Here is a 288358-nt window from a genome sequence, read left to right as displayed (position 1 = left end):
AGATACATTTGATTTAGATTTGCTACATCTATTGGCGAAATGCCCATATTCGTGACATACCTTGCACTTGAATGGCAGCTGCTCGTAGTCCACTTGCTGTATGTGCGTCCACTGATCAACTTTGAGTTTGATTGCTTCCGGCAGTCCCTTACCGAGATCTACTTCAACACATATCCGCGCACAGGCATGCATGTTCTCCTTTGGTTCGGATCTGTCAATATATTTTCCGACGGCATTCCCTATGGCTTTCACTGATTCGTCCCCCCAGCAATGTAGCGGCAAATGGGGCAGGCGAACCCAGACGGGGACAGCGCTGGGTACGTCCATCTCTGGATCGAAATCAGGGGTCCATCTGTTAAGATAAAGGCCCCGAGAGTCCATGAAATAGGGGCCGTTTCTGAAGATGAGGTTACGATCCTCCATTGTTTCAAAAAGGAAGGTGTAAAACCCCCTCCCGCAGAACCTGATTGCTATTTTCCCTTGCACTATCGAGTTCCAGTTTCTCTCGACCCATTTTTGGACTGATCGAGGAGAAGGCCACAATCCCGTGAACTGGCCTACCAGGCCTCTTTCTGCTAAAGCGACTGCTGCTCTCCTCGGAAGGGAAGGAGGAAGCGAGACTTCCGGAATTTCGTCTAACTTCTTGATGAACTTAGAAGCTGTAGGGCGGATTTTATTTGCTGCATTCTCAGGGATGAGAGAAGCGAAAGATTTCTCCAGGTCATCCGGATCCTGAGACGATGGATCCATTTCAGGCATTGAAGGGGATCGAGGGATTCAAGAGGGGAACCGGGGGAGTCCCCGGTGAGGGGAGAGGGCAGAGGCCCGAAGGCAGAAAAGGAGGGCAGGAGGCCCCAGACAAAGAGAGGGTCAGCAGAGGTAGAGCGCGGGCCTAGCAGCGGCGCTGCCAGGCACAGGTGTCAGGCGCGCGGGAAGGATCAGGTCAGAGAAGCTCGATGCAGAAAATCGCCAGAGCTGCCGTCATCTCTTCTCAAAGATTATTAATATTTTGAAATGCATAAGTTGCAGGTCTTTATTTGCTTATGTAGATAAAGTTAAAATTACTTAAAAGAGCGCTCCTATACTTGAAGTTTCCACCTTCCTTTCTAAGTTATAGATAATAGTTTCTGTGAAAAACCAGCATATTATGTTTAACTTCTCCAAGGGTCACAAATAATAGTTTCTGAGTTAAGTAGCATATTGTCTATGATTCAGTTCTCATTTTCATAATTCTTCTAAGTGACGGATAATAGTTTCTGTGAAAGATCAGCATATTATCTTTAACTTTTCCTTCAAGCTTTCTTCATTCATCATTTGTATCTAGCAACAAATGGCATTCTGAGATGTTCTGGTCATACATGTATTAAAAGTAAAAAACCAAGTCTTCATTCATTTGAGAACACAACATATATCTAAGTGACAAACAAGTGACAGTAAATAATATTTATTAATGTCTTAAGCACAATTTCTCTATAGCCAGGAAATTGGTTTCTTAAGGTACAACATTAATTGGCGCCGTTGCCGAGGAGAGAAGACAAGAACACTTTTCCCTGGGTTTTCACTATTTTCCTCTAGTTGTTTAGTGAGGAGGAAATATTTGGCTGTTTTGAATAAAAGCAATAAAAGGTGACTCCATTGTAACAAAGACCACAGACTGCAAAGCAATAGAATAAGAACACTTTTTCTTGAATTCATTAAGTTTGAAGTTGATTCTTGAGAGTGACAAGTTTTAGCAGTTGGTTGTACATTCACCCCTGTGATTTTCACTTACAATATTGATTGGCGACTCCACTGCGCTTTGAAGTTTTCTTTGCTGGGATGTAATGGCTCTCCCTGCATTCTTAGTCCTTAGATTTGATCCATTTGATTTTACTGGGATCACTGGCTATCCTCATGATATGCCTTCATTTTCTGTGTGGAATGGGTATCTTCCAAGATTCAGTAGAAAGGAATATGAAGATCCGGCTTAGCATCTCCAAGAGTTTCATGAATGCATGGAGCAGCAGGGCATCATTCATGAAGATGTTAAGATGAAGTTGTTTAGGTTTTCTTTGGACCTAGAAGCTAGGGATTGGTTCAGGTCTTTGCCTCGTTCAAGAATTTCATCTTTGAAAGATTTCCATTTAGCATTCAATTCTTCTTGTAGAATTTATTATCCACACAAGTTTCTTTTTGAAGGTTGTTGTGAATATTATGATTCTAAAGAAACTTTAAAAGCTCATGATAATCCTGTTGAAGAAACTGATGATCTTGTTGATAATATATCAAGCATTCAGAAAGATTATAGCCAGATTAACTATGAGCAAGTCTCTGAAAGCAAGGAACTATCATTTTCTCAAAATGATGCAGAGAAGTTTATAAAGCATGCCTCTCCAATAATCTCCCAAGCAGATAATTGGTTGACTATGTTCCAAGCAAATCAAGAGAGTATTCAGATGGAAGAAAGTTCAAGCATGCATCAAGAATTTCTGCTCAGCAGTCGAGAGGAGGAAGAAATAATTAAGTTGCAAATAAATCCCCAGAGTTCTTATTTTGTTAAATTTGATGATCCTCCTATCTATAATGAAAATGGTTTAAATGGGGAACAGGACGAAGCTCTTCAAGTGCATCAGTTGGGTGTTGAACATACAGGAAGAAACCAGCAAGTGGGATATGTTGGACAGCAATATATTGAGCCATCTATCATAGAAAAAGAGGTTATCTCATGTAAAAAGGAAGTTGATAAAGAGGTTGTATATCACTGCATTGAAGAACATAATGATGCCCATGGATCAGAGGTAAATAATCTATTTGAAGTTGATCATATGTCGTATAGTAATGTAAAAAAATTCCTTTTTCTTCCTGAAGTTACAATTACAAGTTATTTTCAATCAAAGCTTGGAGATGAAAAGTGGAGACATGAAAGTGACATAGATCATTTTCTTAAAGATGTTATTGATTGTTCTGTTAAGCATATTATCCCAACAGAAGGTCTATTTGGGCAAGAACCTTCATACATAGAGAATTTCTTTTTTGGAGCTGATCAGGACCATATTTTTTCTTATACTTTTGAAGATCCTATGGTAGATTACATGGAAGAATTTATCAGCAGTCTACACATATCATTTTGTGGATATACTTCTAATTTTTGTTGTGAGCTACCTTTATGCATAGTTTATTTTTCATTCAGGATGAATTGTATTTTAAAAATTCACTGGCAGAATGGTTTAAGATTATGCACTTAAATGCTAATTTGGTATCAGTGGAAGATTGACTTCACTTGATGGAGATCAATCATGTACATATGTAGGAACTTGTACATAAATAAGCTCGGGTGTTGAGCATTTAGTTTCTAGTTGCAGTTATTCAGTTTAATCATTAGTTGATGAATAAGGGTGACTTTCCCAGTTGGAAACTGGTTTGCAGAGGTTTCAGACTTCAAGATTGTCATGTTCCAGTTTGTCAAGTTTAAGGGATTTGGCAGTTTTGGACTCCATGCCCAACTAAGCCTACTGATCTACGATTCTCAACAAGCATCTTATCGCTGCAGATATCAGCGTGGGATCACTGTACAAAATTTTCACACAATTAAGTTTGGAGAAGCAATATATGACTCCATGCCCAATGGATAAGGCACTAATCTATAGTTCTTAGTGCCTCTGTGGTAGAAGCACTATCCCCGGGTGGAGCCAGATGTTGTAACATGCATTTTTTGTTACCTTTAATATTCATTCTTCATATAAGAACTTGAAAATACTTCAAAAAGAAGAGATAAAAGCTAGATGAAGAAGAGATAATGGCATAGCGGAATTGCTAAAAGAACTGTAAAAGAATCGGCCCCGGAGTAGCCAAAGTTGCTATACAAACAAATCAAGTCATACATAAACAGTTCTATAGAACTAGACCCAATATATATATATATATATATATATATATATATATAGATATATATATATATATATATATATATATATATGTATGTATATATACATAGATATATGTATGTATATATACATAGATATATGTATGTATATATACATATATATATGTATGTATATATACATATATATATGTATGTATATATACATATATATATGTATGTATATATACATATATATATGTATGTATATATACATATATATATGTATATATACATATATATATATGTATATATACATATATATATATATATATATATAAGTGCATATTGAAATGAGAAGCAAATAAAGAAATATATCGTATTTACAAAGGAAACAAGTGTTAAAACATATATAGCCGGACCTGAAATATATACATTGTGTTTAAAAGTTCGGCGGGTCCGTTGTATCGAAAAGCCCTTTATATACATGCATATGGGTTCCGCCGATCGTGATTTGCGATGACGGACCCGAAAGGATATATATTATATTTATAATACCGGCGGGTCTGCAATAATGATAGGCCGGACCCGATATTGATTACGCCATGATTTATAACTCCGTCGGGTCCACGATTATCACATAACGTTTATGACTTATGCCGATTGTGATTTGCGATCGCGGGCTGGACCCGAAAGCATATATATTATGTTTTATAATTGTGGCGGGTCTGTCATATCGCATAACATATTATATATATATATATATATATATATATATATATATATATATATATATATATATATATATATATATAGATATATATATATATATATATATCTATAGATATATATATATATATATATATATATATATATGGAAAGCGCCGATTGCGATGAGCGATGGGGATTCTGGACCCGATAGTTTATATGCTATATCTTATAACTCAGTGCGTCCGTCTTATCGCGGGTTGTAAAGGTTTTTATTGATATATCATTTGAAAAGGGTTGATTGCGATTGTGATAGAGGTATGCCTCGATAGTTGTGCAGAGCCCGCGTTAAAAGCGTAAAAGACATGTTTATGGTGTATTTCTCTTATAAAAGAGATATAATAGAAATAGCGCAATTTATGTGTAAGTCCTATTAGCGCTTGAAGTTTCACCTCAGGCTGAGAAAGGTAAACCTCAAGGCAACATCAAACCATCCAGCCTCGTAGCTAGCCCTACGGGGCAGGAGAAGGCTCTCTCCGGTCAATCTCGGTAGATCTTCAAATGGTTGAGATGAACAACAAGGTAACACTGATATTAGGCTAGTAAACTGATTGAAGAGTTTGATTTGGGGTTTTTTGGGTTTTTGGTGGCAATTTGAGGAATTGCAATTTTGGGTGCGGGGATTGGACACAGTTTCTGCAGGGGGTTCCTTGGGGCGAGATAGGAAACAGCATTGATGCCTTAACTTCAGATGGATGATCAGGAATGAAAGATGAGGAGCTAAAGAGAGCAAAAAATGACTTTGAATTCCCTTTAGACAGTAGAAAACATGGAAATTAAACAAATTTAAAAGTAGAGCATGGCTAGCATGAATTCCTACTTTAACACTTCATTTGTTTAATGTGCAGCAGTAAAGAAAGGAAATGAATCACATAACAAAGCTTACAAGAACATTGAGAAACACACCATCAACACATGAGTCCACAAGAATCCCAAAGATGACTGCAAAACCCTGGTCTTCCTTAGCCAAAAATTGCAGAGATACAGTGAAAATATACAATGATAGCTTCTCCCTCAAGAGTCCAACCATGAAAATGAGCAAGAAAGTACATAATATAGATGATCTAACCTCTTTCCCTGCCTCCATGGGTCGAGCTCACTATCCTAGGAGCTGTTTCAACAACTTCTAAACTAGACACTAGAAAATAGGCAGTCAAAACAACTTGCCTCTATAAACTTGGAAACCAGTTCATACATTCAATTTTTACCCTTTACATAAATGAATCTTCTAGAAGTGTTAAACAAGAGTAAAAGTATCTAAAAAGTGTCACAATTACATCCAAGAGGACCATCATTAACCTCAAAAGGTCAAAAAGAGTCAAATCTGCGTTTTCTGGGCTGAACAAGTTAATTCTGGCAAAATCTGCTCAACGGGTCGCGCCCCCCTGCTCAACGGGTCGCGCATCTTTGGAGCTCTGTTTGAGGCACTTGAAGGTGTCAGAATTGGGTGCAGGATAGCTCGTTGGAAAGGTTTGTGAGTCTAATTTCCAACCCAACCAGAATTTTTGAATTTGGAGGTCATTTGCCCTGTCAAAACTTAATTTGCATGTATTTTGACCTTTTGGAGGCCCAAAACTCCATAAAAACTCAAGTCCATCCATAGGAATATGTAAATTTGCATGAAAAATCTAGAAATGCTGAGTTTTTGCAAAAAGGAGCTGCCATGACAAAGGGTCTCATCGGGGGTGAGACCCGTTGAGGAGCCAAAACCTGTAAATTTCCAAAAAATGCCAAAATTACCCAAAATTCTCAAAATTTTTTGGGATTTGAGCTGTGGCTAGGCTATTGAGTGCCATGATCCTTGAGTGAAGCCTCAGCCAAGATACGGAGGGGATTTGGCTTCTTTCTCCGTTTTTGAGCCTTGGCCAAACTCCTTGGATCCGGCGATTGTAATTTTGGCATTTCTCTAAAACCATGACACCTGTGCAAAAAGTGAATGAGGTTTTTCTTCTTTGGCATGTTATGGACAAAAACCTCTCTCAATTTTCGAAAATTCATCTTTTATTACTCTGAAACATCATTTGAGTGCAACTTGTCCCGATGTGTGAAACAAGGAATTTTGTCGAAATGGAGCGAAATGAAGGGGATAGGGGGCTTCTAAATTCTTGGGGAAATTTTTGGGAGTAGGGAGGGATGTTAGGGAGCATAGGAAAGTGGAATCTCAGAGATTGAACAAGGGGAAGGGGTCCAAAAGGGCAAAACACAGGCCAAACCTAGAAAATTGCCAGGTTGTAGCTAGAAACTAGGGTTTGCGCAAAAATGAGGAATTTGGCGGATCTAAGGGATGGGAAGTTTTTGATAAGGTATTTTAAGGATAGGGGAAGGTCTATTAACATCAGGAAACAAGTTTTTTCGGTGATTTAACCATCCAAGAGAAATTGCCTTCAAAACCCTAGGAGAGGGAAATGAGCTTGCCTAGGCACAACTGAAGCATGAATAAGGTGTAAAATGACTCATTAGACACTGACATGATAATGAAAACCCTATGAATGATGATAGGCTCAGCTGAATGATGACATGGACTGACATTTGGGCAAACCCTAGACCTAATGCCTAGTGACCAAATTTTGCTTGAAGACTCACTGAAATGACAAAATTTGACCTTGACACTCTGAGACCACTTTGTAAGAGCATATTTGATCACTGTAGGAAGGCTGGAAAGACTGACACTAACAAGTCCAACATTACGTTAATACACCACTGGAAAGGGCTAATTGCGATTTTGCGATGGGAAGTCAACGGAGCGCTGAAACGGCAGATCCAATGGATTTATGAAGCAGTGTTAATACTTCTTCAGTTCTGCAGTTACCAAAGGTTTGTGTTAATTTCGCTTGGTAAAGGGAAAAATAAATCTTAAAGCCGAGTCCGAAGAAAAGGCAGATGGGCATGTTTTATTTATGTTTTTTCCAATCAGATCATTCCCGACATATATATATATATGGACCTCTTTCAAATCTTTTGGCATAGTTTATATATTTTATGAGTCCTGATATTGTATATATAATAAAGTTGAATAATTCCAAAGAGAAAATAGTTCTATAATTTCTATAAAGCAGTTTATTAGCTGTTTCAAGAAATTAGTTCCAAAACTAATATGATAGAAGAGATAAAAGCCCAAAAATGGAATTGTAATGGTTGTTGTTCAAATTTTGGGAGAACCCGGAGACTAGGCCATTGTATTCCTGATATCATCGTTGATTAATGAAAGAATCAGAAGTTTCCATGAATTGTCAGGTATAATTTTGTAACCTTTTATGTCATGTGTCATGTTATGTTTTCTTCTTTCAAGCATAGTAATGAAGCTGCAGGTCTTTATTTGCTTATGTAGATAAAGTTAAAATTCCTTAAAAGAGCGCTCCTATACTTGAAGTTTCCACCTTCCTTTCTAAGTTATAGATAATAGTTTTTGTGAAAGACCAGCATATTATCTTTAACTTCTCCAAGGGTCATAGATAATAGTTTCTGTGTTAAGCAACATATTGTCTATGATTCGGTTCTCATTTTCATAATTCTTCTCAGTGACGGATAATAGTTTCCGTGAAAGATCGGCATATTATCTTTAACTTTTCCTTCAAGATTTCTTCATTCATCATTTGTATCTAGCAACAAATGGCATTCTAAGATGTTCTGGTCATACATGTATTAAGAGTAAAAAACCAAGTCTCTAGGTCCTTCATTTGAGAACACACCATATATTTAAGTGACAAACAAGTGATAGAAAATAATATTTATTAATGTCTTAAGCACAATTTCTCTATAGCCAGGAAATTGGTTTCTTAAGGTACAACACATGCGATGAGGGTAAAGTCCATTTTGAACTGAGAGGCTAATGCCTCACCTTCCGATCCTACCGAGGATCCCTTCTTGGACTTCTTCAATGGGCAATTAGTCACATAATGTCCCATCTCGTGACAATTAAAGCATCTCACTTTAGAATTGTCACCCTTCTTCCCTCCATGAGAAGAATTTGATTTGGAATGGCAAGCCTTCCCCTTCCCTTTCCTTGCCTTACTTGCTAAGGCCATATTTTCTTCATCATCATTCTTGGATGAAGAACCATCTCGTGTGCTCCTCCTGATCTCCACTTGCATAAGATTTGACCACAGTTGTTCCCAATCCGACAGTTTCTCCCTTCCATTCACAGATTCCTCGTAGCTATTCCAACTCTTTGGAAGGCCAAGGAGAGCGAGGCTCACCATATCATCATCGGCAGTAGTTATTCCCACACTGCTAATCTCATCTCTGCAAGTGGTGAGCTTGTTCAGATATGTGGAAATAGTATCGCCCTTCTCCATCTTGATTCTTCAAAGCTTATCCTTGAGTGCCAATTTTCTCTGGTCGCTATTGTTCTGGTAGAGGTCCTCCAATGTCTTCCAAATTGAAAATGGAGTATCCTTCCTATGGAGACTCAGAACTGCACAATCCTCCAGGAATGATTCCTTCTGCATGCATGAGTTTTCTTTATAGGAAAACACATGCAACTGATAATACACTGTCCTTGTCTCTAATCTCAACTGGGTCTTTCTCATAATAGACATGCATGAGTTTCTGATGAAGGAATCTTCAGTTAACTGGAGTACACTAGTTGAGTGCATGCATGCATCAACTGACTGTTAACTCTCTATTAGTTCCTCAAAAAGTTTGGAACTAATTTAACTGGACTTAACTCAGTACACTGAGTCAACTAATTACAACTCACATATAACTCAATCTTATCTCCTTAATTTAAGGCTTATCTCCTTAATTTAAGGGATAACTCTTGCATGACTTCAGAAATACTTCTAACTTGAATTTCTCCAACTAATTAAGTCAAAATAACTTAATTAATTGTTTCCAAGTAGTTGTTAAGACTAAATTCGATTTTAATTCCCAATTTAATTCAAGGACAAATTAAATTGGAATATTCTTGTTGCCACATTTCAACAGGGGCTCTTGTTTGCATCTTGATCGTTGGAGAGTAGATATGAGGTTTGTTGGTGGAAAATTCAAAAAAAAAAGAGGTAGAATGGTTGTCCTCACTATTACAAATTACAAGGTATGTCACAAAAATGTAAAATCTCAATTATTATCTTGTGGATCTAACATTTGGAGAGTAGTATGTGAAGGTTGTGGCAAGGATCTAATTGCAGATGAATTTTTGCAGTAGGATGCACAAGCAAGATGCATAATCTACAAGAATCTTCATGATGATGATATGAAGAGACTAGTGGGTTTGAAATGTGCCAAAGAAATGTGGGACAAGCTAGAATCCATATTTGGTGATGGTACCAGCAACAATAAGGAAAATGAGAAGAAGAGAAACAAAAAGAAGAACAAGAACAAGGGCCTTCAAAAACAAGAAGCTCAACCACAAGAGTCTCATTCTTCTAGTGCACATGATTCAGCAGATGATGAGAAGAGATCAGAAAATCATGAATCCAAAGGTATAAACGTTAATGATTTTATTTTGAGTTATAATTTTGATGATTCAGATTTAGATCATGTTGAAGCACATAATGAAGATGAGAATATTATTAAGGGTCTTAGAGCTGAGATTTATAGACTAACAGTTGCATGCAAGGATCAAGAAAAATTATTGCAGATTTGTGATGATAAGGAGGCCAAGCTCAAGGAAGAGATTGTCAGCTTAAAGATTAAGTTGGCAGAATCAGAAAAAGTTAAGGAATTAAAAAGCAATACCAACTGAAGGTAGAAGAGGTTGAGAAGTTAGAAGCTGAAATGGTTTCCTTGAGAAAGCAATGAAAGATGGAGAAGAGTATCATAGCCTTGGATATTTTGTTTGAGATCCAAAGATCATCATTAGATAAATTTGGTATTAGATTTAAAAAGGGTGAGTCTAGTTTGCATGCAGGTAAAAATAACAAAGAAGAACCCAAGAAACCTGTAGCAAACAATACTAGTAACAAAGGTGAAAAAAAAGAAACAAGAAGCAAAACCAATAGCCAAATAGCAAACAAAAGAACCAGTAGCAGAAAAACAACTAGAACCAGCAGCAAAGAAGAAAATCTCAAGGAGATCCTACATTCAAAAAATAATTTTCTCCAAGAGATAATCGTGGCAGCTCTATTAGATTTCAAATGAAGGAAATCCCTTTTGTCCCTTTTATGCATGAGATACAATGCTATAGTTATCAAAAGTTTGGACATGTTGCATCTAACTATTGGAGCAGAACATATAGATCAAATTAGCAAAGATTGCAGCAATATCAATAGCCAAGGAGATTGTCAAACAGGTATAATTATGATTTTTATGGTTATTGTTACTCATGTCACCTGTTTTGCCATAAGGCAATAGATTGCAGGTCTAACCAATGGAGGAGAAGAACATTTCATTCAAGGTTTAGATCTAGCATGAGCAGAAGAATATTTGACCCTCTTGGCCATGTGGAGTGTTATACATGTCATAATCTTGTCCATATGGCAAGAGATTGTTTTCTGCCCCATTACTCGAGCTAAAACTGACAAAAGTAGCAAAAGCAAAGAGGATCTAGCACAAAAACAGTGAAGGAAGAAAAGAAGCAGATGAAGGAAGAGAAGAAGAAGCCAAAGCCCATGTGGAGGAAGAAGGAGCAACAATTCTTCAAGTAGTGAAGATCATTCCCTTATGTAGTCCATGTTTATTTCATGCATATTCATAGAGGACTATATAATTCATGAGAGGTGCACAACCTCGAGGGGAGGATTTGGTTGCTTAATGAGTTTGATATTATTATAGTAGCACTTGATGATATCTTTTGAGATTCATGCAAATTCATGTCCACAGGATCAACCTGCCTCTTAGAGGTATATTGAGCTAAGGGGGAGCTATGCATGGTATGATGTTTTCTTAGATTATTTGGCATATTCTTCATTTTTTTCACTCAGTTATTTGTAGCAGATTTATGTGTGTTTTCATGAGTGAAAATGAGTACATTTTTCAACGATATATATGCTTTTGGTTTCCACTAACAGTTGGTTGAAAAGATGTGCAACCATGCATATAATGTACTCATTCCTCCATCCATGTATAGAGATGACATGTGACATGGACTAACCATGTATGAGCTATTGTATGATGATTACTTCATCCATGTATATGTTATTTTATCATCATTATGTATTGGTCGAGAGCCCAGTGTTTAGTATGATGAGTCATCATGATGATAGTCATATTTTGGAGGAGTCTTATGGAGTCCTTTTATAGCCACATGTATGGGCTAGTGATGTTGTAATAGTCATGATGTATCATTTATTTGAGTCATTGGTCATAGGAGATGATCATAGTAGCTATGTGTTTAGGGATATAGCCATGTAAAATGCTCATGAAGCCATGTACTTCTATTGTATGTATCTTTGGGTCATTTTGTCATGAGCCATGAGGTTATGTTATGGTCATATATTTTCCATGTATGAGGAATTTGTGTTGCTACTACAACAATGCATATATAATTTAATATGTCATCAGTCAAGGTCATGTGGACTCTTGATCCACCTTGTGCTTCTTTCCTTAGGCAAGGAAGCAATGTTGCGGGGGAAGTAGTTAACTTCAGGATGGATATTATGTTAGATATGACACGTGTTTAGGGGGGAGCATTATGTTACTTAAGCCATACATTGTTGGCATCATGGTCCGCTTGGAGGTGTTCATGGTGTGCCTCATACCATGCTATGATAGTTGGGGTTCTTGACCTCATGTTTTGAGTAGTACTAAGGTTGATTGATGTTGTTTCTATGTGGTTGCTATGGATGATGGTGGTTGCCTCATGTGGATGTTGCTGCATATTATACGTTGTTTCTCATTGATGATTGTATGGTTTCCTTATGTTGGCATATTGTTGCTTGTTGCTAGAGGTTGTTGGTTGGTATGTTGCTCTGGATGATGATTGGTATATTTGCTTCATTCGGCCATTGATATGAGAGGCATGGATGTTAGGATATACGCATCACTTCTCAGCCATGTAGAGATCAGTTGCTCTAGTCTTTGTGTTTCAGTTCTTATTACCTTATCAGATGGAGTTGACCCTTTTCAATTGATGTCAAAGGGGGAGTGATAGAGGATGATGGTCTGGAGAGTTTGTGTGGTTTCCATCAATGCCAAAGGGGGAGATTATTGGAATTATGGTGTGCATGGTTCCATCTAGCTAATGTTGGCATTGGTTCATGATGGAAGCTAGCTCATGTTGGCATTGATGTCAACCTTATGTAGCCTAGTTGATGTGTGGATGCCTTCCTTGTAGCATGGTTGTAGCTAGTTGAGTTGGCATTGAGTTGGTTATGTTGGCATTGATGTCAACCCTTGATGTTAGTCTTTGATGATGTAGCTTGATGGTAGTATGGTGTTCATGGAGGTGTTTCCTTATGTTGCCTTGTGTTGGCTTGATGATGATGTTGCAGGAGTATTACCATGGTATAAGTATTCTTGGTATTGGCATTACCATGGTATTGGTATGTGTGTGTGGAGTAGGTTGGCACGTGATATTACCTTGGTGCAAATAGTCTTGGTATTGACATAACCATGGTATTTTCCCGTGGTATTATTTTGGAGATTACCATGGTATAAGAGTCCTTGATATTGACATAACCATGGTATCTGCCTATGGTATTGGCTTGAAGATTACCATGGCACATGGGTCTATGGTATTGGCATAACCATGGTATTAACTTGGATATTATCATGGTACAAGTGTCTGCGGTATTGGTATAACAATGGTATTTACCTGTGGTATTGACTTGGAGATTACCATGGTACAAGTGTTCGTGGTATTGGCATAACCATGGTATTTACCTGTGGTATTTTTTTAGATTACCATGGTACATGTGTTTGTGGTATTGGCATAACCATGGTCTTTACCTATGGTATTGACTTAGAGATTACCATGGTACAAGTGTCCATGGTATTGGGATAACCATGGTACTTTCCTATGGTATTCACTTAGAGAATTGTTGATGATATTTTGGCTTTTACTTATGTGAAAAAATAAATAAAAAAGGTCCTTCAATGATGTGAACACCTTTAGTGCAAAAGTAGTGATGATAGTGACTTGATTTTGTCAACTTTGTGCACCTTTGATCCCATTCCAAAAGTGCATTTCATCCTACATGTTTTGTGTTCTACATTTTGGAGCTGATTTATGGTTGTTTCAGTGTGAGAGTGAGTTAGAGAAGGTTGCATAGAGGAAATATGCTTTAGACATATTGGTGAGCAAGATTGTTTCAATGTATGTGTTCTAATGGCAGTAGAATGAGCACATCTATTTGTTGAAGCAATGTTTTGATTCAAATTTTTATATTACAGATCAGAGCGTAGAGAATAGTAATAAAGGTGTTGGTAGAGATGGAGAGCTTGGTATAGCTCCATATTTGAGACTCTCACTTTTGTTTTGTAGGTGCTGCTAGTGCATTTGGAACATAGCAATTGTGTTGTGTGCTGCTAATTGTACTATACAATAATTATATTTTGTAGTGAGGGTTCGATATTATGGTTGTGTATGAGCTATGTTTTTGTTGTCGGTTGATTATGTTGGGTGTGAAGCCTGATTATCTTCTTTATTTAGAGGTATTGCCGCATTGGACCCCAGTTCGTAATGTGGCAGCAACGCCACCTGTAAAATGTACACTACCAGGGGAGTCCAGGGGGGTGACGACAATTATTTGGAGCCCCCCTTGGCGGGGGATCGGGGGCAGTGCCCCTGAAGCTAAAAATAGATGTAAAATTGCCTTGTAAAATGTTGTAGTTTCGTAGTCAATTTGGGTCGTTCATTAGGCGGAGATCTGACGGTAGAAGTTATGTTTAATTTAGGGTTTTTTGCCCTAGAAGGCAACCCCTCGTTATATATGAGGGAATTGTATTGCGTCTATGTAGATCTATATTCTGAGCGAGAAAGAGAGAGGAGATTGTGTGAGAGCAAAGAGGGAATTACATCGGATCTGTTGTAGGTTGTATCTCTTCATTTTGTTGGATAATATAAAAGGAAGGACTGATTGTTTCTCTGTGGACATAGCCCAAATTGGGTGAACCACGTATATCTGTGTCTCTCTTGTTTTATGCATTTTCTGTGTTTATATTTCTGCAATATATTTTATGTGTTCCATTGCTCTGTAATATATAATTTTCTAACAGATTATGGTATTTCAGATTTGATGTATGGATTGTGGCCACTATTTTGTTGGAATTGAGAGCATATGATTGTGGTGATTTTAATTGTGTTGATGGTATCTTTTTGTTGGAGATTGTATTGTAGAGTTGAATCGAGTTGAGAAGAAAGTCTTGGGATATAGTATGAAAATAGATGAAATGAGATCCACATAGAGTAGAGAAGTAGTGAATTTATTGATGGGGAGCAATGATTGCGAAGTTTTAGTGAAAGGAACAGTTTCTCAATCCAATTATAGTTGGATATTCCAATCGGTGTTGGGCGAGGATCAATTGATCATGGTGGCTTTCAGCAGATGGTTGTCCATAGATCTGTGGAGAACATAGTCATCCAAGTTGATCAATAGAATCAAGTCTCCAGGCTTATTGGAGTCGGCTGATTTTATATGAGGTCGGGTCTCATGACTAATGGGAGTTAGTCATCTATGTAAAAGACACATTTTTCTTTATAGAATATTTTGAGCAGCGCAACAACAACAAGGGTGGTTGTTTTCCTAGTGAAGGATTTTCCACCAGATATCTTGTTTCTCTTGTGTGGATGTGTTTTGATGTGATGTTTATTGTTGCTCTCATGGTTATCTTGTTTTAGCTGCTTATATGGTTTATGTTCATGAGATAATCTATTGTGTTGTTGGTGAATATATGTGTGATTCAGTTAAAGTTTAAATTGGTAAAAAACGTATATAGATCACACTACTGATTAAGTCGTTCCTGTGCCCACCCCTGCCCACCCCCTCTCAGTAGTGCTCAAAGGTTTCCAACACTCTTGTGCCTAAATATGTGTAGAGTTGAATTAAAAAAATACCTCCCAAAGCACTACTTATCGGTATGGATTGGAGTCATCAACAAACCTCGACTATGAAGAGATTCTCTTCCAATCGATCTTGTTAAGCATTAGAGAAAATAAACAATAACCTAGCAGAAAAATTTTAAACAATTTTCAACACATATATTCATTTCAAATATCAATTTATAATACATGTATTTGACCACCTATAAAATTATATATATTAATTATTTAACAACACCTCATCATAAAAGAGGTGACAACTCATTAAAAAATGTTCTCACTTTTTGTTATTATCTAAAAACTTACACCCAACTAATCGCAACTCTAACTAATTATAACGATAAAAAACAATAATTAACTATTAACATTATATTAAATTTAATACAAAATTTTAAATTTATTTTAAAATAGGAAAATTAGATTTCATACAAATTAATGGCTAATGATTGTGTGGTCTTAAGTAAATTATATAACATATAATAGTTTTTTATATTTATAATGTTATGAAATATATATATATATATATTATTTTTTATAATCTTAAATCAAATAAAAATAAATAAAATGTCAACCTTTTATAAATGTGAAAAATTATATATTATTTATCATTTTAGAATCAGTTAGTTAGATTTAATTCTTATATTAATGTATGATTGAGATATTCTTTCAAGTGAATAGATTGTGTAACTCAGATAATTTATCTATCTCAAACAAATCATACATAAAATATAATTTTTGTATTCAATAATTATAAATTGATATGAGAGCTAATAACACTTGGTGAGTGTAACTCAGTTATAGAAATGAAAAAGCTGAGAAATATATGTGTGAGTGAGAGCGTGTTGGCCTTCACAACACCTAGCATTGCAAAAAAAAAGGGGTTGTCTCTTTCGCCTTAAGTTACAGAACTCTAGGCATCCATGCATGCAGCTCCAACATCCCATGCCTGCCAACCATACTTTGTTTACATCCACATCAACTCTTAAGCAAGCAATCTCTACCAAGGAATTTGAGAGGCCGAAAATAAAGGTGAAATGTCGGTTAAGGTCATGAGCTCAATTCAAAATATACGATATGATAATGAGTTGCAGTGTAAAGGACTTGAAATTATTTTCCCACTTCCTTGATCATCAAAAATAATTTTCTATTCATGGTTGTAACGTAAGCACATGGAAATGTAGGTATTAGATTTGATGGTAGGCAGCATAAATTGTCTGGCACAATAAGAGAATTGCAGAGTACATTTTTGAAACCCCAAAGCTTACGAAGGTTGATTCCTCCGACATTTAAAAAAATGGATAGTTTTAAATGGAGTTGTCTATAATGCGATTTTTTGGAGATTCCCGTGACGGAATCGGGCGGAAGAAATTGAGGTTAAATCTTGATTTGTTGTAGTTAAAATGGTTTTTTAACTGCATATTTGGATTCAGCACCCTGGAAAACCCCTTGGACGCTTTCATTGTGCAGAAACTAGCTATCAAACTTGCGATTCCAATAAATTCCTGCCGGATTTCGACTGGAAAAACCCCCGGAAAGACTTTAAAAAGTCGCGTTATAGACAACTCCGTTTTAAATGGCTTCATATAGATTTCCAGTAGAATAATATATTTTGGAATTCTATGCAAAAGCAAACACTATTATCATTTCATCACCTCTAAAGCTTATGCAATGAAGACTGCAAAAGGAACCCTAGAGGAACCATAAGGTGACAAATTATGTAGAGAAGTAAAAGACTTGTATAGAAAAATGGTTACATATAGGGTTTGAGTGAGATAATCTATTCCAGAAATACATGCAAAAGCAAATCCTGTTATCATTTCATTACCTCTAACGTACGAAGCTCCTAAATCTCATGCAATGAAGATTGCAAAAGAACCCTAAGTCATGTCAACAATTTGGTTTTGGAATAGAACACATTTCAAACATACCGTACAGGAATGCCTTTGCAGAAAAGAAAAGTTGACCGACGAGAGTATCCCACCTATTAGGGTTTGTGAAAAGCGTATCACATTGTTGAAAGAGTTGGGCAGCAATTGCAGGAAGTGCGTCTACACTCCCTCGTTCCCGCTGTAAAATCTATGACGGGCAACCTGGATCCTTCAACACCAAATTTACGGTTTGAAATTTTTTCTACCTGTCACATTATACGTTTGAAAAGAAAAATGTCGTCAATTTAAAAATAAAATAAAAAAAACAAAAAAACTTAAACGTTCTGTGGAACTTCAAATTCCAGGCCTGCTTGCTGGAATTGCACCGTGTTGTGTGATGTTGTAAGCCTAGAGCAACTATAAAGATATTGATTGGAAATCGGAGTACTTAGCTATGATGCTTATTTTGGGTGGTTGCTTTTCTACAAATATTGAGAGCCATGGGTGGTGTGATTACATTATTTTTTTTAATAGCATATGATTTTTTTTTGCTTGATTGTGATTATGTCGAGTTATTCTTAGTTTGTAATTATGTCGAGTTATTCTTAGTTTGTAAAATAAATGATGAAGAATTTCTAATTTTAAAGGTTATTAGATAAAAGTCATGTTGTAATGTTGAATAATGTACATTTAGTATCTAGATTATTTTTCTAAATAACTAGTGATTGCAATGGTTGACATTTATGTATCTCATTAGATGGAAGCACAACCACAGAATTACTAGTAGTTCAGTGATTACAAATAAGGAATTAATTGTTTTCGAAAGCAACTATATCTTCAAGAGATTAAGTGGAAGTAAAGCTCAATACAGATGGTTGTTCAGTTAGTTTGAGAGTTTTGGATCTAGGGAATGATACATCATTAGTTTTTGAAGACATGATAGTGGTCGTCTACTAGTGAGGTTATGTAATTTAGTGCGGTCCAGTAATCTACTTCGGTAGATGATTTGGGGAATTCAACTTACTAAGAATATTAAAGACAAGGGAGGGTGTTGTAGATATTAACTCCTACTTCCTACTTGCCTTGTGGTTCCTTTTTTAATATTTATCATTTTAGAATAAGTTAGTTAGTTGGATTTACCTTTTATATTAGTATATGGTTGTGATATTCTCTCAAGCAACTGGATTGTGTAGCTTAAAGAGTTTATATATTTTAAGCAAATTTTAATGTATTTATATATGATATTATTGATTGAACAATATACATAATATAGTTTTTGTGCACAATAATTTAAATATATGTTGATAAATGGTTATTCCATTCAACATTAGGGTTGATTCCAATTTAGATTTTGCTTAATCAAAAACAAAACAAAACAAAAGTCAAATAAATGTTAGTGTGATAGATAAAAAAAATATGAGAGAGAATAACTACTAAGATAAACTAATAATAGATAAATAACACAAAATTTATTTTGGAAAACTTTAAGAAACAAATAGGTTATAATACATCTATTACTTTTGACAAAAAAAAGCACCTTGTAATGGAGGATTTCAATCCTCTAAGCAAGATAACATGGGGCACCAATACCTAAGAACATTTACTTTATTAAGGAGTCAAGTTTACCTATTAATTACCATTTAAACTTGATTCCCATCTAAATGTAAAAATTTGCATGTCCCCCAATCACTTTACCAAGTACTCTCAAAAAGTCTTACAATCATATTCCCTTTTACATGTATTTAAAAAATTTCATCTTCAAAGTAAATATTTCTTCTTTTTATTATCTCAACACTTATGTTGTCATCATGTCGCCCACTACCAAAGTCATTGGATGTAAGTAACTCTAGCTCGACCTCAAGCTCTAGTTAGGGATCCCCCAACTTTTCTCTGAGTAGTTGGAACTTCCAATGAGAGAATCCCTCTTCCATGCTTTTAAAAATGTTCAAAAATGTTCCTTAGAACATTGTTTCATGGATCCTAACATTACATAACTATCTTTTTTGAAAAAAAATACATTATGTCACGGTTCCTCTAAGAGTTTGAATTAACCATAACTTTCATACCATGGATAGAAAAAAAATGTAAGACATAAATAATATGCGAGATAAAAAAGTAATAAACATAAACTAGCAACACATGAATCATATTGAGATGATGATGATGATGATGATGATGATGATGATGATGATGATGATGATGATGATGATGATGATGATGATGATGATGATGATGATGATGATGATGATGATGATGATGATGAGAAGAAGAAGAAGAAGAAGAAGAAGAAGAAGAAGAAGAAGAAGATCCACTAAGATCTATATGGTCTACTAGAATTTAAGAAAGTAAGTCAAAATTATTTAACATTTTATTTCTATGCTCAAAAAATGAGAGAAGCATTTCCAACATTTCCAAATCACCATAATTTTGCTAAATTAAAAAGTCAAAAAAATTGGTAATATAAATTTATATGGGCAAACCTCAAATTCAAAAACCACATTGTAATAAATCTATTAATTTTAACCAAAAAAAACATCTTACAATATAATATCTCAAACCTATTTATAAAATTCATTACCTATAATATTATAAAAAGCTTATATATAATCTTCCTTTAATACAATATTATTAAGAATATATTAAATATCAAAAATAAAAAATGAAGAATAATAAATAAAAATAAAAATAATTTTGCCATTAAAACTCAACCTTTCTATTATCAAAGGTTGAGTAAAGTGACATGCGTTTCTTTGAGTTATTCATTTAATATAATTTGATATCAACTTTAAAAAATTGTAAGACTTTACCTTATACTTTTCAAAAATATTTCAATATAAAATTCATTTGAAGATCTATATTAACTAATTTATGTGAACATCCATTTCATATATATCTTTATATATGAAGAAAATATTTTAATGTTGTATATAATAAAATATAAAGTAATTGAAAATCAAAAAATAAAAAATATCAACTATTTTTAATTAGACTAATAAGGAGGTGTGTAATTCATTCCATTCTTTTTGTTTTTTTGTTTGTTACGTAATGTGAAATTCAAATGATTGACATGTCTAACGTCGGCTTGAGTAGCAGTGACCCAAGGTCATCTAACCTTTACACCATGGAGTCTTCTCTACGCCTGGTAGACTTAATATAAAATTAATGTATGACATTTAAAAATAATTATAATAATAAAAAAAATCAATGTGAGTTATTAATAAAATATTTTAATATGCAAAACTAAATAATATTGACTTATACTTAAAAATATATTAATAACAAAGAAAACTCATTTTAATCTCGACAATGCAGTCCGTATATAAAATGTCTCACTCCACATATTGTGTAAAATATTTTAATGTGAAATATGTATATATTACAGATTGTTTAAAAATATATATATAAATATATAGCAATTGAAAAAAAAATACGGTTAGAATATTTGAAGTAGTCTCACTATTTTAGGTTTTTTTCTGTTAATTTTCCCTACAATGCAATAGAGATTTTTTAAATTAACAATTTTAAGTTATGTATTTTATATAGCATTCAAGGATACAATTTAAATAACACATTATATATATATAGAACCACTATAAATTCATTAAAATTTATCAAAGGGTAAAAACAATTTTTTTTTTCAAATTTTGTATTAAAAAAAATACACCCAAAAAAATTTACCAATATCATAAATAATAAAATTAATCACAGGGATTCTCGGAATAATGTGTAATAAGTCATTGTGCTATAATGATGTTTTTACTACATGCCATTGAGATTTCTGAGATGGCAAGTAATGAGTTTATATGCACTGAGATGTGGGTAAGTTTATGCACCATATTATCTAAGCAAATAAGTGGAGTTTATATGCACTGAGATGTGAGTAAGTTTATGCACCATATTATCTAAGCAAATAAGTGGAATATGTAATGAGATATATTTAATCCACAGGTAAGTGTTGGGCTATATCATATGCACAACATGTTATTTCTGCAAATGGGACATTTATCGTCCATACATAATGTCATGACCTATATTATATTTCCATGAAGTAAGTTGAACCTTTAGCAATCTAAACACAATTTGAGTGATATATTTAAAGTGACTTTAATCAATTTGAAGCGTTTTAACTCAAGTTTAGTGAGACAAACCCAATAATCTTAGTGAGACAAACTCAATAATCTTAGTTTAATTTCAATACAATATTTACATTTAAACTAATATGGCCATATTATTAAATGTGCTTGATATATGTCCATAAGTGTATATCAATTATATGTACAAATACATTATTAAATGTGGTTGTTATACATCGATAAACGTCAACGATATGGATTTACTATTAATATTAATATTGATATTAATAAATATATTATTATTATTATTATTATTATTATTATTATAAAATGAGATGGATTATAAACCCAATGGAATAACATTAAACCCTAGGATTAATATTAAATTTGAGGAATATTAAACCATAAGATTAACATTAGAAATTTTAGGATTAATATTATAAACCGAGGGGATTAATACTATAAATCCAAAGGATTAATAAACTCAAGAAATTAATATTATAAACCCTAGGGATTAAAAATCTAAGGGATTAATGAACTCCACAAATTACTAATATTATAAACTCAAGGAATTAATATTGTAAACCCCGGGGATTAATATTATAAACCCATGGGACTAATATTATAAATTCTAAACCCACGAGATTAATAAACCCAAGGAATTAATATTAAAAACCCGAGGGATTAATATTGAAAACCCAATATATTAATATTGTAAACCGAATGGATTAATAAACCCAAGGAATTTGTATTATAAACCCAATGGATTATATACCCAAAAGGCTTAAATTAAACCCTAGGATTAATATTATAAACCTTATGAATAATATTAAACCCTCGGAATATGAACCCTTAGATTAATAAACTCAAGGGATTGATATCATAAACGTAAGGGACTAATAAACCCAAGAGATTATAAACCCAGGGGAATAATATTAAACAAAAGGAATTAATATTATAAACCCAAAGGATATAAACCCTAAGGTAAATATTATAAACCCTAAAATAAACATTAAACCCTAAAATTAATATTATAAGTCTTAGGATTAACATTATAAACTCAAGTAATTAATATTAAAAACCCAAGAGAATTACATTAAACCTTAAGATTAATATTTAATCCTAGGAACATAAACCCTAAGATTAATAAACCCAAGGGATTATATTAAACCCTAATATTAATATTATAAACCATATGCTTAATATTAAACTCTAGGAATATAAATCCTATGATTAATATTAGAAACCCTAGGATCAATATTATAAACCCAAGGGATTAATAAACTCATTGGATTTATATTAAAAACCTAAGGGATTATAAACCCAAGGGAATAACATTAAACCCTAGGATTAATATTAAACCTTAGGAATATAAACCCTAATATTAATATTATAAACCCAAAAAATTAATAGAATAAATCCAAGGAATTAATCAACCTAAGGGATTAATATTATAAACTCAATGGATTACAAACCCAAGGGATTAATATTATAAACCTAAGTGTTCGATAAATCCAAGAGATCAATATTAAAAAGCCAATGGATTTATAAACTCAAAGGATTAATATTAAACCCTAAGATTAATATTATAAACCCTAATACTACAAATTATAAACCCAATATTAAACTTTAATATTATAAATTGAATATTAAAAGGCCCTAATATTATAAACCTTGTATTAAACCCCCAAGTTTTGTAACGTAACAATGTGACATTAAATAAAATGCAATGTAATGTAATATTGCAACAATTGTTGTTAGATTGATTATCATATTGAGACAATGTTTGTGACAATGTGATGTTGGATACATTTTTGTAACATTCCAATAATATATTATCAAACCCTTGTTAATTATTATAAACCCAAGGGATTATCTTACATTATATCTTGGTAATCTGTTGTCGCTGCCGCTGTTATGCGCTGAGCTGCGCAGCCAAACCTAGCCTGAAGATGCATAGATCGTCGCTGCCCCTCAGCGGCCTCCTACTGCTGAGGCCCTGGACCTAATGGATCCTCCAGAGGATGGAGATCCTCTTCCAGATTTTCAACAGGAAACAGAAGAATCTCCAAAATCCTTCGCTTCCCTCATCTCTGCAATGGGTTAGACCAAAAATCGACTGTCAATAACCAAGTTTGTTAAAAGATTGGAAGACATCCCTGAAATCTCCCTCATAGAGCAGCGTTATCCCTTGTTGAACGTGGATTAGTCGGGCAGTTTACTGGGTTATGGCCCTCACCCAAGACGGTCTAGAAATGGGTTTGTTACACAAAAATATCGTCATCATGATTATTTGCAGTCAGTATGGGTCTATCATTACTTGTACTGTCCTCCTAAGCAAGTCTCAGACCTCAGCTCTTCAAATCAAGCTTTGGAAATGAGAGAAAGACATTAAAAATCAATGTAACTCTGGTTCCGCACTTTCTCTCATGGTCACCTGCGGTCCCGCACCTTCTGTGTACAAAAGCTGCGTACCTACCCGCTCTGTCCCTAACGGTGTAGGTGCGGACCCCTGTGAAAGTCAAAAGGCGCAAGTTTTATCTTAAAAAACTCACTTTGGGTTAATTCTAGAGGTTTCTAGAAGGAATTTTGACGTGGATTGTTCGCTCTGAGGTGGTTCATGCATCCCAAAAGAGAAGGAGCTAATCCCTTGATGAGAGGAGCTATCCCTTTGAAGGAGGCCTTTATCCCTTTGAAGGAGGACTTAGTAACCTCCCTCTATTGCACTATAAATACAGGCATTGGGCTGGTTGCTGAGGAGGTTAGAAGCTGAACATTTTTTAGGGTAAATGTTGGTGAAATCAAGACTTCCTAGTTAAGCCTAAAGAGGAGAGATTACATACCTTTTTGGTTTCATTGGGGAGTGAGTGAAACTTGTCAAAGTAGAGGAGACTTCTTGCTGGACCCTGGGAGGAGCTTGTACAGCGTCAAGGCAAAGGTTGTAAGGTTCTTCTTCTTTTGAATTAATACAATCAAACTCATTTTTCTCAACAAGTATCTTATGTTATTTGTTTCATGGACTCCTTGACTTTCATGTTAAATATGTTTTATGCAATTGGCTTTTCAAGTGCTATTTAATTTGTTTGCCTTGTTTGTGTTTGCAGATCCGCAAAAAGGAGCTCATTTGGATCGAAGGAACGAGGGCATCCACAAGCTAGCTTTGGACCTAAGGTAGGCCCTAAAAACACTTGTTTGCTATTGTTTATTAAAGCATATTTAGAGAAAGATAGTGTCTGGTTGGTTTGCTTGTCATTAGGTCTTCTTTAGATTCTAGGAAGGTCTATCTTGTCCGCAAGATCGACATATTCCGTGTGACAAAATGGCGACTCCACTGGGGACTTGATTGTTTTCCTTCTTTATACTTTGACCTGAGAAACTGTATTTTTTGTTTCTGTTTTTGGCTTGATGATTGTGGGATTGGGTGATTTAGTTAATTTTGAGTTAGTTTTTATTTTTCATAGTTTTGGGAGAAGTACGCACCCTCTGAGTTAAGCACAGTGCGTACCTGTACGTGCTTTTGCTTTGTGCACAGAGCGTGAACGCACCTGTGTAAACAGGCTGCCTGCGTACCCTGTCAAAATTTTGAGAAATTTTAAATTTTCCTCTTTTTTATCAGTTTAGAATTTGTTTATAGGTTTTAGCCATTGCCCAGACCTGCGTGTACTCTGTCGAAAACTTTCCTTGGATTGATTTCGTTAGTGTTAGGGTTTTAGGTGAATTTCCTAGGAGTTCTGCTTGTTGGGTTTGTTTTTCATTTTGGTTGTGTAGTGGCTCTGAGCTTAGAGGCTGTAGGGACTTTAGATCACCTTAGTGTCTACCAGCTTTCTTATGAGTCTGACCATGTATGAAATCTCCCCTTGTTGAGGAATTTGCTTTGTATTTTCTCATTTCAAAACTTCGAAAAGCTTGTGTTTGAGAGTTTGGATTTTCATTTTCAAAAAGGAAACGAAATTGGTTGTTCTTGACTGATTTGTGATTCTGCATAAATTAGTCCTTAGCTTGCATCTAGCTGAGTAAAACATCCTTAAAAAAGACTTTTAGTAGGCTTTGACTTCAAATAGGTTTTTATAATTTGTAGCTCTCAAAGTTAGTCATTTTCATTAGTTTTGAGTGTTTTATTTACAAAATATAAAAAATCTCTTTTGAGAAAAAGTTTGTTTTTTGTAGTGATTGAGTGTGTTATCACAAAATCATGCCCCTGATAGGCTGCTGATCAGGAAGACCTTATGTAACTCTTTCAAACCAACTTTTGGCTGAGGCTTAGCCTCCTCAACCTGAGAGGGCTCTCTCAAAGGTTAATGATTTTGATAAAGATTAGATGGCTAACTCTATGAAACAAGTGAAAAATATGAATGGTTGAAGATGATCAGTAAACATCCATTGGGCTTATGGAGTCAACAACACCTCAATATAACAATGAACTCAACCTTACATGGAAGTCAGGGCATTCAGCATTTAAACATTCAGAACATCAACTCATATGGGACCACACAGTTCATAAATGTATACAGGAAGTCAGAGCACATTCAGTGAATTCTGAGTGATTATACATCCATACCACTGTAAGAATTAAGAAAAGGACAACATCACATATTCTGAACATAAAAAATCCTTCATGAATCCTGAGAAGTAAAGTCAAGCATGTATTACTGAAAATGAGTCTTACATAGGCCAAATACAAGCTTTTCCATAAAATTTCCAACCCTTTGTACAATAGATCTTCTTCTATATATAGAGCTCTTTACATAACTGAGATTCCTCCTCCAGCATGAGGGGAATTCGAATTCATCCTACTATGACACCTATTGATACATAAAACTAATTATTAAATGCAAATGACACCTAACTAGCAGTCCTAGAGACCTAATACAACTAGGAGTGTAACTCCTTATCATGATTCAACAACCTTATCTAAGCATTTAAAGCATTATTTGACAACTTGCAACCTCAAGAAGTCGAATTTGATGAAGCCTCCCACGTGGTCACCCAACTGCTGATGACAAACCATAGAAATTAGGGAACATGTTTCCCTGTTTTTAGGTTTAGATCCTTGAAAATTAGCACGTGGGACAGAGCCTTTATCTCCTCATCCATGACACATTTTATGAAACTGAAGGAGGTTTTTGTAGCCCATGTTGTCCAAAACAAAAACCTCTCCTGGTTTTTTAAAAAATTTCTCCAGCTGTCCAGAAACTGTCCTTGAAAAACACGTGGCAAACAGGAAAAATCCGTTTTCTGAAAGTAGGGTCTCAATGAAAGCTTAGTATCTCCCAACTGAAAACACTTATGAATAAATGAGATAGGTTATTGTATCTGGAGAGTTTATGAAGAGAAACCTCCCTCAGAATTACAAAATACATCTTCTTGTAACCAGAAACGGATCTTGAAAAAGACTGCTAAAACCAGAAGACAAAGCCTGACTTTCAGCAGTTTCGTAGCGCAAGTTTAACCATAAATTTCTCCCACCTCAGAATGGAATTGAAGAAACTGAAAGAGGTTTATGTAGTGCAGCATGGTAGGAAGAAAAGCCTCTTTCAGTTTTCAAAATTAAGTTCTCGGCTGCTCAGGAAAGCTTTTTGAAGTTAACTAGTAAAAAACAGTTTTTCTGCTAAAACAGGCTGCTACAGGGGTTTCGTAGCGCGCTACGAAAACTCCTAGTTCAGTGATTTCGTAGCTACTTTCAAAATTTCTCCAAAATGATGTGAGATATGACTTATAAAAACCTGGTAAGACTTCTAAAACATGGAATGAGGCTGTCAAACATTATTTGGAAAAGAGATATGATCTTAAAAGACTTCTAACCTTATGACCTAACCCTTAAAGCATGAAATGACCTAGAGACCCTTTAACACCATGACTAGAAGAAGGGTTTGTAAATGAGAATGACACTAATTGTGATGAGATGACTCAAAAATTATAATACTATGACTAGAAACAAGGCAACTTTCCAAAGCTTAGAGACAAAGATTTTAGGGTGATAACAGAGTGCTTTGAAACGAAAAAGGGAAATTTTTGTGAAATAATTAGTTGTCTCGTTTTGAGTGCTTTGGAAAGGAAAAGCTCTTCTTTTAATTTGTTAAATTGAGAAATATTTGTGTTTACAAAGTATTTGCATTCTCAAACTCTTTCTTAGTTTTAGAAGTTCATCGAAGAGAAAAAGATTGTTTAGATCATCTTAGGTGCATTTTTAGTGATTTTGAGTCAAGTCTTCATACCACGAGTTTCATCTCCACACCTTTGGACTTAAACAAAAAGCCACTAAAATTAACGCTTAAAGTAAAATTCACCTAGTAACATTTTTATTTCTAGGGTTCTGATACACCAACTTAGCTTAGGCTAGTGTCTTGGAGTAGGAGAGTAATTAACTCTCCAAGACAGTAAAAACAAACAAGTAGTTGTATCTTGTGGTAGGGAAGAAATCCAATTGTTGCATTTATGCTCTGGAAAAGCTCCTCTTAAAGGAGAAGCATGAGATCGTGTCCAAACCAGTGTGGGAATCAATCCTTCCTCATTGAGAACGACACCAGATATTCATGTATTAAAAACGGTAAACCTCGGATTAACCATTGTCGAGGAACCTGGGGTCACTTGTTGGTAAACCTTGAATTATGTCAAGGAGCCTTCAAGGGGATTGAGCTTGCTACTCTGCCCTTGCGTGCGTATCAGATCGTAGACTGTTCCCCCAGGTGTATTTGTCTCAGTTGGTAACCTTAGTGGCCATATTCTTTAGGACTCTTCCTGAGGTGACAGTGGTGGGAAGATCCCACTGTACCTGGAGCAGACGTCGGCTAGACTCACTTGGATTTTCTGGGGGGTTCACTTCACTCGAGACGGTTAAGTGGAGGAACTTGTGCCAGTCTATTCATTAAGCAGGTTGCCGGGGTAACTGTTCCAACCACCATTTCTGTACTGAACTCTGCGACGTTGGATTTCATCACCAACTAGTGTTTTCGGTCCGGAAAGTTACTGTTTGTGTGTGTTTGATCTCCTAGATTCTTTAGGCGTGTGATTCAAATTTGTTTGGTTCTTTAGAGACCTTAGGTGCTTTTCATTGAGATTTTACTTTGTTTGGGTGTGAAGTAGTTAAAAGTCTTTAACTGTGGCTGGATTACCAAGACAGTCTCGTAGACTTTGGGGCCAGTCTCCTGAGATTATAAACGTGGCTGAGTTACTGAGGAAGTCCCGTAGAATTCGGGGCCAACCTCCTGAGGAAGTACTGAGCCAACTTGAAGGCTTAAAAGTCCTTGTAACTCCTAGAGATAATAGAGTTGGGTCACCGGAAGAAGGAGAATCTTCTTTGATAGTACATCCTATTTTACAAACGCCAGTAGCAGAATATAATCCATAGTCAGTGTCTGTCTCCGAAATCGCTGGTAGTTTTTCATCTACTAGTGATATAGGTGAAGAACCCGAAATATCCGATCCTGAAAGTGAATTCGCTGCTACTTCGACATCGGGGTTTGTTTCTCCAACTTTTAGTGGTCCTGGTTCACCTAGGGTAGAAAGAGTCATCACTCAAGATCTTCCTTCTGGACTTATTTCTATTGAAGAACTTGCTCTGGAAGAAGAAGAAGTAGGCATCCCTATCCCTGAAAATCAACCTGTCATTGAACTAAGGGAGCGTGAATCAATTTTTTACAGTCCACCTAGGAGTAGTTCTTGGTATCTTTCTTTGACTAATTATTTAGAAAACTCAGGGTTAAGTTTTTCACCACCTCGTGCTCCTTATCACTCAACACCTAGAGGTTTTTATACTCCCGTAAATATGTCAGGACAGTCATCCATGTTTACTCAATCGCCCGAATCCTTTTTGTACGGCGGTCCATCTGTTCCCTCTGGGTATCAGTCTCTTTCTGGTACTTTTTTGGGAGCATCTCCTCAACCCATTGAGCAAGGGTTATTAACTGGAAGCAATGGTAATAAACCGTTGAGCGTAGAAGACATTCTTATGATGTCAGGTTCTATTCCCAATCCTCAACCTCAAGGTGGCCAGTTACCGCCTGGGGGGCAACCTCAAGGACAGTACATACCTACGGGACAGTACATTCCTCAAGGTCAACCCCAGACTCAATATGTACCCCAAGGTCAACCCCAGTATCAATTTATACCTCAAGGTCAACCCCAGTATTAGTATGTGCCTCAAGGGTATCAACCCCAAGGTCAATACTCGAACCAAGGTTTCCAACCACCCCAAGGTCAAACATTTGTTCAAGGAATGGGAAATGTACCTTTCAATTATCAATCCTACCCTCAACCTAGTTATGGTCCTCAATATTCTCAACCAGTTATGGGTCAGTACCCTGGAATGAATATAGTGTGGGATCCATCGCAAACCCAACAGGTGTTGCAGCCAAGTGTACAGTTGTCATCTCAAACTGGACAACCCTTAGTTTCTGGTACATCCCAGCAACCGGTCCAGTCTAACATTCAAACTTCTATACCTTCGGTAGTTTCTCAGCCTGGGCCTAGTACACCTCGTACTCCACCTCAAACGACTGCTACAACTGCCACTACATCTGTTCAATCTACCCCACCTACTTCTGGAGTATCGACAGCTCCGGTTTCTATTGTTCCTGTATCTACTCCTCAGACATCTTTACCACCGTCTGGATCTACGATTCAAACTTCGGTTCAGATGCCTGTAGGACAACCTGGTTTAAGTACGGTTGTCACAAGTCAACCACAATTCACCTATCAACCGTACCAGGGACAGTACCAATTCGGTCCTGTTGTCCAGCAGCCAGTTTATCAGTATCAACCGTATCCTAGGTACACTTATCAACAACCTCAACAACCCCAGTACGGTCCGGTTAATCCTGGTTTTCCGAGAGGATACAATATCCCGAACGCGATTCCTATTCCTAGTTATCCTGGATATCCTCCTCCTGGGGCTGGTCTCATGACCCAGAGTTTTAGGGATCCTAATCGGTAGTTACCGTTTATCGCAACTTTGGACTTACCTGACTTGTCGCGCCTAACGAACGATCCCATTAATTATCTTTCGTTTTGGCCGCCAATGCCGAATAAGTTGCCCAGTGACATTCCCAAGTTCGAAGGTAAATCAGGAGAGGACCCGTCGAACCATGTGATGACTTACCACCTCTGGTGTGCGTCTAAATCCATCACAGATGATTCGATCTGTCTTAGACTTTTCTAGCACACTCTAATTGGTCTCGCGGCCAAGTGGTACATTGAGTTACCACGAGGCACTTTTTATAATTTTAGTCAGTTAGCTACCTCGTTTTTAACTCATTTCCAGTTGCCAGTCCGATATGACAATGACACAGAATTGTTAACTTCGCTAAAACAATCGACATCCACGTACATTTCAGATCATATTCATGAGTGGATACGTCGACGTCGTTTAGTGAAGGTATTTATTCCGGATCAGATCTTGGCTGAGTGGTTTGTAAAATCTTTGTTGCCAAAGATCACTGAAGGTGTTGCTAAAGCCGGAGTGGTTACTGAGGAGAAAGTCATTGCTCAAGCACAGTACCTTGACTTGGTCTATACTCAGTCAGGTACGTTACACAAAAAAATCCTCGATCTTCCGAAGTCAAATCAAATCATTGCAGCTCCTTCGGGATCTCATGCCGCTGACGGTATGATTGGTACGGTTAACACTAAAAGTAAGAAGAAGTCTTCCAAGAATTCTTCTCCTATCATAACCTTGCCTGATTCCCCAACAGGAGATTCTTCTGTAGAGATTTCCGCCGATATTCACGTTGTAGAGTCATCTACAGCCAAATCAAAATCCAGTGGGAAGAAGAAAGGAAAGAAGAAGAATAAAACGGACAAAAGTTCAAAGGAGAAACCTGAAAAGGCAGAATCCAATGACGAAAAACGCAAACCTCGTTATCCTTGTCTCATTTGTGACGATGAACATTTTACAAGAGACTGCCCTCATCGTGCAGAGGTTGCAAAAATTGTCAAGGGTTCCCAAACTCCTGTTGTTTTGAAGGATCCTTTTCCGGCTCAAGACAGTAAGATGATAGGTTCATCCTCGAGTGCCAATGAAGAACCCATACTGATGATGTCCCATGTTAGGATTGCAACTCGATCGCAAGATTATGGTAGTAAGAGTCCTGTTGATGGTAAAGAAGCAGAATCTTCTCATTCTAATCCATCAACCTCAGCTCCCGGTTCCGATCCACTACAGATCGAGAAACCTAATCCAGACTTGGTAATCAAACCGCCCGCCAAGGGTATACTTCGAAAGTCAGCTTTCAATCCACATGCGAGAGTGGCTCAGAATTATAACATTGTTGAGGATTTAGCTGTTTCACCCTCAGCAATGTCGTCTTTGGAAGTGCTGCAATCATGCCCAGCACAACGTAAATTACTTTTGTCGGCTATAGGAGCTGTTGATGTTCAGGACCCGAACCTAATAATTTTCGATCTAGAAAATAGTACACCACGTTTGCCTCATCAAGATGCTTTCCAGATTCCAGTGATAGTCAAAAACAGACCTATTCATCAGACTGTAATTGATGAGGGAGCCTCAACGTGTATTATGTCGATACAGTGTTGGAGATCACTTGGTTCTCCTTCACTAAATCAATCCCCGACGATTCTAAAGGCCTTCGACGGCCATGGGTTTCATCCTTTTGGCATTCTACATGATTTGCCTACGGGGGTTGAAGGAAAAACCGTTAGTTTAAATGTGGAGGTGGTTGATGCCCCTCTAGACTACAACCTTCTCTTGGGTCGAAGTTGGTCTTACGCTATGACAGCGGTCATTTCATCGGTCTTTCGAGTAATAAAGTTTCCACATAATGGAAAGATCGTAACAATAGACCAGCTGGCTTACTTTTCATCCGACCCAGCCTCTTCGGAGAGTATTCAGCATGTTGGTAAAACGACTATCCCATATAAGGATGTTGGAGTAGGATTAGTTAAAGATGCCGGTTTACTGGGAACTTTTCCTTTTCCTCCAATCAATGCATCATCTTCATTTGCAACCATTCATATGATTACATCAGACACCATTATTTATGATGATCCTTGGATCGTCCCTTCTGAATCTGAGATAGACTCATTTGGTAATTCCATGCCTTTGAGTCCATATGAAATTGCATATGAAGCCATGTAGTCTTTTGCCGACTCGTGTTCAACCAAAAATGACTTAATGAATGTGGTCTGTGAGGAATCACTTTTCACATCAACCTCGAATTTAACTACGTTTTCTGAACTTGTTCACTCTGATGAGCAAATTCGTGAAATCCTATGTGTAGATGATTTACCATGGGAATATCTCCATCACAGATCTGCGTTTTTACCTGAGGATGATCGTTTTGAAAATGATTTCTCATCAATTTTTACAACTGAATATGTCAAGGAACCTCAGAATCCAATGAAACATCCCGATTCAGAGTTAAATTTGGGAAACATCTCTCGAACTATTCCTATTGACATTTCGGTTAAGCCCGGAATTGTTGAGAACATTCATATAGGTGCCTCGTGTAGAGATAATGAAATTCAATTATATAAGGCCCTATTTCAAGAATTCCGCGACGTGTTTGCCTGGTCCTATGAGGAAATGCCAGGAATTGATCCCGCGATTGTTGTTCATGAGATCAAGACTTACCCGGACGTTAAACCCGTCCGGCAACGTTTGCGTCAGATTCACCCACGAAAAGCTGCTGCAATTAAAGCAGAAGTTGAAAAACTATTGAAAGCAGGTTTCATTTATCCGATCCCGTTAACGGATTGGGTATCGAATATTGTTCCAGTTAATAAAAAGCAGGGAACAATAAGAATATGCATCGACTATAGGGACATTAATCGAGCCTGTCCAAAGGACAATTACCCAACCCCCTATATCGATCAAATCATTGATGATTGTGCCGGCAGCGAAATATTTTCCTTTATGGACGGTTTTTCCGGATACAATCAAATCAACATTCTACCAGCTGATCAACCAAAACGGATTTCATTTGTCCATGGGGGACATTTGCTTATTTCAAATTACCTTTTGGCCTTAAGAATGCTAGAGCAACTTTTCAAAGGGCGATCTCTTATGCGTTTCATGACATCAAGCACATTGTGCAAACGTATCTCGATGATTTGCCTACTCATTCATTACATCGAGCTGATCACCTCGTCCATTTACGAGCAATCTTTATGAGGTGTAGGCATTATCGTATTCGGTTGAACCCACACAAATGTGTCTTCTCTATAGAAACGGGTCAATTGCTGGGATTTGTAGTTTCGAAAGCCGGCATTCACGTTGATCCCTCGAAGGTCGAAGCTATCATCAAATTGCCTCCTCCTTCGAGTCTTCGCCAACTCCAAAGTTTGCAGGGGAAAGAAAACTTTCTACGATGATTCATTCCTAACTACGCCAAGGTTACAAAGGGTTTTACCTGGTTGTTGAAGCAAAACACTCAATTCCATTGGGATGAGATAGCTCAGAAATCTTTTGATGCACTCAAACACGCGTTGACCCATGCACCGTTGTTGCATCCTCCCAACTACAACCAGGATTACTTCTTGTATCTCGTCGCTTCTCATTCCACCATTGGAATGGTCTTATTTCAGGAAGACGAATTCGGAACTGAACATGTGATATATTACCTTAGTCGAACATTAAATCCAACTGAGCTAAAATACTCACATGTGGAGAAATTGGCATTGGCATCCGTCCAAGCTGTCCAACGTTTTCGTCACTACATTCTACTACGTAAAACTACAGTCATTTCGGATTGCAACCCTATGATCTACATTTTGACCAAGCAATTGCTAGGGGGCAAGTACTCTAAATGGATCGTTATCCTGCAAGAGTTCGACTTGGAATTTGAGAAATCTAAGTCTAAGAAATCTTTAGTTTTTGCGAAGTTAATGTGTGACTTCCCGCGTGCTGACACGGAAACTGTGGCGGAGGAACCCATTGCGGACGAATCCTTGTTTCTAATTAGCACTTTAGATCCGTGGTATGGGGATATCATCGTTTATCTCCAGACCCAATCCTTTCGGCCGGAAATTTCAAGGTCAGAACGTCGAAAAATTCGATTCCAGTCCCAACAATTCAGAATTATTGGAGATACTCTTTATCGCCGTGGGGCGGACTCTGTTTTTCGACGTTGCTTAACTCATGAGGAAGCTGAAAGGGTTCTAAATGACTGCCACTCTGGAGCGTGTGGCAGTCATATGTCTGGGTATGCCACAGCCCAAAAGATATTGCGCGCTGGCTACTTCTGGCCGTCCTTATTTAAAGATTGTATTACGGCGGTCCGAAAATGCCACAACTGCCAGATTTTTTATCGTAAGATGCGTGCTCCACCTGCTCCTCTCCACCCTATAATTGTCGTTGGTCCTTTTTCCAAATGGGGTATCGATTTTATTACATGTAACCCTCACTCGGCCGGGGGGCATGCGTATATCATCCTTGCAGTAGATTATTTTACTAAGTGGGCCGAGGCGATGCCTACATTCAAGGCAGACGGAAAAACAGCTGCAATTTTCGTGTTCAATCATATAATTGCTAGGTTTGGTGTCCCTCAAGCGATAATCACCGATCATGGGCATCATTTTCGAAACGTTATGATGACCGAACTTACAGGCCAGCTTGGTTTACGTCACGATAGTTCAACCCCTTATTATCCACAAGCAAATGGTCTGGTTGAGTCCATCAACAAAGTTTTAGTTATCATGATCCGACGAATCATTGGGATTCATCGGTCGAATTAGCACAACATGCTATTTTCAGCGCTTTGGGCGTACCGAACTTCAGTAAAAACATCAACAGGGTTCACTCCTTTCCAACTAGTCTATGGTTTGGAAGCCGTGTTACCCATTGAATGCGAAATCCCGTCACTGAAAATGGCCATCGAGTTACTTCCAGCCACTTCCGAAGAGGAAAAGCGTTTGTTATACTTGGCTCAATTAGATGAGAATCGACGTGATGCTGCATTGGCGATCGAGACTCATGCAAAACGGATAAAAGCTCAGTATGATCGAAATGTGACCCCTCGAAATTTTTCGGAAGGAGATCTAGTCTTAGTTTATGATCAATCTAATGATAAATTAGGTGCTAGAAAATTCGTTCCTATGTGGCATGGTCCCTGTGTTGTCAAGCGAAAGCTAGCCAAAGGGGCTTATGAATTGGTAGACTTTGATGGGGCCTCTTTGGGTAAACCCAGAAATGGCCTTTACTTGAAGAGGTATTATGCTTAAAAGAATGGGTATGGAGATTTCTTAGTTAGGATAGTTTTTTCTTTCTAGCTGGTGTGTTTTAGTTTAAACAGTGTGCTTATCTTAGAGAGTGTTTTTCGTCATTATTCCTGCTTATCTTGGTTTTACTCTTGATATTGCAGATGTCGATGCCTCTCCAAACATACATTGGTTTCACTGATGGTGCTTGTCATAATACACGGAACATCTCTTCCGCAGCTTGGGTTATCTATTCGCCCTCTGACGAGTTGGTATCTATGCATGGGGTAAGCCTCGGTCAAACAACGAACAACATTGCCGAGTACAATGTAGTGATTGAGTTATTGTCTGAATCTATTTCATTTGGGATTCGGAGTTTGATAGTGAGGTTAGATTTTGAACTCGTTGTATTACAGCTTATTAGAGTGTATGCCATTAGAAATCCAGTGTTATTAAGATTATTTTTGAGAGTGCGTCTCTTGGAACGTGAATTTGATTATATTGAATATTAGCATATTCCAAGGTCTTTAAATACATTAGTAGATGCAATTTCTTCTCGAATGTTAAATAGACATTTGCAATAATCATACATGTGAATTTAAAATCATTCCATAACATGATTTACAGGATAAACCGGTAATAGTGATATATATATATAGGAGTGTGTCAAAAAATACATCGTCCTCGATCATAGGTTGAAAAACACCTTATGGTCGGCAAAAATGATAAGTACAAAAAACAAAAATGTCACATGTGCCCACAATAGGCGATCATCCTATCACTGGTGATGATCTCTATAAGAAACCACTGCACGGGCCACCTTGCAAAGGAACCTCCTAAAAGGTCCCAGGACTCCAGTCACATAGCGCTGAAGTCGACAAGGGATGTCGTCTATAGTGGTCTCAGGAATATCTCCTGTCAAGCACTTGAGATGACCCTCCAACTCGGCCAAAACCTCTGCTAATTCGTCCTGTGGGGCTGGCGCGGGTGCAATTGGTTGCCTCCTCTCGAAAGGCAGGAGAGCGGCTGGTCGCTGTGGACCCAAAACTACATTTTAAAATTTTTACTATCAGTTTTGAGACGATGGAAAAATAAAAAATTTTAAAATAGGAAAATGTTGGAAAGGATTTTACCTGACTCGTCCCACTTCTCTCCTGGTGGAAGAACCATGTCTGGGTCACCACGAAAATCTATCCCAGCGTAAGGGAAGTCCTGAATAGAAAATATCTGGTTTTCCAGCCATTGGAAATACTCAGGTTTGAATCGGGCAACCTCTGTCCTCTCGTCCAGGTGACGGGCCATGATTGCGACCATTGCATCAGTTTGGGCTCTCGAGGAAGCCCAGCTCCAACAGTAAGGTGTTGTGGGATCAGCATAGGAACCCTCTCCAGGCCAAAACTCACGACCAAAGCCCCATAACCAAAGGTCTTTAGTCGTCCGTTCTTGGCCCTAGTCAGTTGGCCTTTCACATTGGCCAACACGGCATCGCACTAGTTGAAGATGGTGCCTCGAAAGCAATCAACTGCCATACGCATCTGGGATCCGGTGGCAATATGTAATGCGGCAGCTCCGCAAAGTCTGGTGACAGTAAATGCAATCACCATGAGTTCAGGACGGGATATGGTCTTTATGTCTATCCCTTTGTCTCTAGCCTGGCTGTTGCAGTACTCTAGCCGGAGGCTATCGACAGACTGGCCACCTGGCCTAGTCCCGTGCAGAGTCAAGTCTTCACCTCTCTTAGGCAAACCAGTCAAGAAATATATGTCTGTCGGCTCGATTTTGAGCTGGTGGCCGCCAATGAAGAAGCACTGGTCCTGTATGCTCCATCTGTCAACCAGCCACTGTAAGAAATCCACCTGAGCCCTCATGCCAGGAATGGCCCAGAATTTGTACAGTCCGCACGCCCTCAAAGCATCAAGTGAAGGCTGATGATTCCATGCGGCAGCATCCACGTCCTCATGCTCTCGTTCACGCCAATCTAGCATGATGTACTCTCTGCATCAAGTATAAAGATTAATTAAATTGCTAGAAAATATTTTGATTGGTCCATTTTTTAGAATTTTTGGGTTCAAAACCCTTGCGGCGGGGTACGCACCCTCTGGGTTAGACACAGTGCGTGGGACCGCACTTTGTCTACACGGAAGGTGCGGACCCCGAGCTTTTTCCTAATGGAGAAAAAGTCGGGGTCCGCGGGTCCGCAATGGTAAACCTGCGGGCCCCCGCGCGCGGGTTTTGCGCCTAAAAACCCTCCCAAAAATGAATTAAAGGACTAAAACAAAAAATTAAACGGTTAAAAATGAAGAGTAGGATGATGTGGATTACCTGGAGAAGACGGCGCTCGATTCCGACGGTTGGATTTTCCGCAATCTTCACGGGAAGTTTTCTAAGCAAAAGCACTATTTTCTCACCCAAACTCAAACGGTAAAAATGATTTGACAAAGGCCCTTTTTATAAGTTTTTTGAGTAAATAAATTGCAAATTTGTTTATGTTTCACTTTGAAAAGGTATTTTGCGATGTTTTTATCCATTTCAAACAGGTATTAGTAATGTTTGTGTTTTTTTGCAGAATAAAGGATTATTCAGGCAAAATCTACCATTTTCGACAAAAAAACATGTAGAGTCATCTTTAAGCTCTTTTCTGACTCCTAAAACATGAAAAGATTGCCGAGTGTTTCTTTTAAACTCATTAAAACGGAATTAAAAGAGGGTCCGCTTACAGCTCTTTTTCGACCGTAAAAACATGAAAAGATTGCCGGGTTTTTGTCGTTTCAAATTCGATATTGGTTATAAAACGACGTGTCATTGATCGCTTTTTTATTTTTCGGGTCAAAGGCACTAATGACGAAAAGTACTCCTTGGTTGTAAAAGATCAAGCGGTTCTCTCAAGTATTATTTTATACTTTTTCGGGCTTGAGAGACACAAATTTGCGAAAAAGGTCAACCCTGGAGTCTTCTTAAGTTTTTTCAGACTCTCTAAAATTGAAAAACGCCGAGTTTCTCCTATATTGGACTCATTAAAATTTCACAGTAAAGGACCTGTTCAATTACAAACAGGAACGAACCACTCCTTCTTAGGGTTCGAATTTAAACTAAGTTGGACTCATCCGAAGGATGAGCTTATAATCAAGCAAATGTTATCCTCAGCTTGTCAAAAATAAAGAGGTACTTGCCAGAAATGGTGGGGGAAAAGAGAGAAAAATGAGCCTGTTTGTTATACTTTGTAACCACTCTTGAACACGACACTTTTATTCACTTGGGTTGGGAAATCCTTTGCCTAACAGTTGATCAAACCACATTGAAAGTTTTCAACCGGTTTCTGGGTATTAACTTTGGGTCAATTGTCACCAAACCATCTGTTGTGTCGTTATGTGTTCAAGAGGTCACTGCCAATAAGCCATTCATCTGCAAAATATCTGTCATCCATCTTGACCATCCCTGAGTCAGTTCTTGCAACTAAATTTCTTCAACTTGATCTATGATTTCGTGTTGTGGGCTTGCCTACGACGGATCGCTTTCTATCGACATCAACTCATTATCTAGAAAGGTGATCTAGGAATGGTCAGTACCTTGAGATCTACATGCATCAATGGCAAGTTTCTCGCCTTTGACGACAGTTTACATCATTGACTTTCGATCAAAATATTCCATGACATGCTCGACATCAGCACATTTATTCGCATCTCATGGATTGTACTGGGTACTTTGAGAGCCATTGACATCACTGGTGGTTTCTCTCACACTTGTTAACAGTTTTCATCATTGACTGGTAATCAAGTGGTTTCTACCATGTTCGACATCAAAACATTAATTCGCATGGATAGAATCGTACTATTTCGGGAAGTAGAAATGAAGACCCTGGATCTAGTTACCACAATCCAGGCTGCGAGGAATTTTGTATTCATTATATAATGGACTATTCATAAACAGATGGCTGCATCCATACTGTGTCCACATGAGTCTATACTTGTGATGTTTTACAAGATCATTCCTGTATCAGAGCAGTAGTTAGTTTTTCTATTTAGTTTTGATCTGAGCATGGGAATGCCTACCTCAGCGATGATATAATCTCATATATATATTTTGCATTGAATGTTTTTACAGGTTCCAACCGGGTTCTCCACAAGATGATCCTCGAAATGATAAAGTACTTCACTCTTCCTAAATGATAAGAAATCCTCATCTACTACAGACTTCGCACTTTAGGGGGAAATCTGTTACACAAAAATATCGTCATCATGATTATTTGCAGTCAGTATGGGTCTATCATTACTTGTACTGTCCTCCTAAGCAAGTCTCAGACCTCAGCTCTTCAAATCAAGCTTTGGAAATGAGAGAAAGACATTAAAAATCAATGTAACTCTGGTTCCGCACTTTCTCTCATGGTCACCTGCGGTCCCGCACCTTCTGTGTACAAAAGCTGCGTACCTACCCGCTCTGTCCCTAACGGTGTAGGTGCGGACCCCTGTGAAAGTCAAAAGGCGCAAGTTTTATCTTAAAAAACTCACTTTGGGTTAATTCTAGAGGTTTCTAGAAGGAATTTTGACGTGGATTGTTCGCTCTGAGGTGGTTCATGCATCCCAAAAGAGAAGGAGCTAATCCCTTGATGAGAGGAGCTATCCCTTTGAAGGAGGCCTTTATCCCTTTGAAGGACGACTTAGTAACCTCCCTCCATTGCACTATAAATACAGGCATTGGGCTGGTTGCTGAGGAGGTTAGAACCTGAACATTTTTTAGCATAAATGCTGGTGAAATCAAGACTTCCTAGTTAAGCCTAAAGAGGAGAGATTACATACCTTTTTGGTTTCATTGGGGAGTGAGTGAAACTTGTCAAAGTAGAGGAGACTCTTGCTGGACCCTGGGAGGAGCTTGTACAGCGTCAAGGCAAAGGTTGTAAGGTTCTTCTTCTTTTGAATTAATACAATCAAACTCATTTTTCTCAACAAGTATCTTATGTTATTTGTTTCATGGACTCCTTAACTTTCATGTTAAATATGTTTTATGCAATTGGCTTTTCAGGTGCTATTTAATTTGTTTGGCTTGTTTGTGTTTGCAGATCCGCGAAAAGGAGCTCATTTGGATCGAAGGAGCGAGGGCATCCACAAGCTAGCGTTGGACCTAAGGTAGGCCCTAAAAACACTTGTTTGCTATTGTTTATTAAAGCATATTTAGAGAAAGATAGTGTCTGGTTGGTTTGCTTGTCATTAGGTCTTCTTTAGATTCTAGGAAGGTCTATCTTGTCCGCATGATCAACATATTCCGTGTGACAGGGTTGAAAGGAACTAGACTGCGTCGATAAATGGGAAATTATCAATCAGATTCTGTGGAAGAGGATACTACACCTTTCAATTTGAAACCAAGGAGGATCGCTATCTGATATTTAGGAACGGCCCATACTTCATGGATACAAGAGGATTGTATCTAAACAGATGGACACCATATTTCGATCCGGAAATGGATGTGCCCAACGTTGTTCCAGTATGGGTCAAGCTGCCACACCTCCCCCTTCACTGTTGGGGAGATGATTTAGTAAAGGCCATCGAAAATGTTGTTGGGAAATACATAGATAGGTGCGAACCAAAGGAGAATATGCATGCATGCGCCAGAATCTGCGTAGAAGTGGATCTAGGGAAAGGGCTTCCGGAGGCGATCAAGATCAAAGTGGACCAATGGACGCACATTCAATAGTTGGATTATGAGAAAATTCCTTTGAAATGCAAGGTATCTCACGAATACGATCATTTTTCTAACATATGTTCAAATATAAAAGAAAATGAAAATGAAAATGCAGAAGATTTAGAAAACAAATGGGAGCAGGCTAAACAAAAGAAGACATCCAATAAACAACCCCCTTCCTCCTCATTGCAACCCCTTGCCTCCCCCTGACCCTCTCCCTCCATCTCCAAAAGCAAACATCCCCTCTTCCCTCATTAGCCTAAATCCTTTTGGCCCCTTGGAAGACCCCACAGCCCCTCCTTCCCCCAAATCCCCTCCCTAACCTCTTAACTCCTCCATATCCCCTCCTCTCACAAATATCTATTCCCCACCCCCTCCATCTGTTGACAGAATTATAACAAGAAATCAGTCAAAGGAATCCCTTCAAACCTTTGAACATAAAAAAAAAAGCAGGAAGCAAGTCCAACAAAGAGCTGAGGGACAAAGCTACAGCAAAGGAAATGGATCTAGGTACGCAACAACCAATGGATTCCTTTTTGGGAAAAATTTCAAGAAACAATGACAAAATCCAGCAGAGAGGGAAAGGTCCCTTACATCACCCAACAAATAAATAATGATTGTGGTCTCCTGGAATTGTCGAGGATTGGGATCATCCTTCAAAGAAAATGTCGCAAGGGACATTTTGGCAAAAGAAAATCCAAACATCTTTATGATTCAGGAGACCAAAACAAATAGTCAAGAAACTGAAAAAATAATAAAAAAAAAAAAAACTTAAAAATTATGAAGGGGAAGAAATACAGGCTACAGGAGCTTCAGGAGGAATTTGCATGTTATGTAAAAATGGACACTGGGAAATTGTACAATAAAAAAAGGAACAACACTGGATCCAAACAGATTTAAAGAAAACAGGCACAAAAGAGGAGTACAGCATTATCAACATATATGCCCCCAATCACTACAAGGAAAAAGAGCAATGTTGGAACACCATAAAGGAAACTCTAAATGAAATACTAAATGGAAAAATAATCCTGGGAGGGGATCTAAATCTGGTTAGAAATATAGAAGAGAATTTTGGATGGATATATCATATAGACCCATCCACGGATGCTTTGGAAACAAAATAGAACAGCACAACCTAATGGATATTCCCCCAAACAATGGAAAATATACCTGGAGCAACAAAAGAGTGGGAAAAAATAACATAAAGGAAAGATTGGATAGAATACTGATCCAAGAAAACATAGCAGTAGGTTACAGCTCAATAAAATAAATTAAAAATTCTTCACACCACGGCCTCTGATCACAAGCCAGTGGTAATAATTATGGGCAAAATGGAAAATCAAGGACCTCTACCATTTAGATACAGCTCAATATGGGACAGCAACAAAGAATTTAGAAATCTAATCAAAGAAGCATGGGCACCAAGAATCACTGGATCACCCCAATATATTTGGGAAACAAAATTAAAAAATATGAGAGCTAGGCTTAAGGAATGGGCAAGAGCAAATGAAATCAAAAAAAAAAACAGAGCTGCAAAATAAAATGGACAACATGCAAACTGAAAAAGAAAATAAAGAGGAGGACAAGCAAGATTATTTAAGAGAGAAGGAGATTTTTTGGGAAATATACAGGGAAAATAGGAAAGAGGAAGAAGAGGCAAGACTGAAATCCAGAAGCCTTTGGCTCAATGCAGGGGATAAAAATACAGCCTTCTTCCACAACACCATTAAAATAAGAAGAGCAAGAAATCAGATAGACAAAATTCAAGTTGACGGACAAGAGGTCAAAGGAGCAGAGGAACTGAAAAAAGCAGCCCACAAACATTTCAAAAACCTTCTTTCAGCTAGTGAAGATGCAGTAGACTATGAAAGCTTCCTACAGCACACCAAAAAAAAAAATTAAAGAAGAGCAAAATTCAGAAATATGCAAAGAGATAACAAAAGAGGAAGTAGTGGCAGCCATCTGGAGCCTACATCTAGACAAGGCCCCAGGGCCAGATGGCTTCACTATAGCTTTCTACAGGCAACATTGGAATATAATAAGAAAGGATTTTTTAAGAATGGTGAAAAATGTTTTCAAAAAAAAAAATAGGAAGCAACACAAAATCCTCATATCTTGCTCTAGTCCCAAAAGAATCCAACCCTTCCACTTTCAATAGATTTCGCCCCATTTCCCTCTGCAACTCCTCCTACAAGATTATTACCAAAATAATTGCAAATAGAATCAAAGAAGTTCTACCGACAATAGTATCAGAAAATCAAGGAGGTTTTGTGCCCAGCAGGCAAATCATTGATAATGTAATTATTGTACAGGATCCATCCACTCCAGCATGCAAAGGAAAGAGAAAGGAATTATTATCAAACTAGATATGGAAAATGCATTTGATAGGGTCAGCCTTCCATATCTAATGGCAGTGCTCAAAAAATTTGGATTCTCTCAAGAAATAATAGAGGTCATCCAAGGTTGAATCTCGACCCCATGGATTGCACCTCTCATAAATGGACGGCCTAGTGAATTCTTTCAAAGCACTAGAGGTCTCAGACAAGGATGCCCGCTCTCCCCTTTTCTCTATATTATAATGGCTGAAACTCTAAGCAGAACATTGGAAAAACAAAGAAAAGAAAGAAATATTACTGGGCTTCGAATAGCAAGAGGAGTAAAGACCATAAACCACTCCTTGTTTGCGGATGACACCCTATTATTGGGAGGGGCCTCTACAATAATTGCAAGAAGATTCAAAAGAATTCTTGGTGATTTTCTTCAGGTTTCAGCTGGACTCTTAAACAACTCAAAATGTAGAATTTATGGTTGGAACACTCCTCCCAGAATCATGCAAAGGATTTCACAAATCCTAGAAATCCCCATTCAGGAAAAATGGACTCATTTCTTCTATTTGGGGCTCCCCATCTCTAAAGAAAATATGAAGGCAGAACTATGGACCAAATAGATTGAAAAAATGAAAAACAAAATTCAGAGCTGGGGGTGATGTGGTTAAATATGGCAGGAAGGGTGATCCTAATAAAAGCACTACTTGTAGCATGTCACACGGAATCAGTCAAGAGTGCGGACACAACCGACCTTCCTAGAAGTCTAAGACATTCTAATGACAAACAAAACAAACTGGAGCTATCCTTCTCTAAACATGCATTATGATATGAGAAATCAAGTGTTTCGTTCTTACCTTTGTCCAAACGCTGTTGTAGAAGTCCAAGCTTTGTTGATCTGGATGAGCTCCTCCTTTTCTCCAAAACCTACAATCACCAACAGTCAAACAATTAAATAGCACCTGATTATAACATAAAACAAAGCATTTTCAACATATAGACCAAGGAGTACATGAAATAACCCATAAACAACAAGTTATTGAGAAGAATGGACCAATTTGCATTAAAGGTAATCAAAAGGAACCATTACAACCTGAGCCTTGGTGTTGTGCAAGCTCCTTCCAGGGTCCACAAGAGTCTTCCTCTACTTTGACAAAGCTCACCCACTTCCAAATAGAACAAGCAAAGATGGCAATCTCTCCTCACAAGCTTCTAAATGGGAGTCCTAATTCCTGCAGCATTTACCCTTAGAAATGTATGGCTTTCAACCTCCTCTCCTTCTGGCCCAATGCCTGTACTTATAGTGCTCAAGAGGAAGTTAATCAGGTCCACCATCAATGGGATAATCCCCTCTTTGGATGGGATAGCTCCCCTATTGATGGGATAAGTTCCTCTTTGGTAGGAGTGCATGAACCATCTGGAGGCGCTCAATACACGTCGAACAACCTTCTAGAATGCTCTAGAAATGACCACAAGTGACTTTTTAAAGATGAAACTTGCGCATTTTAACCTTTACAGGGGGACGCACCTGCACCTTTACATACAGAGCGTCCAAAGACGCAGTTTTTGTGAACATTGGGTGCGTCCCCGCAGGTAAGGTTGAGAGAACCTGCGTCCCCAGAGATAAATACATTTATACAAGACTTTCTCTCTTTTTTGAAGTTTGACATGGAGAGCAGAGGCATAAGACTTGCCTAAGAGGGCAGCATGACTGTTGATTGAGCCATACTAACTGTAAATAGTCATGGTGACATTTTTTAGTGTAACAAGCACTCCCAATCTATCAGTATGCAATAATTTTGGCACCAGCAAGTGCACACAAACAAATGGAGCTAATTCTAAGAAGCTTTCTATGGCAAGGAGGGAAACAAGAAAACAAAAAATTTAGTTTGGTCAGGTGGGAACAAGTAATATTACCATATGAACAAGGAGGCTTATCAATAAGGCTACCTGGCCTCATGAATGCTACTCTGGGAATGAAAATAATATGGCAACTGATCACAGGAAAAGAGAGCTGGTGGAAAAAAACCCTCGCCTCAAAATATATGGACAAATCTAGAATAAGTTTGCTGAATGAAAATATCCCAATAAGGTCGTGCACTCAAGTCTGGAAACTCGTGAAAAAGACAATCCCTCTATTTAGAAATCATATATCTAAAATCCCAGGCAATGGGAAAACAATATCGATTTGGGAGGATAGAATTATGGGGGAAGAGCCTTTAAAAACTCATTTGGAACTTGAGGGCATCAAAAAATGGATGATAGAAAGAGGCCTCAACACTCTACACTCAATATCTATTTGGAACCAGAGAGAATGGAAAGCATGGCAAAATATAATAACTCCTGCAAATCTGAAAGTGCAATGGGTCAAATTAAGGCAGTACCTTAAAGGAGCAGTGCCCATAAGCTATGATGAAGAAGATGACTTCCTTTGGGACCCAAGTGGAGGAAGATACACAGTCAAGACTGGTTACAAAATCTTACAAGATCATCCAAATCAACATGATTGGGGCCTCTGGAAGACAGTTTGGAAGTCTGAAAGTTTACCCAAGATTAAAATATTCATTTGGACACTCTTAAAAGGAAAGATCCTAACTAGTGAAAACTTAAAAAAAAAAAAAAAAAAAAAGACTTCCAAGGCCCTTCTAGATGTCCAATGTGCTTGCAGGCAGAAGAGGCCATACAACATTTATTCCAGGATTGCATGTTAGCCAAAGAGTGTTGGAAATAGCTCACAAGTCCCCTTGAAATCAACCTAAATTTCACAAAGCCTCTGCTATAATTTTTCCAAGCCTAGGAAAAGGCTTACCCGTACACAACAAAGAAGAAGGTGACAATACAGAGGTTCTAGAAATGCATCCCAGTAGTACTGTGTTGGAAAATATGGTTGACAAGAAACAAAAGTATTTTCAAAAACCAGACCCCAAGAATAGGGAAAATTCTCTCTAAAACTTGGGGCTTAACTTCTGAAATCCTAAATGTAAAAGGAACAGCAGCAATAGACTACAACATCCTTCAACAAGAAGAGAAAGACTGGTTCAATAAAGCCATAATAAATAATAATGGACAAACAGGACAAAAGAAAAAACCTTCAACTCAGAGTTGGAAAATTAGACTGAGCGAAGAAGAATTTTCAATTTGGAAAAAAAAACAAAAAAGACATTGTCTTTTCTTTGATGGGGCATCAAAACATAACCCCAGGAAAGTAGGGGCAGGAGGAATCATTCTCGATCCTAATGGGAAAGAAATAGTTACATATGAATGGGGCCTCGGAGAAGTTTCAAACAATAAAGTTGAAGCTTACAGTCTGCTAATGGGGACAACAATAATTAAAAAAAGATTGATTCGAGACCCAATCATAATAGGAGATTCAGCCATAATAATAGAGGCAATGGCTAGAGATAAAAATCCCAACAATGTATTCATAAACAGAGTATATAAGAGGATCAGGAAGAATTTAGAAGGCTCAGGAGTTGTGACTTTTAGACATGTTTTGAGAACTCACAATCAACTGGCAGATCAATATGCAAGCCAAGCAGTCAAAAGAGAAGAAGGGATCACAAGGGAGAACGAAGAGATATATCACACCTCCATTCCATAAGTCCACATCATATGTCATGAAGCATGAATCTATTCAAAAAAAGAAAGAGCGAACATTCCCAAAAGAAAATCAAAAGGACAGCAAGGAATCATTAGGAAGATATCCCTACAGAAGAAATCAAATGGTCATGAGATTTCAAAGGAAAAAGCAGGGGGAATCCAAAATCATCACGCAGTCTAGAAAGCAAGGACAATTGCGATCAAGCTCTCATGAATTTCACAACAAAACATCTTATCAGGGACAGGTATTGTATCACTCCTTTTCCTTTTAAGCATAACTCGGTCTGCATTAATCTTTGCAGTTCTAATCCCAGGCAAACTCGCTCCCATCATCAGCTCCACATCGCTTTGTCATTGCCTCTTGCAATTCCGCTCTCTCTGAGCCTCCATTCGATTCTCCTCCTGCGCATCTGGCATCATAATAGTCTCCATCTAAAGGCTAACATCAGACAGCAAGAAAGCCAAACTCACCAACATCAATTTCGCTCTCCTTCACTCCATTACGCCCCCACCTCTCCTATAATCTCAGCCAGTTCGAGGCCTGTCGCAGGCTTGCCAAATCACAGGTTACTCAATCCCTCTCGCTCCTCCACTAGAACGCACCTGAGCCCTCTTCTCAATAACTCCCATTCAGTTATACTCCACTCTATTTTTTCTACATCTCCCCAGGAACATCAGTATATTACTTCTTCAGCAGACAACATAGTCCCTCATTGCAAAAGAACAGCATGTAGTCATAGTAGCAAAAGGATCATCTCAGGCAACACAAGGCACAAGAACATCAACAACAAAAGGAACAGCAAGCAACCCAAAAAGACAGAGAAGGAAGGAAATCAAATGGAATTCAATCCCATAGAAAAGGCAGCAAGGAATGATGCATGTCCAGCATGCAAAGCGAATAAATTCATGATCAACAGACTCCAAGAATCGTTGAAAGACCTCAGGGCTGAAATGAGAATGGAGTATAGTTATCAAAAAAGAAACATGGAAGCTCAGAAAGAAGAGATCATGGCTCTTAAAAACAAATGTGTGCATTTAGAGGAGGCAGTGGCATATTTCAAAACCACCACCATGAGCCAAGAAGGTGAAAACTCTGTCCATTATGGCAAGAAGAAGCAGCCCTCTCAGGAACAGTCAGTGTACAAGCCTTGAAAAACAACAAGAAAATCAATGTTATGTAAATTTACTTTACTTGCAGGTCAATACGTAAGACAGTACTCTAGAATAGTTATAGAAATCTATAAAATTTTGAACTCAAGCACAGGAGAAGGGACTGCGTTCCCAGCACATTCTCAATGCTTGGTTTTCAGTTTCACTATCACCGAATGTAATAGGAGCTTGCTCCACCTCATCTTTTGGTAATATATCCACTAAAAAAAAAAAACACCAAGGGATTAGTATTAAACCAAAGTGATTAATCTTACTAACCCAAGGGATATAACTCTAAGATAAATATCATAAAGCCTAAAATAAACATTAAACCATAAGATTAATATCGTAAAACTTACGGTTAATAATATAAACCCAAGGGATTGATATTAAAAACCAAAGGGAATAACATTAAACCCTAGGATGAATATTAAACCCTAGGAATATACACCCTCAAATTAATAAACCCAGGGGATTAATATTGTAAACCCTAGTCTTAATATTAAACCCCAGAAATATAAATCCTATCATTAATATTATAAACCCAAGAAATTTGTATTATAAGTATAATGGATTATGAACTCAAGGGATTTATATTAAACCCTAGGATTAATATTATAAATCCTATCAATAATATTATACACTAAGCACTAATAAACACAAGAAATTAATACTAAAATCCCAAGGGAATAATATTAAACCTAATGATTAATATTGTAAACCTAAGGCATATAAACCCGAAGATAAATATTATAAACCCTAAAACAAACATGTTCAACTATGGTTGACCATGGTTTATTTTCATATTGAGACAATCTTTGTCACAAAGCGATGTTGGACCATGGTTGATCATGATTGATTTTCATATTGAGAGAATCTTTGTCACAATGCAACGTTGGACCATGGTTTACCATGATTGATTTTCATATTGAGAGAATCTTTGTCATAATTCGACGTTGGACCATGATTGATTTTCATATTGAGACAATCTTTGTCACAATGTGACATTGGACCATGGTTGATGATGGTTGACGATGGTTGAACATGGTTGATTTTCATATTGAGACAATCTTTGTCACAATGTGACTATCGTTATTGGCGATTATTGACCATGATTTACCATGGTTAGCCATAGTTGATTTTCATATTGAGACAATCTTTGTCACAATGTGACGTTGGACCATGGTTAAACATGGTTGACCATGGTTGATTTTCATATCGAGACAATATTTGTCACAATGTGATGCTGGACATGGTTGACCATGATTTACCATGATTGACCATGATTGATTTTCATACTGAAACAATCTTTGTCACAATGTGACATTTGACCATGGTTGACCATGGTTGATTTTGGTATTGAGACAATCTTTGTCACAATGTGACGTTACACCATGGTTGACCATGGTTGAGAATGGTTTATGATGGTTGAACATGGTTGATTTTCATATTGAGACAATCTTTGTCACAATGTGACGTTTGACCATGGTTGACCATGATTATAAACCCAAGGGATATAAACCGAAGGGATTAATATTATAAACCCAAGGGATATAAAGCTTAAGATAAATATTATAAACCCTAAAATAAACATTAAACCCTAAGATTAATATCATGAACCTTACGATTAATATTATAAACCCAAGGGATTAAAATTAAAAACCCAAGGGATTAGTATTATAAACTCTAGGCTTAATATTAAACCCCGGGAATATAAACCCTATGATTAATATTATAAACCCAAGAAATTTATATTATAAATCAAATGGATTATAAATCAAGGGATTTATATTAAACCCTAGGATTAATATTATAAACCCTATCAATAATATTATACCCTAGGAATATGAACCCTTAGATTAATAAACTCAAGGGATTGATATTATAAACCCAAGGCACTAATAAACACAAGGGATTAATACTAAAAACCCAAGGGAATAGTACTAAACCCAAGGGATTAATATTGTAAACCGAAGGTATATAAACCCTAAAACAAACATGGTTGACCATGGTTGATTTTCATATTGAGACATTCTTTGTCACAATGCGACCTAAGACCATGGTTAACCATGACTGATTTTGATGTTGAGAGAATCTTTGTCACAACGTGACGTTGGACCATGGTTGACCATGGTTGATTTTCATATTGAGACAATCTTTGTCACAATGTGATGTTGGACCATGGTTAACCATGGTTTCCATGGATGACCATGGTTGTCACAATGTGACATTGGACCATGGTTGACCATGATTAAGCATGATTGACCATGGTTTATTTTCATATTGAACATGGTTTATTTCCATATTGACAATTATTTATTTTCATATTAAGACAATCTTTTCCGCAATCCAATGTTTGACAATGGTTGATTTTCATATTAAAACAATCTTTGTCACAATGCAACGTTGGGCCATGGTTGACGATGGTTGAACATGGTTGATTTTCATATTGATACAATATTTGTCACAATGTGACCATGGTAATTGACCATGATATAAACCTAAGGGATTAATATTATAAACCCAAGGGATTAATATTGTAAACCCTGGCCTTAATATTAAACCCTAGGAATATAAACCCTATGATTAATATTATAAACCCATGGAATTTATATTATAAATCCAATGGATTATAAACCCAAGGGATTTATATTAAACCCTAGGATTAATATTATAAACCCTATCAATAATATTATACCCTAGGAATATGAACCTTTAGATTAATAAACCCAAGGGATTGATATTATAAACCCAAGTCACTAATAAACGTAAGGGATGAATACTAAAAACCCAAGGGATTAATATTGTAAACCCAAGGTATATAAACCCTAAAACAAACATGGTTGACCACAGTTGATTTTCATATTGAGATAATCTTTGTCACAATGCGACGTTGGACCATGGTTGACCATGATTTATTTTTATATTGAGAGAATCTTTGTCACAATGTGATGTTGGACCATGGTTGAACATGGTTGATTTTCATATTGAGAAAATATTTGTCACAATACGACATTGGACCATGCTTGACCATGGTTGTCACAATGTGATGTTGGACCAAGGTTGACCATGGTTGATTTTCATATTGACCATGATTGGTTTTCATATTGAGCATGATTGGTTTTCATACTAAGAGAATCTTTATCACAATGTGATGTTTGACCATGGTTGACCATGATTTAGCATGGTTGATTATCATATTGAGGCAATCTTTGTCACAATGTGAGTTTGGACCATGGTTGACCATGATGACCATGGTTGTCACCATGTGATGTTGTACCATGGTTGACCAAGATTGACCATGGTTGATTTTCATATTGACCATGATTGATTTCCATATTAAGACAATCCTTGTCACAATGCGATGTTTGACCATGATTGACCATAACTGAACACGGATGACCATGGTTGATTTTATTATTCAGACAATCTTTGTTATAATGTGATGTTGGACCATGGTTGATGATGGTTCAACATGGTTTATTTTCATATTGAGGTAATCTTTGTCACAACATGACGCTAGACCATGGTTTTCATAATGTGACGTTAGACCATGAGATAATCTTTGTCACAATGTGACCATGGTTATTGACCATCGTTAAACATGATTAACCATTATTAATTTTCATATCAAGACAATCATTGTCATAATGCGATGTTGGACCATGGTGATGAGTCCCAGTATTGCAGCAAGGATGCTGCAACTCCCAGAGCTACCAACTTTACTTTATCAACCCAGGGTTTCGTACAAACTTGGAGGTGACAATGCTATATACACAACAGATGCATCATTCTACTCATGTCACTCTCAACTAGGTCACTTGACCATTAGGGTTCCAGACCATTCCTTTATTGAACTAAAAGGAGTCTGACTACTGAAAGAAGAATGTAAAGGCTAGTTCTAGTGCAGAGAAAGTAAATGCTTGTCAATTCAGGAAATGAAAGCTGCCAACTTGTAAATGTTATGAAATGACACAAATCACTTGTAGAAAGGAAACTATGTTAATCTTTCACTTGATCACCTAGCTATCAGGGTTGCTTGAAAATAGAAGATTACTCTACCATTTCATAATTCAAACATGCATGCATTAACTATCTCATTCACACTTGCAGAATAGATAAAGTTCTAATTTCTAGATTTAGAAATAAAAGGGCTAATGTTATCTAATCTTGCAGGAGGGAAAGGAGTGAAAGGACTGGTCTAGGTGGAACTTATGGTCATGGATTCCAAGCTGAGGGGTTTAAATACTCCTAAACCGGGCTCAGCTATCATTGCAGGTCAAAACAGGTTGCTACAGGTTTGCTACAGAATGTTGTTACAGGATGTCTTGAACTACTACAAGATACCCTGAACAGCTACAGGACGTTGGCTGAGAGGTTCTGGAGTGAAAGAATGGTGAGATGAATTGTAATAGTGTGAAAGGTGTGGGGAAGGAAAACATCAACTATGGCCAAACCTATCATTCCAAGAAGGTCGGATTCAACTAAGGCAGCGTGCTCATGGTGGCTGAAAGACAGAGGTCCAGAATTGTGGCGTAGGAAGATTCTCTCTGCGGACAGATACAACCCCTTTAGCCTAGGGGAGAGGGTCTAGCAACAAACAAGACAATCAAATATAAGTTTCCTTATATTTAGAATGGATAAGATCCTACCTCTTATATCGCTAATCCTTGTTTAATGAAGTCCTTGTGCCTTTGCTCCAACGATCAGCTCCTTAATGTCAATCAATCACTTGAAACAAATAGACAAGCAACCAAAGTGTCACACAGAATGAGTCCTTCTTGCAGACAAGACCGACCTCCCTAGTATCTAATGATATCTAGCAACAAGCAAACCAATCAAATTCTATCTTTCTCTAAATATGCAATTTATAAATAAAGGCAAACAAGTGTTTTAGGCCTACCTTGGGTCCAATGCAAGTTTGTGGAAGCCTCGCTCCGTTGATCCAAATGAGCTCCCTTGTAGAGAATCCGCAAACACAAACAAGCACACAAATTAAATAACACCTAAAAAGCCAATATAATAAAGCATACTTATCATGATGATCAAGGAATTCATGAAACAAATCACATAAGACAATTTGTTGAGAAAAATGAATCTGATTGTATTAATTTAAATCAAAGAAGAACTTTACAACCTGTGCCTTGATGTTGTACAAGCTCCTCCCAGGGTCCATCAAGAAGTCTCCTCTACTTTGACAAGTTTCACTCTCTTCCCAATGAAGCCAAAAGGTATGTGATCTCTCCTCTCAAGCTTAACTAGGAAGTCCCAATTCCACCAGCATTTACCCTCAAAAATGTTCAGCTTCTAACCTCCCTAGCAACCAGCCCAATGCCTTAATTTATAGTGCAATGGAGGGAAGTTACTAGGTCCTCTTTCAAAGGGATAAAGCCCTCCTTCAAAGGGATAAGCTCCTCTCATCAAGGGATTAGCTCCTTCACTTTTGGGATGCATGAACCACCTAGGAGCAAACCATCCACGTCAAGATTCCTTCTAGAATCATCTAGAATTAACCCAAAGTGAGTTTTTAAGAATAAACTTGCGCCTTTTTTACTTTCACAGGGGTCCGCACCCACTCCTTTAGAGACAGAGCGGGCAGGTCCGCAGGTAACATGTACAGGGGGTGCGGGACCACAGGTAATAGTGAGAGAAAGTGCGGAACCAGAGGTTTATTGATTTTTAAGGTCTTTCTCTCATTTTCAAAGCTTGACATGAAGAGCTGAGGTTTGAGACTTGCTTAGGAGGACAGTATGAATGATGATAGACCCATACTGACTGCAAATAGTCATGGTGACAATATTTTGTGTAACAGATTGCCCCCTAAAGTGCGAAGTCTGTAGTAGATGAGGATTTCATTTATCATCTAAGAAGAGTGAAGTACTTTATCATTTCAAGGATCATCTTGTGGAGAGCCTGGTTGGAACCTGTAAAAACATTCAATGCAAAATATATATATGAGATCATATCATCGCTGAGGTAGGCATTCCCATACTCAAATCAAAACTAACTAGAATACTAACTACTGCTCTGATATAGGAATGATCTTGTAATACATCACAAGTATAGACACAGTATGGACGCAGCCATCTGTTTATGAATAGTCCACTATATAATGAATACAAAATTCCTCGCAGCCTGGATGGTGGAAACTAGATCCAGGGTCTTGATTTCTACTTCCCGAAATAGTACGATTCTAACCATGTGAATAAATGTGTTGAAGTCGAACATGGTAGAAACCATTTGATTACCAGTAAGTGATGTAAATTGTTAACAAGTGTGAGAGAAACCACCAGTAATGTCAATGGCTCTCAAAGTACTCAGTACAATCCATGAGATGTGAATAGATGTGTTGATGTCGAACATGTCACGGAATCCTTTGATCGAAGGTCAATGATGCAACCTATCATTGAAGGCGAGAAACCTGCCATTGAGGCATGCAGATCCCAAGGTACTAACGATTTCTAGATCATCTTTATAGATAATGAGCTGAAGTCGATAGAAAGTGATCCGTCGTAGGCAAGCTCACAACACAAAATCATAGATCAAGTTTGAAGAAATTTAGTTGCAAGGACTGACTCAGGGATGGTCAAGATGGATGACAGATATTTCGCAGATGAATGGCTTATTTGCACTGACCTCTTGAACACATAACGACACAGCAGATGGTTTGGTGACAATTGACCCAAAGTTTAATACCCAGAAACTGGCTGAAGACTTTCAATATGGTTTGATCAACTGTTAGGCAAAGGATTTCCCAACCCAGGTGAATAAAAGTGTCATGTTCAAGAGTGGTTACAAAGTATGACAAACAGGCTCATTTTTCTCTCTTTTCCCCCACGATTTCTGGCAAGTACCTCTTTATTTTTGACAAGCTTGAGGAGGATAACATTTGCTTGATTATAAGCTCATCCTTCAGATGAGTCCAACTTAGTTTAAATTCGAACCCTAAGGAGTGGTCCGTTCCTGTTTGTAATTGAACAGGTCCTTTACTGTTAAATTTTAACGAGTCCAGTATAGGAGAAACTCGGCGTTTTTCAATTTTAGAGAGTTTGAAAAAACTTAAGAAGACTCCATGGTTGTCCTTTTTCGTAAATTTGTGTCTCCCAAGCCCGAAAAAGTATAAAATAATACTTGATAGAACCGCTTGATCATTACGACCAATGAGTACTTTTCATAGTTAGTGCCTCTAATCTGACAAAGTAAAAAAGTGATCAATGACACATCGTTTTATAACCAATATCGAATTTGAAACGACAAAAATCCGGCAATCTTTTCATGTTTTTACGGTCAGAAAAGGGCTGTAAGTAGACAGTCTTTTTAGTTCCATTTTAACGAGTTTAAAAAGAAAAACTCGGCGATCTTTTCATGTTTCAGGAGTCATAAAAGAGCTTAAAGGTGACTCTAATGTTTTTTCGTCGAAAATGACTGATTTCGCCTGAAAAATCCGTTATCCTGAACAAAAACTCAAACATTACTCATACCTGTTTAAAATGGATAAAAATGCTGCAAAAGTTACCTCTTTAAAGTGAAACATAAACAAATTAAAACTCATTTATTCAAAAAACGTATAAAAAGGGCTTTTGTAAATTCATTTTTACCGTTTGACTTCAGAGTGAGAAAAGGGAGCTTTTGGTCAAAAACTTCCCGTGAAGATTGCGGAAAATCCGTCCATTGGAATCGAGCGTCGTCTCCTCCAGGTAATCTACATCATCCTACTCTTTCATTTCATCCATTTCAAAGTTGTTTTTAGGCTTTAATTTCATTTTTTAAGGGAGTTTTAGGTTAGAAACCCGTGCGCGGGGGTTCGCAGGCATAGCACAGGTAACCTGCGGACCCCGACTTTTCGTAAAAGGAAAAAATTCAGGGGTCCGCACCTGCCGTGAAGGCAAAGTGCAGACCCACGCACTGTCTCTAACAGAGAGGGTGCAATCCCCGCAGCAAGGGTTTTTAAACCTAAATTTCTTAAATTTCACCAAAAAATTTTGCTTTTAGATATTCTAATTCGTCTTTTTATTGAATGTAGAGTATACATCATGCTTGATTGGCGATAACGGGCACATGAGGATGTAGATCTCGCCATGATAAATCATCAACCTTCGATTGATGCATTGAAGGCATGCGGCTTATACAAATTTTGGGCCATACCTGGCATGAGGGCCCAGGTGGACTTTTTGCAGTGGCTAGTAGACAAGTGGAGCATACAAGACCAGTGCTTCTTCATTGGTGGTCACCAGCTCGAAATGGAGCCGGAAGACATTTACTTTTTGACTGGTTTGCCTAAGAGAGGTGAACACTTGACTCTATTCGGGACTAGGCCAGGTGGCCAGTCTGTCGATAGCCTCCGGCTAGAGTTTTGCAACGACCAGACTAGAGACAAAGGGATAGATATCAAAACCATATCCCTTCCTGAACTAAAAGTGATTGCGTTTACTGTTACCAGGCTCTGCGGAAGCGCAGCACTACATATAGCCACTGGATCCCAAATGCAGATGGTAGTAGACTGCTTTCGAGGCACCATCTTCAACTAGTGCGATGTTGTGTTGGCTAATATAAAATGCCAACTGACTAGAGCAAAGAACGGACAACTGAAGACCTTTGGATATGGTGCTTTAGTCATGAGCTTTGGTCTGGAGAGGGTCCCAATGTTGGTCCCACAGCATCTCACTGTTGGAGCTGGACTTCCCCGAGAGCCCAAACTGATGCGATGGGTTGCAGTTATGGCCCGTCATCCTGAGGAGGGGACAGAAGTCGTTCGATTCACTCCTGAGTATTTCCATTGGTTGGAGAACCAAGTTTTTGCTATTCAGGACTTTCCTTACGCTGGGGTAGATTTTCGTGGTGACCCAGACATGGCTCTTCCACCAGGAGAGCAATGGGATGACTCAGGTAAAATCATTTTCAACATTTTGTAATTTATTATTTTTTTTTTGTTTTTATCTCGTCCCAAAATTGATAGTAAAAGTTTCAAATGCAGATGTAGGTCCACGGCGACCAGCCGCTCTCTGGCCCTATGAGAGGAAACAACCAGCTGCAGCAGCACCAGTCCCACAGGACGAATCAGCAGAGACCTTGGCCGAATTGGAGAGCCATCTAGAGCATTTGACAACAGACATTCCGGAGACCAGCATAGATGACATTCCTCTTAGGCTATAGTGCTATGTGATTGGGGTCCCAGGACCTTTCAGGAGGTTCCTTTGTAGGGTGGCCCGTACAGTGGTTTCTTATCGTGATCATCACCAGTGATAGGATGATCGCCTGTTGTAGACACATATGACATTTTTTGCTTTTTGTACTATCATTTTTGCCGATCATAAGGTGTTTTTCAACCTATGATCGAAGACGATGTATATTTGACACACTCCTATGTTATACTATATCACTATTACCGGCTTATCTTGTAAAACATGTTATGGAATGTTTTTAAATTTACTTGTATGATTATTGCAAATGTCTATTTAACATCTGAGAAGCAATTGCATCTGCTAATGTATTTAAATATCTTGGAATATGTTGATATTCAATATAGTCAAATTCACGTTCCAAGAGACGAACTCTCAAAAATAATCTTAATAACACTGGATTTCTAATGGCATATACTCTATTAAGCTGTAATACAACGAGTTCAGAATCTAACCTCACTATCAAACTCCGAATCCCAAATGAAATAGATTCAGATAATAACTCAATCACTGCACTATACTCGGCAATGTTGTTCATTGTTTGACCGAGGCTTACCCCATGCATAGATACCAACTCGTCAGAGGGCGAATAGATAACCCAAGCTGCGGAAGAAATGTTCCGTGTATTACGAAAAGCACCATCAGCAAAACTAATGTATGTTTGGAGAGGTGTCGACATCTGCAATATCAAGAGTAAAACCAAGATAAGCAGGAATAATGAGGAAAAAAACTCTCTAAGCTAAGCACACTTTTTAAACTAAAACACACCAGCTAGAAAGAAAACTAACCTAACTAAAAAATCTCCACACCCAGATTTAAGCATAATACCTCTTCAGGTAAAGACCATTTCTGGGTTTACCTAAAGAGACCCCGTCATAGTCTACCAATTCATAGGCCCCTTTTGCCAGCTTTTGCTTAACAACATAAGGACCATGCCACATAGGTACGAATTTTCCAGCGCCTAATTTATCATTTGCTTGATCGTACAATAAGACTAGGTCTCCTTCCGAAAAATTTCGAGGGGTAACATTTCGATCATACTGAGCTTTAATACGTTTGGCATGAGTTTCGATCGCTAATGCAGCATCACGTCGATTCTCATCTAGCTGAGCCAAGTATAACAAACGTTTTTCCTCTTCGGAAGTGGCTGGAAGTAATTCAATGGCCATTTGCAATGACGGGATTTCACATTCAATGGGTAACACAGCTTCCAGACCATAAACTAGTTGGAAAGGAGTGAACCCGGTTGACGTTTTTACTGAGGTTCAATACACCCAAAGCGCTGAAAATAGCATGTTATGCCAATTTGACCTATGAATCCCAATGATTCGTCAGATCATGATGACTAGAACTTTGTTGATGGCTTCAACCAGACCATTAGCCTGTGGATAATATGGAGTTGAACTGTCATGACGCAAGCCAAGTTGGTATGTAAGTTCAGTCATCATAATGTTTCGAAAATGATGCCCATGATCAGTGATAATCACTTTTGAAACACCAAACCTAGCAATTATATGATTGAACAGGAAAATCGCAGCAGTTCTGCCGTCTGCCTCAAATGTAGGCATCGCCTCGGCCCACTTGGTCAAATAATCTACCGCAAGGATGATATACGCATGCCCCTCAGCCGATTGAGGGTTACATGTAATAAAATTGATACCCCATTTCACGAAAGGACCGATGGCAATTATAGGGTGGAGAGGAGCAGGTGGAGCGCGCATCTTTCGATCAAAAATTTGGCAGTTGTGGCATTTTCGGACCGCGTTAATACAATCTTTAAACAAAGACGGCCAGAAATAGCCAGCGCGCAATATCTTTTGGGCTGTGGCAAACCTAGACATATGACCGCCACATGCTCCAGAGTGACAGTCATTTAGAACCCTTTCAGCTTCCTCATGAGTTAAACAACGTCGAAAAACAGAGTCCACCCCACGACGATAAAGTGTATCTCCAATAATTTTGAATTGTTGGGACTGGAATCGTATTTTTCGATGTTCTGACCTTGAAATTTCTGGCCGAAAGGATTGGGTCTGGAGATAAACGATGATATCCCCATACCATGGATCTAAAGTGCTGATTAGAAACAAGGATTCGTCCGCAATGGGCTCCTCTGCCACAGTTTCCGTGTCAGCACGCGGGAAGTCACACATTAACTCCGCAAAAACTAAAGATTTCTTCAACTTAGACTTTTCAAATTCCAAGTCGAACTCCTGCAGGATCACAATCTATTTGGAGTACTTGCCTCCTAGAAATTGTTTGGTCAAAATATAGATCATAGGGTTGCAATCATAAATTACTGTAGTTTTACGTAGTAAAATGTAATGACGAAAACGTTGGACAGCTTGAACAGCTGCCAATGCCAATTTCTCCACATGTGAGTATTTTAGCTCAATTGGATTTAAAGTGCGACTAAGGTAATATATCACATGTTTAGTACCGAATTCATCTTCCTGAACTAACACCATTCCAATGGTGGAATGCGAGGCGGCGAGATATAAGAAGTAGTCCTGGTTGTAGTTGGGAGGATGCAATAACGGTGCATGGGTCAACGCGTGTTTTAGTGCATCAAAAGATTTATCAGCTATCTCATCCCAAAAGAATGGAGTATTCTGTTTCAACAACTGGGTAAAACCCTTTGTGATCTCGGCGTAGTTAGGAATGAATCGACGTAAAAAGTTTGCTTTCCCTTGCAAACTTTGGAGTTGGCAAAGACTCGAAGGAGGAGGCAATTTGACAATAGCTTCAACCTTCGAGGGATCGACGCGGATGCCGGCTTTCGAAACAACAAACCCCAGTAACCGACCCGTTTCTATACAGAAAACACACTTGTGTGGATTCAACCTAATTCGATAATGCCTACACCTCATAAAGATTGCTTGTAAATGGATGAGATGATCAACTCGATGTAATGAATGAGCAGGTAAATCATCGAGATAGGGTTGCACAATGTGCTTGATGTCATGAAACACGTAAGACATGGCTCTTTGAAAAGTTTCCCTGGCGTTCTTGAGCCCAAAAGGTAATTTGCAATAAGCAAATGTCCCCCATGGACAAATGAAAGCCGTTTTTGGTTGATCAGCAGGTAGAATATTGATTTGATTGTATCCGGAAAAACCATCCATGAAGGAGAATATTTCACTGCCGGCACAATCATCAATGATTTGATCGATATAGGGAGTTGGGTAATTGTCTTTTGGACAGGCTCGATTAATGTCCCTATAATCGATACATATTCTTATTGTCCCTTGCTTTTTGTTAACAGGAACAATATTCGATACCCAATCCGTTAATGGAATCGGATAAATGAAACCTGCTTTGAGTAATTTTTCAACTTCTGCTTTAATAGCAGCAGCTTTTCGCGGGTGGATCTAACGCAAACATTGCCGGACGGGTTTAGCATCCGGTAAGTTTTGATTTCATGAACAACAATTGCTGGGTCAATTCCTGGAATTTCCTCATATGACCAGGCAAACACGTCACGGAATTCTTGAAATAGGGCCTTATATGTTTGAATTTCATCTTCCGTACAAGAGGCACCTATATGAATGTTTTCAACAATTCCAGGCTTAACCGAAATATCAATAGGAATAGTTCGAGAAATGTTTCCCAAATTTAACTCTGAATCAGGATTTTTCATTGGATTTTGAGGTTCCTTGACATATTCAATCGTAAAAATAGATGAAAAATCATTTTCAAAACGATCAATCTCAGGTAAAAACGAAGATCTATGATGAAGATCTTCCCATGGTAAATCATCGACACATAGGATTTCACGAATTTGCTCATCAGTGTGAACAAGTTCGGAAAACATTGTTGAATCCGAGTTTGATGTTGAAAGTGATTCCTCATGGACCACATTCATTAAGTCAATTTTGGTTGAAGAAGGGTCGGAAAACGACTGCACAGCCTGATACGCAATTTCATATGGACTCAAAGGCATAACATCACCAAATGAATCTATCTCAGATTTGGAAGGTACGATCCAAGGATCGTCATAAACAATAGTGTCTGACGAAATCATATGAATGGTTGTAGTAGAAGACGATGCGTTGATAGGAGGAAAAGGAAAAGTTCCCAGTAAACCAGAATCTTTAACTAGTCCTACTCCAACATCCTTATACGGGATAGTTGTTTTGCCGACATGTTGAATACTTTCAGAAGAGGCTGGGTCGGATGAAAAGTAAGTCAGCTGGTCTATAGTTACGATCTTTCCATTATGAAGGAACTTTATAAGCCGAAAGACCGATGAAACGACAGCTGTCATAGCGTAAGACCAACTACGACCCAAGAGAAGGTTGTAATCTAGAGGGGCATCAACCACCTCCACATCTAGATTAACAGTTTTGCCTTCAACCCCTGGACGTAAATCTTGTAGAATGCCAAAAGGATGAAACCCATGGCCATCAAAGGCCTTTAGAATCATCGGGGATTGATTTAGCGTAGGAGAACCAAGCGATCTCCAACACTGTATCGACATAATACACGTTGAGGCTCCCTCATCAATCACAGTCCTATAACAAGGTCTGTTTTTGACTAACACTGGGATCTGGAAAGCCATTTGATGAGGTAAGCGCGGTGTACTATTTTCTAGATCGAAAATTATAAGGTTCGAGTCCTGAACGTCAACAGCTCCTATAGTCGATAATAGCAATTTACGTTGTGCTGGGCATGATTGCAGCACTTCCAAAGCCGACATTGCTGAAGGTGAAATAGCCAAATCTTCAACAATGTTATAGTTCTGAGCCGCTCTCGCATGTGGATTGAAAGCTGACTTTTGAAGTATACCCTTGGCGGGCGGTTTGATTACTAAGTCTGGGTTAGGTTTCTCGATCTGTAGTGGATCGGAACCAGGAGTTGAAGTTGATGGGTTCGAATGAGAAGATTCTGCTTCCTTACCATCAACAGGACTTTTACTTCCATAATCATGCGATCGAGTCGCAATCCTAACATGGGACATCATCATTATGGGTTCTTCAGAGGCATTTGAGGAAGAACCTATCATCTTACTGTCTTGACTAGGAAAAGGATCCTTCAAAACAGCAGGCGTTTGGGAACCTTTGACAATTTTCGCAACCTCTGCACGATGAGGGCAGTCTCTTGTAAAATGCTCTTTGTCACAAATGAGACAAGGATAACGAGGTTTGCATTTCTCATCAGTTGATTCCATTTTTTCTGGTTTCTCTTTCGAATTTTTATTTGTTTTATTTTTCTTCTTCCCTTTCTTCTTACCGCCGGATTTTGATTTGGCCGTAGATGACTCTACAACATGAATATCGGCAGAAATTTCTGCAGAAGAATCTCCTGTGGGGGAATCTGGCAAAGTTATGATAGGAGAAGAATTCTTGGAAGACTTCTTCTTACTTTTGGTATTAACCGTACCAATCATACCATCAGTGGCATGAGACCCTGAAGGAGTTGCAGTTATTTGATTTTGTTTAGGAAGGTCGGGGATTTTCTCGTGTAACGTACCTGACTGCGTATAAACTAAGTCAAGGTACTGAGCTTGAGCAATTACTTGCTCTTCAGTAACGACTCCGGCCTTAGCTACATCCTCAGTGATCTTCGGTAATAAAGATTTTACAAACCATTCAGCTAAGATTTGATCCGGAATAAAAACTTTCACTAAACGTCGTCGACGTCTCCATTCATGAATGTGATCTGAAATGTAAGTGGATGTTGACTGCTTTAATGAAGTTAATAATTTCGTGCCATTGTCATATCTGACTGGCAACTGAAAATGAGTTAAAAACGAAGTAGTTAACTGACTAAAGTTATAAAAAGTGGCTTGCGGTAACTCAATGTACCACTTGGCCGCAAGACCAATTAGAGTGCGCTAGAAAAGCCTTGAACGGATTGAATCATCTGAAATGGAATTAGACGCACACCAAAGGTGATAATTCATCACATGGTTCGACGGGTCCTCTACTGATTTTCCTTCAAACTTAGGAATATCACTAGGCAATTTATTCGGCATTGGCGGCCAAAACGGAAGATAGTTAATTGGATCGTTCGTAAGGTGCGACAAGTCAGGCAAGTCCACAGTTGCAATAAATGGTAACTAACGATTAGGGTCCCTGAAACCCTGGGTCATGAGACCAGCCCCAGGAGGAGGATATCCAGGATAACTAGGAATTGGAATTGCATTCGGGATATTATATCCTCCCGGAAAACCAGGATTAACCGGACCGTACTGGGGTTGTTGATGTTGCTGATTTGTGTATCTAGGATACGGTTGATACTTATAGACTGGCTGTTGCACAGCAGGACCGAATTGGTACTGTCCCTGGTAAGGTTGATAAGTAAATTGAGGTTGACTTGTGACAACCATACTTGGACCAGGTTGTCCTACAGGCATTTGAACCGAAGTCTGAATTGTGGATCCAGACTAAGTTAAAGATGTCTGAGGAGTTGATACAGGAACAGTAGAAACCGAAGCTGTCGATACTCCAGAAGTAGGTGGGGTATATTGAACAAATGTTGCAGCAGTTGCAGCAGTCGTTTGAGGTGGAGTACGAGGTGTACTAGGCCTAGACTGAGAAACTACAGAAGGTGCAGAAGTTTGAATAGTAGACTGGACAGGTTGCTGGGGTGAACCGGAAACCAAGGGTTGTCCAGATTGAGATGACAACTGCACATTCAGTTGCAAGATCTGTTGAGATTGAGATGGATCCCACACTAAATTCATTCCGGGGTACGGACCCATAACAGGTTGAGAATATTGAGGACCATAACCAAGTTGAGGGTAGGGTTGATAATTCAAAGGTACATTTCCAGCTCCTTGGACAAATGATTGACCGGAAGGTGGTTGGAAACCTTGGGTTGGGTACTGACCTTGAGGTTGATAACCTTGAGGCACGTACTGATACTGAGGTTGACCTTGAGTTACATATTGATACTGGGGTTGACCTTGAGGTACATACTGAGTCTGGGGTTGACCTTGAGGAACCTACTGTCCCGTAGGTATGTACTGTCCTTGAGGTTGCCCCCCAGGCGGAAATTGGGTACCTTGAGGTTGCCCCCCAGGCGATACTTGAGGACTTTGAGGCTGCCCCCCAGGCGATAACTGGCCACCTTGAGGTTGAGGATTAGGAATAGTACCTGAAATCATAAGAATATCTTCTACACTCAACGGCTTAGTTCCATTATTTCCAGTTAATAACCCTTGTTCAATAGGTTGAGGAGATGCTCCCAAAAAAGTACCAGTAAGTGACTGATACCCAGAGGGAACAGAAGGACCGCTGTATAAAAAGGTTTCTAGAGATTGAGAAAACATGGACGACTGTCTTGACATATTTAACGGAGAATAATAACCCCTAGGTGTTGGGTGAAAAGGAATGCGAGGTGGTGAAAAAATTAGTCCCAGGTTTTCCAAAAAATTGGTCAATGAAAGATACCAAGTGTTGCTCCTAGGTGGACTGTAAAAGATTGATTCACGCTCCCTAAGTTCTATAGTTGGTTGATTTTCAGGGATAGGGATACCTTCTTCTTCCGGAGTAGCAAGTTCTTCAATAGCTATAAGTCCAGAAGGAAGATTTTGGGTAATTATTCTTTCTACCCTGGGTGAACCAGGACCACTAGAAGTTGGAGAGGCAAATCCTGATGTTGGCGTAGCAGCAAATTCAGTTTCAGGTTCAGATATTTCAGGTTCCTCACCTAAATCACTAGTAGATGAAAAACTACCAGTAACTTCGGAAACAGAAACAGATTGTGGATTATAATCTGCTACTAGAGCTTGATAATCAGGATGTACCACTAAAGAAGATTCTCCTTCTTCAGGTGACCCAACTCTACTGTCTCTAGGAGTTACAAGGGCTCATAGCCCTTCAGGCTGGCTCGGTGAAAACTCAGGAGGTTGGCCCCGAAGTCTACGAGACTTCCTCGGTAATTCAGTCACGATTAAATATTTTAACTACTTCACACTCAAACAAAGAAAAATCTCAATGAAAACCACCTAAAGCCTCTAAATAACCAAACAATTTTGAATCACACGCCTAAAGAATCTAGGAGATCAAACCACACACAAACAGTAACTTTCCGTATTGAAAACACTAGTTGGTGATGAAATCCAACGTCGCAGAGTTCAATACAGAAATGGTGGTTGGAACAGTTACCCCGTCAACCTACTTAATGAATAGACTGGCACAAGTTTCTCCACTAAACCTTCTCGAGTGAAAGAACCCCCCAGAAAATCCAAGTGAGTCTAGCCGACGTCTGCTCCAGGTACAGTGGGACCTTCCCTCCACCGTCACCTTAGGAAATAATCCTATAAAATATGGTCACTATGGTTACCAACGGAAACAAATATACCTAGGGGAACAGTCTACGATCCGATACGCACGCAAGGGCAGAGTAACAAGCTCAATCCCCTTGAAGGCTCCTTGACATAATCCAAGGTTTACCAACAAGTGACCCCAGGCTCCTCAACAATGGTTAATCCGAGGTTTACAGTTTTTAATACGTGAATATTTTCTATCGTTCCCAATGAGGAAGGATTGATTCCCACACTGGTTTAGATATGATCTCGTGCTTCTCCTTTAAGAGGAGCTTTCCCAGAGCATAGATGTAACAATTGGATTTTATCTCCTACCGCAAGATTCAGCTACTTGTTTGTTTTACTATCTTGGAGATTTAATTACTCCCTACTCCAAGATACTAGCCTAAGCTATGTTGGTGATATAGAGCCCTAGAAATAAAAAGATTACTAGATAGATTTTACTTTAAGCGTTATTTTTATTGGTGTTTCTTTAAGTCAAAAGGTGCAGAGATGAAACTTATGGTACGAAGACTCGACTCCAAATCACTAAAAAATGCACTTAAGATGATAAGCAATATTTTCCCTTCAATGAATTTCTAGCCAGGAAAGAGTTGAGAATGCAAATGCCTGTAAAAACAAATCTTTTCCTTAACAAACAATTTAAGAGAAGAGCTTTTTGTCTTTTCCAATACACTCAAAAACGAGACAATTAGTTATGCTCACGAAAATTTCCCTTTTCTTTCAAACACTCAAATACTACCAAAACAAACTTTTTCCAAAAGAGATTTTTTATTTTTATAAAACATTCAAAACTATGGAAAAATCTAATCTTGAGATCTATAAATTCTAAAAACTATTTGAAGTAAAAGCTTACAAGATTTCTTTTCAAGGATGTTTTACTTAGCTATAAGCAAACTAAGGACTAATTTGTCCAGAATCACAAATCAGTCAAAAAACAACCAATTTTTGTTTTCTTTTCTAAAAATGAAATCCAAAACTTTTAACACAAGTCCTTTCGAAGTTTCGCAAAGAGAAAAAACAAGATGGATTCCTCAACAAAGGTAGATTTTGCAAACGGTCAGACTCATAAGAAGGCCAATAAAAACCAAGGTGATCTGAGGCTTCTAAGGCTTCTAAGCTCTGAGCTACTACAAGACCAAAATGAAAATCAAGCCCGGTAACCAAAACTTCTAGGAATTTCACCTAAAACCCTAATGCCAATGGAATTAACCTAAGAAAAGTTCCTGACAAGTCACGTGCAGATCTGGGCAGAGGATAAAAACACCTAAACAAATCCTAAGCTGACTGAAAGAGAAAATCTTAAGTTTTTCAAAATTTTGACAGGGTCCGCAGGCCCGCAGTCCACACAGGTGCGATACCGCTCTGTGTGTAAAGCAAAAGTGCGGATAGGTCCACACTGTGTTACAAGCAGAGGGTGCGGTCCTCTCCCAAAAGTATGAAAAACAAAAAATAATTCAAGATCTACTAAACCTACCCAATTCCACACACAACAAGCCAAAAAAAGAAACAAAAACACAGTTTCTCAAGTCAAAGTAAAAGCAAATCAAAAAATCAAGTCCCCAGTGGAGTCGCCATTTTGTCACACGGAATGAGTCGTTCTTGCGGACAAGACTGACCTCCCTAGTATCTAATGATATCTAGCGACAAGCAAACCAATCAAATTCTATCTTTCTCTAAATATGTAATTTATAAATAAAGGCAAACAAGTGTTTTAGGCCTACCTTGGGTCCAATGCAAGTTTGTGGAAGCCTCGCTTCGTTGATCCAAATGAGCTCCCTTGTAGAGAATCTGCAAACACAAACAAGCACACAAATTAAATAGCACCTAAAAAGCCAATATAATAAAGCATACTTATCATGATGATCAAGGAATTCATGAAACAAATCACATAAGACAATTTGTTGAGAAAAATGAATCTGATTGTATTAATTTAAATCAAAGAAGAAATTTACAACCTGTGCCTTGATGCTGTACAAGCTCCTCCCAGGGTCCATCAAGAAGTCTCCTCTACTTTGACAAGTTTCACTGTCTTCCCAATGAAGCCAAAAGGTATGTGATCTCTCCTCTCAAGCTTAACTAGGAAGTCCCAATTCCACCAGCATTTACCCTCAAAAATGTTCAGCTTCTAACCTCCCTAGCAACCAGCCCAATGCCTTAATTTATAGTGCAATGGAGGGAAGTTACTAGGTCCTCCTTCAAAGGGATAAGCTCCTCTCATCAAGGGATTAGCTCCTTCACTTTTGGGATGCATGAACCACCTAGGAGCGAACCATCCACATCAAGATTCCTTCTAGAATCATCTAGAATTAACCCAAAGTGAGTTTTTAAGAATAAACTTGCGCCTTTTTGACTTTCACAGGGGTCCACACCCACTCCTTTAGAGACAGAGCGGGCAGGTCTGCAGGTAACATGTACAGGGGGTGCAAGACCGCAGGTAACAGTGAGAGAAAGTGCGGAAACAGAGGTTTATTGATTTTTAAGGTCTTTCTCTCATTTTCAAAGCTTGACATGAAAATCTAAGGCTTGAGACTTTCTTAGGAGGACAGTATGAATGATGATAGACCCATACTGACCGCAAATAGTCATGGTGACAATATTTTGTGTAACACAAAGGACACATGATAGCATACAATATATTCAACCTACTTAAGAGGCTAAGGAGTCTTAAGCTACCAAATAACATATGCAATTGATATAGGAAACAAAATATCAATTGTATTATTATGACAAAAAGGAAAGTACAACCTTTGCCTTAGCATTGCAGGTTTCCTTCGACGTGTCCGGGTTCCAGCACCACTGTTAGCATCTCATGATTCACCCTCAAACAATGAGATTTCAAGTCCTATTCCTCTTTGCTCCAAACCAAACAAAACTACAAACTTATTCTCCCTTTACAAGCACAAACTAGAACGCTAAGGTTCTCAAGATGGCTATCAATGTTTTGCAGATTATTCCATCCCTTTCATTAGCTAGCTGAGGTTGGAAAAGGAGGAGTTTATATAGCTTGAGAGAGGGGAAATGGATCCTCTTATGATGAGAGAGGCCTTATCCCTTTTGGTTTGTTCCATTTTAATAGGGGAAAGGAGCCCAATTAGTCTCTCTCAACTCTATCTCGCCTAAGCATTTACCAAACTTCCATTCACGAAGCTTCGACTCCATTTTTAAAAACTTTCCAAAAGAGGGTCGGCGTGGGTCATGAATGGATTACCAGCACCATTCGGCACTAGGCCTAGTGTTAGACTCTGCAAATCGGCACAGGGAAGAAATTGAGTGATAGCGTCAGTCTTGAAAACTGAGTTTGAAGGAATATTCTTGGGAAATGATGTAAGAGGGAAATGTTCTACAAATGAAGAGGGATGTAAGGACATGTTCTTCATGACGTGGACACACATGAGGGTCATTGTAGAGTTCCTCTAGGATCAAGGAACAGGGAGTACAAGGACAGTGACAAAATGATGTGTAACAAATTCCCTCTAAAGCGTGAAGGCCGAATAAGAGTGAGGGCTGAAATGCTTTACGAGTAGATGCATGGAACTAGAAATTGTCGTCGGAAAACCTGCAAGCAAGCATAAATACATATACATCACTGAAATCTTGGATAAAAGATACATGAATCATGGTATGGACACATCCATCCAGGAAAAGATCATGTATTGGATCCAAGGTATGGGCGCAGCCATTCAGTAAGAAGGATCATATCAAACCCAAGGTATGATCGCAACCATCCAATAATGAGAAGGATCACATATAATAAACTCATGGCATGGTCGCAGCCATCCATATGAAAGAGACATGTATGTAAACATGATCATGTCACATCGCCCTACAACCTGGACTTTTGTAATCTGAGCCCAGGGTCTTGCACTCCAACACGACCCGATCAAAGTACAAATTCTAGCATGTGAATAGATGTGTTGAAGTAGAACACACTAAAAATCGCTTGATTACCGGTCAATGATGTGAATCGTTAACAAGTGCGAGAGGAACCACCAATAATGACAATGGCGCTCAATGTACCAGCAACACAATTCACGGAGTGTGAATAAGGAACTGAAGTCGAACACCTAGGAAGTCACTCGATCAAAATCCAATGATGAGAACTTGTTGTCGAGTGCATATAACTTGCCATTAGGGCATGCAAGCTCTAAGGTACTGGGAGGGACTCTCTTGGCCAACTTCCTAGATAATGGGTTGAAGTCAACAATAAGTGACCTTGTTGAAGGAGGGCCATGATGTATCCCACATCATCGACACAAGACAAGGGGATGCAATGATTATGGATGATACAGAGAATCAGGAATGAGTGTAAACTGTAGAAGGATTAACTCTTGAACATATTGGTGACACGACTCCAGAGTTTGGCAGCTTTTTGGATCCATAGGATTGGAGGTCATGATGACATGGCAGAGATCAAATGGAAAGGCAAAAGTGAATGACCCAAACCCAGGAAGGTCAATGATGAAGCGAGGATATCCCAACCTGACACGAAGCAGAAAAGTGTCATGTTCAAGAGTGACAAGCTGCCAACACAACTAGTAAAAAATTTCCATTTCTGGCAGGTACCCCAATTATTTTTTATCACAAGCTTGAAGGGGATAGCATATGCTTGTAATGTAAGTCCATCCTTCGGACGGATCCGACCTAGTAAGATTAATGAGCCCTAGGAAGGAGAAGCTCGGTGTTTGTCATGGTGACGAATCCGATGTCATTAAAGTTTAACGAGTTCGACAAAGGAAAAACTCAGTATCTTTTTCATGTTTAGAGAGTTTGAAAAAGACATGGAAAAGAAAACTCCAAAAGGTCCCTTTTCGTAAAGTTGTCTCTCGAGTCCAAAAAGGTAGAAAACAATACTCGAAAGAACCTCTTGACCATGTCAACCAAGGAGTACCTTTTTCGTAAATAGTTTATCCCAACCCGAAAAAGGGGTAAACGTATACTGGGTAAATGACGTTTCGAAACCATTTACGAGGTCAAAACAACAAGAAATCGGCAATCTTTTCGTGTTTTGAGAGTCGGAAAAGAGATTAAAGCAGACTCCCCGTTTTTATTGACTTTAACGAGTCAAAAAGGGAAAAATACTCGGCAATCTTTTCATTTCCATTTTTTACGAGTCAGGAAAAGAGCTTAAATACAACTCTAGTTTCGCATCACCACCGGAAAACCATCACCTATCGCTGCACAAGAAGCAAATGCATTATCCATTTCTAAGGAAAAATGGCGAAAAATACTTTTTAAAACCCTAAAACAAAGCGAAAAGCTTATAAAAAGGGAAAAAAGTAAAACATTTTTACCATTTACCTCATTTGGAGAAATTTTTACCCACTTGTGCCCTAAATCTTTAGGAGCAGATTGTTGCGGATCCAGGAAGCCGATCGTCGAACCGTTTGTTGCAGGTAAGAGTCGAGGCCCTAATCTTCGCATTGATACTTATTTTTTGAGAATTTAACTGTCTTTTAGGGGATTTTGAGGGACTTTTAGCAAAAAAAATTCCCTTGGTCGGTGCAGGATCAGGGCACGGGACCACGCCGATCGGGTGCCTTTAGCACAGGGTCTCGCACCGGCACAGAGAACCAGAATTTTGAGAATTTTTCCCAATTTTAATGCTTTAAATCTGAAATTTCCCTTTCAAATATTGATGCTAAATTCAATGTGGGATGTTTGCAGGCAAATCAAAGTAAAAAGATGGTGATTGAGTGGAAAGAATGAGAGCATGAACGAATAGATCAAATGGCCTTGGAAGATCCAAACTATCTGGATGCATTGAGGAATTGTGGGCTCCTCAAGTTCTTTCTGACACCGGGCCTACGGGCTCAACCTGAGCTACTACAATACCTAATCAATCTATGGGACGTTGGATGGGAGGTATTTGTGATCCATGACCAAGAGCTAGAGTTGGAGACTTCAGACATCTATTTCATTACCGGGTTGTCCCGCAGAGGGGAACCAGTCCAATTGTATGGAGGTAGGCCTATTGGGGCGAGTGTAAACATGTTGCTTTCCCAACATTGCCCAGGAGCCTTAAAATCTACAAGCGGCAAGATTGACATCATGACCATAAATGATATTGTATTGAAGGTAATACTCTTAACCATCAACCGAGTGGTTGGGGCTCAAGCACTACATGAGTCCAACAAATCACGCTTCCAGTATGTTGTGGATTGCATGGCGCCCACTGTCTTCAACTAGGCAGAGGCCATGAAGGTAAACATGAAACGAAAGTTATCCAAATGCAAAGCAAGAAACTTGAGGCAATTTGGATATGGCTCCGTCTTAGTGACCTTCTTCTTGGAATGGATCCCACTGTTCCATTACCAGATGGCAGAGGTGAACCCTCCAGTACCACGAGATCCACGGATGGTCCGATGGAGCGAGCTGATGCCTAGATCTAGAGGGGGGTAGCAGATGTCCTACATGCCTACCTTCTTTGTATGGCTCAGATGATAGTTGATCGTGGTGGAGGATTGGTCGTACAGTGGGACTGACTTCCACGTGATCGTGACATACCACTCCCAGAGAGAGAAGACTTTGAGGAAGGAGGTGAGCAAAACAATTTTGGTTTTGGTTTTTTTATTGTTTTTGCATATATGTATTCGTGACACCTTGACTTTGTAACTGTAGATGTTGGACCAGAGAGGCCAGTAGGGATGTCCCCTATAGCTAGACGTGTGGCTCGACAGTTTAAGGTCGCTCCTTACCAAGAAGGAGTTGACAACGAAGAAGAGATTGCCTAAAATTTGGAGGGCCTGACGAGAGGAATCCCAGAGTATGCATGAATCGAGGACATTCCTCACCGTTATCAGCGGCACACAATGGGAGTGTCAGATCGGATCTGATGATTACTGACTCGTGTAGTACGAGCAGTAACATGTTATCATGATCACCACACAGAATAGTCCATAGTTTAGCATTTACAGTTTTGAGGCCTGCGAGCCACGGATGTATTTGGAACACATATATTATTTTTTGATTTTGATGTATTACACTCAAACATTATCGACATATATATGTTATATTTCTTGTTTACTATGATACAATGTTTTTTCACATATTGTGTAAATGTCTGTCTAAAACATAATTAGCCAATGCATTTGTTAATGTATTCATATGCCTAGGAATGTGATGATATGTGATATAATCAAATTTTCTTTCCAATAAACGAATACACAAATACATTCTCAATAATTGAGGGTTTCTGACAGAATATTTCCCATTGAGCTGAAGAACAACAAGTTGCAAATCAAGGTTTACAACCATTTCTTGAATGTCAAGAGCAATGGCTTCTGACAAGAGTTTGAGAACTGTGTTATATTCAGCAATGTTATTAGTTGTTTGACCTAAAAAAATACCTTGAAGATCAATAAACTCACCATGAGGGTCATAAATAGCCCATGTTGTGGATGATAGATTTTGGGTACTATGGCAAGCACCATCAGAAAAACCAACATAAGGAGTCACAGACATCTGCAAAGCAGGTGAAGACATAATATGCAGAAAAGCTGCTTGAAAAACACACCAAACCAAACTGCACAAAAATGAATCACACACTTATGTACACAAGTAACCATGCAAGATGACTCACGCATAATACTATTCAAGGTACAGCCCGTTACAGTGCTTGCTCAAACGGTTACCCTCATAATCAATTAGCTCATAAGCCCTTTTTTGTAATGCACACTTGACAATATTGGGCCCATGTGGTGAAGTAAATTATAAGTGCAGACACAAACGAATTCCTCTAGCCCGATAATGGGTCTAGCCACAATAGATACATTCTATGGAATATTTCCTTAAGTTAGAACCAATTAAGAGGGCTTTCCTCTTAGTCCGCTTATCCTTTTTGATGATGTCCTTGCTTGCTCGCTCCAGCTATTCCTCGCTTCTTTCTTTAAGCACCTGAAACAAGTAAACAACAGCAAACAACAAACGTGATAATAGACAAATTGTAATTCAACCTACTTAACAAGTCAAGAAACATTAATCCATGAATATTTAAGATGACAAATCATGTAGGAAATCAATCGATAGTTGCATATATTAATATCAAAGAGAGATTACAACCATTTGTCTTGACGTTGCAGTCCTCCTCTGACAAGACCAGGTTCCCACACACTTCTGCTAGCATTCCATGATGGCCTCAATCAACAATAGTTTTAAGGATCTTCCCTTTAGGCTTCACTCCAAACCAAATCACACTTCTCCCTCACACAACTAGATAGCTACAACTAGTAATATCTTGCTGTCTACTCCAAACCAAAATAGCATCAACACACCAATATCAACCCTAGCTTGTGCTTGGGAAAAAGGGAGGTTTATATAGGATGAATGGATGGGAGATGGATCCTCTTCTCATGGGAGAAGGGCTTATCCCTTGAGGTAGTTCCATCATTATAGGGGAAAGGAGCCCAAACTGACATCCTCAACCCCATCCGGCCAAACCATTTACCAGACTTCTGTTACGAAGCTTCTAGAGCTGGAAGCTTCGGCTCCTAATTTAAAAAACTTTCCATAACAGGACCAACGCGACTGGAACACACCTCAGTCGCTCTAGTCGGCGAGAGGGATAGTGTTAATCTTTGCACATCAGCGCGGGGGAGACAAAGGTCATTAGTGTCGGTCTTGTAAACTGGGCAAAACAAAAGCTTCAGGGGAAATGGTGCAAAAGGGAATTGATCTACTCATGAAGAGGGACACAATGGGAGTTTCTTCATGAAGGCAAAGAATGCGGGGTTCACTGTAGAGGTCCTCCAGGATCAAGGAACGGGGAGTACAGGGACAGTGACAAAATGTTGTGTAACAGATGCCCCCTAAAGTGTGAAGGCCGAGCTGGAGTGAGGGATGAAATGCTTTATAAATCAGTGTCGGGAAGCGTTCTACCGTCGGAAAACTTGCAAGCAAATACAGATACATATACATACACTGAGATCTCTGTCAAATGATACATGAAACATGGCATGGACGCAGCCATCCAGAGAATGATCATGTAAATGGATCCAGGTATGGGCACAGCCATCCGTTAAAGAGGATCACAACGAAACCAAGGTATGGTCCCAGCCATCCGATAATGAGAAGGATCACATATGATAACTCATGTTCTGGTCGCAGCCAGCCATCTGAAAGAGACATGCATATCATCATAACCATGTCACACCACTTTGCAGCCTGGACTTTTGTGATCTGAGTCAGGGTCTTGCGCTCCAACACAACCCGATCAAAGTACAGATTCTAACATGTGAATAGATGTGTTTACATCGAACATGATAGAAAGTCACTTGTTTACCAGTCGATAATTTAAATTATTACCAAGCGCGAGAGAAACCACCAATAATGAAAATGGTCCTCAAGGTACTATCAGCACAATCCAAAGAATGTGAATAGAGGAACTGAAGTCGAACACCCACGAAATCACTCAATCGAAAGCTAATGATGTGAACTTATCGTCGAGTGCGAAGAACTTGCCATTAGGGCATGCAAGCTCTAAGGTACCGGAAAGGAGTCTCTTGGTAAACTTCCCAGATAATAAGCTAAAGTCGACAGAAAGCGACCCTGTCGAAGGAGGGCCATAATTAATCCCACATCATTGACGCGAGACGAAAGGATGCAAAATGATTTTGGATGATACAGAGAATCAGAGGTAAGTGTAACTGCAGAAGGACAACTCTTGAACATATCGGTGACACAACTGGAAGTTTGGTAGCTTTTTCATCCATGGGATTGGTGGTCATGACGACGCAGCAGAGATCAAATGGAAGGCAAAATAAACAGCCCAAACCCAGGAAGGTCAATGATACAAAGGAGGATGTCCCAACCCAACACGAAGCAAAGAGTGTCATGTTCAAGATTGAGTTCCCGACACAACTGATAGATTTCAAAATTTTCCCCCACCATTTCTGGCAGGTACCCCAATTATCTTTTAATCGCAAGATTGAAGGGGATAACATATGCTTGCAATGTAAGTTTGTCCTTCGGACGAATCCAACCTAGTAAGTTTAACGAGCCCTAAGAAGGAGAAGCTCATGTTCGTCATGGTGTCGAATCTGATGTCCTTTAATAGTTTAACGAGTACGACAAAGGTGTAACTCGGTATCTTTTTCATGTTTATAGAGTTTGAAAAAGACACATAAAAGAAAACTCCACATGGTCCCTTTTCGTACGTTTGTGTCTCTCGAGCCCGAAAAGGTAGAAAACAATACTTGAGAGAACCGCTTGACCATTTCAGTCAAGGAGTACCTTTTTCGTAAATAGTGCCTCCCAGCTCGAAGAAGGGGTAAATTATACTTGGCACACGATGTTTTGCATTCATTAACGAGTTCGAAATGACAAGGGCTCAGCCATCTTTTCACTTTTAAAGGTTCGGAAAAGAGCTGAAAGCAGACCCCCCATTTTATTTTCTTTTGCGAGTCAAAAGGGAAAAACACTCGACAATCTTTTCATATGAGTTTAACGACTCGAGAAAAGAGCTGAAACATGACTCGTCATCATCGTCGAACATCCATCACCTGTCGCTGCACAAGTAAGGTAAAGTGTATTATCGAGTTCTTGAGGCAAAATAGGTCAACATATTTACAAAAACCTGATAATTTCATGAATAAATGAATAAAAAGGGGAAAAGTAAATATATTTTTACCATTTATCATTTTACCTTTGTTGTGAATACTTTTTACTCACTTTTGCCCTAATTGTTCTATAGCAGTTTGCGGGAGGTCAATCGACGAGCCACCAGTTCCAGGGAACAGCTAAAGCCCCGAGCTCCATTTTCATATCCTTTATTTTTGCTTTTAACAACTTTTTTAGTTTTTTGAGGGGGTTTTTGAAAAACTTTTTCGCTCTTGGTCGGCACGATTTTCGGGCACGGAATCGTGCCAGTCGAGGGTGACTAACAAAGCCATCCGCGCTGATCAGCACAAATATTTTTAAAATAGGCGCACCGACGCCGTGAATAGGGGAAAACCCTATTTTCTCAAAAAATGACCATTTAAACTTAAATTTTATGGGCCAAGGATGATTGTTGACTCAAATTAATGGCTTTTGCAAGAAAGAACCGCTGAAAATGGTGGACTAGAAAGAATGGGAACATGAAGATGTTGACACCCACGTAATGAATGACCCAAATTGCCTAGAATCTTTGAGGGCTTGCAGGGTCCTCAAATTCTTTCTTACACCAGGGATGCGAGCCCAGCCCAAGTTGCTTCGGTACCTGATTAGTCTTTGGGACATTAATCGAGAGATTTTTGTCATTGGCGACCAGGAGCTAGAGTTCGAAACTTCAGATATATACTTCATCACTGGATTGTCCTACAAAGGGGAAACAGTGAACTTGTATGGGTCACGACCGATTGGGGTAAGCATATATTCCTTGCTTGTCAAACACTACCCTAAGGCCCTGAAATCCAAGAGTGGGAAGATAGAAATTTCCAGTGTTCGGGATCTGACACTGAGGGTTCTTTTATTGACTATCAACAGAGTGGCAAGGTCCTAGGTGGAACATGACACTAACAAGTAGAAGTTCCTTTATGCTATTGACTGCACAGCTCCTACAATCTTCAACTGGGTAGAGGCCATGAAGATAAACATCAAGCGCCAGCTGTCCAAATCCAAGGCGGGAAATCTGAAGCAATTTTGCTTCGAATCTGTACTTGTGACCTTTTTCTTGGAATAAGTACCACTGTTCCAGTATCAGCTGATTGAGGTAGATCCTCCTATGCCACGCGATCTGCGGATGGCCCACTGGAGCCATTTGATGCCTAGGATCATTGGGGGTCAGCACATGTCATACCGACCTGCATTCTTTTCATGGCTACGACGACAAAAGATCGTCGTGGAGATCCAGATATGCCCTTACCAGATGGAGAGGACTTCGATGACGAAGGTAAAAAATTGAAAATTATAATTTTGATATTTTTTAATTATTTTTGGTATATGTGTGCTTATAGCATTTCTCTTGTTAATGCAGACATTGGACCAGAACGGCCTACTGGGATGTCCCCAATAGCCAAGCACGTCCCCCGCCATATCGATGTTGTCGCTCCTTATCAGGAGGGGAGCGACAACGAGGAGGAGATCGCGAGGAACCTTGAGGGGTTGACTCATGGTATCCCAGAGTATGTTCGGGTAGGAGACATTCCTCGTTAATAACAGAGACACATAGTGGGAGTCTCGAAGCAGATTCACCGATTGCTAACTCGTGTTGCACGAGTCATATCGTGCTACCATGATCACCATGCTGATTAGTTCCTGGGTCTAGCAATTACATATTTTTTGAGGCCTGCATGCCAAGGATGAGGCCTATGAGTCGTCGATGTTATTTAGACACACACATATTATTTTTTGGGGTTCTGATGTATCAAACACTATCACCATATATATATACATATATATATATATATATATATATATATATATATATATATATATATATATATATATATATATATATATATATATATATATGTTGTATTTTCCTATCTACTATGTTACAAATGGTTTTTTTTTTTATCTTTTACATGTCTCGTAAATTTCTATCCAACACATGATTAGCTAATGCATCTATCAATGTATTCATGCATCTAGGAATATGATGATATGTAATGTGATCAAAATTCCTTTCCAAGAGACGGATACGGACATACATTATCAATATTTGAGGGTTTCTGACATAATTTTGCCCGTTGAGTTGAAGAACGACAAGCTGTGAATCCAGGTTGACAACCAGTTCTCTGATTCCCAGAGCAATGGCTTTTGACAACAGTTTGATGACAGCATTGTATTCAGCAATGTTGTTGGTCGTGCGACCTAGACAAATACCTTGAAGGTCAATCAACTCACTGTTAGGGTCATAAATAGCCCATGTCGCGGATGATAGGTTCCGGGTACTACGGCAAGCACCATCAATGAAACCAATGTGGGGAGTCGCAGACATCTGCAAAGCAAGAAAAGCATAGTAAATAGGAAATTTGTTTGAAAACTATCACACAAAACCACGCTACACAAAAATGAATGACACACTAATGTACACAAGTAACCATGCAAGATGACCTAAGAATAGTACTTCTTGAGGTAAAGCCCGTTTCGGGGCTTATCGAGAGGGTTTCCTTCATAATCAATAAGCTCATAGGCTCCTTTCTACAAAACATGTTTCACGATGTAGGGCCCATGCCACATAGGTTCGAACTTGCCTGCCCCCAGCTTATCATTAGCTTGGTCGTATAGTAAGACCAAATCACCCTCAGAGAACGCACGAGGGGAGACTAACTGATCGAAATGGGATTTGACCCGTTTCTTTTGTGCTTCGATGACCAAGGCAGCGAGACGGCGAGTCTCGTCCAGTCGTTCTAAATATAAGAGGCGTTCCTCTTGAGGTGACGTTTCGAGGAGGAGTTCAACAGCTAACTTGAGTGAAGGAATCTCGCATTCGATCGGCAATGTTGCTTCCAGACCATAAACCAACTGGAATGGTGTGAAACCAGTTGTGTCTTTGGTTGAGGTTCAGTAGGCCCACAGAGCTGAAAAGAGCATGAGATTCCAATTTTACTTGTGCATCCCAATAGTACGTTGAAGCATGGTGACCAAGACTTTGTTCACGGCTTCAACTTGGTCGTTGGCCTGAGGGTAATATGGGTTCGAGCCATCGTGGCGCAAACCCAATGCAGATGTCAGCTCAGCCATCTTATAATCTCTGAAATGGGGGCCACGGTCTGTGACAATGGCTTGGGGTACGCCAAACCTGGAAATAACATGGTTGAAAAGGAATTGAGCCATCGTCTTACCATCTGCAGAGTATGTAGGCATCGCTTCGGCCCATTTGGTGAAATAATCCATAGCGACAATAATATATCCATGCCCCCCAACTGAACAAGGGTTACATGTCATATAATCGATGCCCCATTTGGGAAAAGGACCAATGGTAATGACGGGGTGTAGGTGAGCGGGGGGGGCACATCTTGCGTTGGTAAATTTGGCATTCGTGGCACTTGCGAACAGCAAGAATGCAGTCCTTGAAGATAGACGGCCAGAAATAACTAGCGCAAAGGATGTTTTGAGTTGTAGCATAGCCAAACATATGACCACCACATGCCCCAGAGTGGCAATCATTGAGAAGCTTTTCAACTTCACCCTTAATAGTGGTGGCCTTCCTAGGGTGCACCAGGCAAAGTCGTTGGCGAACGGGCTTTACGTGCGGATACGTTGGTATTTCGTGCACTACAATGCTAGGATCAATGACGGGTATTTCTTCATAGAACTACACAAACACATCACAAAATTCCTGAAATAGATGAGTATATGTCTTAATCTCATCCGGAGAACAAGATACCCCAATATGAACGTGTTCAATGATACCAGGTTTGATAGAAATGTCAATCGGCATCGTTTCGGTAATATTACCCAAATTTCCTTCTGACCATACTTCATGAGTAACAATCGGTGGTGAAAATGGAGAAGATGACTCTTCGAAAACGGTAGACATGACCATCGAGCGAGGTAGGAACGAGGAGCGATGATGAGTATCGATCCAAGGTGGTTCCTCAAGAGACATGACTTCCATGATACCTTCATTAGCAAGGAAGGTCTCAGCTAAGGGATCAGGCGATTCCAAAGTGCCAAGCCACGAGGATTGAGAGTACGTATCGAAAGAGGTCTTCGACATAAAAGAATCAGAGGATGCAGAGTTTGAAGCCGAAACAATTTCCACGTAATTGACTTCGGCGGGACTAAGCGGCATAACCTCGCCCCAAGTATCAACAAGATCTAGTGCAGGTATGACCCAAGGATCAGATTTGACCGAGATCATGTTGACAAAGGCAACATGAGGAGGTGGGAGTGGAAAAATTCCCATTAAGGCAGAATCTTTGAAGAGACCTACCCCCACACTCTCATAGGGAGCACCAGTGTGCTTGACGTATGAAACATTGCCATCTAAGGAGGAAGAGGCAAACAAAGATAGTTGATCGACGATGACAATCTTCCCTTGATGGGGAAAATGAATCATGCGAAATAAAGAGGAGGCCATGGCATGCATGGCATGGGTCCAACTTCGGCCGAGTAGAAGATTATAATTGAGATTGGCGTCAACAATTTCTACTTCAACTTTCACTGTCTTGCCTTCCAGGGTGATGGCAAGGTTAGGTAAGGCACCGAAGGGTCACAAATCACGCCCATCGAAAGCTTCCAAAGTGTTCAGAGATTAGTTCAGTGCAGGAGAACCAATAGCCTTCCAACATGCGGTCGACATGATGCAGGTGGAAGCACCTTCATCAATGACAGTCTGGTGGATGTTCTTCTCATTAATGATTAGCTAATTAAGAAAGGCAATCTGATGAGGGAGCCGCGGAACATGGTTCTCTAGATCAAGACATATCAGATTGGAATTGGTGGGATCGATGCCCCCAATAGCTAACAACAAAGATTTCCACTGCGATGGGCAGCTTTGAAGTACCTCAAGAGCCGACATGGCTGACGGCACCTGAGCCAAGTCCTCAATAATATTGTAGTGCTAAGTAGCTCGGGCATTGGGATTATACGAGGATTTTTGTAGCACACCTCGAGAGGGTGGCCACATAGCGGAATCAGGGTTAGGGCGCTCAATATGAAGAGGGCCAAAACTCGGGGTAGAAGAAGGTGTGGCTTCTTTCTCTTTCCTAGCTACCAAAGCAGGAGTTTGATAGTCTTTCAATCTAGTAGCCACATTAATAGGCGTACTCATCATGAACACTTGAGATCCGGAGGAAGCAGATTGGGGTTGGTCTACCATTTGGGTCTGCTGAGACGGAAACGACTCTTTGAGGACAGCGGGGGTCCCTTTGAGCAAGCGACTAACTTCGGATCGTTGGGGACAATCCTTAGTGTAGTGATCTTCCTCGCAAATGAGGCAGGGATACTTAGGTTTCTGTTGCGAAGATTCGCCAGCAGACGATTTGGGAGGACCCTGTTTCGGGGCATCGGCTTTAGCTTTGCCTTTGCCTTTGCCTTTCTTCTTTCCTTTCAAGGATTTGTCTGCTGTGGTAGATTGGACAGCATGTACCTCTGAGGTTTTACCAGGGCCAAGTGGATTTTGGGATGAACTATTAGGAACAGCATTTGAGACCAACTTCTGTCTGCAAGAAGTTTTAGCAGGGGTCTGGGATACTGAACCAATAACTCCATCAACGGGAGGTATAGCTGGTGACTTTGATGTTGCGGGGTCGGATGATGGCCGCTGAGCATTGAGTAATAACTCGTACAAAGTGCCAGACTTAAAGTAAACCAGATCCAAGTACTGGGCACGAGTGATGGCCTGCTCTTTAACGATGCATCCCCCCATACCTATATCATGAGAAATTGGGGCCACGAATGATTTGGTGAACTATTCAGCGAGAAACTGATCAGCAATCTCAAATTTGATCAGGTGACGTCTACGTCCCCATTCATGGATGTGATCAGAGATGTGTGTCGCAGTACCTTGCTTAAGCAATGTGAGAAAATAGGTGGCAGTTTCATAGCGAACTAGCAACTAAAAATATGTGAGGAAAGCCATGGCTAAGGAGTTAAAGTCATGGTAAGTACTTCGAGGTAGCTTGATGTACCATTTTGCTACAGCACCCGTGAGGGTTCCTTGGAAAAGATGGAGACGAATGGAATCATCCACATACGAGTTTGACGAGCACCAGAGGTGATATGTCAGCACATGGGCCTGAGGATCTTCTTTAGCATTCCCATCGAACTTTGGGCAATCGCTTGGTATCTTCAACTACACCTGAGGCCAGTATGACAAATGAAGGATCAGATCATTCGTAAGTCGAGATACATCTTGGCAGTGCGAGTGTAGCCAAGAAAGGAAATTAGGTGTTAAAAGGCATGGGAGGTCGATAAGCAGGCCCATAGGGAGGAGCCCATCCCCGCTGGTAAGGATTTTGGACCCATAGTGGGGGATTTTGGCCATATGGCATCTGAGGCTACCCCATTGCAGATTACCTTGACCATAGGGAGGATTTTGACCTTGAATACCTTGGAAATTTCCGGCCATAGGTTGCTGATAAGCAACATACGGGTTAAAAGGATGTTGAGCCTATTGACCTTGGACATATGGATATGGTACCTATTGTCCCTGAACATATGGGTGATGGACCAGTTGTCCCTGAACATACGGGTTTTGGACCTGCTATCGTTGGGCATAAGGTTGATACACTTGTTGCCCCTGGACATAGGGATTATGTACCTGATGCCCTTGGCCGGTAGGATTCTAAACCTATTGACCTAGGACATGAGGATTTTGAGCCTGCTGCTGCAGGACTTAACCTTGACCCTGCTCCTGCAAGGGTTGACCTTGTTGATATGTATACAAGGGTTATTGCTGCCCTGGTTGGTTTTGTTGTTGCAAGGGTTAACCTTGCGGTTGCAAAATTTGTCCCTGGGGCTGCAGAGGTTGTCCCTGTGAGGACATGGGTTGAGAGGTGTGCAGAGCATATTGCATCTGTTGGTGTGCGATTTGTTGCAACTGTTGCAAGGGTTGACCTTTTGGGTTTTGCAGTTGACCTTGCTGCGAGATCATTTGTCCTTGTTGTTGCGTGAAGAGCCCTTGCTGCAAAAAGGGTTGCCCTTAAGGTAACATAGGCTGCCCTTGTTGTTGTAGAGGTTATCCTTGTTGCTGCAAGGGTACTTGAACAGTGCCCGGGAAATTGCCGAACTGAATTTGGCCATAGCCAGGCTAGATGTACTGCCCAGATTGGAGGGTGGCAGGTTGATTAATCATTCCTTGAGAACCATATGGAATGTAAGGATTTTGGTATTGGACCTGAGCCCCATAGGGCTGTTGATACTGAACATTGCTCGATCTAGATGGACCAACGGGATTCTGAACCTGTTGGTACTGGACATTGCTTGATCCAGTAGGATCAGCAGGGTTATGAATAATACCAGAAGAAGGTTGGTTTATACCAAGCATGTGAGCTTGTGAGTCACTCACATTAGTGGCACCTGACACCATAGAAACATTCAGGTTCTACCCCCCAGGTGGTGGCATAGCCTGGCCACTGACTAGAGGGACAGAGGAACTGACAAAGACATTCTTTGAAACTGCCAGTTGTGCCTAACGGGTAACTCGGATTGACGATACAAGGGTATTCGGAACGGTGGGTTGCACTGAGACTAAGGTAACAGCCTATTGGGAAGTCGTGTTTGTCACGAATGGACCTGAAGTAGGCATGGCGCCTGACGCCCAAACAAGGTTATGGTAAAGTGATGAGGCACTAGGTGTACCTGACACCAATGGCGCCAAAGACACATAGTTGGGTGGCAAACTGGAGGGAATACCCCTTGAAGAGGGGAAACCCTCGGGAGGAAAAGACAATTCTTCCCCCTCAACAGTGTGTGGAGTAGAAACTTCGAACTCATCCGGAGATGTGACTGGAGCATCACCTTCGGGTTCCATGTCTAAAAACAAACGATGACAAATGGTCGAACGAGTACGAGGGGATAGTTCCAAAGGAACACCCGGCTAGTCATACAGACTGTAAGGATGCTGCAGTGATATCACAACAGGGTCAAACAGAGGGTTCGAAGGGTAGATAACCAGTCCAAGCTGATCATCAGTGGTCGGCGAGTTCTCTGGAGTTTGAATGGGATTGTCCAGAGATTTCGGGCCAAGATCAGCAGATGACCCAGTATCGAAAGTAGGCAGAGGACGAGATGACAAAGGTTGAATGCTCAGAAAAATTGTGAGTTCAACATCTTGGTCCTTGAGTGACTCTAGTAACTCAGGAAATGGCTCCTTAAACAATCTTTTAGACAAAGGAGAGGAAGACGAATTGGGTGAACCAGATGGTTTAGCCACGATGACCTTGTCTTAGTCGACAGAACAATTAACTTCAAGGCTTTAAAATGTTCTTTTAATGGAAACTCACGATTTGGTCTCAGAAAAAGACTAACAGGGTGTTTTGGATCGTGGGCAATCAATTATTAAGACGCATAAAATACTGGTGCTCTTTCATTTTTTAAGAGTCGAGAAAGAAACAAAGATGACTTTATCACTTTCAATTAGAAACGAGCTCGAAAGGACAAGTGCTCGAATGATCTTTTAAGTTTAATGAGTCAAAAAGATCAAATGACTTCTCTAGATGATCTAGGTAAATAGGATTACCAGGCAACCGTGAACTGCAGAATACCTCCTGGCGAACGAAGAAGTATGAGCAGGCAATCTCCCCGAACGCTGTGTTCGGTGTATCACGTTTGCAAGGCGGCCGACTCAGCTTCCTAAGGATAAAAGGGTTGCAGCCTAGTGGGGTCTCTTGTTATATACTCAACGGTACAGGGAGCACAAATCTGTACTATCACTATCTAATGTCGAAGCTAACGACAACTTCTAGGTTTAAAGACGTCGGAACACATCTCTAGCCTAAACCTTCTAGATATGATCATTAATGTCAAATGCACCTTAGGTTAATTGAATTCATTTTAAAGTTTATCTTGAGTTATGTTTCAGTTTTTAGGTCTTAGCGATGTGACTCAAAAAACCTTAAATGCAACTAAATGAGACAAGACCCTTTCAATTCGATGAAATGCCTACACTAGAGAGGGTAGAAACTACTCAATCAAATGCAAACAATCAAGCAACTAAAAATGAAATGATATTTCACTACCTTACTTTTTCAAAAAATAAACTAATGAAAAATGCATTCCAATTCCTAATTTCCTGACAAGCACTTATCTATTAGTCCTTTCAAAAGCAAAAAAGTTCTCTTCCTTTTTCAAATGTCGATGCAATTCTAGTCTTTTAATGATGCAAGTTATTGTAACATAATAATGCAACAAGCTAGAATTTCATACTTTTTCATGAAACAACGAAACAAACTTTTTGCATATAATCTTTCAGTGAAAAAGTTCTCGAGACAATAAGCTCTTCAAGCAGATGAACACATGAAAAGAGAAACTCATTCAGACTAATGAAACACTGACTTTACCAACCACAAGACAAGCAACGTAATCCATGCTGGAAAAGAAACGTTTAGGCAAGCAAATGAAAACTTTTCAAACTTGTGTAAAAGAGGTCAAAGTCGTAAAGGGACCAAAAACAAAATGCAAAGAGTAAGTACACCTACAACCCAATTTACTGAGTTCGCAAACTACTGAATGGATGACCAACTAGATGCCCTAGTGTCGCTGGCCACTCAATGACTCAATCAATCAAGCAGAAAGATGATAATCCAACAAGCAAACAAAACCAAATGAAAAGTAGCTTTCTAATCAAGGAGAAAACGGTCCAAAAGGCTTACGGGGTAAAAATCACAAGAGCAAAACACACTAGCCAAGATTAGGGTTGGGCCCTAATCTTCACTTACAGGCATCAGCACGATTTCCTAACTAACAACAAGCGCCAGAGGCTGGTCAGCGCGACTGTCAGCGAATTAAGCGCGCTGATCGAGGGAGTTAAGGAAAAAAAATTAAAACATTTGAAACAGGGACCAGATCTACTACTATGAATTTTAGACTCAGGCCAATAAGCAAGAGGAAAGAAACATAACCAAATGGAAAAATTGGAACTAGAAAAGTTCTCACGAAATCATGAAATCCAAGACAAACAAAAGGATTGGGTTCCCTAGTGGAGTCGCCAATTTGTGGTGAAGTAAAATTATAAGTGCGAACACAAACAAATTCCTCTAGCCCGATAATGGGTCTAGCCACAACAGATACATTCTATGGAAGATTTCCTTAGGTTATAACCAATTAAGAGGGCCTACCTCTTAGTCTGCTTATCTTGTTTGATGATGTCCTTGCTTGCTCACTCCAGCTATTCCTCGCTTCCTTCTTCAAGCACCTAAAACAAGTAAACAACAACAGACAACAAACGTGATAATAGACAAATTGTAATTCAACCTACTTAACAAGTCAAGAAACATTAAGCCATGAATATGTAAGATGACAAATCATGTAGGAAATCAATCGATAGTTGCATATATTAATATCAAAGAGAGATTACAACCATTTGTCTTGACGTTGCAGTCCTCCTCTGACAAGACCAGGTTCCCACACACTTCTGCTAGCATTCCATGATGGCCTCAATCAACAATAGTTTTAAGGCTCTTCCCTTTAGGCTTCACTCCAAACCAAATCACACTTCTCCCTCACACAACTAGTAATAGCTTGTTGTCTACTCCAAACCAAAATAGCATCAGCACACTAATATCAACCCTAGCTTGTGCTTGATTAAAAGGGAAGTTTATATAGGATGAATGGATGGGAGATGGATCCTCTTCTCATGGGAAAAGGGCTTATCCCTTGAGGTAGTTCCATCATTATATGGGAAAGGAGCCCAAACTGACATCCTCAACCCCATCTAGCCAAACCATTTACCAGACTTCCGTTACGAAGCTTCTAGAGCTGGAAGCTTCGGCTCCTAATTTAAAAAAAAAATCCATAATAGGACCGGCGCAACTGGAACACAGCTTAGTCGCTCTGGTCGGTGCAAGGGATAGTGCTAGTCTCTACACATCGATGGGGGGGAGACAAAGGTCATTAGCGTCAGTCTTGTAAACTGGGCAAAATAAGAGTTTCAGGGGAAATGGTGCAAAAGGGAATTGATTTGCTCATGAAGAGGGACACAACGGAATTTTCTTCATGAAGGCAAAACATGCGGGGTTCACTGTAGAGTTCCTCCAAGATCAAGGAACAGGGAGTACAAGGATAGTGACAAAATGTTGTGTAACAACCCATGCCACATAGGCTCGAATTTTCCTGCCCCCAACTTATCGTTAACTTGGTCATATAGCAAGACCAAATCACCTTCAGAAAAAGCACGAGGAGAGATTAATTGATCAAAATGGGATTTAACGCGCTTTTTCTATGCTTCAATGACTAAAGCAGCGAGACAGCGAGTTTCATCTAGTCGTTCTAAATATAGGAGACGCTCTTCTTGAGGTGAGGTTTCAGGGAGTAATTAGACAACCAATTTGAGTGAGGGTTTTTCACATTCAATCAGCAAGGTAGCTTCCAAACCATAGACGATCTGAAAAGGTGTGAATCCAGTTGTGTATTTAGTCGAGGTTCGATAGGCCCACGGAGCTGAAAAAAGCATGAGATGCCAATTGGATTTGTGCATCCCAATGTTGTGCTGAAGCATAGTTACTAAAAGTTTATTTATCGATTCAACTTGGCCGTTGGCCTAAGGGTAATACGGAGTTGAGCTATCGTGACGTAAACCCAATTTACAAGTCAGCTCAGCCATCATATAATCGCGAAAATGGGAGCCATGGTTAGTGACAATGGCCTGAGGCACTCTAAACCTTGAAATAACATGGTTGAAGAGAAATTGCGTCATCGTTTTACCATCAGTTGAATATGTAGGCATCGCTTCGGCCCATTTGGTGAAGTAATCCATGGCAACGATAATATAACCATGCCCCCAGCCGAACGAGGGTTACATGTCATAAAATCAATGCCCCATTTGGCAAAGGGACCAATGGTAATAACGGGGTGAAGGAGAGCGGGTGGGGCGCGCATTTTCCGCTGATAAATCTGGCACTCGTGGCATTTGCAGACAGCAAGAATGCAATCTTTAAAAATAGAGGGCCAGAAATAGCTAGTGTGAAGGATCTTTTGAGCAGTGGCATAGCCAGACAAATGACCACCACATGTGCCAGAATGGCAGTCATTTAAGACTCTTTCAGCCTCATCGAGAGTTAAACATCGGCGAAGAATCGAATCAACACCAACGCGGTATAAAGTATCCCCAATGATGTGGTAAGGTTGGGATTGATGTTGAATGCATCGGCAATCATCCAGAAGGTAGAAGTTTGGAGATACACGATGATATCACCGTACTAAGGATCAAGAGTGCTAATCAGAAAGAGTCTCATCAGGTAACTGCTCATCAGCACCAGTAGGAAGAGAATCAGAGGGAAAAGAGCAAATCAACTCAGCAAATATAAGTGATTTCTTCGATTTGGCAGTAGTGAACACCAAATCAAATTCCTGGAGGATGACAATCCACTTGGAATATTTTCCCCCAAGTAACTGACGAGTCAGAATATAAGTCATGGGGTTGCAATCAGAAATCACGGTTGTAGTGCGGAGGAGAATATAATGCTGAAAGTGTTGAACAATAGCTAAAGCCAGTTTCTCGGCATGAGCATAACAGGTCTCAACATCGAGGAGATTGTGACTAAGGTAATAAATGACATGTTCATGACCTTCGTCATCATCTTGCACTAGGACCATAGCAATAGTGCTAGAAGCTGTAGCTAGATAGAGGAAATAATCACGATGATAGTTCAGAGGGTGCAATAAAGGAGCATTAATGAGGACAACTTTCAAGTCATCAAAAGACTTTTGGGCAGTCTCATCCCAACGAAATGGAGTTCCTTGCTTAAGTAAACAAGTGAACCCTGAAGCTACCTTAGCATGGTTAGGCACAAAGTGATGAAGGAAATTCGCTTTCCCTTGCAAACTTTGTAATTGATGCAACGAAGAGGGAGGGGGTAGATTAACAATAGCCTCGACTTTGAGAGGATCAAGATGAATACCATCCTTCGAAACAATAAAATCGAGAAGTCGTCCGGACTCAACGCAGAAGACACACTTATGCGGATTAAGCCGAATGTTATAGTGTCTACAACGAAGAAAGATTTGTCGAAGGTGATCAGGATATAGGAATTTACAGGGTAAGTCCCTCAGAAAGAACACCAAAAGGACACCGCTCACAACCAAATCACAGATCAATACACCAGTACTTTTGACGTGGTTAAAACCCTCAAAGAGGGAAACAGTCCACGGCCTGCGCCAACGTGGCTACTACAGGCAATTTATTAATCAAAGAATGGAAATTTACATAAGCTTCTCTCATGCACGGATTACCCGAACAATGACCCTCCATGCGCTTTAAATAGAACTCATGGACCAATCGGGTGTCAAGCCACGGATCAAGTGTCGGTAATACCGAGGAGAGAATGAACCGTCTGATCACTACATATCGTGACCGTCGGATTGTAAGTTACAATATGTACAACGGTAAAGAAACACACTTTACCTAACTCTATACCTAACTCTAAACTAGACCAAGTTGTACTTAACTATTTCCTATGTGTCGGAATATCCTAACATCCCCCCTTAAGAACAACTTGGGATAGGATTGAAGGATTTACAAATATGACACAATAGGAGAAGGAAGGAGGCACTAGAGCCTATCCCCCCTTAGTGACAACTTCCTGAACTCCAAGCATATATCGAAGTTTAGTGAACTTCGCCTCTGTGAGAGCCTTTGTGAAGATGTCTGCAACCTGATCATCTGTTGGACAATATTGCACTTCAAGAACATGGTCATGAATGAGCTTTCTGATGAAGTGCATGTGTAGTTCAATGTGTTTGCTGCGCTGATGCTGGACTGGATCTTTGCATAGCTGAATGGCACTTTGATTATCACACCAAAGTGTGGTTGGATGCTGCTGCTCAAAGCCAAACTCTGATAGGATCTGACGAAGCCACAAGGCTTCCTTACTAGCTTCCACGGCACCACGATACTCTGCTTCTGCTGACGAAAGAGAAATGGCAGCCTGTTTCTTACAAGCCCATGTAATAGGTCCTGAACCAAGAGTGAAGACATAACCGGCAGTAGACTTCCGATCATCAGGGTCACCAGCCCAATCAGAATCAGTGAAACCAACTAATAAAGGAGCTGCTTTGGCACTGTAATGAATCCCAAACTGTACTGTACCTCGAACATAACGAAGTATTCTTTTAGCTGCTTTCCAATGACTTTCACGGGGGTTTTGCATAAAACGAGCAACAAGGCCAACAGCAAAGGAAAGGTCAGGACGAGTATGGGTTAAATACAAGAGTTTTCCTACAAGTTGACGGTATAAGGTAGCATCAACTTCAGGAGAAGTACAAGAGACTGAAAGTTTGACTCCAGACTGAAAGGGAGAAGGGGTTGGCTTACAGTCTTCCATGTGAAAATGACGAAGAATATCACAAGCATACTTGGACTGGGAAAGGAAAATACCCTCCTTGGATTGCAAGACTTGAAGACCGAGAAAATAGTGTAAGTGTCCTAAGTCTGTCATTTCAAATTTCTTTTTAAGGCTGGACTTCACATGGTTTATAAGGTTGGGATCACTACCAGTAAGAATAAGATCATCAACATAAAGAACAAGGATGATAAGAGAGTTGCCCACTTTCTTGGTGTAGACAGTATTGTCAGAATAACACCTAGAAAAGCCAGATTCTAAAAGAAAGCTATCCATTTTGGCATACCAAGCCCGAGGAGCTTGCTTGAGACCATAAAGGGATTTCTTAAGTCGACAAACAAGGCTGGAGTCTGTTTGTATGAAGCCAATGGATTGTTCCATATAGATTTCTTCCTGCAAGTCCCCATGCAAGAAGGCAGATTTAACATCCATCTGATGGACTTCCCATTTTAAAGAGGCAGCAAGGGAAAGAACAAGGCGGATAGAGTTCATTTTGGCAACAGGGGAGAAGGTTTCAGTGTAGTCAATGCCTTCAACCTGTGAAAAGCCCTTAGCAACAAGACGAGCTTTATGTTTATCAACTTTCCCATCTGGTCCATACTTGGTTCTGTAAACCCATTTACATCTAACAAGTTTGCGTCCCTTTGGTAGAGGAACAAGATCCCATGTATCATTTGCCAACAATGAATGATATTCTTCATTCATAGCTGCTTCCCAATGTGGATGGCCTGAAGCTTCTGCAAAAGTGTCAGGATCATGATTTACTGGAGCTTGAGCCAGTAAAGAAGAGGCTCTTTCAAACTGAGAACGTGTACGTCGCTGATCTGTAGGATCACCGGCAAGATCACCTGCTGCATCCCGAGTAGCACGGACCCATCTTGGAAGTTGAGGATCCTGAGAAGGTGGGGGAGGATTATCATCCTCACTTTCATCATCTGAAGAAGAAATGTTTTCAAAAGTAGAAGAGATAGGAAGAGGTGGCACATCCGCCGGACTAGGCTCGCAGGCCGATTTATTTTCATCAAATTTTACATCTCTTCTAATGATAACATTTTTGGACTTAAATGGAATAAGTCTATAACCTTTTACATCTTCAGAATATCCAACAAAAGTACATTTCTCACTCTTAGGTTCTAAAGCTTTATGCTTTTCATCTGGAATATGGGCCCATGCTTCACTTCCAAAAACACGAAAGTGACTTACATCTGGTTTAATGGAACTCCAAGCTTCTTCTGGAGTGATATTCTCTAGAACCTTAGTAGGAGTGCGATTGATTATATAATTTGCACAATTAATTGCTTCGGCCCAAAAACTAAGACTGAGTCCTTTAGATTGCAGCATACAATTAGCCATTTCCTTTAAGGTGCGATTTTTCCTTTCAGCTACACCATTTTGTTGTGGAGTGTATGGAACAGTATGTTGCATTTGAATTCCATTTTCAGTGCAAAAGTTGATGAATGTGTTTTTAACATATTCTCCACCATTATCAGTTCTTAGCTTAAGAATTTGATGTCCAGATTGTTTTTCAACAAAGGCTTTGAAGGCCAAAAATGTGAATACTTCGCTCTTGAGTTTTAAGAAGTATACCCAAGTGCGTCTGGAGAAATCATCAATGAAAGTTAAGAAATACTTGCAGCCAGAGAATGAAGCAACAGGAAGTGGACCACATAAATCACTGTGCACAAGCTGTAAAGGGGCTGAGGCGTGCCAAGAGGCACGTTTTTCAAAACTGTCCCGATGATGTTTTCCGAGTACACATCCGGAACAAACACCATCTCTGCAAGATACCATAGGAAGACCTGTCACCATATTTTCTTTACATAGATGCTGAAGGGAGCGATAGTTTAAGTGACCAAATCGCTCATGCCAAAGTTTGCTCACTTCATCATTATGAGCAACAAATACTGAGGGAAGATTTGATGACCCAAAGTTGTGAAACTTATACAACCTTGTGGAATCATCAGCAAGACCAGTAGCTAGAATCTGTTTAGGATCTTTTAGATCCTTGATTACAACATCATGAGGTGAAAATTCAACAATTTTACCTTCACCTGAATGAGTTATCTGATATACAGATAGAAGGTTGCAGGATAAGGTTGGAACACATAATACATCATTAAACTGACCATTGTCTAGATGAACAGTTCCAGTCCCTACAACATTAAGAGATCTATCATCACCAACATATATATTTTTGGTGTTACAATCATTTAAAGAAGAAAACATGGCTTGGTTTTTGGCCATGTGATAAGAGGCTCCAGAATCAATGAGCCACTCATGAGAATGAGAAGAAGAAGATACATTTAATGCATAACCAGACTGAGATGATTGACAACGACATGCAGAAAGTGCCATTCCTGAAGATGAAGTTGAAGTTGAAGAATGCTCCACATGGATGTTATGTTTCTTCATTGCGGCTTCCAAGGCTTCCATCTTCTTAAAGCATTTAGATTCTAAGTGGCCATCTCGATTACAAAAGTTACAATGTCTATCAGTCTTCTTCCATTTGTTTTTATTGGTCCTATCATTTTGCTGAAATGATCTTTCATTTTGAGGCTGATTTGGTTTAGGACCATTCTTTTGAGGATATGACTTCTTAGGATTCTTTGAATTTGGTTGCTGCTGGGCGGCTAACGCTTTCGTGGAAGAGTTTCCAAGATTAAGAAGACCAAGGTGTAAGAGTTTTTCTTGTTCTCTTATTAAGGAATCACAAAAGGAGTCAAAGGAAAGGGCCTTGTAGTCTTTTCCTTGACAAATGAAAGCTTCCCTTGTAGAATGGAAAGTGGAAACAAATACAGAGTAGGCTGGTCCCAACTTAGTAAGGATGGAATAAATAAGGTTACCATCTTCTTTCTTAACCTTAACACCTTCCAAGAGATATCTAAGGGTCTTGAATTTGGACAAGAAATCTTCAATGCAAGAAAAATTATTAGGATCCAAAGTAAGCAACTCATTTTCAAGTTGATGGGCTCTAATTTCATTTTTAATCCCAAAAACTTTAGCGATTTTTTCCAATGCTTCATGAGGAGTCTCAAGTTCTGCAATATGGAATCTAAGATCAGGAGAAATAGACATCCCTATCAAACCACGTGCTTGATCTTGTCTATTTTCCCATTTTGCAGCCTTGTCTTCATCTTTTGGTTTCTTCTCTTGGTCTGTGGCTATTCTGTAGAGACCTTTACTTCTAAGTAAATCTTCCATGTAGGCTATCCATTGGAAGTAGTTAGTGCTGTCAAGAATGACTTGGCATGGACTTTCCATTTTTTTTTTAAAACTGAAGCTGAAGATGCTGAAAGTAAGTGTTCCAATGGATAGATCTCGAAAAATTAGGCTATTTTAAAAAAAACGGCTCTGAAAAAGGCTTCCGGATGAAGAAGTTATGGCTTTTTGAAAAACAAATTGTTGAAGTTGCCGGCAAAGTGCGCGAATGTGCGGGAATGAAAAAATCCGCCCCCACAAAATGGAGACTTGAACCCAAGACCTCTACTCTCTTAAAATAGCTTTGAACCAATTGATCTATACAAAAAATTTGAGAGAGAGAGAGAGAGAGAGGGGGGGGCCTTGGTTTGCGTGCTTGCCTTGAGAAAGCTCTTTTTCCCTACAAAACACAAAACACAAAACACAAAACCCAACACGAATATGCAAAGAAAAACGAACCTTGCGGCTCAAAGTTAGCTTTAGCCAAAAAACTAGATATTTTTAAAAAAAATCTCAAAGTTAGCTTTAGCCGAAAAACTAAATATTTTTCTCAATGTTTCTGATTTTCCGAGATCACACTAAGGTGCAGGGAAAAGAGCATACGCATGAGAAAAATCCTTCCTTTCTGTTTCTGATTTGCCCAGATCGCACAGAGTCGCAGGGCAAAGAGCATACGCAGAGATGAAAGGTATAGATCCGGTTAAAAAAAAGGGCTAAATAAACCAAAACCGAAATAAGCAGAGAGAAAATAACAGTAAACTGCAAAAACACTGTATACCTCCCGATCTGAAAAATGACGCAGATAGGGCTACCGGAAACCTTTTCGCGTGAAACGAAAGGGGTTCCTCACTGAAACAGATGCTCCGAACGCAACAGAGCAGTCCTCTCGGCCCGAAAGCAGTCAGAAACAGCAGATCTAGGAAACGACAGCCGCATGCAGTTCTACCGGCTTCAGATTTGGATCACCAGCGGACGCGGCCCTCAAATAGCTCTGATACCATGTAGGAATTTACAGGGTAAGTTCCTCAGAAAGAACACCAAAAGGACACCGCTCACAACCAGATCACAGATCAATACACCAGTATTTTTGACGTGGTTAAAACCCTCAAAGAGGGAAACAGTCCACGGCTTGCGCCAACGTGGCTACTACAGGCAATTTATTAATCAAAGAATGAAAATTTACATAAGCTTCTCTCATGCACGGATTACCCGAACAATGACCCTCCATGCGCTTTAAATAGAACTCATGGACCAATCGGGTGTCAAGCCACGGATCAAGTGTCGGTAATACCGAGGAGAGAATGAACCGTCGGATCACTACATATCGTGACCGTCGGATTGTAAGTTACAATATGTACAACGGTAAAGAAACACACTTTACCTAACTCTAAACTAGACCAAGTTGTACTTCACTATTTCCTATGTGTCGGAATATCCTAACACAGGATGGTCACAACGCTTACGTGAATGAGCAGGAAGATCATCCAATTAAGGTTGAACGATTTTTTTAATGTCATGAAAAGCATAATACATCGCCCGTTGGAAAGTATCCCCAACATTCTTAAGGCCAAAAGGGAGCTTTTTATATGCAAAAGTCCCCCACAGACAGATAAAGGTGGTCTTGTGTTGATCAGCGGGTGCAATGTTTATCTGGTTATAACCAGAAAAACTATCCATAAAGGAGAAAATCTCACTCCCAACACATTCATCTATAATCTGGTCTATAAAAGGAGTGGGATAATTATCCTTTGGATAGGCACGATTAATATCACGGTAATCAACACAGACCCGAATGGTGCCTTGTTTCTTAGTCACCGGTACAATATTGGACACCCAATCTGTCAGAGGTATAGGATAAATAAATCCAGCTTTAAGAAGTTTTTCAACTTCTCCCTTGATGGTGGCCGATTTTCTAGGGTGCACAGGACGAAGTCGGGCTTTGGTCAGGATAAGTCAGAATTTCATGCACGACTATACTTGGGTGAATGTCAGGCATTTCTTCATACGACCATGCAAAAACATCTCGAAACTCTTGAAAAAGACGAGTATAAAGCTTGATCTCATCAAGAGAACAAGTTACCCCAATATGAACATTTTCAATGATACCAAGCTTAACAGAAATGTCAATAGGCATCGTTTGGGTAATATTACCCATGTTCCCTTCCGACTAGACTTCATGGGTCATGATAGGCATCTGAAGTGGTTGGGTTGGGAAACAAGAAGAGAACTCCTCAAGACAGGTAGACATGACTTCCAGGCCAGGTAAGAACGAGGAACGATGATGAGTATCATTCCAAGGTGCTTCCTCAAGAGACATAATTTCCATGATACTTTCGTCAATAGGAAATGTCTTGATTAAGGGATCGGAAGAATTAGAAGAACCAAGCCAAGGAGATTGAGAATATGCATCAAGAGAGGTACCTAAAGCAGTGCGATCAGTAGATGTCGAAGCCTAAGCTGAAATAATCTCCACATAATTATCTTGCCGGGGCTTAACGGCATGACATCGCCCCATGAATCAACTTTATCAAGAGGGGGAATGACCCAAGGCTCAGACTTAACCAAGATCATGTTGACTGAGGCAACATGCGGAGGTGGGAGAGGAAAAATACCCATTAAGGTGGAAACTTTGAAAAGTCCAGCCCCCACACTCTCATATGGAGCACCGTATGCTTCACGTAAGGAACATTTCCATTCAAGGAGGAAGAGGCAAAGAAAGACAATTGGTCAACCGTGATGATTTTCCCTTGATGAGGAAAATGGAGCACGCGGAATAAAGAGGAGGCTACAGCATGCATAGCATGGGTCCAACTCCGCCCGAGTAGAAGATTATAGTTAATATTTGCATCAACAATTTCTACTTCGACATTAATTGTCTTGCCTTCCAAGGTAATGGAAAGATTAGGAAGGACACCGAATGGTCGAGAATCACGTCCATCAAAGGCTTCCAACGTGTTAGGTGATTGGTTCAAGGTAGGAGAACCAATTGCCTTCCAACAAGACATAGACATGATGCAGGTAGAAGCACCTTCATCAATGACAGTCCTGTGAATTGTCTTTTCATTAATAATCACCTGAATGAGAAAGGAAATCTGATGAGGTAAGCACGGAACACAGTTTTCCAAATCAAAGAAAATGAGATTAGAATCAGATGGATCAACACCTCCAATCGCTGATGATAATGCTTTTCGCTGAGAGGGACAGCTTTGAAGGACCTTGAGAGCAGACATAACTGATGGTGCTTGAGCCAAATCTTCAACAATATTGTAGTGCTGAGCAGCTCGAGCATTTGGATTATACGAGGATTTGCGTAGCACACCTCGAGAGGGTGGTCAAATAGCGGAATCATGACTAGGTCTCTCTATATGGAGAGGACCCGAGGTAGATGGGATAGAGGAGGAAGGGGTACTTTCTTTCTCTTTCCATATCTTCGAGGTTTGATAATCTTTTGATCTGGTAGCCACATCTATAGGCGTATTCATCAGAAGACTGAGGTTGGTCTACCATTTGGGTCTGCTAGGATGAAAAGGGTTCTTTAAGATAGTCGGGGTCCCTTTTAGCAAGTGACTAACTTCAGATTGTCGAGGACAATCTTTAGTGTAATGATCCTCCTCACAGATGAGGCATGGATACTTCGGATTTCTTTGAGAAGCATCACCAGCAGAAGACTTAGGAGGGCCATGTTCCGGGGCATCGGCTTTGGCCTTGCCTTTGCCCTTCTTTTTACCTTTAGAGGTTTTGTCCGCTGCAATAGACTGGACAGCGTGAACCTCAGAGGTTTTACCAGTGTTACACAGTAATTTATCACTGCCTTCCTGTCAGTCACCCTGCTGTGTCCAAGAAGTCACAATCACTAAGTGTTTGATCCCTGAACTGGCTAAAAACCCATTTTTCCAAAGTTTTGTGCATCAGCGCGTCTGTTCCTAAAATAACCGCGATGACCAGCGCCCCACAGTCTATTTCGTGCGCTGCCATCGCGGAAGAACATCACTTTTCCGCGATGACACACAGCGCGGCTTTCACGTGTCCTTCCGCGCTGACATGGCTTGTTCAGTTATTGTCATGTGCTGACAGCGCGGCAGTCTCCATATAATCCACGCTGATCCAGTTTGGGCGAATTTGTTCAAACAACCAGCCTTCCAGATCTCTCCAGGCTTGGTTGTTAGCTTTGTGAATGTCGACTCCCTTCTATGGCATGTCTGTTCGACCCTTTGCAACTACTCCCCTTGAAGATAAGCTCATCCTTCCACCTTTTTAGGAGACTCCTTCTCCTATATAAACTTCCACCATTACCATGAGCAGCTGGTTAGAAACTAGCTAGACTTAGCTCGGATTGTACAGAGCTTGTAGTGCTCAGATTGCTGCTATAAGTGTGGTGTGTTAGGAGTGGAAGTGATTGATTGCTTTGGGAAGTTTGTTTGTGACATTTGTGTGAGAGAGAGAGAGTTGTTTGTCTTGGGAGAACCATCCTCAAAGGTGAATGCTTGAGATACATGCTGACTGATCCCTCCTGAGGAGTTTACCGACGTCAGAACATTTGGTTGTACTCTTCTCTATTCTGATTAATAATAGATGACTGCTATTATTGTTCCATTCCCGTTTGTTTATGCAATGGATAAATGTGAATTATGTCTTTTCTGACTGGCATATAGTTACTTTTACTAGATTTTACGCTTGCGTTTGCCTTCTCTTCGTGTGTGCAGGTGTCCGTTCGCGGGGATCGCGGAAGACTGTGACCAGCTGAAGCGAAGGAGCGAAGGAAACGTCTCTTCGTCACACGACAGCGCAGGAATCCAAGTAGGTGCTCTTTACTTCTTGTTTAATTGTAACTAGGAACATGCGTGGCAGCATTGTGTGATTGTTGCTAGACCCTTATTGGGCTAGTAGGGATCGCCTCTATCCGTAGAGGGGATTTACCTCTCCAACAATTTTGGCGACTCCGCTGGGGAATCAGCCTTTTTGTCTCTTGAGTCCATCTTTGTGTTTGAATTTGATTGCTCTCTTTTTGAAATTGGGGATTAATTATCAGTCTTTTGCGTTTCCTGGGTTGATCTGGGAGATGCCCCTGTTTGATTGAAAGATTGGCTGTTTTGATTTGGGAGTTTTGATTTGCCTGTCACTATTTTTGAGCTCCATCGCGGATTTAATTTTAACAGTCGCGCTGAAAATCGGATCATCGCGGAAAAGACGTGTATATCCGCGATGTCAGCGCCGCTTTCTAGCTTAATTCCGCGCTGACTGTGTTTTTCTAGCTTAATTCCGCGCTGACTCTGCTTTTCTGATATCATCTCGGTTTTTGGGGCAAAAGTCGCGCTGACAGCTCGGGTGGTCTGTGTAAAAGTTGCGCTGACATGGGTTTTTAGTGTAAAACTTGCGCTGACTCCTGAAAAGTTGTTTTTATAACTTTATCTCCTGAATTCATCAATCTTTCTTATCCCCTGTGGTTTCTTGTCCCTCATTAGCTTGTTTTGATTGCTTTTTGGTTAAGGGATGCTCTCTCTTTGGTTTCATTCGAGTGACTCTTGTGTTTTTAGACCATGTGACCTAGCCCTTTAGAAGTTTCATCGAGAAACCGTTTGCTTGGGTTACTTGTCTATTCAACATTCATCCACAACCCTCTTATTGATTTGCTTGAGGATTTTTCATTGCTTGTTGCTGATTGATTTTTAGTGTCGATTATTGAACCACCTTTTTTATGTTGATTCGATTTCTTCACTACCAAGCATAGATTACGATTGTTTGGATCGATCAGTTCACATTCGCTTCCTCCTTGCTTGCAATCCTTGCTTGTCTTGCCGAGCTTAGATCACATAGCTCATACGGAACTTAGTTTTCCTTTTTGATTTGGGAATCTTTGTTGAGTGTTTTGGGAACTTTGTGTGCTTTCATTAGGCAATTGCATTTTGCTTGGTGTTCCGGTTCCTCCAAATTCATTTAGATGCTTTGTGCCATTGGAAGAAAATCAAACTAGTCGCTTTGTTTTTAAAAATTGAAAAGGAAAAGAATGTTTCATTGATTTGCATTTTCAAGAGAAAAAGCTTTCCTTTCCTCGCTTTTAGTTGCATTAGGCTGTTTGATTGATTGTGTTCGTTTTGTTTGATTGAAATCTCTTTACCCTTTCATAGCTAGGATTCATCGAACAAAATGATTTTCTTTGGCATGTAGTCTGCATCTAGGTAATTGTGAGAGAACATACGATAGGACCTGAAATCGAAACTTAATCTCAAGATCAACTCTAAAATGAACCAAATGAATCTAAAAACGCATTGGAACTAAACGCAAATATCTAGAGGTCTAGGTTAGAGACGTGTTCCGGCGTCTTTAAACATAGTCACTGTTGTTTCACATTGGGTTGGGTGATTCCTCCTTCCGTGACTCGATAGTGGTCTAACACGGACTGTGCTCCCACGTACCGTCGCGTATATAGGGAGACCCCACTAGGCTTTTATCCTTGATCCATAGGAAGCCGAGTCTGCCGCCTTACGATTCGCAATGCAGTGAACACAGCATTCACGAAGATTGACCACCCGTACCCTAAAAAGTATTCTGTGGTTTTGCGAAAAGTTTGGCACACCCTCTACCTAGAGTTCCAGAGCAGTCGCTTTTGATCCTTTTCGGACTCCCTAAACGAAAAGGTGCCTGTGAGCGTCTTGTCACTTCGTGCTCATTAAACATTCGAAGGAGACTAGAGTCATCTTTTCGTCCTTTTCTCGACTCTTGAAACATGAAAAGGTCAAGTTTGGTTCCTGTGTTTTAAAAGTTTATTCGGCCACGATAACATTTCCTGATTAGATCTCGTGTGCGTTAGCTTGAGTAGGTTTCGTTTTCGTTTGCTATGGCAACTTTTCCGGGATTCACTAACCCAGGTTCCCCATCTGATGGGAATCCAGGACAATTCCCTCCTCTTGGGAATGTTGGTGCTCCGTATATGGCGACGTTGTCCCTACCAGGGTTAACTGTCGGGTTGCCTGTGTGGTTGTTTTCAACCTCTTTGGTCCCTACCGTATCGGCTGTTAGTCCGTCAGTCCCTCCACCTGAACAACGTCATGTTGATCCTAAGGTGGATCTCTCCCCTTCGACGCCTACTTCTATGTCTTCCTCTTGTACTTCGCCTGGTGAAACTCTCGATGTGGGTAACCAGGTGGCTAAGAAGAAGAAGAAGAAGACCAAGAGGAAGAAGTCTCATAAGGGAGAGCTTACACACACAGTCCCCCTCTCAAGTCCAGCTATCCACTCCAGTATACCTGAAGTCGGGTCACCTTCTGCTCCTCCGCGGAAGGTCAAGTTTCCTTGTCGATTATGCAAGGAGGACCATCTCCTTCGTGATTGCCCTGGCATTCCCAGGGTATTAGAAGTTTGGTCTCACGATTTGGCCCGCCCTCCATCGTCCACTGATGATCATGGCGATGCTACCTCATCAGCTAGGAATGGTAAGGAGAAAGGGAAGTTTCGAATCCCCTGTCGACTTTGTGAAGGCAAACATCCCCTTCACCTTTGTCCACTCATGGATAAAGCCTCTGCTGTGTTGGAAAGTCTTGCTGCTCCTCCGAATCCACTTCCCGCTGGTTATCAGCGTCTTTCTACAGCTGTAGATCGCGCCCTTGTTGACAAAGAGATTGTTTCAGATTCCTCTTTTGTCCAAGCCCCTCTTCCCGAACCTGGCTGTTCCCAGTCTGTTCCAGACCCGCCGTTGGTCGGAAAGAGTGTTGATTCGAGTTCACCTCCTCTCAAGCACTCTGTTTCGGAAGAGCAAAATTCTCATGTTCTTCTCGTCTCCTCAGATTCTCCTGAGCTTGATAAAGGTTCTCCTGAAACCTCTCCGGAGAATTTAGATTCGGTTCTTTCCGAGCAGGGGGGCAACCATATGGTTCCCCCACCAAGTAGTTCGGTCATTTCCTTTGATTGGAGTCGTTTGACTACCCCTCCCCTTCCATCCCACGTGCCTTTCTGGGTCACCGCCTATGCTTGCAATAAGGCGCTGCCTGGCACTGTGTTAGACGAAGGAGCATCGGTTAGTCTTATGCCCGTTACTACTTGGCGAGCTTTGGGTTCCCCATCGCTTGTACCTGTCGCACCGCATCTCACCGCGTTTGACGGAGGAACGAGTCAGCCACTAGGGATCCTTCCAAAGTTTCCTATTACTTTGGGGGGCAAGACTGTCTATATAGACATCTCAGTTACCCAAGGTTCTTTAGACTTCAGTCTTCTCCTTGGTCGTGATTATGTGTATGCCATGGGAGCCCTCGTTTCTTCACTTTTCCGTGTGGTTTGTTTTCCACACGATGGAAGAATCGTGACGTTCGATCAATTATCGTTCGTTCGTCCACAAGCCCCTCCGGCGCACTCATCCTTCCCTCCAGGCTTTCATCCACAAGTTGCATCTGCCTCGCCGCAAATCAACTATGTGGCCACCTACCCCGTGCCCGTACCCAGTGACGACACCATCGTACATAGTGTCCTGGGGGCATTAGGTACTAGGGATCGCCTCTATCCGTAGAGGGGATTTACCTCTCCAACAACCAGGACCAGTTGAATTTCTAGAGGGATCATTGGAACCTGTGTTCGAGACATATTTCTGCTTGGAAGAAGATTTGACGGGAGTCTAAGACATGGAACCAATCACTCCATCAATAGGTGGTGTAGCTGGAGACTTCGATGTTGTCAGATCAGATGATGGTCTTGGAGCATCGAGTAACATCTAATATAATGTGCCAGATTGCAAGTAGACAAGATCTAAATACTGGGCACGAGCCATGGCTTGCTCCTTAGTAACACACCCACCCATAGCTATGTCTCTAGCAATTGGGCCGACGAATGATTTGGTGAACCATTATGTTAGCAACTAATCAGCAATTTCAAACTTGATCAGGCAACGTGATGTCTCCATTCGTGGATGTGATCGGAGATATGGGTGAAGGTGTCTTGCTTAAGTGACGTAAGCAGATAGGTGCCAGTTTCATAGAGAACTGGTAGCTGGAAATGAGTGAGGAAAGCCATAGCGAGAGTGTTCAAGTCACTGTAGGTACCTCGAGGCAATTCAATGTACCATTTTGCTACAGCCCCTGTGAGAGTCTTTGAAAAAGTAAGAGACGGATGGAATCATCGACGTAAGAATTGGAGGAGCACCATAGGTGATATCTCATCACATGGGCTTGTGGATCCTCCTTTCATTTTCCCTCAAATTTGGGGCGATCACTTAGAACTTTCTTTGGAACTAGTAGGGATCGCCTCTATCCCTTAGAGGGGATTTACTTTTCGCCTCTATCATTGGAACCTGTGTTCGAGACATATTTCTGCTTGGAAGAAGATTTGACGGGAGTCTAAGACATGGAACCAATCACTCCATCAATAGGTGGTGTAGCTGGAGACTTCGATGTTGTCAGATCAGATGATGGTCTTGGAGCATCGAGTAACATCTAATATAATGTGCCAGATTGCAAGTAGACAAGATCTAAATACTGGGCACGAGCCATGGCTTGCTCCTTAGTAACACACCCACCCATAGCTATGTCTCTAGCAATTGGGCCGACGAATGATTTGGTGAACCATTATGTTAGCAACTAATCAGCAAATTCAAACTTGATCAGGCAACGTGATGTCTCCATTCGTGGATGTGATCGGAGATATGGGTGAAGGTGTCTTGCTTAAGTGACGTAAGCAGATAGGTGCCAGTTTCATAGAGAACTGGTAGCTGGAAATGAGTGAGGAAAGCCATAGCGAGAGTGTTCAAGTCACTGTAGGTACCTCGAGGCAATTCAATGTACCATTTTGCTACAGCCCCTGTGAGAGTCTTTGAAAAAGTAAGAGACGGATGGAATCATCGACGTAAGAATTGGAGGAGCACCATAGGTGATATCTCATCACATGGGCTTGTGGATCCTCCTTTCATTTTCCCTCAAATTTGGGGCGATCACTTAGAACTTTCTTTGGAACTGGAGGCTAATAAGGCAAATGAAGGATAGGATCATCAGTGAGCCTTGACACATCCGATAGTTCCAACGTGGCCAAGAATGGAAATTGTGTATTAAAAGGCATTTGGGGTCTTTGAGTAGACCCAAACTGAGGAACCCATCCTTGTTGGTAAGGATTTTTCCCCCACAGTGGAGGATTTTGTCCATATGGAATCTGATTTTGCCCCCATTGCAGGTTACCTTGCCCGTAGGGAGGATTCTGTCCTGGGTAGACTTGATATTGTCCTATCATAGGTCGTTGATAGGCATATGGGTTAAAAGGTTGTTGAGCCTGTTAACCTTGGACGTAAGGATTCTGAACTTGTTGACCCTGGACATAAGGATTTTGCACCTACTACGCCTAGACATAAGGATTTTGAACATGTTGCCCCTGGACATAAGGATTTTTCACCTGCTGCTACAGGGGTTGACCTTGACCTTGCAAAGGTTGGCCTTGGCCTTGAACGGGTTGTCCTTGCTAATATGCATATACGGCTTGCTGGTGGAAAGGCTGACCTTGTGGTTGCTACAAAGATTGGCTTTGTTGCTGCACGGGCTAACCTTGTGGTTGTTGCAAAGGTTGCCCCTGCTACTGAAAAGGTTGGCCTTGCGAGGACGAAGGTTGGGAGGATTGCTGAACAAATTATGTCTGCGGCTACAAAGGTTGTTGCGACTGTTGCAAGGTTTCCCTTGCAGTTGTAGTAGTTTTCCTTGCTGCTACAATGCTTGTCCTTGCTCTAATGAAGGTCTCCCTTGTTGTAATGAAGGTTGCCCTTGTCTGCGAAACCAGAGATTCTAGGTTTGATCCCTAGTATGGTTGCCAATTTGTGGAGTAGGAAGATTCTCTTTGCGGATAGAGACAATCCCTCTAGCCCACGGGAGAGGATCTAGCCACAAACAAGACAATCTAATATAATTTCCCTTAGATTGAGAATGGATAAGATCCTACCTCTTGTATCGCTAATCCTTGTTTGATGAAGTCCTTGTGCCTTTGCTCCAGCGATCAGCTCCTTAATGTCAATCAAGCACCTGAAACAAATAGACAAGCAACTAAAGAGCGCATGATAGCATACAATATATTCAACCTACTTAAGAGGCTAAGGAGTCTTAAGCTACCACTATCATATTCAATTGATATAGGAAACAAAATATCAGTTGTATTATTATGACAAAAAGGAAAGTACAACCTTTGCCTTAGTGTTGTAGGTTTCCTTCAACGTGTCCAGGTTCCAGCACCACTATTAGCATCTCATGATTCACCCTCAAACAATGGGAGTTCAAGGCCTCTTCCTCTTTGCTCCAAACCAAACAAAACTACAAACTTATTCTCCCTTTACAAGCACAAACTAGAAGGCTAAGGTTCTCAAGATGGCTATCAAGATTTTGTAGATTATTCCATCCCTTTCATTAGCTAGTTGAGGTTGGAAAAGGAGGAGTTTATATAGCTTGAGAGAGGGGAAATGGATCCTCTTATGATGGGAGAGGCATTATCCCTTTTGGTTTGTTCCATTTTAATAGGGGAAAGGAGCCCAAACAGTCTCTCTCGGCTCTATCTCGCCTAACCATTTACCAAACTTCCGTTCACGAAGCTTCTAGACCTGGAAGCTTCGACTCCATTTTTAAAAACTTGCCAAAAGAGGGTCGATGCGGGTCATGAATGGATTACCAGCACCATTCGACGCTAGGCCTAGTGTTGGACTCTACAAATCAGCGCAGGGAAGAGACTGAGTGATAGCGTCGGTCTTGAAAACTAAGTTTGAAGGAATATTCTTGGGAAATGATGTAAGAGGGAAATGTTCTACAGATGAAGATGGATGTAAGGACATGTTCTTCATGACAGGGAACGCATGAGGGTCACTGTAGAGGTCCTCCAGGATCAAGGAATGGGGAGTACAAGGACAGTGAAAAAATGTTGTGTAACAAGAATATGGGTTGGCATGCATCAATAGAAGGTGGAGAAGACCTAGATGGAGTTAGTTGGAGGAGTCCCTTCATGCAGATCAACAACCTTATAATTTCACCCATTCCTCTTTTCATTTGCAAATCATTACATGTCAATGTGGAAAAGATAAATTGAATTTGGAAATATGATCTAACTATTGCTAAGAACTAGATATATGAAAGGAACTACTTTTTAAGCTACAGCAATCTTAAGAAGAAAAATAACAACTGTACATCTTTCCAAGAAATCATAAACAACTATCTAATCTAACGCTACAACTTGATTTATGAAATTGACGAAAAATTAAACTTTGTTTTTGGGTTGTGAGAGTGGGGTCCTCTAATCATGATCCCATGAGGGAGATGAGATAGGGGTCACTGTCACAATATTTTTTATGTATTTTACTCTATTGCACTGCAACAACTAATTTATCCTTTAAGCTAATGGAAGCATGAATAAACCAAAAACTTAATCAATCTTTTAAGCTAAAAGAGACATGAATAAACCAAAAATTTAATCAATCTTTTAAGCTAAAAGAGACATGAATAAACTGCAACAACTAATCAACATTCTAGCCTAAGAATATAGATACAAGAGAGGAACTTCTGCTGCTAGGGTTGGGCCCTAACCCAAGAGCTTGAACCCCGTAAGTCAACTCAGTCCTGGATCAAAACAGAATTTCTCATTATTATAAAATTTTTCAAATACATCATAACATGACAGTCAAAATGTGTTGCAACTAAAATGGCCTCTTTGGCTATCAAAACTTCGAATCCTAATGAGTCCCCTAGCTTGCTTATTTATACAAAAATGGAGCTACCAACAACTCCCTAGAAAATAGGGATACTTGGCTCCCTAACTCAAGTATAGGTGGGTCTAACTCTTCCTTCACTTGCACTGGCTCGGTTGCCAATGAACTCAGCATGCTTGGCTGCTAGTGAACCCGAGCTGATGAGATAGAGTGGGAGATCTTCGACTGATTGGAGGAGTTAAGGAGGGATACCACCTCCTAGAATCTCTCTTGCTTGTCTACTCTGAGTTCCTGCACCCAAATCAACTCAAACTTGCTCCAATTCCTGCATTTAACACACATTAGGACACATGACATAGTAACACATCTTTACTCCTCACATTAAGCATAATATAACAAAATATGTGGATAAATGTGAGAAAAGACAATTTAATAAGCTGGAGAATGGCATTGTGACCCATATAGTTTACCTATTGATGAGCCTCATCATCACCCCCTACTAAAATTATTTCTCATCCTCTGAGCAACCTAGTCATCTATATCCATGTCCTTCATGGCCCTAGTGGCCTCTCTGACATCCCAAGCTTCTATAGATGGTGTCTCTTCCTAAGGGTAGAAGCCTGCATTTTTCTCTATCTCTTCCCACTGCTTCCTTTCCTCTTCTTCCTTCCTTCCTTCCTGTAGACCCAACAACAAAGGTGGACTAAGCTTCAGTCTAATCCAGTTGATCTTCAATCTCTGCATGGCCCTCTTGTACAAAGGTGTTATGGCCAATGCATTTTTCAATCTCTCAGGAGTGTGATATTCTCTGATCTGGAGACTGTGTGGCAGGGTATTCCACCTTCTCTAACATGCTTGTTGGCTCTCTATCTCCAACATCCTAAGAGTGTCCTCAAAGTGACAGATGGCTTGTTCTTGGGTGGCAAGGTATCTAGGTGCCAACTTAGCATCATTGGAAATGATGTTGTGATTGTTGATTACAGCCATGGAACTTATCTTCTCTCCCTGATGTAGAGGGGTTCCTTTTCTTCCTTTTCCAATACTCTTTTCACCTCCTCAGCCCTAGCTTCCTCATGCCTTATCCATGATGCAAGGGCCATCAACTGCAAGTCTCCCAATTTTTCATTGGGGTCCCAAACATTCATGTCAGTTAGGGTGAGGTTGTGTAGGTAGAACTCAGCCAATTTGGCTCTGTCTTCCATGCCACTTTTGTCACACAACTCAATGAACTGTTTATAGTCCTGTAATGGCATGGACCCATGTTTTGCTAATTTCCTGATCTAGAACTACATCCATTGGTCTTTTAGGAAAATTGCCAAGGATTTGGATGGCAGTCTGCATTGAAGTGCCTCCGTGGAGAGGCTTTCCATTACTGCTAATTGAGTCTCCTTCTCTTGTAATTTCTTCCTCGATCAATTGTTTTCTGCCTGCAGTTGTGTTCTCATGGTGTATTCTTTATCCCTCAACTCACTCAACTCCTTGCCCATTTCTATGATTTTTTCTTCCATAAGGCCCACATATTCCACTTTCTTAGCTTTGGAAATCTGCATCCACCTATGTGTCCTTCCTCTCTCTGCTTCAATCTCAAAGAAGAGAGGGACTGCAAATTTATGTGGGATCACTCTTCCTCCTTCAATGAACTTGTAATAGGAGCTCAAATTGGGTTGTGGATTAGGCTCCTGAAGTTCTAGAAAATCTCTCTCAAATGTTATTGGAGAAGTTTTTCCCTCCTATACCTATTGTGTTGCTTTTGTTCCTTCTTTCTGCCCCTTTTTCTCCTCCTGTAGCATTTTCTGCCTTTCCTGTAGCATTGTCTATGTTTCCTATAGCATTGTCTGTGTTTCCTGTAGCACTGTCTATGTTTCCTGTAGTAGGCCTTTTCCTTTCTATTGGAGTGTGACAGGTGCCTTGGGCTGCTTAGAGGAGGTTTCCCTGGTGACATGATTCCTTACATATGTTATGGGAATCTTTGAGATGGATCCAGGAGATGTGGCATCCTCAACCTTCCTTTCAATATATTCCAGCTCCTCTCTCTTGCTAGGTGATTCTTCAATCATAATAGGGATCCTTGTGGGTGATTGAGGCTTCCTTTGTCTAATCCTAGTGTTTTTCCTTGTTTTGAAATACAAGGGAGTTTGCCTCTTCCTTTTCTTCTTGGATTTGATAAGTGTTCTCAAGGCAGCCAAAGCAGCAGTTGCCTCCTTTTTAGTGGGTTCAGGAGACAAACTTTGTTTCTCTAGAGACATTTCCCCTTCTTCTTCCTTTTGTTCTTCCTCCACCTCTTCCTTGTTATGTGGTTCTTCATCAGTTTTCTCTGCCTCTTCCTTTCCTCCATCTTCTACTTCTGCCTCTTATTTTTCTGCTTCTTCCTCCTCTTCTCCTTCTTCTTTAGCACTTGAGGTTGGGTTCTCACCAAGTGCAATGACTTGGGTCTCAAGGAAGGCTTATTTGTCCATATCTCTAAATGTGGACCAGAGGACAAGAACTCTTGACTTACTCAAATAATCCTCCATTATTAGCTTGATGAGACCATGGTGTGATAATTGTTGTTTCTTTCCCTCTTTCACCTTCTGGTTCATATCCATGATGGACTGTAGGAGAAAACAAGGCATGCTGAGTCTTTGGGATATGGGCAATCTGGCTCGAAATCTCAATTCATGGAGGAGTCTAAATTGGTAGCCATAGACTACACTTAGTATTCCTTCACAACATATGAACTTAAGGATGTGATAGGCTACCTCATCCCAGGGATAGGGAGGGCTCTCCCTTATGACTCCATTTTTGTCTTCAATTTGTTTCTCATCATTGGTGAATAAATTCTTCTTAGCAAGGGCACTGCTAGACTTATCTTATTTTCTCCACTGGACCCCTAGGGGAAGGGTTGTCACCCTGCTAATCAGCTTAGGAGTGATGGTAATGGATAATCCCCTCACTACAATGGTAGCACTTTCTCTTGCTTGAGGGTTTAGGGCCATGCAAAAATCATAAGTGATCTCATCTTCATATCCTTCTAGAAAATCAAATAAACCTAACCAATGATTCCTCCTGAAGATGTCTACAATAGGGGGATGAAGGTGAATTATCCTTGTATCTATAGGCTCCCTCCTATTGAATCCCCCTCCCATCTTCTTCTATGTTTTTAACTAGGTGTAAGAGGTTCTTTCTAGGACATATTCTATATGAATTCAAAGTAGCTAAGAGGTGGAACTCTAGTTTATTACTGTAATTACTAAGACTCTTTATAGCCACAAAACTCTTTACTTTTATAGCCCCAAAACTCTTTTTAATTCATAGGATGATTGCAATCCCTAAGGGAGTTCAGAGTTCACCTATATGTAAATCATGGACAGAGAGAGAGAGAGACCACTTACTTCTTACTATAATGCCTAGTATACTGACAATTGAGGACCAAATCGACCCTAGGCCCCATTCTTGCACCCTTGCAGGCTTCCTGCAACAATTCATCTGCCTCCTGTAGCTTCCTGTAGCCTCCCACACTTCCTGTAGTTCTTTCCTTTAGTTGCCTCTTGTAGGGTTGATAGAGTAGGGTTTGACTCTCTCGATAACTTCCCAAGCTTGTCTTTACTTTCTTAATTTGGAAATGAGCAAAAATATAGGAAATTTTGGGTTTTATGTTATTTGTAGTCAGGGCTCAAAGCGTTGTGTTGGTTGTCGATAGTACAAGTTTTCCTCATTTGGACCATTGACCCACCTTGGGTGATCATTCACATGGTCCTCGTAATCATCACCCACTCCCTCTTAACTGATTTCGACTGATGTGACACTTTTACATGGCATGTTGACTGACAGATTACTTTTTGTTCACGAGCTGAGGGTGGCCAAGTTAACTGGCCACCTCCAGCTTATAAAAAAAATTTCCTCGACATGTACACATTTTTCATTATTTCATACCTATGGAGGAGCTTAGAAGTTACCATACTTGTGCCTACCTAGTGCTTGATTAGTGCATGTTGGAGTGTTGGACTTCTGTGTTGTTGCTCAGGGAAGTACTTCCTTGTCTTTTTCCTATGTACATTCTTTTTTCTCTTGTATAGTTGATTGTTTGTTGCTGCCCATGCGTGCAGGTGCATGACTGATATCTCATGTGTTGTTGTTGTTGTTGTTGTTGTTGAGTCTTGTTTGGTAGAGCAAGGTGCCCATGGATATGGTATCATCTCGTCACTCCTTATGGGAAGAAAAACTAGGTTTCAGGTTTATGGTATAGTGGCATAGCTTGCTACAGGAGATCCTGTAGCAACCCCCTTTTCTTCCTTTTCATGGGTATTTTTTACAGTGAAGTGTTGGGAAGTAGTGTAGGGGTTGGAGGATGATGGGTGAGGATGAGGATGGTGGAAATGGAGGACATGTCCTCTGTTTTTTTTTTTCTGAAAATTTTCTCTCTTGTTTGAATGAGATGGATCTTAGGGTTGGTATGGGGAGATGGTGATTTTTCTTTAATCAGGGATGCATAGATGATGGGTGAGTGGTTAGATCAAGTGAAGAGTCCCTAACCAATCTAGGATAGGCCATGCATGATTTTTTTATACCAGATTCCTTCCCCTATAGAATTCCAGGACATCTTGTAGTGCTACAGGATCTTCCTGTCGCAGTTACAGGACATCCTATAGCAAACCAGAGAGTGCCTAAAAATGGGTTTTTGAGCCCCAAGGATGGATGAGAATGGTTGGGACCTAGTAGACATGACTGGTATGGAGTGGATGGATGTAGAAATGGAATGGAATTTAAGCATGTTGCCCATGTAGCTCTGCATTTTCCACTATCTTCAAAACCTGCAAAATCACATAATTTATTAATGGACAGGTTGTAGTCCCATGTCGTTGTATTCTCTTTTTTCTTTTTGTTTTTTTTCTTCTTCTCTTTTTTTTTTAGGGACACACAGGATGCCTCAAAAGAGGTTTTCAACCTGCCTATCTGCCCTGGGTGCCTCAACGGAGGTTTTTGTTTAGTCAATTTAGTATGTCCTAAATTGATACATTAATTATCAATCCGGGAGTCGTAAACTGATGAAGTGTGGCGCACTATATGTGCAAGACAGCCTATTTCTTACTTTTTATCAATTTTATCTTGTTTTTGGGGGTTTTATCTTGGTTTGTCTCCTAATGCAAATGATAATCCTATTTTTAAGAATACTTTTAGAAAGCAAGTTTGGGTATAGATTTTAAGGCAATTATGTCCTCTATAATGATTTCCAGAACTTAACACTTCAGAAGGTCTTAAAACATACTAGTGATGAAATTAATACTTGAACAAGAATGAAATGTGTTGCTATTCAAATCAAACAAATAATGAACTATTGATCATGAAATCACTATCTCTGCTGCTTATCTAAATACAGAAAGAAAAATGAGTTAAGCTACTGCACTCAAACAAATCAAAAACTGCAAACTAATAAAAGTAAAATCAATTCACTTCATTTATAGTCTGATAGCTCGCCAAGTAGTCTAAGCTATGGCTCTGGAGATAACGTCAATAATATGAGGAATTGATATCTAATTGCAGAAAAATAAAGCTAAAATCAAATCACATCATTCATAGTCCGATAGCTCGCCAAGTAGTCTAAGCTATGGCTCTAGAGATAACGTCAATGATATGAGGAATTTGATATCTAAACTAACTGACAAAGCAAATGAATAAAACTGAAATCAAAGCATAACTGAAATTGAAAAGCTAAGAAAAGCAAAGTCAGGAGAGAGGCTAATCTCATGTCACTAGTTATCATAAAAATTATATGAAAATGCCCGGGCCTAGCCTATCTTGAAACACACACTGATCAGTGTTAGCAACAATATACAATGCTTGAAGAATCATGTACAAGACTGTAATGTTAACATCATAACTATCTTATGAAATATACACAAATGAACAAATGATGAAATATGTACAATGGAAATAGGGAAATAATACATAAAAACTATACAGCGATAAAGAAAATAAAACCTCAGTGTGCATGGGCCCTCTGCACGGCCTTGGTCAACACGCTATCGTCTGGAATTACGCTCACACAGTCATATAAAACAGAGTCTTGTTAAATTGCAAAACAGAGGAAAACTCCTCTCGTTACAACAGCAGGTCCAATTCACGGCACAGTACAATGACTAACAACAAAACGACATCAAAAACTAACTCTATGCGTTTACAAAGACGTTATTTATAAGGGAAATTACATAATTGTTTTCTGATGAAACACCTTCAACAGAGGACACGTAAAAAGACAGCATTCGTGAGTTTAGCATGATGGTTTTCGAGATCATTCAATCTATCAAAAGATGGTTGTTGGATTTGCATCGTGGAGGTAGTCTACAGCTGTCAAAATGAACCCAGGGATCTAGGAACGGCCTTGAACCCTTCACGTGTTGAAAAACAGAGACTTGTTGCCGTAGGACTCCTTCATTTGACCACCATTTGACCACGGCTTTCCTTTATGAATCCGGCTAAACCGATAGGACCTGATCCATGTCCAGAGCATTCCTGAACTGCCCACATGCCTCGTTTTGCTTGATGACACCTGTAATATAGAGATCAACAAAAACAGCTGCGGAAAGTTGAATCAGCTACGGAAAGTGGCTACATTCCGCAGCTAATGAGCAAAATCTAATTCAAATAGCAAACACAAAACATAGTTAGAAAACCAATTAAATGCTCTTTTAGAATCAATATGCAATGATCTTTGATAGCTTATGAGGTACTGGTGAGGGGAAAAAGTCTAGGAAAATGTGAAGGAGAGATGTAGTTTCAGAGCTCAACATACCCCCACTATGAAGGTGTTACATGTCCCCATGCAACCAAAACTTTGACCATCCTCCTTTCAATTCATGTGTTCTGAGACCTCTGCCAACACATCCAGCCTTCTTTTCTTCTTTCTTGGGACCACTGTCATCCTCGGTTTCCTCATTAGGCACTTGAATTTGAGGTTGATGAGAGCTATGCTCAACCTCCTGCTCTTTTTCTTCAATTTTCTATTTTTCTTCTACCACAGCGCAAGATGCAACATGGTGTTTTCGTGAATAATCTTATCCAACCTGCTATGTTCTCCCAATGTTTCATTTTCTCTTTTGATGTGTCTATTTAGGACCTCTAGCTCAAAAACTTCCTATTTTAGTGATTGGATTAGAACTTCTTGGGCCGTATTAGGCTGGGCAGATGACGTGCCTTGATCTGTGGAAGTTTTCTCCAACGCTTCAATATAATCATACATTTCTTGCTGGGTTGGATCTATCTCAGGTGTAGTCTTCCTTGGGCTGTCCCAAAAGTCTGGTTGAGAAGGACTGATCTCAAGATCTGGCTGAGAAGGACTAATCTCAAAATCTGGCTGAGGAATAGGAGTATGGTGTGGGCCACGGCCAGGAGGGATTGTTGGAGGTTGTTTCGGTGTTTCCCCTCCTAAATCAATGAAGTGGGGCCCTTTAGTTTGTACTTTCCTCAGTTTTCCTTTAAGTCTGGAGCTCCTCCTTAAATTTTGTGAGCTAGTGTCTTCTTTCTCCACACTCTGTTTTTCTTTCCCTTTCCTCTTTACTGCAGCTGATTGTTCCTGAAGATAAACTAGTCTTTCAGAAAGTATTTGGTGGTCCTCTTCTGAGGAAGGTTCTGGGGTTTGATAGACTGCTTCAATGTTTCTTTTCCCCTTTAATTTTCTTTGCTTCCTATCCTCAGTTCTTTCCTTCCTACTTTCTGGCAGCTTTTCTTCCTTATTAGTTTCTTTAGCTATGTTAGTAGGAGTGTCCTGAATTCTCACACTTGTTTTCTTTCTCCTACTTTTCCTTGCTGAGCTGCTCTCGGGTGTTTCAGGTGGATCTTGAAAGAAGTTTCTAACCAAAAACTGTTCCCAGGTGTCCTTCTTTTCCTTCAACTATTTTTCAATCAAAATTTTCACAAGGTCGTGATGGTACAGGTGGGGTTCTATGTCCTCCAGATTCTTTTGGACAGTTATGGACATCTTTTTCAGACTATTCAATAAAAAGTAAGGCAAATTGATAGTTTGATTTTCTAGAAAATTCATTAGCAACCAGGTGTGGTACATATACATGGACCCGAACCGTCCCTCACATGTAATAAACTTCTGGATTATCAATAATAGACTGGCCCACTTTTCTTCTAAAGCAGAGACAGGGATTCCACGTTTGAAAATGGTTATATCCATACCTGGATTGTGTAGGATAACCCTCCAGGCCCTCTCGTCAAAGCTTTTGTTTTTGAATCATTGTTCCCCCTCCTGTGGGAGTTCCGTTTCTATAGCGATAGATGCCTCTGTAACTGAAAATTTAAGGTCTCCAACCTCAACTTCCACGCCATTAAAAGACCTCGCAAATGTCTTCGTAACTTCTTTGTTGTAACCTCTGAATTTCTGGATGAACTGTAGCCACCGTGCCTTCCGTAGTAGGTTTTTCAATTGGGGATACCCCTCCGTGAATTTGGGCCCTTCCAGTTCTACTCTTAGCAAAAGACCCATTCCTACCTCCTGCCTTAAAATACGTCTGAGTGAATAATGGATTGACGGAGGTGAAACGGCTGTGTTAGCGGGGAATGGCAAAGGTTTATGGAGAAAAACCAGTAATCGTAAACGAAAGAGCAGAGAACAGGTAATGAGAATGAGTTCACGGGAGTGTAAACAGGCCGAAAATAACAAATGAGATAGTATGGGAATAGAGTGAGCTTAGCTTTTGAGATAGACGGCTGCAGAATAAGCGTGAGCACGTTCTCAAAATGGCTGCGGAATGTGCGGCAGGACAGAGCCGGGATCAAATAGATTACGTCCTCATAATTACCCGATGCATCAGGTGGAATGCCAACATACAAATAAACACGAGTTAAATTCAAAGGCGGATCATGAGGCCGTTAAAAATTAATGCAAGGGTCGAGGAGAAATCATGTAAAGGTCATGGAGTGGTTATGGAAGCTATCAATGCTAATAATTACATATGATGGAGCCGTGGTTTCATAACTATATAGAATGTGCTTTTTTTTTAAATGCTATTTGAAATAAATCTTGCTCATACCTTGGAATTTTTGCCACTTTCGTCCATTAACCTTTGATTAGCTGCTTCCTGTTAGTGCTTTAGGTGCTTTATAACTTCAAAATATTTTCCTTTGTCATACATGCACTTGGTTCTCATCATCATTTGACTAACATCTGACTGTCAGTGCTGAATAACAGAGTGTTAGCTGCGGAATCAGTTTCTAGCTGCAGAAATTGAATTCAGCTGCGGAAACTGACACAGTGAACATATGACTAAATGGAGATGGATGGAAATGAATAATGACTGAGTGAATGATATAGGAAAACTGGTCATGAAAGGAATTTTATTGGTGAAATGAGATGATGAAATGAAATGGAGTGAAGTGAAATGACATGAAACTATGAATACAATGAGGAAAGATTTTTTTTTTGGAAAATATAGGGCGTCAGAAGTTTCTGATTTTCACCCTGTATTTTCTGTATAAGACTGCCAATCAGTGATTGGTTTTCAGGCTTATACAATTTTATTTATTTATTTATCTATTTTATTTTATTTTATTTTATTATTTTTTTTAAACAGAAAAGAACAAGGACTAGGCTGGTGGAGAAGAAGGATTCTTTTTCACCAACCTTATTGCAGAATTATATTGAAAGATTTTGACAAATTCCTCTTTTGAGAGTGGCTTATGATAGATCTTTAATCTGTGGCCATTCACAATAAGAGGAGTTTGATGTTCATCAATGGTTTTGATTCTTACCGCTCCATTGCTAAAGATTTTTTCAAATTCATATGGCCCAAGCCAATGAGTCTGAAATTTTCCTTTGAAATCTTTAAACTTGGAATCAAATAGCAATACCCAATCTCCTTCTTGAAACTTTTTCTCCTTGATGTATTTGTCATGCCACTTAGCTCTGTGATATTGAACTAGATCAGTTCTTAGGATTGCTTCTTGTCTGATCTCATCTAGCTCATTTAACTGCTCCATTCTATGCTTTTGGGCTTCTGATAGATCCATTCCCAACTGAACTGTCATCTTGAAAGTTTTGACTTGGAACTCAATGGGGAGTAGGACTTCTCTCCCATAAACAAGTTCATAGGGAGAATGTCCTATTGTATTCCTCCATGTAGTTCTGTAGGCCTAAGGCTTCAGGAAGCCTTTCTGCCCAATCTCTTCTGTATAGATGAACAGTCTTGGTAACGATGTCTTCAATAACTTTGTTTGTAGACTCCACTTGACCATTTGCTTGCGGATGGTAAGGAGTAGATTTTCTGTGCTTGACCTTGTACTCTTCCATCAGCTTCTCCACTAGTTTGGATGTGAATTGTCCTCCCTGATCTGTCACAATTTCTCTTGGAACACCAAAGCGAGTAAAAATATCCTCATAAAGAAAACTAACAACTGCATGCTCAGTAGCAGAAAATAATGCTTTGGCTTCTACCCATTTAGTGACATAATCAGTACATACCAATATATACTTTCTTTGTTTAGATGGTGGGTTAATAGGTCCAATAAAATCTAAAGCCCATTTTTCAAAGGGTTCGATGAGTACTTGTGGCTGCAATGGCATTTCATTTGAAAGGGTAGGTTTCCCTACTCTTTGGTAGCTGTCACACCTTTTGACATATTGTTTTGCATCTTTGAAGAGGGATGGCCAATAATATCCTAAAGAGAGGATTTTATAGACTGTCCTTTTGTCAGCAAAGTGTCCGCCGCATGGTTCATCATGGCATGCTTTGAGAATATCAGGCATTTCATCTTCCCTAACACATCTTTTGATCACAAAGTCTGGCCCTGTTTTAAACAATTCGTTAGAAATCCATGAATATTTTGAACTCTCCTGAATAATCTTTCTTCTTTCACCAGGAAATAAATGTGGAGGTAGTTTCCCTGTAACCAAATAGTTAGCTATATCTGCATACCAAGGAGTCTTAGTAGTTACTGCAAATAAATATTCATCAGGAAACTTGTCCTCTACAGGAGAATCTTCTTTAGTATTATGAATCCTAAACGAGAAATCAGCTACTGTGTTTTGTTTCCCTGGTCTATCTAACACAGTAATATTGAATTCCTGTAAAAGTAAGAGCCACCTTGTAACTCTGCCATTAGTAATGGGCATGTTCATTAGATATCTAATTGCAGAATGATCAATATGAATAAAAGTTTCATAGCCTGTTATATAATGTCTAAACTTAATGACTGCATGAACAACAACTAAGAACTCTTTTTCAGTCACAGTATAGTTCAACTCCGTAGGAGTTAAATTTTTACTAGTATAGTAGATAGCATAAGGAACTAAATCTTTCTATCCCAATACAGCCCCTAGAGCTGTATCTAAAGCATCTGTAGAAATATGGAAAGGGAGTTTCCAATTTGGTCCTCTCAAGATAGGCGCTTCAGATATTCTTGTTTTCAAAGTTTCAAATGTTGATTGGCAGTCAGGACCCCATTTGAATTCACAGTCTTTTGTAAGTAGTTTGAAAAGTGGAGATGCTATTTTGGTGAAGTTTTCTATAAATCTTCTATAATATCCAGTAAATCCCAGAAAACTTCTAACATCTTTTTGAAAATTTGGAATAGGCAACTTGGAGATGACTTCAACTTTTGATCTATCAACTTTAATCACATCCCCTGAAACATGATGTCCCAAAACAATACCTTCAGTAAACATCATAAAACATTTTTCATGGCTTAGTGAAAGGTTTGTTTCTTTACATCTTACAAGAACTTTTTCCAAATTTTCTAATGCCTCTTCAAACGAATCACCATAAACTGTAAAATCATCCATATAAACCTCTACACAATCATGGATTACATCAGAAAAAATTCCTAGTACTGCTCTTTGGAATGTTGCGGGTGCATTACATAATCCAAAAGGAAGCACTCGATAAGCAAAATTTCCCCATGGACAGGTAAATGTGGTCTTATCTTGATCTTCAGGTGCTACCTGAATTTGATTATAACCACTAAAACCATCCAGAAATGAAAAGTACATTTTGTCTGCTAATGTATCTAATACTTGATCGATAAAGGGCAAGGGAAAGTGATCCTTCAAATTTGCTTTGTTCAATTCCCGGTAATCAATAAATACCCTCCATTTACCATTCTTTTTGGGTACTATAACCAAAGGAGAAACCCATCGGCTATCTAAAATTGGGTAAATGAAATTTACATTGAGTAGTTTTTGGAGCTTTTCTTTCACTATCTCCCTAAGATTTGGATTCATCTTTCTCCGAGGTTGTCTGATTGGTCTACTATTTTCTTCAATATAGATATGATGGATGCAAGTCTTAGGATCAATACCTTTCATATCAATATACTCCCATGCAAATGCAGTAGAATGTTTTTGCAAGATTTTGGTTAGCTCTTCCTGTTGTTACTTTTCCAAATTTTTGTTGATATTCAGTGTTTTTCCTGGAAAAATCTCAATGGTAGAGCTACCAAACTCTTCCATAGAGTAAAGAGACATTTGTCTTGATGATAGATATTCAATATCAGAATCAAACTGAAATTGTGTGTGGTCATATTCTGAAGATGTTTCAAAATTTTCTAATGTGTTCAAAATTTGACTATCTTCACTAATTTAAGAAACAGTAAAGACAGGTTGTATAATATCTTCATTGTCGACCCATTCATTGTCTCCTACTTCTATAATTGCCTTTGTTGGAGGATACAGATTGAATTTCTTTTTTGAACTACCATCAGAAATGTACATGTCTCCAGATCTACAACTAATGAAAGCATCAGTTGTAGCTAGCCAAGGTCTTCCTAAGATGAGTGGATGTCCTCCTAAATTACTCTTGGGAGTCAAAATCATGAAATCTACAGGATATTCCCAAGAATCTAAGGAGATTGAAATATCTTCTAGTACACCGTCTGATTTGATTATTGATCTATCTGCAAGTTGCAGTAAGGTGGGTGTAAAAATAAGATTAGGAAGTTTAAGTTGTTCCATAGTCTGTCTACTCATAATGTTGATAGCAGCCCCTAAGTGAACCAAAGTGTTCAGAATTTCTATCCCATTTATATGTGTCTTAACAATTGGACTACCTGGATCTACATACTTCTGGATGGTAATTTTTCCCATCATGATATCTGCAATTTTTCCTGCCAGGTGGATTCTTCTTGTGTCCCTTGATTTCCTTCCTGGTCTTTTAAGACTCAACTCATTTATTGTTTTTGCTAGAATAGGAATCTCTCGAATGGCTTGTAGCAAGGGAATCTTGATACAGACATTCTTCAATTCATCTAGAAAATCATATTCAGGCAACAAGATTTGTTTTTACACCCCTTTGTCAATTTGTAATCTTGCAGGGAAAGGAGGCGTGGATGAAGATGCAGGTTGCTCAACTATAGGAGTTGTGGGGGTTGACTCTTTTTCTTTTTCTTTTTGAATGATTGGGTTTCGAAGAGATGATTCCTCAGAACCTTTATTGACTTTAAGAGAATCCTACTTAGAGGTACCTTGCTCTTGAACATCTATAGAAGGTTTTTCTAGAACTCTACCAGATCTAAATAACATCGACGGCTCACAGGCCTCATCCTTGGCACGCAGGCCTCAAAAAATATGTAATTGCTAGACCTAGGAACTAATCAGCATGGTGATCATGGTAGCATGATACGACTCGTGCAACACGAGTTAGCAATCGGTGAATCCGCTTCGAGACTCCCACTATGTGTCTCTATTATTGACGAGGAATGTCTCCTACCTGAACATACTCTGGGATACCATGAGTCAACCCCTCAAGGTTCCTCGCGATCTCCTCCTCGTTGTCGCTCCCCTCCTGATAAGGAGCGAAAACATCGATATGGCGGGGGACGTGCTTGGCTATTGGGGACATCCCAGTAGGCCGTTCTGGTCCAACGTCTGCATTAACAAGAGAAATGCTATAAGCACACATATACCAAAGATAATTAAAAAATATCAAAATTATAATTTTCGATTTTTTACCTTCGTCATCGAAGTCCTCTCCATCTGGTAAGGGCATATCTGGATCTCCACGACAATCTTTTGTCGTCATAGCCATGAAAAGAATGCAGGTTGGTATGACATGTGCTGACCCCCAATGATCCTAGGAATCAAATGGCTCCAGCGGGCCATCCGCAGATCGCGTGGCATAGGAGGATCTACCTCAATCAGCTGATACTAGAATAGTGGTACTTATTTCAAGAAAAAGGTCACAAGTACAGATTCGAAGCAAAATTGCTTCAGATTTCCCGCCTTGGCTTTGGACAGCTGGCGCTTGATGTTTATCTTCATGGCCTCTACCTAGTTGAAGATCATAGGAGCTGTGCAGTCAACAGCATAAAGGAACTTCTACTTGTTAGTCTCATGTTCCACCTAGGACCCCGCCACTCTGTTGATAGTCAACAGAAGAACCCTCAATGTCAGATCCCGAACACTGGAAATCTCTATCTTCCCACTCTTGGATTTCAAGGCCTCAGGGTAGTGTTTGACAAGCAAGGAATATATGCTTACCCCAATCGGTCGTGACCCATACAAGTTCATTGGTTCCCCTTTGCAGGACAATCCAGTGATGAAGTATATATCTGAAGTTTCCAACTCTAGCTCCTGGTCGCCAATGACAAAAATCTCTCGATTAATGTCCCAAAGACTAATCAGGTACCGAAGCAACTTGGGCTGGGCTCGCATCCCTGGAATAAGAAAGAATTTGAGGACCCTGCAAGCCCTCAAAGATTCTAGGCAATTTGGGTCATTCATTACGTGGGTGTCAACATCTTCATGTTCCCATTCTTTCCAGTCCACCATTTTTAGCGGTTCTTTCTTGCAAAAGCCATTAATTTGAGTCAACAATCATCCTTGGCCCATAAAATTTAAGTTTAAACAGTCATTTTTTGAGAAAATAGGGTTTTCCCCTATTCACGGCGTCGATGCGCCTGTTTTAAAAATAGTTGTGCTGATTAGCGCAGATGGCTTTGTTAATCACCCTCGGCCGGCACGATTCCGTGCCCGAAAATCGTGCCGACCAAGAGCGAAAAAGTTTTTCAAAAACCCCCTCAAAAAACTAAAAAAAGTGGTTAAAAGCAAAAATAAAGGATATGAAAATGGAGCTTGGGGCTTTAGCTGTTACCTAGAACTGGTGGCTCGTCGATTGACCTCCCGCAAACTGCTATAGAACAATTAGGGCAAAAGTGAGTAAAAAGTATTCACAACAAAGGTAAAATGGTAAATGGTAAAAATATATTTACTTTTCCCCTTTTTATTCATTTTTTCATGAAATTATCAAGTTTTTGTAAACATGTTGACCTATTTTGCCTCAAGAACTCGATAATACACTTTACCTTACTTGTGCAGCGACAGGTGATGGATGTTCGACGATGATGACAAGTCACGTTTCAGCTCTTTTCTCGAGTCGTTAAACTCATATGGAAAGATTGTCGAGTGTTTTTCCCTTTTGACTCGCAAAAGAAAATAAAATGGGGGGTCTGCTTTCAGCTCTTTTCCGACCCTTTAAAAGTGAAAATATGGCCAAGCCCTTGTCATTTCGAACTCGTTAATGAATGCAAAACATCGTGTGCCAAGTATAAATTTACCCCTTCTTCGAGCTGGGAGGCACTATTTACGAAAAAGGTACTCCTTGACTGAAATGGTCAAGCGGTTCTCTCAAGTATTGTTTTCTACCTTTTCGGGCTCGAGAGACACAAACGTACGAAAAGGGAACATGTGGAGTTTTCTTTTATGTGTCTTTTTCAAACTCTATAAACATGAAAAAGATACCGAGTTACACCTTTGTCGAACTCGTTAAACTATTAAAGGACATCATATTCGACACCATGACGAACATGAGCTTCTCCTTCTTAGCGCTCGTTAAACTTACTAGGTTAGATTCGTCCGAAGGACAAACTTACAGTGCAAGCATATGTTATCCCCTTCAAGCTTGCGATTAAAAGATAATTGGGGTACCTGCCAGAAATGGTGGGGGAAAATTTGGAAATCTATCAGTTGTGTCGGCAACTCACTCTTGAACATGACATTCTTTGCTTCATGTTGGGTTGGGACATCCTCCTTTGTATCATTGACCTTCCTGGGTTTGGGTCGTTTATTTTTGCCTTCCATTTGATCTCTGCTGCGTCGTCATGACCACCAATCCCATGGATGCAAAAGCTACCAAACTTCCAGTTGTGTCACCGATATGTTCAAGAGTTGTCCTTCTGCAGTTACACTTACCTCTGATTCTCTGTATCATCCAAAATCATTTTGCATCCTTTCGTCTCACGTCAATGATGTGTGTGTCTGGAATTACGCTCACATAGTCATATAAAACAGAGTCTTGTTATATTTCAAAACAGAGGAAGACTCCTCTCGTTACAACAATAGGTCTAATTCACAACACAGTATAATGACTAACAGCAAAACGACATCAAAAACTAACTAACTCTATGCGTTTGCAAATGAGTTATTTATAAGGGAAATTACATAACTGTTTTCTTATGAAACACCTTCAACAGAGGACACATAAAAAGACAGCATCCGTGAGTTTAGCATGATAGTTGCCGAGATCATTCAATATATCAAAAGATCGTTGTTGGATTTGCATCGTGGAGGTAGTCTACAACTGTCAAAATGAACCCAGGGATCTAGGAACGGCCTCGGACCCTTCACGTGTTGAAAAACAGAGACCTGTTGCCGTAGGAATCCTTCGTTTTACCACCGTTTGGCCACGGATTTCCTTTATGAATCCGGCTAAACCAATAGGACCTGATCCATGTCTAGAGCATTCCTGAACTGCCCACATGCCTCGTTTTGCTTGATGACCCCTGTAATATAGAGATCAACAAAAACAGTTGCAGAAAGTTAAATTAGCTGCGGAAAGTGGCTGCATTCCGCAACTAATGAGCAAAATTTAATTCAAATAGCAAACACAAAACATAGTTATAAAACCACTTAAATGCTCTTTTAGAATCAATATGCAATGATCTTTGATAGCTTATGAGGTACTGGTGAGGGGCAAAAGTCTAGGAAAATGTGTAGGAAAGATGTAGTTTCAGAGCTCAACAGTTTTCACCCAGGGATCTTTTATTTATTTCTTTTTTCTTTTTTTTTTCACTCTTGGGTTGCCTCAAGGAGGTTTTCAACCCAAGAGTTGGCCTTAAATGCCTCATGGAGGTTTTCATCTAGGCCTCTTATTGTTTTTTTTTCCTTCTTTTTTTTCACAAATAAAAATAGTATTTAAAAATGTTGTGACTTGGAAGTTAGGACACTTCGAATAACATTCACCTCCTTTCTAATGGTGTTGATGAACTCTTCCCGGGATAGATGTTTTTTGTAAGCCTTCAATATGTATCCATTGATAAGAAAGGGGATACCTTACTCATCAATATTCCTGATTTGAACAGTTCCATTGTCATGGCACTAAGTTCTCTATCAGGTATGGGCCTAACCACCTTGTCATCAATTCACCTTTGAAGTCATTGAACCTAGAGTCATATAGCAAATCCAAATCCCCTTCTTGAAAAATATTTTCCTTGATGTTCTTTTCATGCTAAACTTTCCTCTGTACATGGGTAACTTCAGTTTGTAAGAGGGTCTACATTCTGAATTCATCCAGACCATTCGGCTAGAGAAACCTCTCCTATTGTGCCTCTGTAACATCCAAATCCATTTGTGCTGCCATCCTCAAGGTGTTGTATTCAAACTCAATGGAGAGCAAAGCCTTCTTTCTATAGACCAAGTCATAAGGAGTGAATATCATAGTTTTCTTCCAAGTTGTATTATATGCCCAAGTGGCCTCCACTAATCTGTCTGCCCAATCCTTTCTGTTGTTTCTCACAACCTTGGTGAGGATGCCTTCTAATGCTCTATTGGTGACCTCTACTTGTCCATTGGCCTGAGGATGATAGGCAGTAGATTTTTTGTGATTTATCCCATGTTGCCTTAAAAAAATTTCGATTAGATGTGATGTGAATTGTGATCCTTGATCAGTGAATATCTCTCTGGGGTACCCAAATTTGTAAAACACATTTTCCCTCAAGAACTCAACCACTTTCTCCTTTGTTGCTACCTTGACAGCCTTGGTATCAACCCACTTTGTCAAATAATCAGTGCATACAATTATGTACTTTTTTTGCCTTCATGGTGGATCAATTGGCCCAATGAAATCCATGCCCCACTTGTCAAATGGATCTAAATCCACCTGAGGTTGCAAGGGAATTTCATCCTTGGGAGTAGGTTTCCCCATCCTTTGACACTAATCACATCGACTGGTGTATCTTCTGGCATCTTGGTGAAGAGTGGGCCAGTAGTAGCCAGCTTGTAAAACCTTGAAAGTTGTCCTCTTGGCAGCAAAGTGAACTCCACAAGGCCCATCATGGTAGGATGAGAGGATGTGAAAGACCTTCTCTTCTTAGACACATCTCCTCAAAATTTGATCTGGTCCCAGTTTGAACAGATTGCCCCCAATCCAAGTGAAAGGGAATTCTGCAACAACTAGGTAGTTGGCTATGTAAGAAAACTAGGGAGAGAGAACTAAAATAGAAAATAGGTGTTCATCTGGAAACCGGTCATCAATCACCCCTTCTTCACCTGTAGGCAAAGCAATTCTAGACAAAAAAATTGTAACTACATTTTCTTTACATGGCTTGTCAATGATAGTTAGATCAAACTACTACAACAGAAGAAACCATATAATCATTCTAGCAATCACATCAGGCTTGTTCATTAAGTACTTTATAGAAACATGGTCAGTATGCACAAAGGTTTGATAACCAGTGATGTAGTGTCTGAATTTGTTTAAGGAATGGACAATAGCTATAAGTTCCTTCTCAGCCACAGTGTAATTCAATTAAGCCTTAAACATATTTTTGCTAATGCAGTAAATGGCATAAGGCAACTTCTCATATATATGTCCTAGAGCTTCTCCTATAGCTTTGTCAGATGCATCAGCATGGATGTGGAAAGGAAGAGCCCAATTTGGGCCTCTAAGTATGGGTGCAGTAGTCAATTTTTCCTTCAAGATTTCTAGAGCCTCTTGGCAACTATCTAACCAGCAAAATTCAGAGTCCTTGCCAGCAATCCAAACAATGGTGAGGCTACTTTGTTGAAGTCTTTGATAAACCCCTACAATATCCATCTAAGCCCAAGAAACGCCTAACATCCCTCTGCTATTGAGGAGTAGGGACCCTTTTTATGATGGAAATTTTATTTAGGTCCACTTGTATTCCCTCCTGAGATATTGAATTCCCTAGGACAGTCCACGCATTCATTAAGAATTCACACTTCTCGGGAATAAGTGAGAGAATCATTTCAATGCACTTCCTTATGAACTTCCCCAAGTTAGAGAGAGCCTCCAGGAATTCACACCCATAGGGAGTGAACTCATCCATGTAGATCTCTATAGAGTCATGATCCAAATAAATCCAAAAATGCCTCTAAGTCTTCATAACATTATTAAAAAGCATGCCAAAGCCAAAAATCCTTTAAAAGGATCGAAAACATTGAAGGAGGGACACCCTTAATACAGGGGAAAAACACTATCGGGCAACCCAAAACCCGTGAAGTCAATGAAAAAAACAAAGTAATTGGAGGCGGAACCAATGATGCACAGTAGCCGTCCGATCTGGCCGATCAACGGTCCAGATCGGATCGGTGATCGCAATCAGCGGAAACCTTCGGCAGAGATCGGCGGGATATACTCAAGAGTTGTGATCGTGAACAACGATATCGGCGCTTAACCTATGTATATGGTGATGGTGATTGGTGGAGTTAATATGGACCGTTGATCAAGCGCGCAGATCGACGGCCCATATTACATCGCCAGATTGCTATCGGGGGATTGCAGAAGCGTTTACAACGGCAAAAGGGTTCTTGCGATGAGCGATTGTGATATATCGCATCGCCGCATTGCATCGGAACTATGCAGAGGGGTTGATATCAATACACCATGCGACAGTCGAACCCGATAGCATTCTAAAGGGAATTTGATATAATTTCAAGTCCGTGACAGGGCCATTTCAATGTATTTTCGCGCTTTTCATGTATTTCCAAAACACAAAGGGACAGAGCCTTTCTGAGATGCGATGGTGACCGATAGGCGAACCCGATAGGGATTGAACCATATTTAAAGGACTTTAAAGTCCTACATATCATGTTTTGGGCAGTTTATCTTTGTTAAACTGTATTTTCACTGTAAAAACAGGGCGTGGCCGTTATAGGCGTTTGAAGGGCCCGAAGCACTCTAGCGCTATGGAATGGGTGGCCACCTCCTCTCCATGCATTGAGCAATGATTGTATAATGTTGGAGAGGGATTCAAAGCATTCAAGAGGCTGGGGAGACCGAGAGACAGGACCATGAAATGAACAAGCAGTGCATTTTTGGCTATAAAGCCACAGACATAGAGAATAATGGGAGAGAGCAGTATTCAGGAAAATGCCGAGACAGAGTTGGGACAGAGAACATTAGGGGAGTCTGTGTAATCATATAGAACTTGAGAGGTTCAAGTAAACTCTCATTGTTGTATTTTGTTGTGTGAGGCTCAAATTGAGCTCACTGTTGTAAACAAAACTCTGCTTAAAGACATAACAGAGAGGCCAACACTGAAGGCTGGACCAGGAGATGTAGCCTAGGAGTATTGGGTGAACTCCTTATTAATTTTGTTGTGTCATGTGTCATCTATTATGTTTGTTTACTGCTTCATTGTCTGTGCATTTCGCAATCTTATCGATCCATTACATATAATGACATGGACTAATCCATGCACATAAGTCTGTAATACCTTATTAATTGTCTTGGATCTCATTTTCAGATCAAGTCATGAACTAGCTCAACAAATATGCTCAGAACTACCCTTTGAAAAGTGGTTGGGGCTTTACATAATCCAAAAGGAATGACCCTATAAGTAAAGGTACCCCAAGGGCAGGTGAATGTAGTTTCTTGGTCCTCTAGGTTGATTTGGATATGATTATAACCACTGAATCCATCCAGAAAAGAGAATAATTTCTTCCCTGCAAGACCATCCAAGACTTGATCAATGAAAGGTAAAGGGAAATGGTATTTTTTAGTGGTTTTGTTCAGCTCTCTATAATCCACACAGATCCTTCACTTTCCATTCTTCTTTGGGACCAAAACTAGAGGGGACACCCACTCACTATCTCAGATGGGGTAAATGAACCCTGTATCCAACAATTTCTGCAATTCTTCCTTAATTATGTCTTTGAGGGCTGGGTTCATTCTTCTCTAAGGTTGGCACATTGGTTTACATCCTTCCTTGATGTATATGTAGTGAGTACACACCGAAGGATGCACTCCCTTCATTTCCTTGTAACTCCAAGCAAATGCATCTAAGTGTTCTCTCAGCATGTTACACAACTTCTCTTCGTCGCTGGCTGAGAGAGAGGGGTTGATCTTCAAAGTTATAGATGGAACAAATTCTACCATTTTGAAATAAGTAGGACTTGGATTCACTAGGCATAATTCATTCCAAGGATTACCCTCAGATTCCTTCACAAGCTCATTAAGGGGTATGGTGTTGGGGGGCTAGTTCTGGAAGATTTGGTCAATGAGCTCATCTTCATCAGGTCGCCCCCCTCTTATGAGAGCATCTAGGGTACATATTGGATGGGATGTATCATGGTACACTTCATATTCCTCCCCCTCTTCCAACCATAGGGGTAAGTCATGCTCAAGGGATGGTTGAGCAGGAGGGTACAATACCAATTATTTGGACAAATGCCCATTCTTAATGGTCATGTTCCCAACTCTGCAACTTATGTAAGCATTAACAGTGGCTAGCCATGGTCTTCCAAGGATGAGAGGGTAGCCATTGAATTTGGTCTTGGGATGAAGAACTAGTAAGTTGACAGGATTCTCCTAGAAATTAGTAGAGACCATTACATCCTCAACAACTCCCTTAGGAGTCATTGTGGACCTGTTTGCAAGTTGCAACATTGTTGTGGTATTTCTCAAAGACCCTTGGAGGTTTAGTTTGAGGATGGTTTCCTTATTCATGACATTGATGGCAACCCCAAGATCAATCAAGGTGTGGGGAAAATGATAACATCCGTGTGCACATCTGCCACAGGACTTCCAAGATCTGGATACTTTGGGAAAATCACTCTCCCCAACATCAAATCAAACAATTGACCAATGACATTGATGGTAGGGGTGTTTTTCTTTCTCCTCCCAGGATGTTTTAAGCATTTCTCTTTTATAAGCGTATTGTAGATGGGAACATCCTTGATAGCTTGGAGGATTGGTATTTTCACACATAATTTTTTCAATTCTCCCAAAAGTTCAGTCTCTTCTAGGGTGTGCTGGTTAGGATGGATCAATATTTCAGGAAAAGGAGGTGGATTAGATTTAGGAACACTCTCTTCCTTGTCCTCTTCAAGCTCCTCAAGTGGATATGGAGGTTGGTTATCTGGTAGCACTCTTCTATACCTGAGGTTAATTTCTTGAATCTCCACAACATATGCAAGGTAAGATGTCTCTCCACTATAGACCTGTTGTGCATGCTTGTTGTTCAGGTTCGGATTTGGTTGAGCAGGCATCTAAGGTTTCTTGTCTACTTGCGAGTTCATGCACCCAAATCAACTCAAACTTGCTCCAGTTCTTACATTTAACACACATTAGGACACATGACATAGTAACATATCTTTACTCCTCACATTAAGCATAATATAACAAAATATGTGGATAAATGTGAGAAAAGTCAATTTAATAAGCTGGAGAATGGCATTGTGACCCATATAGTTTACCTATTGATGAGCCTCATCACATGATTGACCATGTTGACCATGTTTGATTTTCATATTGACAATGATTGACCATGGTTAACCATGATTGACTATGATTGACCATGGTTGACCATGATTGATTCTCATATTGAGACAAACTTTGTCACAATGTGATATTTGATCATGGTTGACCATGGTTTACCATGATTGAACATGGTTGACTATGGTTGATTTTCATATTGAGTCAATCCTTGTCACAATGTGATGTTGGACCATGATTATGAACCCAAGGGATTTATATTAAACCCTAGGATTAATATTATAAACCCAAGGTACTAATAAGCGCAAGGGAGCAATACTAGAAATCCAAGGTAATAATATTAAACCCAATGGTTTAATATTATAAACCCAAGGTATATAAACCCTAAGACAATATTATAAACACTAAAATAAACATGGTTGACCACGATTGATTTTCATATTGACACAACCTTTGTCACAATGCAACGTTGGACCATGGTTGACCGTTATTGATTTTCATTTGATACAATCTTTGTCACAATGCGACGTTGGACCATGGTTAACCATGGTTGACAATGGTTGATTTTTTTATTGAGACAATATTTGTCACAATGCAACATTTGACCATGGTTGACCATGGATGACTATGGTTGTGACAATGTGACATTGGACAAGGAGACAATATTTGTCACAATGTGACCATGATTATTGACCATGGTTGATTGTGGTTGATTTTCATATTGAGACAATCTTTGTCACAATGCGACGTTGGACCATGCTTAAGCATGGTTGATTTTCATATTCAAACAATCTTTGTCACAATATGATGTTGGACCATTGTTGACCATGGTTAACCATAATTGACCATAATTGACCATTGTTGACCATGGTTAACCATAATTGACTATGGTCGACCATGTAACAACCTTAAATTAAATATTATTACTTTTGTAATAAACATTTATGTTTATATATAATTTATACAAATAAGTATATTAGTAATTAATATTTTATTTGTGTCAATATAGGTAATTGATGCTAATGCTATGTTATTTAAGTATATTTTTTATTCATGTTTTATTTTCAATATATTTAACTAAGATAACTTATTAAATAATATTTTAGTTCTATGTTTCAACTTTTAATTTTATGTGTTTAGTTATATTAGTATATATAAATTTCTAATATATTTATTATAAAATTAATATAAAGAATAATATTGATGATGATGATGATGATGATGGTTAACATCCACTGAGACCAAACTTTGGTCTATCGGACCTAAAGAAACGAATTATTTAGTTTGATTTAAGATTTTATTCCTATGCTCAAAAAGCTTGGAGAGAAGCCTCCCAAGCTCACTGTAATTTTGACAACGTAAAAGGCTAGGAAGGTCAGTATTGCAACAAATATTTTGAAACTGAGATCTAATGTGGTTGTACGCGGAGCACTCTAAGAGGAAGTGATTTTCATCCTCGATGTTCGTATTCTCACAGAGATGGCAGAACCTTTCCATCCATGGTGTTTTAGGAACTGCCCAACGACCCATTTCACTATGGAGCTCATGAGAGTTTGTTCTAATCTTGGCTATATTAATTTTCTTCTTTGAGCTAGTTAAAACAGAGAGATACTTTTGATCTTCTAGGGTGGGGTTGATGACCTCCTTATAATATCTTAATTTTCTTTTAGCTGCTAAATCTTTCTCACACCACATTTTTTCTTTGAACTTAGAAGTAACAATATTTTTAATGTTATTAATGTTTTGCAATGCAACATTCTCTTCGATCTCCCAATGGTTTAACCAGGCCCTGGTGTCTTTATACCAACCTCGTTTGAGCCTTAAGTGGTTTTGGCTGGAATTTAAAGCTAGCTTAGGAAGTCTGTGGTCTCCTATGTTATTGAGTTTGTGCTTGTACAACAGAAGCCTAGTCATAGCTAGGCTCTCGATAGGGGAAAGACCCACTTCTATAAGGAGAATAGGATAGGGTGTGTTACTTTTAATTTTAAGGTTATACGTTATAAAACGCTTCTGGATTTGCTCAATCTTTCTCCGGGATTCTCTAGAGATGCTACAACCCCAAACCTCACATCCATATAAGATAACCGAGGTGACTAAAGTTTCAAAGGGGAACTTCTTTCTATCCCACATTACGAGGTTTGTCGTTTTACAATTATTTTCAAGACCAAAATAAGCTTTCCATACCCCATTAATCCTTTTCTCAATGCTATAGTTCTAGTTGAGCTTGTGATGAATATCAATTCCTAGGTACTTGTAGGAAGACACTTCCTCCAAGTTACTATTGTCATACATAAAATTAGCGTAAGTGTCCTTCTTGGATTTGATAATCATAACTTTTGTTTTGTCAGTGTTAACAATCATACCCATGGTAGAGCAGAAATCCTTAAGAAGTATAAGTTGCTTATCAAGATCAGATGGGCACCTTGCAAGAAGAACAATATCGTCAGCGTAGAGAAGAAGGATGATGACTATCCCAACTAAGATCGTGCCAGCACATCCTGCTTCCTCTAAACAACCTTCTAGCTTGTCGATGTAAATGCCAAATAGGGTAGGGGAGAGGGGGCAACCTTGTTTAACTTCGATATTACACTTAATATCTTTCGACCACCCCTCATTGCTCTTTAACTTGGCAATTACATTCTCGTATAACCTTATAACGACAGCTCTCAACTCAAAAGGAACCTTTAGCTCTTCTAATATGTTCCAAAGGTTGTTTCTAGGAACCGTATCGAAAGCCTTTCTAAAGTCCACAAAGCAACAAAAGGTATTGGATTTATCATTGCGACATTCCTCCACAATGATCCTAAGCGTAACAAGGTGGTTTGTTGTTGAGTGTTGCTTTCTAAAACCTGCTTGGCCTTTAGCCCGCTTACCTTCAATTTCAATCCATATGCTCAACTTCCTTTCCAAAATAATACCATATAAATTGGCTAGGAGAGGGCTAATCATAATTGTCTCATAATTAGAGGGGTTATTTGTATCCCCACTTTTAAAAATAGGGATAATGAGGCTTTGAGTTCATTGTTTAGGGAACCCTTTCTTGACCGCTTGATTGAAAAGCTTGTGAATGTGGGGGATGAGGACAAGACCTCCAATTTTTAAGATTTCCGCCTGTTAACCTTCAATGTCCTTAGCTTTCCCATTAGCCATGCGATTAACCCCAAAGTCAATGTCTTCTAATGAGAAAACTTCTTTCGTTGTGAGCAAGGTTTCAAAGTTATCCATGACATTTGGAGATTCCTAAAGCTTTTTAAGATAGGAATTCAAGTCTTGTAAAGCAATTTTATTATTATATTTAGTTTTCCTAGTTAGAATTTGCCTCCAGAATTTCTTAGGAGCTACCTTAGAGAGGTGTAAGAGATTCTCTTGTCTTTTACGAATATACTGCCTTTTTTTCCTTTTAGTTAGGGCTTTGTATATTTTTATCTTGCCAATTTTAAGATATCCATCAACAACTTCCTTAATTGCTCTCCTCGCACTTTTACAATCTTTGTCATACCATGGGTTGGTTTTGCAATTTCTTTTATTACTTGAAACCTTCTATGGGATCTCTATGCATGACAAAATTGAGAGTTATAAGTAAAGGCCTATGATCAGAGTCAGGCTCGTGGTCGTTTAAGATGTCAAAATTTGTTATTCCGTTGTATAGAGGGAGATCGGAGATAACATAGTCTACCATGCTACTACCAAGCCCATGGATGCAGGTCATCTGGCTAGAATTAGGCCACTTCTTTAGACCGTTGCAAATTATGAGATTCTGAGCACTTTAGAGCTTGACTAGCTCCGACCCAAATAAATTCTCCCGAGGTCTTCAGAGCTCCTTTTGTACCGGCTAGCCAGAGGAAGGTCTTCGTCTAACCAAAGAGGATTAGGGTTGGAAGGATTGCTTAGAAGAATAGCTTGGTTGCTTGAAGTTCGAGCATTAAAGTCACCCATTAAAAGGGTATTGCCTTCATTCCTTAGGCTAGAAATATCATTCTCTAAACCATTGTAAGGACTATTTTTATCTAGATTCTTTTTCTTACAGAAGTTAGAATTGATGTGGGGGGGGGATAACAGATTGCTATGTAGGTCTTTTTATCATAAATGTTAGTAATTTCTATCCAACTATCCAACTATATTATAATAGTTTTAAAATATTATTTTAAATTCAATTATTTTATTTTATTTTTATTTAAACATGAAGAGAAATATAAAATTAGTTTAGAGACAATTTAATTAGTGATCATTGTGATATAAAATATTGTGTAAACAATAAGATTCCAAATCTAAATCTCTATATTTCAACAAAAAAATTATGTTTTTCAAATTTAATAACAGATAATAAAAATAAAACACTTATATTTAAAAATGTTTAAAATATCTAAAAGTAAAAATTTATATTTACTACATCAATAATTAATTCTAATTATTATAAATAGATTATATTTAACAACCAGAGATCTAAAACCCAATTGTTATAATTATTGTTAAAAAACAAATCTCATAAAAAAATTCAAACATTTAAAAAAATTGTATAAATGCAATCTAAAAATTAACACATTTTAAAAAATAAGGTATAAATGCAATCTAAAAATTAATGGGACTTATATGTTAGAACTCCAATTTAAATATTGAGTTTTATTTATAAAAATTAAATTTATTTATTGAGTTTTATTTATAAAAATTAAATTTATTTTTTCTAGTTTAATGACTAATTATAAAAATGCAGTTAATTTAATGTTTAATATTTTTTTATTAATGTATAATAATAATAATAATTAAGTAGAAATAAATTTAATGAATAATTAATGAAATAATTTTTTTCCACTGGAAAAATCGTAATCTTTCATTATATTTGAAAAATTACATGTACTAGATGTCTTTCAGCATATGCTTCGTTGGCCCTTGTCCATCTCTGTGAGCCATAATAAAAAATGGTGCTTAGTTTTGTAAAAAAAAAGCATATATCATTCTTCACCACGCAGGGTGTTTAGTTGTGAGTCTGATAAATTATATAACATAGCTGATATCTACAATATTAACATTCACCACGCAGGGCGATGTCCTTTCTGTAAGGTCTGGAATAAAACAAAAAAACATATTGAAATAAATATATACATATGTAAAGTCTGAGCATGATCAACAAAAAAACTAAAAGATTAGGGACTCTCTACCCTGTGATATGTATGATCAGTATATGGCTTGTGGTAGTATCGGTACTCATTTGTGCCCCTTTGTTCCTGTATCATCCACTGTGCTCGGGGAAGTAGCGCGGCCTCCTTGGAAAGCCCGTCAGCATTGCAGTTATGTTACCCAATTTTTTTGCGGCCTCGGCAGCTGCTCAAGCTCTTGTCAAGGGAGGCAATGGCATTTTACAATCTCCTGCTGTTGTCCTCGAAGTGTTGTTGCGAACAGATGCAAGGGGTGCCGATACAAGAGTGCGGTCTTGAGTAGATGCAACTGGCCCCATTGATGTAGTCAGAGCACTCGAAGGATCCTCTGGTTTATTTATTAGTGGGCAATCCTTGAAGATGTGCCCCACTTTCTGACATCTTCTACAACGACATGGGACTCCTTCGTAGTCCAGGAGCTGCACCTAAGTGTATTTCCCCCATTGAAGGGTGATTTTTTCTTCCAAACCCTCACGCGCATCCAAGTGGACCAGAATGAGGGCTAGGGTTCGATTTTTGGTTTGAACAAAAGTCTTGTCATGGTCCATGTATGTGCTAAGAGCGTTTTTTATTCTGACGAAGACCTCCTCACACCAGTACTACAGAGGGAGTCCAGGCAAGCGAACCTAGAGGGGTCCTGCACCAATCTGCTCCTGCTTCGGGTCGAAAAGGGGGCTCCATCTCTTGAGAAGAACCGGAGCCATCTCGATATGCCAATACCTAGCAAGGACCAGGTCTGCGTAGTTTTCTTTGGCGAAATGTGTTGAGATTGCAACAAGATGATGGAGCTTAGTGAAAAGAGTCGCCTTCACTAAGTGGGCCCGCAGGCTATTTTTGGCGCAAGTCTATTTTTAGACTATGTCTATTTTTAGACATATGGATCATGTCTGTGTTTATGAATGATTGATCAAGTTGGGAAAAATAGATGGACTTCTATTTTTTATCACAGTGTGAGTGATCAAAGTCTATTTTTAGACTGGCTGTCAAAAATAGAAAAGTCAAATATTATTATCTCACAATAATATTTGGACTATAAACTTAATCTTATTCTCTTGGAGCACTTCAGTTTGAGCTACAGAAGTGGCACATGCAGCTGTCAGAAGGAAATACGCTTTTCTTATGAGTCAGTTGAGTTGTTGCATGCATGACTTCAGTTAGAACTCAATCAGTTGAGTTTGGTGGAGTTGATTGTGGAGTTGATGGAGTTGTGTTCAGTTTAGCTTTGTTAAACTGGTTGTATTTAGTCTAACTGGCAAATAGACTAGAGATGAGTTGAGTGAATTAGTTATTAATTAATTCACAAGTTATTAACTCATAATACAACTAATGAATACATCAGTTAACTCAGTTGCATGTCAGTGCATGTTCAGTTCAACAGGGACAGGTGGTAGAGAATCAGATTGCTATCAGTTGTGACTATAGTTGTGCATCAGATCTTGCACAATCAAAGGATTGAGTATGCCAATGAGTTTGTTCACGTATTTGGCCCACATTTTAGCCTTTGCTCACGTCCACAAAGGGTGAGTGACTATTTTGCAGGTGAAAAACGAGTTTGGGAAGCTATTCTCATCAGTTCTTGAGCAGGTATTGAGCAGTGGAGGCAGGCAAGCAGTGGAAGAGATTTGGAGATCAGATCTGAGCTGTATTGTGTGTAACAGAGGTGGAGATACTTGTGAGAAGTATTATGCTGTGTAATGTTACATGACTCAATCATTAATATACAGATAGTTGGGGTTTTTAGCGAGATGCTTTCCCCGGGATACATACTGTGTTAATGTGTGAATTCTCTTGATGTTTTATTGTTATTGATGCTGCTATATTGATGATCAACGTAGAGGAGCTTATGTATTGTGTATGTTATTCTGCAATAGTACATGATCAGGATAATCTCTGTTGAATATGTGTTAAATTATTCAAAATTTCTACATGGTATCAGAGCGAGCTAGATAATTGTAGAAAAAGTTTCTACATGGTATCGGAGTTGTTGATCATCAGATCTACTATTCAGGAAGTGTTTACATTCTATTTCTCTAGGCAGAGCCTGTAATCGGGCCAGGTAGCCTCTGGATTCATCCTTCCTTTGGAAGGTGAGATATCTGGTGAATGCCCATACAGTCAATCTCTGTACGAGAAATATTGTGTTCTCACGAATTCTAGATCGGAAGCGGTTGAGTTGGAGCTGGTGGAAATTCGAATTTGTAGCAGTGTTGTTGAAAATGTCTTTCAACGGATTGCAAATGTTATTCCAAAGCAAGAGCGACATGGCGCTCAAGAATAAACTCAGAAACAATAAAGGTGAGAATGGATCTTCATCAAAGGTATCTGATGAAGAGAATTGTGCTTTGGCTGCCAAAGCAAAGAAGGGGAAGAACAAGAAAGCTTCTCATTCCGGTGCGAAAGGCAAGAAGCAGGATATGTCCAAGGTGAAGTGTTTTCACTGTCACCAGCACGGACACTATGCCACAAATTGTCCGCAGAAGAAGAAGAACAAGCAAGCTGCTGGATCTGCAGGGGGAGAGGCCTTAGCTTCTCAGTTTGAGCTTGATTTTTCATTGATCGCATGCTTGGTTTCAAGTGTGATGGGATCAGTGTGGTTCCTGGACAGTGGTGTGTCTTTTCACATGACGGGAGATAGAGATTTGTTCTCTGATCTGGAGGACAAAGATCTTGGAGTGCACATCGAGATGGGCGATGATGGTAGATACAGTGCGACCGGTATCGGTACCATTTCCTTTGAGAGGGAGTCTGGTAAACCCTTTGTATTGAAGGAAGTCATGCATGTTCCAGGATTGAAGAGGAATCTCATCTCAGTGGCGATGTTAGAAGACAAGGGGTATGATGTTGTTTTCAGCGAGGGAAAGGCCTTCCTGCGCAGCAAGACAACTGGTGAGACCCGAAAGATAGGGGTTCGAGTGAGGAACCTGTATCAGTTGCATGTAGATGGATGCGCAGCAATGGCAGGCAAGGCAGAAGGATTGGTGAGCCGGGATGATGGCGAGTTGTGGCACAGGAGATTGGGTCACCTTCACCATGGAGCCTTGAAGATACTGCAGCAGATCACTATAGGGCTTCCTAAAGGCACACTTGCGCAGTCAGATCAGTGCAAGGGGTGTACCTTGGGGAAGTTTGTGAAAGCCACCTTTCACGAGAAGGATAGTCACGCCACGACGATCCTTGAGAGAATTCACACAGACGTGTGTGGACCTTTCTCAGTTGCTTCGACAGCAAAACACAGGTATTATGTGATTTTTGTTGATGATTTCTCTCGTAAGTGCTGGATCTTCTTCATGCAGAAGAAGAGCGAGACATATTCAAAGTTCTGTGAATTCAAAGCACTGGTCGAGAAGGAGTCGGGGAAGAAGGTGAAGGCTCTTAGGAGTGATAATGGTGGTGAATACATCTCGGACGAGTTCAAGGATTTCTGCAAGGCAGAAGGGATTCGTAGAGAGCTCATAGCTCCCCATAACCCACAGCAGAACGGGGTAGCTGAGCGGAAGAACAGAACGATTGTGGGTGTTGCACGGGCAATGTTGCATGATCAGGGCCTACCCCTTCACTTGTGGGCGGAAGCATGCAATACAGCAGTTTATGTGCAGAACCGTTTTCCTCATAGGATACTTGGCATGAGTACACCTGAGGAGACTTATTCTGGTAAGAAGCCTGATCTGTCTCAATTGAGGATTTTTGGTGCTAACGTTTACATGCATGTGACGAAGGATGCCAGAAAGAAGTTGGAACCGACTGCAGAGGTTGGGATATTTGTGGGGTACACTGATACGCCCCACAACTATCGTGTGTATTTGCCAGACAGTGGTAAAACTGTTGTGCGACGGGATATAAAATTTCAGGAGGAGAAAGCCATGAAGTGTTTGCTTGAGAGGGAGCTACACTTGCATGCAGATGAGGAGCTATTAGTTCCTAAGGATGAGCTTCAGGACGTGGATCAGCCACAGGACGAGGTTCATGGAGTGGAAGAGACCACTCATGCAGTGCCAACCATCAGAGGGCGAAAGCGCTTGACAGAAGCTGAGTGACTGGCTCAAGATGCAGAGAAAGTTGTAGGACCACCTACAGCCCAACGCAGGCAGAGACAGTCACCTGATCGGTACACTGGATACATGGCTCTTATGAGCAAGTGTGTTGTGACTGAGCCATCCTCTTTCGAGGAAGCTGTGGAGGATCCCGCATGGGTAGACGCCATGGTGGAAGAGTATGATTCTATTGTCAGAAACAGTGCATGGGAGATTGTTCCTAGACCGGAAGGGAAATCAGTGGTGGGTTCGAGATGGATCTACAAAGTTAAGCAGGCAGCTGACGGGAGTGTGGAGAAGTACAAGGCAAGATTTGTTGCCCGAGGCTTTTCACAGATTGAGGGGATCGATTATGAGGAGACCTTTGCACCTTTCGCAAGGTATTCTTCCATACGGACGATTCTTTCTCTCTCAGCGCAGATGGGATGGCACATTCATCAGATGGATGTGAAGACTGCGTTCCTCAACGGAGTCATTGAGGAGGAGGTGTACATTGAGCAACCCGAAGGCTTTGAAGTCTTCAGCAGCGAGTCGCATGTGTGCAGGCTCAAGAGAGCGTTGTATGGGTTGAAGCAAGCACCACGTGCTTGGTACACACGGATAGACAGCTATTTCACAGGACTTGGATTCTCCAAGAGCGAGGCGGATCCGAACCTATACCAGATTGTGGTGGAGGGTAAGTTGCTTATCATTGTACTGTATGTTGATGATTTGATTCTAATGGGTGATGAGCTGTTGATACTTTCATGCAAGAAGGATCTTGCTACAGAGTTTGAGATGAAGGATTTGGGCCTCCTTCACTATTTCCTAGGATTGGAAATATGGCAGCGCAGTGGTGGACTGTTTGTTTCTCAGGGCAAGTATGCTCGGGAGATACTAGATAAGTTCAACATGCATGGCTGCAAGCCTGTTGATACTCCTCTTCCTGGAGGTTGGAGGAAGGAGGATGCCACTTCGGGAGAAGAAGTGGATGCCACTGTTTATCGACAGTTGGTGGGGTCGCTGATGTATTTGGTCAATACACGACCTGATATATGCTATGCAGTTAACCAGCTTTCACAAGCTATGGTTAAGCCTACCAAGCTCTTCTGGAAGGCGGGCAAGCATGTATTGAGCCACTTGAGAGGCACATTGGGATATGGATCTTGGTACAGGCAGGAGGATGCAGAGTGGGTAGGGAGCCCAACGGACAGAAAGAGCACATCAGGAGGGGTCTTCAGTATCGGATCGACAGTAGTTTCTTGGTATAGCAGGAAGCAGAGATCTGTGTGGATGAGGATGATCTTGGTCGGGTTTTTTGGGTCCAAGCACATCAGGTACCATCATATCAGAGATTGTGTGCAGCGGAGGATCATGTTACTTTCGTACATTCCAACGGAGGATCAGGATGCTGATATTCTGACGAAGGCTCTCACCAGGAGCAAATTCGAGTACCACCGAGGCAGGATAGGGATTGTTGATAATCCATATCTTGTCGAGAGGGAGTGTTGAGATTGCAACAAGATGATGGAGCTTAGTGAAAAGAGTCGCCTTCACTAAGTGGGCCCGCAGGCTATTTTTGGCGCAAGTCTATTTTTAGACTATGTCTATTTTTAGACATATGGATCATGTCTATGTTTATGGATGATTGATCAAGTTGGGAAAAATAGATGGACTTCTATTTTTTATCACAGTGTGAGTGATCAAAGTCTATTTTTAGACTGGCTGTCAAAAATAGAAAAGTCAAATATTATTATCTCACAATAATATTTGGACTATAAACTTAATCTTATTCTCTTGGAGCACTTCAGTTTGAGCTACAGAAGTGGCACATGCAGCTGTCAGAAGGAAATACGCTTTTCTTATGAGTCAGTTGAGTTGTTGCATGCATGACTTCAGTTAGAACTCAATCAGTTGAGTTTGGTGGAGTTGATTGTGGAGTTGATGGAGTTGTGTTCAGTTTAGCTTTGTTAAACTGGTTGTATTTAGTCTAACTGGAAAATAGACTAGAGATGAGTTGAGTGAATTAGTTATTAATTAATTCACAAGTTATTAACTCATAATACAACTAATGAATACATCAGTTAACTCAGTTGCATGTCAGTGCATGTTCAGTTCAACAGGGACAGGTGGTAGAGAATTAGATTGCTATCAGTTGTGACTATAGTTGTGCATCAGATCTTGCACAATCAAAGGATTGAGTATGCCAATGAGTTTGCTCATGTATTTGGCCCACATTTTAGCCTTTTCTCACGTCCACAAAGGGTGAGTGACTATTTTGCAGGTGAAAAACGAGTTTGGGAAGCTATTCTCATCAGTTCTTGAGCAGGTATTGAGCAGTGGAGGCAGGCAAGCAGTGGAAGAGATTTGGAGATCAGATCTGAGCTGTATTGTGTGTAACAGAGGTGGAGATACTTGTGAGAAGTATTATGTTGTGTAATGTTACATGACTCAATCAATAATATACAGATAGTTGGGGTTTTTAGCGAGATGCTTTCCCCGGGATACATACTGTGTTAATGTGTGAATGCTCTTGATGTTTTATTGTTATTGATGCTGCTATATTGATGATCAACGTAGAGGAGCTTATGTATTGTGTATGTTATTCCGCAATAGTACATGATCAGGATAATCTCTGTTGAATATGTGTTAAATTATTCAAAATTTCTACAACATGAAGAGTGAACCAGCCCCTAGGTAGTACTTGCAACTCTAGCAAATCTTTGAGCATGCTCCCTCAGATTTCACGCACCCACAGGGTTAATCTGTTCGCTGAGTATGCCCTGCCTCGGACATGTCCAACCAGCACAGTACTTGGCATATAAATAGTTTCCCCAATAGCAGTACCTTCGCCAAATCGGATGGTGATATCCTTTGTAGTTGCCTTCACGCACTTAGTTTTCCGCTTCCCGGTTCTCGGTGCTGATGGGTGGTCCGATAGTGGGTCTGGTGGGACAGCCCCTTCCTGAAGCAGTTGGGCTGCTGATTTGACCTTTACCGTAGGCATTTCAAAACATCCTGACAGAGAATTTGCCAAAATGGGAGGGTTTTGGCCGCAAGATGCAGGGGTTTCCTCAGGATGTGCCGGAAACAGTGTCAAGCTCGACGGCCGGAGGTGGTTAACCGGAGGGTTCGGCTCAAAAGTGGGTGATGGCGGCGAAATTGCAGTGAGGATATGTAGGGTTCCCAGAGATAACGGAGGGAAATCAAGTGCAAGGGAGTCAATTGATAAGGACCCGAAGACGAGCGATGAAGCACTGTGCCCAGGGAAAGTGACCACCGGAGCAGTACATGACAGAGCTGAAACAGAGGGATGAGGTGAACCTGTAACCGGAAGATTAGGTTTAGGGTTACCAAAAATGACTTGGTCGGGAAATGGGTCCTCGGAGTAATCAAGCTCCTCAATATCCATGACATCGCCCATGCTAGAAACAGGTAACCGCCGACAAATGGAGACAGCTGCGAAGAAACAGAACAGTTGGTCCTCCGGGCACTTGCAGTTGAAACAGTCGGTGTTGTAGTAAAAACTAGGGTTTTACCCTAACACTCTGATAGGCCTCCTAAACGCGCGCTCCATCCCTCCCTCTTCCTCCTTCTATTTATTTATTTCATCTTGTAATGTTATGTCTTACTTTTATTTTCTCTCATGAAACACTCTTAATGAAATAAATATTATATATAATCATGAAATTAAAATAGCTATTACAATTGAAGTTTCAAGTAATAAAAGAAATAGCAAAACCAACCCATGGTATGACAAAGATTGTAAAAGTGCGAGGAGAGCAATTAAGGAAGTTGTTGATGAATCTCTTAAAATTGGCGAGATAAAAATATACAAAGCCCTAACTAAAAGGGAAAAAAGGGAGTATATTCGTAAAAGACAAGAGAATATCTTACACCTCTCTAAGGTAGCTCCTAAGAAATTCTGGAGGCAGATTCTAACTAGGAAAACTAAAGATAATAATAAAATTGCTTTACACGACTCGAATTCCTATCTTAAAAAGCTTTATGAATCTCCAAATGTCATGGATAACTTTGAAACCCTACTCACAACGAAAGAAGTTTTTTCATTAGAAGACATTGATTTTGGGGTTAATCGCTTGGCTAATGGGAAAGCTAAGGACATTGAAGGTTACCAAGCGGAAATCTTAAAAATTGGAGGTCCTACCCTCATCCCCCACATTCACAAGCTTTTCAATCAAGCAGTCAAGCAAAGGTTCCCTAAACCATGGACTCAAAGCCTAATTATCCCTATTTTTAAAAGCGGGGATACAAATAACCCCTCTAATTATCGGATAATTATGATCAACCCTCTCCTAGCCAAGTTGTTATGAAACCAACTCAAGAAAAGATAGAAAAGATAGATCAACGCCTTAGAATTTAGCCTCTTCGAGGGGGCAACCTCCTTTACATTACATAAATGAACAATTATTGGATGATTCAAATGACAAAACCTCCTTTCTATATATAGGAGTCTAAGGAGTCACAATATAATCCAGCCGACCTAACAATAATAATATAAAGCCACAAAAATAACAATAGAGGGATTCTATGGGGCACAGAAATAACAATATGGGGGTAATAGGGGCACAACAATATAAATAAGGGGTATAACTACAATAGTAATGGGGTAATCACTAGTATTATAGGGACCCAACATGCCCCTCTCCTTCAAAAAAGTGTTGTCCTCAACGCTTGAGTAGTTCTGGATACTTCTGCATAAAATTCTCATCCTCCCATGTGGAATCTTCAGCGGATAAGTTCTTCCACTTGATAAGATACTCTGAAATTGATCGATTTCGTAGCTATCGAGTTCTTGTTTCTGTGACTACTTCTGGTTCCAATATAATTTTTCCTTCCTCGTCAAGTTCTGGCAATATTGTTTGAATTGGGAGCTTGTCGTCTATAACCTTCTTTAAACATGAAACATGGAAAACTGGGTGCAATCGAGAAGCTGCAGGAAGCTCCAATTTGTATGCCATAGTACCAATATTTTGCAACACCTTGTATGGACCATAATACTTTGGTGATAATTTATTATCCTTCTTAGCTTGCTTTAGGGACATTTGCTTATATGGTTGTAGCCGTAGGAATACCCAATCACCTACATCAAAATTTCTTTCACTGCGATGTTGATCTGCCTGTTGTTTCATTCTATTTTGTGCCAACACGAGGTTATCCTTTAAGAGTTGGAGGACTTGTTGTTGATGTTCGATGTGATGTTCCACTGCCTGAACCTTAGAATTTTCTCTTAAATATGATGTGATGGATGGTGGTTGATACCCATAAAGTGCCATAAATGGGGTCATTTTTGTTGCTGTATGGAAGGAAGTGTTATACCACCATTCAGCCAGAGGCAACCATTGAACCATTGTGTCTGTTTATCAGATACAAAGCAACGAAGATATCCTTCCAAACATTTGTTTACTATCTCAGTTTGCCCATCAGATTGAGGATGATAAATGAGCTATGAGCTAACTGAGTACCAAGACAAGAAAATAATTCTGTCCAAAAATTTCCAGTGAAAATGGGATCTCTGTCACTTACAATAATCTTTGGGTTTCCATGTAGCTTTTGAACTGTTTCCATAAATGCAGTAGAAACTGTACTGGCTTTAAATGGATGTGATAATGCACAAAAGTGTGCATACTTGGTAAGTCTGTCAACTACCACCATGATGACACTCTTTCCCTCAGACTTGGGTAACCTGTGATAAAATCCATTGAAACCTCCTCCCAACGTTGGCTTGGAATGGATAAAGGTTGTAATAGACCCGGTGTCTTAATTGTTTCAACTTTATTTTGTTGGCAAACCAAACATTCCGCCACAAACTTTTGAATATCTGATTTAAGGCCATCCCAAAAAAATTCCTTCTTAACCCTGTGGTAAGTTTTTAAAAATCCTGAGTGCCCTCCTAAGGGAGAAGTGTGCAATTCCATAAGAATCTTTTGTTTTAGCTGGGAATTCTTACAGAGGTATAAGCGATCTTTGTACCATAACGAATCATTTTTCCAGCTAAATGTATCAGAAGTACTGGAATCTTGTTGTAGCTTTCGAATAAGTGCCCACACTTCTTCGTCATTCTTCCATTCCTCCCTTGCTTCGTTTATCCAATCTGGTTGGATAATAGAAATGGCACACAACAATGCTTCCACATCCTCATCCTTTCTTGAGAGTGCATCTGCCACCACATTTTGCTTCCCTTTTTTGTAGATGATTTCAAAGTCATAACCCAACATCTTTGTGACCCACTTTTGTTGCTCTTCAGAGGATAATCTTTGTTCTAAAAAGTATTTAAGGCTATCATGATCCGTTTTTACCTTGAAGTGTCTTCCCATTAGGTAGGGTCGCCATTTCTTAAGTGCATGGAGTATTGCCAACATTTCCTTCTCATAAATAGCTTTTCTTAAAAACTTTCCCTTGATTGGACGACTTTCAAAAGCAATGGGTCTTTCATCTTGCATTAGAACAACACCAATTCCATTTCCTGAAGCATCACATTCCACAATAAAGGTTTTTGTGAAGTCCGGTGTAGCTAAGACCAGTGCTTGGCACATTGCCTCTTTAAGATGTTCAAAGGCCTTTGTTGCTTCCGGAGTCCATGAAAATGAATCTTTCTTCAATAATGTTGTTAGAGGTGCTGCTATTCTCCCATAATTCTTAACAAACTTGCGATAATACCCTGTCAACCCAAGAAATCCTCGCAGATGCTTTATGGATGTGGGGATTTTCCATTCCTTAATGGCTTTAATTTTGCTAGGGTCTACCTTAACTCCTTCATGAGATACAATATGACCCAAATATTCCACCTCCTGGACTCCAAAGAAACATTTGGATCTTTTTGCATATAATTGTTTCTCCTCCAATAGTTGTAGCACCCTGTCAACATGTTCAACATGATCCTTCCAAGACTTGCTGTAGATTAGTATATCATCAAAAAATACTAACACAAATTTTCTAAGGAATGGTTTGAAAATTGAATTCATCAAACCTTGAAATGTTGAAGGTGCATTGGTAAGGCCAAAAGGCATGACCAAAAATTCATAATGACCCTCATGAGTTCTAAATGCCATTTTCGGAATGTCTTCAATCTTCATTCTGATTTGATGATATCCCGAACGAAGATCCAACTTGGTGAAGTAAATTGATCCATGCAATTCATCCAGTAATTCATCAATGACAGGAATGGGGAACTTATCTTTAATAGTGAGCTTGTTGAGCTCCCTATAATCCGGACACATGCGCCATGATCCATCCTTCTTGTGCACCAATACTACTGGAGCTGAGAAAGAACTTTGACTCGGTTGAATTATACCAGCCTCTAGCATTTCTGCAACCATACGTTCAATTTCACTTTTTTGGACATAGGGATATCTGTATGGCCTGATGTTTGGATGAACACTTCCTGGAATCAGATGAATAGCATGATCATGATCACGCATAGGTGGGAGACCTTTGGGAGTCTCAAATACCTTGGAATGATTGTCCAGGACTTTTTGGAGATCTGGAGAAATAGATGATTCCAATGTGGAAACATCTAGCGAACATAATTGTGCAATTACACCTCTTTGCTCCTTTTTTAGAAGCTTTGTCATGCCATTAGAGCTGATTATCTTTCCTGGTTTCCCTGCAATACCCCTTAATTCAACTTCCTTTCCTTCCGTAGAAAATTTGATGAAAAGTTCTTGAAAATTAAAAGCTATTGTACCCAAGGATTGTAGCCATTGAACTCCTAGTACAACATCAGCACCTCCCATTGGAATGGAAAGCATTGGGCTAGTCAATACATATTCTCCCATGGATAGCTTGATATTATGGCACTTTCCAGAGCAATTTATTGTTCCTCCATTTGCAATCATCACTTGACACTCTGGTGCTGGATATAGGAAGCAATTCAATTCTTTTGCTACCCTACAATGAATAAAATTGTGGGTGCTTCCTGAATCAATCAACACTATTACCTTTTTCTTCTTGATTTGTCCTTCTATCTTGATGGTTTGAGGAGTGGTAATTCCCGCCAATGCATTACAAGATATGGTCGGATTTATTTGTTCTTCATCTAGGCTTTGTTCCTGGAGTATATCCTCTTCTTTTGACCTTTCTTGCTCCTTTTCTTCTTCCTCTTCACAATCTATGTAGAATAATTTCTTCTCAGCACACTTATGACCTTTTGTGTATTTTCTATCACAATTGTAACAAAGCCCTTTTGCTCTTTCTTCTTCCAATTGTTTTGGTGTCAACCTTGTAGGTTGTGGAAGACTAGGGGCAACAACACTTCCGTCTTTATAGTTGTGAGTGGTATGCTTCCTTGTTGCCATAATTTTGCTTTCCATTTTTCTTGCTAACCTAAATGCCTTCTCTAATGAATTAGGTTCCCAAAGGCGAACATCATGTTGGATATTATCCTTTAAAGACCCTATGAACACATCAATCCTATGCTCCTCTGGAATATCTTTTACCCTTATGTTCAATTTTTGGAACTCCTCAATGTGCTCCATTATTGAACCCTTTTGTTTGAGACTTATCAATTGGCTAAAAAAAGTGTTGCTTTTTGTATCCTCATAATGTGCTATCAATTCTTCCGTAAAAATTGCCCAAGTGATAAATTGTTTACGAGAACAAAGCCATTGATACCATACAAACTGATTTGGTTCCAAATATACAGTTGCCATACGTACCTTTTGTGCGTTTTGCACATTATTGAGATCGAAGAATTGCTCCATCTGTAATATCCATGTGGCGGGATCCTTGCCATCAAACTTCCTCATATCGATTTTTGGAATATGGTGATTCTTCGATCCAACATTAGCGTCTATGGAATCATGATTAACATTTCTTTTGTTCTCATCATGAGTTTCCTTTACTACCTTTTCACCATTAGTAAGTATTTCTTATAGAAATTTTGTCAAATCTGTCTTCAAATCTGCCATGCCTGTCTTCAAATTTGTGTTCAAATCTATCTTCAAATTGTCCATCTTAGCTTCCATGCCATTCATCTTAGCTTCCACGCCATTTATCTTAGCTTCTGTTAACTTTTGTGAGCGTGACATTTGTTGCACTTGTTCTTGTAATTTTGATATATCATGTAGCATTTCTTCCTCTTCTTCATGAGTCATGCTAGAGCTTTCAGGTTCCTTACTAGGTGTTTGCATTTTCTTTCCTCGGGGCATCAGTTACCGATAATAATGCTCTACTATGCCCTTTGAATTCCTTCAAAATAAATTTTGAAACCAAGCTTAAGCAAAAATTTAAAAAAATCTACACACATTTTTTCACTTTGTAGGAGCTCGATATTGCCTCTGATGTATCTCTGTACTTTCCAATCATCTAGTTCTGAATTTGTGACCTGTAGTAGCTCTCTATGTCCTCTTTCCAATGCCACCAGTCTGATCCAAATTGGATTCTCCAAGAAAGAGTTATGCACAATCTCCCAAGATGACCTGATTATAGACCTTTCCAAAAGAGCGAACTTGTATGAAGTGCCACGTGTACAATTTTCGATCTTTGGTTCTGAAAAAGATATACAAGAAACTACAGTCCGTTCTCTTTTTGTACCTTCTTACGAAATTTCAATCTAATTCCCAGAGAGAAAGTTATGACGATTTTCCCCGGGTCACCTGTTTTGAATGTAATTCAGGAGTCTGCAAAAAGACCAAATTCCTGAGATCATATCTCCGCAAATATCGCGCGAAAAGCTCTGAAATTCGGACCCAAGGTCCTGCGCGATTTCTTCTCAAATGGGTTTTTTTTGCGACTTCTGAAACGTCAAAAAAAAAAAAAAAAAGTCACGATGACCTGTTTGGAGCAGCGAAACCCTATAATCCAAAGCTCTGATACCAAATGTTATGAAACCAGCTCAAGAAAAGATAGATCAACGCCTTAGAATTCAGCCTCTTCTAGGGGGCAACCTCCTTTACATTACATAAATGAACAATTCTTGGATGATTCAAATGACAAAACCTCCTATATATAGGAGTCTAAGGAGTCACAATATAATCCAGCCGACCTAACAATAATAATATAAAGCCACAAAAATAACAATAGAGGGATTCTATGGGGCACAGAAATAACAATATGGGGGTAATAGGGGCACAACAATATAAATAAGGGGTATAACTACAATAGTAATGGGGTAATCACTAGTATTATAGGGACCCAACACAAGTTATATGGTATTATTTTGGAAAGGAAGTTGAGCATATGCCTTGAAAGTGAAGGTAAGCAGGCTAAGGCCAAGCGTGTTTTAGAAAGTAGCACTCAACAACAGACCACCTCGTTACGCTTAGGATCATTGTGGAGGAATGTCGCAATGATAAATCCAATCTCTTTTGTTGCTTTGTGGACTTTAGAAAGGCTTTCGATACGGTTCCTAGAAACAACCTTTGGAACAGATTAGAAGAGCTAAAGGTTCCTTTTGAGTTGAGAGTTGTCGCTATAAGGTTATACGAGAATGTAATTGCCAATTTAAAGAGCAAGGAGGGGTGGTCAAAAGATATTGAGTGTAATATCGGAGTTAAACAAGGTTGCCCCCTCTCCCCTACCCTATTTGGCATTTACATCGACAAGCTAGAAGGTTGTTTAGAGGAAGCAGGATGTGCTGACACGATCTTAGCTGGGATAGTCATCATCCTTCTTCTCTACGCTGATGATATTGTTCTTCTCGCAAGGTGCCCATCTGATCTTGATAAGCAACTTATACTTCTTAGGGATTCCTGCTCTACCATGGGTATGATTGTTAACATTGACAAAACAAAAGTTATGATTATCAAATCCAAGGACACTTACGCTAATTTTATGTATGACAATAGTAACTTGGAGGAAGTGTCTTCCTACAAGTACCTAGGAATTGATATTCATCACAAGCTCAACTAGAACTATAGCATTGAGAAAATGATTAATGGGGGATGGAAAGCTTATTTTGGTCTTGAAAATAATTGTAAAACGACAAACCTCGTAATGTGGGATAGAAAGAAGTTCCTCTTTGAAACTTTAGTCACGCCGATTATCTTATATGGATGTGAGGTTTGGGGTTGTAGCATCTCTAGAGAATCTTGGAGAAAGATTGAGCAAATCCATAAGCATTTTATAACATATAACCTCAAAATTAAAAGCAACACACCTTATCCCATTCTCCTTATAGAAGTGAGTCTTTGCCCTATCGAGAGCCTAGCTATGACTAGGCTTTTGTTGTACAAAGACAAACTCAATAACATAGGAGACCATAGACTTCCTAAGCTAGCTTTAAATTCCAGCCAAAACCACCTAAGGCTCAAACGAGGTTGGTATAAAGACACCAGGGCCTGGTTAAACCATTGGGAGATCGATGAGAATGCTGCATTGCAAAACATTAATGACATTAAAAATATTTTTATGCCGTAAGGTGTTCCCTTTGAAATCAACTCCCCTTCTTGCCCCTCTGTCATTCTTATGCACCGTCAGATTATATGTTAGACGATTGAGAAAAGCTGAACCGTTCGATCACAAAAAATAGTTATGAATTCATTGCAGGTAGCTCTTCAATGCGGTTGTCGAAAAGGGGAAACTAAAGGAAGCATACGTTTCACCAGAGGTGGTTACCAAGAAGGGATACGACGGAGCCAAGGCCGACATCTGGTCCTGCAGAGTCATATTTTTCATGCTCCTGGCGGGCTACTTGCCTTTCCACGATGCGAATCTGATAGTGATGTATAAGAAGATCGAAAGGGGATTTCAAATGCCCGCCCTGGTTTTCCTCTGGTTTACCTCTAAAGTCTGGCGTCTGGTTGTCCGGCTGCTAGACCCTAACCCTCTGATGAGGATCATCGTTCCGCAGGTCATGGAGGTTTCTTGGTTCCGCTGGGGCTTCAAGTGCCCGTAGGCTGACAACGATGTCGATGTCAGACAGCTCGAAGATGTTGGCTCGACCTTCCCCTCCCCCAAGCCGACCTGCCGGAACGCCGACCTGCCTGAACACCTTCGACATAATTTCCCTCTCACTAGGGTTCAATCCCTCTCGGGCCTGTTCAAGGATGATGTGGATCAACGACTTACTAGAAAAAGGGAGAATTATCTAGATACCACAATCCAACTCTCAAGAAAATTTCACGTCAAATAGAGTAAGGTAATTTCGTAACGCTTCTCAAGATTACATAAAATTGTGCTTTGGGGATGAATCCTGCTTCCTACTTGTAGAGTCCAAGGTTATGGAAAACATGGAAAGCATAAAAAAAAAGCATTCTTACTTTGGTGCCACATGATGGACCAACATATTTTTTGCTTTAAAATGCATATGTTGTGGCTGGAAAATGGAATGATGCAGCAAAAATAAGGAGAACAACGAAAAGCACGTCGCTGAAGAAGGAACCCACATGCAGTTGGATCGAAGTTAAGGATCAGGAGTGTTGCCAATCAATTATATTCAGGAAAGTGACTGAAATCTAAATATTTATTATATTATTACATTGCAAATAAATGTTTATTTCTTGCAAGGGAGTGTCATTTTAAAAGTTGTTGAGATGGAAACTAATCACTGACTGGTAGGCATCAAACTTATGTTGAATATGCAGGCAACAATATATTCTACAAAGAATTCTGATGTATGTGTTTCCTTTCTCAGCAACGTCCACAGGAATGTGTGATTTCATCTATGAATGTGGTTTTCGTTGATGCATCCAATTGGGCATGGACGATATAGTTTGCTATGAGAAGCCTCTGCTACAATCTGAAGTATAGCAGATTTCAAATTCAAATAGTCATCCAAAGTATTGTAAATTTGATGAGAGATTCTTGCATAAGCTTTCACTTAAAAAGGCTTGGATGTCTGCACTGAAATTGTGTGGGTGTTGTTTTTTTTGGGGCGGGGGGGAAGGAGGGGGATTATATGCACCATGATCGTATAGCACTGAAAAATTAGTCTGGTTCAATTATCCTTTCACAATGAGAAAAGCTAGGAACCATTGTGAGTCAATATTTGGAAATTTTGGTACTCTGTTCCATATTTGCTTAATTTTTTGTACTTTGTGCCTACCGGATTGTGGGCTAGCCCAAGTAGTAAAGTGATTGGTCTTCTATTCAGTTAGACGATGCTGAGTGTAAATTCTGAGTGACTTTTACTGTAGATGTGCCCCTCACAGCCTTGCATCTTAGCTAAAAATAATCTATAAAAATCATTCTCCAAACTAAAAACAAATAAAATATATACCTTTGTATAATCGTGGTACTCTGTAATCCTTACAAGCAATATAAGGCAACCAAAGTGGGGGCATCTGAAAGAGTTGCACAAAGAGATAAAACTATGTGAAGCTGCTCTACTCTATGGAGATGTGAATACCATTTCACTGGGCCAAGGCCTTGAGGTTGGTCATTCAATTGAATATTTTTTCTGTAACAAGATTAATACATTATGACATTGCAAATAAGAATTTATTTCTTGCAAGGGAGTGTCGTTTTAAAAGTTGTTGAGATGGACCCCTTTGTTTTTTTCTTTTTCCCTCGATTCACTCTTTTTCTTTGCTATTTCTCATCCTTTTTCATAGCCATGGCCATTGGAAAGAAGAAAGGGGAAACCAAATTTGGTGATAAAGAAAACATTTTTGATAGTGAAAATGACAATAGAATGTTATTGGTAAAGGGTGAATGCTTGATAGACATGTTCACTAGACCATTAACTCGTAGAGGAGTAGCTTGGCTACTCATGTAGCTGTGGGTAGGTTACGATTCTTTTTCATAGAAGGAAGTTCCATATCCTATAGTGAAGGGTGCTGAAGAATTTAAATCTGCACTTGGAATCTATGAAGCAACTAATTGCAAGCTTAAGCAAACAAATTCATGTATGGCTAGTTGATGAAGGTTGTCATTACTTCAATTTTACAAGTAGATATTATAGTATCACACCACTATGTCTGTATGGTGAATATTCTTGGTCATGCTAGATAGTTGGAAGAGGCAATGGATCTTATCAATAAAATATCATTTCAATATTGTGATTTGGGGATGAATCCTGCTTCCTACTTGTAGAGTCCAAGGTGATGTAAAACATGGAAAGCATATAAAAAAAATCATTCTTGCTTTGGTGCCACATGATGGACCAACATATTTTCTGCTTTAAAATGCCTATGCTGTGGCTGGAAAATGGAATGATGCAGCAAAAATAAGGAGAACAATGAAAAACACGTCCCTGAAGAAGGAACCCACATGCAGTTGGAGAAGGAACCCACATGCAGTTGGATTGAAGTTAAGGAGCAGGAGGAGTGCTGCCAATCAATTATATTCAGGAAAGTGACTGAAGCCTAAATATTTATTATACGTCGACAATGACGGTTGTTCCTTGATAAATTATACAAGACCGTTCAAAGAAGCTTCCCTTGACCTTAAAATCAACATGAGCATTATTGCCCAAATATACCTTCAGAGAAGGCCTCGACTAAAATAGTGTGGACCTCCGTGCAATGAAGATCATACTTTATGGCCTGGTTCCCTCACCTCGGTATGCTTCCCACATGTCGTGAAGGCTCAACAACTGCCATGAGATAAATCATTAAAGAGAAAACAACAATCAGACTCACAGATGCCATAATAATTTTTGGAAAATAACAGTGTTTGTGAATTTTCATTAATACATTATTACATTGCAAATAAACCTTAATTTCTTGCAAGGGAGTGTCATTTTAAAAGCTGTTGAGATGGAAACTAATCAGTCATACGGTAGGCATCAAACTTATGTTGAATATCCAGGCAACAATATATTCTACAAAGAATTCTAGTGTACTGTGTATTTACGCCTCATCTGCACACAAGTTATTCATGAGAATTATGTTTTATGTCTGTGTTTTCATATATATGTGAACCAGACAAAACAGGGTATTATACCTCGGCAATGACGGTGGTTCCTTGATAAATTGTACAAGACCGTTCAAAGAAGCTTCCCTTGACCTTAAAATCAGCGTGAGCATTATTGCCCAAATATACCTTCAGAGAAGGCCTCAACTGAAACAGTGTGGACCTCCGTGCAGTGAAAATCAGATTTTATGGCCTGGTTCTCTCGCCTCGGTATGCTTCCCACGTGTCGTGAAGGCTCAACAACTACCATGAGATAAATCATTAAAGAGAACAACAATCAGACTCACGGATGCCATAATAATTTTTGGAAAATAATAGTGTTTGTGAATTTTCATCTTGACCTGAGTTTTTCAAAGTTTGCAAGGTTCAATTCCCTCGAGGTTTTTCAGGATGAGCAGGGCTCAATTCCGGTACAATATTTTTCCTGTTCTTGGAGACGTTTTCAGGATTAGCAAGGTTCAATTACGATGCAACCTTTTTTATGCTCTTGGAGGCAAAGTTCATGTTAAGGTACTGGTAGAATCTGAAACTGTTCACTAGTAAACGTGGTATTCAAACAGGTAAATAGAAAGATTATATTAAATGTTCTAATAACCTGTAGAATCATAATCCATTTCTATTTCAGCAACTTTAAAATTTTCAATCAAAACACTATATTCTACAAAGCATTCTGGTTTATGTGTTGCCTTTCTCAGCAATGTCCATAGGAAGCAGGATGCGACTGTGCAATTCAATGGAGAATCTTATAATCTACCTGCTTGCTCTGTCAGTGTCTTCCGGACTGCAAAAATGTGATCTATAATGCTGTGAAGTTTAGTGATATTGATTGTCATCAGAATAGCTAGGGTAATGATAAAAGTTGTAGGGTTATATAGGAGAAGCTCTAATCAGATGTGTATATAATGTTACAGGTTAGTATACAGACTTCCCTAATGGGAATGGAGCAGGTCAGCATGGAGTCCCTTCATCCTGTTGCAACATCAAGTGGAGATACAGGAAAAGTATTTGTATACTGGTCATGGCACAAAGAAGATGTTGGAATATGGGGACAAGATAAATTCTCTACCCGGGGCTTGTTAGAACAACTAAGCACAGTTTTAGATAAAAGTGATTATCTATGGTACACAATCAGGTATTGAGAACTTGTGATAATCTGTAATTGAGACTATAGGACTACTAATTCTCAAATTTGTTAGGATTTTGATTCCATATTTTATCAATCTAGTGTCAATATCCCTGAAGATGAACCCTTTTTGAAGAGTGGAAGCCAACCAATCTTGCATGTGGATAGTCGAGGACATACACTTCATGTGTTTGTGAATGGGAATTTCGCAGGTGAGTAAGATGTTTAATATTTCTATATAATTTATAGGGCATTTGCCTATTTTTGGTTGATTTATCACAGGAAAGCTAATTTCTTAAATTTTTGTTATATCTGAACTGAATACTTTGATATAAGATTGGATTGATGGATGGGTTGGTTAAAATCAGAAAAGACTATAAACATGATGATGATGTTATGCAGGAACTCAGAGTGGAGATTATTCGAAATGGGGATTTACGTTTGAGAAGCCAATTATAACTTGGCAGATGAAATTACTACAAACAAACAAATATTTATCAGCCCTGAACATTAAGGTTTAAATCCTGTAAAGAACTGTAACAAGCTGTAATGAGAAAACAAAAATTACTTTCTTCAATACCTGCAATGAAGACTCAAGAATTACTTTAGTTAATATCTACAATTAAAGTTAGAACCAGAGCGTCCGACGCAGGATGTTGGGGTTAGAAAATTAAACTAATGGGTAAAATGCAATTCATTTATATTGCACATTGTTTGCAGTAATTTATATTGCACATTAAAGATGAGTTGTTCACTGAACATTGTCATTGACTGGGCAAAGGAAATTACTGCAAACAAACAAATATTTATCAGCCCTGAACATTAAGGTTTAAATCTTGTACTACACTTCCTAGAAGAACGAGCATTCACATTTTTTATTCGAGCTTAGATGTGTACTACAAAAAAAATAAATTTACCTGTTGTCAATTTGGGCAATTGATTCAAACATTTCGATTTCTGGCACTTCCGCAGATTCAAATCCTTTAAAAAAAAGAGGGGGGCGAATCCCTCAATTAGAAGCTATATATTAGCCCAATTTTCACAATTTTTCACAATAGTTATATATATATGTATAGAAGTGCAATGTTCACAATAGCTGCTGGGCAGCACAATGATGCGACGAGGGTTCAAACAAGGGTGGGGAGGCGGAAAGCCGTCCGTCCCGACCACGTGAGATATACGCCCAAGTGCAAGCAGATTCAAATCCTTTAGGCTTCTTGGCACTCAACAATTCTTCAAGTTGAAACTCTTCTATAGAATGTGTGAATTACAACAGAATGTAATCAACACAACTTTCGTCCAACTACATTTTATCAAAGTGGATTGAGGTTCCTCTTAGTAGGGAACGACTAGTTCTATTCAATAGAAATCTTAAATTTTCAAATGTGGCTTTTTATTTTGACACACTAACCTGGAGTAAATCCTCTTCACCTTATCTTTCTCAAGGTTATGTACCTCAAAGTTGTAACATATGCAAGTATGAAGGTGTCAATTGCAAACAGTATGTGGCAGGAGTCATGTTGGTCAACACAATCCATTGCAAACGCATAACCTTATTTCTTTATAAATTATTGAATAACATTTTTGGTTAAATTTGTTATGTTATTGTTTTGAAACATAAAAATCCGAGTTTATTGTTTTAGTTTTTGCGGGGAATTCGGATTGTTCTTAGTGAAAATGGCCTAATGTATTAGAAAAAATTGAAAAAACATATATATATTTTTAAATAGAATGGAAATAAATTGAAAAGCAGTCAGAATTTATCGTTTGACACCAAAACAGAATTTGCATAATCATAAAACTTATTTCCTTCAAATTTTTTAATTGAATTTGATCTTTGTTTGGTCAAAGATATTGCATCACCCAAAAATCTCACAAGGCCCAACAACTCACTGGAAAAAGGGACTTACTGGAAAAAGGGAGAATGATCCAGATACCAAAATCTAACTCAACATCATATAACCGATGATGAGGGAGTCTTTTAATGTTCCCCTTACTACTAAAGTCTTTCTACTAAGTTTTCCTTGTAAAATTAGACCAATTTCTAATGAACAAAAACTATTATCCATTGCATTGTGAATTAAGATGATATGAGATTACTTTTTTATGAAATGTTTAATTTAAATCATTTACTTATAAAGGTTCCAGAATCTTAATGAAGGGAATTTTCATAAATCCTTCACTTTGAAGATATCTCGGTTGGAATCTCCCTGAAACATAACATATGATAAAAAAGAAACACCAATAAAGAAACAAAACTGCATAAAATTTTGACTTCTTTCTTCTATGCTATTGTTTCTTATGTCATTGCCTTATGGTGTTTCCTTTGCAACATGTGGTGCAAATGCTAGTTACTTCTAAGTTCAAAGAAAAAATGTGGCGTGAGAAAGATTTAGCAGCTAAAAGAAAATTAAGATATTATAAGGAGGTCATCAACCCCACCCTAGCAGATCAAAAGCATCTCTCTGTTTTAACTAGCTCAAAGAAGAAAATTAATATAGCCAAGATTATAACGAACTCTCATGAGCTCCATAGTGAAAGGGGTCATTGGGTAGTTCCTAAAACACCATGGATGGAAAGGTTCTGCCATCTCTGTGAGAATACGAACATCGAGGATGAAAATCACTTCCTCTTAGAGTGCCCCGCGTATAACCACATTAGATCTTAGTTTCAAAATCTTTGTTGCAATACTGACCGTCCTAGCCTTTTACGTTGTCAAAATTACAGTGAGCTTGGGAGGCTTCTCCAAGCTTTTTGAGCATAGGAATAAAATCTTAAATCAAACTAGATAATTTGTTTCTTTAGGTCGGATAGACCAAAGTTTGGTCTGAGTGGACGTTAACCATTGTCATCATCAATATTTATTATAATTTTATTATAAATAATAAAGCTAAATACATTTTCTCTATTTAATCTGGTACTTAGATCTAATTCTTCATCTTGTTGTGACGATGAACCATTCAAAATGCATCAACAAAATTTCTGCAATGTGATTTTTACCAAAAAAATATATCTCAAAATCAATAAATTAATATATTAATACTTTTAACTAAAATTTTGTTAGGAATGTTTTATTTTGAGACTAAAAATTTATATCGTTATTTAAATTTTATTTATTTTTATAATAAAAATATCATAAATATAATATATAATTTTAATAAATATTTAAACTATTAAATTAAATAAATTAATATGTTAAAATAAAATTTTATTATAATTTTTTAATTTTGTAAATATAGATTTTCATAATTATTTATATTTATATTTATATTTTATTTTTAAGTTAAAAAAGTTCGTTGAAATACATTGTGAAATTTCAGAATCAGACAGTGTCTTTATGTAAGGCATTGGTTTTATTCTTGCATATGCATGCCGGTCGGGCTTGTGTGTAGCTTCGATTGTCAATTAGATATTTAGAAAGGTAAATATGAAATATTATATAGAAAGTTGGTTTGCTCTTTTTTTTTTTTAATTTATTTATTAAGTTAAAATAATGTGATATTCAATGGATAAAATGAAAATTTAGTATGCCTGTCGGGCTTGTTGTCAATTAGATATTTAGAAAGGTAAATATTAAATATTATATTGTCGGGCTTGTGTGTATGTCAATTAGATATTTAAAAGGTAAATATTAAACATTATACAGTAAGTTGGTTTGCTCATGTGATATTTAATGGATAAAATGAAAATTTAGTGAGTAAATAAATCATTCAATGCATTTCAGAAATTAATAATATTAAATAAAATACTAAGTAATATAATATATTTATAAATTATATTGTTTTGAAGATGAATAGAAAAATCCTAAAATGTAATTAATTCGAAAAACATTTATTTTCATTATGGATCACAAAAGTCTTAGATCCGAACATATTTATAAATTAATATATTAATAATGTAATTTATAATGCTGTTGGTTTTCCAGCCGCATTGGTAGTTAGTGTTTTCATTATATTAAAATATAATAAGATTTAAAAAATATTAAAATTAATATTAAAAATATGGTTTAATATTAAAAATATTTCATATTAATAAATTAATATATTAATAATCTAATTTATGATGATGTGGTTGGTTTTCCAGACGTATTGGTAGTTAGTATTTTCATTATATTAAAATATTAACAAGATTTTAAAAATATTAAAATTAATTATTTGAAAACATTTTCGGAAGAAATCACTTTGGTAGATTTAGGCCGTTTCGAACCAACTAGTGTGGTTCATTATCACGACAAGATGAAAAAGCAGATCATAGCAGCAAGTTAAATAGGGAGTCAGGACCTTCCAACGACTATACTATAGGGAAAAGGGCTAAAAAATGGCTATTTTTTACTGGATAGGAAAATGGGACAAATTATTATTAATTAATTAATTAATAATAAATTAATAAATCAAATATAGTATATAATTATAAATAACTAACATGACCTATCTTATCGTGGGATGTGGTTGGCACAATGGGATGCTATCCCCTTCACTTAAGTTTCAAAAGCCCATTGTGATAAGGCTCAAGGAGAAAGCTCCTCTACTCTAGTAGAGTCTCCACTTTTTTTTTTTTTTTTTGGTCAAGTAAGAATGGAGCTTTCTATTAACCGAACAAGTACATTACATATGTTACAGGGTAAACCAAAGTCCTTTCGTTTACCAAAAAATGGTCCACATAACCTATCAGAAGCGTTATTGGCTTTAAACCTCTAAAACTCGGAACCATTCACTCTATCGAAAAATAAGGATTACATAGGAAATACACAAAACCCGACCCACAACCCATAAGGTTTGACTTCAAAAATAATACATCCACGACCATAAAAAATTGCCGTCCATCTCATTCAATGATCCAACGGCTAAAGTCGAATCGCTAAATCGCATATCGGCGAATCGCAATTCCAACTCCACCTCCTTCCTCCGATCGCCGAACAACCACTTGCACGACCGAACCTCCACTGTTGATCTACCCTTCGTGGATCCAACGGTCCACGTTGATTTCGGGTGGACAAGTAGCACAAGGATTAACCGCCCGAAAAGTGGTTTCCTCTCTCCTCCTCGCTGCTACGTGTCGCTTGAAGAGTGGAATCGGAGGCCATTCTCGAAAAACCGGTTACCACTTAGACCCCACCCGAAATACCACTTGTGGTTCAAGAAACCATTTCCGCGCGAATTAATTTGCGTGCTCTTCCGCCAAGTGAAGACCGTCGATCTATCCCATCGGATGGTTCTCGTTCCTTCCTCCCTGCGCCGTTGATCTTCTGCTGATCGCTGGATTTGCGCTTAAACCCCAGTTTCTCTGCCATACTCCATTTAACACACAGACACTCATAGATAACAATATTTTGTTAATCAATGAGTCGCCATCGATCCATACAGTGATCGATGGTCGATTAAACCTGCAGCACTTCCAGAATCGGTCCTCACGCCACTGCATCCTTGGTCATCCTCCGCTGATCTCAACCTTCCACTCAAATCCAATGGAATACTAATGCCAACACAATCTTCGGACTTCTGCCAAACAACAGGCAAACAATTTAGGTTTCCCTATCCTCCCGCCTGTCTCCTGATCCTCTTCGATCCATCCTGTCAATCCATTGCTCCGTATCTTTGGCAGCCTGACAGAGACAGTGCTCTAACAATTTACCTGGGGGTAACAACTCCCAAACTTGCCGAGCTTCCCTTTCCTTATTAGTCACTTCTTCATTCGCCAAACAATCAGCGAACATGTCAGCTTTTCTTTTTACATGGACAAAGCTTACAATTTTTAAGATTTGCAGATAGGTGTAGATACGGTGAAAGACCTGCGATAGCCTCCAGTGCTTCGACACTTTATCCAATGATGTATACTCTAATAAGTCATAAGTCATACATTTTTGAGATATACTCATGACATTATAGTGACAACCACTAACTTGATTTTAAACCTCACTTAATTTACTCCAACAAATTACCATTTCACTATAATATATATATATTTTAAATTCTACGCAACCTCATATAAATTAAATTATCAAACACTTTCCAAATGTAAAATATCTAGCATTCCTAACCCATGCTAACTGAAGCACGAACATATATTCCCGTCAATTAAGACTAACAAAACTAGAATGTTGTCATGTTCACGTGAATTAAAAAGATGACAGGGAGGCCTCACCATCCTCGAGTTGGAAGTCCTGACCTTATTCTGAGACGGAAAGAGCTAACCAGCCATCTCTATGGTATTTAATGCCCAGGGATATACACGCCGCTTAGCTCGAAAGTCAAAATATTAGTTAATGCCGAAACCGTCTTATCGCGTTAACCGACGTGTATATGTCTGGACATTAAGATGGCGGGTTAGCTCTTTCCATTCTCGGACAGGGCAGTCGGAGGGAACGTGCACGATGTTTAACACAGTTCACTACTTGTATCTAGCAACCAAGGAGCCCTGAATGTTTATTTGAGCTTCGATTGTTTGTAATTGAATGAATCTTTGCATGAAAGGAACGCTGAATTAGATCGATCTCGGTGCGAACCTAAACCTCAGAAATTCTGCGTTCAATTCACTTGAAATCAAGAGTTTTTTCGGTGTCCATCGACAGATTCTACTGTAAGATATCGGATTTCAAGTTACCTCTCTAAGACAGCTAGCGGATAGTGGTAAATTATAACTAGCGGTTTTGAACGACCAAGTTCTCAGCAGAACTTTTCCCTTAAACATGCCTTTGGCATAATAATTGAGGGTACATGTTTCCTGAAACAATCCATACAGCTGAGGGTTTAGGGTTTATAAAGGAGTGAGTGATGGCGTCGAAAACAGAGTGTGGGGATGATAGCATATCAGAGACGAAAATGAGTCGCGTTAAGGCTCTCGAGCAAAGACTATCCTCTGAAGGTTCAGATAAGTCACCAGCTGCATTGCCCGCTCGATCAGCAGCATCTCGGGTTTTCACCCGGCATTCAAAGTCGCAAGGTGTGAATCTGTATGACCGTTTCTTCTTTATTTTCAATTTTTTGAAATAAAATGCATCCGTTTTGCTATTAGATGTAAACAATATTTACATACAGGGCATTAAGAAGGAGATACAGGAAAAATCACAACCACCCACGGTTAATAACTACCTTACCATATATGAATCCAAATCCGGGGAGCGAACTAAACCTGTAGCAAACTTCCCTCGTCGAATCCAAGTAGCGGTCCAGTAGTCATAGTTTAGATTGATTTGAAATCCTGATGGGTTTTTTGAGCGTCATGGGGTAAAAACCCTGGGCAACGTTCCACCATCTGTAGAACTTGGATCACAGTTGAAATCTGCTATTCCTGAAAATTGGATCAGATTCTGCTCAAATTTATCGCTGGACTTTTTGCTACAGGTTCAACTTATTCCCGAATTCAGTTTTATACGGAATAAATTCTGAATCAGAATATCCATCAAAATATCCAATACCAAAAGAAATACTAGATTAGACATCCACGAAGGAGCAGTCTCAACGAATTCGACCTTTCCCGACGGCCTTTTCTCCCCAGATGCCGTCCAGGATTCCGCTGGCGATGTCCTTTGGCCCGACTTTGGCTACTGTGTGACCCGTTACTCCATTAGCATGCTCCCACTTCTGTTGATCGTTGGTTCTGAGGTTGACTTGTGAGACGTCTTCCTGCTTTTGTTTAATGCAGCCTTCCGCACCCTTTTCGAACTCCATTCCTGCAGTTTCCAGTGTACATATCAAACCCAATGTACTCAGACTTGGCCTTGGAATCGGCCAAGGGTCAACTTGGACTGATTTAAATTTAATGACTTGGTTTGATAAAAACTACATAATTTTTTTAAAAATTAAATGAAAAAACTATTTTAAATATTCCAATCTCCAGACCATGATTTCAAACTATTAGAGACAAACTATGCAGAATCTGCTCATCTATAAATAATATAAAGGTGAACATATCAAAATGGTACTGAGTGCAATGTATAATAAAAAAATACATAATCAGCGAAGCTCGAAATGGCCTTTAGAGCCCAAAAATCATGCTACGAGTTACTGGCCTACTCCAAGTTTTTGGCCTTCATAGCTTTGTAGGGTTTAGGGTGGTAGGAATTAGGGTTTAGGTATTTAAGAAAAATTAACTTTATCCTAAACAATGCATTGCAGTGGGGTCCTAGACTAACTTGGCCAAGTGGGATTGGCTTGGTACCAAAGTGGTTGAGTCATGCATTGACTTGGTCGGTTCAGTGCCAAATTGGTCTCTAAATCGAGTATAAGGTTGAGTTGACTTGTGTAATTGTCACACTCTCGAGTAGAAGCTATGATTCATGATCAGGCTTTCATTGGGGCAAACAGCGTAAGCTGTCCTTATTCTCATGATCATCTAAGGCATTAAGTTTTGCGGTTATGACCTTCGAAACACTGATCATTGTCCCTCTTTCCAAAGTGGTTGAGTCATGTATTGGCTTGGTCGGTTCAGTGCCAAATTGGTCTCTAAATCGAGTATAAGGTTGAGTTGACTTGTGTAATTGTCACACTCTCGAGTAGAAGCTATGATTCATGATCAGGCTTTCATTGGGGCAAACAGCATAAGCTGTCCTTATTCTCGTGATCATCTAAGGCATTAAGTTTTGCATGACCTTCCAAACACTGATCACTGCCCCTCTTTTGGGTTTCATTGCTTAAAGCAGATACAACACATAGTAAAGAAGGGAGAGGTGAACTACAGTCCTCTAATTTTGTCGCAACCTTCTCAAACTCCTGCTCAAAATTTGAGATCTCTAAATCATCCAATTCCACAAAGTCATCATGACTTCTGTTATCTGAAAGTTTGAAACACCTTCCTCTTTTGTAGCATCTTGGTTGAGGCTTGTAGTTGTTGATAGCTGCTTCCTCAACTATATTCGTCCACACCTTACATTGTGACATAGGCAGATCCTTATCATGGATCATAGCCTTGGTTGCCCCAATGATCGCCCTGTTTTTCCTCTCTGCCACTCCATCCTATTGCAGATTATATGGCACTCTCAGCTCCTCCTTAATCCCTGCTTCCTTGTAGAAATTCTTGAAGTCGTTGGGGGTAAATTCGCTCCCATTATTCGACCTCAGGATCTTGATCTTCCTCCTCGTCTGGTTTTCCACAAGAGCCTTAAACTCTTGAAATTGACGGAAGACCTCATCCTTGGTCTTTAGGAATTTAAATCAAGTCCTTCTGGAGAATTATCTATGAATATAACATAATAACAATAGCTAGTCACAAACTCCACTGACATGGGACCACACACATCTGAATGTATCACATCTAACACACCCTTGGACATGCTCTCTTTGCTTAGAAAAGCATCCTTGACATACTTGCCAAGTGCACATCTCTTGCGCTCTCTCACATCTAACACACCCTTGGACATGCTCTCTTTGCTTAGAAAAGCATCCTTGGCATACTTGCCAAGTGCACATCCCTTGCGCTCTCCATTTTGCTCTACACTGAACTCCAGAAGACCAGTGACCATCTCTTGTAACAATGGTAAAGCTGTATAGTGTAAGTGACCAATCCTCTTGTGCCACAACTCACATAGGTTGTATTAGGGCTCATACTAGTTGTGCTATCAACAAGTACATGTTACCCTCACTACCTCCATTCACTCTCCTTGAGCTAAGTTCAGATCCCCTCAACTTGACAAGTACCTGTCCACCTGTAAAGTCAACCTCAAAACCCTTGTCTTCCATAGTCGATACTGAGAGTGAATTTTCTCAAGCCTTGGTGCATACCATTGGGAACATAATCCTTGGGGTTATGTAAATTTGGCACATTCACTTGAGTGAAAGGCGAAAAGCCCCAAACGAAGGCCAAGAGCCATAAGAAGTCCAAGAGACCTCTTGGAATATGAAACCAAGGGTCAAAAATTGTGTATTAATATGTATATCTTGTGAATAATATGCATCACATGATTTATCTAAATTGGTCTCTTATTTTTCGGTGTGTTCAACAGTGGTATCAGAGCCAAGTTTAGGCGCTTCTTCCCTTGCTCAGTGTAACTCCTTTCTATGCTTATAACTTTACTAGTTTTGCCATCTCTTTTTGTTGCTCTATTCGCTCTCTGTCATCTCTACGAAAGGTATTTTTTAACTCCTTTTCTGCCCTGTGCTAGGGATTTCTAAGTCTGAAGAATTCTAGTTAATGAGTATCAGAGCATTTGGCGTTACTTACTCTCTCCCATGTATCACTTCCCTTGGCATGAGCATTACTTTTTCTACACTCCTCGTTTGATGCTAGTATCTATCTCTCTGTGGCATTGGTATTAACTCTTGCTCGTAAGTCTTTTCCTATGAATCCCCAAACCATCGCTCTTTGTGAAATTGAAATATACCAAAATGAAAATCCTCAGAGTCTCGTATTGCGATAGCTAGGGCTTTCCCTAACTGCACTGTAGCTGTTACTAAGGGATTCACCAAGGAAGTTTTATGGTCGTGAAAATGTTTTCCCATGGAGCCTCTGGATAGCCTGTGCGCTTCCTCACTAGAGCTGGAGTGAAATACAACATCATTGAAGGAATAAGAGCATTTTCCTTCAAATTTTCCATTGTCCCCTGTGTGTGGATGCAATCGATCTTGTTTTGGGTGTTGGGCAAGAGACCATACTTGTTCATACGTTGCAACAAGGCTTCTCCTTCAAGTATCGGGCGAGGGTTTTCTCGTCTAGCGTTAAGAAGCACACTTGTTGCATTTTGTATGCAACTTAGCGTATATTGAACCCTCCGGAGCTCTCCCATATTTCAAATATGGTGGGCTTATGCCTTCTTTAGTGGGCATTGCAACATCTCAGAGTGTATGTTATTATTTTTTGTCAAATATTTAGAGGCAAAGTAGAGAACATTGCACTCAATTATAAGAAAAAGGGTGCAGGAGATGGGTCAGTTGGAATGCTTTCTTCTCTTCTTGTTGCAATATTATTTGGGTGTTTAAATGTAAGGTTGATAAATCTAGTATGGGTTGTCGTTACATGTATGCATACTCATACAAAGACACATAAGACAACAAAGGATGGTGAACCTTTAGATCCCATTAGTGAGCTTCCACTAATTGCTGAAAATGATATAAGTGTGCCACGGTTGATAGAAGTTCACTATTATGGAATAGTTCATGTGGTGCAAAAGCTTTATGATGAATCTGAACTTTTGGGATTCTGGAGAGGTGTTATGTTGGCACTTATCATGGTGAGCAATCCTTCTATCTGGTTTATGATCTATACAAATTTATTGAAGCGCATTAGAGCCAAGCATGCCTTGAAAGCGTGACATGCAATTGTTAATTATGGCTTCATTTATGGTTTCCGTGATATTCAATAGCATATCGTAAATGCTATCTTATCATAAATGCACTCTATTTTCATTTGTTATTTGGAGAACAAGAGCATTGCATCTTTCATATCATCAAGTAGATCGAGTCATATCATCAAGCAGGAAAATATCCAATCCCGAAAAGAAGGTGGCCATGGTAGGCAAGCTGCATAGAGTTATCTCTTTGTTACACTAGAAGAAGAAAAAAGTGAAAGTGATGAAGACTCCGTGTTATATTTCTTGAATATATAAACTTCAAGAGTGATATAAAGACTTGGACATCACTCATTTGATGTAGTGGTGCATTTTCGGTTGAAGCTAATACCCTTTATTTGCCAGCTTGAGAAAATGGCCAAACTTGATGGATTATTAGAGTTGTTGAACAGTCTAACACTCTTTATTGTTCATAACACAATCAAATAGCAAGGCAACTCTCACTGATATTCAGACGTGTTTACAAAATGCACAAGACAAGATTGAGTTTCTGCAGCTTAAATCTTTAGCTCCAACATGATGAACTACAACAAAGGAATAGACATTCTAAACTGGTTCTTGTTTAGAACAATTCTTTGTTTGAAGTTGATTCCCATCAGCAGCTAGCACTTGATCAGATCAGTGATGCCACTTCAGGAGCAAATTCACAGGAAGATACAAAGGTTTTGCTTGCACTTCCCAAGCCCATCATTAGACCTTGGGAAGAAGTCATTAACAACAAGCACAAAATTTGTCTTAGATATGAAAGGGTGTGACCTTTCACATTCCGGACTACTCCAAACCAATCTAGTTTTAGAGTGTTGGATTTCTTCAGGACAACTCATCTTCTCTTGCTCCTTTTCCACAACCACTTTAGATTCTTAGATGCCAACATTGTGATTGGATCAACCATGTGAAAGATTAGTGTTTTGATCTTCACCCTTGTGAGCATTGTGGAAAACATACTCATTATTTAGACAAATATTCCAGACACAAGACCCCTGCAAGAGCAAAGATTCACCTTGAATGGATCGCTTCTTGGCAATGGTCTTCAACAACCAAGAAGATATATCAGTTATACCTCATAGTTCATTCTCGATCATTGACACGTCTTGTAGTGGATATATCTTCATCTTCTCACCTTATATTTGACAAGGGGGGAATTGATAGTCAACTACTATATTCGAAATTATATCAAGCGAGCTTGAGCCACAGCCTGAACTAGAGCCTGCAACTAAAGCCTAGAGCTAGAGTCATAGTTGTAGCTAGAGATAGACTCATGTTCCATGAGCATGATTTGGTTGGTAGCTAGCTATCAACCACCATCGTAGAATACTTCGTCTTATACTGACCAACTCATCAGTTTGTGGTCATCTTTAAACCATCATCAGGGAGCACTTCCACTTTGCAAAAGACTTTAGCTTCTAGCCAGATTCAAAATTGTTCCAGGAACTGCTTTGAGCCAAGTTCTAGAGTTGGTGATTAGCCTTAAACCTCCACCGGTAGAAGACTTTGGCTTCTGCTACTTAATTTGGTTTGTGGTCTTCCTTAAACCACCATTTTAGAGAGGCCATCTAGCCATTGGCTGTTATCCACTTGTGTATTTCAGCTCTTTTCTTGGACTCACATACACCCCTTCGGATTAAAGGGGGGAATGTTGGAAACATAATTCTTGGGGTATGTAAATTTTGCACATTCACTTGAGTGGAAGGTGAAAAGCCTGAAGTGAAGGCCAAGAGTCACGAGAAGGCTAAGAGACCTCTTGGAAAATGAAACCATGGGTGAAAATATAGTGTATTAATATGTATATCTTGTGAATAATATGCATCACACGATTTATCTAAATTGGTCTATTATTTTTGTGTGTTCAACATATACAATACCTCATTCGCCTCCATTGGAATTCCAAAATCCAACTAAAATTGTATGGGTCCCACTGTCTCTACTGCATAATTGGCATTGTCATCAAGCTCCACGTGTAGGTTTTTATGCTTCTTTGCCATACTAGTGAAGAAATCTCAAGATCTCGTCATGTGGTGGAATGCTCCACCATCCACGAACCACATCCCTTTTGTAACAGTGCAAGAAAAGCAAGACACCATTGAGAACTTTTTCTCAAACTTGGCGGCCAACACATCCATCTATGTATATGCTGCCACAGGTGCCTTTCCCTTGCCCTTCTTGTTCGGACATTGATCTGCAAAGTGGCCAAACTTTTGACATGCAAAGCATTTCACTTTGCTCATGTCCCTCTTCTTGTGAGCTTGTGAAGTAGCTCCTCCACCTAGGTTCTGTTTGGCCTTCGTCTTGCCCTTCCTTGCCTAATTGGCAAGTGCAGGGTTCTCCAGGCTCCTCATCCCCACTTTTACATTGTTTGCCAGACAATGACTCCTAGATTTCCCTTTGAGTGAAGTCATCCCACAGTTTGGCCGAATCAGGAAGTTTCTCTCATGCTAGAACACCTGTCACAAAGGCAACCCATTGTTCCTTGAACCCGCTCAAGACTATCCTTACAGGATCCTCATCCGACATGGCTACCTCAACAACTCCAAGCTCATCTTGAACTTGCTGAATCCTAGTGAGATATGATGCCACTGTGTCTGATCTAGTCATCTTGGTGTTCCTTAACTTTTCCCTTAACACCATTTTCTGGTTTTGGTTATCACTCTGGTATAAATTCATCAGAGTGGTCCACATCTCATTGGCACTCTTCTTTCCTGATAGGTGAGGGATCACATGATCCTTCACCACATCCATGATGACACACCTAACTTTCACATTCTTCAAATCATGGGCAGCCAATGCTGTAGCATTTGTAAGAGGTGTAACTTTAGTTTCTGCAAAATCCCATAGATTGTTCTCCATGACAATCAACAATATTTTCTCCTTCCATGGACTTAAATTCAATGCCCCTTCTAGTCAGCCTTCATACCTCAACTTGGTAGAAGACATTGTCCTATATCAAACCCTCAACTACAAAACCCTGTCCCTGAAAAATCAAAATCTGCTGCTGTAAACCTTTGTGCTACTGATTTCCCTCTTTATAGAGCTTAAGGTCGCTCTGATACCATGTTAAATACTAGGTCTAGTCTATTTCACACAACCATTATTCTATACCTAGACATTTATTTAACCAGTAAACTAATTTTTGGAACTGTTGAAAATAAACACACTGTTATTTTACTTTGAAAATTCAGTTATAAACAACACATAAATCTGCCCAATCTCAGCTTCCTTCACATTGATTTATTTGGAAAATTTAGGGTCTAGATCTACAGAGAAAAACATAGAAATTACAACAATTGTTTGAACCTAGAAATGATGTTGGACACCTAATCCTAAGTGGGTTAGTGTGGAAGTCGAATGGACAAAGCAGTCCAAGAGACCTTGGGATCTGAAACCCAAGAGTCACATATTTGTACTATAAATGTATATCTGATGTTAATAAAAAATGTACTCACTGATTTATCTTTCCTATTCTTTGCTGTCCATGTGTGTTTAACATGGTATCAGAGCGGGCGATCTCCTGCCCTGCTCCATTGTGAGCCACTTGTTTTTGTGGCCTGTGTAAACCAACGCTTCTATGTCTTAATGAAGCTTGCGGGTTTGTGATTATTTGTTAGGATAAATTTATATTGCTTATTGAGATTGAAGTCTGTAGTATGGCGTGAGTGCTGGTTCATTAGTTCAAATATACTTTTCATATCTGTGTTGAGTAATTTGCATAAAACGTTTCCTTCAATTATGCGTACAGAAATCTTGGGAAATCAATGCGCCCAAATCTGAGGCACACGTTGCACTGCCAGCCACTCCATATTCAAAACGTTGCATAAGCAGACCTCATAATAACACTATCTCCATTCTGCCATTTCTGTCTACAAACGCAACGCATCCACCATCCTCTCAACGAGAAGCTAGAGAGCCACCTTGCAGTTCCTGGTTATTTTCAAACTGAAATTATAACACCTTTGGTGCATGTCTGCTCCTATTTCATTGATGCGCAGAGAAACGTCCTGACTCTTGAAATTTTATCTGCGCTCTGTCTGCCAGAAGGCGACTGTCCATAAACGTTTGATGTTCTGACATAGCAGAACTGACACCTTCTGGTTTTGTTTCTGCAACGTTTACGTGGACCACAGGAATCTCAGACTTACCGTTCATCTGGTTGTAACCCGAAATGTGGCTTATAGTATAAGTACCGATACCGCCGGGAAGAACATGCTCAATATCCGCCGTGCATATCCCCACGGTTGCAAAGGCATCTCATAATCGTGCTGTAAGAGACAACATTAGGACCGCATCCTTGTTTAGGCATTTCATCAAACAATTTGTATGCAGCCTCTAAATCGCCCATTTGACAAAGGGCTTTGAGGACAATATTACAGGTAAAGACATTGGGCACCACACCGATTTTTCTACAGCTGAGATACAGCGACTGCACCAGGTTAAAGCGCTTGGTTTGAACCATGGCATTGAGAAGAGTGTTGAAGGATTTCACAGACGAATTACATCGAAATTCATGCATTCTGAAGTAGGTTTTCATGGCTTCCTTGGGTTTATTGGCGAAGCCATAGCTTCTGATCACGACGATGAACATACTCTCACTGCATTTCACATCGTCCTTCTTTAATTGCTGCAGGACATTCTCAAGGCCTTCAAACTCTCTGGACAATGCGAGCTTTTCGATCATTTTATAGTATGTTTCATAAGTGTGCTTATAACCCAAATGATAGTGGGCTGCGTAGGTGAAAATGTCTAGGGCTAACTGGACATTTTGGACGCGGATTAAGAGGCGAAGCATTCGATTTGGATTGAGTTTTTGAGGCCAACTTGTGATGGGGGGCGTCACTGTGTACATCTTGAGCTCTTTGTCATTGGATTGTGTGGCATTTTCTGCAGAAGAAAAGGCAGCAAACGATGATCGAGAAGCGCAGAATTGAGCATTGATTACCTGGAGTTGTCTGAGGACTGCGGCCATGGTCTAGACTTCCCCTGCGTTAGCCTTCTGATACGCCTGGGGATCAACGAAATACTACCATGCTTCGCAAGTGATGGCTGAGTTAGAAACCTACTCCATTTCAAACTACAAAAGATTGTCTAACCTGCATAGGAGCCGGATTCCGTGAAAGGAGCATTCGAATTTCTGGTCTCTTAAAATACAGCCGGGTTCCGTGAAAGGAGCATCGGAATTTCTGGACTCCTGCATTATTGATTGGCCTGGCACTAAGGAAATATTGTTCTATGCAGACTGGTCTTGATTAGGATTTCTTAATTCTTTCATTGGTTATACAGAGTTTTGGCTATTTAGGTGATAAAAGATAGCAGCGGCAGAGGAGGAAGAAGGAGAAGCTGAAGGAAGGCAATCGGGAATTCCTATCGCAAGTCTTACCTCAATATTCGGATTCCGGTAAAGAATTATAGAGAATAATCGTCATAATATTCCTATATTACGGATGTTTTGGAGTTCTTGTCCGTAAAAACAAAAGATTTGAGGTTTTAATTTAAAAAAAAAAAAAAAAAAAAGTTCTGAGATCAGATTTGCGCAGAAAACGCTTAAACGAAGATTTATTTAGGGCTTGTTCTGCATTTTTTGAACTGAGAGCGGATGGGTTAAACTTTGGCTGCCATGCGAAGAGTTTTGCTGTTGACAGAGAAAACCTATTGATTTTGTAAATTTGAAGGGAAGGAAGAAGCTTTTGTTCTGCTTGGGCTAATTTTCAGAGAGAGATTTGCTGAACTTTTGCATCCAGATATATTTTTTCTGTTTAGTAAAGATATCAAGAAATGACTCAAATTGGTGAAATATTGGAGTTCTTAAAAACTCTGATACATTCCTCTGATCATGGTACAGTAAGAATAAGCAAAGCTTCTCTTGTTGACATTAGAACCTGTTTGCATAATGTACAAGAAGATATTGAGTTTTTGCAGCTTGAGACAAAGCTACAGCAGGAAGAATTACAGCAGCGGAGTCATCATTCTGAACCTGTTTCTGTTCAGAAGATTGAAACAGATTCCCATAAACAGCAAAACAATAATGTCATAGTTCATTCAGATTTAGTACCCCATAAAGCAGCAGTGGTACATGCAGATGCAGAAACTCAGTCTGCTATTTCCAAGCACATTATCAGACCTTGGGAACAACTTGTCCACAACAAGCACAAAACTGGTCTTGGATATGACAAGGACTTGTCCTTTCATATTCCAGACTATGCCAAGCCCATTCAGTTTCAGAGTGCTGGATTCATTCATGACAGTTCACCTGCTCTTCATGACAGTTCACCTCCAGCTGTTTCAGATTCTGCCCCTCTTCCACAGCAACAACAACAACAAATCGTGAAATGCCAACACTGTGACCGAGTTGGCCATTTGAAAGATCACTGTTTTGATCTTCAACCATGTAAGCACTGTCATAAAACCAGTCATTCTTCACACAGATGCTTCAGAAACAAACGTCCTGCAAGAACAAAGATTCATCTTGGATGGATCGCTTCTTGGCAATGGGCATCAACAGCCAAGAAGATATTCCAAACACATGTTAGAACTTGTTCCAGAGTATTGAACAGTCTTGCAGTTGAGTTTTCTCCATCATCTCACCTTGTATCTGACAGGGGGGGAAATGATGGTCATCTACAAGCTTCAAAGTCACATCAAGCGAGCCTGAGCCACAACCTGCCACACCAGTTTCAGAGTTGTAGCCAGAGACAAAGATGCCTGAACATGCCTTCAGTTGGCAATTTGGGACACTTCCTCTAGCAGAAGACTCCAGCTTCTTGCCAGTTTTGGAAGAGTTCCAGGAATTACAGAGTTGTTGGTCATCCTTAAACCATCACAGATTAAGAACACTTCCTCTAGCAGAAGACTCCAGCTTCTTGCCAGTTTTGGAAGAGTTCCAGGAATTGCATTAAGCATTCCAGAGTTGTTGGTCATCCTTAAACCATCACAGGTTGAGACTTCCCTTTTCAGGTTGAAGTTTTACCTTTTATGTGGGGTGAGACCTCCCTTTTATGGTTGAAGGTTTCCCTCTTTAAAACAATAGGATCACTTCCTCTAGCAGAAAACTTCAGTTTCTTGCCAGTTTTGGAAGAGTTCCGGGAACTGCACTAAGCGTTCCAGTGTTGGTGGTCATCCTTAAACCACTGCCCTTTATACCAACATTTCATAGAGCACATTTAGCCTAGTGCTGCCATGCATTTTTTGCACATGTTGTATTACAGCTCTCTTCTTGGACTCATACATAACCCTTCGGATTAAGGGGGGGAATGTTGGACACCTAATCCTAAGTGGGTTAGTGTGGAAGTCGAATGGACAAAGCAGTCCAAGAGACCTTGGGATCTGAAACCCAAGAGTCACATATTTGTACTATAAATGTATATCTGATGTTAATAAAAAATGTACTCACTGATTTATCTTTCCTATTCTTTGCTGTCCATGTGTGTTTAACAAATGATCTGCTGGTTTATTGGCCTAGAGAAAAATCAATCTCTAGAGGACAACTCGGACCTGGTAAATTCTTGGCCTGTACCTGCAAGTTTCAACCTCCTTCTGATTGTATGGATGCACCCTGGAATTCTCAGTTTGACTAGTAAATTTGGCCTCCAAGTCTCGACCTCTCCTCAGTTGGAACTTGGTACTCCCCTCTCACGGTTTTGGCATGCTCAAATTTTCAGCCCCTCTTTCTCCAAATCTCGACCCCTCTTTCTCCAAATCTTGACCCCCTCACTCAGGTTCTTGGCCTCCACAATTTTCCTCTCTAAACATAACTTGTTAAACACTTTTCTCTTTCTCTTCAGTATTTAGCAAACTTGCAATATCACTCGTTCAAATCCTCTGCAAGCACTTCCTTTACTGAGATAAAGGAGAGATCACTCCCAACTTCTGCCTAAGATATTCAAAAGTTTCTCTGGGCAGAGGTTTGGTAAAGATGTCAACAATATGTTCTTTGGTGCCAATATATTCCATCTTTGACATTTTGCTTGACGACTTGTTCTATGAGGAAATGACACTTGATTGGAATATGCTTCGTTTTCGAGTGCATGACAGGATATTTTGACATATTGACTGCACTAGTCTTGTCACATAAAATAACAATGGGCTAATCATATTCCACTTTGATGTCCTGTAAAGTTTGTTTCATTTAGGGAATGTGGGTACAACAGTTTGCTGCTGCTATGTATTCAATGCCAGCTGTAGAAAGAGAAATTGATGATTGATTTTTGCTTGACCAAGATACAAGGCAATCTCCTAAGAAAAATGCACTCCCACTAGTGCTTTTTCTATCATCAATGCTACCTGCCCAATTAACATCTGTGTATGTTAATGTGAAATTTGTACTCTTGGGATTGTTGACCACACATGTATCAACTACCCCAAGATGCAGACTACATGTCAGCAGATGAAATGCAGGGATGGGTTATTGAGGTCTAGGCATAGCTTGCTTGTACAGGAACATATTTTGTATTTCTATGTGCTAAATTTCCTAACCCTATCATCTGGTTTATTATTTTCTAGCATATTAGATCTACTGAATATAAACATGTCTAGAGTTCTAACTTAAACATTCAACGGAAGCAAATTAAATAACCGATCTCAATCACATAAGCACACACAAATATCCTGTCCAATCAAACAGTTCTTCATTAATAATTCAGAACCTACTCGGGCTCTCTTACTGGGAAAATGGCCCACTGAGGAAATTACATACACAATAATGAACCTGGATCTGATCCAACTGAGCAAGCCCTAGACATGTCCTTCAATCTGTCTTTGTTGATCTGGATCTCCCTTGCTGCTCTTTGCACCTTCCTCAGACTCAACACACTTGAATGGAGGTCCTTCTCCACCTAAGATCTCACTCCCAGTGTGCCTTGTGCTCAAGATGTCTTGTATGTTTTCTCCCTTGGCCTAGCCTTTCTTTTATAAGCTTTGAGTTATAACTGAATCCGATTGATGGTTGAGATTAGATCTCACATTGGTTGAGATCGATGGTTGAGATTCATCTAATTAACTAATGCAAAACCTTTGTATTTCATTAGATTAACCCACTTTATCTTATTAAAGAAATTACTTTAATCTGTAAAGTAACTGCTAAGGTTAAGGGTGTATTATGCAACTTCTGCATGCCTAGACACTTAGATCTGTGCAGAAGTACCTGGCCAAGCTACAAACATCAACACTATGCAAGATAATATATGGCATATAGTGGCTTATTTTGTGCAATCAATAATTAGGCTTTAAAACAAATAATCTCTTTGCTATGTCTAATTTTATGCTATTATTTCTAGATTCTGAAGCAAATGATCCTATATACAACCAATTATTGCAGCCTATACATGAAAATTTGCTTTGCTCCAATTCACAGGTATGGTTCTATTTCAATTTTGATACTTACATTCATTTTTATTAGCTCAGATGGTAGTTAGTTCTGTTAATATTTTTAATTTATTATATTACTATCACAGAAAGTATTGATTCAAAATTTGGTCCAGAGTCACGAGGAAAGAGTAGGAGGTGATACCATCAAAGGCATTTTACATGATATTTTTAGAAGTGGTGATGATGCTAGTAATTATATGAGGGGTACATCAGACACCAATTTACAGGATAAATTTGTTCATCTTGAAAATCATGTTATCCAAGGCAATGCTTCTGCAAAGGCACGTCTTAGGGCTCTACGCAGTCGTGGAAAGCGTTCACAGAAACATATGTCTATGCGACAGCATCGTCAATGTGGATCTTTTGACTTTCCCAGGAAGTATCAAAGGTGATTGTTATTTTCTTAATCGAGAGACCTCTCTTCCTGCTTATGTTCTATCATTTTATGATCGCCCATCTCACAATAACTTATTTATATTTCGTTAGTGTAACAGAACGCAGGTCTGTGTCATTTGTAACTTTCCTAATTTTTCTGTAGTCAGTATTCTCTGTTAGAAGCACGTAAATGGTTTACTATAGAGTATAGTTGGCATCAATTAAGCAGAAAAGTCTCTTTTGAAAAAATCAAGGGTGTTCTAAGATGTGTATTCTTTATTGGACGATAAACTTGAAAGATACTCTTTTTACACTGGAGACATAGGAGCATTTATGTTCACATAGGATGTGTCTGCATGGAAAATTATGCCTTGTTACAGTTGTATATGCATATTCTTAATGAATTATATCGTACATGGTAAAATTATAAAATAAATGTTTACAGCTAATCTAACAGTTGTGTTTTATTTCAGACAAGACAGACATTCACTCATGATTATTAGGTTTTAACCATATTTCCTAAACGTTGCTGAAACACTTGTAGGTATGATATGCTTTTGCCAATGCACGAAATGTGGAAAGAGTACATAGGAGAACTCCTCAGAAATTGCAGGTAAGCTTCAACATTTGTTGATTGCGATCTAGACATCCAAGACAGAAATATAAAATCAACAACTAGAATGCTAGATGGACTACTAGTACCAACTTCAAACATCTCACTTGGGCTCTTGACCTGAACTGACAGGCAGTAGTTGTTTCAGGAAAAGGAGTATTGAGCAGTGCCTTCTGGCGGCAGACTTTCATGGGGCCATTTTAGCTGGTATTCAAATGAAATATTTTTTAATTTCAAAGCTGCAGGGACATTTGTGCAGTATTAGTATTTTTAGAAATAACAGTTACATCTTACTGCATGTCTATCAAACTAAAGGCCACATCAATAAAGCATAGCAGTCTGATTCCATAATTTACTATTGGTCTTTCTATCTATTTATTTATTTATTTTGTGGATGACAGTTGTTGAAAGTAAAAACAAAAGCTTTATAGGAGTACAAGGCATCATGGTTCGAGAAACCACGAACACATTTGGAATCCTCACCTCAGAAAATAAATTTCGAGGTACACTTGGTGGTATTATTCTTAGCTATTTTGCATGAATCCTCACCTCAGAAAATAAATTTCGAGGTACACTTGGTGGTATTATCCTTAGTCATTTGCATGAATGATTCTACATTGGGAAGACAACCTCCTTTTTTCAAGTTCTCCATGAGAGTCAGTTTTCTCTACAGGCAGTTGCTTTGTTGAGCTGTGGGAATTGATCATTAGCATAGAACATACTCTGTTTGAACTCGTTGCAATTGCTTTTCTGACATGTAAGAAAGTATAAAGGTGGAACTACCGCAACTTTCAAGAACATATTGGAGCTACTTTTTCTTAAAGAACAAAAAATTTAAACTAGGGCATGGTCAGAACTGAAAAGACCCTTTAGAAAGTCCATTCTTGCTACGTAGTCTATAATCAAAAAGAGATCAAGCATAACCATTTGTAACACAATTAATACTACCTTGTTCATTGGTTTTCACTCTTTTTTGTCTATTCGAGTAATGCTACTTTATTGATAATGGGAACTTAACAAGGTTGGAGCAAAGGTTAGTACAAATAAACAAACAAAATACATGGCTGATTTATTCTATAATAGCTTGTCATGGAATAAAAACCTCCTTCCCTTTGGATGGGACCATGTATTGTTTTCTAATTGAGTCTAAAGATTGGATGGTTTAATCATAGCTTCTAATTATAATCTTGTGGAACAATTTAAGATTTAACCAAAGGTACGAGAGATTCTCTAGACATTCGCAAGGCATACACGTTCTCTATTTCTTGGAGTTTTAATTGTCTATCAACTTGTCATGTGGGCTTAAGGTCAATGTGGATTTTGTGGGGTATATATAATATAACTGTATACTTAATTCAATTGTTGTCACAATTGTATTGATGATTATCGAGCTGAGAGGTGTGTTCTTCAATTCAGTATGAGGGAGATGTGTAGCATATTGGAAGACTGACATGGAATAGTTTAGCAAAAAAATAAAAAATATAAAGAAATATAATAACATTTAAATCAGCCTAATATCTTAATAAAATAATCATAATCTAATTTTAAGGTCACGACCAAGCTAGACATCAAATTGGTGTATGAGACTCCCTTGTTTGTGGGACAAGGAGCCACCTCCATGCAACAATTTGAGTGTTAAAGTCCATGAAGATGTACATACTCTGTCCCCTCGGATTTGAACTTGTAACCTCTTAGAAGGAAATACATGCTCTTGACCATTAGGTCCACTCAAGTTGTACATATATGTGTATGTGTGTGTATTTATTTATACATACATACATAACAATGATGTGTGTTACCCCTTGAAAATGCATGTTTTATTTTGCATTTTCATGGGCTTTCTTCTCTCTCTTAGAATAGCAGAATATCCTTGGAGTTCAATGGCAGTTACAAGTTGTAGGGAGAGACTTGAGGTCATGCATCTTGTTTGATCTTGTTTGAGCACCTTCATCTAGGGGAAGAAAAAATTCATAGAGGTGTATTGTTGGCTTGTGGATGATGTTGTTTTCAAGGCTTATTTGATATGACCCTTGGTGGGGGTTGGGAGAGATAGGTTGTTGGAGGGGGGAGGGCATATATATGTGGCTAAATATATATGATATGAACCCAAAGGAGGGCACATATGGGGTTAAATGTACATGTATGACACCAAAGGGGGCATGTATGGGGTTAAATGCATATGATATGACCTCATATCTGCCCCTCTTGGGATCATATTAGTTTTCATCTTGAGGTTCCATTTGGCCACATTTGACACATATTGGGGGGCATGGCTTTCATGGCCTACATTACCATCATTGATGGAATGCCCTATTCTAGCTTGAAACTTGGGCTTGGGACTACTTGGATGGATGATGTGAACTAGAAGGAGACTTAGAAAATGAATGCCCTACCATAGAAGATGTCTAAGGTATGACTTATGGCAAGGTATGGGTCAAACAAGGCCCTAAGGAGAAACTACCCTACCTTGTAAGATGCCTAGAGCGTAACATGTGCCAAGGAAAGAGGCGAAAGGAGGCACACCTTAATTAGAAAGGTGCTGTGTGTCACTAAAACTGCACTTGGCATGGTCAAAGGCCCATTTAATGTTGAAATCTCTCTTTAGGAGGTAGCGAGGGCATGTTGAAGGCAAGAAAGGGTGAGAAATACCCTAATGGAGGAACTATCACATATTTGGAGGTGTTTTTAACCCTCAAAGAGGACTTTGAGGTAAAGACACATTGTTGAAGGCATGTTTCACACATTTGGAGCTGTATATCACCTTTTAGGTCCCTTTGAGTTGAGGAGTGTATTATTTGGCTCATTTATACATATTTGGAGTTTTGTTTCACCTTTGAGGAGGGCTTTGGGCTGATAACACTTTGTTTGAGGCATTTTATATATATGGAGGAAAGTTCTTTGCATGAGGGAATGCCATGTGGCATTATTGACAAGATTAATCCCTCAAATGAAGAATAAATGCATGATTTAAGAGGATTTGATGAACACAAAAAATGACAAATGGTAGTGCAGACCTATGTAAAAGCATCTTATCCAATTAAAACAAAATAGTAAGGGAGTGTTCCACGTTAAGAGGATTCTAGGGCCCTTCTAATGAAATATTATTTTATGGGAGAGTTGTTGGGGGTGAGCATAATAAAAGGAGATCATTTTCATTTGTTAAAGGCATGGTTTGAAGATAAGGAATTCCCTCCTAGTACTTCCTTGATCATCTTTTGGTAGGATTGGAAGAAGGACAGGTTAAAGTTGAGGCGTTTGTCTTTTAATCTTTTACAAGGGTTGATTTGTGTTGATGTTTGTAGCTTGGGAAGGTACTTTTGCACAGGCCTTAGTGTCTAGGTGTGCGAAAGTCACCCAAGATTTAGACACTTTTTCTAGTGTGAGCTAGTTGCATTTGTAACTTAACCTAAGTTTTATCTTAGGAAAAGCATATGATTAATATGTTGGCTACTTGAGCTAAATAAACATTAGAAAAAGTAAAGTATTTACTTTAATGATTATGTTTTAATCTCAACCCTTGATCTTAAGTGAGGTGAGATCTAATCTTGGCTTTCAATCACTTTGGAGATCAAGGTTAGGGAATTAGCTCAATGAAAAGTTATAAAAACAAGGCTAAGGAGAGGGAGAAGACACATCATGCAACAACACAAGATTGAGAGAGGCATCTTTGTGAGGATTTTCATACTCTAGAGTCTAGTGTGTTGGTTTGAGGAAGGGGGCAACAAGGAGATCTAGATTAGCAAAGGAGGGCTTGATTAGCAGGATCAGATCTAGTTGTTGTACATGTAATTTCATCAGTTGGGCCATTATCCTAGGACAAGAGCCCAAGTAGGTTTTGATTTCTTTTAAAGAAGAATTGATTTGATTGGGTAGAATTTGTTGTGTCATTTTATTAGATTGGTTATGTTTTTGTTTCCAATAGTTAATGTTAAGAACTTTGTTGTGCATGCATTCAATATATCTCTAATTTTCTAGGTCAATGGATTGTTGGGTGCTAGGTTTGCAGGAGAATTAACATGGTATTAAAGCAATAAACTCTGAGAATTGATCTCAAGGTTCCAGGTTAGTATAGGATCATTAGGGGCTAGGTTCAACTATGATTGCATAATGCATTTTTTTTAAGGTAGAAAGAATCTTGGCTTTTCAGATCTTTACCATTATACGAACACAATTTATTTTTAATGCAGGGGCTTGAATTCAAAATTTTTGATTGTAGGTAAAGGAGTAAAAGATTAAAATTTAAAAAGGATGTAAGTGATGATGGGTGTGGGTGACAGACATGACAATGCTATTGAGACCCAACCCCCTAGTAGGTGAATAGGCTGGGAAGTCGCGAGAATCAAGAGCCGCTGATCGACTAACAAATGATAACACACAAGGCAATAAATAACAACTCGCTTGGGTAGACGGGTTTACAGGGTATCAACACCGACAGTGGCAGAGACCAAGGATTGGTGCAGGTACAACGCACAACTGTGAGAAGAAGATAGTGGCCGAACATGGGCACACGCTAATAGCGGAGGTCAGGGGTTGCACAAGGGTGACCACATGCATGAATCAAACCCAACAAGGAAACGAAAACGAAGATCAATGTGCGCATGGCACGATACAGGCTGAAGTTCGCATAGTCGCTACATGTGGCCCAGTGTAGTTGGCCAGAGCAGTCGCCATATGGAGGAAATGGATTGTGGAAACTGGGGCACAGATAGGTTGTAGTGGGACATGGAGGCCCAACGGAAGGCGATAGGCTGTGTAAATTTTTTTCTTTGACCTAATCACTGGTTTTCAAATTCAATAAGTTTTCTTGGTTTAATGCTCATTCATAAATACATATGTATCTGAACTTATAAATGAAAACACATTGAATCGTTTAGTTCAATTATTGAGAGGAAACCAAGAAAATCAATCACATTAAAGATAGAAATTTTTGTGCAATGCCTCTGGAAAAACCAATAGAGAGAGTAAATTTTATTATAGGCTTACAGAAAAATGAGTTTACAACAAACATTTCTAGCAATAAATACAATACTTATCTAAAAAACTATGCCCTTTCACCACCTCATTTTTTGTGCCAAACTTCTCGAAATCTGTGCTTGATTTCGTGTATGGCTTGTATGGTTTGAACAAGCATCTATAAATTCCCTCGAAATTTGTGTGGTGATGCCTCAATTTATATGCAATGACTCAACCTCGAAATCTATGCGAGGTGCCTCTATTTTTGTGCAATGATTTAGCCTTGAAATTTGTGCAATGATGCCTTGATTTTTGTGCAATGACTCGGCCTCAAAATTTATGCAAGTTGCCTTGATTTTTGTGCAATGATTCAACCTTTAAATCTGTACAAGGGTGCCTCGATTTTTGTGTATTGAATGCTAGAATATTCTCCTAGGTTTGCATGCCAAATCTCTTGGAACTCGTGCCCCTTCTTGCTACTCCTTTTCCTCCAATGCTCCTCTCTCTCTCCTCAAGAATGAGCAAAAGTAAAAAAATTTAAATGTTCCTTTCCTAGAAATTTATGTCTCATTATAAAAATTGTAACTTAAACCTAAGATCTAATGGCTCAGATTAAATCCTTGGCCAATAAGATCTAGGGTTGTGATATAATCTCTCATTATCATAACTTAAATCATTTAAATCACATTAACTATTAAATAATGCATAAAAGTCACTTTAACTTTAAAACTTGTAATGTTTTAGAGGCCATTTTATGAACATTCTCCCACATTCTAGACACTAAGCCAATGTAGAAGACACTTGTCCGAGCTAATCTCAACACTCTCTCTTAGCGAGGAAAGTGTTCTTCACCACTATGAACTTGTCTCTGAAAACCACAAACTTGCCTTTTGTCAACGACTTTATGAGAATGTTTGCAACTTGTTCATATTTGTTAGAAAATGTAAAGTGGCAGCATATTAAACTTATTTTCTTGGACCTTGATACTTGGTTCTGAATCTTAGTTATCTTCTTTATGTTCTTTTAGTTAGATCTTTTCATCAAACAATATCAAGATACGACAACAACAAAAGAGGCATAGATGTAGGCTCTCAGCTAGGGCAAAACCACTCCAAGGAGAAAACCCATAAATTCTTCTCTTCCTAGAATCTGCTTCAAATGAGATACAAAGACCCAATCCCTAGACCAGGTCCTTCTCCCAGTACCAAGTCAACCATTCCTGAAGTTGTTCTTGAATCTGCACCAAACCGCTGCACATTGCAACTTCGACCTGCTAGCTACAACACTGCTACTCGACCTGCAACATCGATTTGCAATTTCGGCCTTGCAGCTCCTAAACAAACTTGATTCGGACTTATGCAGGAACGAAACAGAATATAGATATAAACATAAACACATAGATGCAGCATAAATAAATCTTCATTTCATTAATATCAAAGTACTGAAAGATGCTTACATACATAATGGAAATAGACTAGCTCGGGCGATGGTAGCTTATCTCTGAGAAGAGATGTGGCAGCTACATGCCTCTGAACTGTGTTACAATGAGGATCAAAGGATTATTTGAGAAACAATGGAAAACCCTAAACATCTGTTAATTTTAGGTATGTTCTATGCTTAGAGCAATTTACTTCAATTTTTCATATTAGCTCAATGACAATATTCAGATTAGCAATCACATCAACATGATAGTAAAGTGCAGATAGAACATATACATAAACAATAGAAGACAAGCCAAGACAAGAGGACACAAGATGTGGCACCAGCTAGGGACAAACCCCAATCTGGGGAAACCCTTGATCAATTCTTCTTATATTCTTCAATAGTTCAACAGAGAGAGAGAGAGAGATAGAGTACAATGATTTGAAGTCAATACCTGACTTGCTAAATAGGAGATCAAAGATCTTCTCTGTAACGATGACACAATGAGGTTGCAGATTTGATACCAAGGACTAAAGATATGTAGCATATGATAGGCTTAGAACAACTCAACCAATTACCCAAAAATACTGAGGCTTTCCTTCAATAAGATTCTCTTTCCTTCGCTGCTTCACTGAACATGACAAGGTTGCTAATCTAGCACCTTTCATATGCAGCAAGGACTGATGCATTTCATGGCAGACCTGGTCACTGGTTAGGGCACAAACTCAGTGTGCTACAACACCCTAAACACACCCCACAGTCCACCTATTGACTGCAGCTAGCTTTCATGCAATCCATCCAACCACACGCTGCCTTATAAGGCTGCTATCTTTCTGAACGCAGCACTTAAAGACCTCCAACTGCTGTTTATGGCCTAGCCCTGTAGTGGACTGAAGCTTAGGTCCCTTTAAACAGTGATCCAAACAGTCCTTACACAGCAGCCCCTAGCTCCTCCTTTGTGCAGATTCTCCTGCCCAGCATACTGAGTTCAAGAACAGCTTGATCATGCCCAAAACAGTCCACGCTGTCACCTACAACAATGTGACCCTTCACGCTAATGAGATACTTCCTTTTTGCTGCGGCTAGGTTCACTTTTCTTGCTGTGTCTAAGGGTCCCTTTCATGCTGTGATAAGGGCTCCTCTAACTGCGGATTTAGGCCTTCACATGCTGTTGGTTAGGGCCTCTTCAATTGCGGCTAAGATCACCTCCTTTAGGACTGCGGCTAGGGCAACATTAGTCCTTCCTTGACAGCGGATTAGGGCACAACTGAACAACAACTTGAACTTCTTGTTTGGACTGTGGCTAGGGCATCTTATTACAACGGCTAGACTTCCTCCTTGAGCTGCGAATATAACTCCCTCTTGACAACGTATTGATCTCTTCTTACCTGCAAAAAGATCTCCTCATAAGATTGTGGCTAGGGCTCTTTAGTTCTGCGTCTAGGGCTCTCTTAGAAGACCCTTTCTTCACTGCGTCTAGGGATTCTCCCTCTTGATCTCTCTAGCCACCAAACCCAAATGAGTGGAGAGAGATCTTAGGAGAAGTGTGTGTACAAAATGACTTGAAGACCTCTTCTATTTATAATAAAACGTTGAGGACAAGTTGGGGTAATTTGGTTGCTGGCCGACCTTGACAAATTGTCAAATAACATAAATAAATTCATATCTCCATGAATACATGTCGGAATCGGATGATCTTTAGATCAATCCTACACCTCTCGATGAGAGGAATCCAAGAAAAATATCAGCTGCCATAAATAAGATGACCCACATGGAGTTTGGCCCTAGTTGCCAATTTTAACACTTTCTCTGAACTAGGGAGAACTCCATCTGCTAATCTATCTGCTAGTCTGTACTATCTCTGCCATCAATGCAATGCCTTGCACTGCTCTGCTCTGCTGAACTATGAAGACGAAGAAGTGATCGAGAATGTATCATACCATTCTCTACTGACCCGAAGTCAGTCCCATATAAAGAGAGTGTCTTATCACACTCTTACTGATCTGAAATCAGTTCCAAATAAAGAGTGTCTCATACCACTCTTACTGACTCGAAGTCCGTTCCAATTGATCCTAGATCAATATCATCCTAGCATAGGGAGTACGGTAGTACACGATGTGTCCATTGGTAGCACTATGGTCCCTATCCTCATTTCCCTGCTCATTGGCTAGATGAGAGGTACTTCCCATGAGTCCAAGACTGCATGGGTAGGATGTCTCAGCAGGAGAAGAATGAACCACTCATCCTGCCTACATGTCGCCATGGAGTATCCCAGGGGAAGGCTGAACCACTCACCCTGTACACAACAAATCACTAGTGGAAGGCTGAACCACTCACCCTATGTTTGTGTCTCAGCAGGAGAAGGATGAACCACTCATCTTGCCTACATAGCAAACCACTAGGGGAAGGTTGAACCACTCACCCTATGGTTGCTCATGGCTCCAAGAAGTACCCCATGCCCCCTGGAGCTCCCATAGCTCAATATCATACAGGACCCTCAGGAGAGGTTCTCTCCATGACTCCTAGTTGTTCTCGGAAAGTCAAGAATTTGACCTTTCCCAGGGGCTTCAACTGAATATTGGCGACCTGCACATCAGTCCCAATGTGATGGAGCCTTATTGCTCCTCGCTGTACCATGTCCCTGATAAAGTGGTACCTGATATCTATGTGTTGGGAGCGATCATGAAATACGGGATTCTCTGATAATGGGATACCACTCTGGTTGTCACAGAGGATCACGGTGGTATCCTGCACGTGTCCAAACAGCTCACGGAAGAGCTTCCCTAAATAGATAGCTTCACACGAGACCATACTTGCAACTATGTATCCAGTCTCAGCGGTGCTCAAAGCAATCGACTTCTGCTTCCTGCTCATCCAGGATATCGAAACAAAACCCAAAGAGAAACAACACTCAGAAGTGCTTTTGCGATCCTCCACACTGCTTGCCCAATCAGCATCAGAATAACAATGCAGCTTCACAGCGCCAGCAGTGTATCTCAGTCCATGAGTGATTGTGCCCCGAAGATATCTCATAAGATTCTTGGCACCAATCCATTGTGAGTGATGAGGCTCAACCATATATTGATTCATCATGCTAACTGCAAAACATATATCCAGACGGGAGTTCACCAAGAACATCAATGCTACTATGAGTTGACGAAACTTAGAGGCATTTCCCATTTCAGGTTCGTCAACACTACTGCATAACTTCTTAAATTTAAACTCCATTGAGGTAGTTACGGGCTTGCAGTCCACCATTCCAAATTCGAAATCCAACTCCCTCTTACTTTTGCAAATGAGAGGGTCTGTACTTGTCAGAAAGAGGTTGTTCACATAAAGTACCAGAATGAGAGGTCTATCATCCACAACCTTAAAGCAAAGGTTTGGATCGGCTTCACTCCTAGTGAATCTCAGCTTCAACAGATAGTTGTCAATCCTCTCATACCAAGCTCGGGGTGCTTGCTTCAAACTATAGAGAGCTTTCTTCAACATGCATACTTGAGATTCCCGATCAGGAACCTCAAACCCCTTAGGTTGTTCCATATCTGTGGTTTTGCTATTACATGAGGGGAATGGTCCCCTTGTAAGTTTTCCTTTGATTCATCTCGGACATGTACCTTCATGCTCTTCTTTGAACTCAGGCATCCCTATCACCATCTGTCTCACATCGGGTAGGGCCTTACAATGAAGATGGGCAGACCTTCGGTGCCATTGAAGAGATGTGTCACATGACATGGTCGCCAATGGACTTCCTGCAACTTGATACAAAGTGCCAACCCTGAACCCAAGAGTAAAAGCATCTTTAAAATTCCTTTTCCAAACACATACCTTTCCATCGATGAATGCCACCTTGAAACCTTTGTCTGCCATTGTTGAAATGGACATTAGGTTCTTCTTGAGATCAGGTACATAAAGAACTTCTTGCAAATGAATCGTGTTACCCTCATTCAATTGAAGGGTAACATTCCCTACACCCTTTACGAGATAGGTGGCATCGTCTCCAAGAGTAATCTCCAAGTTTGTTTCCTTCTCTATCAGATTAGAGAGCGCTTCCTTATATCCGGTGAAGTGCCTTGAAGCACCACTATCAATAAGCCAATTTCTCAGAGTCTGGAGGAGAGGTAGAGGAGAGTGTCAAAATAAGACAATACTCCTTTTTCTTGTCAGAAACAACATTTGTTTCTTCATACCTAGAGTTCCTTCCTTTCTTGGAGGGTTGACCATTTCCTTGATGTCCTGCATTCCTTTTTCCTTTGCCATGGTACTTGTCATTCCTTCGATTGAAGTTGCCCCTGGAATGATTGTGATCATCATCATGTGATGTGTCCCTTCTATTTGGACACTCCCTTGCATAGTGGCCAAACTTATTGCAAGCAAAGCATCTGCCTTTCCTTCCACCCTTAGATTCGGGCTTTCCATTGAAATGACCTTTAGACCCTGCATTATTTCTCCTTTTGGCATGAGTGGAGAAAGCAGTGGGGTTGCCTTTATTAGAAGGCATTTCTTGCTCCATCATCCTGGTTTCTTCTTGAATGCATCTCGACATCAATTCTTCAAACCCTAGAATTCAATCATTGTTAAGAATAGTGGTTTTGAATATATACCACTCTAGTGGTAGACCTCCAAGGGTAATGATAGTAAGTTCCCTGTCAGATATGATTTCTCCAATCGATAGAAGATCATTCTTGATCTCGGTGATCCTTAAGAAGTAGGATTGAATATCCTCGTTCTTGCCCTTCTTAATATCCTTCAGCTTATTTTTGAGGGACAAAATTTGATTTGCATCACTAGCCTTGAACATGCTTACCAATCTGTCGTAGATCTCCTTGGAGGTGTTTAGATCGGAGATGTAGGCCATCAGACGTTTGTCAATGGAATCTCTGATAATCTTCTTCGCTTTAACTTCACCCTTGGTGTACTTGTTCTTTGTAGCAACCGATGCATTTGATGGAGCCTCAGGGATTTTACCCTTCACATAATCCAACACTTATTGTTCTTCTAATGTCAGATCAAGAGACATCTTCCATCCATGATAGTCAGACTTTTCACGGAGTTTGTCTTCAGTCAGGAAGTGGGATGAGGAACCGATTGAGCCTTTTGTCCTTTCCAACTGTCTTCGGTGATTCTCTTTCACTCTTACTTGGGCTTTGTCTTCACTTCACCTCTGATACCATGTTAATTTTAGGTATGTTTGTAGGAATTTACAGGGTAAGTTGCTCAGACAGAACACCAAAGGACATCGCTCACAAATAGATCACAGATCAATACATCAGTATTTTTGACGTGGTTAAAATCCTTAAAGAGGGAAACAGTCCACGGCCTGAGCCAACGTGGCCACTTCAGGCAATTTATTAATAAAAGAATGAAAATTTACATAAGCTTCTCTCATGAACGGTTAATCTACAAATGACCCTCCATGTTCTTTAAATAGAGATCATGGACCAATCGGGTGTTAAGCCACAGATCAAGTGTTGGTAATACCAAGGAGAGAATGAACCGTCAAATCACTTCATGTCTAGAACATATCGTGACCGTCGGATTGTAAGTTACAAAAGTACATAGTAAAGAAACACACTTTACCTAACTCTACACTAGACCAAGTTATACTTACCTATTTCCTATGTGTCGGAATATCCTAACATCCCCCCTTAAGAACAACTTGGGATAGGATTGAAGGATGTACAAATATGACATAATAGGAGAAGGAAGGAGGCACTAGAGCCTATCCCCCCTTAGTGACAACTTCCTGAAATCCAACCATGAATCGATGTTTAGTAAACATCGCCTCTGTGAGAGCCTTTGCAAAGATGTCTGCAACTTGATCATCTGTTGAACAATATTGCACTTCAAGAACATGGTCATGAATGAGCTTTCTGATGAAGTGCATGTGCAGTTCAATGTGTTTGCTGCGCTGATGTTGGACTAGATCTTTGCATAGTTGAATGGCACTTTGATTATCACACCAAAGTGTAGTCGGACGCTGCTGCTGAAAGCCAAACTCTGACAGGATCTGACGAAGCCATAGGGCCTCTTTACTAGCTTCTACGGCACCACGATACTCTGCTTCTGCTGAAGAAAGAGAAATGGCACTTTGTTTCTTGCAAGCCCATGTAATAGGTCCTGAACCAAGAGTGAACACATAACCTGCAGTAGACTTTCGATCATCAGGGTCACCAGCCCAATTGGAATCAGTGAAACCAACCAATAGAGGAGATGCTTCTGCACTATAATGAATCCCAAACTGAACTGTACCTCAAACATAACGAAGTATTCTTTTAGCTGCTTTCCAATGAATTTCATGTGGGTTTTGCATAAACCGAGCAATAAGGCCAACAACAAAGGAAAGGTCAGGACGAGTATGGGTCAGATACAAAAGTTTTCCTACAAGTTGATGGTATAAGGTAGCATCAACTTCAGGGGAAGTACAAGTGACTGAAAGTTTGGCTCCAGATTGAAAGGGAGAAGGGGCTGGCTTACAGTCTTCCATGTGAAAATGGCATAGAAGATCACATGCATACTTGGACTGGGAAAGGGAAATACCTTCCTTGGATTGCAAGACTTGAAGACCAAGAAAATAATGCAAGTGTCCTAAGTCTGTCATTTCAAACTTCTTTTTAAGGCTAGACTTCACATGGTTTATAAGGTTGGGATCACTACCAGTAAGGATAAGATCATCAACATAAAGAACAAGAATGATAAGAGACTTTCCCACTTTCTTGGTGTAGACAGTATTGTCAGAATGACACCTAGAAAAGCCAGTTTCTAAAAGAAAGCTATCCATTTTGGCATACCAAGCTCGAGGGGCTTGCTTGAGACCATAAAGGGATTTCTTAAACCGACATACAAGGCTGGAGTCTGTTTGTATGAAGCCAATAGCTTGTTCCATATAGATTTGTTCATGCAAGTCTACATGCAAGAAGGCAGATTTAACATCCATGTGATGGACTTCCCATTTGAAAGAGGCAGCAAGGGAAAGAACAAGGCGGATAGAGTTCATTTTGGCAACAGGGGAGAAGGTTTCAGTATAGTCAATGGCTTCAACTTGTGAAAAACCCTTAGCAACAAGACGAGTTTTATGTTTATCAACTTTTCCATCTTGGCCATACTTGGTTTTGTAAACCCATTTGCATCTAACAAGTTTTCGTCCCTTTGGAAGAGGAACAAGATCCCATGTATCATTTGCCAATAATGAACGATATTCTTCATTCATAGTTGCGTCCCAATCTGGATGGCCTGAAGCTTCTGCAAAGGTGTCAGGATCATAATTCACTGAAGCTTGAGCCAGTAAAGAAGAGGCTCTATCGAATTGAGAACGTGTACAACGATGATCTGTAGGATCACCGGCAAGAGCACTTGCTGCATCCCGAGTAGCACAGACCCATTTTGGAAGCTGAGGAGTTGAAGGAGGATCCTGAGAAGGTGGGGGAGGATTGTCATCCTCGCTGTCATCATCTGAAGAAGAAATATTTTTAGAAGTAGAAGGGATAGAGAGAGGTGGCACATCTGTCGAACTAGACTCGTAGGCCGATATATTTTCAACAAACTTTACATCTCTTCTAATGATAACATTTTTGGACTTAAGTGGAATAAGTCTATATCCTTTGACATCTTCAGAATATCCAACAAAAATACATTTTTCACTCTTAGGTTCTAAAGCTTTATGTTTCTCATTTGGAATATGGGCCCATGCTTCACTTCCAAAAACACGAAAGTGACTTACATCTGGTTTAATTGAGCTCCATGCTTCTTCTGGAGTGATATTCTTTAAAACCTTAGTAGGAGTGTGATTTACTATGTAATTTGCACAGTTAGCCATTTCCTTTAAGGTGCGATTCTTCCTTTCAGCTACACCATTTTGTTGTGGAGTATATGGAATAGTATGTTGCATTTGAATTCTACTCTTAGTGAAAAAGTTGATGAATTTGTTGTTAACATATTCTCCGCCATTATCAGATCTTAGCTTAAGAATTTGATGTCCAGATTGTTTTTCAACAAAGGCCTTAAAGGTCAAGAACATGTTAAATACTACACTCTTGAGTTTTAAGAAGTATACCCAAGTGCGTCTGAAGAAATCATCAATGAAAGTTAAGAAATACTTGTAGCCAGAGAATGAAACAACTGGAAGTGGACCACATAAATCACTATGCACAAGTTGTAAATGGGTTGAGGAGTGCCAAAATGCATGTTTTTCAAAACTATCCCGATGATGTTTTTCGAGTACACATCCGGAACAAACACCATCTCTGCAAGATACCATTGGAAGACCTGTCACCATATTTTCTTTACATAGATTCTGAAGGGAGCGATAGTTTAAGTGACCAAATCGCTCATGCCAAAGTTTGCTCACTTCATCGTTATGAGCAACAAATACCAAGGGAAATTTGATGACCCAAAGTTGTTAAACTTATACAACCTTGTAGAATCATCAGCAATGCCAGTAGCTAAAATTTGTCTAGGATCTCTTAGGTCCTTAATTACAACATCGTGAGGTGAAAATTCAACGATTTTACTTTCACCTAAATGAGTTATTTGATATACAGATAGAAGGTTGCAGGATAAGGTTGGAACACATAATACATTATTAAATTGACCATTGTCTATATGAACAGTTTCAGTCCCTATAACACTAATCTATCATCACCAACATATACATTTTTGGTGTTACAATCATTTAAAGAAGAAAACATGGCTTTGTCTTTGGCCATGTGATAAAAAACTCCAGAATCAATGAGCCACTCATGAGAAGGAGAAGAAGAAGATACATTTAGTGCATAGCCAGACCGAGATGCTTGACAACCACATGCAGAAAGTGCTATTCCTGAAGATGAAGTTGAAGTTGAAAAGTGCTCCAAATGGATGTTATGCTTTTTCATTGCTGCTTCCAAGGCTTCCATCTTTTTAAAGCATTTGAATTCTAAGTGGCCATCTCGATTACAAAAGTGGCAATGTCTATCAGTTTTCTTCCCTTTGTTTTTATTTGCCTTATCATTTTGTTGAAATGATTTTTCATTTTGAGACTGAAATTGCTTAGGACCCTTGTTTGGTTTAAGACCATTCTTTTTAGGATACGACTTCTTAGGATTCTTTGAATTTGGTTGCTGCTGAGCGGCTAAGGCTTTCTTAGAAGAGTTTCCAAGATTAAGAAGACCAAGATGTAAGAGTTTTTCTTGTTCTCTTATTAAAGAATCACAAAAGGCATCAAAGGAAGGGGACTTGTAGTTTTGTCCTTGAGAAATGAAGGCTTCTCTTGTAGAATGGAAGGTGGAAACAAACATAGAGTAGGCTGGTCGTAACTTAGTAAGAATGGAATAGATAAGACTACCATTTTCTTTCTTAACCTTAACACCTTCCAAGAGAAGTCTAAGGGTCTTGAACTTTGACAAAAAATCTTCAATGGAAGAAAAATTATTGGGGTCCAATGTAAGCAACTCATTTTCGAGTTGATGGGCTCTAATTTCATTTTTAATTCCAAAAACTTTAGTGAGTTGTTTCATTGCTTCATTAGGAGTATCAAGTTCTGCGATATGGAATCTAAGGTCTGGAGAAATAGACATCCCTATCAATCCACGTGCTTGATCTTGCCTATTTTCCCATTTGGCTGCCTTATCTTCATCTTGAGGTTTGGTTTCTTGGCCTGAGGCTATTCTGTAAAGACCTTTACTTCTAAGTAAATCCACAATGTAGGACCACCATTGGAAGTAGTTGGTGTTGTCAAGAATAACTTGGCATTGACTTTCCATTTTAACAGAAACTAAAGCTGTAGATGCTAAAACTAAGTGTTCCAATGGAAAGATCTCAAAAAATTAGGCTGATTAAAAAAAAACGACTCTGAAAATGGCTTCCGGATGAAGAAGTTATGACTTTTTGAAGAAAAGATGTTGAAGATGCCGACCAAGTGCGTGAATGTGCATAAATGAATGATAATGTTATATTCAAAAAAAATCTTCCCCTTTTCCAAACATAAATCTAATTAGCTTACTTTTAAAAAAAATTATGTGACTCACTTTTATAAATAAGTGAAAGTCACTTTTACAATGGTACTTTATGAGCTACCCACTAAATTGTAACTTAAATAAAAGATAAAGAGACTTTAGAATTATAAGTGACTCACTTTTTATAATGGGTGAGAACACTTTTACATAAAGTAACTTTAAAACATAAGCTACATGTGTTTTTTGAAAAAGTAACTCAACAAAAAGAAAGACTTGAACCCAAGACTTCTATTTTCATAAAGTAACTTTGGACCAAGTGAGCTAGTTTAAAAGGTTAGTAATTTTTGGAAAAGAGGAAGTGGGGTTTTTTTTTTAGTCACTGAAGCTTTGGGGTGCGTGCTTACTTGAGAAAGCTCTTTTTTTTTCCTACAAAACAAAAAAACAGAAAACCCAACATGGACATACAAAAGAAAAAACAAACCTTGTGGCTTGAAGTTAGCTTTAGCCGGAAACTAAATATTTTCCTCAATGTTTCTGATTTTTTGAAATCACACTAAGGCGCGGTGGAAAAGAGCATACACATGAGAAAAATCCTTCCTTTCTGTTTCTGATTTGCCCAGATCGCATAGAGTCGCGGGGCAAAGAGCATATGCATAAATGAAAGGTATAGATCTCGTAATAAAAAACAGAGACCTAAATAAACCGAAATAAACAGAGAGAAAATAACTCAAAACTGCAAATAAACATTGTATACCTCAAGATATTAAAAATGACGTAGCTAGGGCTACTAGAAACCTTTTCGTGTCAAAGGGGTTACTCATTGGAACAAATGCTCCTAACGCAATAGAGCAGTTCCCTCGATGCGAAAGCAGTCAGAAACAATAGATCTAGGAAACGACAGTCGGATGCAGTTCTACTGGCGTCAGATTTGGATCACCAACGGATGCGGCCCTCAAATAGCTCTGATACCATGTAGGAATTTATAGGGTAAATTCCTCAGATAGAACACCAAAGGACATCGCTCACAAACGGATCACAGATCAATACACCAGTATTCTTGACGTGGTTAAAACCCTCAAAGAGGGAAACAGTCCACGACCTGAGCCAATGCGGCCACTTCAGGCAATTTATTAATAAAAGAATGAAAATTTACATAAGCTTCTCTCATGAATGGTTATCCTACAAATGACCCTCCATGCTCTTTAAATAGAGATCATGGACCAATCGGGTGTTAAGCCACAGATCAAGTGTCAGTAATACCAAGGAGAGAATGAACCGTCAGATCACTTCATGTCTAGAACATATCGTGACCGTCGGATTGTAAGTTACAAAAGTACATAGTAAAGAAACACACTTTACATAACTCTACACTAGACTAAGTTATACTTAACTATTTCCTATGTGTCGGAATATCCTAACAATGTTCTATGCTTAGAGCAATTTACTTCAATTTTTCTTATTAGCTCAATGACAATATTCAGATTAGAAATCACATCAGCATGATAGTAAAGTGTAGATAGAACATATACATAAACAGTAGAACACAAGCCAAGACAAGAGGACACAAGATGTGGCACCAGCCAGGGACAAACCCCAATGTGGGGAAACCCTTGATCAATTCTTCTTATATTCTTCAATAGTTCAGCAGAGAGAGAGAGAGATAGAGTACAATGATTTGAAGTCAATACTTGACTTGCTAAATAGGAGATCAAAGATCTTCTCCGTAACGATGACACAATGAGGTTGCAGATCTGATACCAAGGATTGAAGATATGCAACAGATGATAGGCTTAGAACAACTCAACCAATTACCCAAAAATACTGAGGCTTTCCTTCAATAAGATTCTCCTTCCTTCGTTGCTTCACTGAACATGACAAGGCTGCGAATCTAGCACCTTTCATATGCAGCAAGGGCTGATGCATTTCATGGCAGACCTGGTCACTGGTTAGGGCACAAACTCAGTGTGCTACAACACCCTAAACACACCCCACAGTCCACCTATTGACTGTGGCTAGCTTTCATACAATCCATCCAACCACACGCTACCTTATAAGGCTGCTATCTTTCTGAACGCAACACTTAAAGACCTCCAATTGCTGGCTATGGCCTGTGGCCTAGCCCAATAATGGATTAAAGCTTAGGTCCCTTCAAACAGTGATTCAAACAATCCTTACACAGTAGCCCCTAGCTCCTCCTTTGTGCGGATTCTCCTGCCCAGCATACCGAGTTCAAGAACAACTTGATCATGCCCAAAACAGTCCACGCTGTCACCTACAGCATTGTGACCCTTCACGCTGATGAGATACTTCCTTTTTGCTGCGGCTAGGTTCAATTTTCTTGCTGTGTCCAAGGGTCCCTTTCATGGCGTGATAAGGGCTCCTCTAACTGCGGATTTAGGCCTTCACATGTTGTTGGTTAGGGCCTCTTCAATTGTGGCTAAGATCACCTCCTTTAGGATTGCGGCTAGGGCAACATTAGTCCTTCCTTGACAATGGATTAGTGCACAACTGAACAACAACTTGAACTCCTTGTTTGGACTACAACTAGGGCATCTTATTATAGTGGATAGACTTCCTCCTTGAGTTGCGAATATAACTCCCTCTTGATAGCGTATTGATCTCTTCTTACCTGCAAAAAGATCTCCTCATAAGACTGCGGCTAGGGCTCTTTAGTTCTGCGTCTAGGGCTCTCTTAGAAGACCCTTTCTTCACTGCGTCTAGGGCTTCTCCCTCTTGATCTCTCTAGCCACCAAACCCAAACGAGTGGATAGAGATCTTATGAGAAGTGTGTGTACCAAATGACTTGAAGACCTCTTCTATTTATAATAAAACGTTGAGGATAAGTTGGGGTAATTTGGTTGCTGGCCGACCTTGACAAATTGTCAAATAACATAAATAAATTCATATCTCCATGAATACATGTCAGAATTGGATGATATTTAGATCAATCCACACCTCTCGACAAGAGGAATCCAAGAAAAATATCAGCTACCATAAATAAGATGACCCACATGGAGTTTGGCCCTAGTTGCCAATTTTAACAACATCCAAAAACCTAACTCTAGGAGATGAAGTGCCAAAATTGTGGGCTTCGTTGGGGTAAATTGGTACATCAAATTCCCAGGGTTGTAACTTTGGCATACTATCTCTATTTGATACGCACAACACCTCGCTAGAAAGATCTATCCGAGGACTACAACTTTCGACTACAAATGTCAGTCAAGGTCTCACATTTGCCCGTTTTCCAAAAACACGTCGTTTAGGGCCTCAAAATGGCTCTGGAAGTTCAAGACCTCAAAAAATGCCAAAAATAGTAAACTTTGCTACAATTACGGAAACTGAAAGAAACAATGGTATAATGGTGGGGGTCCAAGTGGAATAGGCTGGTGGCCACCAATATCCACCTAGATCAATCCTCCCCCCTTAGGAAGCAATTTCTCCCCATTGCGTTTGTTAGTGTCAGTCTTTCCAGCCTTCCTCCAGTGATCAAATATGCTCTTAGAAAGTGATTTTGAAGTGTCAAGGTCAAATTTTGTCATTTCAAAGAGTTTTCAAGCAAAATTTGGTCACTAGGCATTAGGTCTAGGGTTTGCTTTCACTCCTTCTAAAAGTTGTCCAAATGGCGGTCCATGTCATCATTCAGCTGAGTCTATCATCATTCATAGGGTTTTCATTATCATCTCAGTGTCTAATGAGTCTTTTTACACCTTGTCCATGTTTCAGTTGCGCCTAGGTAAGGTCATTTTCCTCTCCTAGGGTTTTGAGGGCAATTTCTCTTGGACGGTCAAATCATCGGCAAAACTTGTTTCTTGATGTTCATACACCTTCCCCTATCCTTAAAGTACCTTATCAAACACTTCCCATCCCTTAGATCCGCCAAATTCCTCATTTTTGCACAAACCCTAGTTTCTAGCTACAACCTGGCAATTTTCTAGGTTTGGCCTGTGTTTTGCCCTTTTGGACCCCTTCCCCTCACTCAATCTCTGAGATTTCACTTTCCCCTGCTTCCTAACATCCCTCCCTACTTCCAAAAATTTCCCCAAGAATTTAGAAGTCCCTTATCCCCTTCATTTCGCTTCATTTCGACAAAATTCCTTGTTTCACACATCGGGGCAAGTTTCACTCAAATGATGTTCCAGAGCAATCAAAGATGAATTTTGAAAAACTGAGAGAGGTTTTTGTCCACAATATGCCAAAGAAGAAAAACCTCCTTCACTTTTTGCACAGGTTTCATGGTTTTAGAGAAATGTCAAAATTACAATCGCCGGATCCAAGGCGGTTGGCCAAAGCACAAAAAAGGAGAAAGAGGCCCGATCCCCTCCATATCTTGGCCGAGGCTTCACTGAAGGACCAAGGCACTAAATAGCCTAGCCACAGCACAAATCCCAAGAAATTTTGAGCATTTTGGGTAAATTTTGGTTTTTTCAGGCAATTTACAGGTTTTCTCCATTAACGGGTCTCACCCCTCGCATGACTCTTCATCTTGGCAACTCCATTTTGCAAAAACTCAGCATTTCCAGATTTGTCATGAGAAGTTACATATGCTCATCCATGGACAAGAGATTTTATGAAGTTTTGGGCCTCCAGAAAGTCAAAAAACAAGCAAAAAATGACTTTCTGCCACATTTTTGAGACACAGAAAGCAGTCTTGGGAGATTGCAATTTTGGAGGGGCAAATGACCACCAAATTCAGAAATTCCAGTTGGGTTGGAAAGTAGACTCACAGACCTTTCCAACAAGCCTACTCTTGCTCAATTTGGACACCTGGAAGTGCCCCAAAAGTGGTCCCAAAGGCGCGCGACCCGTCAGGCAGAGGCGCGCGACCCGTCAGGCAAATTTCTCCAAATTTCAGTGTACAGCTCAGAAAAACGCAGTTTGACCCTGTTTGACTTTTTGGGGTGGATTATTATCTTCTTTGATGTAATTAATGTACTTTTATGACACTTTTACTCTTATGTACCTCTTCTAGAAGATTCATTCATGAAAAAGGTGAAAATTAAATGAATGAATTGGTTTCCTAGCTTATAGAGGCAAGTTGTTTTGACTGCCTAATTTGTAGTGCTTAGTTTAGAAGTGGTTGAAACAACTTCTAGGATAGTGAGCTCGACCCATGGAGGCAGGGAAAGAGGTTAGATGATCTATATTATGTACTTTCTTGCTCATTTTCATGGTTGGACTCTTGAGGGAAAAGCTATCATTGTATTATTCACTGTGTCTCTGCAATTTTTGGCTTAAGGAAGACCAGGGTTTTGCAGTCCTTTTTGGGATTCTTGTGGTTACATGTATTGATGGTGTGTTTCTCTATGTACTTGTAAGTGTGTTATGTGAATCATTTCCTTTCTTTTCCTTCTGCACATTAAACAAATGAAGTGTTAAAGTAGAATTCATGACTGTCATGCTCTGCTTTTAAGTTTGTTTAATTTCAATGTTTTCTACTGTTTAAGGAGAATTCAAAGTTATTGTTTGCTCTCCTTAGCTCCTCACCTGTCTCTCATCCATTCACCTCAATCTAAGGCATCAATACTATATCCTATCTCGCCCCAAAGAACCCCTTGCAGAAACTGTGTCCTATCCCCGCACCCAAAATTGCCACCCTCAATTTGCCACCAAAAACCCTAAAAATCCCAAATCAACCCTTTTGATCAGTTTACTAGCCTAAAATCAGTGTTACCCTATTGGTCATCTCATCCATTGAAGATCTCACCGAGATAGACCGGAGAGAGCCCTCTCTCACCCCGTAGGGCTAGCTACGAGGCGAAGTGGTTTGATGTTGCCTTGAGGTTTACCTTTCTTAGCCTGAGGTGAAATTTCAAGCGCTAACAGCGTTGAGTGCCTCCATGAGATGGGGAAAATTATGTTGAACTTGGTCCCTGGTGAGCCACTTGCCTTGGTGCAGGAGCTAGCCAACTTCGACAACCCGATACAGTTGGATCTTCTGTTGGCAAGTGTTCTTGATCTACGTTTCCATGATCCGATCAGATTTGGCTTGTTCCATGCAGTTTGGGTTTAGCTCTGTTGGTGTGAGTTGTTCTACAATGGCTGATGTGTCTAGTAATGGTGGAAAGTATGGCCAAAGGTAATCCACATTGAACATTGGGTGTAGACCAAGGAATGGGGGAATGCCGAGCTCAAAAGCATTGTCTCCCACAACCTTGGTAATGGTGTAAGGCCCATATCAGAGTTGTCTAAGATTTCGATGGGCTCCGATAAGGCATTCTTTCTGCAAATGCAACCAAACTTTGTCGCCCACCTGAAACTTGTGGCACCCGATGTTGATCATGTCGCTGCTTGTACTTAGCATTGGACTTCTCCAAGAAGTTGTGAACTTGCTGTCGGATGTGCTGGATGCGTTCAATAAATTTGATTGCTTTATCAACGTTAGACTGTGCATGTGTGGATTTTGCCTATGTAGTCGCATGAGGCATGGCAACATCAATCAACCACAATGGTTGAAATCCTAGACCCACTTGAAAGGGATTGCGACTAGTCGAGCTATGGAGAGATTTGTTATAGCTATGTTGCACATAGGGAAGGCTCTCATCCTAGGTTCGTGGATGCTTGGAGTTGTACATGCAGAGTATGTGCACTATCATCCTGTTGACGACCTCTGTTTGACCATCAGTCTGGGGATGGAATGTAGTCGACTTGGTGAGCTTGGTGTCCAATAGTGTCTAGAGGCTTGACCAAAATGTGCTCAGGAACCTGCTATCCTGATTTGATATAATGGTCTGCGAGATCCCAAAATGTACCCACACTTATTCAAAGAAGAGTTTGGCAGTGTCCTCTGCTGTGATATTCTTCTTGTAGGCTGCCAATATAGCCATCTCAGAAAATCTGTCCATGATCACAAATACACAGTCATTACAATGCTTGGTAGAAGGGTGGCCAGACAGGTAGTCCACTGAGATGGATTCCCAAGGCTCACTGGGAGTAGGCAGAGGAGTGTACATGCCTTGCTTCTTGATGGTTGGCTTGGCGATGGTGTAGGCAGTGCAGGATCTGATATATTTCCCAACATTTTGTCGGAGTTTTGGCCAATCAAAGTATTTTTGTAGTACGACCACAATTTTCTCCACACCAAAGTGTCCTGTGACCCAACTGTAGTGTGCCTCCCAAATCAGCTTGGCATGCTCGCTTGAAGGAACGCAAAGGTGGCTCAGGTAGCATAATAATGTGTCCTGGAGGTGGAAATAAGGAACTTGCTTGCCATCCACTAGCATCTGGTATGTGGAGGTGAACTCTGAATCATTTTTTACAGTTGCATCCATCCAGATGTCTCGTGGCCACAAGAGTTGAGAACAATAGTTAGTGCTGCAACTGGGGGCCAGCTGAGGCAGTCTGCAACATGATTGGTGTTGCACTTTTTGTATTTAATGTTCAAGTGGAATTGTTGCATATATGTAGACCACTTCTGATGGCGATTATTCTGCAACTTCCCTTGTGTTTGTATAAATTGAAGAGGTCGGTGATGGTGTGGATGGTCGTCTCCTTCCCGAGAATGTATTTCTTCCATTGCCAGCAAGCCTGCACGATGGAAGACATCTCTTAGGTGGGGTACTTTGTTACGAATAGTGATTAGTTAATAATAAATATAAGTAACGAGGATAATTGAATAGTGATTAGTTAATAATAACTAGTAATTAGGTTGAAGAGGCATGTCTAAATGAGACATGACTCTTCGTGAAGAGACACTTGCGTGATATAAAAGCAAACCTCTTGTTCTCATTGTAAGTCATTCTTATTCATATTTTTAATATATATTCTTGTATCTCAATGAAGATCTTTATATTCGAATCTTCTGGAGTAATTAATCTGTAGAAGGAACTTTGTTCCCTTCATTTGGTATGAGAGCGGTCGATCCTTTGACCGCTTCACTGCTGCACAAAGCTCGTTCTCCCGTCACCGGCTCTTGGCCAACAATCGTCATCAACCTTGTTGTTGTCATACTCGAAGCGTTTCGCTACACATTGGGAGATTCTCCATTTTTCAGGCCTTTGGCCACTTATATATATATATATATATATAGAAAGAGAGTCAAAGATTTAAAATATATATATAAAGAAGAAAATAAAAATCAATCGAAACCAAATAAGTAAAAAGTATAAGTTCTTTTATATAAATAAAAACAAAAGTAAAAATTTATAATTAAAAAAAAAAAATTATTATACGGATTACGTGTCTGTCCGCAGCGTTGCAGTCGTCATCGAACGTTCTCCATCACTGTCAACTTGTTGCTGCAATATTGCCATCGACCTGTGTCGTCGACGCCGCTATATAGCTTCACACCATTGTAGCTCACTTGCTCATTAACCAACTTTTCAAGTTCCATCCAACCACTACAACATCCCAACACTACTCCACAGTTAGCCGTTGTTTTTTTTTGACTGCTCGACTGTCACAACCTCTAGTCCCTCGCTGAAAACCCCGAGATCGTCGTCAAATTGGACGGAAAGCCGAACTGTTTTACTCTTCACTGTTCCTTCATTTACCCTCTCGTTTACTGTTCTTTCGTACCCTCTCTATATCTCAAACCCTTCAGAAACTTAAACAATGGATAATCCTCAGTTGGAATCTATTAGTGCTGTGGATCCCGTCGCGTGGATTCCTTAGTAGCACTGAGTTACTGTTTTCCAGAATGGCTTAACTCCGAAGGTAGCTGCTTGAATCCTTATTCGGAGGTTGAAAGACTTCCTTTGATACCGTTGAGGACGAACAAAGTGGTAGGTTCTACATTGTTATTTTGAATTAAAAGTTTTTTTCACGAAAAGGCATGACTTTTATATTAAGTGGGGTAACATATAAAAGTTAAGATAAGTGGTGTGACATATAAAAGTTAAGGTATAAGGTATAAGACATTTAGTGCCCATTCACCAATTAATTCATATTTATATTAAAAAAATAAATTATATAGTTTAAATAGTATTTAAAAAAAGAAAAATAAAAAATAAATAAATTGTATTTTAGAAAAAATAAAAGAAGGGTATTTATAAAAAAAAAGAGAGAAGAAAAAAGGGTTTTATAAAAAAAAGAAGGGAATAACAATAAATAAAAAAATATTGAGAAAAAAAAATTATAAAAAAAGGGACCAATTTACTATTTAAAAAAAAAGGAAGTGAAACTATTATTATTAAAAGATAATAAAGTTATTTTGAAAAGAGGTCTTAATATAAAGAAAGGCATACATATATAGAGGGCATAATATAAAGAAAGGCATACATATATAGAGGGCAAGTGAAACTATTATTATTAAAAGATAATAAAGTTATTTTGAAAAGAGGTCTTAATATAAAGAAAGGCATACATATATAGAGGGCAACAATATAAAGAAGTATTTTTTTAATAAAAGGGTATTCAAGTTTTTAACAATCCACATTAAAGGAGAATATTTGAAAAATATATATAGAAGAAATAAGGGATATTTTATAATAAAAATAGCTCAAGTTGACATATTGTTTACGTAAAAACATCAACGCAAAATGGAAACTAGTGAGGGAAGATTTCCTAAAACCTTTAGTAAATGTGTTGACACACTATTTAAAATCAAAGGATCACTCGCAGGAAGAGATATCATAATCTCTATCAGTCCTACTGAAAGAAGTAATTATGTTAGTCCTAAATGTGCTAACCAATTGGTGATTCCTGAATCAAATATAGTTGAAACGATTTTTGTTGACACATGTGACAAACAATACGACATAAGCAATCTACACCTAAGTATTGGAGATTATACTTTTACCTCGCAATTCACTGTGAAAACCTTATTTTTTGACGATAGTGACATTGTTTTGGGCTCACCCTGGATGGAAACTCTAGGGTCCTTTATTTTAAATACGAAGAAAAAGTTTTTAACATTTTCTTACAAGAAGAAGAAAATAACACTCCAAGATGTTACACTGAAACCAAATTCAGTAACGCCAGAAGATATATCAGATATTTCAAAAGTAATTTCTCAAGAAGGTAAAAAAGTATTACAAACTATGCAAAATGAAATTGACAAAATCACTGTTGACAAAAATGAAGAAGTTTCTCGATTTAAAAACCATAGTGAAAAATCATTGACGCAAATTAAGAAACTTAAGAAGGATAAGAAGTCATTAGAAAACAAGGTACAACAACTTATCGAGAAGGAAGCATCAACTGTAGGAATTCAAGTTGATGACAAAACAACAGATACTGATCCAGTGAAATTCACAACTAAGGAAGAAGACAAGCAAGTTGAAGAAAAGATACGCTTGGATGTTGCAGTTCAAATGATAAACACCCCAAGTGAAGGTTTGATAACAAATTCAACAACATCATCCCCTGAAGTAAATCAAAAAACTTCCACACACTTAATAAAGGAATGTCAAACCAAAAAAGTTCGCTATCGACATCCGAATCACGAGAGTAGACAAATCAACCAAGCTACGTATCAGGACCATTTAGACCAGAAACAACAAATTGATGTTTCAGAGAATAATGACGTAAAATCAATCTCGTCTTATGCTGACAAGTCGTTACAAAATTCTAGTGATCAGAATACTACACAGAAGATTAATCTAGGATGGTCTGATCCCTTCTCAGTGCAACAGTTTTGTTTGTCACTTAGAAGATCATATCAACTTGTATCGACAAAGATGATTGTTTCGAGAGAGAGTCATTCGAAGTCGAAAAAGAGATCAAGCCGTTTTCATCGACAAGCTTTGAGGACAAAGCCTTTTGAGGAAGAAAGCAATATTACGAATAAAATATATAAATAATATAAATATAAGTAACGAGGATAATTGTAATAGTGATTAGTTAATAATAACTAGTAATTAGGTTGAAGAGGCATGTCTAAATGAGACATGATTCTTCGTGAAGAGACACTTGCATGATATAAAAGCAAGCCTCTCGTTCTCATTGTAAATCATTCTTATTCATTTTAATACATAATATTTGTATCCTCATGGATATCTTGATATTCCAAATCTTCTGGAGTAATTAATCTGTAGAAGGAACTTTGTTACCTTCATACTTCCTAATTGTATTAGAATGTGTCTCACTATGATAGGCCACTGGATGCCTCTGCTGGGTGAGGACTGCACCAATATCATAGTCGGAGGCGTCTATCTCAATTTCAAATGGCTGCTGCAGGTTTGGCAATGTGAGTATCGGTGCGGAGCAGAGGCAGTGCTTCAACTCAATGAACGCCTTCCGTTGGGACTCAAATTAGGAAACCCAAAAACTGCAAGGCTCTATTAGAGTAGTCAGAGCTGGCCAATCTCGAATGACTTGGATCTTAGCCGGATCCACATGCACGCTTCGTGTAAAAATTTGGGTACCAGAGGACAAATCGTTCCCTAAGGCTTCGATCTTTGACCTAGGGAAAAGTGTCCAAATTTATTTTTTACTTTTCTCCTAAAGTGACTTTATAAGTGGTAAAGTCAATTTAATTTAAAAGTAACTTTATAAGTGGTAAAGTTACATTCTAATTTAAAGGTGACTTTATTAAAGTCAATGAAGAATTAGAAAGTGAAAAAATGACTATGGAAATAAAAGGCTAAGTGAGTCTTTATTTAAGTGGGTGAGTTAAAAAATAGAAAATTAAATGCACATTTATTCTCATCCCTAGATCTAAATGAATCTCAGCCATTAGATCTTAGGGTAAACCCAAAAGGTCATTTAGAGAGTTAAAAGGAGAAGAGGAGAGGGAAAACTCAATTCATTCTTTCATGAGCATTTGAGAGAAAGAGAAGAGAGAGCAAGGAGAAAATTTCTGAGCAGTGAGGAAGTGAAGGAGAGCAGTAAAAAGACATTTCAGCAAATCTGGGCAGCAACATTTATTGGCACGCATCCCAAGGCAAAACCATACAGCAAGAGAAATGCGCAGAAATCAAGGGAGAGGGACAACACAAAAATCAAGGAAGAAGGACAACAGAAAGTGCATGAATTACGAGGCAGTCGTATTGTTGAAATTTGTACAGTCCATACATCAAGTATTGGGCATGTTTTTCGAGGCTAGACGTACAACATTTAATGCTATTTTATTGTTGGAAAATTTCTGTTTTGGCTGTTTGTTGATTGGCACGATTTTCGAGGCAAGTGCAAGCATGAAAATCGAGATAAGTTGTAATTTGTGGTTGCTGGAATTTTTACTGTGTATTTCAGTTTCTCTGTAAAAGCATTTTCAGAAATAAAGAAGAGCTCTCAAACTGGTTTTCCCCAAGAGTTGTAGGGGGTTTCCCAGGGTCACATTGACCAGAAATCACTGTATTATTTTCTGTGTGTGGCTGTCATAATTTTGCTGTGTTTTATTTCTCCAATTTCAGCAGTTGTGAAATCTTTAAATTTGTGTTTTCAGAAAAATAGTCATTTCTAGATTTTAGAATTTTTATCATGCTTGGATTTAAAACTAAATGCATGGAGTGATAAGGAAAACTGATAATCGGAGTGGGGGTTGAAATTTCTTCATGGTATCAGAGCTTGGTTGGCTGAAAAGTGCAGTTTGGGACAACAAAGTGAAAATTACAGCACACTGATTTTTACATAGAAAACAAAAACCTTTACCACAAATTTGAAAATTTCAGTTTGGTAGGACAGTGAAACATGTCTTTGGGTTTGAGAGTTGAAGATAGGTTGGATGGGCAGAACAACTACAGTGCATGGAAGGAGAGAATTCAGAGCATCTTTGAGGAAGCAGAAGTCTGGGGCATTATGGTAAATACCACACAGAACCCAGTAGTAGTACCTGCTGACTCTGTACAGTTGGCAGAGTTTAACAAAAAGAATGCTAAGGCAAAAAGATTGATTCTGGAAGGAATCAAAGATCATGTCATTCCTCATGTGAGAGGAAAGACTTATGCACATGAGATGTGGACAGCCTTGACTAGTGTTTACCAGAGCTCAAATGAAGATAGAAAAATGGTCTTAAAGGAGAAACTGAAGGCCATTAAAATGGTTAAGACTGACAGTGCTACAACATACCTCACAAAGATCACTTCAGTGAGAGATGAGTTGACAACCGTAGGTGAGATCATTACACCCACTGAGTTGGTGAGGATTGCTTTGAATGGTCTTCCCAAGATTTGGGAGAATTTTGTGGATAGCATTGTTGCGCGGGAAAACCTTCTCAATTGGAAAAGGTTGTGGGATGATTGCATTCAGAATGAGCTCAGAAAAAACCATCTTGGGGCAGCCAAATAGGTGGAGGAGGATGACAATGTGGCATTGTTAGCAAGAGGCAAGAAGGGTAGAGCAAAGAAGCATGCTTCCAACAGTGGAGGCAAAGGCAAAGGTAAAGGCAAGCAACAGAACAAGGAGAAGGACTATTCCAAAGCCAAATGTTGGAATTGTCAAATGTTGGGACACTATGCTATTGTGTGTCCGGAGAAGAAGAACAAGAAAAGGAAAGACAAACCCATGCCAACTTCTATAGAGATAGAGAGCTTCTCAGAGAGCTTTGATCGAGAGTTTGGGTTCATAGCTTGTGAGGCCACTAGTGCAAGATCACTTGCCATACAGGTTCAGAGGGAGTGTGCATTTTCGCTACTAGCAAAGCATCTTCTAGCATTTGGTATGTTGACAGTGGCGCTTCCCGCCACATGATAGCAGTCAGAGAGTACTTCTCAGAGCTTTCATAGGGTGATAGTGATATGGAGGTAGTAATTGGTGATGATAGCATTGTTAGAGCAGTCGGTGTGAGGACATTGACATTTGATAGGGGACCCAAACCTCCCTTGAAAGTGTCAGATGTTTTATATGTGCTTGGAATGAAGAAGAACTTGATATCCGTCTCAACACTTGAGGACAGAGGGTATGATGTGTTGTTCAGGAGAGGGCAGGTGCTTATATATCCTAGGGGAACTCCAACTTTTTCAACTAGAGAGATTGATGTGCGCCATGCCAAGGTGTAAAAGTTCTCATTCCAGCCCCTGATGGCATTGAGTAGCAACACTCGAGATAGGACCGACAACAGATTTAGTAGTTCAGAGTTGTGTGAGATTTGGCACCGCAGGATGAGGCACATGTATCATGGGGCCTTGAGTACATTGCGGGAGATCACCACTGGTGTGCCAGATTTCAGTTTTGATCACCTTGATGTATGCAGAGGATGTGCTATGGGGAAGTTTGCCAGATCCCCTTTTCCCAGCAGTGACAACAGAGTGACCAAGATCCTTGACTTGATTCATACCGATGTGAGTGGACGGATGTCTCATGTGTTCTTGAGTGGCTATGGGTACTATGTTTTATTCATTGATGACCACTCCAGGAAGACCTGGATTTATTTCTTGAAGACCAAGAGTGAGGTCTTCAAGCAGTTTTAAGAGTTCAAATCTCTTGTGGAGACCCAGATAGGTAGGAAGATCAAGGTCCTCAGGTCGAACAATGGAGGGGAGTATACCCTTGGTGAGTTTGTTGATTTTTGTGCTGAGGCAGGCATTAGGAGGGAGTTCACAGTTCCTTACTACCCCCAGCAGAATGGGGTTGCAGAGAGGAAGAACAAATCCATTGCAGGGGTTGCCAAAGCCATGCTTCATGATCAGGGGTTACCTTTATTTTTGTGGGCAGAGGCCTGCAACACTGCTGTGTACTTGCAGAACAGGAGTCCACATTGTGACTCCAGAGGAGGCTTTTTCTGGGAAGAAGCCTGATGTTGGGCACTTTCATATCTTTGGGTGCCTTACATATTCCTATGTCCCCAAGGAGAACAGGACCAAGCTAGAGGCCACTGCAGACAAGGGCATCATTGTGGGTTATAGCGAGACCTTGAAAGCTTATCGGATTTATATTCCCGCGCAGAGGAAACTAGTTGTTAGGCAGGATGTGAAGTTTGAGGTGGAGAGAGCTTTCAGGAGGTCACAGGAGTTAGAGTATCTAGAGTCACCAGACCCTCAGGAGCAGTTGAGTCAGTCACAGGGATCCAGTGGTCAGGGATCAGGAGGTACGTCGATTACAGTGTCAGGTCCATCAGTGAGCAATGGCTCTCAGAGTCAGGTGGGTGGTTCTTCGGGCAGCATGCAGGGCAGTCCATAGAGCAGTTCACAGGGTAGTCCACTAATGGACAGTTCACACGATACTTCAGCATCTACAGGCACAGATTCAGGCATGAGGTCAGTTGGTAGGCCTTCAGGAGTTCAGGCTTCTGATGATGATGAGGATTCTTTCACTCCGGTGGGAGAAGTATGCTCAGGGAAGAGGAAGCCCAAGTGGCTTCAAGATACCTTGCGCGAGGCCACATCAGTTGCTGGGCCAAAGAGATAGGTTAGAGAGTAAACCACTTGAGCGGTTCTGTAGTTACATGGCATTGGTAACAAGAATTGTTGACTCCGAGCCTTCTAGTTATGAGGAGGTAGCCAGCTAGCAGGTCTGGAGAGAGGCCATGATGGAGGAGTATTCTTCTATTATGAAGAACGATGTTTGGGAAGTAGTGCCGAGGCCTGAAGGTAAATCAGTTGTTACTTCCAGATGGCTCTACAAGATAAAGCATGTTGCAGATGGCAACATTGAGAAGTTCAAGGCTCGATTTGTGGCGAGAGGATTCTCACAGGTAGAGGGAGTTGACTATGAGGAGACCTTCGCTCCCGTAGCTCAGTATACATCTATTCGCTCCATTATATCGGTTGCAACAGAGATGGGTTGGAAGATCCACCAGATGGATGTGAATACCGCATTTCTCAATGGCTTCATTCATGAGGAGGTTTATATTGAGTAGTCGCAGGACTTTGAGGTGCATGGGAAGGAGGCCCATGTATGCAGATTGAAAAAGACATTCTATGGCCTGAAGCAAGCTCCTAGAGCTTGGTACTCTAGGATTGATACATACTTGCAGCAGTTGGGTTTCATAAAGAGTGAGACTGATCCGAACCTATACTTCATTGTGGTGGGTGAGGAGCCTCTCATTCTGGTGTTGCATGTTGATGACTTGATCATCACTGGTGCAGAGAGACTCATTGAGGGTTGCAAGAGAGATCTTGCTTCAGAGTTTGAGATGAAGGATATTGGCTTGATGCATTATTTTCTGGGATTGGAGGTGTGGCAGGAGGAGGGGCATTTATTCCTGGGACAAGGGAAGTACATTGTGGATATTCTTAGCAGATTTCACATGGAGGACTGCGAACCCATGTCTACACCTATGATCACTAACTAGAAGAAGCTTCACACTTTTGATTCTGAGTTGGTGGATCCTACTCTATACAGACAGCTGATTGGTTGTTTGATGTATTTGGTCCACACTCGACCAAATATATGTTTTGCAGTTGACACTATGAGTCAGTTCATGTGTGAGCCCATGAGAGTGCATTGGGTGGCTGCAAAACACATTCTTCGTTATTTGCAGGGGACTGTGGATTTTGGTCTGGATTATAGACAGGGTGATGGAGTGAGATTGGCAGGGTACACGGATTCAGATTGGGCAGGTTGTGCTTCAGATAGGAAGAGTACTTCCGGGTGCTGTCTGGGTTGGGTTCGACAGTTGTGTCGTGGATCAGCCGGAAACAACAGTCAATTGCATTGAGCTCAGCTGAGGCAGAGTATATGGTTGCTAGTTTGGCTAGTTGTGAGGCCATATGGCTTCACAAGATGTTGTTTGGTCTATTTGGTCAGGGATTGAGACCTTTAGTAATTTATTGTGATAATTAGAGTTGCATAAAACTCACGAAGAATCCAGTTTTTCATGATAGGTCAAAGCATATTGAGATCAAGTGTCACTTCATTAGAGGTTATGTCCAAAAGGGAGCTGTCAAGCTTGAGTACTTTTCCACAAATGAGTAGGTAGTGGACATTTTCACCAAAGCCTTACCACGGGGCAAACATGTCTACTTCAGAGACAAGATGGGGGTGGTGAGGAACACTTTCATTGGTAAGAGGGAGTGTTAAAATTTGGGTACCAGAGGACAAGTCGTTCCCTAAGGCTTTGATCTTTGGCCTAGGGAAAAATGACTTTATAAGTGGTAAAGTTACATTCTAATTTAAAAGTGACTTTATAAGTGGTAAAGTTACATTCTAATTTAAAGGTGACTTTATTAAAGTCAATGAAGAATTAAAAAGTGAAAAAGTGATATGAAAATCACTTGTGAGTGATCTCAGTTAATTAATTAATGCAAGTATTACAGACTCATGTGCTGGTGTGTGTCTATGTTATCTTAGGCAACGGATCGATAAGATTGCAAAATACACAGACACTGGAAAACAGTAAGAGAAACACAGCAAGCAAAATGCAAAACACAACAATTTAATAAGGAGTTCACCCAATCCTCCTGGGCTACGTCTCCGGTCCAGCTTTCAGTGGTGGCCTTCTTTATTGTGTCTTTAAGTAGAGTTTTTACAATGAGGAGCTCAATTTGAGTCTCCTGAAACAGATGATGCTTAGCAGGGTGGTTCTTGGATTCCCCAAGCCACTAGAGTGCACAGACTCCCCCTTACCAAGTCTCGACCTCAACTGGTCTTAATGGGATGAGTCCAACTTGGTACTCAGTTCTCGACAGATATCCTCACAGGGATTGCTTGAACCTCTCAAGCCTTCTTGGTTCTGTCTGCTCGATGCTGCCTTAGCTCTGCAGGTCAGCTCGACTCTCTGTTCTATGCTTCTTGCTTCACTCTCTGTTTTGTCTCCTCTGTCTCACTGTCTCCCTCTCTGTTCTCTGTCTGTTCATGGCTTAAAGCCAATCTGTCTCATGACTGTTCGCTTCCTCTTCCGTCTCTTTGGATTGCCTGCTGCTGTCTGCTTGGAATTCCCTGCCTCTGCGTCATCGCCACTGTGTAACGTTTCACAGGGAGGTGGCCACTTGTCGCTTCACGAACTGAGCGTCAGCTCTTCCACAAACGGTTCGTTATTTCGGTTACTCTATGAAATGATTCATCCGCCAGGTCAACGGTCAAATCGGACTTCAAACTTTTATGCGCCGTAGCTTATTTCTTCTTCCCAATCCGGTCTCCCGTCAGGTGTAATCTCCGCCGTTAGATCTGGGGCCTCCAGATCCTACGGTCATCGCTCTTATCGCGCGGTTGACTTGCTCGAACGTTAGCTTGCGATGAGAGCGGTTTTCTCTCTCATTCGCCGGACACGCGTCGTTCAGTGAATGGCATCGCTGGGTCCTCTGCCAAATCCGCTTACCGCCCGAAACGCTTTCGATATTCCGCCGGTTTTGGAGCGTGGGACCCGCCTTCAGTTTTAGCGCTTTTCCCACGGTTTTCGGGTTTTCCTTGTGACCGTGCGCTCGGGGCTTTTCCTTCTCGTGGGGTTTTGCCCAGCGAAGCGCTATTGCGCTAATCGCGCATCAGAAACAACCTTCGTTTTATGATATGGATTTCCCAATTGCTAGTTTGCGCCACTGGGTGGTCTCCATGGGCCTCGGTCAGCGCGCTTTGACCGAGGTCCTCGTCGTTCCGTGCTGGCTACAAACTGCCACTGTCCAGAGGTCCTTCCTGATAGCTCATTGTTCACAAGTTTTTGAAGTTTGTCATGATTTGATACAGTGATAGAACTCTGATAATTTTCATGGATCCAATTTGGATCACGACCTTCCCACTGAAAAAGCTTTTGGACCACCAAAAGTTAGTTTTCAAGCATCGACTAAGTGAGGGTACAATTGTCTCACTTGTCCAATCTCTATCCACTTTGCACTGCTCGGCTTTGAACCCTTGAGCCCAACTCTGAGGTACTCAACATCTCCCTTGCGCATCGTTCTCACCTTCCTGTCCAAAACTGTGTCTTCCTGCAATTCATTAAGATATTCAGGTAGCAGGTCATCAATAGAAGGCAATTGACTCTGCTCTTCGGGATCCTCAATTAGTGAAGGTTCAAACAATCTTAAGCAATCTGCATTCACGACTAAGTAGATATACATGTAAGCTGATCAAGGCGAAAAGCATTCTCACCAATCTTCTCAAGTATCTTAAAAGGTCCATACCTGATAGGCTTTAGCTTTTTACCTTCACCTTGCATTCTGTCCTTGCTGATATACAGCCAGACCTGGTCACCAACTTGGAAACTATGCTCCATCCGATGCTTGTCATGCCTTGCCTTGTATTTGGCTTGGCTCTTTTCCAGCTGTTCCTGTACTGCCTGGTGGATCTCTTGGATTTGTTCAATGAACCTAATTGCCTTGTCCACATCGTTGTTTCCCTTAACTGTTGTGTCCTTACCAAAGACAAAATCCAAGGGTGACCTTGGGGTGAAACCAAAACAGGTCTCAAAAGGAGATCTCTATGTAGAAGAATGTTTTGTTCGGTTGTAAGCATGTTGCACATAACACAAATGCTCATCCCAAAGCTTAGGATGCTTGCTGCAATATCCCCTGAGCAACTGGATCACTGTCTTGTTGACTAATTCTGTCTGGCCATCGGTTTGTGGATGGAAAGCTGTTCTTTTCTTCAGTTTGGTGTCCATCAGTTCCCATAGACTCGACCAAAACTTTCCGACAAATCGGATGTCTCGATCAGATACAATGGAAGTGGGTAATCCAAAATGAACCCATACATGTTGAAAGAACAATTTTGTAGTTTGTTCAGCTGTAATCTGTTTATTACAAGGTATCAAAATACACATTTTGCTGAACCTATCCACAACAACATACAGATAATCATGACCTTTCCTAGATTTAGGCAGTCCTCCAACAAAGTCCATGGAAACACTTTCCCAAGGATGAGAAGGAACTGGTAATGGAGTGTACAAGCCTAGTTTTCTATTGCTGGGCTTGCTTTTAGCACACATAGTACACCCTCTTACATATCTAGAAACTGTCTCGTTCATTTTTGGCCAATAACAAAATCTTTGCAGCTGTGCAACTGTTTTACTTACCCCAAAGTGACCTGATATTAGAGAAGTGTGTGCTTCTCGAATTATCTTTACTCTTTCAGTTTGTGGAATGCATAACTTCCCACAATGATATAAGAGTCGGTCCTTTACATGATAATCCAATTCTTCTATTCGTTTGCCTTGACTTAAAGTTGCATATACATCTTTAAAGTCTATATCTTGAGCATATTGTTCAATGTAGCTCTCATGTAACACAAAATTATGCTTAAGTATAGTAGATGCATTTATAATGGGTCTAGATAACATATCTGCAACTTTATTGTGTATGCCCTTTTTATATCTGATGACTAAATAAAATTGTTGTAGAAAAACCATCCATCTATAGTGTCTTGATTGTTGCAACTTAGTTTGGGAGTGTAGATATTGAAGTGGTTGATGATCAGTATGTATCATTGTCTCTTTGCCCATTATGTAATGTTTCCAATTTTTCACACTCTGTACTAATGCATACAATTCTTTATCATATGTAGGATAGTTAACTTTTGCAGAATTAAATGTCTTAGAATGATAACATATGGGTTTATTGTGCTGTGTCAACACTGCTCCCATGGCATAGTCACTGGCATCCGTTTGGATCTCAAATGGTCTTTGAAGATCAGGCAGTGCTAGTACTGGTGCTGTACTAATCTTTTCTTTCAAGGTGTCGAAGGCTTTCTGCTGTTTGCCTCCCCACTGAAACACCTTGTTCAATCCTGTTAAAGCATGTAAGGGCGCTGCAATTAAGGAAAAGTTAGAAATGAACTTTCTCCAATATTGTGCTGCTCCTAAGAAGCTCCTAACTTCTGTAGCAGATTTGGGTTTAGGCCAGTTTACAATAATTGCCACCTTAGAGGGATCTATCTTCAGTTCACCACCCCCTACTATATGTCTCAAATAATTCAGAGATGTTTTGCCAAATTCACATTTTGAGAATTTAACATAAAGTTTTTCTCTTTTCAAAACATCTAGTGTCTGCTTAACATGCTTTAAATGTTCTTCCCATGTTTTGCTAAATATCAGAATGTTATGCAGATACACAATAACAAAATCATCAAGAAAAGGTCTGAGTACATCATTCATTACTCTCATGAATGTAGCAAGAGCATTAGTTAAGCCAAAAGGCATAACCAGCGATTCATACAATCCCTGCTTTGTTTTGAAAGCAGTCTTCCATGCATCTTGTTCTGCAACTCTAACCTGATGATATTCTCTATGCAAGTCTAACTTGGAAAAATAAATAGCGTCTTTCAATTGATCTAACAGATCATCTATGCAAGGAAGGGGATAACGATTTTTGATTGTTATCTTATTTAGTGCTCGGTAATCAATGCACATTCTCCACGAGCCATCTTTCATTCGCACCAAAATGATTGGTGACCCACATGGTGATGTGCTAGGTCTGATGAACCCCTTCTCGAGCAACTCCTGCACCTGCTTCTTGATTTCTACATTCTCTAAAGCGGACAACCTGTACATTTCAATGTTAGGCAATGGAGCATCTTGCTGCAAATTAATTTCATGCACTATTTCCTTTTTGGGTGGAAGACCTTTAGGTTCTTGAAACAAGATATCATACTCTGAAACAACTTTTTTTAAATTAGCTTGCTGTTTAGCATCACAACCCTCAAATACATTGGTTTCATCAAGTTTCTTTTCCTTTACAATTACAACCATCGGTAAAAATTGTTTGCATGAATTTATCATTCGTTTCATCTGCTCTGAGTTTATGAGAGTGTAATTATTTTTGAGCTTGTGAGCTCTTACAAAGTATTCGATTCCATCTTTAACGAGTAGATACTTGTTCTCAGCTCTATAGAAAATATCTTTTCTGTCATACAAGTAAGGACTTCCTAAAACAATTCCACATATATCCAAAGGAATTATGTCTAACTCAACCTCATCTACAAATGCTGACCCAAAAGAAAACTTGAGTTTGCATTGTCTAGTCACTTGTAGTTGTGCTTTATCACTTAACCATCCTAATGGGTATGGTTTCTTGTGAGGTGTAGTCAGTAATCCCAACTTCTTTACAATTGCTTCAGAAATTAAATTTACATGTGAGCCACTATCAAACAAAGTATCAATCTTTTGGTGTTTGGAAATAACTCGAATATGGAAAAGCTCATGTCTTTTTCTCTCATTTTCTTCATCAATAGTAGATTGTGCAAAATTACTATAAGATGCTTCAGAATTCTTACCTTTTATACCTGTGGCTGTAATGGTTGTTTCATCTCCTGAGTCTTCCCCAAATCTTTCTGAATAGCTGCAACAGTCTTTTTCTTCTTGCCCTCGAACTTCTTAAGTCTCAGCTCCGGATGCAGAATCCAACAGTGCTCATCATCATGCTCATCCTTCTTACAATGAGTGCATGAAGCCTTGCTTTTCTGTGCAGTGTTGGCCTTCCTTGCTTTCCATTTTTGTTTTCTTTTCTCCTTATTTTTGCTTGCAATGGGTTGGGATGGTCCCCCAGCTTCTGGGTTTCCATTCTTTCCTCTAGCTTCTAGATGTGTAGCTTGAACAGATACCTCATCTATACTAATGGGATTAAACATGAGGATAGTGTGCCTCATGTAGCTGTGTAGACCATCGATGTACTTCAACAGAGTCTCAAGTGAGTCTAATGAGATTCCTAGAATCAATGCTCTCTTCCTAAATTCTTGGGTGTAACCTTGTACACTTTGCCCTTTCAATTGTCGAAGAGTTTGCCAGCTCATCATGGCTTGCTGCATGTAGGCCAGTGGATAGAACTGCTTTTTGATTGCAGAAACAAATTCACACCAGACAGAAATAGAGTTACCATGTCATGTCAGCGTGGGTCCTGCCTTCTCACCAAACTAAGGCAGTGCCTCCAAGGCGTAGGCTCGCCAGCTGAATCTTTCTCTTGTCTGAATCAATACTCTGCACTCTGCAATAAACATCAATTTGTCTAATCCAATTGTCCAACTTTTCTGCATTCAACTCTCCATCATATATGGGTAAATCAAATTTAACATCTAGTTTAATCAAAGATGTCTTCTTTTTATGTTCAGGGCTATTAGGAGGTGTGAGAAAGCTTTCTTCTTTCCCTTTGCCTTTCAAGTGGTCATGGAGGAGAGACTCTTCTTCTCCTTTATTTTGTTTGGAGCCTAATGAATCTTCATCCTTGTGTTTTCTAAAGTCCTTATACATTTCCTCTACGATCGACCTTATGGCTAGGAAACTATCTATGAATTGAGGGCCTGGCCCCACAGAACCTTCTTCTGACATTGTCTTCTGAGGATAGACTCTCCCAATTTCAGGATTAGTTTCTACCAACTCTCCTTTTCTTAGTTTGAGCTTTGATCTAGTTAGCGTCAACAACTAAATCCAGCATAAGCTTGTCTAACCTTAACAGCCTAGAGCTCTGATACCACTTGATCTGAAAATCACTTGTGAGTGATCTCAGTTAATTAATTAATGCAGGTATTACAGACTCGTGTGCTGGTGTGTGTCTATGTTATCTTAGGGAACGGATCGATAAGAGTGCAAACTACACAGACATTGGAAAACAGTAAGAGAAACACAGCAAGCAAAATGCAAAACACAACAATTTAATAAGGAGTTCACCCAATCCTCCTAGGCTACGTCTCCGATCCAGCTTTCAGTGGTGGCCTTCTTTATTGTGTCTTTAAGCAGAGTTTTTACAATGAGGAGCTCAATTTGAGTCTCCTGAAACAGATGATGCTTAGCAAGGTGGTTCTTGGATTCCCCAAGCCACTAGAGTGCACAGACTCCCCCTTACCAAGTCTCGACCTCAACTGGTCTTAATGGGATGAGTCCAACTTGGTACTCAGTTCTTGACAGATATCCTCACAGGGATTGCTTGAAACTCTCAAGCCTTCTTGGTTCTGTCTGCTCGATGCTGCCTTAGCTCTGCAGATCAACTCGACTCTCTGTTCTATGCTTCTTGCTTCACTCTCTGTTTTGTCTCCTCTGTCTCACTGTCTCCCTCTCTGTTCTCTGTCTGTTCATGGCTTAAAGCCAATCTGTCTCATGACTGTTCGCTTCCTCTTCCGTCTCTTCGGATCGCTTGCTGTTGTCCGCTTGGAATTCTCTGCCTCTGCGTCATCGCCACTATGTAACGTTTCACAGGGAGGTGGCCACTTGTCCCTTCACGAATTGAGTGTCAGCTCTTCCTCAAACGGTTCATTATTTTGGTTACTCTGTGAAATGATTCATCCACCAGGTTAGCGGTCAAATCGGACTTCAAACCTTTATGCGCCGTAGCTTATTTCTTCCGCCAAATCCGGTCTCCCATCGGGTGCAATCTTCGCCGTTAGATCTGGGGCCTCCAGATCCTACGGTCATTGCTCTTATCGTGCGGTTGACTTGCTCGAATGTTAGCCTACGATGAGAGCGGTTTTCTCTCTCATCCGCCGGACACGCGTCGTTCAGTGAATGGCATCGCTGGGTCCTCTGCCAAATCCGCTTACCGCCTGAAACGCCTCCGATATTCCGCCGGTTTTGGAGCGTAGGACCCGCCTTCGGTTTTAGCGCTTTTCCCATGGTTTTCGGGTTTTCCTTGTGACCGTGCGCTCGGGGCTTTTCCTTCTCGAGGGGTTTTGCCCAACGATGCGCGATATCAGAAACAACCTCCATTTTCTGATCTGGATTTCCCAATTGCTAGTTTGCGCCACTGCGCGGTCTCCATGGGCCTCGGTCAGCGCACTTTGACCGAGGTCCTCGTCGTTCCGTGTTGGCTACAAACTGCCACTGTCCAGAGGTCCTTCCTGATAGCTCATTGTTCACAAGTTTTTGAAGTCTGTCATGATTTGATACAGTCATAGAACTCTAATAATTTTCATGGATCCAATTCGGATCAAAAAGTGACTATGGAAATAAAAGGCTAAGTGGGTCTTTATTTTAGTGGGTGAGTAAAAAAATAGAAAGTGAGAATTAAATGCACATTTATTCTCATCCTTAGATCTAAATGAATCTCAACCATTAGATCTTAGGGTAACCCAAAAGGTCATTTAGAGAGTTAAAAGGAGAAGAGAAGAGGGAAAGATCAATTCATTCTTTCATGAGCATTTGAGAGAGAGAAGAGAGAGCAAGAAGAAAATTTATGAGCAGCGAGGAAGTGAAGGAGAACAATAAGAAGACATTTCAAAAAATCTGGGCAGCAACATTTATTGGCATGCATTCCAAGGCAAAACTGTATAGCAGGAGAAAAGCACAAAAATCGAGGAAGATGGACAACATAGAAATCGAGGAAGGGGATAGCAGAAAGTGCACGGATTTCGAGGCAGTCGTACTGCTGAAATCCATATAGTCTGTACATCAAGTTATGTGCACGTTTTTCGAGGCTGGCCTTACAACATTTAATGCTGTTTTATTGTTGGAAAATTTCTGTTTTCGCTGTTCGCTAATTGGCACGATTTTCGAGCCAGAGTGCAAACACGGAAATCAAGATAAGTTGTAATTTGTGGTTGCTGGAATTTTTACTGTGTATTTCAATTTCTCTGTAAAAGCATTTTCAGAAATAAAGAAGAGCTCTCAAACTGGTTCTCCCCAAGAGTTGTAGGGGGTTTTCTAAGGTCACATTGACCAAAAATCACTGTGTTATTTTATGTGTCACTGTCATAATTTCGCTGTGTTTTATTTCTTCAATTTCAGCAGTTGTGAAATCTCTAAATTTGTGTTTTTAGAAAAATATTGTCATTTCCAGATTTTAGAATTTTTATCATGCTTGGATTTAAAACTAAATGCATGGAGTGATAAGGAAAACTGATAACTGGAGTGGGGGTTGAAATTTCTTCACCTCGCTCATTTATGATGTAACCTAGATATTGGACTTGGTTCATGCCAAAGGTGCGTTTTTCCATGTTGGCACATAGTGTGTGCTGTCGCAGGGTTTGAAGGACATGCCGAATGTGTTGCAAGTGCTGTTCCTAACCCTTGCTAAAGATGAGGATGTCGTCTAGATAAAAAACCACGAATGAGTTGGTGAAGGGCTGCAAGATGTCATCCATTAGCCTCATAAAAGTAGCAAGGGCATTTGTCAACCCGAAGGGCATAACCAACCATTCAAAAAGGCCTTCCTTGGATTTGAAGGCGGTCTTCCATACATCTGTGGGCTCTATTGGAACCTAGTGATAGCCAAACTTCAGATCGATCTTGCTGAAATACTTGGCCCCCTTGAGTTGGTCTAGAAGGTCATCAATTTGTGGGATTGGATACCTGTTCTTGATAGTGATTTTGTTTAGTGCCCGATAATCAATGCAAAGCCTCCAGGTCCCATCCTTCTTCTGTATAAGTACAATCGGGCTCGCATAAGGCAAAGAACTTGGTCGGATGTGCTATTTTTGCAACAATTCTTGGATTTGCCGCTTGATCTCTTTGTTTTCCAGAATGGAGCAGCGATATATCGGCCCATTTGGTAGAGGCGCTTCGGGAGGTAGATCGATCGAATGCTTGACTTGACAGTGCAAGAGTACCCTTGTGTGTGAGGAGAAGATGTCCTTGTATTCTTTCACAACCTTATCCACCTGCATCCGCTCCGTGGAGGAATCCTTCTTGAGGGCCATGGATGTGGCCATGATCTTCCCCTTACTTTGAGAGCGAATAAGAAAAAAAACAAATTTCCCGGTCTGGGAGATGATCTTACTGCATTGCTAATAAAGATCAAAGAGATGGCGGTAGGCGGGGCCACCTCCGGTGTCCTGTATAACTTATTGCCCAAAGAAATAATAACAGTGCGAGGCATCGACTCATACACAACATGATGCTTTCACAAGTATGGTTGGCCTAATAATACATCACAAACTTCAAGAGGAGCAACATCACACAATACCTCATCTGTGAAGGGCTTGATGCTGTAGGGAAGGCAACGCTGCTGGTTGACGTGGAGATCTCGTCCTTGGAGAAGCCACCCGATGGTGTACGACTGCAGGTGTGGTGTGGTCAGTAGGCCCAATTGCTTCACGACCTCTGCTGAAATGAGGTTCTTTTGGCTCCTGTTGTCGACAATGAATTGCAGCGACAAACCTTCACCCACATCTGTGAGTGGAAGAGACACTCCTCCTCCTCTGGATTTTCGGGCTCAATATCCTAAATCTTGGTGGTGGCAACAGTGGCGCTGGGCTCCGCATCAATAATTTGCTTCCTTTTGTCATTCCCCTTGTCGGGTTATGACTCAAAGTCGAAACATGCATTTGACTTTGAAGCCTTCAACTCAGTCACCAGTGATTGCTTGGCTCAACACTCACTTGTGTTGTGAGTGGGGCTCTCATGGAACTCACACCACTTTCCTGTGTCCTTCTTTGTCTTCATGGTGTTGTTCTTTGCTTGCGGCTTTGACAGGCTGTCTTGGGTCACCCCGCTTTTGTTAGGATGTGCCATAGAGCCTCTTCTTTATTGGCTCAAGCTTTAACAAATTATGATCCTGACACCTTTGCAGAAGCTTCAGGCCATCCAGATTGGGACGCAACTATGAATGAAGAATATCGTTCATTATTGGCAAATGATACATGGGATCTTGTTCCTCTTCCAAAGGGATGAAAACTTTTTAGATGCAAATGGGTTTACAGAACCAAGTTTGGACCAGATGGAAAAGTTGATAAACATAAAGCTAAACATAAAGCTCGTCTTGTTGCTAAGGGTTTTTCACAAGTTGAAGGCATTGACTATACTGAAACCTTCTCCCCTGTTGCCAAAATGAACTCTATCCGCCTTGTTCTTTTCCTTGCTGCCTCTTTCAAATGGGAAGTCCATTAGATGGATGTTAAATCTGCCTTCTTGCATGGGGACTTACATGAAGAAATCTATGTGGAACAACCTCTTGGCTTTATACAAACTGACTCCAACCTTGTATGTTGGCTTAAGAAATCCCTTTATGGTCTCAAACAAGCCCCTCGGGCTTGGTATGCCAAAATGGATAGCTTTCTTTTAGACACTGGCTTTTCTAGGTGTCATTCTGACAATACTGTCTAGACCAAGAAAGTGGGTAAGTCTCTTATCATTCTTGTTCTTTATGTTGATGATCTTATCCTTACTGGTAGTGATCCCAACCTTATAAACCATGTGAAGTCCAGCCTTAAAAAGAAGTTTGAAATGACAGACTTAGGACACTTGCATTATTTTTTTGGTCTTCAAGTCTTGCAATCCAAGGAAGGTATTTCCCTTTCCCAGTCCAAGTATGCCTGTGATCTTCTACGCCAGTTTCACATGGAAGATTGTAAGCCAGCCACTTCTTCCTTTCAGTCTGGAGTCAAACTTTCAGTGACTTGTACTTCCCCTAAAGCTGATGCTACCTTATATCGTCAACTTGTAGGAAAACTTTTGTATCTGACCCATACTCATCCTGACCTTTCCTTTGTTGTTGGCTTTATTGCTCGGTTTATGCAAAACCCACATGAAAGTCATTGGAAAGCAGTTAAAGAATACTTTGTTATGTTCGAGGTACAATTTAGTTTGGTTTCACTGATTCCTATTGGGCTGGTGACCTTTATGATTGGAAGTCTACTGCAAGTTATGTGTTCACTCTTGGTTTTGGACCTATTACATGGGCTTGTAAGAAACAAAGTGCCATTTCTCTTTCTTCAGTAGAAGCAGAGTATTGTGGCACCGTAGAAGCTAGTAAAGAAGCCCTGTGGTTTCGTCAGATCCTGTTAGAGTTTGGCTTTCAGCAGCAACATTTGACTACACTTTGGTGTGATAATCAAAGTGCCATTCAACTATGCAAAGATCCAGTCCAACATCAGCACAACAAACACATTGAACTACACATGCACTTCATCATAAAGCTCATTCATGACCATGCACTTCATCGGAAAGCTCATTCATGACCATGTTCTTGAAGTGCAATATTGTTCAACTGATGATCAAGTTGCAGACATCTTTACAAAGGCTCTCACAGAGGTGAAGTTTACTAAACTTCGATTTATGGTTGGAGTTCAGGAAGTTGTCACTAACGGGGGGTAGGTTGTAATGCCTCATTCCTTCTCCTATTGTGTCATATTTGTACATCCTTCAATCCTATCCCAAGTTGTTCTTAAAGGGGGGGTGTTAGGATAGTCCGACACATAGGAAATGGTTAAGTATAACTTGGTTTAGTATAGAGTTAGGTAAAGTGTGTTTCTTTATTATGTACTTTTGTAACTTACAATCTGACGGTCACGATATGTTCTAGACATTAAGTGATCTGACGGTTCATTCTCTCCTCGGTATTACTGACACTTGATCTGTGGCTTAACACCTAATTGGTCCATGATCTCTATTTAAAGAGCATGGAGGGTCATTTATAGGGTGACCGTTCATGAGAGAAGCTTATGTAAATTTTCTTTTTTTTACATTAATAAATTGCCTGAAGTGGCCGCATTGGCTCAGGCTGTGGACTATTTCCCTCTTTGAGGGTTTTAACCATGTCAAGAATATTGGTGTATTGATCTGTGATCTGTTTGTGAGCGGTGTCCTTTGGTGTTCTATTTGAGGAACTTAACTTGTAAATTCCTACAACTTTGTCTTTATCCTTTGTTTGGTGGTTTAGGGGTGCCTTTCTCTTGCTTTAGATTCGCAGATCCAAGGTCTCGCTTCTTCCGTTTAAACTTCTGCTCGATCTTGACAGCGTATCAGTAGGCGGCGCCAAGTGAGGTGTTTAGGAACTCCATCTCCTCCTGGATATATTTGAGTAGACAACCGCGATACTTGAATACCAGATGCTGCTCAGAATCCTTGATACCCAACTTCGTGAGAAGGGTATGAAAAATATTTGTGAACTCTGACACGTTTTGGTCCCTTCCCTGCTGTAGTGTGGTCCACTTTATGCGCTTATCTTCATAGGTCACGAAAGGGCAAATTGCTCCTTGATGGTGTCTCGGAAAGAGTTCCAAGTAGGTGCAGCTGAAAACAGTGAGGGTTCCCTCTTGTCCCTCTACTCACAGTAGGTTTCCCACCAATCCTTGACGTGGGGGGCGACTTTGAGGAGTGCAAAAGTAATCTTTTCCCTATTGGAAAAATCATGAACCGAAAAATACCCTTCCAACAGATTTAACCATCTATCTACGACGTTTGCATCTATCTGGCCTTCAAATATGGGAATGTCAAAGTTGACTTGTACCTTGAAGGGAGTGGCGCCTCCAGAGTGGCTGCCGAATGAAGATGCGTCGCTTGTGGGCATCCGCCGAAGGATTTAGGAAAAGTTGTTCGTCATTGCGTTCCTTTGTCGGTCGAGGGCTTTTTCGAGTAATATTTTGAAAGGAGGCCGTCGGGGTTTGCGAGGCTGGTCTTGCAAAGGTTCACCCACTTCGAGCCCTAACTCCTTATACCTCGACCTCGTTGGGGACATGCAAAGGAAAATAGAGAAAGAGTAGACCGCTTTGATACCACTAATCCAAACTTATGCAGGAAAGAAACATAATACCGATATATGCATAAACACAAAGATGTAGCAGAAATAAACCTTCATTTCATTAATGTTAAAGAGCTGAAAGATGCTTACATACAGAATGGAAATAGACTAGTTTGAGCGATGGTAGCTTATCTCTGAGAAGAGATGTGGCGGCTACATGCTTCTGAACTGTGTTACAATGAGGCTCAAAGGCCTATTTATTATTGAAAAACAATGGAAAACCCTAAACATCCAAAAACCTAACCCTAGGAGATGAAGCGCCAAAACTGTGGGTCGTGTTGGCGTAAATTCGTACATCAACTTCTCGAGGTCGTAACTTTGGTATACGATCTCCGTTTGACACTTACGATACCTCGTTAGGAAGATCTATGTGAGGACTACAACTTTCGATTGAAAACATTTATTAAGGACTCACATTTTCCTATTTTCCAAAAAAACGTCGTTTAGGGCCTCAAAATGACTCCGAAAGTTTAAGACCTGGAAACTTGCCAAAAATAGTAAACTGTGCTACAATTACAGAATTTGAAAGAAATAATGGTACGATGGTGGGGGTCCAAGTGGAATAGGCGGGTGGCCACCAATATCCACCTGGATCAAAACCCTAATTTGACCTCCTCTTGGGACCTTCTAAGAGCAAGACAATTCTTCCTAATGTCAACGAGGTCTAGACAGAGTTTCCTTCCTTCCAACTACTAGTTTCTGCACTTCATCCTACTGCAACTCGGTCCTGCAATTTCAACCTCTCCTTGCAACCTAGAAACCCTAGAATTTAGTACGTGTGAGAGAAATGGAGCCCAAAACCCAAGAAATTTCGCCTTTCTTCCTTCTTCTTGACCTTCGCTCTCCTTCTTGCAACTACCCAACTATAGATCAAACTCTTTCTTGTAGATCGAACTTGTGAGTGTGTGTCTCCAAATGAAGTCAAACTGCTCTTTATATAGCCTTCTCAAGGGGTCGAATTCCCTCCTTTAGGCCAACTTGAGGATCCCAGGGCCAACTTGTACTCTTGGAGATTCCAGGACTTTCTAGACTAAAAAATAATTCTTTTTACAATTACAAATTGCCCGGAAGGATCTTATAAACATGATGTTGACTCCTTTGACTCATGACAATAAATCCTAAGACCTAAAAAGCCCTAGAAGCACAAAAAACATGGTTTTACCTAAAAGACTATCAATAATGAGCATGAACCCCATGCTTTAATAATAATAATTTTCTTTTCTTTTCCTTGTTTGTTACATACTACATAGGATACATATTGAAATGAGTACAACAATTATGAAGACTGAAACTAGATACATTTCTCAACAATGCGTGGATATGTATTCAAGCTCAACTGTTCCTCTCTGAACATAATCGCAGATGAAGTGGTATTTGATCCCAATATGTTTTGACTTGTCAAGAAATACCAGATTTTACGAGAGCTTAATACAACTTTGATCATCACAGTGAATCATCGTAGGCTACGTGTTAAAATTGGCAACTAGGGCCAAACTCCACCTTGGAGAGCTCATATGATGGAGATGATATTTTTATTGGATTCCTCTTTTCAAGAGGTGCAAGATTGATCTAAAGATCATCTCATTCTGACAAGTAGAAATGAGATTATGAATTTATTTCTTCTATGGACAAATTGTTAAGGTCGACTTCAGTCAAGTGTAGGCTCATAAAGCCCAACAAATGTGTCTCTTCACCCTCACCGTTGTGTATAAATAGAAGAGGCATTTTCCTCATATGGACACACCTCAACACACATCTTTCTCTCTCTCCTTCTCATTGGTTCGTATAGCAAATAGGAGCAGCTCTTCTTCTTCATGCGTTGACCCGACTGAAAATTTCAGGTTGGTATTTCAGGATTGTTTTTGGGCCATTTGCAACAACGTTTACTGAGGGTCAATCTCACTCCTTTCACTGCGTTTTTCAAGCAAGAAATCCGATTTCCTTAGGCCGCATCTCCTGGCGCAGAAATTGGGGAATTTACTGCCGTTTGACCTACGTTGACCACAGGCCCTTTGACCGCAGAGTTGACTGTGTGTTGACCGAATTTTTCAGGACTGTTTTGGGCTGATTAGATTGCCTTTGGAGGCTGAGTTGACTAGGTTTGATCTAGCTAATTTGAAGGAGACTTTTTGCTGGTTTGACCGGTGTTGACTTTCTGGTTAGGGCATCATGTTGACTGTAGTTTGACTGGACTGTTTTACAGTGAATGGGCAAGTAAATTTGTATGATGTACTCTCTCTCTGCTGAACTTTTGAAGAATAATAAGAAGATTTAAGTAAATTTGTATGATGTACTCTCTCTCTGCTGAACTTTTGAAGAATAATAAGAAGATTTAATCAAAGGGTTTTCCCCACATTGGGGTTTTTCCCTGGCATCTACCAAATATTGTGTCCTCTTGTCTTGGCTTGTCTTCTGCTTATTGTTTATGTTCTATCTGCATTTACTTTCAATGTTAATGTGATTGCTAATATGGAATTTGATATTGAGCTTATAAGAAAAAATTGAAGTAAATTGCTCTAAAGCATAGACCATACCATTGTTATCTAAATTTAACATGGTATCAGAGCTGAGGTGAAGACAAAGCCCAAGCAAGAGTGAGAAAAGCAATCACTGAGATTTGTTGGTCAAGGACAAGATTCAATGGCCTCCTCATCTTACTTCAAATCTGATGACAAACTCAATGATAAGTTTGATTATCATGCATGGAAGATGTCTCTTGACTTGACTTTGGAAGAGCATGATGCTATGGACTATGTGCAGAGATTGTTGAACCTCCTTCAAATGCACCCGCTTTCGCTAAGACAAAGTACAAGAAATGTGAAGTCAAAGCTAAGAAGATCATCAGGGATTCTATTCATAAGCATTGAGTTGCTTACATATAAGGAGATGTATGACAAGTTGGTTAGCATGTTTAAAGCGAGCAATGCAAACCAAGTCCTCTTTCTCAAGAACAAGTTGAAAGACATAAAAAAGGGAAGAGGAGAACATATCCCATCCTACTTCATGAGGACCACCGAAATAAAAATGATCTTCTATCTATTGGAGAAGTTATAGCTGACAGGGAGCTCGCTTTCATTTCCCTTGGAGGTCTCCCTCATGAATGGGATGTGTTCAATACTACTATCCTCAACAATGACTTGATTTCAGGTTTTGATGAGTTATTGACTAGATGTACTCAAGAAGAAACAAGGATGATAGAGAGAGACATGCCTTCAAATAGGAATGATCCTATTACATTCTCTGCTCATGCTAAAAAGAAGAACAATGCAAGTTCAAAGAAGCATTGTCAAGGAAAACCGAGATTCAAAGATGGAAGAAAGGGTAGATGTTTCATTTGTAATAGGTTTGGCCACTATGCTGGGGAGTGTCCTAATAAAAGGGATACACCTTGGAATGATGATAACAACAACGACAACAATTTCAGGGGCAACAACAATCAAAGGAATGGCAGGTTCAACAACAAAAGAAAAAAGGAATGCTTCCGCTACTCAACATGGAAATGGTTGACCTCCCAAAAGATAAAGAAACTCTAGGTATGATGAATCTAATGTTGTAGATAACAAGCCAAAAGAATTTTATCTTATCTCTGCCCTCTCTACTGCCTCTCCTCCGGATACCTTGGGAAATTGGTTGATTGATAGTGGTGCCCCAAGGCACTTCACTGGGTATAAGGAAGCTCTTTCAAATTTGATAGAAAATGATACAAATTTGGAAATCATTCTTGGAGACAATGCCATCTATCCCATAAAAGGAGTTGGGAATGTTACTCTTAAATTGAATCAAGGCAACACCATTCATCTACAGGAAGTACTATATGTACTCAATATAAAGAAGAACATGGTATCTATCTCGGTGATGGAGGACAAAGGATTCAAGGTGGCATTCATTGATGGAAAGGTATGAGTTTGGAAAAGAAATTTCAAAGAAGCATTCACTCTTGGATTCAGGGTTGATAGCCTATATCAAGTTGGAGGAAGTCCACTAGGAGCTATGTCTTGCGACACATCTCTTCAATCCGAATTATGGCACCGAAGATTTGCTCATCTTCATTATAAAGCTCTCCCTGATGCAAGGAAGATGGTGACAGGTATGCTCGAGTTTAAAGTAGAACATGAAGGTGTTTGTCAGGGATGTGCTGAAGGAAAACATACAAGGGGACCATTCCCCTCAAGTGATAGCAAGACTACCGATATTTTGCAATTGGTTCATTCTGATCTATCTGGTATGTTGCCCGTGACATCTTTGGGAGGATATTTATATTATGCTATCTTTGTGGATGACTTCTCTCGCAAAACTTGGATTTATTTCTTGAAGAAGAAGGACGAAGTGTTCACATGGTTTCGCTCTTTCAAAGCCTTGGTCGAAAATCAAACAGGGAAGAAGATCAAAATATTGAGGACCGATAATGGAACCGAATATGAATCAAATGAGTTCAATGACTATTGTAGAGAAGCTGGCATTAAGAGGGAGACTACTACCACATATACTCCTGAGCAAAATGGTGTTGTTGAAAGAAAGAATCGTTCCATTATAGAAGCCACCTGTGCCATGCTTCATGATCAAAGCCTTCTGAAGTTCCTATGGGGAGAAGTTGCCAACACTGCCGTGTATGTTCAAAATGGATGCCCTCATTAAGCATTGGACTCCAAAACTCCTGAAGAAGTTTTCACCGGTAAGAAACCTGATGTTTCTCACTTTAAAATTTTTGGTAGCCCCATGTATTTTCATGTGCCGAAAGAAAAGAGAAGCAAATTGGATGCATCTGGGAAGAAAGGAACATTTGTGGGCTACAGTGAAACTTCAAAGGCATATAGAATCTATGTGTCTGGTCAAAGAGAAGTGGAAATAAGTCATGATGTCACCTTCGATGAAGATGCTGCCCTTAGGAAGATTAGGAACCTTCCTATTCCAAGGACAAAGAAGAAGATACAGGAAAGCAGGGAGAACTGTAGGATGAGCCGATGCCTGATGTTGAAGGATCGATGGATCCCATTGATCCACCTCCCCATGAGCCCTCCTCCTAAAAAAGGAGACCCTCATGGCTTAGGGACACTCTCGAAGATGCCGAGAGACATATTGCACCAAGGGGGACATTTTGTGAAAGTAAGAAGCCGAATAGGTACCAAGGGTACTTAGCTGCCATGAGCACCATTGTTCAAACTAAGCCTTGCACATTCGAAGAAGCTGTGAAGCACCAAGTTTGGAAGGATGCTATGAACGAAGAGTATGAGTCGATTATGAAGAATGATGTCTGGGATGTGGTCCCTAGACCCAAGGACAAATCTGTTGTCACCTCGAAATGGCTCTACAAGATCAAGCATGGAGCTGATGGAAGTGCTGAAAAGTTCAAGGCCAGGTTTGTTGCTCGAGGCTTCTCTCAAAAGGAAGGTGTGGACTATGATGAGATATTTGCACCAGTTGCCCGATATACCACCATCCGTTCGATCATTTCCCTTGCTGCCTCTCAAGGATGGAATTTACATCAAATGGATGTCAAGACCGCCTTCTTGCATGGTTCACTTAAGGAGGAAGTCTATGTAGAACAACCCGAGGGGTTCAAAGTTCTAGATCGAAAGCAGGTTGAGGAAAGCCCTCTATGGGTTGAAGCAAGCTCCCTGGGCTTGGTATGAGAGGATCGACAACTATTTGATGACGCTGGGTTTTACAAGAAGTGAAGCTGATTCGAACCTTTACTTCAAGGTTGAAAACGATAGACCTCTCATCTTGGTACTTTATGTGGACGATTTCTTTCTGACAGGTGCAAAACCTCTTATTTATCAATGCAAAAGGGAGTTGGCTTCTGAATTCGAAATGAAGGACCTAGGATTGATGCACTACTTCCTAGGCTTGGAGGTCTGGCAAAAGACAGGTGAGATTTTCCTTTCCCAAGGAAAATACATTATGAAGCTACTTGAAAGATTTGGGATGGTGGATTGTAAGTCCGTGACTACTTCGATGGAACTTAACTTCAAGAAGTTATGTGGAAGTGCTGCTGGGCCGGATTTGGGAAATCCTTCTGAGTATCGTTAACTCGTGGGGGCCTTGAAGTTCTTGGTGAACTCCCGTCCGACCATATGCTTTGCAGTGAATACATTGAGTCAATTTATGATTGAGCTTCATCACATACATTGGATTGCTGCCAATAATCTCTTGAGATATCTACAGGCCACAATCACCTATGGATTGAGATACACTGTCGAGAATTTGAGGCTCCATGGTTATTTTGATGCTGACTTGGCTAGCAGTGTGGTGGATCGTAAGAGCACATCGAGATGTTGCTTCTCACTAGGTTCTGCTTCGATATCTTGGATGAGCAGGAAGCATAAATCGGTTGCTTTGAGCATCGCCGAGGTCGAATATATTGCTGCTAGTATGGCCTCCTGTGAAGCTGTTTGGTTGAAGAAGCTCTTTAGTGCGCTGTTTGGGCATGTGCTGGATACCACCATGATCTACTGCGACGACCCAAGTGGGATTCGTCTTTATGAGAATCCCGTGTTGCATGACCGCTCCAAGCATATTGATATCAGGTACCACTTTATCCAGGATATGGTACAATGGGGAGTAATAAGGCTCCATCACATTGGGACTGATGAGCAGGTTGCAAATATTCTTACGAAGCCCCTTAGGAAGGTCAAATTCTTAACCTTCTGTGAATGACTTGGAGTCATGGAGAGACCCTCTTATGAGGATCCCATTTGAGTTGGATATTGAGCTTTGGGAGCTCTTGGGGGGGGGAGGCTTGGGCTACTTCTTGGAGCTATGAGCAATCATAGGGTGAGTGGTTCACCTTCCCCTAGTGTTTCACCTCCCCCTGTGATACCCCATGATGGTTGATATATGCATAGGATGAGTGGTTCACCTTCTCCTATGGCATATGAGCAGGATGAGTGGTTCACCTTCTCTTGCCGATACATCCTACCCATGCAGTCTGGGACTCATGGGAAGTACCTCTCATCTGGCCAATGAGTTGGGAAATGAGGATAGGGACCATAGTACTACTGATGGACGCATCGTGTACTACCGTACTCCCTATGCTAGGATGTTTGATATTGATCTGGGATCAATGGAGACTGACTTCGGGTCAGTGGAGAGTGGTATGATACACTCTCGATCATTTCTTCTTCATTATTTCTTCATGGTTCAGCAAAGCAGAGCAGAGATGACAAAGATAGGACAGATTGTCAGATGGTTTGGTAGGTGGATTTCTCCCTAGTTGAGAGGGAGTGTTAAAATTGGCAACTAGGGCCAAACTCCACCTTGGACAACTCATATGATGGAGATGATATTTTTATTGGATTCCTCTTTCCGAGAGGTGCAAGATTGATCTAAAGATCATCTCATTCTGACAAGTAGAAATGGGATTATGAATTTATTTCTTCTATGGACAAATTGTTAAGGTTGGCTCCAATCAAATGTAGGCTCATAAAGCCCAACAGACGTGTCTCTTCACCCTCAACGTTGTGTATAAATAGAAGAGGCATTTTCCTCATTTGGACACACCTCAACACACATCTTTCTCTCTCTCCTTCTCATTGGTTCGTACAACAAATAGGAGCAACTCTTCTTCTTCATGCGTTGACCTGGGTAGACCGAAAATTTCAGGTTGGTATTTTAGCACTGTTTTTGGGCCATTTGCACCAACGTTGACCAGCATTGGCTGGGGGTCAATGTCACTCCTTTGACTGGGTTTTTTAGGCAAGAAATCCGATTTCCTTAGGCCACATCTCCTTGCACATAAATTGAGGAATTCGCTGCTGTTTGACTTGCGTTGACTGAGTTTGACCAAAATTTTCAGTACTATTTTGGGCTGATTCAAATTGTTTTTGGAGGCCAAGTTGACTGGGTTTGACCGAGCTAATTTGGAGGAGACTTTCTGCTGGTTTGACCAATGTTGACTTTCTGGTTAGGGCATCTTGTTGACTGCAGTTTGACTAGACTGTTTTACAGTGATTGAGCAAGTAAATTTTGTATGATGTACTCTCTTTCTCTACTGAACTTTTGAAGAATAATAAGAAGATTTGATCAAAGGGTTTTCCCCACATTGGGGTTTTTCCTTGGCATCCGCCAAGTATTATGTCCTCGTCTTGGCTTGTCTTCTGCTTATTGTTTATGTTCTATCTACATTTACTTTCGATGTTAATGTGATTGCTAATCTAGAATTTGATATTGGGCTTATAAGAAAAAAATGAAGAAAATATCTCTAAAGCATAGAACATACCATTGTTATCTAAATTTAACTCTACGAGACCAAATAGCCCAAGCAGTAACTTGCAAAGCCATTAGGCCTCACAACTCGCCTGACTGGTTACCATATACTCTGCCTCTACAGAATTCAGTGCCACTTTTTGTTTCCTGCTGAGCCATGACACAACTACCAAGCCCAAGTTGAAACAACACCTTGAAGTGCTTTTCCTATTTACTATACTGCATGCCTAGTTTGAGTTTGTGTAACGAGTCAAATTGATTCCATCCCGTTGCTTGTAGTCCAGTCCAAAATCCACTGTACCTCATAGGTACTTGAGTACATGTTTTGCTGCCACCAAATGCACTCTCCTTGACTCAACCATACACTGACTAAGAGTATTGATAGCAAAACACAAATCTAGATTGGTATTGACCAGGGACATCAATGATCCTATTAGCTGATGATATAAGGTGAGATCCACCAACTCACCCTTAGAAGCACTCAACTTCTTCCAGTTGGTGATCACTGGTGTTGACATAGGCCTACAATCCTCCATCTGAAATCTCTTCAAGATGTCAACTGCATACTTCCCCTGTCCCAGGAAAATATGTCTTGGTTCCTGCCAAACCTCTAATCCCAAAAAATAATGCATTAGCTTGATATCTTTCATCTCAAACTCTGAAGCAAGATCTTTCTTGCAACTAGCTATGAGCCTCTCTAACCCTGTAATAAAGAGATCATCCACATATAACATGAGAATAAGAGGATCTCCACCAACCACTATGTAGTATAGGTTGGGATCCACCTCACTCTTCTCAAAACCCATTTGCTACAAGTAGGTATCAATCCTTAAGTACCAAGCTTTGGGAGCTTGCTTTAGTCCATATAAGGCCTTTTTCAGCCTGCACACATGAGACTCTCTCCCATGCACCTCAAAGCCCTATGGCTGCTTGATGTACACTTCCTCCTATATAATTCCGTTCAATTTTTTTTTCTTTGCATCCATTTGATGTATATCCTCTAGCCCATCTTTGCTGCAATGGAAATGATTGCCCCAATCGAAGTGTATCTTGCAACTGGTGCGAAGGTCTCCTCATAGTCCACTCCCTCTATCTTTGAGAACCCCTGTGCCACAAATTGTGCTTTGTACTTCTCAATGCTGCCATCCACAACATACTTTATTTTGTAGAGCCACTTGGAAGTCACCACTGGCTTCCCCTTAGGTCTCGATACAACCTCCCACACATCATTCTTCATGATGGAATTGTACTCTTCCACCATGGCATCCCTCCAGACCTTGCTGGTCTGTTGCCTCCTCAAAAGTAGAAGGCTCAGACTCAGTGATGTTGCTCACCAAAGCCATATAGTTGCAAAACCTCTCTGGTGCCTTACTCTCCCTAACATCCCTCTTGGGACTCCCCACAAATTCTTGGGCTTCCTTCAAATTCTGTTGAAGCCATCTTGGCTTCCTCCTCCTTGAAGTAACCTCCTGTGAAGCAAAATCCTCTTGCTCATCCCTCTCATCTAAAGATCGTGTACTTGAAGACTGTGCACCAGTAGTCTGTGAACCTATCACATGGGATCTTGTAACTCTTGAAACCTGTGAACCTATACTCTATGACGCTGTAACGTATAGTATATCCACTTGAGACTTAGGATCCTGTTGCTCCCCGTTATCCGACTCAAATGACTTCCTAAATGCTTGATCCTCCTCAAATCTCAAATCTCACATCCCACCTAACCACTGTTTTCTTCAAAGTAGGAATGTATATATAGTAAGTCTTTGAAGTTTCACTATACCTAACAAGATATCCCTTTCCTGCTGTGGACTCTAACTTTGTCCTCTCCTTTGAAGGGTCATGTGAGTAAGAAAGCACCCAAAAATCCTCAACTGCCCAACTTCAGGCTTCTTCGCTGTAAAATCCTCCTCAGTAGTTTTACTCCCAAACACCTTATGAGGACACCTGTTTTGAATATAAACAATTGTGTTGTGTGCCTCAACCAAAAGGAAAAAATGGTAGAGCCTGATCATGTAACACGACTCTTGTTGCCCCAACAATGGCCCTGTTCTTCCTCTCAACAACCCAATTCTGCTGCAGGGTGTACGAAACTGTCAACTCTCTTTTAGTGCCCTCATGCACACATAGATTCTTGAAGTCATTGGGGGTATACTCATCCTCATTCTCTGACCTCAACACCCTGATTTTTCTCCTTGTTTGGTTCTCCACAAGAGCTTGAACTCTTGGAAGTGGTTGAAGACTTGAATCTTGGTCTTCATGAAGTAAATCTAGGTATTCCTGGGGAAATTATCTTTAAAGGAAACATCATACTGATACCCACTCAAAGAGACTAATGACATTGGGCCACATACATTTGAGTGTACCAAATCTAGAATCCCTGCTGCTCTGCTGTTGCTGCTTGGAAAAATAGTCTTGGTGTACTTTCCAAGTGCACACCCTTTGCACACATCCTGATGCTTTGTACTAAACTTTGGTAATCCTATAACAATCTTCCTCAACACCCTAAGAGCCTGATGGTGCAAATGAGCCATCGTCCTATGCCATAACTCACATAAATCATTGCTGCTGAAGCTATGTGCCAAGGCATGAGCTGGTTGAAACATGAGCCTACATAGTTACCCCTGTTTGATCCGAATCACTTTTGCTATTGTGACACTGGATCTCTTAGGATGAATGAGTATTTGTCCATCTCGCAACACCACCTCATACCTCATGCCCTCTATGGTAGAAATTGATATCAAGTTCTTCATCAAACTTGGAACAAACAATGCATTCCTTGTAGAAATTATGATGTGGAATTGCAACTGCTTAAGAAGTTTGATCTAAAATCAAGAGACACAATCCTACTCTACTGATTTGCGGAATTCAATTCACAATATAGAACAACAATCACACACATGCAATAAGGAATAACACACATGCACAATATTTTTTCTAGGGGAAAGCCACTGTTAAAAATCCCTTATGCCTGCTTGAATAGAGATGTATTACAATTGCTTTCTCACTCTGAGCACAACCTGCAAGTGAATAACCTATCTCTCTGTTCAATGAGAAGCTCTGACTTTGACTTTGTCATTTTCTGCCTCAGCCTGAGCCCCTATTTCCTTGCTTAATTCTTTAGGAAATAGGCCCCTATTATTTAGAAAATTTCCTCCAATTGACTGCCCAATTCCCAAGGTTGATCATCTGGTTGCATGCAACACCTGTGTGAAAATTCGGCTAACCCCGAATCCTATTGAAGCAATTGATGTTAATTCTTCTAATTTTTAATTCGATTAAACAATTTACTCACTGTGTGTTACGACCAATAGAGAATTAAATAAACTGCAACCTTCACAAAATAAATACTGTGGAAGAAATAAAAATCCTGGAAGAATATATGCACACACACACAAATGCATAGATATTTTTGGACTAAGTCCTCGGAAAAACACAACTCGGGAAAACCGGTGCAACAACGGAGGGTTTTAATATTATGCAGTAATAACTCTGAGTACAAGACTATGGATGCTCAAATCTAGTGAGAAAAATCTCACTCACAATGGCGATCCAACACTGACCTTGGCTCAAGATGAGCCGCGCTCTGCTGCCTCTGGGCAGTCCTTGCGTTAGCCTATGCAGTACTACGTCCCACAACTTGAAACTACTGCTATCCAGTGATTTGATTAGCCGATGTCTAGAAGATGGACACTTCTGGCCTCCGAACTCTCTCTGGCTTCTGGCACTGAATCATTGCTTCTCCCTAGCAGAATACGAAATCCCCTCTGAAGCACTACGCTGCCTCTACATGGCTCTCCACTGCCTCTACCTGGCTCTCTGTGGCACTCACTGTCTCTCTACAATGCACTCACCGGAACAGGAAAATCCTCCTCCGGCCTTACTATCCCTACCTTGGGACTGCACCACTGACCTTCCACTAGTTCTATCAACAGTTAGAACTAGTTTAACTGAAAACAACTTGACATAACTGACCTTGATTGCTACAAATTAGCAATCACACATGCTTAACTGAGCTCTATGCCCTCTAACTCGAATTTACTAACTAATCTGGGTGACACAAGCCATGTCACATAAGTTAATTGTGTCTGAGTTGTCTGCTGATGTGGAAATTTGAATTTTCTCAATTCAACCAAGGCAAAATCAAATTGAGACTTTCTTGCTGCATTTCTTAACACTCCCTCTCAGCAAGAAAGGGATTATGAACCACCCCTATCTTACACCTGTGGAACTCGAATTTCTCTCTTGACAAGGCCTTTGTCAAAATCAGTGTTGCACGAAGCGCCCTCCCCCGGTTCCAAGCCCCGAAGCGCGTCCCGTACGGAAGCGCCTAGGAAGCTTGGCCGGAAGCGCGCTTCCGAAATTTTTAGACGCTTCCTGGAAATTTGGAAGCGCTGGCGCTTCCGAAGCGCCGAAGCGCGCTTCGTACGGCGCTTCCCAGACGCTTCCCAGACGCTTCCCAGGCGCTTCCCAGACGCTTCCCAGACGCTTCCCAGGCGCTTCCTAGACGCTTCCCAGACGCTTCCCAGGCGCTTCCCAGACGCTTCCCAGACGCTTCCGTATGCTTCCAGAAAAGCTTCCGGAAAAGCATTTAGAAAATCGTTTTTTTTTCAATTTTTTTTTAAATTTTAGGTGAGTTTGCTTGTTGGGGGTGGGTCCACCTTGGGTTAGGGTGACAAATGAAAGCAAAAAAAAATATAAATATAGCAGATGCTCCCTCATGGTAATGTTAAATTCTTAAAGTAAAAGTGACATTCTCCTTTATTTTTCATTTTCATCCTTTTACTTAAATTTTTAACATTACCATGAAATGACTCAGAATGTTTGAGAGTGGTTCCAGCCTCATTGGACTTCATATGGAGAAAATAGAATTTCATATCCTATTCAAAATTCAGCAGACTTAACAGTTTTCAGGTATTCAGGATCAATGGGATTGTGGCATTTCATTAGATTATATCAAGTATGAAGGTATGCGATTAGCATTTAATCAAGAGCACCAAGCCCTATATGTACCCTGGTGTTGGTGGTGTTAATTGTTGAACTCCTTTGTCACGCGGCACGCCCTTAGCAAAAAATTACCTTTCAATCAAGTCAAAATCATCGATCGAACATGTTAAGCTTTTTCTACCATATTTTAAGTCTTGAATTAGGTAGTTTGATCAAAATTGGGCAATGTTGACTAATATCCCTAGACAATCGAGGTAGAGGCAAAGGCTAGACAAGAGGAGAAGAATCTAGATTCTAGATCATTAATGTACAATGGATGTTATATCTATCTTGATTTATGCAAAAATATGCATGTTTTCATGTCTTCTACAATTAATTTGGTATTTGGGATGTTTGTTTTGAGTATAAATGCAAAAAAATATAAAATATATATATATATATAGCAGACGCTTCCGCGGACGCTTCGCTTCCTAGATTTTTGGAAAATGACGCTTCGGCGTCCCCGCTTCCAAAAAACGCTTCCGCTTTGCTCCTGCTTCGTGCAACATTGGTCAAAATGTCAACATCTTGTTCCTCTGTTGGAATGTTTTGTAACAACATTATTCGACTCTGCACACAGTCACGTAAATGGTGATACCAGATATCTATATGCTTGGATTGATCGTGAAATACCAGATTCTCAGAGAGCTTAATGCAACTGTGATTATCACAATAGATTGCAGTTGGATCCATCATTTGACCAAACAGTGCCACAAGTATATTTCTTATCCAAATCGCCTCACATGTTGCTTGACTTGCAACCATGTATTCTGCTTCTGCCGAGCTGAGCACCACAGATATTTGCTTCCTATTGTACCAAGAAACCGATGTGGACCCAACACTGAAAATTCCATCAGATGGAATCTCCAAAAGGAGATTCATAAACAAAAGAAGATGTCTCATTGGGAGTCCCATTCATGGGATTCAAGAAAAGGATGATATGCAGGCAAGCTAAGATGAAGCAAGAAGGGCCACACCAAGGACAACCAAATGAAGCTAAGATGATCAAAGGAGAATCAAGATGAGGTATGTATGCATCAAAGTTAAGTCATGTCATCATATGTATATTATTGAGTCATGGGAATAGTTCTATGACATGATCAAGTATGAAAGAATCTCTTTCACCAATGACATGCTCAAAGGCATGTACTACAATGCAATGAAGGTCAACAAAAGGAAATACTCACATAAGGAGTATAAGATTGCTGACTAAGAAGCAAGAAGAAACGTTGACTAGTCCAAGAAGCAAGCAATGAAGAAGTGCTCCCACAAGGAGTAGAAGGTGGTTGATCAATCTATCCATGAAGAAGCAAATGAAGAAAGAGATCAAGCATGAGAAGAACACCATGGTCACAAAGAATCACTATTTGACAAATATTCATTGAAGACATCTCTCGAAAGAAGGCAGGACAGCTCTAACAAAGGAAGGAAAAGATCAAAGGACCCTTGACACCTGTGAAGGCCTTGGAGATATGAAAGGTGCAGATAACTGATTCTACTCTACAAAGATGTTATGATGAAGAAGCCATCCAACAAAAGCACCATTTAAGGTTGAAGCAATATCAGGATGAAGTCATGAAGGGCTACAAGATCAAAGCATGGGAACAAGCAAGTACAACGAAGCGTCCATGTGAAGAGTAGTCCGCAACATAAACAAGATGACAAAGGAGTACCTAGATGACAAGAGAACATGATATATGTCAAGAAGTCCACTTTCCACGAAGGAAGCAGTGACATGACAAACCAGGAAGGAAAGTGGTCGATGGATGGTGCCTTACCAAGAAGAAGTTCTAATAAAGACTTCATGACATCGAAGGAAAGAAGGAGATCAAGCAGCTGGAGGACCCACAAAGAAGAAGTTGCTGATGAATGGACAAGTCCCTAGCTAAGAGGGAGTTATAACAAGTTCCCAATTACAAATGAATTTGGACAAGTACCTTGTCAAAGGATACTTAGGCATGCCTTCCTCAATTTAGAGGAAGAGATAGACACAACATTCTTGTCTTCACTTGGGAAGAAAGAATGGGAGGATTGGGTAATCATCTGGCATCCAATACTCTTTGAGGATGTGTAGGGCATCCAAGACAAGAGGACCGATATTCTTTGAGGGCTGGGAACCCAAGATAAGAATAGTCCTAGGTCATACTCAGTGAACACTCGAGTGGGTATGTACCTTGAGAGACAATGACTAAGGTGTCTATAAGTCATTGGTCTCGGCAACATTGTGCTTTGATCTATTGAGAGATAGCATTGTTAGTCAAGGTCTTGCTGTGGAAACAATGTTGGCTACTATGATGCTATAACAGGTGGATTGCCAATCTAGTTTCTCTTATGTGAATTTTTCATGATTGAAAAATAGCCAAACACCTTGTAATGTTGTATGAATACCTCCCTAGTTAAGATGGAGTGTTGAAGGAAATGTAACTAGGTTCGGTCTTCATAAATGTACTTTTGATATTTGTATTTATTCAGGAAAAGAAATATTATTTTTATAATATTTGTCAATGAGTTTCTTGCTCATTGAAATAGGTCTAGCACATGTTAAAGTGCTATAGGTGAGTCAAAGAGTCAAAAGAAATGTTGAAGACCTTAAGGATATGTTACACTATGTATACTTATGTATTAGAGTCAAAGAATATACCTCTAAGCAAAGTCAAGTCTCCTCCATGCAATGGCACCATTAAAAGAAGCAATCCAAAATAAATAGAGCAAGTCGGCTTGCAGTCTTCAAGTCGGCTTAAAGGAGGGAGATGTCCCTCTATATATAGAGGCTGTCCACTCCTCCATTGTCAAGCTCACTTACCTCTGAAATCAACGAAGGTAGAAAACCGAAAAGGAGAGAAGAAAACGCAAGTTTAAGGAGCCTCTAGTGCAACGAATAAGGAGAATCATCACCGAGGGTAAAGGATTGTTTCTAGGGTGAAACACAGCCACACGTGTGAGAAAGGAAGGGTCTTCCTGCGGTCATAACAACAACAACTCATAGTCAACATATCTAATCATTTGGGCTAGAAACATAGGTCTAGAAGGCCTCCCACTCAAGCGACGAAACAAGGAAGAAAAGCGAAGTTGATAGGATTGTCCTAAAGGCTATTACAGTCACTTGTGCTAAGAGAAGGAGGTTGTCTCTGCAGTGATAACAACCCTCCCATTACAGTCATACAAGTTTGTTGGTTGGTGAAGAAAAGGAAGACATCATCCCATGTGAAAGGGTCTCATCAAAGATCAGGGATAAGTGTCTCTTCTAGAGCAAGTGCAACAAGATCTATCAACAATTGAAAGAAGAACTAAGTGCCGGAAGAAGGAGGACGAAGTGCCGGAAGGAGAAAGACAAAGTGCAAAAAGGATGAAGGACTTGCCTTGTGGTTGGAGGATACTTTGGTCAGGGGTCTAGGGTTTGGCATTGATCAATAAGAAGCTTCAATAAGAGAAATTTACCGAAGAGTTTTCCTCTCAAGAGAAGAGAGGTTTTGGCCCTGGCAGAGAGCCAACATCTTGTGTTCTTGTTCTTATGTTTTTGGTAACAGTTTGATGAAGTACACACACACACATTAATAATAAGAAGAAGATTAAGCTAACAAGACAAATTGTAAAAAGACTTCACAAATTGTTATCAAGTCAAGAAGAATCACACTACACCTAATTGCCCTTGATTCTTCAACAACATCTACATGTAAGTTGCCTTGGTACAGAATTGGGCAGAAATGAAATCAAGCCAATGGTAAAACCAATGACAAAGAGAAAGGTAAAGCAACTGAATCCGCTCACTATGTTGTGGCACATTGTAATATTGGAGTAACTGAACACTTGTTTAATGCTTCACTTGTTTCTTGGAAAAATGATTGGTTGCTTGATTTAAGAGCAACTTGCCACATGACTTTTAGAAGAGATTTTTTTGAAGAATTTACTGAAAATGTTGATGGAGCAATATAGTTTGTAGACAAATCAAAACTCAAGCCATCAAGGCTTGGCACAATCAGGTTCAAATTCCCTGGTCTTCCAGACTTTCTTTTACATGATGTTTTATATCTCCCACAACTGAGGAGAAACTTGATGTCCTTGGTCCACATTTGCCAACAATGACACTCCATTCATATGTTTGATGGCAAGGTTGAGGTCCAAAAAGCATCGAATCACTCACTTGTCATGACAGGAATAGAAGTAGAAAGTCTTCTGACGCTGCAAGGTACCTCTACTTGTGCACAAAATTTCTCATTCAGTTCTCATTATGATGAAGGTACATTTCCATCAAGTCTTTTATGGCATGCTAGATTTGGACACTTCAACTATGACAATATTCGCTTGTTGAAGAAAAATGGTGTTGCTGGTTTGCCTACAATTCCTAGGAAACTTAAGCAATGTGATGCTTGTATTCTAGGAAAGCATAGCAAACAGTGTTTCATGATTCACATTCTAGAGCACATAGAAAACTTGAACTCATTCATTCATATTTATGCAGTCCAATGCTTGTTCCTTTTGCAAATGGAAATAAATATATGATGACATTTATTGATGACTACACCAGAATGTGTTGGGTTTATTTATTGAAGAACAAATTTGATGCTTTTCAAATATTCAAGAACTTTCATACATGGATTGAAAATGATGCACAATCACATATTGGCTCTATTCGCATCGATAATGGAAAAGAATACACTTCAAATGAATTTGAAAACTATCTTCGCCAACATGGGATCAAACATCAAACAACTGTGCCTTATAATCCCCAACAGAACGAAGTAGCTGAAAGAATGAACATGACAATCTTAAATATGGTACGTTCCATGATGTTTTTCAAGAATGTAAAATTGATGTTTTGGGCTGATGCAATTCTATGTGTTGTGTATGTAAAGAATAGATTTCCATCTAATGCTATTAGAAACAAGACTCCTTATGAAATGTGGTATGGACACATTCCTTTGGTAAAGCATCTCAGGGTCTTTGGTTCCACTTGTTATGCCTTGATACCAAAGGAACAAAGAAACAAACTTGGTGCAAGGAGTCGTAAGTGTATCTTCTTGGGGTATTCAAATACCTCCAAAGCACATTGTCTATATGATGAAGTTAATAAGAAGTTTGTTGTATCTAGAGATGTAATCTTTCTTGAATCTTCCAAAGCTGACAATGTTGTTGAGCGGTAGCTTGATCGCTTGGATAGATTCAGACATGCAAAATCGTTTCAAGAATTTGATAATCATATTCCACATCTTGAAGGGGGGATTCCTATACTAGATCAATCTGTGGAATCTTCTTCTGAAGTACTCTCTCCCCCACATGAAGCTCCAACCACTGATGATACTTTGAGTGATGTGATTGACAGAATTGGGAGACTCAATCTTGATTCAGTCCCAACTCAGTCAACTAAGAAGCCTGGGCCATCTCAGAAAGGTCCTCCAAAATGGTTGACAAAGACACTTGAAAGTGTTCATCCTGATGAGGTTGGAAAGATAGGAACAAGAAATTCAACCAGGCAAAATGGAGGTGATGTAGACGATTCTGATTCACCTGTTGATATGGATGTTTCTTATGATTGTGAACTGAATTTGTCTACAGATTTTAAACCGGCTTCCTTCAAAGAAGCTGTTTCTCATGATGAATGGAAAGAAGTGATGCAAAAGGAGTATGATGCTTTGATAAAGAATGACACTTGGAAGCTGGTTGATCCTCCATTGGGAATCAAACCAATTCGCTGCAAGTGAGTCTACAAGAACAAGTATAAAGCTGATGGCTCACTTGACAAGCACAAAGCCAGGGTTGTGGCAAAAAGTTTTGTATTGAAGGAAGGGGTCAATTATGAGGAGACTTCTGCCCCCACAACAAAATAGGCTACCATCCGGACACTCTTTGCCTTGGCAACTCAAAACGATTGGAAAGTCCATCAAATGGATGTAAAAACTATTTTCTTGAATGGAGATATGAAAGAAAATGTTTTTATGTCCCAACTAGAAGGATTTGTTGTGAAGGGACATGAACATAAAGTATGTAAGCTTGTGAAATCCTTATATGGCCTCAAGCAAGCATTGAAAGCCTGGTATGAAAAGTTAACTGAGCATCTTTTGAAACTCAACTTCAAACATTATGATTTTGATGATGCAACTTTGTTTGTTAAAAATGTTGGCAAAACAGTGGTATATCTTGTGGTATATGTAGATGATCTTTTGATGACAGGGAACAATGAAAGCTACATTGCATCCATAAAGAAGGATTTGAGGAAAGGTTTTGAAATGACTGGCTTGGGCTATGTTCACTACTATCTTGGTGTTGAAGTAACTCAACATTTGAAGTATATATTCCTCTTTCAAAAGAAGTACATTGGAGATCTGTTGAACAGATTTGGCATGGCTGAATGCAATCCTTTGACTACTCCAATGGAACAGAACTTAAAGCTCACATCCATTGAAGAAAAGAATTTGAGGATGCAACAAAGTATAGACAACTTGTAGGAAGTCTCAGCTACCTCACTACTACCAGACCGGGCATTTTGTTCGCCGTTGGAATCCTCTCGAGGTTTATGCAAAAGCCTTGTGAGGGACATTGGTCTACTGCAAAAAGAATTCTAAAGTACTTGAGGGAACCCAAGACATTGGACTCAAGTATACACAGGTGGGCGACTTCAGCTTGATTGGATACTTTGATTCAGACTTCGATGGAGACAAAGAAACTGGGTATGTACTTCAGGTTATGCTATGAGTCTTGGATCAAGAGTTGTTTCTTGGAGATCACGCAAACAATCAATTCCAGCAGAATCCACAACAGAGGCAGAATATGTGGCAGCGACCGAGGCAACAAAAAAATTGTTGCTTAGGAAAATTCTGGAAGATTTGTAGGTGAAACAAGTGCATTCAACTCCACTCATGATTGACAACACCTCTGCAATAAAGTTGGCCAAGAACCAAAAGTTCCATGATCGAACGAAGCACATCAATACAAAATACCATCTGATTCAACATCATGTTGAGGCCAAGACAATCCATCTACACCATTGTTCCACTAATGAACAGATTGCAGACATCTTCACCAAAGTTCTTGGAAGAGAAAAGTTGGAAAGATTCAGAACGATGCTTGGACTCACCAACAGTCCTTCAGATTAAGGGGGGGAATGTTGACACCTAATCATTGAGATTGGGTGAATATTTGTAAATAATGTAAATATTAAATAATGGAGAATAAGAAAGTTGTGAAGTGACCTGAGTTGGCCCTAGGAGGCCTGATGTGATTTTTGTATCTCATTTTTATTGTACTATGTATCTTAGCTGAACAATTGATGAATATTTAATAGAAAAAGAATCTGGTTAGGTTTTCCTCTTGTGGGGTTTTGCTGTGGTCTCTGGCCTAAATCCTGGTGTCTCTACCATGTATGCTTTTCTTCTACTGTTCTTTTATTGTTCTGCTGCATTGTTGATTTATTGTTCTCTCTACATAATTGCTAATGATGATATAATGTTATGGGGTGAATGTTATATGAAAAATGTTGAAAATTTTGAAAATGCAATTATCTACAACATAGAACAATCTAGCCCTAAAAATTAATAGTAGCATGATAACCTATAGAGCAAATTGTTGATTTGGGGTAGCATCAGATGTGCTCTAGCCATGAAAATTGGTGGAGAGGCTAAAGCACATGAGATCTCCAAGACCCAGAAATGGTTTGGATAGATTGTACCCGGTTTGGGAGAGATTAAAATAATTAATATTTTTAATGGATATTAATATAAAATTGGGTTAGAAGGTTCCAAAAGTCATGGATCGAGCCAAATCTAATCTTAGTTGTTGATTAGAGATTTAATCTCGGCAGTTGAAGGACCAACGAGAAAAGTATAAAAAGAGGCTTGAGGGTCAGTTGGAGAATACACCAGAGTGATCAGTGATTCATTTTGCTAGAGCGGGGTTGCTAAGCAAAGTTGAATTAGTGATCAACAACAAGGGGAAATGAGTACGAGGCAAAGAGGCAGAGACAATACTAAGAGACCAGTGCAGAAGCAGAGAGCGAGAGCAACAGCGAGTCCAGGCTACGCAGAGCCCAGCAGAGACAACACAGAGGCCAGAGGGACTGCGTCATCCACGCAGAGGTTGCTGGAGTGACGCAGAGGGTCCTAGAGGCTGCGCAATGCCTTAGAGGGCTGATGCAGAGGGTCCTGGGGCTGACGCAGAGGCCAGAAGGGCCAACGCTAAGCTTCAATTGTGCCGGAGAGGGTTTCATGGGACAGGTTTTCTGAATACCTGTTTCCGGATATAGAGGTATTGCTGCCGTGTATTTTTCTCTGTCGGGTGAGCCGGTTAGGCACCCAGTTGTACTAAAAAAGACTGCATAATAATATAACCGTCAGAATAGCTGCACCGGTTTTACCGCATTGGGTTTTTCCGGGGACATTTGTCCAAAAGTAACGGTGTCACTTGTGTGCTTGTTTTCTTTCAGTTGATGATCTGTAGATGTTGTGACTGTATTGTGTTTATTTCGGTATTTAAATGTTTTAAATAACTTGTTCGAATTTAAACAAGTAGAAGAAATAAACCAGCAGAATACAGATTAATTTTCTAATGGATAGACTTAGAAAATTCAACATGGTATCAGAGCGTGGTTGCAGATCACAGGAGAGCTGAAGGCATCAACTGAGCAGAGCATTTGTAGCAGAATTAGCTGTCTCGAGTGATAGTAGTTGATCCTTGCAAAAGCGACAGAGGAAGGGTTGACGCAGAGGGACTGCGTCATCAGTCTGGGCTAGAGAGAGGCCAATGCAGAGGCTGAGGAGGGTAGAGAGAGGCTCACGCAGAGGCCAGGAGGGCTGACGCAGTTGGCTGAGGGAGCTGCTTTGCCGGTGCCGGGATTGCGCAGAGCCAAGAGGCTCAATCCTTCAGTTGTTGGGGTGAAGGAAGCTGTGGGCAGTTTGCAGGAGCGAAGCTGGTGGGGTACTGTGGTTAGAACAATACCTAATAGGGCAAGACCAAGGTAGAGGGAGTTGCTGTCGAGGTGGATTTCTAGCCAAGGAATCCGGATCAGTGTTGCAGTTGCACAGACGATCGGAGAGGAGCAACTTGACAGTTGGCAGAAGGATTTCCAGGAGGGAAATGGTGTCTCAAAGGGACCCCAAAAGAGAACTTCTAGACAGAAAGTAGAGAGACTTGGAGGAGTCGAACCGAGAACTTTCAGACGGGAAGTAGAGAGACTCAGCAGGAGTCGAACCGAGAACTTCCAGACGAGAAGTAGAGAGACTTAGCAGGAGTCGAACTGAGAACTTCCAAGTTGGAAGTAGAGAGACTTAGAGGAGTCGACATAAGAGCAGCGAGATGGCCGTGAATGGGCTTAGAGATCAGTACTGGCTGGACGGAGCATCCAACTTTGTGGTTTGGAAGGTCAGGATCTTGTCCATTCTAGACAGACATTGTATCAAGGGCTTCGCCTTGAGAGTGATGGCTATCCCAGTTGACGCGGTAGCTAATGAAAGGTACGAGGAGGCAATGGCTAAGGCAAAGTGTATCATCCTTAATGGGGTCAAGGATCATGTGGTCCCACATATTTCCGAGAAGGAAACAACAAAGGAGATGTGGGACACTTTGAAGACATTGTACCAGCATACTTCCGTGTAGAAGAAAATGCCCCTGGAGAATCAACTAAGGTCATACCAGATGCAGAAGGGAGAGCAGATAGATGTCTTCCTTGGTCGGTTGAAGGAGATCCGTGACCAACTGATTTCCATAGGGGCCACGTCGGATCAGGAGTTGATGGTAAGGACCGCACTTAATGCAGTGTCTGAGGATTGGGAGATATTTGTCTAGAGCATACTGGGCAGGACAATTCTTCCGGATTGGAAGCACTGTGGGTGGCTCTTCGTCAAGAAGAGATCAGACAATTGACCAAGGCAGGGAGTAGCAGCAAAGGGGTTAGGTTCAAGAAGGAAGAGGAATAGGATGCGGCTCTAGCATCTGCGGGAAAGCAAGAGAAGAGGAAGAAGAAGGACCTCTCCAAGGTCAAGTGCTTCCATTGTGGGGAACTGGGTCACTATGCGAACTAGTGTCCGAGAAAGAAGAGTACGGGAGAGGCTTTTGACTCGAAGGCAGTGCCAGCGAGGACGGAGAAAGAAGTCGAGGAGGTGACGATGGTGCCATGAGTGTTCATGTGCCGCTTGAGAAGAAGTTGGGAGACATCGAGTTGTAGTCAGGAGGACTACATGCGATGAGGGGCAGGATCCTTGAGGTACCCAACCTCTTGGATTATACCTTGCTACGGGAGCCCCGAAGAAGAGTAGCAGGACTAGCAGATGTAGGTAGAGACGGATGCGGATGAAGCAACGGAGAGTGCTACAATGCAGGAGTCCCGGGCAGCGCGAGGCTAGCAGGCTACAACAATGCAAGAGGCACGGGAGTGTTGCACCAGTGCAGGATGGCACAGAGAGGTGTGCAACGGTGCGAGATGCAGGGAGTTGTTGTAGCAGCGCAGAGGTCAGTAGAGGGAGCATTTGTTAGCGACAGAGGGAGCTTCAACATCGGGAGTGTTGAATGAATTAATTACAAAATGAGCCAACAACTCAATGATAATACAGAGATATTTACAATAATAGAAACATCAGGTTTCTATGTAGAATATGAGAACAAACAGTTTCATCTAAGAAACTGCTAAAAGAAAAAATAGCAACAGCTAAAAAGACTGAGCATTAAATACTAAATAGAAATATTCTAATACCCTCCCTTAATGCTCAATCTATTTACAACACCAATAGACCCTCGAAATTTTACAAATTTATCAGGACCAAGAGGCTTGGTGAAAATGTCGGCGGGCTGCTCTGTTGTGGGAACATATTGCAACTGAACTGAGCCGTCTTCAACCAGCTGGCGAATGTAGTGGCAATGAGTTTCCACATGCTTTGTTCGTTCATGAAAGACTGGATTCTTGGCAAGTTTGAGCACTCCCTGATTATCACAAAACAAAGAAGTAGGCCCTGTCTGGAAAACATGCATATCTGCAAGCATACGTCGAAGACAAACTGCCTCACAGGATGCCTTAACTGCTCCCCGATACTCTGCTTCTGTTGAGGAGAGGGCCACTGCCTGTTGCTTCTTACTAGTCCAAGTAACAGCACCAGATCCTAGACTAAATACATACCCAGCTGTAGATTTACGGTCATCAACCGAACCGGCCCAGTCAGAGTCAGTGTAGCCACTGAGAATAGGATTGGAACTGCGAGTATATAAGAGGCCATAATCAGAAGTACCACGCACATATCGTAGCACCCGCTTTGCTGCTATCCAATGATCAGCTTTAGGAGCTGACATAAAGCGGGAAATGTAGCTTACTGCAAAACTGATGTTAGGTCTGGTAGCAGTGAGATAGATAACACTGCCCACTAATTGCCTGAATAAAGTTTCATCCACAAGGGGAGAGGGTGACTGAGCTGAAAGTTTGAGCCCTGGTTCCATAGGAGTCGTGGCCGGTTTGCAATCCTGCATTCTGAACCTTTCCACAAGATTTTTGGCATACTTGGACTGAGAGAGAAAGATCTGATTTTCAGTCTGCCAAACTTCAACCCCCAGACAGTAATGAAGAAGTCCCAAGTCTGTCATCTCAAAAGTTCTGCATAGATCTTGTTTGATCCCATGGATCAAATGTGCAGAGCTGCCAGTAATGATAAGGTCATCCACATAGACAACCACAAACAAGATATCATCACCAGTATGCTTGATATATAGGTTTGCATCAGATGGGCTCCGCTGAAAACCCTGATCTGTCAGGTACTGATCAATTTTCATGTACCAAGCTCGAGGAGCTTGTTTCAATCCATAGATTGCTTTAGCTAACCGACACACTTTCTGTTCTTGACCAGCAACCTTGAATCCTGGAGGCTGCGTCATGTAGACTTCTTCTTGGAGATCACCATTTAGGAAAGCACTCTTTACATCCATCTGATGAACTTTCCAATTGAACTGAGCTGCTAGGGCAAGGACAAGCCTTATGGTACTCATCTTGGCTGTAGGAGCAAAAGTCTCCTCATAATCGATGCCTTCCTTCTGTGAGAACCCTCGAGCCACAAGACGAGCTTTATACTTGTCTATGGTTCCATCAGCTTTGTATTTCACTTTATACACCCATTTGCAGCCTATGGGCTTTTTTTCGGCAGGAAGATCAGAAAGTGTCCAGGTGTGATTCTTCTGAAGACTCTGGAATTCGGCTTCCATAGCCTGTTCCCACTCAGATGTACCCTTAGCCTCTGAATAGGTTTGAGGCTCAAAAATACTGTGTAGGTTAGCCATAAGAGCAAAATTGACTGTAGACTGTTGTCTGTTCTTATGTCTAGAAGTTCTACCTTCAAGGAGCTCATCATCCCGGAGATCACCAATGGTTTTAGCCCACCATTTAGGCCGAAGAGAAGAAGAACCAATATCAGGAGTAGAGGAACCAATATCAGGAGGAGGTGGAGAAGTCTCAAGAGCAATAGGGGCAGCAAGGGGAGGGTTAGCTTCTGGAGGAAGCTCAGATAGAGTACTATCAAACACTGATGCTACATCATCCCTCCCATCAGGTGGACCGACCGGAAGAAGAACACTGTGAGGCTGATCCTCAGAACGCTGCTCAGAAGAAGACTGAAAGAATCTTCTGTCTTCATCAAATACTACATCTCGACCGAAGCTAAGACGACCAGTGGCTATATCTATCAGCCTATAGGCCTTGTGATGATCACTGTAACCTGTCATCATGAGTTTCTGGCTTTTGGAATCCAACTTAGAGCGCTTAGCAGATGGAATCCAAACATATGCAACTGAGCCAAATACTTTGAGGTGACTGATCTTAGGCTTACGACCAGACCAAACTTCTTCAGGAGTCTTCCCTTTAACAGCCTGAGTAGGTGATCGGTTAAGAAGGTAAACAACAGTAAATATTGCTTCAGCCCAGAATTTGTTTGGAACACTCCTGTGTTGTAACATGGAACGAGCCATTTCAACAACCGTGCGGTTGCGACGCTCGACAACACTGTTCTGCTGGGGAGTGTAAGGTGTGGTTAATTGACGTTTGATGCCATGAATATCACAGAAGTTGGCAAACGCTGAGGAACAAAATTCCCCCCCATTGTCGGTCCTAAGGGTCATGATATTACAACCATATTCTTTTTCAACTAAGATTTTAAACTTCTGAAAAGTACTAAGAGCATCAGATTTATTTTTTAAAAAATACACCCACATCTTTCTACTGAAGTCATCTACAATAAGTAAAAAATATTTGCAAGCAGTGATAGAAGCTGTATTCATAGGACCGCAAATATCAGCATGAAGTAACTGAAGTACCTTAGATGCGCGCCAAGATTCTCCATTTTTGAATGAAGACCGATGTTGCTTTCCCGCTTGACAGGCGCTGCATACCCCCAACTGCTGAGTCTGAATATCAGGTAATCCAGACACAAGTCCCTCCCGAGAGAGCTGAGAGAGATACTGCATATTGAGATGCCCATATCGCTGATGCCATAGAGTGCTGATAGGAGAGATACGTGCTGTTAGAGCCACTTCTGGAGAGTCACCGGTGTCAAGTAGCCTGTATAGACCATGGTCCTCTAGGCCAACAGCAACTGTTAAACTAGTCTCTCTGTCAATAATGGAGCACTTGTGGGAACTGAACACTACATCAAGTTGAGGAGAATTCCTCATAATCTGGCTGACAGATAGCAGATTAGTTTCCATACCAGGAACATAGTATACATTCAGAAATATAAGTGTGCGCCCACCAGACTGAATTTGAACTGTACCTCTGCCAGCTACTGTGTACTTTTCACCTCCGCCAAATACCACGGAATCACTGAAAGGTGAGAAGTCAATAAACCAGTCACGCCTGTGAGAGAAATGACGTGATGCGCCAGAATCAATGTACCATGCAGAGGAAGGAACAGGATCTGAAGACCTTTTAGCCATAAAGGCGTAAAAGGCAGACTCTGTCTGCTCGGAATGTTCTGCAACATTTGCTGTCTGATGTGGCCCTCCCTGTTTCCTCTGTTCAGAAGCAATCCTCTGTCGGCAATCTTTCTTCATGTGACCGAACCTGTGACAGTAATTACACTGCACACTTTTCTTCCTAGCAGGGTCAAAAGGCTGAGAGGGGCCTTTCTGCTGAAAGGACTGATATTTTGCAGAGAATGCATTTTCCGAGGACACTGATGAAGCACTACTACCAAACTGCTGTTTCCACCGATCCTGCTGCAGAAGTTTGGTACATAAATCTGGAAACTTCAGATCAACATTTGTGGTGGTAATGTTGAGTGTTTCTATGAAATGTTCATAAGATTTCGGTAGACTTTTCAAAGTAATGACTACCATATCTTCTTCCTCCATGGTCCGACCAATGGCTTCGAGCTGATCTCGAATGTCTTTAATTTTATTGAGGTGTTCCTGTAAAGACATATGTTCGTCCATCATGATGGAGAACAACTGATTTTTGAGAAAAAAAGCTCTGCTTTTGTCAGATGTCTCATGCAGTTCTTTCAACTGTTGCCAGATTTCGGTCGCTGTCTTGCCAGAAGGAATTTGTGGTAACTGATCATCAGCGACAGAGAGCTTGAGAAGCATAACAGCCTCTCGATTTCGATCATCAAATTTATCTTGATCGGTCCCAGCTGTACCGGGACGAAGCTCTTTGCCCAAAATGAGCTGATCAAGACGCCTGTATTCAAAAATGGTCAACATTCTTTGTTTCCAAATGTTATAGTTGCTGCCATTAAAGCGTTGATTTCCTTCTAACATCAGATTGGTGAGCGTGGCCATTTTCCCAAAGAAAATACAGAAGTCCAGCAAAAATATCTCTAAAACAATAGCAATACTGCTGTAGCTGTCCCCTTCTTTTAGTTAGGCAAATAACACAGGACAGAGCTTTAATAAATGTGACAGTTCCAAATCATAAGGTAAAGTTTGAGGTTCCTTTCTCTGTCCAGATCTGAGTTTTGTCCTAAGATAAGCACAGGTCTGAGAATACAGTCTCCCACAGGTCTGAGAATGCAAGTCTACCACAAGTGTATACTGCTGCAATGTCCGAGCTATAAACAGGTGTCACAGGTATGCTCAGGTCCGTGGAGCTACACCAATCCGAGCTACAACAGGCGATTTCAAGTCTGAGTTGTATGATCACAATGAAAAAATCCGCTGATTGGGAAAACACAGCCGGCAAACAGAACTGTTGATGATGAAACAAATACGTAGAATTAATCAAAAGTGAGCCGTCAAATACGTGATGATAAAACAAATACGTGAGCCGTCAAGGCTTCACGTCTCAGCTACGTTCCGCGGCACAGGTCCGAGGTGTATCTTCGAATAGACCCACACGATAAACCTCAGCGGCCTCCTGCAAAGCTTAAAACGGCATGACTCTGGAAACGCAGATGCGCAATTTCTCGAACCAATCTCTGGAAAGGCAGCTTTCGGATAAGAAGCTCAGCACTTTTCTGGTATTTTCGAATTTCACGAAGAGCAACAGTGCCGGGGCGATATCCACGGGTTTGAAATATAACCCTTCAAATATCCACGGGTTCGGGCATCTAACGCTGCTGGTTAATTATTGGTCTTTAATTACGAGAACCACGATGAGGTGACAGGGATTCAAAAACAAATAGATTGTTGCCCGCAGAGCGTATTTTCAAACCAGCTCGATCACCAATCCAGAATAATTACACGACTCCGATTTTCAAAAAAAACAAATGAGATTTGAATGAGAGAAAAAACACCTGGGTCTCCTTTGCCGAAGAAAAGTAGTCCACGTAAATGTCCGTGGATACGTGTTGAGTTCGAGTAGCCGCCAAGCGAAGAAGAAAATAACCGGATTCAATTCACGATTCCAAGCAAACTGGCCAGCCGAAAAAAAAAATAAAAAAAATCCCGCTCCCACGAAACGGTCACCGCCACAAAGTTAATTCCTTAGAAAAATGATCATGCAGGAGAAGAATCCATTTCTGTATCGAGATGGACGACTGTAAGCTTTTATCACAGCGAGCAAAGCCGAGGCTAAGACTCAGTGAAGGCTGCCTGGCTTACAGAGGGCTCGACCTTAGAAAGGACTCAAGAGATTAAGATGCAGAGAGAATAACTGTTCAAGAAATCTCTTAACCTTGCTCTGATACCATAAAAGAATGTTGAATGAATTAATTACAAAATGAGCCAACAGCGCAATGATAATACAGAGATATTTACAATAATAGAAACATCAGGTTTCTATGTAGAATATGAGAACAAACAGTTTCATCTAAGAAACTGCTAAAAGAAAAAATAGCAACAGCTAAAAAGACTGAGCATTAAATACTAAATAGAAATATTCTAATAGTTTCTAGCCTGACAGGGATGTCAGAAGTTGGGTGGATCAGTTACTTACTTCTCAGTAACTGAGTTGCAATGCAATAGCAGTATGCAGTAGCACGATGCAACATGATGAGAGGGGATGCAATGTTGGGAAGATGGACTAGCAGCAACACAGATGTAGAGGGAGCTGTTGTACAGCTACAACAGTGGCAGTGGCAGGCCCATGGGCAACAGTATAGGATGCAACAGTGCAATGGATGTTGGGCGGGGAGGCCTAGCATCAACACAGGGACCGATGCCAGACAATCAGAGTGATGCTCAGTGTGGAGTATTACTAGAGCACAGTCCTCGTTAAGAGATAGTGTTGATTTGGGGTAGTATTGGATGTGCTTTAGCCATGAAAATTGGTGGAGAGGCTAAAGCATATGAGATCTCCAAGACCCAAAAATGGTTTGGACAAATTGTACCCAGTTTGGGAGATTTTAAAATAATCAATATTTTTAATGGAGTTCCTAAGTCTAAACTTAGGAAAAATAAAATATTAATGGTTATTAAATTATTAATATAAAACTGGGTTAGAAGGTTCGAAAAGTCATGGATCCTGCCAAATCTAATCTTATCCGTTGATTAGAGATTTAATCTCGACGGTTGAAGGACCAACGAGAAAAGTATAAGAAGAGGCTTGAGGATCAGTTGGATAATACCCCAGAGTGATCAGTGATTCATTTGCTAGAGCGGGGTTGCTAAGCAAAGTTGAATTAGTGATCAGCAGTGAGTATGAGACAGAGTTAGTACTAAGAGACCAGCGCAGAAGCAGAGAGAGCGAGAGCAACACCGGTCCAGGCTACGCAGAGCCCAGCAGAGACATCACAAAGGCCAGAGGGACTGTGTCATCTTGAAGTGTAAAAACTTCGGGATAACAGAAATATATATAAAAATACTTTATTAATAAATGAATAGATAGGTGATGTCTGATTACAATGGGGTTTCCTGGCTTAAATACTGCCATGGACACCCTTTAGGAAAGGGCATGATCTTATGATCGTGCCCTTTCGCCTAACTAAACCTAAATTAAATAATAAACCTGAAATTAACTAAATTTTTACATAACATTGCCTTCCTCTCGAAAGAATGCTTTGTCCTCAAAGCATATGTAACGACGGATGTTGTTGAAGAATGATTCATTCTCCCAGAAAGCATCTTCTTCGGGTAAGTCTTTCCACTTGATCAGATACTCCAAGATGATCAAAGTCACACACTTTAAAAGATCTTGAATTAATCTCTCAATTCCCGCTTTTTGGAGATGTGGATATCGGTATGGCTTGATGTTGATGGGGTTTGACTCTGTTTTAACTTCTGTTCTACGCTCAATTTCTGTATTAGGCGGGATCTTCATAGGTAGGTCTTGAATCTCTGGTGATTCTTCTCTGGTCATATTTGCAGATAACATTTCTAATTGGTGACATTGTATTGCATAGGCAGGTGCTCTTCTTCGACTCAGCTTCATCATCTGAGATGATGATACAACATGATTTTCTGGTGCTTGGAATCCATGTAGTTTGTACTTCTGACCTCCCCATTTGAATTTTATAAATTGTACTTGATGGTTGGCGGCATAAGTACCTAAAGTTCGTAGCCATTGGATACCTAAGACTACATCTACTCCTCCTAACGGTACTGTGAAAAACGGAGACTCTAAACTGAAGTCTTGAATCTGCAATTTAACCTTATGGCATTTTCCCACCTTTTCAATCTTTTTACCGTTAGCTATCATCACTTTCATGTTTGGTAAGGGGAATGAAAATATATTGAGTCTCTTTGCCACAGTTGTATCTAAAAAATTGTGTGTACTTCCAGAGTCTACGAGAACCACTACGTTGTTCTTCTTTATGTGTCCTTTTAACTTTAAAGTCTGAGGTTGTGATATACCTGTCATAGCTGATAATGATACTTGTGGAATACTTCCATCATCTAGTTCTGGTGAGAATTCTGGGGCGTCTTCTGTGTCTTCTACGTCATAATCTTCACTGTTTGAATCATTGGTTGCTTCACAATTATATAGGTTCTTTAGTTCTTTTCCTTTAGCACATCTATGTTTGGGGTCCCACTTCTCACCACAGCGTTTACATTTACCCTCTTTTATCCTTTGCATTTCCAAATTAGATTTTTCATCTTCACGACGATGTGGTGGAACATATCTTGTATTATTTGAGTCCACATACTGGGGTATCCTTCGTCTTGCATAAGCTTTTTCCGCTGTTGATCAAAATATTGGTTTGGATTTCTTTTCGGCTGTTTTTGCTTTTCGTCTTGCTTCTTCTATAGATGTAATATCATGCATCTCAAGTTCTGCTTGTAAATGGGTTTTAAGTCCTGAGATGTATGACTGAATTAGACGAGATTCTGATAACCCAGGTACTCGTGTTACTAGGGTCTCCCATTCTTGAGTGTATTCGTCCACACTTCCTTTTTGTCGTAATTTGATGAGTTTTGAAAAGAACTCTTCTTCCTTTACACCTTGGAATCTTTTGAAGAATGCATCTTTAAATCTCTTCCAGCTAATGACGTGTGTTGTCTTTTTCCACCACATATACCAGTTATATGCTTCTCCCTCCATTTTCATGGATGCATGTCTGAGCTTTTCGTCATCGTCAGTGATGTCATATATCTCAAAGTATTCTTCTGCTTTATTTATCCATGCAACATTGTTTTTTTCGTTCCCATCGAATTTAGGCATCTCGACCTTTGCCCTTCGCTGGTATGTTGCCACTGGTTGAGCGAAAAAAGGGTGTTGATTGGTAAAGTTATCCCAGAGTTGCTTGTTTGTAAGGACTGTGTTACTTGCTTCTTGGTGGGGTGTCGCTGATTTTTTTGGGGATTCAACCTTGTCATGAGAGTCTGTGGACTTAGTTGAATCCGACGAGACGTGTTCTTGATTCTCTTCACCTTCTTTCAGTAGTTGTTCGGGCGTACAATTCGACCTTTTACACAGAACTTTTAGCATTGTTAAGACCTCTTTGAAGTTTACTTCTGTTTGGACATGTTGACTTTCCATTTTTATCTCTATTCGATTTGTCGTATCTTCAAGATTTTTGATTTTGTCCGCTTGCTCCCCCAGCTTGCTCTCGACTTCATTTAATCTTTTACTGACCTCGTCGTGGTTGTTATTTATCTTTTGCTCTACATCCAACAACCTTTTTTGGAAATCCGCCATTGTCATTGTCGACATTGAGCGGGTTTGCGGGGGCGTGTATTTATTTGCCAGCTAAAATATTTTTCCTCCCTCTATTTTTTTTTTTTTAGCTAAAATAATTTTTAATTATCTAAAATAAATTTTATACATATAACTTTTAATTAATTAAAATAAATTTAATTAATTAAATTAATATATATATATATATATATATATAACTTTTTAATTAATTAAAATAATTTTAATTAATTAAATTAACTTTTTCTATATATATAAAACTTATAACTAAATTATGTATTTTACATATAACATAAAATATAATTATATATGAATGTTTATATATAAAATATAATTATATATATGTTATATATAAATTAACGGTATATAAATGTTATATATAAAATATAATTATATATATATAATTTATGATTAAATTAAAGTTATTGTTATATAACTTTTATATATATATTTATATTATATATATACATACCATATATGTATTGTTACCACTATTTAATCCAAACGCTATTTAATTACAGCTATTTATATGTTATAACTATATATACGGAACGCTGTTTAATTGAAACGTCAGGCCGCTGAAGAGTCAACCGTCGTGTTGATTGGCAGCAACCGTGGCAGATCACACCTCGATTTTACGGTGATACCCACTGTAATAGAACCCGCAATTATCACCGCAGACGCAGGTAGCTTCGGAACTTGACAAGAACCTATGCAGGGACGTCTCACGTGGTGGGGAATGCTGTCGGATGGGAGGCACTGAGACGGCAGAACAGCGGAGTGGGAGCAGCACAGTGATCAACGGACTGGATCAATGGTGGTCTTGCACAAGGTCGAGCTCTGTGGATGGCTGGAGGGTGACGGCAGTGTAAGGTAACGGCCAGTGAAAGAATGAGAACTGAATGAAACAACGTTTTAATTGATCGACTACGTCTAGTGAAACTTGTTCATGCCCAAACCCGTTGAAAGCCGAAACAAAGGTTATTTATTAATGATATACCCGGCCACGAAAGGTTATGTATTAGTGATATAACAAGCGATGATGAGAAATGGTGGATACGTAGCCTGGCGGTAGTGGTGTTGTGTGAGTGAAGGAACCCGTGGCAGAAAAACGAAAGTGACGGCAGCAGATCAATAGAGTCCGAGGAGCGAACTCGCTCTGATACCAGATGAAGTGTAAAAACTTCGGGATAACAGAAATATATATAAAAATACTTTATTAATAAATGAATAGACAGATGATGTCTGATTACAATGGGGTTTCCTGGCTTAAATACTGCCATGGACACCCTTTAGGAAAGGGCATGATCTTATGATCGTGCCCTTTCGCCTAACTAAACCTAAATTAAATAATAAACCTAAAATTAACTAAATTTTTACATAACACATCCACGCAGAGACTGCTGGAGTGACGCAAAGGGTCCCAGAGGCTGCGCAGTGCCTCAGAGGGTTGACGCAGAGGGTCCTGGGGCTGACACAGGTCAGAGAGAGGTTGACGCAGAGGCCAGAAGGGCTAGCGTTGAGCTTCAGTTGTGCCAGAGAGGGTTTCGTGGGATAGTTTTCTGAATACCTGTTTCCAGATATAGAGGTATTGCAACCGCATATTTTTCTCTGTTGGGTGAGCCAGTTAGGCACCCAATTGTACTAAAAAAGACTGCATAATAATATAACTCTCATAATAGCTGCACCAGTTTTCCCGCATTGGGTTTTTCCGGGGACATTTGTTCAACAATAATGGGGTCACTTGTGTGCTTGTTTTCTTTCAGTTGATGATCTGTCGATGTTGTCACTCTATTGTGTTTATTTCAGTATTTAAAATGTTTTAAATAACTTGTTCGAATTTAAACAAGTAGAAGAAATAAACCAGCAGAATACAGATTAATTTTCTAATGGATAAACTTAGAAAATTCAACACAGATGTATTGTTATACTACATTTTCAAGTTGCAATCTGTAAAAACCATGGATCCTTACCTTCATCTTTGTCATGGTAGCTTAAAAATCCAAAATTGAATGATTGCTTTCACTATCTATATGATCATATGATTCAATGATCTCAAACTTATCGTCAAGAATTATAAATATCTATCAAACCTTGACAAAATTGTTTTCCTCTTTCGAGTAATTGGACATCATAAACGTAGTATTAATGATGGATTGTTGTTGGAATTATTGCTATAACCTATACATACATGTGGCCACCACCCATTCATATGTATTATTATGTATTTGTAATTATGGCTAATGTCACATTCTTTATTCTTTTACTATATTACTAGGTATGTTTAAGGCCAATTTAGTCAAACTTGATATGCAGGCTTAATAATCCTCTTGGAATGTTGTCCTTGTTTTGTGGACTGAACTTCTTGAACAGGCAATTCCTCTTGTGAAAGGATATTTCACTTTGAGTTCTATATAGCTACAAAACTCAATTTCTCATTTTTATTCTCTCTATCTTATGATCTTCTTGACCTCTTGAAAGTTGGTGAATGCTCACCATAAAAGTACTAAGAAAACATCTTATTAAACAAATGATGACACTTATATTGAAAGGTTATGGTGTGCATTTGATAATTCCACCAAATATATAAATGTGATTCATTCATAACGTTAGATATAACATGAGAGAGAGAGATTGAAAACGCTCAATGCCCCTCATATCGCAGTCATCCCTTTAGCTCAGACAATTTCTTTCACCAATAAATCAACAAACTACTATTGACTAACAAATGGAAACCTACATGTGTAATTTGAAGTTATAATTCTCATAGTAAAGTTTGTTTTATATACGTTATTTTCCAGAGGACGACAGACCAAGGATGCCCTGCTTAGTGTTTGCTATTTTTTCCAAGTTGAGTGGTTTTGTTAAAGGTGTAATATCTTCACATTTTCGTTAACAACCAATTGCTAGGCTGTATTTTGGTAGAATGAGCTTTCTTGAAATAAATTTGGTTGTTGAGCTCTCTTTTTGAAGGTTGTGACTATAGCACGTAATTTGGCACATTAGGATTATATAAAGAAGTTTTATCATATATGGATCAGTGTTGCAGCTCTAGTTGATTATTACTGGCTTATTCATCTCTGTCTCTGTGCAGTGGTGCCAAAAAAAGGATCCGTGTTTATCTTCCAGTTTGAATTTTGGCGAGTTACACTTTATGGGGACAAGCTGCCCTCCCGCAAGCTTAATCAACCCGATTCTTGATTCTGAAGTCTCTACTCACCTTTTCAACATCATCAAGGAAATCAAGGACACAATCAAATTCAGGAAGAAACATATATTGATTAATTTTTTAATCCACCGAAACGCTTGGCATCATGCAGATAAAATTTTGTAAGATTATAGTGTTATTTTTATGTGAATTTAAAGGAAGACTTATCATATGTTTTTTTCTCTCCAATGTGGATTGATTGTGATGATGCCACTCTTAGCATGCGTGTTTATGGTTGTGGGGATTGCGATTTATTTATTTTGTGAGCAAGTTTTCTAGATTGTCGTACACAAGAATTGCTTTAGGATGTCTATGTCGCTGGATTCGTGGAGCTTCACAAGTGTTATGACTAGAGTCGAACACATGCAAAGCCGATCAAAATTCTGCAGTGAATACTGAGATAAATAACATTAGAGAAATTAGGCGAGGCACGACCTTAGATAGGAATGAATGTCACAACAAGCGTGTTAGAGAAATAAATACCCAACATAAATCAAACCAAGAGCAATAAGGCACAATGTTTTTCTTTGGTGCTCTTGGGCTAATCACTTATATAAGAATAAATGGTTGGTTTTTAAAGGTGTCTTGGAAACTGATAATTATTTTTGATCTTTTCACATTCTTGTTAATGTTACATCATTCAATAATTACACAAAAAGACAGTAGGAACATAAATGGACAGTCAAACAAGAACACAAGAAATTACTTTGGAAAAACCCACAATAAGAAAAACCCAGCCAACCTTTTCCTTAGAGAATCAATGCAACAAGAGATACATCAAAGTCAACTAACCAGCAAGACGATCATCCACCAAAGACCAAATGAGCCTTCCACAATTCTGTCCATAGAAGCTCTGCAACAAGGCCACAAAACGTCCTCCAAGTCTGCTACAAAATTCGTACTATGACACTGAAATCAGCCTCGTTCCACAAGGAATCAACCACAGGATTCTCGGCCCCTTTTCTCTGACATATACCACAGGGTCTTGGCCCTTTACCTCAGGGATATGCCTCAAGGTTTCAACCATCTACCTTAGAAATATGCGTCAAGGTTTTGGCCCTCTACCTTACAAATTTGCCTCAGGGTCTCGGCCCTCTACCTTAGAAATTTGCCTCAGGGTTTCAACCCTCTCCCTTAGAAATCTCACAATTCTACCTCAGATCAAGTCATTTGACTTATGTCTTTTGGAGAATGAATAGGCTCTACTTATAGTTTTTTCGTCCATGCGAAAAGACGTGTCTTTTGGGCACGCCAACTTGATCCTGGGAGGGCAGACTCTGTCTTTTTGGAGGCAAAATACAATTTTTTTATTTTTATTTTCCCCCTTCTTAAAGAGCAATCAAATAAATAATTTCCTTTTTCTTGCAAGCATGAAGAACATGCTTCATATAATTTTCTTTTACAAATATACTTTACATTTCATCTTTTACAAGTACAAATGAACATTATGAAGATTAACCATAGCTACAAATTTCAACACTCCCTCTTAGCTAGGGAGGTATTCATAATGACTATCCAGATGTTCTCTATATACATCTCTAAGGAAAGGTTCAATTCATCGATATAATCATCATCTAGATCAAAACCCTAGGGAAACCCATGTCCCAAATCCAAAGGGCCTCATTCATGATGTTGAAGAGGTAACCTTTCTACGAGTGTTTAGGTCTCAAGGACCATTCTTTATAGAATGTCCGTCCCTCATGTTATCACATCAATGCTCCCTCTGACTGATAGAGGGATTAAGGATTGATCAAGATTAAGATAAGCATCATCAATATCATAATCGCCAACATCAACATAATTATAGTTCACCATCAAACAACTATACACATAGTCTAGGTGAAACACCAAAGGCCTCATCAATAATAAACAAGCTCACTCTAGAAAGAGATCCGAGCATGACGTTGGGAGGCTCTTGCTCTAGAAAGAGATCCGAGCGGCCTCTAGGACTATTCTCCAACCAAGGTCATAATGACATAGGGAGAATTTCTCCAACCAAGGTCAAGATGACACAGGGAGAATATCGGACCATTCTCCAACCAAGGTCATGAAGGCGCAAGGAGAATGTCGATGAAGTCATCTCCACAAGCCCAAGCTTCTCTTGGAGGTACGTAAACTTCCCTGTAGAAGGAGGCATCGTAAGAATATCGACTATTTGCTTATAAATGGAGATGAACTGGAGCTTCACAACTCCATTCAACACCATGTTTCGAATGAAGTGATACGTGCTACGACCTATCATCATGGTCAACACTAGCACCTGAAAAATAATCCAACAAGTAGCCTTAGAGGTCATACAACTTTGCCAATCCGGCTGCAATACACTTGGCCTTTGCCATATGGAGTGCAACAAGTGGTTGCTTCATGCTTATCTAAGAAAATTGTAACGAAGCCCAATTAGAAGCAACAAATCCTTTTTGTCTTCAATGCTATTTGCCCAAACTCAGTCTGCAACTGTACTTCTCAAAACATCCATGACCAACTGTGCCATGCTGGTAACACATGTTGAGCAACACATCTTGGCTCGACCATACACTGTGATGTCCCCTTCACTAGATCACAAATGCTTTCTAGATACCCAAACTGGATGCTCTCTCTCACACTGAGACAATTGCTCCTTCTTACAACAGGGACAAAAGTCTTGTCACGATTGTCTCTATCTTACTAGGAGAACCTTTCATTACTAGACCATGTAGACATCATGATCAAAGCATACTTCAGGCTTCTCCCTCTGAGTTCAGATCATTTGGTACTATATCTCTCAACACAAGTCATGAATTTGGGAAAGTCTTCTTGCTTTGCTTCGTTCTTCCACTTCTTCCAATCACTGTCAAAGCCTTGTCGGCTTCAACTATGTACCTGCAATCCTCACAAGAGGCCATGGAAGAACAATTACAATCAAACAAAGACTTCATAGACACGAGACTAACTAAAAGTAACAACAATAACAATAAGGTAGAAAGATATAAAGGTACTTATCTTTTGAGAAGAACATCAACTCCCTCTTGATCTTTAGACTCCTTTCATCCATTTGCACCTTATCCATGCCATCATTTTGACGCAAATTCTTCCTTGCAGAGGCTAGGGTTTTCTCTTTTCAGTAGAAACATTTAATCTATACACACTAGGGTTTTCTTGTTCAAACCCTTTTGTATACTAGGGTTCATAAACCCTAGTATATTAAATATCAAAACCATAGAATGATGAAACTCATCATTATCAAATAACTCTGCCTTTTCATTGTAGCAATAACAATGGGGTTTTCATGTGCAAGAGATGAATCAAGCACTCATATCAATAGTAAATGTCAACATGTATGTCATTAACTCTTTCAAGAGGTTCTTTCAATGACCTTGATTTGTTGTGATGGGACAATACCAAATCTGTAAGAGACTTTGATTTTTAACCTTGAGAAGGGATTCAACCTTCTTATGTCCAACGAATTTGCTTCATAAAGATACGCTTTCTGGGACTAGGCAACAAACTTCCCAACATTATGTTTCAAATCAACAATTTTATGCCTTCACACCTTTCAATAGAGCGAGACATACCAAATTTGTACCTCCAACACAGATCATTGAATTCATCATAGCGTCTATTGATATATTAGACTTTTGACAGAGCTCCTTTGAGAGTGCTTTAGACAATAATGCATAGTTCTTATAAGGGGACATGTTCAGGGATAGAGTGATGTTCAAGACAACTTGCATTGACTTCCTAATTTCAAGTCAAAATAATCTTTAGGAGGTCTAATTGATTCAAACCTCTCAAGACATACAAAAACCATTGCACGCCTTTTGACACTGTGTTCTACCATAGTCTCGCACGAACCTTAATATCTTCAAGTTCATACTTCAATTTCTTCATAAGATATATCACAATAGATCTAGCATTCCAGACTCATGCTTTGAGCAAAAAACTTCATACTTATAGCTGATTTCTTTATGGAGTATATTTCTAGTCTACATGCTCATGATTATACTTCAACTCTTGCGACTCATCTTCTTGTTGACAAGATCTATAAGTATCACAAAGACAAGTCTAGAATCAAATCAAAGGAGTGTATAGACTTATTCCTTATCAGAAGTAGTCAATTTTTTCTGAGATGAAGCTTCTTTGGTCTTTAAAGATCCAATTCTTTTGGTCTCTTTGAGATAACTCTTCAAGGATTTCTAGAGCACAGACTATCGTACGACCTAGAACTTTCACCCATTGTAACAACTATTCCTTGCAATATATTACTTATCATTCAACAACATTAGTTAAGATAACCCTTGATATTTCTTCATGACAGAGAGACAAATATTCGATGATTGTACATAAGTGAATGAGGCTCTCAGACCTAAGATGACTTTGTTTTGAGCTTCTAAGACATTAGGGAATGCTTGCATCGTTTTCAAGTCTGAGATATTCTAGGCCTTTAGGCTTGGTACAAAAGACTTCAACTTATTTGATCCTTATATCTACGAAGGTCTGTAATATAGGATTTTCAATCTTCTTCATAATTCTTTCAATGAACTTTAAACTAGGACTCAAGTCTCAAGGTTTCTTGTCTTAAAGAGGAATGCTCTTTTATCCTTAGCTTTGATACCATGTTGATTTTTAAAGATGTCTTTCAAATAGATAATTATGTTTGATCTTTTCACATTCTTGTTAACATTACATCATTCAATAATTACACAGAAAGGCATAAACCATATAACGTTTGATACAGTAGGATCATAAATGGACAACCACACCATAACACAAGAAATTGCTCTGGGAAACCCACAATGGGAAAAACCCAACCAACCTTTTCCTTAGATAATCAATGCAATAAGAGATACATCAAAGTCAACTAACCAACAAGATGATCGTCCACCAAAGACCAAATCAACCCTCTACAATTATGTCCATAGAAGCTCTGCAGCAAGGTCATAAAACATCCTCCCATAATTCACACTATGACACATAAATCAACCTCATTTCACAGAGAATCAACCACATGATTCTTGACCCCTCTTCTCTGACATATACCTCAGGGTCTCAACCCTCTACCTCAGTGTTCTACATTAGGGTCTCGGCCCTCTACCTAAGAAATATGCCTCAGGGTCTCATCCTTCTACCTCATAAATCTGCCTCAGGGTCTCGGCCCTCTACCTCAAAAATCTGCCTTAGCGTTCCGACCCTCTACCTGAGAAATCTCACACTTTTACCTCAGATCAAATCACCTAAGTTATGTCTTTTGGAGAGCGAATAGGCTCTATTTATGGTTGTTTGTCCATGCTAAACATGTCTTTTGGGCAAGCCGACTTGATCCCGGGAGGGTTGTCTTGGTCTTTGTGGAGGCAAAGTACAAATTTAAATGTTTGCTTTTCTTGCTCTTAAAGAGAAATCAAATAAATATCATTTTTACTTGCAAGCATGAAGAACATGCTTCATATAATTTCCTTTTACAAATATACTTTACATTTCATCTTTTACAAGTACCAATGAACATTATGAAGACCGACCATACCTACAAATTTCAACATAAATGAATCATCACAATATGTAAAACATATAAATAATACTTGTGTTTTTTATACTTAAATAAATATGTGGGGGTGTTTCGTAATGTGTGAGAAATATAAATAATAGTTTTGTATTTATATAGAAATAAATAGGTTTGGTAAATTTTTTGAAGGGTTATGTGCTTACATTGAACTGATTGAGTGAACCTTAATTAAACCTAAAAATGTAATATAAATATAAGACATTACATCACATCACCTCTTAATGGAAAATCCCCCACACAAATACAATTTTGTAAGGGTAACGAAGGTGGATTTGGGCATAGATTTGGTGAATATGTGAATTTGTTGATCAATTGAAAGAAAAAAGATTGGCACAAGTCGTCCCTAAGAATGGAGGAATAGAATGTAGTGCATTTAGATATGAATGTGCTTTATCTTGATGATCCACTGGAATGTGAATACGTTGAATGATGCAAACCATACAATACGATTAACATAGATTTCTAAGGTTACAAATATCTGAGAACATCCTATTGATGAATTTAGTAGTCATTAGTTGCAAGAGAATTTTGAAATGAACTTACAATTCAGATCTATGTCTAGCTGTTGAGATATGAGAACAAAAAGTTTATATGTACCTTTTGAGGAGTGTAAAAAGTATTATTTCAATCTTTCCTATCTCCCTTCTCTACCTTGAAAATAGTTTCAAGTACCAATTTCTTCGAGTCGCTTCAAATAAATATTTGCAATGTCTTGTCTTGGTTCTCAAATTTGATAAGATTTTCCCTTCAACCCTAGACTCCCATCCATGTCACAACTGAACTTTTAAAGGAATTTGTTGCTTGGACAATACATGAAGGCCACATTTCAACTTCAAACAAATTAAAGTGTCTTCTTCAAGTTGTTTGCTTCAAGGAGACATTAGGTCGACTCTCAATGTAATATATATTTCTTCCTACTATCATGTATGGTCACATCATATATCTATAACTCGGATTAGTACCATAGAGAAGGATCTTCATAGATGAATACTTGTCACAATATTATTGTAATTTGGATTTCGTAGCAGATAGGCTTGATTGGACTTAGACTTTTGGTCAAATTTTAGAAAGATAAGGCTCCATAGCTAGTACTTGGATTTCAGACCCCTTCCATAGATTTTGGATATATGCTTTGGAGACTTATGCGACTTGAATTGATCTTAGTCTTGTCACTCTTCCACTCGAATTTTGTTTGGATGCCATATCACAAAGATGAGGTTTTGTATTACAATCTCTGGACAAACTTCAATCTTTAGATTCCTTTCATAGTTTCTTCATTTGCATAGTTCCTTATAATCCACGTAAGTTTCTATAGACATTTGGTGTCAGATCCATAATTGATCATAGATAATTAGGTACCTCGCATTAGCTTCAGAGCCTCAGATCTTTGTAGAGTAGAGATGATTAGCCTCAAGACTTCGTTTGGATTCCACAGAGAAATAGCCTAAGAGTAGGCTCGAATTTGTGTCTCCTCAGATGATGCGAATTAATGTCAGAGGATGTAGTAATGATACCAATATATAGAGGTTTCCTTTTACACCATAGGGAACTCGACTCACATTTTGGATATGTAATTTGGATGTCATTCTTTTAAGACCGTTCCTAGCTTAGTAGTATCACGACAACGTGATAGAGAATATGTTGATAGGTGGTTGTCATTGATGTTAACCCAAGCAACACTAGGAGTTGCCCCACTTTTTGTCGCTCAATATGACATGGCAATTCATGGATTATCATGTCAAGATCTTCCTTAATGGATTCTCCTTGTCAAAATATTTCTAGTGGCATATGGCATGCCCCGAGAGGCCTCCCGGTCTGAGAGATATTCACATTTGAAATTGACTGACCCCACTCTTGGGCAAAAACTCCAACGCCATGGTCACAGGTCGAAGGAAAATCAAATAACAAAATTTAATTAAAATTAAAGTTAAAATCAAAATCAAAATCAAAATTAAAATTAAAGTTCAAATTAAAAACATTATTAACATATTAAGTTATATACTTACAAAAATAAAATTTAATATATATATATATATATATATAAGCTCTTTATATTTTAAAAAGCACTTTATATAAAATTATAATTTAAAATAATATTCAAATTTAAAAGGGGTTTTTAAAATCTAAATCCACTCTCACTAACCTAAGTTAACTCTCACTATACGTCCCTCTAAAATCTATATAAACAATTGAAGGTGCCTCTCCATAATAGTCAAACTCATTGTGTACTGTTTATTCACTGTTTTGAATACAGCTAAAGAATAATTAATGCTCTGAAAAGATTAATTAAATACTAATTGTAAGAAATATTGATTCACCCCACTAGTGTTTCTTGCTCTGATGTAGTAATGACACCAATATATAGAGTTTTCCTTTTATACCATAGGGAACTCGGCTCACATTTTGGATATGTAATTCATGTCATTAATTTAAGACTGATCCTAGCTCAGTAGTATCATGACAATGTGGTAGAGAATATGCCTTCAATCACAAAATAACGATCCCACAATGTTTGCATTAGCCTCAAGGCTCTGTTACTTTATTCAGATGCTTCCATAGTGAGAGTAGTTCGTGAACTTCTTGTGAACCATAGGTGACCTATGCTGCACAGTACGTTGTCTTGGTCACATACTTCGTTCTTCAAGGAAATGCTAGAACATAGTAGAAATTATAATTGAAATACTTTAGATTTTGGACTTATAACTTCGTCCGTTTTGAGTGTGAGAGGGAGCTACTACAATGATGTCTTCAAGAGAGTGATCTTCAAGCTTTCTTCCTTCACCTCAACTTTGATACCATGTTGAAATTCAAATAGATGATAGAATTTCTAATCATGGTAATTACTTGTGACTGTTTATATATATATATATATATATATATATCATTTAGTTATTACTTCATTCACTAGGTCATCAAGCAATTACACAAATACAATGCACAAAACATACGAGACACCAAATATTAGGCTAGAGGCCAAGGCAAAACCCACAAGGGGAAAACCCATCAATACTTTCCTTATAGATTCTTTATCAACAAGAGAAATCCAAGTCAAAATAACCATTGATCCAAGTGCCAAATCATCCCTCCAAACTTTGCCATGTTCTATTCACAAAATAGTTAACCAATTTGCTCTGCTCTTGTCCTTTAGATGCATCATCTTATACAGATGATGGTTACACAAAGAATGGAGACTTCTTGTATCTCACATCACAAAGATAATAATATCTTCCTGCATCTCGCATCACAAAGATAATGGTGTCTTCTTGTAGCTCGCATCATAGAGAAAAAAATGTCTTCCTGCAACTTGCATCACAAAGACAATGGTGTCTTCCTATAGCTCGCATCACAAAGATATTAGTGTCTTCCTACAACTCACATCATTGAGATAATGGTGTCTTCTTGTTGCTCGAATCACAAAGATAATGATGTCTTCATGTAGGTCGCATCACAAAGATAATAGTGTCTTCCTGCAACTCGCATCACAAAGATAATGGTGTCTTCATGTAGCTCGCATCACAGAGATAATGGTCTCTTCCTGTAGCTCGCATCATGGAGATAATGGTGTCTCCCTATAGCTCACATCATAGAGATAATGGTGTCTTCCTGTAGCTCACATCACATAGATGATGTGTCTCCTGTAACTCGTATTCACAGAGATAAAAGGTGCCACATAAAAAACTCGTTTTATATGCCTTAGATTCCATGTCATTGACTCGAATTTCTTTCCACAGAAGATACCTGAATTGGATTCCTAATGGTGGAGGAAAGGTGCCAATATATAGTCATTCCTTCATTCGAAAAGGTGCCTCAAATATCATAACCGACTTGATGGGTAGGATGGCCGACTTGGCAACAAATGACACTTCCAAACATTCAATTTTTCTTTCTTTTGCAAAGGTCATGAAGAACATGCCATTTTTCATTTTTCTTTTGATAAAATAATGAAGAACATGCTTGCCAATAAAAATAATAATAATAATTTTTATTCTTCTTGTTTTTACATAAAATACATAGGTACAATAATAATTATGAAGACCAACCATAGCTACATACTCAATAGTTTAAGGCCTGTCAAGGGCTGAAATAACCATGTTGAGTCGCAGAAGAGAAGGGCTGAAATAACCAAGTTTAGCTGTAGAAGAGAAGGCCCAAAATAGCCCAGTTGAGCTGCAGAAGAAAGGGGCTGAAGTAGCCCTAGTTGAACCGCAGAGAATAGGCCGAGTTAGGCCTAAGGTAGCAGCAAATTGAGGTCACTTTGAGTTGCAGTCTAAGTTTTCTTGAGGACAAAGGAAGGCTTGTTCTAAGGGCTATTCAAGCCACTGATTTAAAATCATTTTATGACCTAGTTTATGGTTGAGTTTGGTGTATGTATTGCTAAATTATAAAGAGATATGAGCATGTGAACCCATAATAATAAATTATGTTTGATGAACAATGTTTATTGGATTGGGAAAATTGACTATTATTTTGAACATCTGAGAGATTAGGGGTGTTGTTGCTTGGAGCTGTTAATTATGCTCCTTTAACATTCAATATTGTGGTTTTTGTTGGATGCACTAGTCTATGGAAAATATCTAAAATGAGCGATGTTTCTTCAAATTTAGAGACAAGATCTTCTTTAGTGTAGTAAAAATTATATTGTTTAGAGTATTTGAAGACTATTAATTACTTAGATTTATGTCAAGATTAAGACTCGTTGGTGGTTGTCTAAATTTCCAAGGATGAAAATATGTCTTTAACTCTAATAAGGAATGAAGTATACATAATTAATCTACATGGTTGAGTGAGCTTTAAATGCCACATGGTATGCCAGAGATTTGATATATTGCTAATCAAAATTGGTTGATGAATGTTGTTTAAGGTTTGAGTATTAAGGCTAATAAGGCTACTCTATATTGAGGACTACTAAGTTGTTGTAACACTAAAAGTGTAAGAGACTCCTTAATGTGCATGGTGTGATTCCTAGATTCTGATGTCATATGATATACTCATGAAAAGACAAGCCAGAACATGAGCTATACTTAGAACTTATGCACAATGAGCGATGATGAAATTGTTGCTATGCCATTGATCAGAAGGGTATGAGACCTTAAAGAAGTTAGGTCGCAAGCTTAGATGAAACTGAATAAGGCCTCAGTTTGAGCATCAAAATCTGAGTTTGAAAATGTAATGTTTGATAGAGGTCAAAGTGCGTCAAAGTGCTTTCCAAGTTTTGTCATAATATTGACTTTGATGAAGGATCTATTACCTACAACTAAGAGGACAAAAAACCACCTGTGCAAGTATATTATAAAGGACCACTGTGCACTAGTTTGGGCAGGAATAAAGGATAAAAACAAACGAACCTAGGGTGCGTCGGACATGCCATTGCTGGAAGTTAGTTCGAGTTGCAGGAGAGCTCAGGAAAAAGGCAAAATGTATAGCTGAGTCAAATTAAAGCACACTTTGATGAATCAAGTTTAGTCAATGCCATAATACCCTCATGAATTATTTTTGACACAAAGGAGGCCACACTCTTCTTCAAGTTCAGAGACCAAAGTTTTCTTGAAGGTTGAGTCATTTTGGAGTTTGAAAAATGATGAAGATATCTTACTTTTATGAAGCAGTCTTTACTGAAGATCTTGTTGATAATCACAGGGGTGCTTTAGAGGAACCTTGAATATTTATAAATATGGATTGACATACAATGCTATATTTTGATGGGTATTTAAGCCCTAAATTGTTGTCAACATGATATGAAGTATCAAAGATTTAATTACTGGTGGAGTTCCTTGCACATATATTAAAAAGAACATAAGACTTTGGGTTTAGTTGGCACAAAATAAAGAGTTCTATAATTGAAATTGTGACATGTTGAGACTTAACTAACCCATAGTGAAAGCATGAAGATTCAAGAATATTGAGGAATGTATGATACAATTTGATAAAAAATTTAGTAAGTGGTTGGAAATTTTGAACACTAGGTTGTAGAGATACCTCTTGTCACTACTGGCTCAAGAAATCAACCATTACCTTCATACATTGAGAGTCTACTTGGATTCTTAAGTATAAAAAATCTAGTGTTTCCTGTCACAGAAGATGTTCAATGTATGTAAGTTGGAATTTTATAGTTGGGTCTATATCTTTGAGGCAAATTCCTTGTAACATCAAAGTTACAGATCCCAGAACTGGAGATATACCATAAGTAGATCATTATCACACTATTACAGTAAGGTATGATTCGATAAGGCCTAAATGCAGGACGTGACTTGCTAAGAAGCATGAATCATATATGTATTCTAAGGTAGAAGTGTTGTTTTAGAGATCTAAGACTCTTACGCCATATACCTTGTACTACTGTGGATATATCCTGTATGACTAAGCAAGAGTATGCAAAAGATGCCTTGTAAGGGATCACTGTGTTATTGGTATATTGTGAATTAGAAAAGAGAATAGTTATTCACTTATAAAACAACATATTCCAATTAGCACATATCAAAGTTTGTTGCAAAGGGTACTTGGAAATACTAGAGTTTGTAAACCCTAGATGACTATAATACTTGGATGAGAAAACCCTAGGGTTTGTGGATAAAATCCTAGAAATGGACCTAGATCAATGCTTCCGCTGAAAGAAGAGATTCTAGCTCATGCAGACAAGTAATTGATGTTGAAGACAAGGATGATAAACTTGCAGATGGATTTAGCAAGATGGTAAGGATCAAGAGGAGCTGACAAATTCCTCTCTATCATCAAAAGATAAGTATCTTATATCTCTCTTTCTTAATTAATCTTGTTGGTGTTTTCCTATTAGTTAGCCTATTGTATTTATTTCTTTTGTTGGGTTGTAATGCTTCTTCCGTGGCTTCCTAGTGAGGATTGTAGGTACGTTGTGTAGGATTCCAAGGCTATAGCAACAGATGGAAGTATTGGAAGAACGAAACAAAGCGTATGGCAAGAGGATTCTCCCTAGAATGATTTGTGTTTAAGAGGGAGATGTTGTACTGGTATCTAGAATCATGTCAGAAAAGCTCCTTGTTCAGAAGAAGTAGGAAAGAAACTGTGGCAGAAATATTTTCCACCGTGATAGAGGAAGTAGTTAAGATAAAGAGAATTGACTTCTTGGGACTAGAAACCTGGCAGAAAAAAAAATGATATTTTCCTTGGTCAAAAGGATGGTATATTTGGGATGATAGGCAACAAGTCCATGACCATTCCCACGATATCCAATGACTGGGAAAGTAGTTGTGGTGATGGATGCAAGCTAGTCATTTTATGGTTGAGCCAAAGCATGTGGCACATGTATTGAGATACCGATATGATATTGTTGATCGAAATATGTTTCTTATGATAAAATACAACTGTTGGAATATACAAATTAAGAATGGTCAAAATTTATTGCAATTTTTTTTGCAAGTTGTAAAGAAGGGTAGCTTCATGATTGTTTGATCGAGTGCATGATGAAAAGTAAAATCACATGGAGCAATGAGGCTCCTATATATTTCTATGATTAAGTTGTTGAACAAGCTTGGAGTGACTAAGAATGATTTCCTTGGTTGAAGGGAATGTTGACGAACCCACAATTCAACATCAAAGGGTAGAAAATCTTCTTAGGTCATGGGTTTTGACCAAGACAACCATGAGATTTGGTTGGGGAGATTAGCTTCATTTGCATCAAGGCTTGATTACTCCCTTAGGTCATGGATTTTGACTGAGAAACCATTATGGTTGGGGAGATTGATTCTAAGGCCCAAATTGCTCCCTTAGGTCATGGGGTTTAACAAGGAAACCATAGTTATTCGTTGGGGAGATTGGCCCTCTATACATAGAAGCCTAGATTTCTCCCTTAGGTCATGGGGTTTGACTGGGAGACCATAGCTATTGGTCAGTTGATTGACTCTATAAACATCAAGCCTAGATTTATCCCTTGGTCATGGGGTTTGACCTGGAAGCCATGGAGTTTCGCTGAGAGATTGGATCATGTGTATTGAGGCCTGGAATTCTCTCTTAGGTCATGGAGTTTGATCAGGAAACCATTTCTTATGGTTGGAGAGATTGGCCCTATGAGTATCATAGATTTCTCCCTCGGTCAGTGGGGTTTCGACCTTATTGCCATGGGGTTTTGCTAGTGGGTTGAACTTGTGCCTTTTTTTTATGATGTTGATGCAAGATGATTTCCACATGGTTCTAGTGTTGAACATGTGTTCGATCGATTTATTCAACATTTTCTTAGGCTAGAGAATTTTTTATCAAACAAGAGAAATTTGTGGAAGTCATTATGAATACCTCCCTAGCTAAGAGGGGGTGTTGAATTTTGTAGCTATGGACGGTCTTCATATTCAAGCTTTGGCCCTTCAAATAATGAAGAAAAGATAAATGTGTATGTATTCCAAGTCGTCTTAAAAAAGATGAAAATTTGAATTTTCTAAATGTGAAAATTTTCCTCTAAAATGTAATGCCAACTTCTCTATTTTTCAAGCCCGCTCCAATAAGGGGACAAAACATTTTGAGTTCTTGTGATTCCTATAAATATGCAAATCATCCTCCTTGTTATGTGGACTTATCCCTCTTCCGGACAAGAGAAATCTCCTTAGACTTCAAAGAACCGTAGTAACAAACAAACATGAACTGCTACCTTTCTATAGACTCCGATTGATTGAAAGCAAATAGAATGATAGAGGCTTCTTACCAATTTAACTAAATGATTGATGAAGTCCCTTGAAGCTTTCTACCATTCACTCCTCGATGCTGTAGATGTCCTCTCGTTGCTCCTGACAACTTCTCCATACTATCTTGAAAGAGATATGAAAAGACAGAGACAAACAAAAGATCAAAGCAGACAACATATAACCAAAGAGATAAATGGATTAATTAACCATATATATATCATAAACTAATCAATATGCAACCAAAATCCATGTAGGTGATCAAGGAATCCTACAAATTAAATCAATGAAGATGTAATTGAGAAAGAACAATTGCTTTTATATTCATAAAACTGGAGAAAATCCTTACAACCATATAACCTTGATGTTGCAAGTCCCTTCTACAATCTCCAACCCTCTCCCTTGCAAGAAAAGCCTTCCAACCTAATCTCAACAACATAAACCTACTTCCAATAGTCCTCTCCCAATCCTCAGACTTGTAGTAGCTTTATAGGCCAAGAATGGGAAGTTTTGGATCCATTCTCCAAGGGATGAGATCCACTATTAGTGGGATAGAGGTTCCACAAAGGAAGGGGAGTTACTCCATGATGGGAGGGATCAGTACTGAATAGGCACCCATTCAAAGCTTGTTGGTTGGGATCAGGGAAAATTTTAAGGATGGAAACTTATCTTAAAATTTAGAAACTTTGGCGAATCTTAATAGTCCTCAATATGCAAACTATAAAATGTTTAGTGATATATTTGTAAAAATACTCAAATTTCTAATAATATTATATATTTTTTCTATAAACTTTTGGCGATTCTTAACGTAAAAAAATTTTGTACTATAAAATTTGGGAAAATAACATATAGAAAAAATGGAAATTGGCGAATCTTTTTTTGGAAAAATCATGAAAAATTGGCCCACTTGCGAATATTAGCCCCTAAAATTTTCCATGGTTGGGATAGATGCTACCAACAATGCTTCTATACTTTAATTTTTATTTTTACATACTTTAAGTCATGTTCATAGGTTACAATGTAAGACAGTGCATACTAGTGCGCGTCTATTGATGGTCTTCTCTGTGCATGCGCATAAATCAACTAGGGAACTGCATAGGTAGCCAAAATTAAGGTTTTTTTACCATAGGATCTAGAAATTCCACTTTCTTTGGGATGATATGATTCAAACTTTGCAGGGGAATGCTTTGGGACACATTTATTGATAGTGAGAGATCCAAATCGATGGTCATTTGCCTAATACGACAAAATGACGTGTAACAGATTGCCCCCTAAAGTGCAAAGCCAAAAGAAATATTTTGTTGAATGAAGTGCTTTATCATGTGAAGGTTTGGGTTGGAGATTGCAGTCAGAGACCTGAAACAATCAAACAAATGTTACAATGAAATACATAATATCATCGCTAAGGTAGGCATTCCCATACTCAAAACATAAATGTCTCAAAAGCACAATACATAAATACATCTGAAGATCCATGTCAATAGACGACACAACATGGACACAACCATCAATGGATCTATGTTTACAATCATGAATATTTAATAACTCCACGTAACCTGGATGAATGAAACTAGATCCAAGGTCTTGGTATCCATCTCACGATCTGTATTACGAATCTAACCATGCGAGTGAATGTCTCGTAGCCAAACATGGTACAAACCACTCGATTACCGGTCAATGATTTGAATTGTTAACAAGTGCAAGAGAAACCACCAATAATGACAATGGCTCTCAAGGTACTTCTAGTACAATATGTTAGCACTCCTCAATGTCCCAAGGCTGAGAAAGGAGACCGACGGAGGTAACCACAAACCAACTTTGGATTTGGTAGCTAGCCCTACCAAATCAGAGAGGGATCTCTCTGCAATCTCACAACCAATAAAATGATTGGGAGGGAAAATATATCTTAGGCTAGATATTCAACTTAATAGGGTTTGATTTTAGGGTTTACTGGACCAGGGTCATAGGTCTAGGAACTAGGTCAAGGTTTCTAAAGATCATTTGCAGAGATACAATGGGGAAAGGTAGGTATGATCAGTGACATATTGGAGTTGTCATTGTGGTATAGGGTTGAAATAGGGAAGGATCAAAATGAGCATAAACTTATGAATTCATTTATCAGAAGAAAGAACACATAACATGAAAATCTCATCAGAACAAAGCATAAGACTTATGAATTCTGTTAAACACCTATGAGATGATCACACGAAAGCATAGATATGGTAGTAAGGAGAAATATGTAATTTGATGATAAAATGGAGGAAAAACACTGTCACGAAAACATTCCACGAGAATCCCAAGATAATAGCTGCAACTTCCTGTATTATTCCTGCAAAGTGTACACTAGTTCCAAACTTCTCACTCTCAAAAGTCCAACCATTTATTTGACTTAGACCAGGATAGAATAAAAACTACATTCCCCCCTCTCAGGGGTCGAATCCAGCATCATAGGAACTGTTTATATGAATGTCTCCAACCATACCAAAACATAGGGAGGTTAGAAACCAATTCCCTATTTAGCCTAAAACTAACTTAGTTGACTTTACAAGCATTAATTACCATGATATTTACATGCAATTGACGTTAAAAATCACTATGACACTTAGTTACATCATTTAAACTCCTTGGAGGACAAATTACATCAAGTGGATTTGACTTTGACTGAGAAAAAATTGAAAATTGGCCTCTTTCACAGAAGTGCAACGCCCTTATTAGAAACGCAATGCCTATTATTAGAAGCGCATCACCCTTGTTGTAGATCCATTTGGATGAATTTTCTTGATATTTAAGCTAAACTGAAACTTGGTGGTGATAGCCCTAGATGTCCTCTATACCTTAGAACCTTTAAACCAACAAAAGTTTTCCTCCAAGCCACCTTAAAATGCAATCTCCCAAAGGTACTCCCAGAAGTGCAACGCTTGCCTGAAAATAGTGGTAGAAGTGTGTAAAACAACATGTTTTTGACCCTTTCTGAAAAAATTAGGAGCTGACATGGAAAACCAAGCACATATCTATGTTGTAGGGGTCAAGATCCATCCAACCATGTAAGCCACTTGTCATTTGGAGGATTTGAGGAAAAGCACAGAGCTAGGGCATTGTGCTTCTGTACAACTGAAATTGCCAAAATTTGACCCAAATTTCTCAAAATTTGCTGAAACTTCATTCTTAGCATCTCTCAGTGATGGCCTAAACAACTAGAGATGCATCTGCCAACAAATATAAGTTATACCTCTTCTTTAGCTTGATTAGGGTTTTATTAAGTCTCCTTTTCATGCTTCTGACCCTAATTTTGGAAATCCAGTTCCTGGTGTAGTAATGTCTAGCCATGTGTCTCTGAAGGTTTGTGGCTCTATTTGCCTTCCTCAAGAGCTTCTCCAAGTTCTCATTGACCTTCTCAAGCAAATATTCCCTATCCTTACCAATGCTTGCAGCTATAGGGTCAACAGGGTCTTTTTGTACTGATGAAGGAGATGACTCCTTGTATTCAACCTGCTCTTTTAAACCAATTACTATTTTACCTTTCTCCTTTGCGTTTTTGGATGATGGAGGGCCTTGTGAGGTATTATGCTGCATCAAGCTCACCTTCAAAAGTCTGTTTTCTTTTTTCAAGAAGGCCACCATGTAGTTTGCCTTGGCAAGATCATCTTTTAGTTCTTGTATTTGTGCTTGCTGCTCCTTGATAATTTCTGCATTTGATCTATCTCCATGGTCCAACATCTCTTGCTCATGAGGCATATCCTCCTCATATCGCTGCAAGGGTGAGTCAGTTGCATGCCTAGGTGATTGCTCCATTTCTCCTTGAACTTGCTCAACTGTAGTTTCCTTAGGCAATTGTCTAGTTTGTGACCTAGTCAGAGTTCTAGGTGTAGACACCTCTTTAGTGATCTCAGGGGAAAAAACCAATCTTTTCCCCTTCTTGTAGGTCTGTGTGATCTCTTCCCTAGGTGTCTTTCTAACTGAAAACTTGCTGGATGAGCCAACCTCCTGTGGCCTTGATGGTACTGATGGAGTGCTTTGATTGGTAGGCTGACTAGTGACAGACATACATGCAACTGATTGCATGAATGTCTCCCATGATATATTAACTTGTGAAAGCTGATGAAGAACAATGAATTTGACCAAACCATGATGAAAAAAACTTGCTTGGTGATCTTTCCCTTTGTTTTGTACTTTCTCAGTCATCTTGACTAAGCTCCTGAATAAGTAGTGGGGTAGGTTTAATGTTTTGATGATAGTGAAATGCATCCGCAACCTTATGTGATACTGATATAACCTTAAAACCTCCATTCACATGTAAAGTATTTCATGTTCATCTTCATCAATGGAGCATACCTATCCAACAACTGTCAGAAAGGAAAAATGTGTGTGGAACATCTTTATAGTGTGGTTTCAGGAAGACCTTGTAGTTTTCAATGTCCAGATCCATTCGTTTAAACCAAATCTCTCCTTGGTTAGGGATACCTGTGGTTGAAGCTATGACATCTACTAATATGATGAAGTCAATCCCTGCTATTGTGAATTTGTCTCCCTTGAAATTTGTAGCAAAGAAGCTGGTCAATTTGGCATGGAAACCCACTTCCTGAATTCTTTCACAAAACCCTAGACAACCTGCTATTTCAAAACAACTCTTGATGAACTGTGAGGCATTTATATCCTACATATGAGCTGGCTCATATCTGGATACTTTTCCACCCTTGTAGTACTTCTTATTTTCAGTGTCCATGGTATGGTTTTGTTTTACTTGGAAACCCTAATTTTGATAGGAAGTGAGGAAGGAAAATAGGGGAAAAAGAAGGGGTAATTTGGGGAAGGAAATAGAGGGGATAGGGGTTAGGGAAATTTGTGGAAAAATTTCAGGAGATAGGGTAGTGAAATTTTCTAAGATGAGTGAGGGGAAGGGGGTAGGAAATGTAAAACACAGGAAAAAGGCAGAAGCACAGCAAAAGGGTAGCGTAGAATCCTAGGAGATGATTCTGATCATTTGAAGAAGAAATACTGCATGAGAGGGCTATGGAAAACTTCACTTACATGTTTGAGAATGCTGAAACCCTTTCTTGAAGAAGAAAACCTTTAGATGCCTTGAATTTTCCTCCAAAAGAAAAAAACGTAGCCCTGGCCAGAAGCGCAGCAAATGCGTAGCATGCTAGGAGACAAAGTGATTTGCTGAGGGAAATGAAGGATTTGATGGCTGAGATGAAGGAGAATGGTGATGAAGAGCTTCTTAGGGAGATGAATGAGTAAATGAATGTTTTGGATGGTCTTTTATAGCTTGGAAAGTCGATTTTTTCTTAGGTATGGTATGGCGTCCCGTAGGCGTTTTTGAGGAATAATGAAATGTAATAGTGTACTGTAGCTTTTTAACTTTATTATGAAAGGTTACATCTTCATGAGGTGAGAAATGTACCTTAGAAAACTCTTTGAACACTTTTTCCCTAATTACTACTCCCATGATGATGACTATGGTGATGACATGGCTCCTATATGACTCCTTGATGATATGAGCTAATGATGACACCAAATGGATATCAAAGACCATGCTTAAAGACCTTTGAAACCTTGCAGTATGCATGAAAATGATATGATGACCTTTAATGATGATCAAGACACTCTTTTGGTGACCCATCACAAGGAGCGACGACAAGACCATGACAACATTTTATGACCTTGAGTATGGAGGGAGTAGTAATGACCTAGAGCTGACCAATGATCAAAATTTATTTGAAACTATAACAATTTGACCTAGGACCCTATCAATTGACATTGAAAGAGCACATTTTATCACTGGTGAATCATAGACACTAACACAATCTATGAAGTGCAAATATATGTGCTGATGTCAAACACTCATAGAATTGTTCGATCAAAGGTCAATGATGAGAACTTGTTGTTGAATGCGAGAAACTTGCCATTAAAGTATGCAAGCCTCAAGGTACTAAAGGTTTCTAGATCAACTTCCTAGATAATGACCTGAAGTCGATAGGAAGCGATCTGTCGCAAAAGGGCCTACGACACGAAACTCATGTCAATTTTTGAAGAACAACAATTTAGAGTAATCCATGACTAACTTAGGGATGGTCAATGCAACTGAAAGCTATAAATGGAAAAACAATTTTATTGAGGTTGAACTTCTTTTGAACATATCAGAGACATGACATAATGACTTGGTAGAATTTGACTCAAAAATAAAGCCCAAACCAACTGAATACTTTCAAATGAGGTATGGTCAACTGAGTAGAAAATGGATTTACCAACCCGGACACGAAAGTGACAGAGTGTCATGTTTAAAAGCGACATACTTCCTTTTACAAATAGAAAAAAAAGATTCTTTCTCACTTTTCCCCCACCATTACTAGCAAGTACCTCTTTATTTTTTACGAGCTTGATGATGATAACATATGCTTGCCCTGTAAGCTCATGCTTCGGATGAGTCATTTGAAGTATTTTTAACAAACCCTAAGAAGGAGTGGTTCAATGTCATCATGCTTAATAAGTCCTGTACTTTTTAGATTTTATGAGTCCAGTAAAGGGGTAACTCAATGTCATTTTCATGTTTAAATAGTTTTAAAATACACAAAAATAAAACTTGTTCATCTCTTTCAACGTAATTTTTAACGAGCCTGGAGAAAGTAAAACTCGGTTTTTTTTAGTTTTAGGGAGTCAGAAGAAAAATAGCTAAACTCCATAATGTTCTTTTTCATAAATTTAGTCCCTCAAGCCCGAAAAGGGATAAATCAATGCAAGAGAGAACTCTATTGATCATGATTAGTTAATGTATACCTTTTTCATAAATAGTCTGGTTTAGTTAATAAAAGGGGTAAACTTATACTAAATAGACGGTTGTTCATTTGCTTTTACAAGTTCGAACAATCAATTACTTGACGATCTTTTCATTTTTAAGGAGTATGAAAATGGCGTAAAGAGAACACCATGGTTTCACTTTTTCGTAAGTTTTAATGAGTTTGAAAAAGTGATAAAAATGTACTCAATACCAAAATGATCCGTTTCCATAAATAACCTATAACCTGCACACTTTAAACTTAAAATAATTATCTCTGCTTGAAAAATAAAATGAAAACATTATAAAATTGATTTTTAAAAGTTAATAGGCAAAACAAATATTTAATTAGCCCTAAAAACTTATAAAAAGCTCAAAAAGTAAAAAGTTTTCACCATTTGTGTTTTTATCCTTTTGAGAGTGATATAAGTCATTTTTTACCAAAAACTTCCGAAGTTGATTTGGGACAAACCGTTCGAAAAAATCGCGAGCCATCTTCTCCAAGTAGATTTTCTTTCCGAGCTCTTCATTTTCAAGTCATTTATTTAGCTTTTCATTGCAAATTTAGATTTTTTGGGGAGGGTTTTCAAAATGATTTCCACCCTCTATGTGCACAGATCACCCTTATCGGGCCTGCGCACATCGAATCATTTTTTAATTCTATGTGCGCATTTTCAAAGGAAGAAACCACATACATGCACACTATTCATCTTAGTTGGGTGTGCACAACACCGAGGGCAAGAAAAATAAGATGGAAAACGCCCAATTTTTTTTCTAAATCTCTCCATGATTCATTCTAATGATATTTTATGTTTAATTGCAATATTTTGAACTGTAAACATGGAATGGAGAGAACGTGAGCACGAAGAGCAAGATATAGCTGCTCTAAATGATCCAACAACCATACAGGCCTTGACAAATTGTGGCTTGTACAAGTTTTTTACCATTCTGGGCATGAAGGCCCAATTAGACTTGCTAGAATGGATGGTAGGCAAGTGGAATGTTCAGGAATAACTTTTCATGGTTGGAGACCATAGAATTGTCATCGATGCTGATGAAATTTACTTCCTGAGTGGAATTCCATGTCGTGGGGTGGAAATCAACCTGTATGGGCATAGGCGAGGTGGCGAAACCAATGCTACCTATTTGCTACAACATTGTACTCGAGGGGCTGCTCTCAAAGATGGAAAAATTGACATCAAGACCATAGCAAAAATTCCTTTGAAAGCCATTAGGTTCACTATTGCATGACTGTGTGGTAGTGAAACTTTGCATTTTCTCACGAAGGCTCAGATGAAAACTGTTGTGGATTGTTTTCAATGTACCATATTCAACTGGAGTGAGGCTGTAGTTGCCAATCTGAAGGGGAAACTAACTAGGGTCAGAATGAGAAAACTCAAAAACTTTGGGTATGGTGCCTTCGTTATTTCATTTGATTTGGAGCAGATTCCTCTTCTGGATCCATAGGTGGCTGTAGAGAGAGGAGGGCCTCGTGACCCTCACATGCTAAAATGGGTTACACTTATGGCACGCCATGGAGGTGGCGAAGGACCAACAATCAGATTTACTCCTGACTTCTTCGAGTGGTTGGAAAACCAGATCATTATGATCGAAGATTTTCCGTATGCAGGGATGGACTACACAGGAGATATGAACATGCCACTGCCTCCTGGGATGCAATGGGGTGCTATAGGTAAAACTTCACATTTTGGTTGATTTTTGAAAATTTTCATTTTTTGTTATTTTTGGCATCCAAAGCTAATTATCTAAAATGATCATGCAGATGTGGCCCCAGTGAGACCAATTGGATTACATAGATATGATCAACGTGGTGAGAATCCAGTGATGGAGATAGAGCACAACGTTGAGAAGTTGACTTTGGACATTCTAGATGCTGCGATAGATGATTTTCCTCTCCGATACCAGAGGCATACTACAAGGGTTCCTGGACCTATTAGCTGTTTTCTACGACGAGTAGCACGTGCCATTGTATGTTACTATGATCATTATCATGTGTAGTCAGTAGTATGAGGGTTATATTTTTTATTTTTGATGATGTATCAACATGTTCAGAAAATAAAGGCCACGGGGCCTCATGTCTTTAGATGACATTTTTGTAAAAGCCATACTATTTACATACTTTTATCTAATGAAAGATACTACTTCTATTTCTGTCTATCTTGTACAATATATGAATGAATATTGCATTGATTTCTTTACAAATGTTTTACAAGTGCCAATTTAACACATAATTAGCTAATGCATCTGTTAATGTGTTTAAATTTCTCAGAATATGTTGATACTCAATATAATCATATTCTATTTCCAAGAGATGAACCCGCAAAAAAATCCTTAACATGGAAGCACTTCTAATTGAATAAACACCATTCAAATGTAATACCACAAGTTGTGAATCTAACCTAACAATCAACCGACGAATTCCAAATGCAATGGCATTAGATAATAGCTCAATCACTGCGCTATATTCTGCAATATTATTTTTTGTTCGACCAAGGCATATCCCATGAATAGAAACTAACTCATCTGTGGGCGAATAAATGACCCAGGCTACAAAAGATAAATTCCAAGTACTAAGACTAGCGCATTCAATGAAACCAATGTAAGTTTGAGGGAGCGTCGACATCTACAAATGAAGTGTAACACAAGATGAACATGAGAAGTAGCGGAAAATCGTAAAAAGCTACTAAAAAATGTCACACATAAACTATGGTATAGTAATATACAAATGTTTCACCGAACAATCTAAGCATAATATCTCTTTAGGTAAAGACCATTTCTAGGCTTTCCCAAAGGAATTCCATCATAATCAACTAGTTCATATGCCCCTTTTGCCAGTGCATGTTTTACAATATAATGGTCATGCCACATGGGCTCGAATTTACCAACGCCTAAATTATCATGCTCTTGATCATAGAACAAGACTAAATCACCTCTACATATGAACAAAGTTTGACATTCTGATCATTTTATGATTTAACTCATTTCTTTTGGGCCTCACTAGCTAATGCAACATCACAGAAAGTCTCATCGAGACGTGCTAAGTACAAGAAACATTCTTCTTCAACAGAAGTGGATGATAATAATTCAGTTTCCAGTTTTAAAGACAGTATCTCACATTCAATTGGTAGAACTGCTTCCATGTCATAGACAAGTTAGAAAGGAGTAAAACCATTTGAAGTTTTTGCTGTGGTACGGTATGCCCATAAGGCTGGATAAATCATTAGATGCCAATCTTGTTTATGAGTCCCGATAATTCCTTTAATCATAGTGGTTAAAACTTTGTTAAAGACTTCCACTTGGCCATTTTCCTGCGGGTAATATGGAGTAGAACTTCCATGATGCAGGCCTAGATTATTGGTAAGATCAGTCATCATATAGTTTTGAAAATGGCTACCATGGTCCGTGAGATGGCTTGTGGAACTTTGAACTGAGAAATTATATGATTGAAAATGAAAATGGGCCAAGGAGATGCCTACATATAAGGATTATAGTGAAACATAATATACCCATGCCCCTCGATCGAGTGAGGGTTGCATGTAAGAAAATCGATGCCCCATTTAGTGAAAGGACCAACAACAATGATTGTGTGAAGAGGAGCTCGATGTGCACGCATTTTTTGATCATAATTTTGAAAATTGTGGCATTTCCGAACTGCAATTGTACAATGTTTAAACATAGAAGGCCATAAATACCCTGCTTGCAGGACCTTTTGAGCAGTGGAAAACCATGACATATGACCAACACAAGCTCTAGAATGGCAGTCATTTAATGCCTTTTCAGCTTCTTTGTGAGTTAAACATCATCGGAAAAAAGAATCAACACCACGACGATAAAGTGTATCGCCAACAATATTGTATTGTTGGGATTGATACCAGATACGATGATGACCAGTTCGACTCAGTTCTGGCCAAAATGTCTGGGTCTGAAGATAAATGATGATATCTCCATACCAGGGATCTAAAGTACTAATTAGAAAGAGAGATTCATCTGGAAGATAATCCTCTACCACGTTTTCGGTTTTAGTACAGGGAAAGTCACACAATAGTTCAACAAATACCAACGATTTCTTAGATTTGGATTTAATAAATTCCAAATCAAATTCTTGTAGGATGATTATCCATTTGGAAAACTTTCCCCCAAACAATTGTCTAATAAGAATTTAAATCATGGGGTTGCAATCATAAATCACGTAGTTTTGCACAATAGAATGTAGTGACAGAAACGTTGGACAACTTGAATAGCTGCCAGGCCAATTTCTCCACATGTGCATATTTTGCTTCAGTTTTGGTCAAATTACGACTTAAGTAATATATCACATGCTCTTCGTTCGATTCATCTTCATAAACTAGAACCATGCCAATGGTGGCATCAGACGAAGCTATGTATAAAAAGTAGTCTCGGTGATAATCGAGAGGATGCAACAATGGTGTATGGGTCATCACATATCTAAGTTCATCAAAGGCCTTTTGAGCCACTTCATCCTAGATAAATGAGATGCCCCTTTTCAAAAGTCAAGTAAAACCTTTGGTCAACTCAGTGTAGCTCTAGTTAAATCAACATAGAAAGTTTGCCTTCCCTTGCAAACTTTAGAGTTGGCGAAGATTTGAAGGAGGAGGCAGATTCAGAATAGCCTCAACCTTCAATGGATCAACATGAATGCCTACCTTTGACACGAAAAATCCTAGAAATCAACCAGATTTCACACAGAAAACACACTTATGTGGATTCAAGCGAATATTGTAATGACAACATCTGATAAAGATTGCTCTCAAATGCATTGGATGGTCTTCCTATCTCAGTGAATGAGATGGAAAGTCATCCAAATAAGGTTGCACAATATGCTTGATATCGTGAAATGCATAAGACATTGCCCGTTGAAAAGTTGCACCAGCATTCTTCAAACTGAATGGGAGTTTTCGATAGGAAAAAGTCCCCCATGGGCAGATGAATGCAATTTTGTATTGATTAGATGGGAGTATGTTGATTTGATTGTAGCCAGAAAATCTGTCCATAAATGAAAACATTTCATTTCCGACACATTCATCAATGATTTGATCGATATAGGGAGTAGGATAATTATCTTTTGGACAAGCCTTATTGATATCCCTATAATCAACGCATACTCTAATGGTTCCCTGTTTCTTATTAACATGTATGATATTGGACACCCAATCAGTTAAGGGAAACGGGTAGATGAAACCTACTTTGAGCAGTTTCTCGACCTCAGCTTTAATCGTAACAACTTTTCGTGTTTGCATCAGACTTAATCTTTGTCTGATAGGGTTGGCATCCAGGTAAGTCTTAATTTTGTGTACTACAATGATTGAGTCAATTCCTGACATTTCCCCATAAGACCAGGCAAAAATGTCACGAAATTCTTGAAATAGGGCCTTATATGTTCGAATTTCTTTGATTGGGCATGAGGCACCTCTGTGAATATTTTCAAAAATTCCTATTTGAGCTAAGATGTGAATGGTAATCGTTGCAAATATATTCCCCAAATTCCTTTCGAACTCAGTTTGAATACTGAAATGGGTGATTATGGACTATCTACTATCTTAGGTGAAAACATAGTTAAAAAATCATTCTTGATTTTAAAAGGGTCAGGTAGAAAATATGAACGATGATGGTAATCGTTCCAAGGAATTTCATCCGAAGTCATGAAAGACCCAGTTGAGCTAAATGTCAAGGACAGGTTACTATCAGTTGCATGGTTTTTCCTATAAAGAAAACTCATCCACACAAAAGGACTAAGGTTCCTTGAGGATTGCGCAGTTCTGACAAGGTTTAGGATTAGTGTGAGTGATCAGTCTTCCACTTGGTAACAAGAGGATCACCCAAGAGAAACTGCGTAAGGAAATAGGAGCTTGGAGGGCAGAGGAGAAGACTTGTGAGAAGCTTTGTTTTCCTGTGAGCATCCAGGAGGATTGTACTGAGAGCTGGCTAGCTGTGAGAGCTAAGGCTTTGTATAATTATGATGGTTTTTAGTTGAGGCTTTCCCCTGAGTATTTTCTGTGTTTCATGTGCATTGATTCTTCTTCTTATAGTTATATGTGTTTAGCTCTGATTCAGCTCGATCTTTAAGCTTCCGCAAGTTTGATAGTAGAAGTAGATTATAATATTTTTCTTTGGTATATTGCATTATCAAGTTAATCTACAATCAGATTTTCTACATAGATATGTGAGCGAGATTTGTAGAGAATTTGCAGAATTTCTACATGGTATCAGAGCTATTTGATTTGTAGGAATTTCTACATGGTATCAGAGCTAGCTGATCTGTAAAGAAATTTCTACAATGGCATCAGAGCCAAGTTTATCGGAGATGTGAACAGTATATGGAGAAGAGAATTCGAAGTTTGAAGTTCGGGGTTGCAGGTGAAAATCAAATTCATATCATACTTCAATTGAGATGGGACATTATGCGACTAATTGCCCATCGAAGAAGTCCAAGAAGGGATCCTCGGAAGGATCGGAAGGTGAGGCATTAGCCTCTCAGTTCGAAATGGACTTCACCCTCATCGCATGCATGGTGTCATCGATGATGGGTTGTGGTTGGTTTCTTGACAGTGGAGCCTCATTCCACATGACCGACGATAAAATTTTATTCAGTACCTTGGAGGAGAAAGACCTCAAGATGCGCATAGAGATGGGTGACGATGAAAGGTATAGTGTTTCAGGAGTGGGCACGGTTGCTTTTCAGAGGGAGCATGGAGCTCTTATCACCTTGACAAATGTGAACTATGTGCCTGGACTGAAGAAGAATTTGGTATCGATTGGAATGTTGGAGGACAAAGGCTACGATGTTGTTTTTAGTAAGGGAAAGGTTTTCCTTAGACACATCACCACAAAAAAGGTGAAACAAATTGGTTCACGAGTCAAGAACCTGTATTCTCTTGAAGTTCAAGATGCATGCAAAGCCTTGAGGAGCAAGGCAAATGTTAGAGATGTTGGGTATACGACCAAAGTCCCACATTGACTAGAGGTGGGGAGGATCATGGATATATAAGGATGGACAAATATCTCCATTGGTATGAGGCCTTTTGGGGTAAGTCCAAAAGCAAATCCATGAGGGCTTAGGCCCAAAGTGGACAATATCATACCATTGTGGAGATATGTGGTGTCCAGAGTCCTTACAAGTGGTATCAGAGCCATGCCCCGAAGTTAGCCAAGTGGATGAATCCTCGGAATACCGAACGAAGGTGGTGGGCCCCGGTAATATCACGATGGGATCCGTGGATGAGCTCGGTTAGATAGGCGGTGTGCTCCGGATTCTTCATGGACGTGTCCTGGTCCCAACACGGTGAAGAGGAGTTGACCTGGGATAGAGCAAGCTCTCGAGGCAGGTGGTGCTCCATGTAAGGCGTGTGCTTCCAACGCATTGGAGCGAAGAATCCTGGTTGGTAGAGAGTGGACGGATGGATAATCGTTTGAGGGGAGGCTCGATGGTCCTTTGTTCGAGGGGAGGATTGTTGGGTATACGACCAAAGTCCCACATTGACTAGAGGTGGGGAGGATCATGGATATATAAGGATGGACAAATATCTCCATTGGTATGAGGCCTTTTGGGGTAAGTCCAAAAGCAAATCCATGAGGGCTTAGGCCCAAAGTGGACAATATCATACCATTGTGGAGATATGTGGTGTCCAGAGTCCTTACAAGAGACTTGGTGGTTGAGAGGGAGAGTAAATTACCTCTCAACATGCAGACTCAGAAGAAGTCTCAGACAATTGTGGAGGAGCCACAATTGGAGATGTTGAGAGGAGATCGAGTGGAGGCATCCACTCATGCAAAGACTTCTAGTAGGGGGAAATTTCGAGCCAAGTGGGAAGAGGGATCACATGCAACCATACCTCCAGGTGTGAGGTGGGGCGATGTGAAGTGATAGTCTCAAGAAGGCTGAAATTGGGCAGCGTCCATTGCGAGGCTTTATCTCTTGGATTGTACCTTGCTACGGGAGCCCAAAGTGCATAGTAGCAGGAGGAATCAATGGGATTGATGCAGTCAGAGATCAAAGTGACAGAGGCTAGAGCAGTCAGATACTAAAGAGCGCAGAGAAGGATTGACAACAGTGCAGAAAGGCTGAGTCAGCAGAAGCGTAAAGTTTTTAGTTGACAGAGGCAATAGCAGTCAAAGACTTTGATGATAGATGCATCATACTGATTCAGATTGGATGGCTTTTGTTTCTGGAGTTGTTGGAGCAACAACACTAGAGAGAAGTGTTGCATGCAGAACATTCCAAAGGTTCAGGATCGAGATCGAGTTGAATTCCTTTCTTGTTGAGAGGGAGTGTTGAAAATAGCAACAAGAAATGATAAAAATAGAATCCAGAATATTCCAATTTTAATTTGTCCTTGAATTAAAATTGTGAATTAAATTCGAATTTAGTCTCACCAGCTGCTTGGAATTAATTAATTAATTAATTATGGTTTAATTAGTTGGATAAATTCAAGTTAGAAGTCTTTCTGAAGTCATGCAACAGTTATCCCTTAAATTAAGGAGATTATCCCTTAATTAAGGAGATAAGATTGAGTTATATTTGAGTTGTAATTAGTTAGCTCAGTTTACTGAGTTAAGTCCAGTTAAATTAGTTCCAAACTGTTTGAGGAACTAATTGTGAGTTCAGTTAGTTAATGCATGCATGCATCCAACTAGTGTAGTCCAGATAACTGAAGATTCTCTCATCAATAACTCATGCATGTCTATTCAGAGAAAGACCTAGTTGAGCTAAATGTCATGGATAGGTTACTATCAGTTGCATGAGTTTTCCTATAAAGGAAACTCATCCATGCAGAAGGAATAAGGTTCCTTGAGGATTGCGCAATTCTGGTAGGGTGTAGGATCAGTGTGAGTGATCAGTCTTCCACTTGGTAACAAGAGGATCACCCAAGAGAAACTTCACAAGGAAATAGGGGCTTGGAGGGTAGAGGAGAAAGCTTGTGAGAAGCTTTGTTTGCCTGTGAGCATCCAGGAGGATTGTACTGAGAGCTGGCTAGTTGTGAGAGCTAAGGCTTTGTATAATTATGATGTATTTCCACCTTGTATGATAATACAGATAGTGGGGTTTTTAGTAGAGGCTTTC

General features: G+C 39.6%; 2 protein-coding genes across 6 annotated transcripts; both read left to right on the top strand.

The window, feature by feature from the left end:
- Positions 1–154187: 154187 nt before the first annotated feature.
- LOC149147117 (beta-galactosidase 10-like) lies at positions 154188–154916 on the top strand. The gene is made up of 3 exons (XM_089441720.1): positions 154188–154404; positions 154498–154607; positions 154798–154916. Exons 1-3 carry the CDS (start codon positions 154205–154207, stop codon positions 154914–154916), a joined length of 429 nt encoding a protein of 142 aa, XP_089297846.1. The 5' UTR covers positions 154188–154204.
- Positions 154917–160790: 5874 nt separating this feature from the next.
- On the top strand, positions 160791–258477 carry LOC149147116 (ribonuclease MRP protein subunit POP4-like). 5 transcript variants are annotated; one of them, XM_089440735.1, is made up of 7 exons: positions 160791–161334; positions 174934–175010; positions 175111–175412; positions 175944–176012; positions 176161–176219; positions 176414–176527; positions 258192–258477. In XM_089440735.1, exons 1-7 carry the CDS (start codon positions 161166–161168, stop codon positions 258296–258298), a joined length of 897 nt encoding a protein of 298 aa, XP_089296861.1. In that variant the 5' UTR covers positions 160791–161165; the 3' UTR covers positions 258299–258477. The 5 variants fall into 5 exon arrangements, with proteins under 5 accessions (XP_089296861.1, XP_089296862.1, XP_089296865.1 ...); XM_089440736.1 differs by having other exon boundaries at positions 160792–161334; positions 176414–176515; XM_089440739.1 differs by having other exon boundaries at positions 160792–161334; positions 176414–176581.
- The last annotated feature ends 29881 nt before the right edge of the window (positions 258478–288358 follow it).

The sequence above is a fragment of the Pinus tabuliformis genome, chromosome 9 (genome assembly GCF_031772625.1).
Source record: "Pinus tabuliformis cultivar Carrire ecotype Pingquan chromosome 9, CPIR1, whole genome shotgun sequence".
NCBI classification, from domain to species: Eukaryota; Viridiplantae; Streptophyta; class Pinopsida; order Pinales; family Pinaceae; genus Pinus; species Pinus tabuliformis.
The sequence above is the reverse complement of the archived record's forward strand: the minus strand, read 5'-3'. Positions and strand labels throughout refer to the sequence as shown.

What these genes read in the sequence shown, in the direction of transcription:
- LOC149147117 (XM_089441720.1), top strand. Translation starts at nt 154,205, where the DNA reads ATGGGAATGGAGCAGGTCAGCATGGAGTCCCTTCATCCTGTTGCAACA. An exon ending in TATCTATGGTACACAATCAG is followed by an intron (nt 154,405 to 154,497) that starts GTATTGAGAACT and finishes TTATCAATCTAG; the next exon opens with TGTCAATATCCCTGAAGATG. An exon ending in TGTGAATGGGAATTTCGCAG is followed by an intron (nt 154,608 to 154,797) that starts GTGAGTAAGATG and finishes GATGTTATGCAG; the next exon opens with GAACTCAGAGTGGAGATTAT.
- LOC149147116 (XM_089440735.1), top strand. Translation starts at nt 161,166, where the DNA reads ATGGCGTCGAAAACAGAGTGTGGGGATGATAGCATATCAGAGACGAAA. An exon ending in CCGGCATTCAAAGTCGCAAG is followed by an intron (nt 161,335 to 174,933) that starts GTGTGAATCTGT and finishes TATTATTTCTAG; the next exon opens with ATTCTGAAGCAAATGATCCT. An exon ending in TGCTTTGCTCCAATTCACAG is followed by an intron (nt 175,011 to 175,110) that starts GTATGGTTCTAT and finishes TTACTATCACAG; the next exon opens with AAAGTATTGATTCAAAATTT.